The sequence below is a fragment of the Hyperolius riggenbachi genome, chromosome 2, assembly GCF_040937935.1.
Source record: "Hyperolius riggenbachi isolate aHypRig1 chromosome 2, aHypRig1.pri, whole genome shotgun sequence".
Lineage (NCBI taxonomy): Eukaryota > Metazoa > Chordata > Amphibia > Anura > Hyperoliidae > Hyperolius > Hyperolius riggenbachi.
This window is the reverse complement of record NC_090647.1, coordinates 340,946,139-341,234,496: the sequence shown is the minus strand read 5'-3', so window position 1 is coordinate 341,234,496 and position 288,358 is coordinate 340,946,139. Positions and strand designations below refer to the sequence as shown.

General features: G+C 43.1%; 2 protein-coding genes across 7 annotated transcripts in view; both read right to left on the bottom strand.

Annotated features, from left to right (window-relative positions):
- LOC137546706 (synaptotagmin-2-like) overlaps positions 1-36,722 on the bottom strand; it is a 165,933-nt gene extending 129,211 nt beyond the window's left edge. Inside the window, exon 1 of the mRNA XM_068269466.1 lies at positions 36,596-36,722. Within this exon, the coding sequence (XP_068125567.1) occupies positions 36,596-36,692 (97 nt within the window). The 5' untranslated portion in view covers positions 36,693-36,722. The remainder of the gene's footprint in view (positions 1-36,595) is intronic.
- A 24,562-nt stretch (positions 36,723-61,284) lies between these two features.
- NAV1 (neuron navigator 1) lies at positions 61,285-281,755 on the bottom strand. 6 transcript variants are annotated; one of them, XR_011026325.1, is made up of 30 exons: positions 280,619-281,755; positions 203,677-203,779; positions 188,428-188,772; positions 140,471-140,609; positions 138,965-139,253; positions 136,037-136,691; positions 132,130-132,492; positions 130,324-130,365; positions 128,117-128,259; positions 123,548-123,715; positions 121,778-121,830; positions 121,537-121,560; positions 121,166-121,243; positions 119,369-119,452; positions 116,238-116,346; positions 112,314-112,438; positions 110,226-110,404; positions 106,682-106,844; positions 105,031-105,181; positions 95,945-96,039; positions 91,223-91,318; positions 90,949-91,114; positions 90,616-90,851; positions 88,139-88,293; positions 81,334-81,405; positions 81,050-81,246; positions 75,998-76,116; positions 73,216-73,413; positions 65,485-70,404; positions 61,285-65,401 (listed from the first exon to the last, which is right to left on the bottom strand). XR_011026325.1 is itself a non-coding variant. In XM_068269461.1 (29 exons), exons 1-29 carry the CDS (start codon positions 281,127-281,129, stop codon positions 70,309-70,311), a joined length of 5,154 nt encoding a protein of 1,717 aa, XP_068125562.1. In that variant the 5' UTR covers positions 281,130-281,755; the 3' UTR covers positions 61,285-70,308. The 6 variants fall into 6 exon arrangements, 5 of the variants coding, with proteins under 5 accessions (XP_068125562.1, XP_068125563.1, XP_068125564.1 ...); XM_068269461.1 differs by having other exon boundaries at positions 61,285-70,404; XM_068269462.1 differs by having other exon boundaries at positions 61,285-70,404; positions 105,031-105,160.
- Between the last annotated feature and the right edge of the window lie 6,603 nt (positions 281,756-288,358).

Here is a 288,358-nt window from a genome sequence, read left to right as displayed (position 1 = left end):
AGGTGAGCCAATATGTGGACAAATTTCTTCGCCCCTTTGTTGAATCTCTCCCATCGTATCTTAAAGATACAAAGGATGTTCTGACGCGACTACAAGGTATAACAGTAACACCAAACACCTTGCTGGCCAGTATTGACGTGGAATCGCTGTATAGCAACATACAACATGATTTGGGACTCAAAGCGGTACAATATTTTTTGTCAACAAGGGGTAATCACCTTGAACAACACAATGTCACTCTCCTCCATCTATTACGATTTATTTTGACACATAATATCTTTTGGTTTGGAGGGAGGACGTACCACCAGCTCAGGGGCAGTGCTATGGGGACGGCTTGTGCCCCCTCATACGCTAATCTGTTCCTGGGCTGGTGGGAGGACACTATCGTCTTCTCCAACGATCTGGAATTTTATACAGCACACATCGCATATTGGGGGAGATTTATTGATGATATTGTAATCCTTTGGGAGGGCACACAAGAACTGTTTGTTGATTTTGTAACTATATTGAATATGAATGAGATTGGAATGAAATTCACATATGAAGTGAGCAATACACACATCAATTTCCTTGATCTCACAATCAAGATTGGGAAACAGGGCGAAATAGAGACAGAAATATTTCGCAAACCTACTGCAACAAACTCATTACTAAAATGGGATAGCTCACACCCAAGATCGCTGCGCAGGAGCATACCGATAGGACAATTCCTCAGAGCGCGGAGAAATTGCTCGAGTGAGGAATCGTTCGAAAAAGAATGTAAACTTTTGAATGACAGATTTAGATACAGAGGCTTCCCAGATGAAGTTATACAAAAGGCATATCTGCGGGCTAAACATACCCCGCGTCAACAAACACTGGCTAATACTCCGATTGAAGTCACAGATATGGCTAACAATCATGACACACAGACATCTAAACGTATGCCACCACGATTGGTGGGCACGTTCACTGAACAGTCCCATTCAGTCTTTCAAATTGTCGAGCATTACTGGCCAATATTAAAAAAAGATAAAGATCTAGCTAGTATTTTACCCTCAAGACCCTTAATAACATATAGAAGGGCATCCAACCTGAGGGACATTCTTGTCCACAGCGCGTTTTCCAAGAATCCAGAACAACACAAAAGCACCTGGTTACCTACTAAACCACAAGGATCGTTCCATTGTGGGAAGTGCAAAGCATGCAAATATATGCCCACAATCAAACAATTTGTCTCCCCAGTAAACGGTAGGGTTTTTGACATTCGCTCATTTATCACATGCAATACAAAGGGGGTCGTATATGCGGCTAAGTGCAAATGTGAACTTTTGTATGTGGGTAAAACCACGAGAGCACTCAAGGAGCGAGTATTAGAACACATTGGCGACATAAAACACAGGAACGACACACCGATTGCACGACACATGAATCAGGTACACCCAAAATCCAGGTTCGACATCATGTTCTGGGGGATTCAGGAATGGAAAAGAAGCATTAGGGGGGGTAACCTCGACAAAAAATTAACCCAAATCGAGTCGAGGTGGATTTTTCGTCTTGACTCGATTGCTCCAAACGGACTGAATGAGGATTTCAATCTGGCTTGTTTCCTCTGACTGGTTCACACTTATCTACTAACAGTAATAAATCGGGCAATTGAGCAAGTATAAATTCAATCCATGAGCAACTGAGATCTCCATATATAGAGTAACCAACGAGAGATGGAGATTGGCTGTCTATGGGAGTAAGGGAGGTAGACTGATTGATACAATTGTGTGCACTTGCTGAGATGCTAATCCCTTTTATGCACCTATCTGACATAATGCACAGAGGCTGAGACCCTTGATACTACTCATATACCCATCTGGCAATCGATATACGCCACTTGAGGTGATGTGTTTCCTCTTCATGTTAGTCACAATGGGAGCTCTATCCCAATGTGTATGGTGCAATTGCACAAATGTAAATACCATCTATTCATGTTGAGGCTTTGATGTCAAGTTTCCAGAGTATATATAGTGCATGGATGTAACCGATCGAATGATGTAGATTGGCAGTCTATGGGAACAAGGTAGGCAGATTGATAGATACAATCGTATGCATATGCTGAGATACTAATCCCCTTATGCACCTATCAGAATGACATAATGCACAGTGGTTGAGACTTTTAGATACACTCTATATACTCACCTGGAAATCGATAGACATCATTCGAGATGATGTGTTATGTCATGTCAGTCACAATGTGACTTCTACCCTAAGATACAAGGTGCAAGTGTATAATTGTTACTGCTACTTATCTATGTGGAGGCTCTGATGCTGAATTTCCAAAGTGCATGTAATGCATGGATGCAATGCCAGCATTGCAGTGCTCAGATGAGCAATCGAATATACGTTTGATACATATCATGCGTTTATTTGTCACTTTGCATATGGATTGAAGCACAGTCTTATACGGACTAACAGCGCTAGGCCTAATAACATGGGTTGTTGTAACCCCCCCCCCCCTCCTTTTGGTATGTCTCTACAGCTGACTTTGTGATGTGTCGCAGGTGCAGTCGACATTCATAGCTTATAGGCTCGCCGGCTGCAGGACGCATAGATACGCATCACTTCACACACATCAGAACCCTGATGTGTACCTGAATAGAAATGGTTAATGCATGTAGCCACGCCCTGTGGGTGTGCTTGTCCTCTCTCTCAGTCTATTTAAACCTGCACTGCAAACAGTGCCTCAGCTCTGACTTGGGCTATTTGCTGGGGGACATTTTGCTGGTGGGGGGTGCACTATGCTCATTGTATATATGTATAGCACTTTTTGAAAAAGCCGTAGGGTGAAACATGTTAAAGATCATTGTACAATCACTGTGTAAATAGCACTATCACTCCTCTATATGTCCTCCTGATATGTATATGTAGGTGATGGTCTGTACTGACTACAGGCAGCATCTGCTAGCAGTCTACATGACAGCTGATTGAATGCTAGTGGCTACAACCATCTCCTATACCAGCAGGGTTCTAAACCTTTATGTGGAATAGCTACACCACATTAGATGTCTTATTGTGGGGGATAAGCCAAGACCTCCACACTAGAGGTTTTATACATTAATTTGTGAATCTTGTTAGGCACGATTAAAGTTGTGTTTCTTTTACTGACCATTAGGTCCAATAATGTGGAGCCAAATACTCCTATATTGATACTCAAAGGGCTGGTCATTAGTGACCCTGTGTTTGATTATTTTTCCCTGGTATATTTTCTCGGTTGTGTGCATAATCATATATATTTTTCTCAGGTGTGCCGAGCACCATTTTTGGGGTATGGCCTACCTCTCGGAGGACCTCCCAACCATTGAATCCCTCACGCATGCAGCAAGGGATACTTTCCTTACTAATAAAACTGAGAGTGAATGTGACACTGACACCTACAGTGCAAATACTGATGTAGAACCTGTCTTCAGAGATATTTTTAAAACTTACAAAGACTTTACCAGGTCCACATGGGAAGTGGCTAGTTTCAGCGTGTACCTTAAAGAGCAAATCACAGTACGAGGCCTACGAATTCTCACCAAACCCCACTCACACACTCAGGACACTGAGTTTATGAAAGGGTGGGATGAATTAAAAACTAGACAAACTCTTGAACAAATGAAGTATCTCCATGATTATGAATTAAAATATTCTGAGAAATTACGTGCGAAACTGCAAAGTGAACAGAAAGCGTTACTCGAACTGTCTGGTCATCCAGAATTCGAAAAATTTGAATCTAAATTGGAGAGAAAAGTACACGCATATACTGATGAGATTAAAACCCGCAAGCAAAAAAAGTTTTTACGTGATAGCCTTGATTTTAAGAATAATAAGATATACACCTGGGCAGAAAAAGCACAAGGTGAAGGTGGACAGGCGAGTCAGGATGTGAGTGCTTCAGATATCGGGACACAATCTGAAAGCGAGTCCAGCATAGTAGCAGGACCAATTCGACCGAAAAGTAAAAACAAAAGGTATACCCCCAAACATCCTAAAAAAAAACCCCCATAGGGGAAATCCACAGGGGGGTTTTTTAGACATATCTCTGAGGACACCAGATCCACAATGTGTAGACATAACAAATTCAGAACCACAGACGAAACAAGGCCTAAGAGATCGAAAGAGATGGGGTTACACGGGCCAAAAAAGAGGCAGGACATACCACCAATGGTAACTGACACATTACCCGCAAATGATACTACAAATGCTATGCGTGTTGTTAATCTGTCTGCATTTCCCCTATCCCCTGTCCAAATATCACTTCTCTCCAAGGGACTATCGTATGTACCTACAGCTAGATACGATGCCTTTGAATGGGTGAAGGACATCAATTTATTTGCGAGAAAACTGGCATTGGTGAAAATGTATGAATCAAAGGAAGCAAAAGAGAAAAAAAGCTCAAAAAATGAAAGGGAAGTCTTGGAGGCATTACATGACCTCCTGAGAGAGAATGTTGAAGGCACTACAGACTTAGCACCACCTAGTGGACAAAAGAAAAAAAGTATGTTCTGTCCCTCTCTTACTCAGTATCCTCAGATCAGTGCATTTGTGGAGATGGTGACAAGGGCACTGAGGAGACTTGAGTCAGAGACCTTTGCAGGACCGCTACATGATAATCTTAGTAGCAAGGAAAGAAAAGCCCTAGATCTCCTCAGAAAAAATGAACAACTTGTGATTAAACCCGCTGATAAGGGGGGAAATATAGTTTTGATGGACAGAACCATGTATGAACAAATGTGCATGTGCCTGCTGGGGGATGAACAACAATATAGCAAACTACCTCGCAACCCTTTATATGAACATCAGACAGAGCTGCAGACCTTATTAAAGTCCAGATTGGATAGTGTGGGGGCTAGATGCAGAGGATTTTGAGATCCTGAAAAAATCCACGGAACACCCGGTAATGGCGGTATTTTATGCCCTTCCTAAAATACACAAAGAGAAATTTCCACCACCAGGACGACCAATCGTATCAGGACGTGAGAGCCTGACCGATCAGGTGAGCCAATATGTGGACAAATTTCTTCGCCCCTTTGTTGAATCTCTCCCATCGTATCTTAAAGATACAAAGGATGTTCTGACGCGACTACAAGGTATAACAGTAACACCAAACACCTTGCTGGCCAGTATTGACGTGGAATCGCTGTATAGCAACATACAACATGATTTGGGACTCAAAGCGGTACAATATTTTTTGTCAACAAGGGGTAATCACCTTGAACAACACAATGTCACTCTCCTCCATCTATTACGATTTATTTTGACACATAATATCTTTTGGTTTGGAGGGAGGACGTACCACCAGCTCAGGGGCAGTGCTATGGGGACGGCTTGTGCCCCCTCATACGCTAATCTGTTCCTGGGCTGGTGGGAGGACACTATCGTCTTCTCCAACGATCTGGAATTTTATACAGCACACATCGCATATTGGGGGAGATTTATTGATGATATTGTAATCCTTTGGGAGGGCACACAAGAACTGTTTGTTGATTTTGTAACTATATTGAATATGAATGAGATTGGAATGAAATTCACATATGAAGTGAGCAATACACACATCAATTTCCTTGATCTCACAATCAAGATTGGGAAACAGGGCGAAATAGAGACAGAAATATTTCGCAAACCTACTGCAACAAACTCATTACTAAAATGGGATAGCTCACACCCAAGATCGCTGCGCAGGAGCATACCGATAGGACAATTCCTCAGAGCGCGGAGAAATTGCTCGAGTGAGGAATCGTTCGAAAAAGAATGTAAACTTTTGAATGACAGATTTAGATACAGAGGCTTCCCAGATGAAGTTATACAAAAGGCATATCTGCGGGCTAAACATACCCCGCGTCAACAAACACTGGCTAATACTCCGATTGAAGTCACAGATATGGCTAACAATCATGACACACAGACATCTAAACGTATGCCACCACGATTGGTGGGCACGTTCACTGAACAGTCCCATTCAGTCTTTCAAATTGTCGAGCATTACTGGCCAATATTAAAAAAAGATAAAGATCTAGCTAGTATTTTACCCTCAAGACCCTTAATAACATATAGAAGGGCATCCAACCTGAGGGACATTCTTGTCCACAGCGCGTTTTCCAAGAATCCAGAACAACACAAAAGCACCTGGTTACCTACTAAACCACAAGGATCGTTCCATTGTGGGAAGTGCAAAGCATGCAAATATATGCCCACAATCAAACAATTTGTCTCCCCAGTAAACGGTAGGGTTTTTGACATTCGCTCATTTATCACATGCAATACAAAGGGGGTCGTATATGCGGCTAAGTGCAAATGTGAACTTTTGTATGTGGGTAAAACCACGAGAGCACTCAAGGAGCGAGTATTAGAACACATTGGCGACATAAAACACAGGAACGACACACCGATTGCACGACACATGAATCAGGTACACCCAAAATCCAGGTTCGACATCATGTTCTGGGGGATTCAGGAATGGAAAAGAAGCATTAGGGGGGGTAACCTCGACAAAAAATTAACCCAAATCGAGTCGAGGTGGATTTTTCGTCTTGACTCGATTGCTCCAAACGGACTGAATGAGGATTTCAATCTGGCTTGTTTCCTCTGACTGGTTCACACTTATCTACTAACAGTAATAAATCGGGCAATTGAGCAAGTATAAATTCAATCCATGAGCAACTGAGATCTCCATATATAGAGTAACCAACGAGAGATGGAGATTGGCTGTCTATGGGAGTAAGGGAGGTAGACTGATTGATACAATTGTGTGCACTTGCTGAGATGCTAATCCCTTTTATGCACCTATCTGACATAATGCACAGAGGCTGAGACCCTTGATACTACTCATATACCCATCTGGCAATCGATATACGCCACTTGAGGTGATGTGTTTCCTCTTCATGTTAGTCACAATGGGAGCTCTATCCCAATGTGTATGGTGCAATTGCACAAATGTAAATACCATCTATTCATGTTGAGGCTTTGATGTCAAGTTTCCAGAGTATATATAGTGCATGGATGTAACCGATCGAATGATGTAGATTGGCAGTCTATGGGAACAAGGTAGGCAGATTGATAGATACAATCGTATGCATATGCTGAGATACTAATCCCCTTATGCACCTATCAGAATGACATAATGCACAGTGGTTGAGACTTTTAGATACACTCTATATACTCACCTGGAAATCGATAGACATCATTCGAGATGATGTGTTATGTCATGTCAGTCACAATGTGACTTCTACCCTAAGATACAAGGTGCAAGTGTATAATTGTTACTGCTACTTATCTATGTGGAGGCTCTGATGCTGAATTTCCAAAGTGCATGTAATGCATGGATGCAATGCCAGCATTGCAGTGCTCAGATGAGCAATCGAATATACGTTTGATACATATCATGCGTTTATTTGTCACTTTGCATATGGATTGAAGCACAGTCTTATACGGACTAACAGCGCTAGGCCTAATAACATGGGTTGTTGTAACCCCCCCCCCCTCCTTTTGGTATGTCTCTACAGCTGACTTTGTGATGTGTCGCAGGTGCAGTCGACATTCATAGCTTATAGGCTCGCCGGCTGCAGGACGCATAGATACGCATCACTTCACACACATCAGAACCCTGATGTGTACCTGAATAGAAATGGTTAATGCATGTAGCCACGCCCTGTGGGTGTGCTTGTCCTCTCTCTCAGTCTATTTAAACCTGCACTGCAAACAGTGCCTCAGCTCTGACTTGGGCTATTTGCTGGGGGACATTTTGCTGGTGGGGGGTGCACTATGCTCATTGTATATATGTATAGCACTTTTTGAAAAAGCCGTAGGGTGAAACATGTTAAAGATCATTGTACAATCACTGTGTAAATAGCACTATCACTCCTCTATATGTCCTCCTGATATGTATATGTAGGTGATGGTCTGTACTGACTACAGGCAGCATCTGCTAGCAGTCTACATGACAGCTGATTGAATGCTAGTGGCTACAACCATCTCCTATACCAGCAGGGTTCTAAACCTTTATGTGGAATAGCTACACCACATTAGATGTCTTATTGTGGGGGATAAGCCAAGACCTCCACACTAGAGGTTTTATACATTAATTTGTGAATCTTGTTAGGCACGATTAAAGTTGTGTTTCTTTTACTGACCATTAGGTCCAATAATGTGGAGCCAAATACTCCTATATTGATACTCAAAGGGCTGGTCATTAGTGACCCTGTGTTTGATTATTTTTCCCTGGTATATTTTCTCGGTTGTGTGCATAACCATTATACAAATAGAAAAGGAAAAATGCAGGTGAACTTTCATGCAACATGACCGACTTCCTGATCTGTTGTGTAAACTGAATTAAGCCTAACAGAAAAAATTCAAACAGTAAGAAAACCAAACTCAACTGACAACAATGGCTGCCACAGAAGCTATAGTTCAACCTTGCCGGTGAGGGGGGAAAAGGCAGACAGGCAATGGCCAGGGCATTATCTACAACTAGCCACATGACAGAGCAAAAGGAAAGTTCCCGGGAACAAAATATTGAACAGAAACCAAAAATAGCCAACAGTTCCAGTCCCAGGGAAAAAGCAAAAACAAAACGAAATCCGGCATAGTTAGTAGTTGAAAAGGCTTGTTCAGTCCTCCGAGCAAAGTTGTCTTGGGGTCCTAGGGGATGGACTCTGTGTCCAGATGGGAAAAGCGCTGCATGTTCGCTGAGGCTGTGGTGCAGGGTGAGAAGCAATCTCAAGTCGATCTAATAGTTTAGCACCCTCTGCTGGCGTGGAGGCAGATAATAACACACTATTATGTGAGACCATAAACTTAAAGGGTACCAGCAGTACCAGGGCCGGTTTAAGCAACAATGGGGCCCCAGGAGAAAATAAACCTGGGGGGCGCCCCCAACAGACACCCCGGAACAAAAATCGGCATTAAGGGACCTTTTTTGCAGCTGGTATAGTCAGGGTGTGAAGCCCCAATCTGTCGGAGCTCCACATTCTGGCTACCCCAGCCTGCATGGGGGACAAGGGGTTAAAAAATTTCAGGAGGGGGGACCCCACATAATTTTTTTAAAAAAAATTCCTACACTCTAAACATAAAAAAAAAATTGGGAAAATAGGAAAAAATGCCAGGGATCTTCATGCAGCCATATTGCGGCTGTATAGGGATCCCTGGCCAAAGCGCTGCGGCTGCGTATGGACCCCCAGGAAACCCCATCAGGAAATGTATTGCTCTTTCTTTTGATGCATGTAAAATTACACTACCGTTAGGTTTGCTACTAAAAGTGACATTTACCGCATTTAAAAGTATACTTTTTTCCTTCGAAACTTTAAAATCGATTTTCTCAAAAACTATAAGGTCTTTTTGAAAAATTGTTTTTTCCTCTTATTCCCTTATTCTCCTTAACATATCCTGCAAATTTAGGGTTTCTAGCATTTAAGGTGGATTTGCTATTAATCATTAAATGAAATAAGGAGGTTTTTAAATGTGTATTTTTTTTCCTTTGAAACTTTAAAATCGATTTTCTCAAAAACTATAAGGTTGATTTGAAATTTTTTTTTCCTCTTGTAGCCACTGGGGGCCCCTACAAGCTCTGGGGCCCTGGGGCAATTGCCCCCTTTGCCTCTATGGTAGCGCCGGCCCTGAGCAGTACCGAAGCTTCGCAGAATTTAAAGCCATAGTCACATTCCTCATTGACAAGCGCTTATCCAATGTCACAGAGGACACATCTGTAGAAGGATCCAGCTGGCACCATCCAGTATTTTCAATGCTCTTTTATTTCATTAAATGACCGTCATAAAGAGTGCGACGGTCATTTAATGAAATAAAAGAGCATTGAAAATACTGGATGGTGCCGGCTGGATCCTTCTACATTGCTATACTCAGGTGGTGTCTGAGTTTGCCGTGGCACATCCACAGATCAAGCTTTGGGGTTGTGCATTTCTACATTGCTTCCACAGAAAAAAAAAATTTCTGGGAAAATCTGTAATTTGTCCTCCTCAAAGATTAAATCAGGGGTATTACGAGCACCTTGGAGGACCCGCTCCTTCAGCAAAAAGTCCTTAAAGCACATTACAACATCCCGAGGTGGTTGACCCCCCGGGGGTTTGGGGCATAAATCTTGATGAATTCTGCCAAAAATAAAAGAATCCTGGTCAGTATCTGGCAAGAGAGATTGAAAAAATTGGGAGACAATAGGCCTCAGATCAACATGCGTTTCAGGTAGGCTCCGGAGCCTCAGGTTATTACGCCTCTTATGATTATCCAAATCCTCAGTTTAGATTTGAAAACGTTCCACAGTGGATTCCAAGGTGTCTTGCTCAGCCGAAAGATCAGTATGGGCTTTACATAAATTATCATATTTAGATTCTAGTCTGTCAGTTCTCTCCCCTATATCTGCTATTTCGCAGGTCAAGGCCTCAGTCGCCTTACGCAGTTCAGTTTGCAACTTCCCCATAAACCTGTTATAGGTGCAGTAAAGAGCTTCCTCCAAGTCCCGCTTGGTAAGGCCCAAATCCTCCGGGCTATGAGAACGGGAGGAAGCATGCTTGGAGCGCCTGACGCCAGACTGGGATATCGCCATCTTGGACTGTGTCCAAAGGAAGTAACGTGCCAGAAATCCCTGGGAGCCGCGCTGCTGCTTCTTATCCTTCTGGGACATGCACTCCAGTAAATAGTCAGGAGTGATCCACTTGAGGTGACGGTGCTGATCAAAATGGCCCTCATTGAAGTTGCCAAAAGCTAGATAGAGACAGAGCTCAGCTCACATGTGTCCAGCCGGAAGCAAGCCATGCATACGTTCCCCTGAGATAATCTTTTATTGAACATGTGCCAGAAGTCATATTGGTAATGTGCAATATACCATTAATGAGTTCAAAAACAATTATGCTCTTAATCACTTACCACTGTATACAACATATTTCAATATTTAAAGAATGGCATACTGTGTTTATAACTCATCTATCTCTATCTTTGATATGTTCTGTATATGAACCTTGGATTTTTCTATAAAAAAGTAATTTTGTTGTGTTATCCAATGACAACAAAGTGATTTAACTTGAATATGAAGTTCCATCATCCAGCAAAGTGGAGGGGCTGAATGGCTCACTCAGTTACCTCCATGTATAATATTCACCTTCAAACCCACCACCTCCCCCCCCCCCCCCCCCAAAAAAAAATATACAATTTTAATAAAATAATTAAGGCTAAAGCTCTATTTTATTTTTTATTTTTTCCTGGAAACCCCTTTCTGCCTGTGCTCTGAGACCTGGATTTTTTTTGTTTCTGCTATGAGGTCTGGCATATTTAGGAAGACTGCTGCCTGTGGACTGATGTGACAGCTGCCTAGTTGTTTAAAGGGCATCTGAAGTAAGGGTTATATGGAGGCTGCCATATTTCTTTATTTTTAAGCAATGCCAGTTGCCTGGCAGTCCTGCTGATCCTCTGCCTCTAAACTTTTAGCCACAGACCCTGAACAAGCATGCAGCAGATCAGGTGTTTTAGACATTATTGTCAGATCTGACAAGATTAGCTGCATGCTTGTTTCTGGTGTGATTCAGACACTGCTGTAGTCAAATTGGATCAGCAAGGCTGCCAGGCAACTGGTATTGTTTAAAAGGAAACAAATATGGAAGCCTCCATATACCTCTCACTTCAGTTGTCCTTTAAGAAGAACCCTGCCTTCATGCCTATGTCCCAACAAGAATGCTTGAAAGGAAATTCAGATATTGATTGTCCTACTGAGAGCTCATTTGAATTTCCCGAAAATGTACAGAAAAAGAAATACATATACATAAGAAAATGATAAAAAAAAAAAAGATGAAAGTATGCAAAAGAAGAAATTAGGATAAAGATTAAAAAGAAGAATGCAAAAGAAAAAAAGGGTTTCTTTTAATTAATTTTAGGAAAAACAATTTTATTGTATGTTTTTAAAAAAAATTGTGTATTTTTTACTTACTTCTTTGTTCTAAATAAGTTGGAGGTCAAAAATGATCCCTTTTGCCTATTTACTTGGAAGATACGTGGGGTCCCCTTTTTAAAGAAGACTTCAAAAATTCCACCCATAAGTGTCTCCTCACATTTCAATAGTATCACCCCAAATTGCTCCTGGGCACTGGAAAGGTAAAGAGCCCCTACTCCATAACAATGGATAAGTGTGTTCTGCAAAGGTGTGGCAGAGCTTTGCTGACCCTTGTTACAAAGAGCCCCCTAATGTTTTGGGCCCTGTATTTCTCATGGGCAGCATATTCCCTGGGGAATACTAACCTGCATGAGTAACAAGTGGTTGCTAGAGCTTTTAGTACAAACAGAAAAAAAATGCACAGTTTTCATTTTAACATCTATATTTGACACATTGCACATCAACGGTGCTGTTAAGTAGGACATCTCCAGACATTCCACTGCATGGCTGCGGCATATTTATTTGATAGATGTGCTTCAGGTATATGGAACAGCATGACAGCTCGCTGTTTCTGTATACCGCTGGCACTCGCCTGATACTTAAGCAATCATGGCAGCACCAAGTCGAAGGATTGCTTTGTGCAGTCCCTTGGCTTAATAAATTAGACTTAGGAAGTTCTCTGTAGGATACCAAATCTATTTGACTAGAATAGAGCAATTTGTGCAGAGCAGCACATCTCAGAATCTTTGGAAACAGAGCACAGTGCTGAAATCGTATGGGAGACAATATCTTTACAGGTTTGCCTTATAGTGCCTCCCTACACTCCAGCATCCACAACACTCCTGCCTCATGTGTGCTGTTTTAACAACTTGAAGACCACAGCTTTACCGCCCTCCCCTCCCCAGGGTTCCTTGAGGACTCTGTAGGGATTCCTTGGCATTTTCCCCCATCATGGGGGAAGTATGATAATGCACATTATGTTAGGGGATACTAGAAAAAAAGTACTAAATTGGGAGTCAAAATAATAACGAGCACATCAATAAAAAGCACTAGAATAAGGAGACAGTATAATGAGGGACACTGTAATAGGTGGTAGTGAAATAAACAGCCAAACCTACTTTAAGCTGTAGCAGACCGCGTCACGCCGATGGGAGTGGCCGCGGCGGCAGCCCCAGGATCGCCTAACGCCGATCGGCGTAAAGTCCTGGGGCTCTGTTTTGCAGGAGATCACGTGCAGGGTGCGTGCGCATCTCCTGCTTGGTGGGCAGAGCGGAGCTCCGCCTTCAGTCTCCGAGCGGCAGACGCCGCTCTGGAGACTGTTAGATGGCGTGATCGCCGTCTAATTACTGGTACAGCGATGCTATCTACAGCAGCGCTGTACTGAGGACAGCCGTGTGACACGGCTGTCCCCTCCTTAGGCACAGGGGTGATCGGCTGCCATAGGCTAAAGCCTATGACAGCTGATCACATGGATTGGCTGGTGGGGGGAGTATAACACACATTAAAAAAACACATTTTTATTAAAAAATAAACATAAATAAACAACAATACACAAAAAAACAAACATCTGGGGGCGATCAGACCCCACCAACAGAGAGCTCTGTTGGTGGGGAGAAAGGGGGGGGGGATCACTAGTGTGCTGTGTCGTGTGGCCCTGCAGCTTGGCCTTAAAGCTGCAGTGGCCAATGTCTCTAAAAACGTCCTGGTCACTAGGGGGGTTTAACACCGTGGTCCTCAAGAGGTTAAAGACCTTGCCTCCTGCAAAATAAATGCTGGGGTTCCTTCCTTGAGATCCCTCAAAAATATTTGCAGGGGTTCCTTGAGATTCAAAAATTATTTGCAGGGTTCCTCCAGGTTAAAAAGGTTGAGAAAGGCTGCTATAGGCAGTGTTACGGAGTCCAGCCCAAGGTCTCCTCACTGAACAGGTGCTGGCTTACTGAACAGGATGAGCCAAGATTTGAACCTTGGTCTTCTGTGTCAGAGGCAGAACCCTTAACCAGTACACTATTCAGCCCAAAGAATCTAGTCCAGATTTCCTGGATCACACACCCCCTCCCCTGCTCCTCATGTTTGGTACACTGAGGTTTGGGTGTCATTTCATGCTTCACTGAGAATCATGTTTAAGTGTCAGTTAATCTGCTTGATCTATTCATACAAGTCACTTTTACACAGGGTTTGTCAGTTACATGTGGAAAATAAATAATCCAAAGGCTTTCTTGACTGGCCATTATGAATGGGATAATTCAGACAGAAGCATTAGGCTCAGGCTGTAGACTAGGCAGCCTTATTGGGCTCCTCCTACCTCAACAGGCGCTGAAGACAGGAAAAACTGTGCAAAAACAGGTCAAAAAAGTAGTTCAAGGCCGGGTATAAGAGCCTGCAAAAGCCAGGACAGTGCAAATGCTTACCTATGACTGGATTTCATGTTAAATAATGGTAGGCGACTATCCCACATTAAATACGTTTTTTTTTATCCATATTTATATTGCATACATTGCTGTGCATATCTGCTTTTTCCTAATATGATAATCATTCACAGAGCTCAATGACTCAATGATAATCAACATAATTGCCTGAGATACAATCATTACTTGTACACAAGGACCCAATATATAAGGGGAAATGAAGGCAATGAAGGCCTACAACAGGCTAGAGAGTACATGTAATATTCTGTATATAATTTGACCAGATAGCATTACAGGGGGCTGAAAGGCTACTAAGGTCACCCAGGTCACATGAACATCAGGCAAAGATTCTGAGGATAAAAAGGCACTACAATGGTAAAGATACAAGTAAAGCCAATAAATAATAATTGCCTGAAGCTTTAACAGGGGGTAAAAAAAAAATCAATGCAGGATTTTTTCAATCACGAGTAAGTACTGTGCAGCCCCCACCTTTGCTCATTGACTGCAGATCATCCAATTTCCACTCATACAGCTGGGCTCTGAGTAGCCCTGTAATGGGTAACTGTTTAGCTATCTGGATGCTGTCAGGCTCAGCTGAGCCTTGGAGAGTCTCCATAGATGGATGAGAATCTAATTATAAACTCAACATCCAACTCCTCCTCCCTATCTGAAGGATGCCTGGCCTCAGTAGTACAAGAGCCAAAACAGCCAAAACACTCCCTTTGTCATCCCAACATAGCAAGCATGGTCATCTTGGTTACTTAACCACAAACATATATGGATGCAATATGTCTATGTTTGAAAATGTTTAGCTGTGTGGTTAGCCCTACAGATGTTCCCAGCAGCCAGTATGCATTTTAAGCTTTTTAATGTTGGGTGTCGACATGATTATAGGATCCATAGCAAAGGCAGTCAAGTGTGCAGACAATGTATCTCACAGCTGGTGGGGGAGGGAGGCACGCCATGGTCACACACAGCCACTTTACATTTCTGCCATCCTCCATAGTGCAAGGCCATCTTCCAATCCCTTCAAACTTCCTGGTGTATTCCTACTTTGTGTCCCTGCATCCTGGTGCCCTCCATAAGATGTGTCATGCTTATGAGGTTTTGTCGTTGTATCTCCTTCACTTTTCAGTGCCCTCAAAGATGTCTCCTAATACTGTACTGTTTATCAATGGCAGTTTATGATTAAAAAAAAGTCGCAAACTATCCAATTTAATGGTGGCCACTAATGATCCAAACCTTTTTGTCCAATCTTACCAAGCCTATGTAGTAGAAGGGTAAGCAGTAAGGAGAAAGTTCTGCACAAAATCCTAGGTTAGATATGGTCCCAACTTTATTGAAGTATATAAAAGCTGTACAGCCTGGTAGCTGACAGGTTTCGGACATGTGGCTATGACTAAGGACCTGCGTGTCTGAAACATGTCTGCTACCAGGCTGTACAGCTTTTATATACTTCAATAAAGTTGGGACTATATCTAACCTAGGATCTTGTGCGGAACTTTCTCCTTCCTGCTGTCTATTTGGGTTAAGTCGCCCTGTTCCAGCACCATCCTGGCGTCCGGGGTGCAGCGGATTTCACCTACTAGTAGAAGGGTAAACTGAGGGAATATACTGAATGAATACTTTAGGCAGTCCCTTATATGACATAGAGATAGTAAGATTGGACAAAAAGCATTGGATCATTAGTGGCCACCATAAGACATGCTTTCAGTGCAGCTGTGTCCTGCATTTGTTCTGTGCCTGTATAGATAGCACTCTAGCAATTTATTCCAGTTGTGATTGGTAGCTGAGTCAAGTTACAGTGCATCAGACAGCAATACTGCTAAATTCATAGCTGTGGTAGGTGGGGTACTGTATAGCACTCTTGCCTTGCCGTGCTGATTCCCTGGTTAAAAACCCAACCAGGGGGCTGGCTGGTATTATTTTCCCTGTGTATTTACAGGTTACCTTCAGGCACTCCAGTTTCTATCCACATCCAAAATACACACAGGTGAGTTAATTGGCGCTAGACAATAATGGTCATATGATGATGGTAGTGTGAGTAGACTCCTCTGAGTGATGGTTAAGTGACAAGACTATGTTTATTCTGTACAGCTCTGTGGAAGATGTTGGATGTTATATAAATAATAATAATAATAATGTAAATAATCGTACACAATAAAACCTAACTGTCCCTGCGTCATCCTTCCTGTCCCTGTCTGTGTGTCCGTGGGTTTTTTGTTTTTTGTACTGCGCATGTGCGCAGTACAGACAACTGTTGGGACAGCAGGATGGGCCAGGGAGCCGGGCGGGTGCGTGCGTGGCGGGCGGATGCGCGCACAGTGACGGACGGCGTAAAGAGACCTAGAGCCTCTTTTTTTAAACGAGCTTAGGCCAACTAGTAATAATAATAACTGCCAATCCCCAGAAGGTGGCAGCTCTGTTAATCAACTGTTCAGTTCAAAAGTGTGAACAGCTACCAAAATGACATGGAAAAAATCTTAACAGCCGTAGCCCCCAAGGGTGACTAGAGGGTGTTGTTGAAAGGTAGGAGAGACTGGCTGTTTATACAATCCAACTCAATGAATGCTTACAGCCAGTGACGTAGCTAGACATTATGGGGCCCCATAGCAAAATGTTTGTCGGGCCATCATATCTAGACATTCTTGTGCAATACCACCTGCCCCCACCCTATGAATGCGATTTGACTGGTCAATTTACATTCTCATGCAATGCACACTATGTAGAGTCCATGAGCATTGAGAAAATGCAAGAGGGTGGAGCAACAACGCAAAGTTATTAGTTAACACATCAAGTACCACCTGGGCTGCCTCTTATCCAGGGCCCCATAGCAGTTGCTATGGCTGATGTGGCTATTGCTACGCCCCTGCTTACAGCAGCAGTCTTTACTGGTTGCTAGAACTGAGTATTGTCTGCTATAAATAAAAATAAGTTGTAAACCAGTTCTAGAAAAGCCCATGGGAAGTGTCTTACACTGGCCAGCTTTACAAGCTTGATACGGTCTAATGAATCCACCGATACAGGAACACGCTTAATAAGTATCATCGTACCACCAATGTACATGTTATACAATATTGCACTACAGTTAGTGAGAAACCCCTTTGAAGCATAACTAATAATTGCATGTATTTTCTTACATCTACACATTTTCAGCTGCTAGCACTACAGTACAAGGATTGATTCCTGTGTGTATCTAAGCGCACAAGCCTCAGCATTTGTAGCTGTGACTAGCAGTGTGTTAAGGTAATGACTGTACTGTACTATTCTGTCAGCTACCATCTGTCTCTGGCACACAGCAGGGAGTGTTCTGTGCTGGCTGCAATACTGCAATGCAGAAGAAGCTTGCAGCTGTGATGGGAGGTGTATTCATGCATGTTAATACAACCGTGGGCTATACATATTAGACTAGGCTCAGAATGTTAGAAAGTACAATTATAAACAGAGCTGTAGCAGTATCTTGTGTCTCTCAGAATGCATTGCTATTCACTAATCACTATACACATGTAATACATATGCGTATAATTGGGTCACTGTGCATCCCTATGTATTATTTAATACAGAATTTGAAGGATTCCAACCCTAATGATATGAAATCACTTAAAAATAATGGTGCATGTAAATGGTATTTGTTCTGTAATCTCCCATAAATAACTGGCACAGCTACCTGATTCAAAGGAAAATGACATCTCAGTTAGTGTGAACTCCCTAGAGCTGGGAACATGCAACGTATGGTTGTCTGAAGTGCAAATTACAATCTGACAAGATTGTCAGCACAGGGGCGTGGCTGACGGGTATGTTCATTTCCATGAATGGAGAAACTCCTGTCATAGAGGAATACAATAGCATTCGTTCAGGAAAATCCAATATGTTTTAATTACACAAATGCCCGGTGTGATTGCTCATTATATGCTTTGACAGAGTTTTAACGGGAGATGATTAATATTCTAATTTTAAATAAAATATTATATTAATTCTGGTCATGGTTTAAAATTCCCAAATCTTTACAAATTAAAGAATACCCTAACAAAAAGGATATCAGCTGAAAAACAAGACTCCCTAAGCAATTTAATCAGAGGTATCACTGCCATTTTTATTGTTAACGCGTCATCAAGACAAAACTAAAAAACACTTTTTTTCCACTAAGTTATGTTTGGTACACATCATCAATTGAGTGGTGAATGGGCATTCACAGACCGGTTCAACCAGCTCCATGAAGCAGGGGAGTTGCTAGGATCCTAAGAGGTCTGGGGCACTTTTGGGCAATCCAGCCAGAAAATAGGTGTGGCCACACCCCAGAATGTGGGTGTGGTCATAGGTGGAGCAAGATTTATATGAACTTAACAGCAGTCTAAGTAGGCCTGCCCAGCAAAATGTTGGATGAAGTCCCCACCTCCATTAATATATAAAAAAAACACACATACACACACAAAAATTCATCATATCACATAAATAGGCAGTGTCACTTAAACATAACTAGGCGGAGTTACTTGGCTCCTGTGCTACTGGCTAGTCTGGCTTTCTGCTGGGTGGGCTGGCCTGCTGCCAGGTTGTCTGGCAGTTCCCCCATAGAATTCCCTGACCTTCTAGTGGACCCCCTCCCCCTGCTCCCATGTGCCTCCAATTGAGTCACCACAGCTGACAGTCTGGGGGACACCCAAAACATGCAGTGACACCCATACCATGCTGCAATACAAGCGATATTGTAAGCCAGTGACACCCATGCATGCAGTGACACCCATACCCTGCTCCAATACAAGCAATATTGTAAGCCAGTGACACCCATACATGCAGTGACACCCATACCATGCTGCAATACAAGCGATATTGTAAGCCAGTGACACCCATGCATGCAGTGACACCCATACCCTGCTCCAATACAAGCGATATTGTAAGCCAGTGACACCCATACATGCAGTGACACCCATACCATGCGGCAATACAAGCGATATTGTAAGCCAGTGACACCCATGCATGCAGTGACACCCATACCCTGCTCCAATACAAGCAATATTGTAAGCCAGTGACACCCATACATGCAGTGACACCCATACCATGCTCCAATACAAGCGATATTGTAAGCCAGTGACACCCATACATGCAGTGACACCCATACCATGCTGCAATACATGCAGTGACACCAATACCATGCTGCAATACAAGCGATATTGTAAGCCAGTGACACCCATGCATGCAGTGACACCCATACCCTGCTCCAATACAAGCAATATTGTAAGCCAGTGACACCCATACATGCAGTGACACCCATACCGTGCTCCAATACAAGCGATATTGTAAGCCAGTGACACCCATACATGCAGTGACACCCATACCATGCGGCAATACATGCAGTGACATTCATACCATGCTCCAATACAAGCGATATTGTAAGCCAGTGACACCCATACATGCAGTGACACCCATACCCTGCTCCAATACATGCAGTGACACCCATACCATGCTGCAATACAAGCGATATTGTAAGCCAGTGACACCCATACATGCAGTGACACCCATACCATGCTGCAATACAAGCGATATTGTAAGCCAGTGACACCCATGCATGCAGTGACACCCATACCCTGCTCCAATACAAGCAATATTGTAAGCCAGTGACACCCATACATGCAGTGACACCCATACCGTGCTCCAATACAAGCGATATTGTAAGCCAGTGACACCCATACATGCAGTGACACCCATACCATGCTGCAATACATGAAGTGACACCCATACCATGCTCCAATACAAGTGATATTGTGAGCCAGTGACACCCATACATGCAGTGACACCCATACCCTGCTCCAATACATGCAGTGACACCCATACCATACTCCAATACAAGCGATATTGTAAGCCGATGACACCCATACATTCAGTGACACCCATACCCTGCTCCAATACATGCAGTGACACCCATACCATGCTGCAATACAAGCGATATTGTAAGCCAGTGACACCCATACATGCAGTGACACCTATACCATGTTGCAATACAAGCAATATTGTAAGCCAGTGACACCCATACATGCAGTGACACTAATACCATGCTGCAATACAAGCGATATTGTAAGCCAGTGAAACCCATGCATGCAGTGACACCCATACCCTGCTCCAATACAAGCAATATTGTAAGCCAGTGACACCCATACATGCAGTGACACCCATACCGTGCTCCAATACAAGCGATATTGTAAGCCAGTGACACCCATATATGCAGTGACACCCATACCATGCTGCAATACATGCAGTGACACCCATACCATGCTCCAATACAAGCAATATTGTAAGCCAGTGACACCCATACATGCAGTGACACCCATACCCTGCTCCAATACATGCAGTGACACCCATACCATGCTGCAATACAAGCGATATTGTATGCCAGTGATACCCATACATGCAGTGACACCCATACCATGCTGCAATACATGCAGTGACACCCATACCATGCTGCAATACAAGCGATATTGTAAGCCAGTGACACCCAGACATGCAGTGACACCCATACCCTGCTGCAATACAAGCAATATTGTAAGCCAGTGACACCCATACATGCAGTGACACCCATACCATGCTCCAATACAAGCAATATTGCAAGCCAGTGACACCCATACATGCAGTGACACCCATACCGTGCTCCAATACAAGCGATATTGTAAGCCAGTGACACCCATACATGCAGTGACACCCATACCATGCTGCAATACATGCAGTGACACCCATACCATGCTGCAATACAAGCGATATTGTAAGGCAGTGACACCCATGCATGCAGTGACACCCATACCCTGCTCCAATACAAGCAATATTGTAAGCCAGTGACACCTATACAAGCAGTGACACCCATACCGTGCTCCAATACAAGCAATATTGTAAGCCAATGACACCCATACATGCAGTGACACCCATACCATGCTGCAATACATGCAGTGACACCCATACCATGCTCCAATACACGAGATATTGTAAGCCAGTGACACCCATACATGCAGTGACACCCATACCCTGTTCCAATACATGCAGTGACACCCATACCATGCTCCAATACAAGTGATATTGTAAGCCGATGACACCCATACATACAGTGACACCCATACCCTGCTCCAATACATGCAGTGACACCCATACCATGCTGCAATACAAGCGATATTGTAAGCCAGTGACACCCATACATGCAGTGACACCCATACCCTACTGCAATTCAATCGATATTGTAAGCCAGTGACACCCATACATGCAGTGACACCTTTACCATGCTGCAATACAAGCAATATTGTAAGCCAGTGACACCCATACATGCAGTGACACCCATACCCTGCTCCAATACAAGCAATATTGTAAGGCAGTGACACCCATACATGCAGTGACACCCATACCATGCTCCAATACAAGCAATATTGTAAGCCAGTGACACCCATACATGCAGTGACACCCATACCATGCTCCAATACAAGCGATATTGTAAGCTAGTGACACCCATACATGCAGTGACACCCATACCATGCTCCAATACAAGCGATATTGTAAGCCAGTGACACCCATACATGCAGTGACACCCATATCATGCTCCAATACAAGTGATATTGTAAACCAGTGACACCCATACCATACTGCAATACAAGCGATATTGCAAGCCAGTGACACCCATACATGCAGTGAAATCCATACCGCGCTCCAATAAAAGCGATACTGCAAGCCAGTGACACCCATACATGCAGTGACACCCATACCATGCTCCAATACAAGCGCTATTGCAAGCCAGTGACACCCATACATGCAGTGACAGCTATACCATGCTGCAATACAAGCAATATTGTAAGCCAGTGACACCCATACATGCAGTGACACCAATACCATGCTGCAATACAAGCGATATTGTAAGCCAGTGACACCCATGCATGCAATGACACCCATACACTGCTCCAATACAAGCAATATTGTGAGCCAGTGACACCCATACATGCAGTGACACCCATACCGTGCTCCAATACAAGCGATATTGTAAGCCAGTGACACCCATACATGCAGTGACACCCATACCATGCTGCAATACATGCAGTGACACCCATACCATGCTCCAATACAAGCGATATTGTGAGCCAGTGACACCCATATATGCAGTGACACCCATACCCTGCTCCAATACATGCAGTGACACCCATACCATGCTCCAATACAAGCGATATTGTAAGCCGATGACACCCATACATACAGTGACACCCATACCCTGCTCCAATACATGCAGTGACACCCATACCATGCTGCAATACAAGCGATATTGTAAGTCAGTGACACCCATACATGCAGTGACACCCATACCCTGCTGCAACACAAGCGATATTGTAAGCCAGTGACACCCATACATGCAGTGACACCTATACCATGCTGCAATACAAGCAATATTGTAAGCCAGTGACACCCATACATGCAGTGACACCAATACCATGCTGCAATACAAGCGATATTGTAAGCCAGTGACACCCATGCATGCAGTGACACCCATACCCTGCTCCAATACAAGCAATATTGTAAGCCAGTGACACCCATACATGCAGTGACACCCATACCGTGCTCCAATACAAGCGATATTGTAAGCCAGTGACACCCATACATGCAGTGACACCAATACCATGCTGCAATACAAGCGATATTGTAAGCCAGTGACACCCATACATACAGTGACACCCATACCCTGCTCCAATACATGCAGTGACACCCATACCATGCTGCAATACAAGCGATATTGTAAGCCAGTGACACCCATACATGCAGTGACACCCATACCCTGCTGCAATACAAGCGATATTGTAAGCCAGTGACACCCATACATGCAGTGACACCTATACCATGCTGCAATACAAGCAATATTGTAAGCCAGTGACACCCATACATGCAGTGACACCCATACCATGCTCCAATACAAGCGATATTGCAAGCCAGTGACACCCATACATACAGTGACACCCATACCCTGCTCCAATACAAGCAATATTGTAAGCCAGTGACACCCATACATGCAGTGACACCCATACCGTGCTCCAATACAAGCAATATTGTAAGCCAGTGACACCCATACATGCAGTGACACCCATACCGTGCTCCAATAGAAGCGATATTGTAAGGCAGTGACACCCATACATGCAGTGACACCCATACCATGCTGCAATACATGCAGTGACACCTATACCATGCTCCAATACAAGCGATATTGTAAGCCAGTGACACCCATGCATGCAGTGACACCCATACCCTGCTCCAATACAAGCAATATTGTAAGCCAGTGACACCCATACATGCAGTGACACCCATACCGTGCTCCAATACAAGCGATATTGTAAGCCAGTGACACCCATACATGCAGTGACACCCATACCATGCTGCAATACATGCAGTGACACCCATACCATGCTGCAATACAAGCGATATTGTAAGCCAGTGACACCCATACATGCAGTGACACCCATACCCTGCTGCAATACAAGCGATATTGTAAGCCAGTGACACCCATACATGCAGTGACACCTATACCATGCTGCAATACAAGCAATATTGTAAGCCAGTGACACCCATACATGCAGTGACACCCATACCATGCTCCAATACAAGCGATATTGCAAGCCAGTGACACCCATACATACAGTGACACCCATACCCTGCTCCAATACAAGCAATATTGTAAGCCAGTGACACCCATACATGCAGTGACACCCATACCATGCTCCAATACAAGCGATATTGTAAGCCAGTGACACCCATACATGCAGTGACACCCATACCATGCTGCAGTACATGCAGTGACACCCATACCATGCTCCAATACAAGCGATATTGTAAGGCAGTGACACCCATGCATGCAGTGACACCCATACCCTGCTCCAATACAAGCAATATTGTAAGCCAGTGACACCCATACATGCAGTGACACCCATACCGTGCTCCAATACAAGCGATATTGTAAGCCAGTGACACCCATACATGCAGTGACACCCATCATGCTCCAATACAAGCGATATTGAAAGGCAGTGACACCCATGCATGCAGTGACACCCATACCCTGCTCCAATACAAGCAATATTGTAAGCCAGTGACACCCATACATGCAGTGACACCCATACCGTGCTCCAATACTAGCAATATTGTAAGCCAGTGAAACCCATACATGCAGTGACACCCATACCATGCTGCAATACATGCAGTGACACCCATACCATGCTCCAATACAAGCGATATTGTAAGCCAGTGACACCCATACATGCAGTGACACCCATACCCTGTTCCAATACATGCAGTGACACCCATACCATGCCCCAATACAAGTGATATTGTAAGCCGATGACACCCATACATACAGTGACACCCATACCCTGCTCCAGTACATGCAGTGACACGCATACCATGCTGCAATACAAGCGATATTGTAAGCCAGTGACACCCATACATGCAGTGACACCCATACCCTGCTGCAATACAAGCGATATTGTAAGCCAGTGACACCCATACATGCAGTGACACCTATACCATGCTGCAATACAAGCAATATTGTAAGCCAGTGACACCCATACATGCAGTGACACCCATACCCTGCTCCAATACAAGCAATATTGTAAGGCAGTGACACCAATACATGCAGTGACACCCATACCATGCTCCAATGCGAGCAATATTGTAAGCCAGTGACACCCATACATGCAGTGACACCCATACCATGCTGCAATACAAGTGATATTGTAAGCCAGTGACACCCATACATGCAGTGACACCCATAACCTGCTCCAATACAAGCGATATTGTAAGGCAGTAACGCCCATACATGCAGTGACATCCATACCATGCTCCAATACACGCGATATTGTAAGCCAGTGACACCCATACATGCAGTGACACCCATACCATGCTCCAATACAAGCGATATTGTAAGCCAGTGACACCCATACATGCAGTGACACCCATACCATGCTGCAATACAAGCGATATTGTAAGCCATTGACACCCATACATGCAGTGACACCCATACCCTGCTGCAATACAAGCGATATTGTAAGCCAGTGACACCCATACATGCAGTGACACCTATACCATGCTGCAATACAAGCAATATTGTAAGCCAGTGACACCCATACATGCAGTGACACCCATACCATGCTCCAATACAAGCGATATTGTAAGCCAGTGACACCCATACATGCAGTGACACCCATACCATGCTCCAATACAAGCGATATTGTAAGCCAGTGACACCCATACATGCAGTGACACCCATATCATGCTCCAATACAAGTGATATTGTAAGCCAGTTACACCCATACCATACTGCAATATAAGCGATATTGCAAGCCAGTGACACCCATACATGCAGTGAAATCCATACCGCGCTCCAATAAAAGCAATACTGCAAGCCAGTGACACCCATACATGCAGTGACACCCATACCATGCTCCAATACAAGCGATATTGCAAGCCAGTGACACCCATACATGCAGTGACACCCATACCCTGCTCCAATACATGCAGTGACACCCATACCATGCTCCAATACAAGCGATATTGTAAGCCAGTGACACCCATACATTCAGTGACACCCATACTGTGCTCCAATACAAGCAATATTGTAAGCCAGTGACACCCATACATGCAGTGACACACATACCTTGCTCCAATACAAGCAATATTGTAAGCCAGTGACACCCGTACATGCAGTGACACCCATACCCTGCTCCAATACAAGCGATATTGCAAGGAAGTGAGGTGCTTTCTCTATTTTGTGCTATTACAAATTTTCATAAAATTAGCATAACATTTGCAACAACTTATTGGCACCCTATCTTTAGACATTGAGCTCATGTCCATCAGCATTAACAACATTGAGCTGGCTGTAAACAGAATTGGGTCTTGGGGAATAATGGGGTCCCCAACAATGCTTTTGGGGACATATGATGGACAGCTAATGATTTTGAGTGGTTGGGAATGTGGTAGGATGGATCCTGGGTGGGAGTTGCTGTTATGGATGTTATGTTTGTGCAAGTACAACTCTATGATATATGACTGTGGGGTTTACTTCCTGTTTCCAGTCATTACTATTATTATGTTACTGGTCATTCTGCTAATAACATGGCTCCTGCACAGTAGTCATTTGTGCTGTCTTTATTTACACCACATGAAACAGTTGCTCGGGGGCTGCGTGGGGGGGGGGGGGGGGCACGGGCCGGAAGCAGCCAAAGTCCATACAAGTATCCAAAGAAGGCCTGCACACCACTTTAACAGGAACTTTTTATTACTTCATCACCATTTCAAAACGGTTTTACAGTGAATTGTGTGTAAATGGTGATGGGGCAATAAAAAGTTTCTGTTAAAGTGGTGTGCGGACCTTCCTTGGATACTATTGTTGGTACCTGGCTTCCTGTCTTCATTCTGGCAGCAGTATGGTTTGGCAGATGAAGCAGCTACTTTGTACTGTGAAGTGAGCCCTGTTTTGAGGTGGAGCTGCAGCTGACAATATGTTATGTGGCTCAGTTTTGAAATACAGCCCCCAAAAAACTCGTTAAAGCAAATCTGAAATCATCTTTAAAAAACAAACAAAAAAACCACCCAAATAACAATCAAAGCAAAAAAAAAACAAAAATCATTATGGCAGCAAACAAATATAGCTGTTGTCTCCATATCACCATGTAGTGACAGCTAACAAATGAATTTAATTAATTGTCCCATGCTCTCAGTAAACACCTGGTTTTGACATGGTGCACTACAGGCCCTATTCCCCAGTGTGTTGCTAGCCAATTTCATGGAGGAGGAAGGATGTGAATTTGCTTTACATCCCTGAGATTATAGATTACCATATAATCGCTGTGCAGCAGTGGAATAAGACATCAAGGTCCGGCATAATGTAGACCTGCTCCCCAATCACACAAACCTGACAAGGTCAATTCACATAAATACTGGCTCTTCAAAGTACCTAAGTTGCTAAAGTTGATCAATTTCAACAGTATCTATCCATTAGTTTCAATAGATTTCCCACTGTGAGGCTGGGATGCATTACAGATTTTGATAGCTATGGTCTCCTCCCTGTATGGTATGGTATGAAGTGAGCTGAAACAACACCTGGCCTCCCAGAGTGCAGTGGGAGGAGGCTGCATAACTAAATAAAAAAAAATAAAAAAAAACACTCTGAATAACTGAATAAATGTGGAAACAAGCAAACCATCTGCAGTCACTGAACAAAAGTGTCCTCTCTTCCTCCATAAGGCATGGCCATTGGCTCTAGTGTAAATCTACACTAGGAAGGCCGAGGGGATCACATTTGATGCTGGCTCTGTGTGCTGGTAGGTTCATTATGCATTTTAACACATAGGCCGCAATTCACTAAGCTTTATCAAACAATTTATCAAACGTTTGATAATTTGCCTTGTGGGTAAAATCTAATTTTGAATTCACTAAAGTGTTACATATTTATTGAACATTTTATCGATAAAACATTCGCTAAATCTGTAACACCTTAGTGAATTCAAAATTATATTTTACCCATGAGGTAAATTATCAAACGTTTGATAAAGTGTTTGATAAAGCTTAGTGAATTGAGACCATAGCGTTTTCATACATCACTAAATAGCCAAGGCTAAACACCACTGGGAGGGCCGGGTTACATTCCAATATACAGCAATATATACACATAGGAAGTGTTTCTGATACTGAAACCAGGATGATTACCCGTAACATATAAGTGGGTATCCTGGATAATGTATTACATTCACCCTGCTGTGCTTTTTTAAGCATGTGCCATGACAACATGTTTCACTGTCACCTGACAGATGCACCACACTTCCCCCATTTTCTGCCGTAGTTGTTCTGATGTAACCCAGAGTAGCCCACATGCAACAGCATGCCTAGGAACCACCATTTTTAGATCTGTCTTTTGTTACCTGTTCGTCTATAGGCCTTGTATTAGGTTAGTAATGTCCTAATAAATTGCATATTTTTACACCAGCTCTGTGCTCCCCATACTTTTACTTTTTTTTTCATTTTTAGATCTTTAGCTGGAGATGGGCCAAACATGGGGTGTAGCCCTCATAATTCCCAGAGTGGTGATAGTGTGTGATTATGATGATAACTTCTCAGCCAATCTGAATTTCTACAGAGGTGACCAGTGCTAATTGCCTACTGTAATTACCCCAAAATTGCAATTCAAAGATCCTTTCACCTGAAGAGGGCTAACAATCACATGTGGTGATTGGCAAAAACAAGTGGTAATATGCACTAGCATTGTGGACACTGAGGATGCACTGCTGTTCTGCTGACAATTTCATTACAATAGTTTTTACATGAATCATTCAGTAAAGCTGTTTCTGCCTTGCAGAGAGTGTAGTTGGGACTTGATTGAGGGGCGGACATTATGCTACATGCCCAGAAGTCATGGAAATGAAACACCTTTTCCAAATTTCTACCTCATGGCCAATCCCCTGCACTGAACGACACACAACTCAGTGTTCTGAGCGTCCGGTTATCTCACACAGGGGGTGCTACCTGAGTGGGCCTCCTTGCTTGTGGCTCCACCATACAGTAAATATAAGCACAAACACTGCTGTCACTGTGGAGAAAGGCACAATCCTGGGTGGCATCTCCCCATCAGTGTATCCTGAGGAGGCAATGGTGGACTACAGTGCTGCAAGTGTAGCCTACTTCTAGCCTAAGTGGTGCTGTAGGTAGAGGTAGCTACAGAGACATCGAAGTGGTGAATGTTATAAGGTGATCTAAAAAGTGATCAGGACGAGCCAGAGAAATGTATAAAAACAGCATGTAACGATTGGTGTCAGCAACACAGATTTTTCTGATTATTGGTAATCTGCAGTATCACCAACAATACAGATGCCATACCTGATTATGTGGTGATCTGCAGAATCACCAATAATACGAGTATAGCTAGACACAGGACACCTAATGTGGTATTGTGTTTGGTGCAACAGTAATAAGAGAAGTTATTTCCCGAGGAGCGGGAGATACAGACAATATTGCAGCCACGGATCCCCTGAGGGGCAGGGGATTCAGAGTGCACTGCAGCCAGTGGACGCCTGAGAAGCAGGGACCACTGACGGTATTAGAGAGTATGATCACCTGAAGGGCAGGTGATCAAGACTAAGCAATAGCCTAGGATCCCCTGAGGAGCAGGGAATACAGACTATACTGCAGCCAGGAATAACCTGAGGAGCAGGAATTCAGATAGTACTGCAGCCAGTGGACACCTGAGGAGCAGGGACCACTGACTGTGCTGCAAGTGAGGTCACAGGTGGAATGAGTGATTATGACTGTACTACAGCCAAGGATTCCCTGAGGCGCAGGGAATCAGACTGTACTGCAGCCAGTGGACTCCTGAGGAGCAGGGACCACTGACTTTGCTGCAAGATGATCTCCTGAGGAGCAGGTGATCAACAGACACTATTTGCAGCTAACAGACACCTGAGGAACAAGTGTCACAGACAGTACAGTAAGACTGGTCACCTAAGGGTTAGGTGACAGCCCTTAAGATTTCCCTCACTAGTGGTAAGACCCACTAGTGAGGATAGAAAGGTCAGACAAGCAAAGTCAGCAACGAATGGGCAGATACAGTACAGAGGTGGAAGACTGATTCGGTATCATCTAGGTACAGGCAGAGTCGGCAACAGTAATAAGATAGGCAGAAGTACCAAATCAGTAAGCAAGAGAGTAGTCAGGAGAGCGAGAGATCATAACAGATAAACAGTAGTAATATAGCAATATCCTAGTCTAGGTGTGAAGTCCTTGGTTTCAACACCTGGGAACTATACTAATAGATGTACTATAGCAATATAATAGTACTTAAAGAGACACTGAAGCGAAAAAAAATATATGATATAGTGAATTGGTTGTGTACTATGAATAATTACTAGAAGATTAGCAGCAAAGAAAATATTCTCATACTTTTATTTTCAGGTATATAGTGTTTTTTGTAACATTGCATCATTCTATAATATGTGCAGATTACACAACACTCAGCATTCAAAATGAGTCTTTCAGAGCAGTCTGTGAACTAATGACCTCTCCTCTAGCAGAGGAAAAGTAAATAGTCCAGGAACAGTTAAGATAATAAAAGTCAGATAACAGCCCTCTCCACGACTAACTTAGTCGGAGAGCTTAATGGCTTGTTTGCATAGAGATAACAACTGGAGTTTCTCAACTCTTCCTGTACCGGAAACAATTACACTGATGTATCTGATCTTAATGTTTTATTTCTTAGCTGTGCTACACATACAAATCATAATATCATCATTTTTTTTTCCGCTTCAGTGTCTCTTTAAAACTATCAACGGAATCTGACTAAGTGTGAATTCCCAGCTCCGGCTGGTTCTAACACACTGTAAGATCTGACTAGGGTCTGAGCGCTCACACGTAAGCATTTGCAACAGCAGACAACTTGCAACTGACAGGCAAGTCCTATAAATACCCAGAGCGCTCCACAGCGCCGCCCCAGTCACTCAGCCAATCCAGAGCATAGCTGGAGTCAGCTGATCGGCTTGATCAGCTGACTCCTCTTCTACTTGTAACCACCTGCTCATGGCAAGAGACAGAGGAGAGTGCTCGATCCTCATACTGCTAGACCTTTCTGCAGCCTTTGATACAGTTGACCATGACATCTTGATAAACAGGCTACAGGAATACTGCGGCATTGATGGCATAGTTCTTCAGTGGTTCCAATCCTTCTTGAGTGGCAGAACCCACAAAGTGTCTATTGGACCCTTCCTGTCTACCCCTATATCACTTAAGTATGGGGTGCCCCAGGGCTCAATCCTCTCTCCCCTGCTTTTCACGATTTACATGTTACCGCTTGGAAAACTAATCCAAAAACATGGCCTGACATACCACTACTATGCAGACGACACCCAACTATATCTTTCCTTCAAGCCTGGTGTGAAAGACCCAACTCTAACTATAAACGCCTGTTTACGTGAACTACAGCAATGGATGAATGACAACTGGCTGAAACTAAATGCAGACAAAACTGAAGTCCTTCTGATTGGAGGGCAGAGCATGATAACAAAACAACTTAACCCTCCTGGCGGTATGAAAAATTCCACCAGGAGGCAGCGCGGCAGTTTTTTTTTTTTTTTAAATCATGTAGCGAGCCCAGGGCTCGCTACATGATAGCCGCTGCTCAGCGGCATCCCCCGGCCCTCTTCGATCAGGAAATCCCGTTCAAAGAATGGGATTTCCTGGAGGGCTTCCCCCGTCGCCATGGCGACGGGGCGGGATGATGTCACCGACGTCAGCGACGTCGTGACGTCATTGGGAGGCACTGATTGGCCAGGCAGCGCACGGGGTCTGGGGGGGGCCGTGCGCCGCAACGGATAGCGGCGATCGGGCGCGGGGCGGCGGCGATCAGTGTGCTGGCCGGAGAAAACCTCCTGCACGGCTTACCCCGAACTACGGGAATAGGAGGCACGGATCTACGCAGCTCTGATCATGTGCGTAGCCTGGGAGTTTTAATTGATGGGAATTTAAACGTCAGAACTCAAATCTCTGATGTGGTGAAATCATCCTATTTTCACCTGAAGAACATTGAAAAAATCAAGCACCTCATCCCCCCACAAGATCTGCCAACCTTAGTCCATGCCTTCATCGCATCCCGACTGGACTACTGTAATGCTCTCTACACTGGCCTTCCAAAAAAGGTCTTGTACCGCCTACAGCTGATACAGAATACTGCTGCCAGACTGCTAACCAACCAACCCCGTCACTGCCACATAACGCCAGTCCTGCACTCCCTTCACTGGCAACCTATAGAATGGAGGGTCCAATTCAAGATCGGCCTACTGACATTTAAATCCCTGAATAATCTGGGCCCTGGATACATGAAAGATATGTTGCAGCTGCGTAGCAATCCCCGCATTCTCAGATCCACAGGTTCTAATAATCTAGTCATACCCAGAGTCCACTTGGAAACTTTTGGTCTCAGAGCCTTCTGTCATGCTGCCCCTACGTTTTGGAACTCCCTACCTCAACAGATCAGGACAGCTCCATCACTGGCCGTGTTTAATTCCAGACTGAAAACCCACCTGTTCAGTTTGACATTTGCAGAATTATAACTTTTGTTGTGTAAATTACTTCATCCTACTACCAATTACTGAATCTGAGAGAGCCTAAGCGCTTTGAGTCCTATGGGAGAAAAGCGCTATAGAAATGTTATTGTATTGTATTGTACTTGCATAAAGGTCCTGTCGTCTGGCGCGCGCGTAGCTCTTTATCTGTGTGCACTATAAGGGCCAGGCGAACCAGCAGCATGTAGCTGCGCGTAAGAAGCCGCCGGCTGGAATGCGGAGATGGCCGCCATGCCGCTTGCCCATGCGGCGGCATCTCCGCTATTCTTTACACAGCAATTATTTATGCTGATACCCACTCCCAGGGCCTTTTTCCACTAGCTGTGTTCATTTATGCAGCGTATTCACTGTGTTTTCATTTTGAACAATGCCCATTCACTTGAATGAAAATTGTATCAAAATCAAGGGAAAATTGTCACGATTTTGAAAAATCGAGCTGCTATACAAAGTATAAAGAGCTCAATCACAGCCTAAACACGGCAGGACAGCAATTGCATTTGTCAGATCAGACTAATGGAAACGGTCGCTTCTGTTTTGTTAAACTGTACCTTGCATTTTGTGATCCATTAGCAATCGGTGTTGGATCGCAAACTGTTGGATCACAAAATGCAGGGTAGTGGAAAAGAAAACCAAAATTAAGCGTGGCGAATTTGCTGCAATTTTGGCAAATTTTGTAACGTTTCTTATTTAAGTGAATGGGAATGAGTTTTTCGAAACGCAAATGCAGCACCACATGCACCACTGCAGGGATCAAAGTGATGAAAGAGCAGAGTGGACATATAAGCATAGGAACATCGCAGCACTCAGCTTATGGGGTGGGGCCTCCACATTTGAGACAACCAACTTTTTCCAGTTTTTTAGGTAAAAGTTGGGGGTCGGCATATACTCAAGTATATACGGTATCTGTATGTTTTCTGGATGTCAGAGTTTACCTGCCGAGACTAGAGGAGAACATACAAACTGCATGTAGGTAATGTCCTGGTCCAGATTTGAACTGCAAGGCAAGAGTGCTATCTATCCACTGTGCTACCATGCTGCCAAAGAGCAATGTCTATAATTTCAGCTAATGAGCACTACAGAATGGATATGTAAACACTTCTCTGGATGCAGCTGCAGCATTCAGTGTTCCTGAATGGGATCTGCATCAACACATCACAATGGACTGCACCATAAGTGGCCCTATATAGTGGTAAAGCATATGGCCCGCATATTTACCTGGTGTGACTGAGCTTATTTATAAAGGCGATCATTAAGAGCCATGCTACAGATGGACTTTGTTGCAGCAGCTTTTCCCTGTGACTGGTCTCTAACAATGGACTTTTATAGGGAGCGTCTATTGCTAGGTTTCATTTCCTGCCTGTATTAAAACTTGCCCGGTGACTAAAGGTTGCAATCATTTTTTGATTAGTGTCGCTGTCATTCACAACACTTGCTCCTAAAGCAAGCATATCACTAGAGACTTGCCTAGTCTCAACACACAGCAAATAGTTGCCGCAACTGAGCTGCTCACGAGACACGGCCCATATGCTGCATCTATAGCACCTTACCTATTTTCCTGTGACATTAAGATGTGGAATGCATTGCCACAGGAAGTCGTTCTGGCAAACTCTATACCTGCATTTAAAGGGGGCTTAGATGTGTAACGATCGGTGTCAGCAACCAGAGAGAGAATCTGATCCTTGGCGATCCGCAGTATCCCCATGAATACAGATATACCCGATTATTGAGGATCTGCCCAATCGTCAACAATCAGATATGTCTAACCTCTAGACACCAGAGAGAGTGTAAGTGTTTGGTGCAACAGTAACAACTCTGAGTAAATACCACCAGAGGAGCTGGAGGCCTATACTCCTGAGGAATTCACCCCTGAGCGGTGGGTGATATTCCTGTAGCCTGTGGACCCCTGAGCGAGGGACCAAGGCTGGGATGCAGGAAGCCCTGCTGTTAATATGTAAGGTTTTGCCCTGAACTGGGCTAACGTAACACAGTAATAACACAACCTAGTCTGGGGTGTGAGGTCCATATTCACAACACCCTGGAACTAGTCTGGAGCATAACATAAATGATAATACAATTCCCTAATCTTGGGTGTGAGTTCCGTGATCATCAACACCCTGGAACTAGTCTGGAGTATAACATAAATGATAATACAGTTCCCTAGTCTTGGATGTGAGTTCCGTGATCATCAACACCCTGGAACTAGTCTGGAGTATAACATAAATGATAATACAGTTCCCTAGTCTTGGATGTGAGGGCCTTGATCTCAACACCCTGGAACTATGCTAGAGAATACACAGAAGATACACAATATTCCTAGTCTGGGGTGTGAGGACCTTGATCTCAACACCCTGGAACTGGTCTAACAAATAATACAATTCAATTAGTACTCTAAGCTATCAAGAACCTGACTCAGTGTGGATTCCCAGCTCCAGCCGGTTCTGGCACACTGTCGGGTCTAGCTAAGGTCTGAGTGCCTTCACGCAAGTGTTAGCAATGGCAGACAACCAGCAACTGACAAGCAGCAGAATATATACAGTAGTTGCTGGACTCTGCCGCCCCGCCCGAGCCATTCAGCCAATCAGCCAATCATGAGTCCTGATCAGCTGACACTTCCCGTGCTGGTATAAAGGTCCTGAGTTCAGGCCCGCGCGCGCGTTGCTCTCCATCTGCCTATGTGCACTAACAGACCCAGCCACACCAAGCGCATGCTGCTGCATGCAAACCGCCGCGTTGGACGTGGAAACAGCCGCTTTGCTGTCAGGACATGCGGCGGCTTTTCACCATACTACCAGACACGTGTCCATGCGTGCAAACCGCCGCTTTGGAAGCGGAGTCAGCCGCCTTGCTCTTGGCATATGCGGCGGCTTTTCCGCGTTTTCTCACAAGATGCTTTCCTTGCGTTGAAAGACATCCATGGCTACAATTACTAGGTAATGCCTAATGATGTTGATCCAGGGATTTTATCTGATTGCCATCTGGAGTCGGGAAGGAATTTTTCCCTTTTTTGGGCTAATTGTACCATGCCTTATAAGGGTTTTTTCGCCTTCCTCTGGATCAACAGGGATATGTGAGGGAGTAGGCTGGTGTTGTACTTTGTACTGGTTGAACTCGATGGACGTATGTCTTTTTTCAACCAAAATAACTATGTAACTATTATATTGTAAAAGCAAATTACAACGTCTTCTGAGCTCCAGTGGGTCACAATTGGTGCAAGGAAAGGAAGCCTGTGCTGACCTAGTATTAATTAATACTTCTCCCACTTTAATTTAAAACCTGTCTGAAATATCATGCAGAAGATCAGCAGAGATAGATCATTAGCATGAAACTCATTAAAATGCCAAAATACACCAAGTAATACCCCCCCCCCCCACTCCCTTTTCTAATATTACACCTATAAATGTTTAACAATTTCGTCAGTCCTCCCCACATATTGCAGACTGCATGGACAGGGATTTAGAGAAAATCTAAGAGATCTTTTTTTTTTTTAATCTGTAGATGCAATCACTGATCATAGAGCAAGAGCGACACCTAGTGGTGCGACAGCAAAAAGTACCTCCATAATCGCAGAATTTATATGCAGCTTGAAACTGGACAAATCAAATGCAGTTGCTGCCAATATGGATTAGCCCAATTCCAAGCTGGATACAAATAGCAACACAATTTGCATCAAGTCAGAAATATTAGCATCTATTTGGTAATTTCTAGTCATGATAATCATTTTTTCTCTATTTAACATTTTTTTCCCACTATTAACGTTTATTGTAAAACCGAGTAAAAAGTTGTACAACAACATATAGCATCTCATGTCAAAATGCAAAAATATGTACAATGAATAATTGCATTTGCATGTAAGCCCGAGAAAGCAATGATAATAGAAAGTGAGGATAAAAGAGGCCTTGTGAGTCTGCCAATGATCATCATATTAACATTCTCATCCCTCTGCTACGTAGCAGTTAGAGGATACTAGTACAGGATAATGCAAAAATGTCATAGAAAATGTTTACCATGTGTTTTGCCTAAGCAAATAGGGTTTTTAAACCCTCTAACTTCGCTCACCATTCAAAGATGGGAATAAACCAAAATTGCTGCAAAACATGTATATTTAACTCAAAGAAATAGTTTATTTAGTTCTACAATCCTGTTACAATATTATCTAAGGCCTGCAGAATCATAGTTAGTTGATTAATTAGAAGCATGCATCAACACGTTACCAGCTGTTGTAGCATCACCCAGGGAGAATTGGGGGACCTCAGCGACCACGAAGGGGAAACACCTGGAACATACACGAACAGCACGTCTGCTGATCATCTGGAAGATCCCAAAGTCAAAGTGTTTTCCCCCTGCCTTTAACGGACAGAATCGTCATAACCGCGCAAGCGCATAAGCAGCTAATCAGAACATGTTTCTATTCCGCGCAAGCACAGAAAGAACACATGTTACTGCTGCTGCCTCAGCGCGTGATCACAACATGATCTTATTCCACGCAAGCGCAGAAAGACCATATATTGCTATTTTAGCGCGTGATCAGAACATGCTCTTACTGCGCGCAGGCGCAGAAAGTCCACATGTTGCCAATCAAGTGCTTTGTGGATGTTGCTTTGTGGACAAAGAATGTGAGCAAATGTAAGAAATGTAACTTATTGCACAGCAATTCATTGTTCTTACTCTGCACAAGGACAGACAAAATACAGCAACGATTTCAGTTGCTGTGTTAAACCCAATTAACTCATCCAGTACTAAACAGAGAACACATTTAACATATATACGTGAACAGTAATCCATACATTAAAAAAGGATCCATACATAAAGACAGGCATGTCACTAACGTATCTGTAACGATTGTGGAATTCTCTCCGTGATCAGCGCACAAGATGTGCGCTGACACTGCGGAAATCCTTCACAAGCGTGTAATTTGAGGGAACTCAGTAAAAGGTGCAATGCATCTGTAGAGGGAAATTCCTGTCGGCAGGTGGAGCTGTGGAGTGCAGAGGAACAGCTCCTCTGCCCTGCCACACACGCCAGACAGGAATTGCACGCAGGGAAGAAACGCAGGGCAAGATAGCCCTGAAAGAGAGAGATCAAAGCGATAGAGGGTATGCGTGTTCACCAAATTAGTCGCCACCCTGCGACGATGAACACACAACCATGAAGACAAAGTGAGAAGGCAATCGCCAGAGATGGCGATTGCTAACAGAGACACAAGACCGAATAAGCACAGATGAAGAATGTATGTATGTCCACCAATCTAGCCGCCACCTGCGACGGCAGACACACAACAAGGAAACCGAGTGAGAACGCAATCGCCTGAGAAGCGATTGCGAATCAGATTGAGCAAAGGGACAGATTGTATGTGTGTGCACCAAACTAGTCACCAACCCGCGACGGTGCATACACAACAGCAGATATGAAGTAGGAACGCAATCGCAAGAGAGGCGATTGCCAGAGGTGACACAAGGCTACAGCAAGACAGAGCACGAGAGTAGCAAAGGCACAGCAAATCATACAATGAGGAGATACGAAAAATAACAAACGCTAGCTAAACGCGAACACCGCACTCATTCGCAACAGTGCACGCGTTCATGCGCGGTCCCCGCATGATAAGCACAACAGAGACAAGCACGCCTAACTAACCACCGACAGACAAACATGAAACAGAGGACGCGAGTGCTTGCTTAACGGTTACCTCACCGAGCCTCCAGCAAGCGTTCGTAGCAGACAAGACAGACACATGAAAACATGAACAAGTGAGAGATAGGATCCACAGCACTAGCGAAAGAGGCTAGTGCGATCCAGGAAGACAGAGCAGAAGGATCCACAGCACTAGCGCAAGAGGCTAGTGCAATCCAAGTACAGCAAGAGAGATGGAGATCAGACGGATCCACAGCACTAGCGCAAGGCGAGTGCGATCTTGGCAAGACAGAACAGATGAGATAGCTGGTAGCAACCGCTGCTCCAGCTATACTCTAAGAACAAAGATCAGAACGACTTCCTGTCGACCACCGCTGGGACAGGACAATCGCAACAGACAAACAAAACAGGTATGCAATCCTAACTGCACTAGGGAAACTGCCTAGTGCAGTTCCAGGAATTACTCTAGGCTAATCTTCAAACAAAGAGCAAGGCTGACACTCCAGGCGAGTGTTACACAGGAACTAACTCTTATGACCAGCAAAGGACTCTGGGAAACATAGCTCTTTATACTGCCAGTCATCAAAGGAGGCAGGTAGGAGATTTGCATAACGAGTGTATGCAAATTCCTCAGCAGCAGAACAGACCAGAAACTTGTAATGGAAAAACAGGTCTCTCTTGCAGAGACCTGCAGCCCACAGACTAGAGGAATGGTCAAACAGCTGTCTGCCAGTGCATCCAGCTGAGCGGATCATTACAGTATCACATTATGTTATCACTGAACTGTACTACTTCAGTATCCTGCTCCAGGAGGAAGAGGAAGTAGGCGGAAAGGGTAGGTGGAAAGGGTAAAATAAGAAAGATAAGGAATTAAAGTGATGAATACAGAAAAAAAGAAAGAGAGAAGAGAAAGAAGAAGAGTGCATGCAAGTCTACAAAAGAAGGACCTGGGGATATAGTATTACGGGCCATCTATGTGGATACTCAGACATTCATAAGGGTTTTGCATTCATCCAAATACTGGAACTCTACCCATACTGACATCCTTGGCGAGGAAAACAAGTTCTTCCATTGCTCCCATGGATTCCACTCTCACTTCCGGAGACTTCCACACACAGTAAGGAATATCTGATAAATCTAGGAAATCAGGTGTCTTTGAGGTCTGTCACTAAGCACTAGGTTCTCAAAACTCGCGAGAGGCTTGGTCCAGTCAAATTTGCCTTTCAGGGAGTTTAGGTAGTGGCGTAGCTGCAGATATTGCCAATTGGATAGCTGGCTGTTTTCTCTAAATAGATTCATATCTGACATAGATTTAGTAGCCCCCCCTGAGTGTCTTTAAGTCTAGAGCAACTACTTCCGTGCCAGTCATAGAGAAAAGGGATGTCAGTGGCTGAAGGACAAGCTGGGTTATTCAGAAGCGGAGTAAGGCCTCGTTTCCACAGCGCACTGCCCTGTGCGTTCAGCAAGGTATTCATTTTTCCATGTAACTAAATGTAGCTGGTTCACATCTATGCGCTGCGCTGAGCAGCGTTACAAAAACGTAGTGTTGTATGCATTTCTGTGCGCTGAGCTGTAAAGCGCACATCAATGCAAGTGAATGGGTGCGCTTTTTTAGCGCATAGAAGCGCGTACAAGCGCATAGAAGCGCATTTGGTTTTTACCCCTAATTGGAGAAAAAAATACATTTACATACAAAAACAAAGTTTTATTGACAATTGCTGCTGCTACAGTAAGCAAAACGTGCTTTAATCTCCTTGCCGGTTATCCCGAGCTCAGCTCAGGGTAACCTGCGCAGGAGGATTTCTCAGGCCCCGCTGGGCCGATTTGCATAATTTTTTTTTTTGTTACAAGCAGCTAGCACTTTGCTAGCTGCTTGTAACACCCGCTCGCCGCCGATCCGCCGCTATCCGCAACGTCGCGCCACCCCCCCCCCCCCTCCAGACCCCTTGCGCAGCCTGGCCAATCAAGGCCAGGCAGCGCTGAGGGGTGGCCCGGGATTTCCTGTGACGTCCCGACGTCCATGACGTCGGTGACGTCATCCCGCCCCGTCGCCATGGCGACCGGGAAGCCCTGCAGGAAATCTCGTTCTCAACGGGATTTTCTGCATACTCTGATCGCCGAAGGCGATCGGAGGAGCTCGGGGGATGCCGCCGCTCAGCGGCTATCATGTAGCGAGCCCTGGGCTCGCTACATGATTAAAAAAAAAAAAAAAAAAAAGTTCCACGCTGCCTCCTTGCCGGATATTTTAGAACGGCTAGGAGGTTAAAGAAGCGCAGCGCAACGCACAGAAACGTGCACTAAAGCGCGCACAAGCGTTTTTTACCACGCGCTTTAACATGTTTTTCAGCGCAGCAGATGTGAACGAGGCCTAAGTTTGCCTAGGAAGGACTCAAAACGCATAGTGAGGAGATATTCCTTAATGCACTTTTTGGATTACCCCATAGTTTCCTCATTCTTTCAGGACAATCAGCCGAGCCAAAAGTAGAGCAAGCTGAAGTTTCTTGTTTTACTTGCATATATTTCTTGGGTGATATAGTATTGGGCTATTCCACCACCCTGCAAAGCTGGGATGCCAGGTGATATTTATGGAGATCTGGGAGCCCCATATCTCCCACTTCTTTTGGAAGCGATAAAGTCTTGCCCTTAATCCTTGGTGGCTTATTGCCCCAGATGAACCTATTGATAGCTGTCTGAAGTTCCTTCAGGTATACTGAAGGAAGTTCAATTGGCAGGCATTGACAGAGGTCCCCAACCTGGGGGCCGCGGCCCCCTGGGGGTCCGTGGGCAGATTTCTGGGGGGCCGCGGCGGATCTGGCCTTTCTCCCTCTCCCCCCAGCGGCCGCCGTTCCTGATACCTTATGAGCGGGCGGCCGCTTTCTTCCTTATATTCCCCATAGCCCCTCTCCTCTTTGAAGCATCTCGTATTACAGCAGCGCTTGCTGTGCGCATGCTGTAAGGAGGGAAGGAGGCGGGCAGCGTTCCCATGGTAACAGCGATCGCCGCTACAGGAAGCCGCTGCCCTATTTCCTACCCTTCCTTACAGCAGCCGCGCGGGAAGCGCTGCTGTAATACGAGGTGCTGCAAGAGGAGAGGCGCTATGGGGGATTCAAGGAAGCGACCGCCCGCTCGTAAGATAACAGGAGCGGCGGCCACGGGGGGCTGTGCGGGGGAGAGGAGAGGCTACACTGGGCTAACTGTACTGGCGACACTGGGGCAGCGATACTGGGCTAACTATACTTGCTATTCTGGGCTAACTATACTTGCTATTCTGGGCTAACTATACTTGCTATACTGGGATAACTATACTTGCTATACTGGGCTAACTATACTTGCTATTCTGGGCTAACTATACTTGGTATACTGTGGTAACTGTACTAGCTATACTGGGGTAATTATACTTGCTATACTAGGCTAACTGTACTTGCTATACTGGGCTGACTGTACTTGCTATACTGTGGTAACTGTACTAGCTATACTGGGGTAACTATACTTGCTATACTAGGCTAACTGTACTTGCTATACTGGGGTAACTGTACTTGCTATACTGGGGTAGCTATACTTGCTATACTAGTCTAACTGTACTTGCTATACTGGGGTAACTACTGGCTATACTGGGGTAGCTATACTTGCTATACTAGGCTAACTATACTTGCTATACTGTGGTAACTGTACTAGCTATACTGGGGTAATTATACTTGCTACACTAGGCTAACTGTACTTGCTATACTGGGCTGACTGTACTTGCTATACTGTGGTAACTGTACTAGCTATACTGGGGTAACTATACTTGCTATACTAGGCTAACTGTACTTGCTATACTGTGGTAACTGTACTTGCTATACTGGGGTAGCTATACTTGCTATACTAGTCTAACTGTACTTGCTATACTGGGGTAACTACTGGCTATACTGGGGTAGCTACACTTGCTATACTAGGCTAACTGTACTTGCTATACTGGGGTAACTGTACTTGCTATACTGTGGTAACTGTACTTGCTATACTAGGCTAACTGTACTTGCTATACTGGGGTAACTACTGGCTATACTGGGGTAGCTATACTTGCTATACTGGGCTAACTGTACTTGCTATACTGTGGTAACTGTACTAGCTATACTGGGGTAATTATACTTGCTACACTAGGCTAACTGTACTTGCTATACTGGGCTGACTGTACTTGCTATACTGTGGTAACTGTACTAGCTATACTGGGGTAACTATACTTGCTATACTAGGCTAACTGTACTTGCTATACTGTGGTAACTGTACTTGCTATACTGGGGTAGCTATACTTGCTATACTAGTCTAACTGTACTTGCTATACTGGGGTAACTACTGGCTATACTGGGGTAGCTATACTTGCTATACTAGGCTAACTGTACTTGCTATACTGGGGTAACTGTACTTGCTATACTGTGGTAACTGTACTTGCTATACTAGTCTAACTGTACTTGCTATACTGGGGTAACTACTGGCTATACTGGGGTAGCTATACTTGCTATACTAGGCTAACTGTACTTGCTATAGTGTGGTAACTGTACTTGCTATACTGGGCTAACTGTACTTGCTATACTGTGGTAACTGTACTTGCTATACTAGGCTAACTGTACTTGCTATACTGGGGTAACTACTGGCTATACTGGGGTAGCTATACTTGCTATACTGGGCTAACTGTACTTGCTATACTGTGGTAACTGTACTTGCTATACTAGGCTAACTGTACTTGCTATACTGTGGTAACTGTACTTGCTATACTGGGCTAACTGTACTGGCTATACTGTGGTAACTGTACTTGCTATACTGGGGTAACTATACTTGCTATACTAGGCTAACTGTACTTGCTATAGTGTGGTAACTGTACTTGCTATACTGGGCTAACTGTACTTGCTATACTGTGGTAACTGTACTTGCTATACTAGGCTAACTGTACTGGCTATACTGTGGTAACTGTACTTGCTATACTGGGGTAACTATACTTGCTATACTGGGCTAACTGTACTTGCTATAGTGTGGTAACTGTACTTGCTATACTGGGCTAACTGTACTGGCTATACTGTGGTAACTGTACTTGCTATACTGGGGTAACTATACTTGCTATACTGGGCTAACTGTACTTGCTATAGTGTGGTAACTGTACTTGCTATATACTGTGGTAACTGTACTTGCTATACTAGGCTAACTGTACTGGCTATACTGTGGTAACTGTACTTGCTATACTGGGGTAACTATACTTGCTATACTGGGCTAACTGTACTTGCTATAGTGTGGTAACTGTACTTGCTATACTGTGGTATCTGTACTTGCTATACTAGGCTAACTGTACTGGCTATACTGTGGTAACTGTACTTGCTATACTGGGGTAACTATACTTGCTATACTAGGCTAACTGTACTTGCTATAGTGTGGTAACTGTACTTGCTATACTGGGCTAACTGTACTTGCTATACTGTGGAAACTGCCGCCGACACTAGCCACACCCACTCCCCCCCCCCCGCCCCGCCCCCAGGGGGGCCCCGGAGAAAATTTTGGTCGGGATAGTGGGCCCCGGGCTCAAAAAGGTTGGGGACCCCTGGACTTATGTATAGAAATCTCGGGAGCAGGTTCATCTTACTGAGGCCATCCTGCCAAACCTGTAAAGACTTTCTTGTTGACCCCATTGCAATAAATCCATTTAAAAAAACTTTAAAAAAAACTTTTTTCAGAGTGCCAAAATGTTTTAAATGCTCTCAGACTTTCTAACAGTGACTTTTAGTCTTGAAGAGAGTGAGTTCCTAGAAAATGCATTGTTCAGTAAAATTGACTGAAATGTTTTCAGCTATTACCAGACATTGAGTTTGTCCACTATATGTTCTAATAGATTTTAAACTATTGAAATGTGTTTATGGTTTCTTATGTTGTTTATGCTGTCCAGAAGCAAGTTTAGGGCAATGTGGTCTTGAGGAACGTAGCTACGGAAATGCGTTAATGCTGCTGTAAAGACGTGGGCACTATTACATATAGGGAAGAGCTATCCTACACTCAGAGCCGGGACAAGGTCCTCCAGCACCCAAGGCTGAGACACCAAAGTGCGCCCCTCCATCCCTCCCACCCCAGCTGTCACACACTGATTGCTATTAGACTAAGAGGGCCACAGGGCCCACAACCTCCCCAACACCTTAATATCTAGTTATCTGGCTTGCAGTCACTGCCATGTATCCCCTTTTCTTATTTATTTCTGCTTCAAACACAATTAGGAATGACAGCTGAATGAATTATGCGCCCCCTCCTACACTGTGCCCTGAGGCTGGAGCCTCTCCAGCCTATGCCTCGGCCCGGCCCTGCCTACACTCAGCTCACAGTCAAGCCCGTGGCCACTGCCAGCATGTGAATACAGCTGAGGACAGAGGACAGAACACAGCCCCAACGTCACCCTCTCCAGTAAGACATTATAGTGGGCAGGACATTTCTGGTGGCGGAAGGAATTGGGTCTCATATGCCTATAACGCTACACTGTTGGCTCTTACTTTGTACACAGGAGATACGTGAGTATACAGGCTACCGGCCGGAGCCTGTTTATGCTGACTATTGCTATCACATTGCCTCTTATGAGTGAAGATACCACTGTGTGGATTTTTATTGAATAGTATGACTTATTGCTTTGTCCACCCGTGGATGAAACCTGCAACCTCTGTATGCTGCATAAATTAAGATGAACTCTCCTTAAGAGCATCTGATTGTATGCACACGGATTTCACCCATTATTTGATGAAACTGGGATGCTAGAACTACATTTGGCCTCTCATTTTTATTTTTTAAGGGGGAAACGCCATGTGAGCATGTAAGTGTGACTGGTATGAGGTTCTATTATAGATTAAGTGTTATGTTATATTTGCTCCGATTTGGTCATTTAAACTTTTTATATACACAGTGTATTTTGGTTTGCAATAAATTACCCTTCGTTTAGTGCAACTCATCATTCCTTATTGATCGACTTCAGATGTTCCACAGAGAGCATTGTACTTGGTTTGCTGCTTGTAAAGTGTTATTAGTGCTTTGAAGCACTCTCTATACCAGAGGTCCCCAACCTGGGGGCCGCGGCCCCCTGGGGGTCCGTGGGCAGATTTCTGGGGGGCCGCGGCGGATCTGGCCTTTCTCCCTCTCCCCCCAGCGGCCGCCGTTCCTGATACCTTATGAGCGGGCGGCCGCTTTCTTCCTTATATTCCCCATAGCCCCTCTCCTCTTTGAAGCATCTCGTATTACAGCAGCGCTTGCTGTGCGCATGCTGTAAGGAGGGAAGGAGGCGGGCAGCGTTCCCATGGTAACAGCGATCGCCGCTACAGGAAGCCGCTGCCCTATTTCCTACCCTTCCTTACAGCAGCCGCGCGGGAAGCGCTGCTGTAATACGAGGTGCTGCAAGAGGAGAGGCGCTATGGGGGATTCAAGGAAGCGACCGCCCGCTCGTAAGATAACAGGAGCGGCGGCCACGGGGGGCTGTGCGGGGGAGAGGAGAGGCTACACTGGGCTAACTGTACTGGCGACACTGGGGCAGCGATACTGGGCTAACTATACTTGCTATTCTGGGCTAACTATACTTGCTATTCTGGGCTAACTATACTTGCTATACTGGGATAACTATACTTGCTATACTGGGCTAACTATACTTGCTATTCTGGGCTAACTATACTTGCTATACTGTGGTAACTGTACTAGCTATACTGGGGTAATTATACTTGCTATACTAGGCTAACTGTACTTGCTATACTGGGCTGACTGTACTTGCTATACTGTGGTAACTGTACTAGCTATACTGGGGTAACTATACTTGCTATACTAGGCTAACTGTACTTGCTATACTGGGGTAACTGTACTTGCTATACTGGGGTAGCTATACTTGCTATACTAGTCTAACTGTACTTGCTATACTGGGGTAACTACTGGCTATACTGGGGTAGCTATACTTGCTATACTAGGCTAACTATACTTGCTATACTGTGGTAACTGTACTAGCTATACTGGGGTAATTATACTTGCTACACTAGGCTAACTGTACTTGCTATACTGGGCTGACTGTACTTGCTATACTGTGGTAACTGTACTAGCTATACTGGGGTAACTATACTTGCTATACTAGGCTAACTGTACTTGCTATACTGTGGTAACTGTACTTGCTATACTGGGGTAGCTATACTTGCTATACTAGTCTAACTGTACTTGCTATACTGGGGTAACTACTGGCTATACTGGGGTAGCTACACTTGCTATACTAGGCTAACTGTACTTGCTATACTGGGGTAACTGTACTTGCTATATTGTGGTAACTGTACTTGCTATACTAGGCTAACTGTACTTGCTATACTGGGGTAACTACTGGCTATACTGGGGTAGCTATACTTGCTATACTGGGCTAACTGTACTTGCTATACTGTGGTAACTGTACTTGCTATACTAGGCTAACTGTATTTGCTATACTGTGGTAACTGTACTTGCTATACTAGGCTAACTGTACTGGCTATACTGTGGTAACTGTACTTGCTATACTGGGGTAACTATACTTGCTATACTAGGCTAACCTTACTTGCTATAGTGTGGTAACTGTACTTGCTATACTGGGCTAACTGTACTTGCTATACTGTGGTAACTGTACTTGCTATACTAGGCTAACTGTACTGGCTATACTGTGGTAACTGTACTTGCTATACTGGGGTAACTATACTTGCTATACTAGGCTAACTGTACTTGCTATAGTGTGGTAACTGTACTTGCTATACTGGGCTAACTGTACTTGCTATACTGTGGAAACTGCCGCCGACACTAGCCACACCCACTCACCCCCCCCCCCCGCCCCCAGGGGGGCCTCGGAGAAAATTTTGGTCGGGATAGTGGGCTCAAAAAGGTTGGGGACCCCTGCTCTATACAATCATTCTCATTAAAATGTTTTTAAGGTTGTCTTGTGTTGTTTATTCTGTCTAGAGGCAACTTCGGGGTAATACTTTTTTGTAGGGATTTACTAATGGAAAGTTCTTATCCAATTTGACCTACTGGTTTCAGTTCTTCTTTAGGGCTGGTTCAGACGGACGTTTGGAGGCGTCGCGTTCGTCGGCGTCGCGGCGGCAATGCGTTCGGGCTTTCAGCAGCGTTCGCATTGCGTTCGGATGCGGTCGCGTTTTTTCTTCCCCTAGGGGAACATTACCCTTCGCGGTTAACCGCCCCTGGAAGCAACATGTAGCTTCCAGGGGCTCCTTGAACGCCAGTGAAAATCGGGACCCGAACGCCGCGTTCGTGTAAACGCACGTGAAAGCTTGGTACAAACGCTCCCATTCACTTGAATGGGAGCGTTTAACGCCAAGCCCCGAACGCTGGCAGTAAACGCTCTGCAAGCGTCCGTCTGAACCAGCCCTTAGGACGGGATTCCACTTGTGCCGAGCGTCCATCCTCGAGATGGTTGCCGTCACTTGAGCTTCATTCCAACCGTGCCATGCACAGCTTAGGGGATTCAAATGCAATGTCCAAAATCTGTTGCAGTGCTTCAGGTTATTTTTTTACCGCACACAAATTCAGAAGGAGCCCATTGACCTCAATAGGTTGTGAATCCCTGTCTGAATTTGTGTGTGGGTAATTGCTGCAATCAACCTCTAGTGGAAATGAGCCCTTATGATATTCTAAATTTTATGTCCAGCCATTTAAATTCTCTGAAAGTTACAGTGGGATGCGAAAGTTTGGGCAACGTTGTTGTCAAGATTTTCCTGTATAAATCGTTGGTTGTTACAATAAAAAATGTCAGTTAAATATATCATATAGGAGACACACACAGTGATATTTGAAAAAGAAATGAAATCAATATTTAGTAGATCCTCCTTTTGCAGAAATTACAGCCTTTACATGCTTCCTGTAGGTTCCAATGAGAGTCTGCATTCTGGTTGAAGGTATTTTGGACCATTCCTCTTTACAAAACATCTCTTGTTCAATCAGGTTTGATGGCTTCCAAGCATGGACCGCTCTCTTTAACTCACACCACAGATTTTAAATTATATTCAGATCTGGGGACTGAGATGGCCATTCCAGAACATTGTACTTATTCCTTTGCATGAATGCCTTAGTGGATTTTGAGCAGTGTTTAGGGCCGTTGTCTTGTTGAATGATCCAGCACCGGCACAGCTTCAGCTTTGTCACTGATTCCTGGACATTGGTCTCCAGAATCTGCTGATACTGAGTGGAATCCATGCGCCTCTCAACTTTGACGAGATTCCCAGTCCCTGCACTTGCCAGACAGCCCCACAGCATGATGGAACCACCACCATATTTTACTGTAGGTAGCAGGTGTTTTTCTTGAAATGCTGTGTTGTTTTTCTCCCACGCATAACGCCCCTTGTTATGCCTAAATAACTCAATTTTAGTTTCAGCAGTCCACAGCACCTTATTCCAAAATGAAGCTGGATTGTCCAAATGTGCTTTAGCATACCTTAAGCAGCTCTGTTTGTGCTGTGGGTGGAGAAAAGGCTTCCTCTGCATTCAACATCTCCTTGTGTAAAGTGCGTTGAATGGTTGAATGATGCACAGTGACTCCATCTGCAGCAAGATAATGTTGTAGGTTTTTGGTGCTGGTCTGTGGGTTGACTCTGACTGTTCTCTCCATTTGTCACTTTTGCTTATCCAAGATTTTTCTTGGTCTGCCACTTAGAGCTTTAACTTGAACTGAGCCTGTGATCTTCCATTTCCTCAATATGTTCCTAACAGTGGAGACAGACAGCTGAAATATCTGAGACAGCATTCTGCATCCTTCCCCTAAACCTTAATGGTGAACAATCTTTGTCTTCAGGTCATTTGAGAGTTGTTTTGAGACCCCCATGTTGCTACTCTTCAATACAATACAATAACATTTCTATAGCGCTTTTCTCCCATAGGACTCAAAGCGCTTAGGCTCTCTCAGATTCAGTAATTAGTACGATGAAGTATTCACACAACAAAAGTTATATTTCTGCAAATGCCAGACTGAACAGGTGGGTTTTCAGTCTGGATTTAAACACGTCCAGGGATGGGGCTGTCCTGATCTGTTGAGGTAAGGAGTTCCAAAACGTAGGGGCAGCATGACAGAAGGCTCTGGGACCAAAAGTTTCCAAGTGGACTCTGGGTATGACTAGATTATTAGAACCTGTGGATCTGAGAATGCGGGGATTGCTACGCAGCTATTCAGAGAAATTTAAAAGAGGAGGGAGACTTACTATTGACCCCCTTAAATACTCTTTCTTATAATTGGACTCAGCTGTAGAGATGGCCCGAACGGTTCGACTGCAAACCGATTCACGCAAACTTTGGTGCTTCACGTTCGCGGTGAACCGAGAACTATATGCGAGTTTGACCTGCCCCCTATACTACATCATTAGGCTCAACTTTGACCCTCTAGATCACAGTCAGCAGACACATGGTAGCCAATCAGGCTACACTCCCTCCTGGAGGCCCCCCCCCCTTTATAAAAGGCTGGCAGCATCGACCATTTCCCTCAGTCGTGTGGCTGCAGTAATTAGAGAAGGGAGAGGAACCTACTGTAGACTTAGGGAAAGCTTAGTTAGGCTCTTGTTAGCTTGCTCCTTGCTGATACTCATTGCTAAAAGGCACCCCTCAACAGCTCTTTTGAAAGCTAATGTTGTTCTTGTGATCTATTTTTGTTTTTTATTTTGTTTGTCCCGCTGACACTTGCATATACAGCCCTGTCAGTCAGTCGCAGCTGGCCCTTGGCCCCTTGCTAATTCCTACTGTGCCACTGCTAGGCCCAGCACATTCAACGCCTACCTTTTCACTGCATGTGTGTGACAGGCAGCTGCACATTTGTAATACCAATCACTGCATACCTGTTCATGTTTACTGCACCTGCATGATAGAAGCTCGCAGTGTTATATACCAGTCACTGCACCTGTTCACGGTAACTGTGTGTGTAACAGCTGCACATTTGTAATACCAATCACTGCATACCTGTTCATGTTTACTGCACCTGCGTGACAGAAGCACGCAGTGTTATATACCAGTCACTGCACCTGTTCACGGTATCTGTGTGTGTGACAGCTGCACATTGTATTGATACCAGTCACGGCATACCTGTTCAGTGCACCTACGTGACCGCACGCAGTGTTATATTACATACCAGTCACTGCATACCTGTTCAGGGTACCTGTGTGTGTGACAGCTGCACATTTGTAATACCAGTCACTGCATACCTGTTCACTGCACCTGTGTGACCGCACGCTGTTTTATATACCAGTCCGTGAATACCTGTTAACTGCACCTGTGTGACAGCTGCACATTCTATTGTAATACCAGTCACTGCATACCTTTCACTGCACCTGTGTGACTGCAAATTGTATTAGTCAAGTCAGTGCATACCTTTCACTTCATCCCCCCTGATATGGACAAAACAGGTAGAGGCAGACCCAGAGGCAGGCCACCCAGCAGGTCTGTTCGAGGTGATTTTGTGCGGCCCTGGACCAAAGTACAGTGCTCAGAAGAAGGCACGTGCCATCAATTCCCAAGATTGTCAGGACGTGGTTGACTATTGAACACAGAACACCTCATCTTCCACAGCCACCAGCGCTACTCCAAGCACCACATCCGCTACATTTGACACTTCGCAGGAGTTATTTGGTGGGGAATTCACTGATTCACAGCCATTATTGTTACAACAAGATGAAGGCGCTAAGCAAGTTACACCACCTCATATGTCTGAGTTAGGCGACACTATGGACGTAAGGTGTGAGGAGGAGGAGGATGATGAAGTACCTGCTGTTGGTGCAGTTTTGGAGATGTCTGATACAAGCAAAGCTGGGCAGGATGATTATGATACTGCCATGGATGCCACGTGGGATCCTAATAGACAAGATGACCAAGGGGACAGTTCAGAAGGGGGGTCAGAGAGGAGTATTAGGAGACGAGTTGCTGAAAGAAGCAAGGGGAGCTCGTCGTCAAAAACAGCTGGTGGCAGTGTCCGGCGCCATGTATCGCCACCTATGGACAGCCAGCCAACATGCCTTTCAACGTCAGCTGCAGATACCACCATAGTGCCATCACCCCAGGGCTCAGTGGTGTGGAAATTTTCTTTGTGTGTCTGCCTTAGATGAGAGCAATGCCATCTGTTCTCTCTGCCTTTAAAAATTGAGCCGTGGAAAGGCCAATATCCACGTAAGGACAACTGCCTTATGAAGGCACATGGAGAAAAAGCACAAACTGCAATGGGAAGACCACCTGAGGAAAAGCAGCACACAAAAGCAAACCCACCCTCTTTCTCCTCTTCCTCCTTCAGGTGCAATATCTTCAGCCGCTTTCTCCCTTGCGCCTTCACAGCCACCCTCCTCCACTCCACCTCTCACCTTAAATGGTTCCTGCTCCTCTGCCCACAGCAGCAGCCAGGTGTCCGTGAGGGAAATCTTTGAGCGGAAGAAGCCAATGTCTGCCAGTCACCCCCTTGCCCGGCGTCTGACAGCTGGCTTGGCGGAGCTGTTAGCTCACAATGGAATAAAGGTACCACTGCCAGTAATCCTTCTCCCATGTCCACGCAGGCAAGGATAGGACGCTCCAGCGATCTCATGGTAATGTCGGACATGCAGACATTTAGTCCAACGCCTCGCCTTAGCCCTTCCGGATCCACCAACGCCTCGACCGGCAGGCGGCAGGTAGCCGACTACCTGGCCTTAAGTGTGGATGTAGACACTATGAGCAGCGATGAAGCCCTGGACCACTGGGTGCGCAGGCTTGACCTGTGGCCAGAGCTGTCACAATTTGCCATCCAACTTCTGTCCTGCCCTGCCAAGCGTCCTGTCAGAAAGGACCTTCAGCGCAGCTGGGGGCATTGTCACTGAGAAGAGACGTCGCCTAGGTCAAAAAAGTGTCCAGTACCTCACCTTTATCAAAATGAATGAGGCATGGATCCCAGTGGGCTACTGCCCGCCCGAAGACTAAGTCAGTATCCACACACAGCATCTCTGCCTGCATGCCGTGTGACTGCCTTCCCCAAGAAGTCGGTCCCCACACAGCATCTCTGCCTGCAGGCTGCTTGACTGCCTTCTCTGCCACCACCAACAGGGTCCAGGACTCCAGGCGGATTCCTGAATTTTTTTTCTGGTGTGTGTACATGCCTGCCTAATTTTTCTGGCTGCACTGCAGCTGCAACAACAAAACAAAAGGCATGTACATGTGTCAATTCCCATTCGTGATCATTACCTTGCCGCGGTGAAGGGGCTTGCGTATCACAATGAAGCAATGACCGCTGGCTATATGAGTGTCTCGGGGGGTAGAGACGTAGAGATGTAGAATAAATTTGCATTCAGGGCAGAGCAAGGGAACTGCCATTGTCTTCATTGAATAGACCAGTCACATTCAATAGGCAAAAGAACCTGGACAGTAATTAGGAACTGTCTACCTAGCAACTAGCAAGGAAACACTTACTTAGACAATTACCCGACCAGGTTGAAGCCTACACAGGTGGTCGGCTACCTCTTAGTCTGAATAGTTGGCTGAAAGTGGAATAGCTTTGAAATCTGTACGTGTAAACAGGATACTTGTTGTTCTCAAGATACAATTTTTGCCTGTGGAAATTAGAGGTATGGAATGTTGAAAGCTCTGACATTTGCATGTCACAGCTAGCCCAGATGTGACAAATGGCTCGGCAGACGGTGATGTCACACTTTGGGGAAATTGCATTAGATTGTGGGACGGAACATCCATTGCCCGAGGCCCCAAATTGGGCTATAAAACAGCAGCTAGGATAGTCACAACTTGTAGTCTTTGGAGATAGCACATTGCTAGGACTAACCTGGTTCCTGACCAGAAGTTCCGTCCTCCCGCAAACAACGCTCAGATCGATATGCTGGTAACGTTTTTCCCTTTATTTTTGCAACTTGTCTTGTGTGTATCTTTGTAAGGCCTCTTGCACACTGCAAGCAAATCAGATTCAGATTCAGATTTTTAATCTGTTTTTACATCCGATTCCGATTCAGATTTTTAATCTTAACTGCATGCTGCGTTTTTTGATCCGTTTTTCTGTTGAATGTATTCAAGGAAAATCGGAAACGGAATCGGAAACGGAATCGGAATCGGAAAACGGATTTGCAGTGTGCAGGGAGCCTAACTTTTATCCTTGCAACTTTTATTTTGTAACTTTTACTGCTTTTGTAAATCTTTTGTATATATTATTTTCAGCATTGTTCCATGTTTTTCCTGGAATATTAAATTGTTATTTAATAAGTTTGACTTCTGCTGTACTAACCCTGCCTCTTCTGAAGCGGGTTGAGCCTGCGTGGTGCACTAAGGCTGCTCTCGGGTGCCTCTCCTTCCCCTCTGGCGTTTGGAAAGTTGACTCCTGTATATTCTTTGCGTAAGTTCCACATACTCTCTCCCCTTTCTTACTGGGCACTCTGCACTTTATTTATCATCTGTTTATGGGTGGTTTATCTATTTATATTAATATGTAATTTATTATGGATATCTACTATGCACTTTATTAATGTTTGATTGTTTGTGCACATACCCTATTGAAAATAATACACTCTTCATTATATTCACAGCTTCATTGCTGTGTGGTTGTGCACTTTCTAATCAATTGTCTTTCACATCAATTCATTAATTTAAGAGGTGGCTATGCTTGTTGTTTTGTTTATTTGTCCCAGATGCCAGATGTTATATTATTGTATTGTTGCACAAATTGATTTATTTTGGAATCGAGAGACCCTGGTGGTCACATTTTGTGACCCTTTTTAAGTGTTTTTATATAATTGATGGTTTTTTGATAAACAATAAAGATATATATTCTTGAATATTATTATTAGTTTGGTGCTGTTTATGGGGGTATCTTTTCTTCTTTTTTTATATTATTGGAATTTTCTTTCCCCTAGCACATTCTAATTGTGGTATTATTATAAATGTTTCATGATTTTTTTGCATGGTGTTTTTCCCAATTCTTTTGAGTGGACGTGTCTAGCAACAGCTAGTGGTGGCAGTGAGAGGTTTTCTGAGGGGTCACAGCCTTGTTTTAGCTTGACTAAGGCTGCTTCCCCTCTCGATCTGGTCAAACCCGCAGTCGAGAACCGTATACGCAGGCGTGCCGCGGGCCGGTTCCTGACATAATTCATTGCTTCATTGTGGACAGACCAAATTCGATCAGCTGGGCTGGGATGCTCATCCGTATACCGGATATACGGGTAACTCGGATATCCAAACTTTTTTACACTATCCGATTCAGATTCCGGATTTTTTCTAAAATCCGGATAGCTACTGCGGATATTTGGACGCATAATCCGGATATCCACGGATATTGCAGATATCCCGATCCAAAACCGATTACAAAGAAAAAACCCTCCACCCTCCTCCCTCAGTAAGTGGAAGTGTATAAGTCTGCTCCAAGAAGTTTAACGCCACTTTTTCCTACAACGAAGCATTCACTGTGTGGCAGCAGAGTGGTGCAGCGGAAGCGTGCTGGGCCCATTACCCAGAGGCTGATGGATTGAAACCATCCTCTGCTAGGCATGATTTCATTTTTGCACCTCACTTTATCACATGGGCAAAACGGTTTCCATAGCCCTGTAAGAAAGTGTAATAAGGGCCCTGCCGTAACATAGATATTACGGTAGCTAAGACTACTCCTGGGCCTTTCTTGTAGTTGAAGAGATGAGTGAACTGGCAGGCTTCAGCCTGTAATGTTGGTGGTATAGTGGTGAGCATAGCTGCCTTCCAAGCAGTTGACCTGGGTTCGATTCCTGGCCAATGTATGTGAGTTTGCTTTAGACATCCTACAAATCCCTGGAAGACAAGATCCATGAATAGTTAGGAGGAGGAGGAGGAGGGTGGAGGTATTTTTCACCTTCCAAAACACTTTTAAAGCCATTTAAAGGGCACTTCTGGTTTTTCTATCCAGATGTCCGAATAGGTCGGATATCTGCAGTCACTGTTGTTCTGTCATCGAGCTACCTCAGCCCGGCAACCATATGGGCTTGAAAACCAATATCGCCTGCACTCTCGCCATGGTGCGCACCAGTCCAGGACGGCTGTGACTACAAAAAAAGCTGTTTGCAGTCACTGCATACCTTTCACTGCATCTGTGTGACTGCACATTGTATTATACCTGGTAGTCAGTGCATACCTTTCACTTGAATAGATGGCAGACTTGCCCTCCATAACAGATTGTCATTAAAGGATTCGTCTCATATACGGCAGGGCCTCAAAAGAGCCCTCCTGTATTGTTATTTTTCGTCACTACCTCCCTAAGTCGGAACGTGTGTGCCGTGCCTGCTGCCTTCCTTGGATATGTGGTGGTAGCCGTTCCTGCTCCTTTGCCCACAGCGTACCTGCTTCCTTCCTTGGATGTGTGGTGGTAGCTGTTCCTGCACCTTTGCCCACAGCAGCAGCCAGGTGTCCATTAAAGAAATCTTTGAGCGGAAGAAGCCAATGTCTGCCAGTCACCCCCTTGCCCGGCGTCTGACAGCTGGCTTGGCGGAACTGTTAGCTCGCCAGCTGCTACCATACCAGCTGGTGGACTTTGAGGCCTTCCAAAAATTTGTGGCGATTGGGACACCGCAGTAGAGGATACCAGGCTGCAATTATTTTTCTATAAAGGTGATACCCAAACTGTACCGTGATGTTGAAAGGCAAATGGTGTCATCTCTGGCACACAGCGTTGGGTCAAGGGTCCATCTGACCACGAATGCCTGGTCTGCAAAGCACGGTCAGGGCAGGTACATTACCTATACGGCACATTTGGGTCCTTCCTTGGATGTGTGGCGGTAGCCGTTTCTCAGGCTCCCACTCCAGACCAGAATCGATCCGATTCCCCGGCCATTACCCGTGGTTACCATGGTACTGAGAAAGTAATATGGAAAGTTTATCAGTCACACAGTTGAATGAATGGCAGACTTACCCTCCATAACAGATTTCTCGTTAAAGGTACTGAACAGCCAGCAGAAAAAGTAATTTAAAAAAATAGATGTAAGCTTTAACAATGGTAGAGAAAGAACCATCGAAAGTTGATAAGGCAGTCAGACATTACCTGACATCACTGAGGAAGAGCAATCTCGCCATGGTGCGCACCAGTCCAGCATGGCCGTCACTACACAAAGAGCTGTTTGCGGTGCGTTACACAGTGAGTTTGGTCTGTTAGTGTTAAGCAGTACACTAATTACACTACCTAATTGATGTATACACATGCAAGATGTTTTAAAGCACTTTAGGCCTTCAATTTAGCATGCAATGTGATTTCTGCCCTTAAAACGCTGCTGTGCATAAAATCCGGATTTTTCCCCGGGACTTTTGGCGTGTATCCCACTCCACCATGCCCCTCTCCAGGTGTTAGACCCCTTGAAACATCACTTCCATCACAGCATAAATGTTTGTAATTTTCAAAGTTCGCCTCCCCATTAAAGTCTATTGCGGTTCGCAAAGTTTGCGCGAACCCGAACTTTTGCGGAAATTCGCGTTTGATGTTCGCGAACCTAAAATCAATTCAATTCACTTTGTCATTGTGTAACACAACGAAATTACTTTTCATGACAACCCCACGGTGCATATAGGGAACACAGTGATAGTAACAACAAAGAGAAGAAATTATACAAGTATGCCAGGTATTACAGATACGAACCTAAAATTGGAGGTTCGAGCCATCTCTATTCACCTGTGTATCTAGGTCAGGGGTCACTGAGCTTACCAAGCCAATCGGAATTCCAATAATTCGTTCTAAAGGTATTGGAATCAATAAAATGACAACAGTGCCCAAATTTATGAACCTGCCTAATTTTATTTAAACAATTATTGCGCACTTTTTGTAAATGCAATAAACTTAATTTCACTTCTCAAATATCACTGTGTGTGTCTCCTATATGATGTATTTAACTGACATTTTTTATCGTAACAACCAACAGTTTATACAGGAAAATCATGACAATTAACAACGTTGCCCAATCTTTCGCATCCCACTGTACATCCTGCAGCTATGGGTTGTGATATGATGAGAAGTATTACATGATAACTTGGATTATAAGATAACTTGGTGTAATTTGGCCAAAATATGTCTTGGATAAAATTTCATAATTTTGACAATTTACCAATAAAGTAAGGTCTCAAAAATAAATTTTTAGAGAACATACATGTGCCATAAAGAGCAAACCTTTGAGTTTACACAGTCTACATATCTGTCCAAAATGTTTATGGGATTTTGCCATGGACACAGAACATTGTCAGAGTAGTGCCTAGGAGTACAAGGATCAGGCTGAATCCCTGCCATAACTGTCTGTACAAACCCATAGCCAAATTAGTATTTGAAACCCTTGGATCATTGTTTAGGGCATGGATTCAGGGGCAATTTTTGGGGTAGGGGTTATATTTCAAGCATGCTGGAAATAGCAACTAGGGCTTATTTTCAGGGTAGGACTTATTTTTGGGAAAACGGTAATAACTACAATATCGTCTTATCTAAAAGAGAAACTTTAAGGATTTAACTTAATTCCAATCAGTAGCTGATACCCCCTTTCCCATGAGAAATCTTTACCTTTTCTCAAATAGATCTTCAGAGATATATGTATGCCTGCTATTGTGGTGACCCCCCCCCTCCCCCTGACAGTTTACTGTCTGTGAACCTCGTTGCATATTGGGAAATGGCGACTGTTTCCAAATGCCAAGCAAACAATATCTCCCTCTGTGCATAGAACTCTCAGTAAACTATCATTCCGCACAGATCACCTGGCAGAAGATGTCACCACCAGTGAGACATTTCAGATAGTGAATCAAGGAGAGGAAAGATTTTACAATGGGCAAACACTGACTAAATAATCTATAAATGAATATGATAAAAACATGAACAATGTTATTCATTGTTATTTTCACTACAGTTCCTCTTTAACTAAAATGTTTTATATGCTAATCTGACAGCCCCATAGAGAACTGAATAGCACTATAGTAATCTTGTGTTTGCTGCTCTTTCCTTTTGTAGAGGTGACTTCCACAAACCTCTCCTGTCCCCAGTTCATCCCCCAAACACAGCCCACTTCTGGCGCTGCTTGTTTGCAGACACTTCCACCTTACAGTCCGCACCAATCCAGAGGGCAAGCGTGGTGTCACATGGGGGGATGGGATGGTCAAGAGCACGATCACATAGGAGGAAGAGATAAAACCACTTGTGCAGCACTGGCACTACTGAATCCAGCTGAGGAGTAACAATGATCTTGTTAGGTAAGTGTACATTTTTTAGTCCCTCATCTCAGGTACACTTTAACACAGGATTGAACTTCATCCCAATCATTAGCTGAAGCAGTGTGTTTGCCACGACCAATCAGTAGCTGAATGGGATGAAGCAGTGTGGTTGCCACAATAAATCTTTACATTTTCTTTAATAGATCATCAGGGACATCTGTATGGCTGATATTGTGGTGAAACCCCTCCCACAGTGTGAAGTCATGGCCATGGTCCTGCCAGTTTGCTGTCTATGAACCAAGTTGCATTTTGGGAAATAACAGCTTTTTCCAACTGCCACGCAAGAGGTATCTCCCTCTGTGCATAGAACTCTGAGTAAACATTCTGTACAGATAACCTGGCAGAAGTTAGTTTTATTCATTATGTCATTTTCACTACAGCTCCTCTTTAACCACTTCCAGACCTAGATGATTGAAATCGCCCTGTTTATGTCCTATTATTCCTGCCAAGGCGTAGATTTCAATCATCCCCGTCATGCTTGCTCTTCGCTCTCACCGTTTATGCTGACAGCAGAGCTCCCGTGTCTCGGTCAGGAGGCCCAAAGATTGCTGTGAGCCAATCACAGCTCTTAAAAGAGCATGAACGGCTCTGGTCTTAGAGTAGCCAGAGCCATCTGGTCCACAAAAGGTTAAATCATTTCTGTTAACTATTTGTGGAGTAAGACAAACGTTTTGATAGTTCTACTTTGAAGCACACCTGAAGTGAGAGGGATCTGGAGACTTTATTTAAAGTGATGTAAACAGAATACAAAGTGAGCAACCTACCCGTTTGTTGCAATATAACGCAAATTGAGAAGATAAACAATTATATTTATCCTACTACTCCTAAAACCTGACTATTTGTAAGTATCCCAGGGTTTTCTTTTCTATATATAAACATTTACAAAGTAGGTTGAATGTTTTACTGTCTCTAATCAATGGCAGCCTATTAAGTGTCCCAGAGTTAGGAAAAGGTCAATAGTTCATGTATTTTATCTCTCCTTGCCCTCAGAAGCTGTATTCTGCAAGGGAAACGTTTATGGCTGTAAATTTGCTTATCAGTGATGTTTACTATATTCCCGACAAGCTACCCAAAAGACAGAAGCTGTCACTTCCATGCATGAAAATTAACTCTTTCCAGCAGCAAAATAAAACAAGTAAAACAGCCTGGTTATTAATGTTTTGTACTGTACATACACGATTATCTCGTCATGTCACATGTCGCCTCGAGTACACTTTGAACAATGCACATTGCTTGATGTCCTGCTGATCATCTACTTCTATTACTATTAGCCATAGACCCTGAACAGGCATGCAGATCGAGTGCTCTGATTGAAGTCTGACTGGATTGTTTAAAAGGAAATAAATACTGTATGACAGCTACCAGATACCTCTCAATTCAGGTTCCCTTTAAAATGTATGTGTCCTTTAGGACCCAAAAACATGCAGTGTTAGTGAGATGTGCTAACGTTGGGCTGGACAACTCCCAGAAGTCAGGAAGCCATGGTTGCTTCAGAACTGCTTTTGGCAACTAACGCTTTCTAAATATGCTAAACTCGAGAAAGGCAGACAACTGGAACAATCTATACCAAGTATCTAGCATGTGTACAGCCACCTCCATGCACCACTCAAAGATCTGGAATGATGGATCATCTCAGCCAAGCACATGGATTCCCTCTTACCCCGCCAGCAGAAGCAAAACTTTCATGGCCCACTCCTTCGTAACCTCTCCATAACAACAGAACATGTTACCAGGTTGTAGCTTTACAGCACCCAGCCCCGAACTGTCACCCCGGAAATCAAGTTCTGATCCCTGCAGATGAAAATCACCTTAAACCAATGAAGAGGGAATGCTCTGGATCATATAGAACCTTAATTGTCCTCTCAGTGTTCTGGTTCCAGCACTGTCCCCATTCGAATTTGCTGTCTCCAGAAGCCCTAGGAAGCTATTGCACCTCAGAGTTCTTCCGAAGACAGGTGGCTCTGTACTGAGCATGCATGAGTAAAGAGCTGCTTGTCTTCGGAAGCACTCTGGGATGCAAGTGCTTCCAAGTATCCCTGTAGGCGTATTGAACCGGTTGGTCAAATATGTGTGACGGAGGTGACAGCGCTAAAATGAGAACACTGTGAAAGGATCAGGAAGGCTATAGGATCCATAGCCTTCCCTCTCCATAGGTATATTGTGACTTTTTTCAGTTTTACTTTAAGTTCTAAGTTCCTCTCTAATTATTGTTACTGAGATGGCTCCTAAAAATGTTCTACTGGCTCCTGAAATCCATAGGACTTTTTCCACCTGCTTGCTAGGCACGATCTGGCTGCCATAGTACCTACACGTGAATGACCAGTATTGAAACTTGCTGGCTTGCCTTGGCCAAGCCTTCACATTCTTTCATTTAGGAGAGGAGGAGGGGTGCAGGAGTTTGTGGGGGGAGTCAGCCAGGAAAAATTCCCCCATTCAGGGAGAGTGACTGAATGAGAGACTGACATCTGCAAAGACACTCATGGTGATCTAGAACCACTATGAGTTTGTAAGGGACCAGTAGGAATCAAAAAGCACTTTTACTGAAAAAAACTGTGCTAAATAAATCAACAGTGCAAGGCATACTTTGTAGTAAGCGATTTTCAAGTCCTACCTCATAGAGCCATATTAATCCATGCCTTGCAATGGTGAGCACCACCAAGTCTAAAATAGCTGTATGCATGTTGGATTACTATGGCTCTAGAAACATGTAGATGGTATAGGCACACTGTGCACCAGCAGTTGTGGATGTGTGTCTGTTTTTTGGGGGATGTAAAGGGATTATTTGCATATTCAGCTATGATGAATCAGTGTAGATCTTTCTTGCTCATACAAAGCTGAACGATTACAAATACCTTTGCCCATATGCAATTAACTTTTTCACCTGAGTTTTCTCATGGGTGATATTTTTAAATTTGTCAACAAAATGCATTTTAAGCCATTAGAAAGCAAGAAAATACTCAAAATAATTGTGATAGTAATTGTTCATTTACTTTTTGGTACTTTTTTAGTTGAAAAGTCCTGGAAAGTTATTTTAATTTGAAGATGAAAAATAATCTCCTAGGAGAAAACTCAGGTGAAAAAGTGAATTGCATATGGCCCCTTCTGTTTTAACAGACTGGGAGTGAACTGTGCAAATTACTTGGGTACTCCATGGACACGTACAAAAATAAACACAGCACATGGTCAGAAGTTTCTACATCCTTATTGTATCTCTTGTGTTTGGACTGATAATGTCGAAAACAAGATTTGATAATGAAATAAGCCATGTTCATACAGAAACAGTTTGGAATAAGTATACAATTCTAAATAAGGTTTTGACTATACACATGCCTTTACTTCTGCATGAATAATAACTGATAACAGCTGACAAATGGTGAACAATTCCTACTTAACTTTTTAAATTTTTTTTTTACATACAAAATGCTCACAGTGAAGGAAACAGAGGGAGGCACAGAAATATAAATCTCTTTGAACAGTGTCACCATCTCTATTTATGTCCCAGGCAGCTGGCTTCATGGAGACAAGATCTGTATGCTGTACTTAGACTGATGTGCCACAAGTACACCACAGATCTCTTCCTGTTAATTGTAGCTAGCTGCCCACATAAATATGTACATTACAATCAAACCACACCAGTAGTGACCATTACTTTACATTGCTTTGCTAGGCTTTTTATCGCTTTATTGTAAAAGCACGCATTATATAAACCCTATATGCAAAGGATGCACAAATTTGTTCTGTAGTTGCCAAAATTCTTCTCTGGCAATATCTGGCTACAGGGTGACGCTGTTGTGAGCACCAAGAGATATTGACTACATTTCTGCCTGACTGGATAGTGGAAGGAGGCTTGTGTCAGACTGCTGACCCCCTCATCCAAAAGACAATGAGCACCTGATGTTAGCACCAATGTCTATGCCCGTCTGTATGTGAATAGGCCAAAAGCCTTCCCCCTATCCCACACTGCATAAAGCTTATAATTATGGAATGCCACCCCACACAGGAGTGCTTACCTATGCTATACCACAGAGACCAGCAATGCGGAAAAATGATAAAGTGCAACAAATACATAATAACACAATTTACAGCATTGATAAAAAGTATAGGATTTAGCAATTTAGGAGAACCAAGTGCTTCTAATCAAAGTTTCAATTAAAGGTTACAGTTTTTGTTTTTTTTCTTGTCAATAGTTGAGGTTGCCCTGAAGAGGGTGAACATAATTATATTTGCAAAAAAGTACAATTTCTGCAGCATGCTAGCACTACACGTACAAACTGTGTAATGCCATCACAAAACATCTGATAAAAAATTGCACTTTCAGCTCTAACTGCGTAGCAGTGCCTGACCTTTATCTAAGCAAGAGGACCTTGCTTGATCATCAGTTGGCTTTGATCCTTACTTCAGCCATGCCTTTTTAAAGTACAACAACGGTTAATGATGCCTAGAAAGTCTTATATGCTCACAATCACTGTTGCCACCTTAAAGAAAGTTGTACAATATTTACTCACTGGTCATTCCAAAGTATCAGTAACCCTTAAACACAAGTTTTCTTAGTCAAAACCTTCATAGTTATAAAATTATTGTTTTGAGTGAAGAGAAATGGGTGTAGCCTTAAGAGTGAAGACCAATCCAATTGGTTGGTAAGGATGGACCATGCATGTTTAAATTTGCTGGAGGGTTGTGGTAAGTACAAACATGTTCCATAATAAAACTGTGATAAGAGGAAAGGAAAAATCTAAACAATCAATTACCAAATAGATGTTGACAATGTATAGATGTCTTCTTAATGGAATACATAAATATATAAAATACCATAGCAAATAAAGCTTGTGCCACTATAATGAATGAAACATCAGAGGCTGCAGGTGCAAAGCACCAAGCCAACATAAATCTAAGGAAAAAACCCACCTTCTTCAGTCCTATAACTTCCAATAAATAATAAAATGATAGGTGATATACAAAAGTACTATTCAAGAACAAATGTTTTGTTTTGTTACAGCAAAAAATAAAAATACAAATAAATCAATTAATATAAAAATACACATTTTACATTGTAATTACAATTTCAATTCATACTAATTGTTGCTATGTGCATAGCAATTCTCTTTTATGCATATTGTAGTAGATTACTTTGTATATCATTATACACTATGTCACTTGATTAATTTGCTTAATAGTACTGAAGAACAGGACAAATGTCTTTGGAACGTTTTCCATAAATTATTTGAACCCGATTCATTTGAGCTTCGATTCATTTTAATGGCACAAGGTAAATGCATTGCTTACCATCAAGGGTGTAGCTAGACAGAGCAGACCAGGTAACTATGGAGCCCTATAACAAGGAGGTCCCAGCCTAACTAAACAATTATTTGTGTAAGCAGCAATAGCCCATGGAAGGCATCTTCTGGTAACTTCTGTACGATTGCTATGAATGCAATTGGTATTCAGCAATGCAGTGTTTGTTACTACTAGCTGAGTATTATGTCTCGCTAGTGGGACAGAACCTGAGGTGGACATCCTGAAATCAGGGACATTGTAATAATCTTGCCATGGTGCTCCATCTCTTATAGTTGCATCTGGTTAACTTATAATATTTTGCATAGACAGATATCCATGTGCAGACATTTTTATTACCAATCTTTAGACAGCATTTCAAGCTAAAAGACGTCTTGGGGGTGTTGCGCTTGGATTTCTCCTTCCCTCCTTCCAGTTTATAGGTTTACAAGTTTTCAGACCAAAACAGAAAATAATTGATACTCTGTATTTATTGTGTAAAGAAATAGAACCTACTGTTTCAAGTTACTGTCCACTTAATTTATGGAAAGGCTGCCTGTGGTACTTTGAAAAGGTTAATGAAAGATTAAACGTAAGGATCAGCTAACGCCCATAGGTGTCAGCAGGTCATAAGTGGGTTACCATGGAAACCTTTCCATGTCAGTTCACGGAGGGTGTCTCCGTGAACAGCCGGAGAGCCGCCGATCGCCGGCAAAATGTAAACACGCGGGGAAGAAATCCCCGCTGTTTACATCATGCGGCGCTGCTGCGCAGCAGCGCCGTAAGGCAGATCGGCGATCCCTGGCCTCTGATTGGCCGGGGATCGCCGGCATATGATAGGCTGAAGCCTATCCTACAATGCGCAGGACGGATATCCGTCCTGCGCCGCACACAGGGGGAGGGAGAGGGAGCGCCGAAAACGCTGCGGAGGGGGGCTTTGAAGAGCCCCCCGCAAAGCGCAGCAAGCCGGCGGCGATCGGACCTCCCCAGGAGGACATCCCCCTAGTGGGGAAAAAAGGGGGGTAGTCTGATCGCCCTGGCTCTATCCTGATCTGTGCTGCGGGCTGGAGAGTCCACGCAGCACAGATCAGGCAAACCACCCCTGGTCCTTAAGTGGTTAAATTATGTGTTCTACCACAACAATTTGATCAGGGACTGTCTTCAGTTCTGAAATGCTCTTGAGATTATGATGTGTATATCTGTAACTGTAAGAATTATTGAGAACATTTCACTTTGTCAACCTAATTAATGGTATCATCCAATTCAAAATGTTTTACCTCAGCATAATCAACTAAAGTCAGATTTGTGGCAAGACTTTTTGTTCAGTGCAATCCCTACATCAAAGCATTCACCTGTACTTTTGATCCAGAAACTTGTGAATAAGCATACAGGGTAATGTGCAAGCACTGTATTGTATTCCCTTTCAATTAGACCCCAAGCATTAGCAGCAGAGAGTTGTACTAATACCTAATAGTCAAAGTCCTACAAGACAGCAGCCCCTCCCCGACTCCTTCCTAGCCTATCCTTATTCTCTGATATATGGCCAACGCTAATCTCACTGCCTATTATGTGCCTAACCCTAATCTCACTACCTGTCCTGTGCATAATCTCCACCCTCTGCAACGTCATCTTTAACATGGATGTCTTACAAATAAATATGTGATCAACATATGATCACCAAAATAATGTAAAATCCACCATTATTACAGCAATCACCATACTAATAAAGTAGTGAGCAATCTGATGTCACCACTTTATTGATTGACAAACAGCATTCCCCACTTTCATGGAAAACAGCAGCGTCTGATTCAGACACCCTGTTTGCCAGTTTGCCACAGGACACTGCTTTAAAGGATACCCGAAGTGACGTGTGACATGATGAGATAGCCATGGGTATGTACAGTGCCTAGCACAAATGTAAGCGGCTGACTCAGTCCTGACTCATCAGTGAGGGTCACACTGTAGTCACTTCCTGTCTGAGTCAGGACTGAGTCAGCCACTTACATACCTGATATTTAACTCTTCCAGGCAGAGAAAGAAAAAAAGTAACACAGCATAGTTATTTGTGAGCTAGGCACTGTACATATACATGTCCATCTCATCATGTCACTCCGGGTATCCTTTAAGAAGGAGCAGTAGGTGGCTACAATGAAAGTCAAAGGGCCTAAAAGCTGCTACGTTTTCTGGTTATCAGAAATGGCTGCACTTTGGGCAATCCATTCTCCTATTCCAGTGAATAGAGCTTTGTATTTGTACTTTAGATTACAGAAACTGCAACAGTGATTGCCACACAATATGTTATTGTTCTTCCAAGTATAAAAATATCAATCATATTTTGAAAAGTGGAAAACATGGAAAGGGTAATTATGTATTATCAAATTAACACATATTTATAATTTGTCTACAATTAACCCTGTATTCTCCTAACCATATATAATAAGCCCAGCCTAACAATAGCTTCAAAGAGACACCTAAAAACTGCAGTCTTCAAAAATCAGTATCAAAAATGGCAGCACAAGTGTCTCCTAGAGCCCTCTGCTCACTCACCACCAAATATTGCTGCTTCAAGATGGGTCCTGGCTGGAGCTCTAGTGAAAATACATTAATCTTCTGAGAAGGTAATGTAGAGGGAAAGCTGAATACAGCTGCACAGAACTTCACCCAGATCTGCCCACCTCTATCCCAGCCTATCATGCACATCCCTGTATCTAGAGACAACCTGAATGCTTTGATGTCTAGTGCACCGGTGCTAAACAAAAATCTCATGCCTCTTAAATTGGAGTAGCCAAAAAAGGAGAGGCAGCTCTCAAATGGCCCCAAGATAAATGACTGGGTGCCAGGAAATTCACCCACGTATCAACGGGACTTACAATAACAACTCCAACGAAGTTCAGCACTGCTTGAAAGTCAGGCTCGTACAGCTTTATTACACTGATGTTAACTGTTGGAGAGTTTAATCACTTTCAAGCAGTGTTGAACTTTGTTGGAGTTGTTCTTACATTTGAGTACTTCAAAACCTGAAAGAAATTTTAGAATGTGCAAATGTGCTTAAGTGTACACTTCTCTTAAACTAGACAGTGGTCTGATTTCTGGTTATTAGAGCCAGCATTCAAAGAGACAGATGGGAAGTATCTACTATACCTTTAATCACCCCTCAAGTAACTTCATCTTTCTATGACAATGCTTGCACAGTTCTCAGTGCATCTGGACAGTGTCCCGGATGTCCAAAACAAATTACACTGGACCACATGTTATTGTGCTGATCAGGAGTGTAGGAGTCAGTGACTCCCACAGACCGGCCACACCCTTCCTTATAAGGATAGGCGCGATGTGAGGAGAGGCTATGCACTGTAGACCTGCATGCTCTCATGTTTATAAAGTACGCTTATTTTGTTCATTAACATATAAATGTGCAATTTACCAATACTGTACATTCTGGATCTTATATGACCTAAACTGAATAGTTTTCCTGCATGAGACTAACATGTAAATAATATCTAAATAGCACCAGGTGGAGCAAAGAAATCTGGAGAAACGCTGAACGGATATCCACAGTCACCAGGTTATACCAATTATTCATTAAAAAGACAACTGTAGCGAGAGGTATGTGGAGGCTCCCATATTTATTTCATTTTAAGCAATACCAGTTACCTGGCTATCCTGCTGATCCTCTGTCTCTAATACTGTTATCCATAGACCCTGAACAAGCACGCAGCGGATCAGGAGTTTCTGACTCCATCCCTCTCACTACGGTTGTCCTTTAAGAAAATGAACTGACTGGGTTCCTGGACAGATTACTGTGGATTTTCTTGTGCTGCTTCTTAAACATCAACTCCTAATAAAGCAATGCTGTGTGCAATCGTCATGGTAACACTTCACTTGTTACAAAGCACTAATATGGAGAGCTGACACATAGAATGGAAGAGGAAACACTCGCCTCCACTTTGAGGAAGAGATTTGTTTCTGGAGACATAGGTACACAAGGCAATGGCGCAGCCCAGGAGACTGCTGAATCTTAAAGTACAAATAGCTTAAACTGCACAGATATGTCTGTGAAAGTTTTCATTTATCCAGGTCACACTATAGGTAATGTAAATAAGGCCATTCTTAGAGTTGACCTGAAGTGGCCATAATACAGAAAAAACTAGTGGCATGATTGAACACTATCCAACCTTACCATCATGTTCTCAGATAGGTCTAGCCATGTGCAATAAGAAATGCATACTTGGCACTGATACCTTATCTATTATTCTATAGTGCCAGGACCTAATGCTCTAATTCTCGAAAAAGGCATAAATCAAGCAGAAATCCAGAAAAACACTGAATCGAGCAGATATCTGACCAGCAGTTCCTCTGGTTCCTTCCTGAATGTGGTAGAAGATCCAACACTGATAACTTAAACCAATTGAGAAACAAAAATAATCAGGAAGAGCATCTGACTGGCTCAACTCAAAGCTGTGTACAATTATTAGAATCTTATTGACCATCTCTAATCATCAGTGTTAGATTTCCCACCACATTCAGTTCCCCCATCTCACAGCACATATGCAGGTTTTGGGAGATAGCTTTTATATTGATACACAAGAACTGCTGGTGGAGTCAGATATCAGTGAAGAGTACTTTTTTTTCTGCATTTTCACATCAGAAATAGCCTTTGTACCAGTTAAAATACCAAACTGAAGTTATGTGGTGGGGCACAGTGGCTAAGGAGATGCCACACCTTGGGTTCTGCAGCCTGCTGTCCATTTTACACTCAGGGCTGGTTTAGATAAGGTCAGAACTGGCATTAAATAACCGTGTGGCGCTCATGGCTTAAATGCTGTTCATGCAAATGAATGGCAAGCCATCGGTATCGGCTTTTACCATCATTCGCTGTAAGAATCCCGTTGTTTCTTGTCTCATTTTATCCTGGACATTACCTGAAGCATCCAGGATCGACTAAGTGTGGTGCTTCTATGTCCCCCTGCGGGGGTCAAAATGCATCACATTTGCTGACCGATAGGAAGTGCTACTGAAGTTTGCCAAATGCTCTCCTGCTTGCTAACGCTGCACTGCTGGTTCAGATGCACAGCTGAACCAGCCCTAAGGGTGCTCCCTTTAAAGAATTTAAATGCTCCTCCCACACAGCTTAATATGTGGTGGCAGTTATCTAGCTTTCATCCAAATTAGCCTTGCTGTGCCTGGGGCATTAGACTGTAAAGTCCTTTTGGGGAAGAGGCTGAAGTAAATAGTTAATGTTTTCTGTAAGGTTCCATGGAAAGTACTATATAAAAAAAATAAATGACAGGCCAAAAACAAAACAACTCGTAATATGTGATTTCTTTCATATTAAATCCTTTTGCATGAGGTAGCTTGTATCTTAAGATTTATTGGCCCTTCTCATAGGAGAGAGGAAAGCTTTTTTTCCCCTCCTTTTCATACGTCAGCTCTGCTATGGAAAAATCCGACATCCCTCCATAATTAAAAGTTGGCCCAGTGCGGCCTCCGTAGCTGCCACTCTGGTCCATACTAAGTCATTCCAGAAGTAAAGTGCTGTTTAGCTAATACATTAGAGCTGGATGGCTTTACTCCATGCTAAAAGAGACATTTGTTAGCCTGCATGCACGTTGGATCCTGTACACTGGGCGTGTAAACATAGTGTTCATAATACTAAACTGGTTACCGAGACCAGTCTCTTTCATGCTTTTGCGTATTACTCACTTGGTTTAACTTGTTCAGCCTAGCTCTCAAGGTCTTGTGACTTTTATTATTACCTGGCCGGTGATTAACATAGCACAGAATAGAATCATTTCCCAAAACACAGGTACTCTGGAACATGTTCTAGAAATAAGGTTTTAAAAAAAACAACACATTTCTTAGAAAACCATATATGGATAGTCTGTTCCTCCCTAGGGTATCTGTTGCATAATGCAATCCTGTATTGTTTTAATCATATTCCTCTTATAAGGCTCTTAACTGTAATCATATGCACGTTCACATGCTCCACAATGTGTGTGTCAATGGTCCCCCTACACCAAGCATCACGTACCCTCTTGGTCACATATCTATAATAGAGAAAAAAATGTAAGGCTGACCTCAAAATTGTAACTCTATACCACAGCCAAAACCCTAAAAACAAGATGGTTAGGAAAGTCTCAGGACGCAACATCTGGCATGCAACTGCGTTCCGAGCTGAGAGAACTTTAGGGGATCTAAAGGGGAATGGAGTTCCCACACAACGATGGCATGAGGAATGTGCATGGTGGTAGGAATGCACTTCACATTTTTGAGATGAGTGCTAAACAGAAATCTGACACATGAATGTCACATCTACAGTAGCATCAGAATAAACTTCTGCACGTCCGTCTGACATCAACTTGCACCTAGGAAGTACAGTTATACTCTTAACAGTCCTAAAAATGAAAACTCTCAATTTCCATACGTAACTGTCCATCACCTGCTGCCTCTTTAGTCCTTGGCAAAGAAGATCTACATATGTAAATTCATTAGCAGCCAGAAATGAGGCCTCAGAAATAAACTTAACTTATATGAAACAACATATAATTGCAAAATAAGTCCACTATCCTCCTCATACTTGCTTTATAAGGAAAAGATAACGTTTAGGGGGGAAAAGTAACGTTTAAATGAGTTGAAAGAATCCTCATTCTGTTTTCAAAGTAGGGCAGCATAATTATTGAAGAGCAGTTGAGGGTAATAAAAACGAGCTGAGTCCCAAACTCAGTTCTGAGATGCTCCAGTCTTGTCCTCCCAAGACTAGACTTCCAGTTTTGCCATTATTGTTATAGATGTTATAAGCTGGGAGATCTCCCCTTCAAGGCCAGGCCATTGGCATTCAGATGGTGGAAGTGAGGTCACTGTCACACAAGGTTTCTCTGTCTGGGGACTCAATGTAGTTGGCAGCTTCTTGAAGTTTTAATAGCATTGCCATCTGTAAAGAAAAAAAGGTTGTTGGTACCATTTTAGCAAGGACAAATGGGGCTTTAATTTGCTATTAAATATGTAACTCCATGGTGCACATTAAACACATACTGTAAATGCCCCAAAGCACACACAATTGAAAAAAAAATACTTTTTCAATTTAATGTGACATCAATATTTAAGAGAACAGCTAACATATATTTCAGCTGTGTTGGCACCCATAACAGCTGATGGAAGACTGGAGGTGGAGGCTACAATTACCTGTGACTGCTTGTGGAAGACTGGGGATGGTGGATGTGGCCATCTATGACTGTGAGAAGATTTGGGGACGGGGGCTGTGGGTTTTAAAGTGGGCTTGAACTTACATCAAAAACAACAGGGCAGCAATGGCACACAGCCTTATGGTGCACGTTTTGCGGCACTGTGAATGTAAGATGGTGACATGTGGAGGTAAGATGGCGGAGCTAAGAAAAAAAGATCACTTATGGCAGGTAGTAGTAGGTATTTTATCATGTAAAATTTGCCACCTCTGGCCTAAATGAACTCCTCTGAAACTGTATGGAGTACTGGGGAAAAAACACAAAGACAACGGGAGCCCAAATGGTGCTGTATGTCACGAAAAGATGAATGTTTAAGGAGGGGGGGTTCGACAAAGGAATACTCACAAAGGTGGGTTGCACTAGGGGCAACCGACCACTTTAAAAACAATAACATTTGAAAAGAGGAGGTGGCTTACCTCATAGATGACAAATCACTTTGGATAAAGGAGTTAGTTTAATGATAATTAAGCACAGGGAACGCGTTTCGTGGGATCTAGCCCACTTCCTCAGGCCGAATAAAGTGCCGCTCTGTCTATAAAGCCGCCTTTGAGGTGCTCCAAACGCGGCTTTATAGACAGAGCGGCACTTTATTTGGCCTGAAGAAGTGGGCTAGATCCCACGAAACGCGTTGCCTGTTCTTAATTATCATAAACTTCTTTATCCAAAGTGATTTGTCGTCTATGAGGTAAGCCACCTCCTCCTTTCAAATTTGATTGTTTTTAAAGTGTTTTATACACCAACTGGGCACCTCTTCACCTCCTGTTGTCCTCTGAAACTGAATGTACAGTATAAACAATATATGTTCAATTCCACTTTACGATAATTCCTTTTTGAAACTACATTTGTATCTGTGACTTACCGTATTTTTCGGACTATAAGACGCACTTTTTCTCTCCCAAAAGTGTTCAGAAAAAGTTACTGCGTCTTATAGTCCGAATGTAACAATATACCTGTCCGTGCGGTGTTCCATCGCAGCATAGCAGCAGCTGCTGCAATGATCTGTATGCTGTTTCCATTGTCCACGCTTGTCCCCGGAGCGGCGGCAGTGCAATCAGCGTTTAGGACTTCTTGGGTGGCATAGCAGCAGCCGCTGCAATCATCTGCGATGTCTGTGTGTGTTTGCCAGCGTGTCCCCCGAGCGGCTCCAGCAGCAGCGTGATCGTTGTTTACTTCCCGGGAGGCATGGCAGTAGGTCCAAACAATTTCGCTTATGCATGCGGCTCTTCTTTCTTTTTGTCCCCGCATGAGCCGCGCGTCAGTGTAATCCGGGCACAGCGGGACATCTTCAGCCACGTTATTGTCAGCGTCTGATAGAGACCTCTGAACTGCTTCCTTATTGGTTTGCCACATGACCCCGGCGCACGTGCGACGCAGGTCATCAGAGGGCGCCAATAAGGAAGCAGTTCAGAGGTCTCTATCAGACGCTGACAATAACGTGGCTGAAGATGTCCCGCTGTGCCCGGATTACACTGACGCGCGGCTCATGCGGGGACAAAAAGAAAGAAGAGCCGCATGCATAAGCGAAATTATTTGGACCTACTGCCATGCCTCCCGGGAAGTAAACAACGATCACGCTGCTGCTGGAGCCGCTCGGGGGACACGCTGGCAAACACACACAGACATCGCAGATGATTGCAGCGGCTGCTGCTATGCCACCCAAGAAGTCCTAAACGCTGATTGCACTGCCGCCGCTCCGGGGACAAGCGTGGACAATGGAAACAGCATACAGATCATTGCAGCAGCTGCTGCTATGCTGCGATGGAACACCTCTGGATAACTTTGCTGCCACGAAGGGGTGAGCCCTCAGTTTAATTGTAATGGTGGTAAATTAGTGTAGCTAGGTTGGAGGCAGGGGGAGGTGACAGGGGTTTGTGTAGTGTAGTGTAGCTGGGTGGGTACATCAGGGGTTAGTGAAGTGTAGTGTAGCTGGGGGTGATGCATCAGTTGTTAATGTAGTTGGTGGGGGCAGAAGTGGTTAGTGTAGCTGGCCAGTATTACTTAGTAGATAGAAACATCTTAGGGGGAGGTTAAAGGTCTATAGGAGACTCCTGGACCAAGGATGCACCTAGATTTAGTTTTTTTTTTTCCCCCCTGGTTTTTTCCCTTTAAACCTAGGTGCATCTTATAGTCCGGAGCGTCTTATAGTCCGAAAAATACGGTAGTTATCTCAAATGTAAACTTCCTGTTTAGGTTGTCTTTATATTACTTTGTCCATGTCTTACAAGGAGTGTTCAGCAATATTATTCTAACATGCAAATGCCACTCATGCAGGTAAAGAATACACAAATCAAATCTTTTAGTTGCTGCCAGATAATTATAGATTACAGGCTATGATTCACTTAGTTTCTTTTGCTTCATTGATTAGTGGAAACCTGCATTTTAGCAGAATGTTGGGGTCATCACAACTTATAAGTGGAAAGACGTTCCTAAAAATAAGGTAAACTGCAGACAATTTCCCATCATGCCATGTTTTGTGCGCATAAACCAGGATAAGCACTTACGAGGGGATCTGAGTCTATAGAAGATGGAGGCGATTCCTTCACATTGTGTTCCCTAGGAGGGGAGGCTGAGATGTGAGTACCCATACTGGGCTGTGGCAGATGTAACAACTTTGACTGATCCTGCTGTGCCAAAGGCCAAGGCAATGTGTCCCGCACCCACTCAACAGGATCCTCCCAGGCAGCTCTCTGTCCATGTACCTGTGGAAAAAATAAAGAATGCTATAAAAACATTTCTATGCTTTAGAAAAGTATTAATTATATTGCTTTTAGGGGCCACATGTACCCAGATAATTGCTAAAACCCCCAGTGCCAGTAATCCAGAGCCCAGGATGCAGTGGTGCAGACAGAACGCCGCTTCTCACAATGTAGTCAAATGAGGAACAGCAACTTTATCAGCGAGAAGCACTGCAGAGCATAACCCGATAACAGCTTATGCGTTTCTGACCCCCCCCAGTCCTTAGTCATAGCTAAGTCAGAAACGCATCAGATGTTGTAGGGGTCCACTCTGCGGACCAGTGCGATCAGGTAATGATCAATTATATGCATAAACTGGTTGATTAGGGCATTTTCTCTCTTCAGATATGATTGTAAAATCCAACATTCTGATTGAAAAAAATTCTGTATTCAAGACAAGACAAGACAAATAAGACAAATAACATTTATATTGCGCTTTTCTCCTTGCGAACTCAAAGCGCCAAAGCAGAGCAGCAGCCACTAGGGCGCGCTCTATTGGCAGTAGCAGTGTAAGGGAGACTTGCCAAAGGTCTCCTACTGAATTAGTGCTGGCTTACTGAACAGGCAGAGCCGAGATTCAAACCCTGGTCTCCTGTGTCAGAGGCAGAGCCCTTAACCATTACACCATCAGCCAACTCCAATTAACCATAGAATCATTTCACACATGATTTTCTCAACATACTGCATGGTTTCCTGTACAATTTGATTGTAATAATTTGATCGTATGATAGCATCTAAGGAAAATATTGTACCTTAATGGGCTACTTTAAAGAAGAAATCCTCACAGACATGTTGGAATCAATCAAGTATGTGAAAGTTTTAAATTTAAGCAACGTTTCTCCTGTTTACAAATGTATGTTTAAGAAGATGTTTACCTGCTTAACCATACATATATAACAGTGTATGGTCACATGTACCCTAGCAACCCAAACCACTGCAATAGCAATATGAACAAGTGGACGGGACAGTAATAGTCAACTGGTAGGGGTAATTGAGTATTTATGAGGAGTCCTAAAATGAGGGTCCTTTAAAGAGGAGCTGTCAGCCATATTATCTCAGAAAAACAACAACACATATATAAGTAGATAAATACTTGTTCTACTTACATAACATATGTATTGCACTGTCCACGTTTTGATTTTAGTGATATTTCCCATTTTAACTGTGGCTATTTTGAAGCCAATCCTGATGTCATTTCCTCCCTTACTCTCCTCTGCCTGATTTGCCTGCCCTTCACTATAGAAAGTGCATTATCTCAGCATGAGAAATATTGGTCAATTCAGAGGAACAGAGGCGTGGGAGGGGAAAACCGGAGGGAAAGAGGCTTCAGCCAATCAGGCTGCATTAGTTAAGTCTGTGGGGAAGTAGAGAAGCAAAAAAGGACAACCCAGCATGCCCTGCAACTTCCTTTTTGTGTACCAAATAAGAGTCAGGTAAACTGGGGAATGATCATTTATCAACCAGAAAAGTAATAGTGATTTTAACTTTTGCAATGCCTGGTTAGCATCCTTATTACCGTACTTGTTTACCAGATAAAAATAAAGAATTGATTTTTTATTTTATGCCAGACAGTTACACTTTAAAGTAGCTGTTTGCAATAAAAGACTCTCAGACATTATAAAAGCAAAGTCCCAAACTTGGTGATGGATAACTGTGTCCTGTTTTTTTTGCTATAGACCTATCCTATCTTACCGCACAACAGCTTCTTTCAAGAAAAAAGGCCATCCTTGAGTGTACAAAACTTGATAAAAGCTTCAGGCAATGATTCTTAAATTATATTGAATGGTCATAGTCATTTTCAGTAGAAAAAAAGCTACTGCTCCTGATTAGATTATAATATTATCTTCACGGAACGACTTTTCCAGAGAATTCATCAAGAATGTCTGTATGAATTACCTAGAAAACTACAGCATAAATAAGTGTACTGTCAGATGATGATTGGGAATTCTCAGAATCATATGTACAGTATGTAACAGTACATGTCTTGATACTTCAATAATAACCTAACAATAATTTCATAGGGAAGCATTCATATGCGTAGGAAAACTCTAGGCAAGATTTGGATGCAATTATTTATTAGAACCTGAAAAAAAATTTAGGTTCTTGACTTTTTGTTACCTGAGGAAAACTTTTGAGGATATGCCCCCCCCCCCCCCCCCAAATTACCGCACAGCATCAGACAATTTAATCAGCTTCATTTAATGTTCTAACATTACATGCTGCAGCTCAGGAAAGCAGTGCCACCTTCTGCCTTCTACTGTGCAAGTCAAGTGAAACAATGCTGCTCTCCTACCTCGCCCTTTCTCACTCACTGTTGGACTCCTCACACAGCACAACAAGCTGCTTTTCCCCCAATTATGACCTCTTCACCTCTCGCTTCTCCTCCTACTCTGACTGCATGCTGTAAGTGTCAACACAGTACAAAAATGCTGCCCGTGTAATCTCTGCGCCTGATGCAAATGTCTCCCCTTGCTTCATGAGAGACTCGGCCCTGTGATCAGTGCACATGCACTGGATGAGGACAGGAAGTGGAGTGCAACACACTTGCCTTGATACCATCTTTGGCACCTTCTTGAAGGTATGGTATAATGGAGTTATTCCAAAGATCAATAAACCACACACGAAAATCTTCTATTCCAATGGGACAGGATAAGAAAAAACAGGGACCTATTAGAAGAAAGGAAACTATTATATCATTTTGTATTCAAAGTCATTAGATACCAATACTACGTAGGCATATTTTGGACCAGTTGATGGTTGTTAGCAGTTGCTAATGGCTTTCAATGTGAGCTTCACTTCCTCCTGTCTCTTGCTTTCATGATTTACAGTAACTACTTCCTGTCTCAAATCCCTTCTGTGCCCAAACCGGCACATGTTTGCAAAGAAGTATGGAACTTTTTGGCATAATGTGCTGCAAAATACCTGAAATGAATCCCAAATAGTTAGAGTATGGCAGATGTTGTAGCTACTGAGGGCCATGCTTTGGTTCATAGCTGACCCAAACATCTAAACAGAGCAGGAAGTAATTATTTATGGTCATGCTAAAAAGCAGGGAATTACGTGATTGGAAATGTCCTCGTGATACCCATACATGACTGGTTTGCTTTAAGCTACCACACCAAGCAGTATTTGATGGTGGTGTATACACAAAGGTAAATGCTTAGCACAGCAGTACTAATACGTTGATTGATGTTAGTTGTTTACAACAATGAACCCTTCCTCTGTGTGCTATCGTATTCTGAAGAACATTTATGTAAATCTGACATTAAAGGAAACCTGACATTAGCAAAATCTACATTTCTGGATATAGTGCACTCTAGTCAACCTCACCACCTTGTCACTGAGCTTAAAGGTTGTGTAACATTGTTTTTTGTTTTTTATTTAAATATCACTTTATTGAGTCACCAATACGAGCTGGACCAGAGAAGTTCAGCTACACTATTTGCCACATCACACATGGCCAACACAAAATGAAGAGGCCAAAGAGCAGCCATGTGATTTATTTGTAGTACTTAAAGACACATCTAGTTTATAGGTACATGTTCATGCTAATATATTTATATAGCTTAATCAACTATTAATGAACAGCTTCTCTGTACACGTATACAAGATACCAAGATTAGTTCTAGAGAACAAGAGTCACCATTATACTGTATATTTTAGTGGGCCCAAATTAACCTAAAATCCTTCTACTAGTACAGTTTTGCTTTGTTAGGTAATGACAGGTTAGCATTGTCATCTGCCCAAGAGGCAACACCAATATAATACATTATAGTGGTTGCAGAGTAGGTAAAGCCCTTGCAAGTTATTCCTTTATGCTCTTGTAAGCCAGGAGCACATTCAAATCCGCTGAGCCTATTAATTTTACACAGCCATACCACTCATCTTGCCGACAGCTTCATATACACTCATCTAAAGGATTATTAGGAACACCTTTTCAATTTCTCAGTAATGCAATTATTTAATCAACCAATCACATGGCAGTTGCTTCAATGCATTTAGGGGTGTGGTCCTGGTCAAGACAATCTCCTGAACTCCAAACTGAATGTCAGAATGGGAAAGAAAGGTGATCTAAGCAATTTTGAGCATGGCATGGTTGTTGGTGCCAGATGGGCTGGTCTGAGTATTTCACAATCTGTTCAGTTACTGGGATTTTCACTCACAACCATTTCTAGGGTTTACAAAGAATGGTGTGAAAAGGGAAAAACATTCAGTATGCGGCAGTCCTGCGGGCAAAAATGCCTTGTTGATGCTAGATGTCAGAGGAGAATGGGCCTACTGATTCAAGCTGATAGAGCAACGTTTACTGAAATAAACAATCGTTACAACCAAGGTATGCAGCAAAGCATTTCTGAAGTCACAACATGCACAACCTTGAGGCGGATGGGCTACAAGAGCAGAAGACCCCACCGGGTACCACTCATCTCCACTACAAATAGGAAAAAGAGGCTACAATTTGCACAAGCTCGCCAAAATTGGACAGTTGAAGACTGGAAAAATGTTTCCTGGTCTGATGAGTCTCGATAGAGTCAGAATTTGGCATAAACAGAATGAGAACATGGATCCATCATGCCTTGTTACCACTGTGCAGGCTGCTGGTGGTGGTGTAATGGTGTAGGAGATGTTTTCTTGGCACACTTTAGGCCCCTTAGTGCCAATTGGGCATCGTTTAAATTCCACATGAGCATTGTTTTTGACCATGTCCATCCCTTCATGACCACCATGTACCCATCCTCTGATGGCTACTTCCAGCAGGATAATGCACCATGTTACAAAGCTTGAATCATTTAAAATTGGTTTCTTGAACATGACAATGACTTCATTGTACTAAAATGGCCCCCACCGTCACCAGATCTCAACCCAATACAGCATGTTTGGGATGTGATGGAACTGGAGCTTCATGCCCTGGATGTGCATCCCACAAATCTGCATCAACTGCAAGATGCTATCATATCAATATGGGTCAACATTTCTGAAGAATGCTTTCAGCACCTTGTTGAATCAATGCCACGTAGAATTACGGCAGTTCTGAAGGCGAAAGGGGGTCAAACACCGTATTAGTATGGTGTTCCTAATAATCCTTTAGGTGAGTTTATATTAATCACACTTTTATGACTATACACATCAGGAATTTATATTGGGTACAACTTTTCAGGAATTTACTTTGCATACTGTTTATATGTTTATTATCTAACTGGATAAAGATATATAGTTTGTGTTTATGTGCAGACTAACTCACAATGTGCGTAGGGAGAGTCCAGGGCCCATATGCAATTAACTTTTTCTCCTGAGTTATCTCCTAGGAGATTATTTTCATATTCTCTTTAAAATAACTTTTAAGCATTTTACAATTGAAAAAGTACCTAAGGTTGGTGAAAAAGTACTATAAAAATTATTTTGAGTATTTTCTTGCTTGCTGGTGGTTTAAAGGATACATCAAAGCAACTTAAAAAAAATCCACTTACCTGGGGCTTCCTCCAGCCTGTGCCAGCCGACCTGTGCCCTCGCCGCAGCTCCGGTGGCTCCCGGTCTTCTCCGCTGGCGCAGCCGACCTCGCCAGCTTGGGTTCTGGGTCGGCTTCTTCTGCGCTCCACCGCACGGGTCACTTAGTCTCTCCGCCGTCATCAGGACGGTACTGCACAGGCACAGTAGTTCTGCACCTGCGCAGTACCGTCCTGATGGCGTTGGAGACGGCTGCCACGGGCTGGAGGTTCTCCTTTAACCCCCCTGGCGGTATGATTGCTCCGACTGCGTGGCCGCCAGGGTTTTTCTTTAAACTTTTTTTTTTTTTTTAGCATGTAGCTAGCCTAGCACTAGCTACATGCTTTCCCCCTCCCTGCGGCGTCCCCCCGTCACCTCCGATCGCCGCCGGCGCCGCTTGCCCATAAGGAAATCCCGTTCTGAACAGGATTTCCTTGAGGGCTTCCCCTGTCGCCATGGCGAAGACCGGAGTGACTTCACCGACGTCATGACGTCACACGGAGTCCCGATCCACCCCATAGTGCAGCCTGGCGGCGATTGGCCAGGCTGCGCAAGAGGTATGCGGGGGGGCCCTGTTTAGCGGCGGGTAGCGGCGCATCTGCGGCGGGCGGCGGCGATCGGACCAAACACGCAGCTAGCAAAGTGCAATCGGCCCAGCAGGGCCTGAGCGGCACCCTCCGGCGGCTTACCGCTAAGGAGGTTAAAGGGAATTTTATGACAAGGTGTGAAAATATCACCTAGGAGAAAACGCAGGAGAAAAAATGAACTGCATATGGGCCCAGGGCTCCTATGCAGTTAGATTTTTCTCCAGTCTCCTAGGACATTACCGCTGCTCCCCACCGCAATCGGTGAGTTTCATTTTGTTAAAGAGGAGCTGTCAGCCATACTATCTCAGGAAAAAAAAACAAATATATAAGTAGATAAATACTTGCTCTACTTACATAACAGATGTATTGCACTGTCCACGTTATGATTCCTGTGACAGCTTCCATATTAACTGTGGCTATTTTGAAGCCAGTCGTGATGTAATATCCGCCCTTAGTCTCCTCTGCCTGATTTGCCCGCCCATCACTATATAAAGTGCATTGTTTCAGCCTGAGAAATTTTGGCCAATCAGAGAGGAACAGAGGTGTGGGAGGGGAAAACAGGAGGAAAAGAGGCTTCAGCCAATCAGGCTGCATTAGTTAAGTCTGAGGGGAAGTTGAGAAGCAAAAAAGACAACCCAGCATGCCCTGCAACTTCTCTTTTGTATACCAAATTGTCTTTGTACCAAATAAGAGTCATGTAAACTGGGGATTGATAATTTACAAACAAGAAAAGTAATAGTGATTTTAACTTTTGGATTGCCTAATTAGCATCCTTATTACTTGTTTATTACTTGTTTACTAGATAAAAATAAAGAATTGATTTTTGATTTTATGCCCAACAGTTACTCTTTAAAGAAAAAAAAATGGCCACGACCCTGGGGTCACAACGCTGAAGCTCTGTGAGTCTCATCACAGAACAGAGTGCATGGAGGTGGGGGAGAGGCAAGGAATAGGTAGAGGATAGGGAGTGTAGGGTCCATGACAGGTAGGGAGGGGGCATTTTGCAGGAGTGACTTTCCTGCAAGGGATGCCTCTTCCCCTTGTTAGCTGCCGACAAGCTGCTTGTAGCCAGTTTCGGAGGGGGTGGGAGGTGTGACAGCCTATTGCTGGGAGCAGAGAGCAACTGGGGGAGGGGGGGTAGGAGACATGGGTAAGGCATGGAGCAGGGAACATGCCTCTGTGTTGCATCTGCCCCCCCTTGCGCCGCCTCTGGTAAACTTTAAGCCAAAAGAAAATTCTCAGAATAATTTTGACAGTACTTTGTCAGCTACCTTTTGGTACTTTTCAATTGCAGAGTTCTGACAAAGTTATTTTAAACAAAAAGATGAAAAATGATCTGCTGGAAGAAAACTTAAGAGAAAAAGTTAACTTGAATAATTTAAATGGGCTGGATTATTAACTTAGAAATCTGTACAAAGCTGTTTCTCCTGTTTACCTACTTTTACATATTTTGCTGAAGCTGTACAAAATCAATAGAAAGCTGACATGCCACATAGTGTAGGGTATAGATCTGATAGGTTTGCAGTATATACCTATGAGGAAGTCTGGGGTACTGTGCTTCTCCAGGAAGGTATGTAGATGGTACCACAGCCGAGGCACCCAGTCAAGAACCCTGAGTAACTCTCCATGTCCAGTTCCGATGCTACCCTCAGATTCCAATAGCTTCCGACGTAAATACCGACCCAAAAATCCATTTGCTGGCTCCACATTGTTAGAGAAAGTCAGCATTCTGTGACATGATACAAGGAGATGACATCAGCTTCTGCCTCATAACATTTACAGCACTCTCTATGTCATACAGTATAGTTCAGCTTACCTGAAGCTTAGGTGCAGCCCGTGGTTTGGGGTCATTTTCACTGGCTGATTGGTTGTTCCAATGACATAAGGGCTGGAAATGAATAAACAAGGATAGATATATAAACCAACTGATAATGATTGAATACACCAATCTTTAATATGTAAACAATTACAACTGATACATATAGAGCATAAGAAAACAAAATAAATTACTCTTGGGTCTGATTTCCAGAGCTCTGCAAGCATCTGGGAAATCATAAGTGATTAAGCAAACCTGGACTTTAGTAAATACAAACCTTCTGCCATTACGAGCTTAGGATTCTCCACTTTCAACTGGTTCATATTTTTTTCATAAATACATTCAGGACAACCTGAGTATTGCTTGATGCAGTGCAATGCAACCATCGCTCCTGGCTCCATAGATCTTCCAACATGACATTTTAAATAGATACTGTACATTGGTTAACATTGCTTGAAAGGCAATTTGCTGAAACAAGATATTACTAGCAGATGTAAATAAAGTGACTGAGTTGGTGCGTAAATGGCCAGTTTTAGAGTTTTGGTCATCCAACATAATAATCCCTGATAATTTCAGATACCCACAGTGAGTACAAGTGTCAATGGCAACCATACACACCAGTCATTGGTGATCAAATATGCTGTTACTACCCACTGCAGCTAACTCCTGCTCTCCCTTTCCTCTCCTCATGGCAGAACATGCTGCCAGGCAGAACATGCTGTCAGGCAGCCAATCAACTTGTCTGGATAGCAATCAGTCACCTGAAACAGGTGCAAACAATTCATGCAACCAAGGTTTGAGAAGTGCATTGGGGCTTTTTTATACATCTGGTGAATTTCTAAGTGTGATATTCTAAATGAACACTAGATGTCAGAGGAAGGCCTTACTAAACAGTATATACTTGTACACCAGTAGATAGACCAGTTCTTTAGAACTCCTCATTTTGTACCTGTTTTACATTCTTAATTTTAGGTACATTTGTTTTTACCATCTTAGTTTCTGGGTCCCTTGTATATACATATGTGCTTTGTTTCATTGTTCAGTTTTTGATCACTAAGAGAGAGAATAAAGGTGCTTGAGGATAAATACAATAAATAGGAGTGCAAATGTTGACTCACTATCAGCGTATTAGCCAAAATGTATTAATCTACACTAGTTCATTATGAGTTTTGTAGGCTAACTCTTCCTACTGTATTTTAATCATTTTATCACTTCTATGCGCCTTTTTCTCTTTCTCACTTTCTAGATTATTACCTAGGATGTGAATGTATTATTTTATTATACAATATATAATTCATTCTTTTGAGTGCAACCTAACTTTGCAAGAGAGATGAAAAATACATAAACACGAGTGGCAATGGAATCAGTTTCTCCACCCTTGTCTAAGTGGCAACCCTGGTCTGTGAGTACCCCTTTTCTGGCCTTTCTGCCTTGGTCTTGTATATGACACACTGCATCAAACTAGGTCTTGGTTATCCAACGTCTTTTCCATTTTGAAGGTTTCTCTAATACCTTTAACTCTAAAATTTTAGACAGTATCACAACATTTGCTTTTATATCTTTATTTAGCATATTTAATGGGTGTTTTAACTGTACTGGCTGATGTTGTTTAGGGACACAGCCACCAGATATTTTTTTATTTTTCAGTTTTTATATGTAAAGATAATTGTTTGCAAATTGGCACAAATTAATAATACTTCCCCTGAGAAAGGGGAGTCATACAGAATTCTGAAATGTGCTGCCATAGCCTTTTAATTTACAAAATAAAATCTAGTGTTTGTATAAGCCTCTTTGGGAGAACTAGAAGATTTTGCATGTATACCATATGATGTAGACCTTCATTCCTTAAAGTGTATCATCAGAAATGGTACACTAGGCTTAATTTATACTTACCTGGGGCTACCTCCAGCCCCATAAGCACCGTGGCTTCCGTCGCCGTTCTCCCCGGCCCCCCGTTCTGGCGCTATGACTGCCAGTAATCCGGTCAGTCGCCGTCAATCGAGGTCTTCTACGCATGCGCGGCTTGGCTGCACGCGTGCCCCCACCGCGTTCCTGTCCCTTGGAGCGTTCTGCTCCTGAGCTGTAGTACTGCGCAGGTGCAGAATGCTCCAGGGGATGGGAGCGCGACAAGGGGTGTGTACGCAGCCGAGCTGCGCATGTGCAGAAGGCCACGACTGCCCAGATTACCAGGAGTCATAGTGGCTTAAAGGGAACCTAAACTGAGAGGGATATGGATGTTTCCTCTTAAACAATATCAGTTGCCTGACAGCCTTGCTGATCTCTTTAGCTGCAGCAGTGGCTGAATCACACACCTGAAACAAGCATGCACCTAATCCAGTCAGACTTCAGTCAGAGCACCTGATCTGCATGCTTGTTCAGGGGCTGTGGCTGAAAGTATTAGAAACACATGATACGCGGGAGAGTCAGGCAACTGGTATTATTTTAAAGGGTAAAATCTATATCCTTCTCAGTTTAGGTTCCCTTTAATGGAGGGTCCGAAGAGGATGCCGAGGGACTCAGCGCTGCTCATGGGGCTGGAGGAAGCCCCTGGTAAGTATAGATAAGTGCTAGTGTACCATCTCTGGTTCACTGTAAACTACTGTTGCAACGTCTAATCCCTTGGAAAACACTGCAGTGAAACTTCACTGGACACCAGAAGATCCCGCAGTCCTTCTGATCTGTACAGTTAATAGCTCCCACATGGACGCATGTGCGTCTGAAGTGCAATTACTGAGGCTTAAAGGACAACTATTGCGAACAATTCTAAAATACATACATATAAATGTACATTTACATTTCTACCTGAGTATAAAACTATAAAAAAAATTTCATATGTTGCTGTTACTTGCAGTAGGTAGCGCAAATCTGACAGATTCTTCAAGTTTTGAATTAGTCGATCTGTTCATGGGAGACTTTAGGTTCTTTCTTAATTTACAAAAGCACTTAGTAAACTGCAGTTGCTAAGTCCAACTACCAAAGGGGCAATTGAGTATGTGTAATGGATTGCGAGACACCGCCGCGCGGTCTGACAGCGGGGCGGCTGTTTCCGCGTTCAGACCGGCGGTTTCCGCACAGCAGCATGCGTCTGGTTTGTCTGAGCCTAGTAGTGCACACAGATGGAAAGCTACGCGCGCGCACGCTAGGAGGCAGGACCTTTATGCCAATAGGAGAGGGATCAGCTGATCAGGACGATCAGCTGATCCCAGCGCTGTGGGTGATTGGCTGACTGGGACTGGGCGGCGCTGAGGAGCGCTGCGCTATATATACTTCTTGCCTGTCAGTTGCTGGTTGTCTGCCATTGCGAATACTAACGTGTGAGCACTCAGACCAGTCAGATATCACAGTGTGTTAGAACCAGGAGGACCTGGGAATTCACACTTAGCCAGATTACGTTTGTGTTATATGTTAGACCAGTTCCAGGGTGTTGTGACCACGGACCTCACACCCAAGCTTAGGAATACTGTGTCATTGCTGTGTTATACTTTAGACCAGTTCCAGGGTGTTGTGACCACGGACATCACACCCAAGCTTAGGAATACTGTGTCATTGCTGTGTTATCATTTAGACCAGTTCCAGGATGTTGTGACCAAGGACCTCACACCCAAGCTTAGGAATACTGTGTCATTGCTGTGTTATCATTTAGACCAGTTCCAGGATGTTGTTATCAAGGACCTCACACCCAAGCTTAGGGATACTGTGTCATTGCTGTGTTATACTTTAGACCAGTTCCAGGGTGTTGTGACCAAGGACCGCAGCCAGTGGTCTCTTACCCTGGCTGCAGTACAGTTTACCATCTGATATCCTTATCCCTGGTTACCAGGTCCTCACTATCTAGGATATAGTTTCTGCACTGCCCAGGGCCACCTGCCCCTCAGGTGGCTCTTGGCCGAGCCGTTTACATCTCCCGCTCCTCGGGAGATAGCCTTCAGTTCATCTAGCACTTTACTCATTAGGTGTCCAGAGGTTAGTCATACTTGTATTATTGGTGATTCTGCAGATCATCCATAATCGAGTATACATCTGTATTGTTGATGATTCTGCAGATCATCAACAATCAGATTCTCTCTGTGTGCTGACACCAATCGTTACAGTATGGAAGCTAGCTGACATCTTTGTATACATCCTTTCCAAAGAGTTCTTTTGTAAGAATAAAAGGTAATACTGAGAATCCTTGACGAGTAGATGGATTAGTTCTAAATCTGTCAGTCTTTTACTTCCTACTGTAAGTAACAGCAACAAAGGAAACATTTAATTTATAGTGCATTTTACTATGGGAGAAATGTACAATTTATATGTATGTATTTTATTTTATTTTTTGCAATAGTGCTCCTTGACGATCTGTACAGGCACTTAACGTTCAGCCAACATCTTCCCTGCAGTCAGTGACAGTTTATGTACACTCTGTTTTATCAAGCTGCATGCACTGTACAGAAGGAAGGGAAGGGGGACAGGGATGAAGTTTACCACAGTGCCTGGGTACAAAGAAATGGGCTGAAAAATTCCAAAAAATGGGGGATGCCTGTACAGACATTAGTCATATGCCCCCCCCCCCCCCCCCCCCAAAAAAAAATAATAATCATGAATGATCAGTTCAGCTGTCAAAAATACGTCTGTATGCACATCTATATCAAGTAGTCCAACATTTTGGTGAGCTTCTCCTACCTTTGTATCATACATTACTGACCTTTGCTCTTAGATGCAATTTCCTCATTGTGTTCTACTTTATAATTTGAATACAGTACTGTACAAAATGGTATTCATTGTTGAATTTTCTTTGTACTATACTGCTTTTCTAACCAGCCATCACAATAAACACCCAACCAGGTCAACAAAAAGATGACATAAAATGGTAAAAACAAAAAACCCTTATCTAAAATGTACATAATATAATGACGCCAAGAAAAAAAGGTCTGGTCAGCTAGATATCTATAGATAGAGTAGAATAGACACCAATCTGCACTTGACAGACTACAGGAAACTACTGTCTACTAATAAATAATACATGGAAAATAAGGCAATAAAATGCTACATGGCAAAGGGAAAAAAGGAAACTGAAGCCTAGCTCATGAGGGATGTATGGTAACAGCTAAGTGGAACAAAGTGGATTTGGGTGGAGGGAAATAAAATACATATATATAAACTCAGCTGTAGCACAATAAAGCTAAATATTCACTACACTGATATTTAACACAGAAAAAAGTAGCAAACAGGACGCGTGTTGAACGTTAAAGCTCAAGTGAGTATAAAGTGCAGGGCTCATTTCTAAGAGATTTAAAAAGATATCTTAGCAGATGTTTTGTCCATATTGTATTGTTTAGCTATAGACATGAAAAATGAGAGCTCAGGGGATGCATATGCTGGCTGTGCTACTTGAATCACAGGAGTGAAAGGACAGATTACAAATCTTCTGTCAGTCCCATATGCCGTACTTCATAATAAATATACTGAGTTAGTGGTCTGGAGTTCAGGCTTTAGGGCCTGTTCAGATAGGCATCCCGCGGCTTCTTGTCCAAATGCTTTTTTGCAAGCATGCGCAAAATCTTTTGGCAGCTTTTGACGGCTTCCGGTGTCGCCTCCCATCGTGCATCATTTTTAACTCCTGCAAGAAGACATGGAGAAGCGTTGCTTAGCGATCCTGGAAGCTGCATGCTGCTCCCAGGATAGCCTGAAATGGCGAGAAAAAAAATCAGGATCGGAATATAGAATTTGTGCAAAAAGCGGTAAACTATCGTACCAGCGCTGTCCATTCCCTTGAATGGACAGCACTTAAACGGTAAGTGCCGCGGCCCGTCGTTTAGCACCATGGGAAACCAGTTTGAACCACCCTTAGATCTGGAACCCACTAGCAGCGCTTTTCTAAGCCTTTTCTGAGCGCTTGTGATTTGAAAAGCTCTTGCTATTGTAATTCTATGAGTGTGATCCCACTAGAGCAATGTGAATTTTTAAAAAAATCCCACACAACCAGTGATGAGCTCACGAGTAGATAAGTAGCCGAATTCGTGATTCTAACGAGGCTTAATTGCCTCAGGTGTGCGGCTGGGAGAGAGGGGGCTAATTACCCAGATGTCCAGCGCTTCTTTGCATATCACACGCTCGCACGTGCCAATGGGATGCATTCCATAACTCAATACAGCGTACTTCCTTCTTCCAGCCGAAGGAGGAAATGTGCGATAGTGAGTCATGGAACAAGTCCCATTGGACGCGTGCGAGCGTGTGATACGCATAGAAGCACCGGACATCTGGGTAATTAACCCCCTCTCTCCCAGCCGCACACCTGAGGCAATTAGGCCTCATTAGAATCACAAATTCGACTACTTATCTACTCATGAGCTCATCACTACCCGCAAAATTACATTAGCAAGAGTTTTTCAAATCACAGGCGCTTAGAACAGCACTGCTAGTGGGTCCCAGGCCTTAAAAAGCATGTACGGATTTGTCCGTTGTATATATAGAAGTAAGCCATGTTTTCTTCACTATACTCAAGATAGAGGAAGGAAAAGTTCACTGTTTCTTGTAGGCAAAACATTTCAGAGACTTCTGACAGAAGCTATGACTACCACGCTCTTGGGCCTCAAACTCGTCCCAGGCCAGTGAAACTAAATGCATGTAGCTGCACTGAAAGTTAGGTCACTGCCCCCAAACCACTATTTTCTCAGTGTAGGTGGCAAGAAGCTTTCTTGCTGTGTTTACAAGACAGGTGTTCCGCTTTTGGCATAAAGTATTGCAGTACAGTCTGTACAACTCTATTATTATTAATTACATTTCAGTTAGAATTCTATAGCTGTATATCTTGTGTGCGCCTTACCACTTATGGTATTTGCAGGTCAGGGCCCCATTCACCAACTCACTGGTGGCTCCCGGTTCACTCACATCATCCAGTAAGATGACTAAAGGAACGTCACATGCTCCTGTCTCTCTGTCAATTTGGTTAGCCAAGTTGGAGAGGTACAATTGCAGATCCTGTGAGGAAATTCACATAACACATATTAGGAGCGTGTTCCTAAAACTGAAGATCTGGTGAAAATATTTGCTTTCCAAAACTGCTTGGTAGAAAGATTTGTTCACCTACTCATGGCTATAAATGTTTTCCCATAACACTATTCTGCTTTTTGGCTAGTTCTACCCTGGTCATGGCTCAACAGGCAATTTCATTTCCACTTCCTTCTACCCGCCACAGTAAACACAAACTTGCTGTAATGTAGGGCATGTCATGACAGGGGTGTCAAGCTAAATACAAAGTGGGCTGAAATGTAAGACTGGGTCCACGTTGCGGGCCAACCTTAATGTCTAGTGGCCACCTTTCTCCCTTATAAAGTTTCCTGGTGTCTAATGCACCCCTTCGCTCCCCTATACAGCTACCTTGTGTCTAATGCTTCCTCCCTCCCCTATACAGTTCCCTGGTGTATAGTGGTACTCCCTCCCTCCCCAATCCAGTTACCTGTTGTCTAGAGGCCCCATCCCTCCCCTATACAGTTCCCTGGTGTCTAGTGGCCTCTTCCTCTCCTATGCAGTTTTATGGTGTCTTGTGCCTTCCCCCACCCTCCCCCATATGGCTACTCTGGTGATCTAGGACTCCACCTCTAATATAGCGTCTCTTGAGGGCTAGAGTGGGCCAAACATAACCACATTTGCGGTAATAGAAAATTAGCACCACGATTTACATGTAAATCGCAGTGCTTTTGAGATTGGCAAGCGGATCACAGCTAGAGGAAAAGGGCTCTTATGGGCAAGAGCCCTGGATGTAATGCTAGGAAAAGGGCTCTTATGGGCAAAAACCCTGGATGTAATGCCTGGTAGACACCATGCAATTTCTAGTCAGATCAACGGGTTGAATTTTTTCAACACCTCCGATTAGCTCCCGGATGAGAAGGTGATCAATTTTCAGCTCAGTACTGAACAAACTCAATTTCACGATTGGAACCAGATCAGACATGTCAGAAAGTAGTCATCGATCTGACAGGAAATTGGAGGTTGTGTCCGAGGCATTAGACAGTAAGGCCCAGGGCCCACTACAAGCGGTTTCTCAATTTTGGAAACCACTTGTGATTTTGAAATCATGAAGTACCATGATTTTGTGTGTGATCGACAGAGCAATTGTGAAGGAATGCAATTTGCCCTTGCACTTCTTTAATGTGATCTGTCTGGGATCACTCAAGAAATGCTGCTAGCTCTGCAATCGCAATGCTGCAGTGAAACCACTCTCCTAGGGTTCCACTGTTGGACCACTTTGCCAATCACTTGCAAATCGGGAAATGCTGCAGCAAGTGCATTAGTAGGCCCCAGGCCTTGGGGTGCCCTCACACTGCAACAGTTGCGTTGCAGAATTATTCTGCATGCCAACTCACTGCCCATACTATTATATGGGCATCTTCACACCTCCACTCTGTAACAAATCACAGCTATTCTAACTTGCTGCATGCAGGCTTCGAATAGACTTGTATGGTATAACGATCACAGTGTCCATTGCAGTTCACACACATATAACACGTGCGTTATGAAACACCCCCACAGCATGAATCCAGCCTTAAGGTCCGTACACACGCCGGACTTTAGGCAACGACGGGTCCGTCGTTGCCTCCCGCTGGGTGGGCGTGCCAGCGACAGTCCGGCGTGTGTACGCTCTGTCGTCAGACTGATACGGCTGTTTCTGAGCGATCCGCCGCGGATCGCTCAGAAACAGCCGTATCAGTCTGACGACAGAGCGTACACACGCCGGACTGTCGCTGGCACGCCCACCCAGCGGGAGGCAACGACGGACCCGTCGTTGCCTAAAGTCCGGCGTGTGTACGGACCTTAACTCTTAGTAATCGGTGGATTCAATGGACTGTAACATTGTCATCATTAAAGCAATGGGCACTGACTTTGTGCAGTTGGTATGGGTGCTGAACATTGAATTATGCAATAGGGCAAGAACTGGGGACAGAATTGTCAATCGCCCCCAATGATTTCCCTATGGCAGTGTGAGGATGGATGGAGATTCGTTTCCTGTGAATGGATCTACAAAACTACCAACTTGCCACATAACCTGCTAGGAAGTTTATTATGTCACTGAACTGAAACAGCTTAGATTAATGTCCTCAGGAACTACTAATTAATCTCCAAACAGCAACCTCAGGTGCTTATTCTGACTCCAAGCAAGACAAAATGTCTGGCATACTATGGGTCCTACTTAAATGTACTAATATTGTTTTTATGAATCTCTTTACTATAGTCTGAAACAGCAAAGAAGTGCATCAATCTAGAAAACTGACCATAATGTAATAGATTAGTTCTGCCACTAACCTTGCAGCTTTGCTGATGCATGTTAAAGCCAGTAACAATGCCCTCTGTAACCTCTCGTCCTGACCTCTCCACCAAATATTCAGCCAGTCTGTGTGCCAGGAAGCTCTTCCCTGTACCGCTGGGGCCAGACAGCAGCAGCCTCCGATGTTTCAACAACAAGCTCACATAATGCTGAAGCATGGGCTTAGGGATAAGGGACTCAAATACCAGCAGGTCCACGCATCTTTCCTTCAGACCTGGTGATTGGAAATATAGCACAGCAGAAACAAATAAGAACAACAAATCAATACAAGAGATAACAACAGAAGCCAAAGTAGTAACTAACCGTCCTACCTTTTAACTGAAGGATAATGTTGGCGGTGTTTCGCAAATTCCTGGATGGAGGAATATCAGGTGCCTGTGTATCCAGAGATCTGCTCACATGTCCTAGGCTGTACCCATTGACGGACTCCTTGCCAATGCCAAGAGTGGCTCCTGGGTCCACTTGGTTTACATAGTCCTGTAAGAAGAAACAATGAGTTCCCCTAGTACAAGCAGCGTGTGAACCCTGGTAGACAGGGAAAGAATGATTGAGGAACAGCATGGTGTATGATGTATTACTATCTACCTGGAAGGCTTGGCACACAGCTTCATCCAGACTTTTCCAGTCAGCCTTGTTACTGATCTTTACATAACCCAAGAAGAATTCCTGCTGCTTCAGGTCCTATAGAGAGATGATATGTGACTGCCACATTAGTGAGTCCACTATGCAGTGTTACTCATAAACACATTCCACACGCAGATATTCTGCCACAACAATATATTATAATATACATTGCAGCTAATACTAAAAGACAATACATATTTTTCTACATGTCTTTATGTTCAACAATGACCTAAAATGCAATATTAGGGCCTGTAATCACTGCTGCGCTTGCGCTGCGTTTTTAAAAACGCATGCGTTTTTAAAATCGCAAGGTCTTTTGAAAAAGAATGAAAATCGTGATGACTTGTACACACTGGTGCGATGCGTTTTTAGAAAAACGCAATTGCAGTGCCTGCTGCGCTTTTTTAAGCGCAGCGCATTAAAAACGCATTAAAAACGCATGCGCTTGCGTTTTTGCCTGCGTTTTTCAGAAGTCAGTATCCCAGAAGACTCTGCAATCTCCTGATTCCTGTTGAAATGTAAACTAGAAAAAAAACAAAGGATTCTTTAGCCAATCAGCAATTACAAGAAAAACGCAAACGCACAAAAAACGCAGGCAAAAGCGCATGCGTTTTTAAAACTACATGCACTTTAAAAACGCATGCGCTTGCGATTTTGCTTGCGTTTTTCAGTGTGTACAGGCCCTTATCTTCTGGCAAAGCAGATATGTAAAGCTTGGTAGATAAAATAACACACCCTGCAGGTATTCTTCATTACCTGTTTTGTTCTATAAAATCTAATTCCAAGAAAAAAAAGATTGTTTCAATTTGGGATAGTACGGTAATGGACTTTAGATTTCTACTGTTGCCCTGTGTCATCATCTATGAAGTTTTCTATCACATCCTGTCTAAACAGGAAGTATGGAAATCTCTCCAAGACAGACTGAGAAAGCAAAACAAAATATTTTTGAGGAATGAAGGAGCAACAGAATTCCTATCCATTGGGCTCAATTCTGGTAGCGTTTAGTAGATAATTACTTCATGGAATTTGATTTAGCTCATGAGGAAAATAAACTTTTGAATTCTGGTAGTTTAAAGGGAACCTTAACTGAACGGGGGGTAAAGAGTTTCACTTACCTGGGGCTATTACCAGCCCTCTGCAGCAGTCCTGTGCCCTTGGAGCCGCTCTGAAATCTTCCGGTCCCCCGCTGTCACTTAGTTTCATTTTTGACCACTCACCAGTCGGCCAGCTGCAATGCGTATTATTGGACGCATTCCCTACTGCAATTAGCGCTGTTGCGGACCGCAACTCGTACAAAGATACGCGTTGCCGCATATCTACGCGTGCGGAATGCGGCAGAGCTAATTGCAGTAGGGAATGCATCCAATAATACGCATGGCGGCCGGCTGACTGGTGAGTCGTCAAAAACAAAACTAAGTGACAGTGGGGGACCGGAGGATTCCAGAGCGGCTCCGAGGGCACAGGACTGCTGCAGGGGGCTGGTAATAGCCCCAGGTAAGTGAGACTCTTTACCCCCCCGTTCAGTTAAGGTTCCCTTTAAGTAAAGTTTTACCTCATGTAATTTCATAAGGTAATTCATGTGGTAATTTTCGACTAAAAATGTGTGGTATTTAGTAGTGAAATATCTCACAATTGAATTTTGAAGAGAAATAAGGAGCGTGTTTGCATGTCTTTTACCTCACATAATTAGACCTACCTCTACCACATGATAAATGTAGTGCTGTGACAGAATTGTGATATCTGTCACATAACATGGAGCCTTTTCAGCTTGTTCTGTGTTCAGGGCCCCCATATTTTGCTGAAATAAGTAAAAGTGATCTGACCAACGAATCCCACCCCCCCTCCCCCCAGCTTCCATTTTGTTTAAAAAAAGAAAAAGTGCTCCAAACCCTGTACAATCCTTCATCTGCCGCGCCCCCCCCCCCCCCTCAACATTGCCATTCCCCAACCGCTGGTTGGAAAAAAAAGTAAAAATGCTCCAACCCACAGCCTCTATTTTTTTTTAAATTAAGTAAAACTGCGGCAAACACCAATTTCCCCCACCTCCTCCTCTGGTTAAAAGTGCTCCGAGGCCCCCCCAGCAGCCTCTAAAAGTAAAAGTGCTGTAACCCCCCCCCCCCCCCCCCTCCAGACCCCCAGCCTCTAAAAGTAAAAGTACGCACAACCCCAGTCTCTAAAAGTGCTGACCCCTCCCCCAGCCTCTAAAAGTGCTCCTACCCCCCCCCCCAGCCTCTAAAGGTAAATGAGATGGATTTTTTTTTATATGGGATGCCTATAAATTTACTTTTCATAGGTTGCTACATAATTCCCTCCTCAAAAAAAAAATCTTCCAAAGACTATTATAACTTATGGAAGACAATTAAAGAGACTAATTACTTATTTGCTGCAGGCTTACCACTGAGAGGGGCTGTATGGCTGATATTATGGTGAGACCCCTGCCACAGTGTGATGTCATGACCATGGTCTTGACAATTTGATGTCTGTGAACTTCAGTGCATTGTAGGGAACAGCTTTTTCCAACTGCCAAGCAAGGAATACCTCTGTGCATAAAACTCTCAGTAACAAACATTCTGTACAGATCACCTAACAGAACTAAAGATGTCACCACCAGTGATACATTTCAGAATTTAAGTCAGGGAAAGATTTTACAATGGACAAACACTGACAAAATAATCTATAAATGAATATTGTAAACAACAAGCAATTTTTTTTTCAATTATGCTATTTTCACTACAGTTCCTTAGTAGTGAAATGCTTGGCTCACTGATCAAATGCACATACTTTAAACCATGGAAAAGACGACAGATTCCCTTTAAATATAACACGCAGCTGGGGTGAAAAATATAATAAACTGATGAAAAGATGTTGTTCTCATGGCATTCATTTGAGGCTGGCATTTGCAATGACTATAAAGAGACAATTCCTTGGCACTGGGAATAAAGCCATATATGGTTTTTCTCCACACGCAGAATGATAATCGAATTTCATGTACCATTAACCATGTGGAACAAAATACTCTGTCGTACAACTGTCATACAGCGATGTATCCATCACAATTGCTGGAAAGTAGAGGCGCTGCCCTTAGTAACTAAATACCAGCTGACAGTTTACTAGACTAAAGGCCAATTTCTAAACGAGGACTAAAGAGGTGAAAACACCTCCTTTGTGTTCTTTTTCTGCCAGCCTCCATTCATACAAAAGCAGTGATAGCTTAATTAATAATAAATTAATGATCTGGCACAGTCCAGAGGCATTCATTTTTCAAAAATAGATGTGACTAGGTGATGTTAAATCATTTTAGAAACCTTTATGAACCTCTCAATCTATCACCAGTAATATGCCACCTTTACGGTGGAGGACAAAAAGGGTATAAGTGGGGTATTGCAGCACAATTTTTATAAATTCACATTACTGTATTTATTTCAGCACCTTCTATACTATTTTAAAATACTCCTGAAGTCTTAAAGTGCACTTGTAAGGGAAAAAAGTACCTCTACAGGGTACTCACCTCGGGAGGGGAAGACCCTGGATCCTGGAGAGGTTTCCCTCTCCACTGGCTTGTCCCAGTACTGGAACCCCTGAAAAAAAGCTTCTCAACAGCTTACGCATGTGCACTAGCTCTGCCAGAAAATGTAAGCCCGATCGGTCTGTGTGAGCCATCTGCACCTGCGCAGTAGCACAGACCTAATCAGGCTTGGCTTTTTCCACCTGAGCCCAAGCAAGTCTGTGCTACTGCAGTGAATAAAAAAAGTTCAAATTGGTCAGGAATTATTTCCGTCCATACCCCCATCAGAGAGATTTCCTGTTCCTATGACATGTAACTTTAAGACAAAAAGTGAGGGGGTTCTGACAATTTTATAGCTGCCACAAGAGTTAGGGCAAAGCTATAAATGGGAAAACTTGTAGTCAACTGTCCTTTGGGGAATTGCTTCAAACTTCCTGTTGTGTTCCCAAAACAGGAAGTAAAAAGGGCAGATATAAACAAAAGCATATATTCTGCATCTACAAATAAAATGTTTTCTTTGGTTTTTCACTTATTAATTAAGCATTAAACATTTTAAGTGGAAATTGATCCAAAAGTCATCGTAGTTATGACAGAAAAACTTGCCAGTATTTACTTTATTAGGTAGGTTTTATGCTGGTAAGATTTTCCTTGTGTTTCTGTTTTTATCAAACTGCCAAGATAAGTATAGGAAAGACAGAAATAAATATGTATATCATTCTCCCCCTTTATTGTTCATCTAGCTATGTTGGATGTTTCAACTTAGTTTGATCATTTTGAGATAATAGCTTTTCTGTGACACCCTTGACCAGACCAGGAAGTGAAGGGAGACCTTCTCAATCCAGAACACATAAAAAAACAAAAACTACTGACCCTCCCCCCTCTGTTCCTAAAAGTAATGCTGGGTACACACGATACGTTTTTTTTCCCGCTCAAATCACTTATCTTCTGCTTGTTTTTCTTATCTTTTTCCATTCACTTCTATGAGAAATCGAGCAGTAAAACGATTGAGAGTAATATCGGACATGACGGAATTTATCAATCGAAGGCATCTATCGAGCGGAAAAACGTAACGTGTGTACCTACCATAACAAAAGGTTTCAGTGGCAGCTCTCCTTCATGTCTAATCATATGTACCTGTGGAGTAAAATGAGAGAAACTGAAAGGACGCACTCACTTACCCCTTTAATAATATGCTGTGGGGGAACTCTTATAACTGCACGAAGTGTCACCTCCCTTTGCAAAGAGCCATTTATACCATCCATTGGCGAAATATCTGCAAGAGAGTCATAACTTTATGGTTAATGGAAAAGTATGTGTGCATGTGATTTACAGATTTCATGCCAAAGATGACTGTGAATTGTTTAAACTTTTTAACCACTTGAGGACCGCAGGCTTTACCCCCCTTAAGGACCAGACCCTTTTTTCCATTCAGATCAATGCAGCTTTCACGGTTTATTGCTCGCTCATACAACCTACCACCTAAATGAATTTTGGCTCCTTTTCTTGTCACTAATAAAGCTTTCTTTTGGTGCTATTTGATTGCTGCTGCGATTTTTACTTTTTATTATATTCATCAAAAAAGACATGAATTTTGTCAAAAAAATGATTTTCTTAACTTTCTGTGCTGACATTTTTCAAATAAAGTAAAATTTCTGCATACATGCAGCACGAAAAATGTGGACAAACATGTTTTTGATAAAAAAAAATCCCATTCAGCCTATATTTATTGGTTTGGGTAAAAGTTATAGCGTTTACAAACTATGGTGCAAAAAGTGAATTTTCCCATTTTGTAGCATCTCTGACTTTTCTGACCACCTGTCATGTTTCATGAGGGGCTAGAATTCCAGGATAGTATAAATACCCCCCAAATGACCCCATTTTGGAAAGAAGACATCCCAACGTATTCACTGAGAGGCATAGTGAGTTCATAGAAGATTTTAATTTTTGTCACAAGTTAGCGAAAAATGACAGTTTGTGACAAGAAAAAAAAAAAGTTTCTATTTCTGCTAACTTGTGACAAAAAAAAAATGAAATCTGCCACGGACTCACCATGCCCCTCTCTGAATACCTTGAAGTGTCTGTGACGAATATTACGAAAGTCGTGCGCGTAAGCGCCATCGACTTTCGCATGGTCGTGCACAGTTCCTGTCAGTCTTGGGTAAATGCACAATAGATGTCAATTTCCCTCTCTCTTACTGAGTACAGTAACCTCCCCCACATCCTGTGTCAGGAAAGAATTTCACAAGTAGCCAGACCACCTGGGGAGCAGCATTTGGTACATAGCTCATCTTTCCCCAAAAGGAAAACCAGCTCAAACTGGTTGAGATTCAAAATTTCCCTCCAAGCGTATAGCTTCACACAAAGGGAACGTTAACTTATTAATAATTCAAAATAGGTTTGTCACAGCAAGACCAAAATTACATTTCCTGATACCTAGGAAACAGGTCTATAATTCACATGAATTATCCTTCTCTAGCTATCAGGAATCAATTGAGAAACCGCTTTATCCGGCATGCGTAGAGCAAATTCGTTAGACTAGGCGTGTATAGTCTCATTTAATACAGAGTCGCATGCTGCTTATGAATATGGTCTCGGATCTGCGATGCACCCATCTGGGGCGGAATTACACAAATTATTAATAATTGGTACATTCCTTGCTCCAAGTCTGTGGGTGGTAACCTGACTTGCCAGGAGGTAACCCTGCCTCCAACACACCTACTTTCCAGGTAGTGACCGCCCCAAAACTCTGGTCAGTAAAAAGCGTTTGCAAGGAACTCCACCCAGTTCTTCAATTTACATCGACTAGGGAAGTCCAGACATGTGCTCACGGAAGAACCGGGCGCATGTTGTGTACAAAGGACTTTTAAGCTGAATGCCTACGTTTAAACTGGACTATTTTCTTCATGATTCAAATGGACTGCTCAGCTAACTAAGTAAGAACTTTCTGTTTTATTCCTTTTATTTTTAAGCTCTGTGTTTTATATGTTAATAGGTGTATATAACTGTATGTAATGCATTTGTGTTATTAAACGTTTAAAAATCGTTTAGCGGTTATGACCTGTTGCTGAACATACACAATCGTACCTATTCTCCTGAACTCGCTACCCTGTGTTTAATAGAAGTATACATTTATAACCCGTATGCGAGAACCCGGCCCAGACATAACGATCTGGCCCAGATTCTTGCATACTGCTAGGGGTTACTAAAGTGTTCTCGAAGTCCTAGTAAAATTACAGTAGCGGGCTGTGTAACTCGCTTGGTGGCAGATCTTTGAATTGTATATGTGTGTGGAGTGATTCGGTTGGTATCAGAACGCTCCCTTCGCGAGTCAGTTCATCAAATTGCGAATGCGGGTTACCCTTCGTGATGAACAAATGACCGTGTAAGAGGATTTCTGACGCTGATCGATTTACCCCACCCGCAGACCGGCTCGCGGTCTGTGACAGTGTTTGGCAGCTTTTTGGGATTTGTGTATGTTCAGAACATCAACGGCAACGTTATTTGATTAACCTGCTAGAACAGATCAAAAATCTGTGGTTGATAACCGGTGCATTACCATTTATATAGACTAAACGTGTAGCACAGAGTTCCCCCCCCCAATCTCTTTTCCTATCCTATCTTTTATTTGGCAAAAATGGCTGCAGCAAGATACAAGAAAATGTCAGTGGCAGACCTAGTAAACTTGTGTGAGGAAAAAGGCATTGTGACTTATAGAAAAAAGAAATCGCAATTGATCGAGGACTTGTTGCGACTGAATACCCAGCCGGAGCAGATGCTGGGAGAGCACACTCCTGGTTCAGACGGTGCTGTAACTGGGGCAGAGGAAAGTGAGCGGTTGGAGCAAAGCAACCCACTTCCCGACCCAGAGGAAAACGGTACCGCGTCTGAACCGGTCGCTGTAACTGCTGAGGAGCATGGTGGCCGGCAGGAGCCCGCCCATGCCAACCTGTTCTGTGTTCCTGATGCTGGAATGCAACCTGGATTACAAAGGCTGTTGGAGACAAATCCTGAGCTGTACATGCAGATTGTCAGAGAAAATGCTGACCGTGCAGAACGCCAGCGCCAGGCGGAAATGGAAGCCTCAGAGCGAGAAGCGGAACGGGCAGAGCGCCGGTGGCTTGCTGAGAGAGAAGCGGAAAGAGAGGAGAGAGCAGCCGCACGCAGACATGACCTTGAAATGGCCAACCTGCGAGCGCAAGGCCAAAATCCCTCGCAAAGTGCTCCGGAACCCCGGCCCACAGCAGGCCCGTTTGGGACTCCAAAGTTTAAATTCCCAGAAATGGAGAAGGGAACCGACCCGGACACTTATTTACACTCCTTTGAAAAGACTTGTCGTCAGCATCATCTGCCCCAGGAGCAGTGGGCGAGATATCTGACACCCAACTTGCGGGACAAAGCGCTTGAGGCGTTTGTGGACTTACCCGCTGAGAAAGACAATGACTATGAGGCGATAAAAGCTGCAATTATCGCCAAATACCAGCTGACCCCAGAGGTCTATCGCAAAAAGTTTCGCTCCCTGCAGAAAGGCCACACCGACTCTTACACCGACCTGGAGAGTCGCCTGCTGACCGTGTTCCGGCAGTGGTCGCGGGGCCTCAAAAAAGACTCTCACCAAGGTCTGGAGGACCTCATCGTACAGGAGCAGTTGCTGAACTGCTGCACTCCAGATGTCCGGCAGTTTGCCTTGGAGCGGAAGCCGGACTCCGCCAAAACTGCCGCAGAACTTGCAGACACTTTTGTGGCCACCCGTGTGCCGGACAGCCGCAAACCTCCAGCCCAGAGCTGGAAAGGGGGGAGACCTATGCAACCCAGCTCTCCTCCCCCTGCTAACCGTGGGAATCGGGTCCCACAGCCACAGAGGCCGGATGCTGCCCCTGCTACTCATCCGCCTGATGCCACATATGTTCCGAAGTGTTACCACTGTGGACAGAGAGGACACCTCAAGTCTGCCTGCCCCGAGGTGAGGACGCCGTCTCCAGAGCCTAGCGCAGAAGTGGCTAGCGCATCCTCTACTGCACACGCCTACCTCGTCATGGGAGCAGCAAATCCTCGACTTTCCGGAAATCATCAAGTCGTGGAAGTTAACGACCAGATCGCTGTTGGTTTCCGCGACACAGGCGCAGAGCTTACCTTGGTTCGCTCTCATCTTGTAGCCAGGGAGAATTTCCTGCCTAATGAGCGTGTCACACTTTTGGGAGTTGGTGGCGCACACGCCCGCATCGCCAAAGCTCGTGTTGTTCTCGATTGGGGAAGGGGCCGCCAGTCAAAAGTTGTGGGGGTGACAGATGACATCCCAGTGCCTGTGCTGTTGGGCACCGATCTTGGCACCCTACGATCCTTTTATGAACCTGTGATCAACACCCCGGATTGCCAGTCTGGACCCACTCAGGTACTGTACAAGCTTGGGGTGGGACAGAGGGAGGCAGCCAGGGTAATGGTACCTAGCCCTCCTAGGGAAGGAGGCAAGGAAGCGGTACCTGTTTCTAATGGACAGCTGGCTAATCACGGTTTGTCTGATTCTAAACCTGTCACTGTTGTTCCAGATACCTGTGTACATGATGTGAAAAATGAACGTAACTGTGATGTTAATGTTGTACCAGATGTTGCTAATAGCTTTCATGCTGAATCTCACAGTGCTAAAAATGATGTATGTTTAAATGTGACAGTCTCTAATCTAAGAGGTAACAGTCTTGTTTTGCCTGGGTCATATCCGTCCAGGGCAGTGGAAGCAGGCCAGGTGTCAGAGCAGGCAGCTGGGGGCCTAGACCTCCCCTCCTGCTATGACAGCCAGAGTGCTCCACCATTGTCTGCTGTTAACAAACAGCTGGTGGAGACAGGCCGTTCCTTCCCTGTCTCACCCTTGCAGGTCTTCCCCTTGCAGAAGCAACCCAGTGCAAAACTGCCCACAGGTCCACCCTCTATCCTTCCTGGAGAAGGGGCAAGCCTCGCCACCCAGGTAAAGGCTAATTCGTTTTTTAAAATGTACTCTAATGTCCACCTAGGTTGTGCTGACCAAAATGTTGTGCCAAGGTGTAGTCAGTTAGAGCAGGGGTATGCCACGCTGCTTCCAGATTCGCAGGCTGACACCCGAGAGTCAGGAAGTGACCCGGATGTCAGCCAGCGACTCTCTCCCTTACAGGAAGCGCTACGCAAACCCAGCCAGGCCTTTAGCGGTAAGCCTGTTGGTGTGCATCGCACCGTCTGCAAAGCGGACACTGGGACACACCGGACCATGAGGCCTTATGCTTCTGGTGAGTTGTCTAACGGGCAGTCAGATAAGTCGAGAACCCGTTCAGTAGCTAAGCGCCGCGTAGAGCGGGTCATGCAGACCCACTCTGTGCGTCCGTCTGGTAGGGGAGAGATGTGACGAATATTACGAAAGTCGTGCGCGTAAGCGCCATCGACTTTCGCATGGTCGTGCACAGTTCCTGTCAGTCTTGGGTAAATGCACAATAGATGTCAATTTCCCTCTCTCTTACTGAGTACAGTAACCTCCCCCACATCCTGTGTCAGGAAAGAATTTCACAAGTAGCCAGACCACCTGGGGAGCAGCATTTGGTACATAGCTCATCTTTCCCCAAAAGGAAAACCAGCTCAAACTGGTTGAGATTCAAAATTTCCCTCCAAGCGTATAGCTTCACACAAAGGGAACGTTAACTTATTAATAATTCAAAATAGGTTTGTCACAGCAAGACCAAAATTACATTTCCTGATACCTAGGAAACAGGTCTATAATTCACATGAATTATCCTTCTCTAGCTATCAGGAATCAATTGAGAAACCGCTTTATCCGGCATGCGTAGAGCAAATTCGTTAGACTAGGCGTGTATAGTCTCATTTAATACAGAGTCGCATGCTGCTTATGAATATGGTCTCGGATCTGCGATGCACCCATCTGGGGCGGAATTACACAAATTATTAATAATTGGTACATTCCTTGCTCCAAGTCTGTGGGTGGTAACCTGACTTGCCAGGAGGTAACCCTGCCTCCAACACACCTACTTTCCAGGTAGTGACCGCCCCAAAACTCTGGTCAGTAAAAAGCGTTTGCAAGGAACTCCACCCAGTTCTTCAATTTACATCGACTAGGGAAGTCCAGACATGTGCTCACGGAAGAACCGGGCGCATGTTGTGTACAAAGGACTTTTAAGCTGAATGCCTACGTTTAAACTGGACTATTTTCTTCATGATTCAAATGGACTGCTCAGCTAACTAAGTAAGAACTTTCTGTTTTATTCCTTTTATTTTTAAGCTCTGTGTTTTATATGTTAATAGGTGTATATAACTGTATGTAATGCATTTGTGTTATTAAACGTTTAAAAATCGTTTAGCGGTTATGACCTGTTGCTGAACATACACAATCGTACCTATTCTCCTGAACTCGCTACCCTGTGTTTAATAGAAGTATACATTTATAACCCGTATGCGAGAACCCGGCCCAGACATAACGATCTGGCCCAGATTCTTGCATACTGCTAGGGGTTACTAAAGTGTTCTCGAAGTCCTAGTAAAATTACAGTAGCGGGCTGTGTAACTCGCTTGGTGGCAGATCTTTGAATTGTATATGTGTGTGGAGTGATTCGGTTGGTATCAGAACGCTCCCTTCGCGAGTCAGTTCATCAAATTGCGAATGCGGGTTACCCTTCGTGATGAACAAATGACCGTGTAAGAGGATTTCTGACGCTGATCGATTTACCCCACCCGCAGACCGGCTCGCGGTCTGTGACAGTGTCTACTTTCCAAAATGGGGTCATTTGTGGGGTGTGTTTACTGTCCTCGCATTTTGGGGGGTGCTAATTTGTAAGCACCCCTGTAAAGCCTAAAGGTGCTCATTGGACATTGGGCCCCTTAGCGCAGTTAGACTGCAAGAAAGTGCCACACATGTGGTATTGCCGTACTCCGGAGAAGTAGTATAACGTGTTTTGGGGTGTATTTTTACACATACCCCTGCTGGGTGGGAGAAATATCTCTGTAAATGACAATTGTTTGATTTTTTTTACACACAATTGTCCATTTACAGAGATATTTCTCCCACTCAGCATGGGTATGTGTAAAAATAAACACCAAAACACATTATACTACTTCTCCTGAGTACGGCGATACCACATGTGTGGCACTTTTTTGCACCCTAACTGCGCTAAGGGGCCCAAAGTCCAATGAGTACCTTTAGGATTTCACAGGTCATTTTTGTTTCAAGACTACTCCTCACGGTTTAGGGCCCCTAAAATGCTAGGGCAGTATAGGAACCCCACTAATGACCCCATTTTAGAAAGAAGACACCCCAAGGTATTCCGTTAGGAGTATGGCGACTCATTGGACTTTGGGTGGTGATAGGGGGTGATTGATGGGTGTCTCAAGGTGTGATTAGAGGGGGGAATAGATGCAAGCAATGCATTGGCGAGATGATCAGGGCTGGGGTCTGAGGGCGTTCTGAGGGTGTGGGTGGGTGATTGAGTGCCATAGGGGCAGATAGGGGTCTAATCTGATGGGTAGCAGTGACAGGGGGTGATTGATGGGTAATTAGTGGGTGTTTAGGGTAGAGAACAGATGTAAACAATGCACTTGGAAGGTGATCTGACGTCGGATCTGCGGGCGATCTATTGGTGTGGGTGGGTGATCAGATTGCCCGCAAGGGGCAGGTCAGGGGCTAATTGATGGGTGGCAGTGACAGGGGGTGATTGATGGGTGGAAGTGACAGGGGATGATTGATGGGTGATTGACAGGTGATCAGTGGGTTATTACAGGGAAGAACAGATGTAAATAATGCACTGGCGAATTGATAAGGGGGGGGGGTCTGAGGGCAATCTGAGCATGTAGGCGGGTGATTGGGTGCCCGCAAGGGGCAGATTATGGTCTGATCTGATGGGTAACAGTGATTGATGGGTGATTGACAGGTGATCAGTGGGTTATTACAGGGAAGAACAGATGTAAATAATGCACTGGCGAATTGATAAGGGGGGGTCTGAGGGCAATCTGAGCGTGTAGGCGGGTGATTGGGTGCCCGCAAGGGGCAGATTAGGGTCTGATCTGATGGGTAACAGTGACAGGTGGTGATAGGGGGATTGATGGGTAATTAGTAGGTGTATAGGGTAGAGAACAGATGTAAACAATGCACTTGGGAGGTGATCTGACGTCGGATCTGCGGGCGATCTATTGGTGTGGGTGGGTGATCAGATTGCCCGCAAGGGGCAGGTTAGGGGCTGATTGATGGGTGGCAGTGACAGGGGGTGATTGATGGGTGATTGATAGGTGATCAGGGGGATAGATGCATACAGTACACGGGAGGGGGGGTGATTAGGAGGGAGCAGGGGGCAGTTTAGGGAATAAAAAAAAATAGCGTTGACAGATAGTGACAGGGAGTGATTGACGGGTGATTAGGGGGGTGATTGGGTGCAAACAGTGGTCTGGGGGGTGGGCAGGGGGGGGGTCTGAGGGAAGTTGTGGGTGATCAGGGGGCAGGGGGGGAATCAGTGTGCTTGGGTGCAGACTAGGGTGGCTGCAGCCTGCCCTGGTGGTCCCTCGGACACTAGGACCACCAGGGCAGGAGGCAGCCTGTATAATACACTTTGTATACATTACAAAGTGTATTATACACTTTGTATGCGGCGATCCGGGTGCTAGTAACCCACCAGCACTTCCGAACGGCCGGCGGGTTACAGCGCGAGGGGGGCGGAGCCAGTCCCCGCGGAGGATCGCGTCACGGATGACGCGATCGCTCCGCCCATGCCCCTACAAGGACCGCTGCCTCTGTGCATGCGGCGGTCCTTGCGGGATCCACTTTCCGGCCGCCCCTGTGCAGTGGGCGGTCGGTAAGTGGTTAATCATGCTTCCGTGGCTGACAGCGTAAACCTCTTCATGTCAAAAGTGTCCGATTCGCCGCCGACCTGCTGCAAGGTCAACAGCGCGTTACTGACGGCCTTGCTCGATCACTGAATGTATGTCAGTGGGCGACACAGAAACGTTAAATACGTTGGTGGCGGTGGGGTGGCACACATGCTTCAAACAACGCAAAACAACGAGGAAGTTTCCAGTGACGCACTTCCTATTCAGGAGGGAGTATGTCACTGGGATAGAGGTGGCGAAGGACAAGCTGGGGGGGGGTTTGGCGCTATGCGTATAACCCTGTCAGTGCATTCTGCCTCAGGGTTATATGAATTTATTTTTTTACATTGTGGTGCAATGCGAGGAGAAGGAGCAACGCTCTGGCCAGGGGTAAAACCGGTCACAAAGTTTTTACAACTTGCAGATGACTCAAATTTCTTACCTGTGTCTGATGATGGAGGGATTCCTAGGGACTGTGTAAGAGTTAGAGCTAAGGAGCGTCTTGGGGAAGGACAAGATGGTGCGTTGCTTCCAGGTACAGAGGGTGGCACCTTCAGGCGATCATTTTCTGCCTTCAAAAGATCAACTTCAAGCTGAAAAATATTTTTTTGTAGCAAATTATTGCAATTAACATCTTTACAGCAAATGGGAACCGAATGCTAAAAAGAAAAGCCAGATACTGGAGAGAGAAGGCTCTGGGTCCTAATGAGTCTTCCCTCTCCACTCTCGGTGCCCTCCGTGCAGCGCTTCCTTCGCTGTTTGAATTCCCCACCGCGGGGGACTTCAGGAGTCTTCGGGAGCCATGTCCTCCCGAAGACAGGCAGCTCCATACTGCGCATGCGCGACTATGCGATAGAGGGCACTCGCGCGTGCGCAGTATGGAGTGGCCTGTCTTCGGGAGCACTCGGGCTCCTGAAGACTTCCCGAAGCCTCCCTTCAACGGCGGAGATTGGTCAAATGCTGCTACGGGTGATCCTGAGCTGGAACGGACAGGAGAGGAGAGGGAAGGCTCTATTGGACCCAGAGCCTTCCCTCTCCTATGTAAGTATCTGACTTTTTTTTAGGCTGTTCCCATTTACTTTAAACAAAAGGAAAATATTTTACACACATTTAAAGTGTAACTGTCGGGCATAAAATCAAAAATCAATTCTTTAGGCAATCCAAAAGTTAAAATCATTCCCCAGTTTACCTGACTCTTATTTGGTACGTTGCCGCAAAAAGGAAGTTGCAAGGCATGCTGGGTTGTCCTTTTTTGCTTCTGTACATTAGTTAAGTCTGAGGGGAAATAAAGAAGCAAAAAAAGACAACCCAGCATGCCCTGCAACTTCCTTTGTGCAGCAACGTACCAAATAAGAGTCAGGTAAACTGTGGAATGATCATTCATAAACAAGAAAAGTAATAGTGATTTTAACTTTTGGATTGCCTGGTTAGCATCCGTATTACTTGTTTACCAGATACAAATAAAGAATTGATTTTTGATTTTATACCCGACAGTTATACTTTAAAAATGCAAAAAGTATGACACAGAGTTCTTTTGGCATAGTCTGTATGGTCTGTCTACATGGGTGCTTTTTTGTGTTTAACGTGAGAGAAGTACTATCTAGAAAAGGTGAAATTATGTAATGCTGGACCAGAGACTGCTGTAAAGCTATGTACTCTTTCACTCGAAATAATTTTTTGGGGTTGTTTTCGACGTCAGTTTTGGAATTATTATTGTATAGACACACTGTTCAGCTCCATGTCATGCAGCATGTACTATACTGTTGAAAGTGGAGGTAGGAGTGGCGCATGACTGTATTTACACTGCAGTAACTGCCTTTTAAATTCCTGCACAGAACATTAGGTATTGGAGGACAGTGGTCTGACTGGATGATTACTACAAGAGAGGTCAGAGATACAGGGGATACACATACACTCTCTAGATTTCTGAAGGAAATGAAAGTGTGCACACTGCTTTAGTGTAACAATTTATACATTTTCACACATTTTTGATATACAGTCTTGCTAAATCAATGTCAATACACAGTTATTAACAACAATATTGCCCAATATTTAGAAGCATGACCCATACATAATATATGCCTTGATCTCACCTGCATGTTGTGCATAGTTTCCCGTAGCTGCTCCAGCTGATGGGCGGAGTTAAGTGCTTCCAAACGAATATCTGTTAACTTCATCTCTTTTTCCCATAATTCTGAGCGCAACTCGGACACTTCCCTCTTTTCTGGCTCCTCCCCTTCCTGAGTCTCAAATATGCTATATAAAGCAGAATCAGTAGCTGTAAGTATCTATACCACTGACTGTATAACAAACTGTAGTCTAAAAACAGTATACAAAGAGTAAACAAAGACATATACATTTACAAGCACCCCTTTGCACTGAAATTTACATTCTAATGCACTACAATACAATGTTCCTTATTTACAAAATGCAATTTTCTATGCTGTGCGACACAATTTTCTGTTTCAAAATTTTTATCAAAGATTTTCAAGTTATAACAGACTGAGCACTTTTTGTGCGTTAAAAAGAAAATGAAAGACATGCGTACTTCACAGATAGTCTCATATTAGAGCCTGGTGATACTATATGCGACACAATTTTCACGTGATAGATCAGCGCTTATGATATGACTGCGTTTGCAATTTTCCGACAATCCTAAAAAAAATAAAAATATAGGGAATTTGCAAGAAAACCACGTTTGCCATGTAATTCTCCTGCACGCCCAATGACTTAAAAATACAGTTTGCAGTTGGGTCAAAATCAAACTGCATAAGTAGGCACGGAACAACTTGACCACATTGATAATCATGGTGTTCTCCGATCGGCTAAATGCTGGCCAATTGCATGTGATCCGATTTTCGAATAGAAATGCAGTCAGTGGAAAAGGGCCCTTATTTTGCAGGTAATAAGGTAATAAGAAGAGTCAAATAAAAGCCATCATGAAGTTAAGTGACAAAAACTATGCTCAATGAAAATACCCTTTATTTTAATATTTCATATTTTCCACTAATCAGCACTGTTATTCTGTAGGAGATTCTATCCTGTTGCACTAAAAGGGAGTTATTAATAGTAGTTTCGGGGGGTTCTTTTATTATCTTTTTTTTCTTTGTATTACCTGAAGCACAGTACATCTCTCTTTGTGGAAAATGACTGAGGTCAATGGAATTTTTCATATTAAGTTGGTTGTAAGGGGGTTGATTTTTTCTACCTTACGTTCTGTTGATCCCCTTCTCTTTACAACTTGACAATCTTGAGAGTATAACAGACCTATGTACTCTAGGGGGACATGTGACCCAATAATCTGTCCAAGTCGATGTTCTTTTTTTAACTACAGTTTTCTACTATGTAAAAAGGTAAAAAAAGTTAAAAAACGATTATTTAAAAACAAAAACAAAATTTCCCGTGCCTTGTCTTACCTTAGTTTTTTACTCTTTTTCTTTCCATTCTTTCCTTTAGGGCTCGTTCAGACTATGTGCGCTGCTGTGCGCATTTTGGCAGCGCGCATAGTGTGCGACACGCAAGAACAGTAGAAGGGTACAGACAGCCCTTCTACCGTTCCCATCATATGTGCTGCGCAGCAGTGTGATGCGCTATCGCACTGCTGCATCCATTTTCGGGAATCGCACTAGTAGCACAGATGGCGTGCGACAGTACGCGTTGCGGTTCGATCGCACAGCCATCTGCACTGAATGATGTGAACGAGGCCTTAGTATTTTTATTTTCTTGCAGGTTGTTGAAAAGACAACATTAATGTTTTTTTTTTTGCTTTCTGTGGTAGTGGAATAATGATAAAGACTAAACCACAAAAAAAAAAAAAAAAAAAAGAAGATGAGTACACCATCTAACCTATTTCTGCTGTCTCTAACCTCTTCCTTTGGCCTCGCTCAGTGATGCTCAACTGAGACTCGCTGTCATAACCACAAACTTCACCTTGTCTTCACTTGCTTCTCTTCCATATCCAACTTCTCTAACTCTCCTTCCCCATTCTAAGACCACAACCTCCTTAAAGAGAAACCGTGACCAAGAATTGAACTTCATCCCAATCAGTAGCCGATACCCCCTTTTACATGAGAAATCTATTCCTTTTCACAAACGGATCATCAGGGGGCGCTGTATGGCTGATATTGTAGTGAAACCCCTCCCACAAGAAACTCTGAGCACCATGGTACTCCTGGCAGTTTCCTGTCTGTGAACCTTGTTCCATTGTGAGAAATAGCTGTTTACAGCTGTTTCCAACTGCCAAAAAAGCAAGCAGCTGAATTTTTGTGCGCAATAACCGTTATCACACGAAACTTTTCACAGTATGCTAACAGTTAGTACTGTTTTGTGATTCAAGCCCAAAGTCTCTCTACACTTAGAGTGGGACAGATTTATCAAAGCATTACCAACTGTTTTTTCTTCTTAAACACCAACCAACAACTCTGGCACACATCAATAACACTAAATTGCTGAAAGTACAATCTTGAGTAGCTGAATGGTATTGACGAAAGAGCAAATCAAACAATGTTTTCCAACCCTGCAGCGGCACAAAAATACTCAGTGGCTAAACTACCCTAAATCTTCTTGCTTATGTCATCACAAAGTCATAGTGCCAAACAGTGTTTCAATACGGTCAATGTCCCTTTCCTTCTGATGTGATGCATTCAAACGGGAAGAGACTGGCATCTGCCCCCTCCTTGCACTGTCCTGAATGTCTCATGTAGGTGTAGTTGGGACAGGGGGAAGAGTTTGGACAGCTATCTCTCCAAGAAGATTGCAGTCATCCAAAACATACACACCTTCAGTGCACAAAACACTGCATATTGTTAACTTACACAAATTTACTATCATGTGAATTAGAAAAAATGGTATGTTGTAAAATGTGGGAATCTTTGCGATAGGTGGGCTTGAATCTCGGTTCACCTATTACACACGGCTGGAGGCTGCCATATCTGCACTGTACAGAAAGAGGAACACTGCCAGACTGCTTTTAGGACACAGAGGCCCATATGCTATTAACTTTTTCTCCTGAGTTTTCTCCCAGGGAGCAGTTTTTATCTTCTATTTTTTTTATTTATTTTATTTTTTAACTATTTTTTTTATATTAATATCAACAGGCAGGTCAAACATACCCTCATCAGGAATATACAAAACATCAAGACATGAACACAATGATATTGTGTAATTCCCCCCCCCCCCTCCCCCCATCAGCTAACTTTATCTTCTATTTTAAATAACTTTCCAGCACTTTTCAACTGAAAATGTACCACAAAGTAAGTGAAAAAGTATTATCAAAATTATTTTGAGCAGTTCCTTGCTTTCTGGTGGCTAAAATGCATTTTATTGACAAGTTTAATTTAAAATATCACCTAGCAGAAAACTCAGATGAAAAAAAAAGTTAATTGCATATGGGGCAGAGTCTCATCTGTCACAAACTAAGAGCAGATTATATATTATTACTGGAAATATTTCCTACACTATATATTTTACTAAAACATTGGAGTTATTTTTGAGCAAATGGCTCTTAAAATATTTTCAAGAGAAACATTACAATGGCGCACATTGCAGCCTATAATCTGTAGAATTGCAGAAATGACTCTCCAGGAATTTAGAAATCCATTTCTGGTTATTTTTGCAGACATTATGGCAGATACTCACACAGAGGAGGAAGGGGAGGAGTTTATGGAGGGTGACACTGGAATGGGAGGGCCCTGCTGCTGTTTTGGAGAAGTAGGAGCTGAAGAATCTGGAGTGGCCGTCTCCTCAATATCTGAATAGGAATTGCCGCACTTGGGCCCCTTCTTCATGTTGAATGCTTTATTAAAAGAGCTACGAAGCTATAAAACAAAGAAAAGTGTATGATACATGACATATTTTCTCTCTATACAGACCTGTACACAAAATCTACTAAAACAGACATCTAGTAATAGCAGGAGATACAAAAAATTAATTTGAATTCTAAATAATAATAATAGTGGTTGCATTATTGACAGTTTGCAACCTGAGTAATAGCTATACTGAATATATATATATATATATATATATATATATATATATATATATATATATATATACTTACTGTACTGTTATTATTATTTATTATGTATCGTATAGTGTATGTATCACCGTCTATCCACTATGCCATCATGCTGCCTATATATCAGCACTATACCGTCATAACTGCCACATTACTGAACACCTCAATTACTTATCTCCCTGTCACTCTCTGAGACCTCAGTGAAGGGACCTCCCCCTCCAGTGTTTCTGATCACTATTTTAATGGCACTACCAATTGAGAAGACAGTTAATTATCCAGCTCGTATCAGCCTATTGGAGGGCTCGGCCTAGGAATGCTAAAAAACTTTATTTAAATGGACCCTGAGCACTTGTGACTTACCTGGAGCTTCCTCCAGCCCACCATAGGCCGCAAGGTCCCCAGGCGTCCTCCTGGCTACTCTCCCGGTTCCAGCTGGCGGCTCCGTTATGGGACAACTTCGGTCTGAAGTCGTCAGGCCTGCTTCCCGCTTTGTCACTTTGCGACATCACGCCTGCCGGCTGCAAGTCATCACCCCGGACGGCGTGAGAGTCCTGTGCATGTGCGGTTCTCTAATATTGAACCGAACATGCGCAGGACTCTCACGCCAGCCGGCGTGATGACGCGTAGCCAGCCAGCATGATGTTGCAAAGTGACAAAGCGTACATTTTTGCTTAAAATCAATGTAAAAGCACACAGGCACTGACATGGTTAAAATCGCATACTTACAAACAGATACGATTTTAAAGCGTTTTCGTGTTAAAGTTTACATTCGAATTTGCATCCGCATGTGAATTCGTTTTCGCGTTTTCCTCAACGGAATCGCATTGCACTAGTGGAAACGGGCCCTAAAGTGTAAAAACACTTGTAATGCACTTACAATCAGAGTTTCACTTTGTGTGTAGGGAAAAGTTTTTGACAACATGTAACCAAGAATAAAGGAATATTCTAGTAAATACTGAGCTTCAACTGGCTTTACAGTTAACATATTGCTTCCTTAATCATATTAAACAAAGATCTAAACTACAGGCAATATACCTAGACCTAGTTCACACTGTAAGAGCTTTTTCAGTGCTAGTGATTTGAAAAGCTCTTGTTAATGCAATGCTATGGGTGATTTTTATCACATGGCTCAAGTGAGAACAAACTCATAGCATTACATTAGCAAAGCTTTTAAAATCACAAGCTCTTAGAAAAACCTCTTGCAGTTTGAACCAGCCCTTACTGCTTACTAAATATGCTTTTTATATTTATATCCACACCTAGAACTGAGATACTGTATTTGTTAATGAGTGATCTTTCAATTCTGTCCTTTCTGAAAAAGACCATGCAGGCTGCCACTTTTTAATCATGAATTAATTTCTAGTGGTTGATAACTTGGGTCATATAACTCTTCTCAGAGGTACACAGACAGGACATGCCTCAACAAACAGCTTTTGCTGCTAACTCTGTTTCACAGAATCTGCACCCAAAGACTTGGCCTTTTTTATACTTCAATTGCAGTTTTCTAAGGAATGCCAAGAGACTCCTCCAGTATAAGCCGTATCGAGGGCACACAGAGAAATATCTGAAGGCAAAATATTCTATGAGAGCACTAAGATGTGTAATGTTTATGACCTACTGACTCTTATATACTTCTCTACATGATCATCCACCATGAGGACACCTGTATCTGAATATTGTACTGTTTATAGGACTATGGTGCAGCTTACCCAACTCTTCTTCTTCTTCTTCAGTTTACTGTCATTGTCCTTGACACTCCCGGCACTGCAGTAACTAGAAATGCTATTTAAGCTGGAGATGCTATCAGATGAATTCTGGCGCCTGATTCGCAATTCTAGAAAAAAATATATATATAAGCGAGAGATGGTCATTGAGAATGTCTGTAAAGACACCTAATGGGTTTCAAAACCTTTCATTTACAATTCATTGATTTCTCCAACAGGGGCGTTGCTAGGTTCATAACCGATCCGGGCACTTTTGGACACTCAAGCTGAAAAATGGGTGTGGCCATGCACCAGAACGTGGGTGTGGTCATGGGTGGAAACATATATTTACATGAACTTAACAGTGGTCTAAGAAGGTTTGCCCAGCAAAATGTTGGATGAAGCCCCCATCTCCATTAATACAAAAGCATTCCCCCAAAGAGGCACCACAGCTCCTAGCATACCCCCATTGAAGCACCACAACTCCCAACATGCCCACCATTGAGGCACCACATCTCCCAGCATGCCCCATCTGCTCTCCAAGTCTGGAGACATCCTCTGTAGCTGGTGATTCACCCTCTAGCATCTGAGAATGAGACGCCATAAGGTCTAGTGTCTGATTCATTCGCATACACTAGGGGGAGAGGCCCAGAAGAGAAAATGTCAGCAGAATTTGAAGACCAAGGGGTCAGAGATGAGTACTGCTGCCTGGTGCCTGACTCTGCCTGGGGGACATCCGGGGCACCTCAAAATAGATCCAGAGCACATGCCACTGATCTTTGGGCTAGCAACGCCCCTGTTCTCCAATAAACCGTATCACATTACCTGTTCCCTGCTATGTATTGGCCTACATATTAAATACACAACGTGAAGACCTGACTGTGGCTGCACACTGCATGTATACAGTCTATTAGTGCCCATGTACAAAGGGGGTCTGCTAAGAAAACTAATTTAAACTTACCTGGCTGTTGTTGTTTTCTGAATATTTAAAAGACACTATCCACTCTGACCCTCTGAGTATTGTTATTAAATAATTGGGTCAACTTTTCTACTTGCTTTGTGATGTTCACTGTTTTATAGTAATCCTTTTCTATGAATGATGGGCTTTATTCATATTCTAATTCAGCAGATTAGACATTGAGCTGATTGCTTAATTATCACTTTCAAGGACATTTCTGTATTATTGAATAGCATAAGTAATAGATTTGTTGGGAAGACTGCAAGGAAATTTTCTGAATGGGTTCATGGCTCATATCCCAGAATTGTATAAAATGAAAACAATCTCATCACGTATCTAATAATAACCCCTTTCCATGTACCCCCGCTCCAGCAAAGTGGGGACACTAGCACAGACTCACAGCATAGCCATGGATACAGTGTAAAGAAGCTAAAGGAGAACTGTAGTGAGAAGTATATGGAGGCTGCCATATTTATTTCCTTTTAAGCAATACCAGTTGCCTGACTAACCTGCAGATCCTCTGCCTCTAATAGTTTTAGCCATAAACCCTGAACAAGCATGCAGCAGATCAGATTTTTCTGACTTTTTTGTCAGATCTGACAAGATTAGATGCATGCTTGTTTCTGGTGTGATTCACACTACTGCAGCCAAATAGCTCAGCAGGGCTGCCAGGCACCTGGTATTGCTTAAAAGGAAAACAATATGGCAGCCTCCATATACCTCTCACTACAGTTCTCCTTTAAATAAATATTAATACATGCTAGGTGCAACCTCCTTGATATATGAGCCATGTCCGGGGCCAGTTTTCTGGACAGGCCAAAAGGTCCTGGCTTTGGGCAGTTGCTTCTCAAAGGGGGTGGCTGGACATAGTACAAGGGTTGCTGCATATAGCAAGCAGCACATGGAAAAAAGTAACTGCTGCCCAAGGAAGCTGTACATGAATGTTACACATGGAAGTAAATGGAATGGGAGGGGATTTGCTACACATGGTAGAGGAAGCCTCCAGAAAGTTGGTCTAGGGGCGGAAAAAGTATAAATCCGGCCAACCCATGTCACTGGTTCTCAAGTACTTAATGGTAAATATAGTCCTGGGAGCTGGGTAGCTAAAGTTTGCAAACCACACCTGGGTCATATCAGAGTAAACAAAGGCTCAGTCACTGTTCACTGTACTAAGAACTCTTTTTTTTATAGATGTAGATTGTCCTGGGTTTACCTAAAATATAAGCTTACAGTAGTTAATTGCTCAACTGCTAATTCTGAAACCTCTAAGCAACCATTCCAATAATGCAGATGATGGCTGCAAACTCTTAACATGTTACTGTAGACAATGCTGTATATATAGTATCCAGGCCAGATCTGCAGGATCATTCCTGCTCTCTAAGGACTTCCAGCATTGGAAAACTTTAGTAAATCAGATTAGAGTCTAGGATTATCTTTGTAGAAAGCATTATTTTGATACACTGCTACTATGTTTTGTCAGAAAGACAAATAGTTCTGTCATTATTTCATACAATTAAACTGGCTCTAGCAATAAATATCTCAACAGTTCTGCTAAAAAATGAGATGACTGCCAAGTAATCTATTGGAAGTGAGATTGTTTTCCTAAATTGGGCAATATTTTATGAGCACTTTACAGAAAGGATTGTTCCTTTTATGTCCGCAGGGGGAATATTCTGACAGTCATAGCACAAATCCCACAGATTCTCCAGCGTACTTGTTTTTAGGTGTAAAAAGAGATGAAAGGCTGGCATTGCTTGCAACAATTTATTAATGCCATGCACATGAGATCTATGTATGTAAAGAAACTGAGTAAATCGGTGGCCAGAACTCATATTTGACTTTTTAAGTACGTGTCACTAGCTAACTGGGTGGCAGTGATCTGGTGATTCTTCTAACAACACAAATAAATATATTGTGAGATATTCACATGTAAGGTGCCACTTGCTGCAACAGCCATAGATTGCAAGCCTATTTGGCAGGGCCCTCCTACCTGTGTGCTTTTCTCCGCCACCATATGGACTCAGTGACTTGTCTGCTCTATTTATCCCTACATTGCAATTTGCGCACTGTTTATTGCTACTTCACTATTTTGTATACCATTGTTTAACACTGTAATGCTTCTCTGTATCATTGTTTAATCTTGTAATGTCTCCCCTCCCTATCTATTGTACAGTGCTGTGTTATATGTTAGCGCTTTATAAGCAAAATGTATTATTAATAATAATAATAAACAACAGCCATGGCTTGCAGCATGTCAGCAAAGGAGATTGGCTACGTAGTAGGGTAATTAGCACAAAACTAAAAAAAACATATTATGATGTAAAGAAGTACTTAAAGCGGAACTGTAGATCAAAAATAAACACATTGTTTCACTTACCTGGGGCTTCCCCAAGCCCCAGCACCCGTCCTGTCCCGCGCCGCTTCTTGACGAGCCTCTGTTCTCCCGCCGCCAGCTACTTTCAGTTTCGCCGCCGGGCCACTGCACCTGCGTGGCTCTGGCCACACGTATGCTTTCTTCGCGTTCCCCACTATTGCAGAGGGGGACGCGAAGAAAGGATACGCTTGGCAGGGCTGCGCTGGCCTCGACTTACAAGTCGAGGTACGGGATAGGTCGGCGGCAGGAGAACGGAGGCTCGGGCAGGAGCGGCGCGGGACAGGACAGCTGCTGGGGGCTTGGGGAAGCCCCAGGTAAGTGAAACAATGTGTTTATTTTTGATCTACAGTTGGACCTGAACTCTTAAAGTGGACCTGAACTCTTGCACAGGACAAAGAAATGTTTTTATTTAAATGTTATTTTGCTGTTGCTTATCTTTTAGAGCAAAGAGGAAGTTTTAAGTTCAGGTCCACTTCAAGCCAGTCATGCTACATTAATTATACTGCTAGACTGCTATTACCTGAGAAATATTTAAAACAAAATACATGTGTGTTGGTTTGCTACAATTAGCTGAAAACAGTATAAGAAGACAGTATACCCCGTGGTGCAGGATCAGGGTTCAGTGCTCCATGGATGACAGCTTGAGCTTCCGAGTTCTTGGATTTTAGTGATTCTATTGTTTCTTTCAGTTCTACGAGCTCAGAATCCTACGATTCAAAGAAGATAAGTTGCTTTCCAATAACACATCATTGTTATCAACTCTTTAATGTCACCTTGAGAACAGTTCATATATCTTATTTTTTGGACGATAAGACGCTCTGGACCATAGACCAAGCTAGGTTTACTGGACAAAACCAGAAAAAAATACTAATCCTGATGCGTCAATGGTTCAGCCAATGCAGTGATTGGCCCCAATGACAGAGCCGTGGTCCCGCCTTCTAGACCATTGGCTCCAATAAAGGAGCTGAGCAGTGTTTGCGATTGACAACACCTCCAACCTGATTGGTCAGAGGGCGTGTGAAGGTGGCTCTTACACTAACTTCTTCCTTACATGCTGCTACTCTGGAATGGAGGGTGAGTGTTCCACTGGCACAGTGGGCAGCAGGGATCAGCGTGTCTGGAAGCAGGCTGAAGTGTATATGTGGGGTCCTGGTGCTGGTCCAAATTGTTCTATTCAGACCATAAGACGCACAAAATTTTCCTCCCATTTTGAGGGAGAGAAAGTGCGTCTGATGGTCCAAAAAATATGGGTAATAAGTCATCAGAACACAGAAATGTGCCAAATTACTTCATCTTCTTATTTTAAAGGAAAACTCCAGAATGCGTTAAGTAGATGTAGCCCATAGATATGTGTATTGCTGTAACTATTTTGCCTGTCTTTTTCTCTTGCTTAAAATGTGGCCAAGTAATCTGTCTCTCTGCTTCTCTCTCAGACTCATTCAAATAGATAAAGAAACCGGTTTGCTGAGGGAGTTTGTGGGACGTTAAAACTTTTGCAGTTCTTTTGAAGGACAATAATTTTGAAAATGTATAAAAAACATTTCACTTTTGAATACCAAGCAAAAACCAAAACACAACCAGACTAGAAATATTCAAAATGATTTTTACCAATTACCTCAATGCTTGTCAAATATCAAGAGGATGGCTAAAATTGATCAACTTGACAGAGCATAACAGTTCATAGAGAACCTAAGGTGAGACACATATGCAGGCTGCTACATTTACTTCCTCTTTAACAATACCAGTTGCCTGGCAGTTTTGTTGATCTATTTGGCTGCAGTAGTTTCTGAATCACACACCTGAAACAAGCATGCGGCTAATCCACACAGATTTCAGTCAGAGCAACTGATCTACATGCTTGTTCAGGATCTATGGCTAAAAGGATAAGAGGCAGAGAATCAGCAGAACACTCAGGCAATTTGCATTGTTTAAAAGGAAATAAATATGTCAGCCTCCAAATTCCTCTCACCTCAGATGTGCTTTAAAAAATGCATTAAAATGCCTAAAATGTCTATGCAGTTCAGCATTTTGGACTTTAGGGGGTGCTATAGGTATTTGTATTTATATATGTATCAATGATTTTGAGATTTTATCATTCTATTTATAAAGTGCTTACATATTAGGCAGCGCTAGACAATACATACATACAATAGTAAAAAGGATAGCGGACGTAACGTAGCATAGTCTTGATGAATTTATCCGTATCGTATCATGACATAATGATGCTATTACTGAGGTTAGGGCTTACCATCCCCAGTAGTGCTTATTCTGTCCTGCTACACCTTTAGCTGGAAGGTACCATGAAGATGCAATTATCACATTGTAGCTGATGGAATTAAATGCTTAGAGAGGGACCATACATGGCAGCCCTGGACCAGTTTGATGCTTTGTAATTTGGGCTACCCCACTAAAAAAACAACTTGTTAATGCCCAAACTTCAAAATTCCGTTAATGCCATCTCCTGCAATGTGAAGGGAAATGTGGGCACATGTACACTAATTCTGTTACTCATATGTATTTCATGAATAATATATATATATACTGTATATCCAGCATTGCAATATGTGCCTTTTTTGGGGGGGGGGGGGGGTGGGGGGGGGTAGTGCTCCTCCTGTACATCTTCATGCCTGATATTAAGGTAGAACACTGCTGTGTGGTCCATATTGGTGGCTTCCCCGGTGCACTTTGGCCCTGGCATCAGGATATTCCAGCCTAGGGTTCCTAATGGTCCCATTCATTTGCAATACATCGCAATGAACCCTAGTGGGAAAGTTGAATTTTTTACTGAGACATATTAAATTTGGTGCTGAGGATTCATACGGATACTGAATGGAACAGACGAAAACAATATCTGGAAATCTGTCGAATAGGATGCTGGATTTTAACAGATAGTTTTAAAAGCAGGTGTATGTGTTTTATTTCATTAAGCTATTCTTTCAGGGTGTCTGTTCTTTTAATAACTTTTACCTAATCACTTGCTTTTGGCTAGTTAGCTGTTCACTATCCTGTTAAGGAAATAACCAGATAGCATTAAAGGATAATAATAATAATAATAATGTATAACATTTGTATAACATGTCTCCTGTTGGACTCAAAGCTCCGTCACTATGGTTGGGCTCAACATGTTACTCTGCAGTGTTAGGGAGTCTTACCCGAGGATTCCTTACGGAACAGGTCCTGGTCCTAGCTAGGATGCATACCCTGTTCTTCTAGGTTGAAGGCAGTGCCTTTGAAGATTACATCTGGTATCAAAAAGAAGCCTGCCATGACATGCTGCATGATTGGTGGTGGTGGGGCTGTGGTCCTCGGCATTAAATACCTACCTGAATGAGCGTAATCAGAGTTTCCACCCCCACCCTCGGGAACGCAGTTTCGGCCATTTGTGACTGCATTGTCACAGCCTGATACAAGCAATTTCATCCTAGGCTCTGTCTTTTTTTTCTCTAGGTACACTTTAACCAGTATACTATCCAGGTACCATAGACTCCCCCCCCCCCCCCCCTCATTCCACTGTGCTAACCATTCTCTTGAGGGACAAGAATTGGGGCTGTCCCCATTAACACTGGGATAAAAAGTGCTTTGTGAGTTATGGTGCTCATTAACAATACCATTCCCCAGACAATTGCTCGTCCGATCCGATAATCGGAAATGATAGTTCAAGCCCTCTAGCGGAAGCAAAACTGCTAACCAATTTTTGGTTAGTGGTTTTGCTGGACTGTTATGACTCACCTTCTCGTGTGCAGTATCAGCAAGCAGACGGAGTCTGGAAGTCATGTTTACCAGAGACTGTTCAAAAGCTGCCACTAAGTTAGCCTGCCAAAGACAAATATACAAAGGAAAATCAATCACAAATCTGAAAAGCAATAAGATGATTCCATTCCCGCTCATGGCATGATTATTACTATGGTAAGACATTACTTTTTTAGTAAGTTACAATAAGTCTTAAAGGGATCTTGCACTGAAAGGTGCATGGGTGTGGCCAACTTCATTCCTTTATGAACAATGCAAGTTTCCGGGCTGTCATGCTGAAATTTAGGCTTTAGTTGTTTTGAATCACACACCTGCAACAAGCATGCAGCCAGCAGAGACAGACCAGAGTCAATGCATTTGATCTGCTTGCTCAATCTGGGCCAATTATCAGGAAATGAAACTGGCAGCCTCTATATTTCTCTCAGCTCAGGTTTCTTTTATTTAAGTAGGGCTAGCACGAGCAATTGTCGGTAAAAGTGGAGTTCAACTTGATGACATGACAGACACTTGCAAGGAAAACTGGGAGAACTATGGGTGTTACCACTGCTGACTCCTGTGTGTAAATGCTATTTGCCTGGCTGTTGTACTGACCACCATCTGCTTCTTACACTCTCTGAATCGGTGACCAATAACTATGATATTCTGAAGCCACCCTAACCCCACTGGCTGCATGCTAGTTGCAGTTGTGATGCTCAGATACAACCAAAGCCAAAAGATTAGCATTAATATCTACTGGTATACCTAACGTTTCATGAGGCTAGTTGCCAATATTTTGTCAAAGGAAGCTTCTGTACACATTTCTTTTATGTATGTGGTAACTATTTATGTGCTGAAGATATATTCATCTATCTGTGTATTTCACCATGTTTATATTTTGCATGAAGTTCTTACAGTAATTGCTCCTTAATAGACACTTTTTTTTAATAGACATCTGATGACCATGATATTATGAAAGTCTGTTTGAGGCCAACAGTTTGATGGTGTTTTACTGTATATGTTTTTTGACAATAAAACTAGTTTGATTAAAAAAAAAAATATTAGCATAACAAACAGCTAAAGATGGCAGCCTCTATTTTGCTCTTAACTTGGGTTACCTTCAAAGGCAGAGAAAGCCATGACATGTAAATGGCAATTTTAGAAAGCAGTCATTAAAGTTGACCCAAATTAAAAATACAAGATTTCAGGAATAAAATCTATTTTCAAAATTATAATAATAAATAGCAGCCATTTGTCAGCTGCATGATGACAAATATAAAATATTTTACATTTATTGGAGGAACCCCTCCCTTCCTTTCACATTGCCGGACAGAATCCGGCAAAATGCTGGAGTAGGTGGTGTCCGGCAAAGGAGGAATTGCTAATGGCTGCCACCAGTATAACATTAGTTATGCAAAGAGAAGGGTGAAAAGCATGCACTGAAATGCTCATAGGCTTGAAAGAGTGTTTATTTATCTTTGTATGTGTCAGAATGGTGCAACTAAATATTTTGAATTAAAAAAAATGTTTGGTTTGGGTCCGCTTTAATGGAAGCTTTCATAATCACTCAGTATGGGATAGCATTCCTTGTTTATTTATTGTTCCCACTGGGGCACAATGGCATGTGAGGGCGTAGGAATCTCAATTGGGCAAGAGAAGGCAGCGAGTTATATACATACAAAATGCTTACAAATATTTTTTTTCTTGCATCAGATGTTTGGCTTGTAAGGAAATGCAGAATAACTGAATGAAATGTTTCAGACTATGAACTCTGGGTAAAAGCCCACACACAGCACTTACATTGGCAGACAGCTGTGAGGTCAGAGTGGCAACCTTTTCCTGCGAATTTTCCAGCTCTCTCCGAAGTTTGCGGATTTGCTACATTGTGCGGTACAAAAAAAGGAACACATTTTTACTTTACACGTTGAAAACAAATCGTAAATAGTTACATAGCATAGTTGATTAGGTTATTTTTTAGTTAATTACATATAAATATATATTAGTACACATAGTCAATCAGTATACAATATGTTACTATATTGTTAGTGTATGTAAAATAAGTCGATGTATCATTAGTATATTTGATATAAAATTGAAATGCAACTTTGGCAAATTTGAAACCAAGAGATGGAAAGAGGTGTTGACAACAAAAGAAAGAAGATTGAATGTACCTCAGATTGCATCCTTTCCTCAGCCTGATAGCCAAGCGTAGCATGCCACAGAAAGATAAAGAGAGAGGTTACAGCATGAGCAAACCCCCTTCCAGCTGCTTATTAATATGTATCACTACGCTCTTATTTGCATTCAAAGCACAAGCATAATCCTTCATGCACTGCTAATGAATATAATGATTTCTAAACACAGCATGGGCAGCTGCAGCTGCAGTTCAACTTTCATACACTTGGTTCTTACAGAGGAGTATGTTGATGAAGCACTGGATGCCAGAGACAGGACAGAACCGTGAACTGAAAAATAAACACAACAGAAGATCAGTGAAAACCACAAAACCCTAGAAAAAAACATAATGCCATTGCGCACACGGTACATTTATAAATCTACAATACGGATGTCATGGGTACTTTCAGGAATGCATTAGGCTCTATAAGAGTTGCATGCTTTCTATTCAGCTAAAACTAACGATTGTGGTGGTGTCAGTAACCCACGTTGTGGTCGGAATGTACAAGTATACACTGACCCAGAGGTGACAGAACTCGACTCGGCAAAGGCTTGCAAGGTACAGTATAAACACGGTTTCATGTTGGGTGCAGCGTAATGAACCAAAGTAAATCCATACAATCAAGCAGGGCTCATGAGAGTGTGGGTAGGAGTGTGAAGTGACCCCGAGACCCGAAGGCCTGCTTATTCAGCTTCAGGCAGTGAATGACCGCATCAGAGAGAAACACGTAAACAGAATTCAGACTGTTACAAAATGGCTGCCAGATCTAATGACTGGGACATTTTGTTAGCCCAAGCTATATAGATTGTGGAGTCTGGCAGCCATTTTGTAAGAGTTAGCAGATTACAAGCACTCTCTCACCAGGCAGAGTGGGTTAATGTAGACCTGCAGTACATGTACATGTGAACTATAAAAAGGAGCAAGCAACATTACAAAAGCAGTGATCACAAGAGGCCATGAAAATGGAGTACAGCAGAGATATATCAATGTTCTGCGCTATTGAGGTAATTGGCCATGTTTAATTAAATGGTGGGGAGGTATTGCCTCTTAATTTGTATGCCCCGCTCCTTTGCTGGCTCTTGCTATTCACTCACAGCGCACACAGTTGTTACCAAAAAAAAAAAAAAAAATAGATGGGGGGTGAGGAAAAAATGAATCCTTGAATGTGAGTGTCATTCGAATATGAATGACTCTACAGACAACAGCTAGCTGAATTACTACCTATTATAAAGAATATATCATGATGAAACAGTGTGCAGGCGTTTAGCACCTGTGTATGAAAAAATATCAGCGTGGGGAAGAGACTAGCACTCATGCAGCACTGGAGTCTCAGGTTCAATTCCCAGTCAAGAAGCTCTCTCTAAGGAGTCCATACATTACCCCTGTGTTTGTGTGGGATTCTTTTGGGAATTTTGTTTTCCATCAACATTACCCCCAAAATATTGATAGGTTAAATGGCTTCAATCTATAATGGGACTTCAGCTGTGATAGGCATATTAGCTTGTGAGTTCCCCGAGGGACAGTTCGTAGTATGATTTGATCAGTGCGCTTTGTAAAGTGCTGCGGAAAATCTCAGTGTTGTATAACTGCATAGTAATAATAATAACAACGCAGATAATAATAATAATAAAAAAACAGAAAGGTTTAGATCATGACATATTCATGTAGATACTGTCTGGGTGGTGGAGTTGTTTATGTGAATAGATAGTGCGTGAGTTGGATGCACAGGCATTGCCAATAGTAAAACTTTACTATAGCAAAATATGATGCCCATTTTCACTTGTGCCCTTCACTCCAACCCTATCCCTAATATGTAAGACTACCCCCCCCCCCCCCTCCACCACACACACACACAATGCCTAAAACGAATCCCCTCACACCTAATGCCTAAACCTACTTCCCTTTCGCAGTGCCTACAATGAACCCGACCCCCACCTAATGCCTCAACCTAATCCACTCGCTTTATGCCTAGTTTACAGTAGCTTTATTACACAATGACTACTCACCATCATCCTGCGGATCTCTAAATGAACCAGATCTAGTCATCGTTCCTTTGGGTCTATCAGCAAGCGATAGGGAACTGCCCAGATTGGAGGAGCTGAAAAGCTCAAAAGAAGAGTCCTGAGCTGGAATACTGCTTGAGCGAGCAATGCGAGGAGCAGACGATGGACTTACTGTAATGGGGAAAAAGGATTACACATCATTACTGAAATTCACAACAGGAATTCACATAATAAAAATTCAGGTAAAATACAAATCACATAGTATGGGAGTATATATTCATTTTTATTGTAGTTATCAGTTACCAGCGTTATTACTACTGTAGATAGATTGATTATCAATCAATGGACAGATATAGATGATAGACAAACAGTCAGATAATGAAATATTATACATACACGGATGTCCACCTACTAATTTGACGGTCACTTTTCATAACCTGAAAAGGGATTTGTTTTATTGCTGATCAGGATGATACCATTTATTGGCTAACTACAAATGAATAAGAATAAACAAGCTTTCGGCCTTGCAGCCTTCGTCAGGTTTATATCCTGTTAGTTTGCAAGCTGGTGGTACAGACAGCTTATATACATGCAACATCAAAAGGAAAACCAGATATTTTTTTTCAAGCATAAATACATCATTAAGATGGCTTAATACAAACAGACCATCTAAATGGGGTAAGATAAGGATCCTTGTTTACTTTATTGCTCTCAGACCTGGTATTAGGATTGACCCAGAGGTATCGTAAATTCTTAGTTCACAAGTTCAGCTAGGGTGGCTGAGACAGTTCATATCTCATCAATCTCATACCAATATAGAAAGTTGTTGTCCTTATTCAGACCCTTCTGCACAGCTTTGAAACAATTTATAAATTTTGTTTCTGCTATTAATCGGTCATTTGACGTTTTGAAGCCGCCCTTCAGGGCAGTGACACGAAGATCATCCATGCTGTGTCCGTTGGACCGAAAGTGTGTAGCAACTGGGAGTCCAGATTTGGTATCATTAATAGTGTGCCTGTGTCCATTCATACGTTTGCGCAGAGTTTGTCCAGTTTCTCCCACGTACATAACATTGGGGCATTTAGCACACATGATCAGATATACCAGATTGGTGGACCCACAAGAAAATTTACCTTGTATTCTGTACTCCTGTTGTGAACCTGGTATCGTTACCCTGTCAGTGGAGTAAATGTGTCTGCAGGTCCCACATATTTTTTGTCGGCAGGGTGATGTTCCGTTTTGTTGAGGCCTATTCAAAGAGCTCCTGACAATCATCTGTTTTAGATTGTGTGGTTGCCGATATGACAAGAGTGGAGGTTTAGGGAATATCGTTCTCAGTCTGTGATCCTTGTGTAAAATGGGATGAAGTTCCTTAGCAATCCTCCTTAAGATTTCCAGGTGTGGGTTGTAGGTGACAACCAAAGGGACACGTTCCTCTTTCTGGTTTTGCTTATATTTCAGGAGTTCAGTCCTGGGGATGTTGCTGGCTTTCCTGATTTGGGCCTCAGCCATGGGAGGACTGTAACCTTGTTTAATGAAAGTGTTCTTAAGGTGATCCAGGTGCTTGTCTCTGTCCATCCTGTCAGAACAAATCCGGTTGTACCTTATAGCTTGGCTGTAAATTATAGAGTTCTTAATGTGCTTGGGATGAAAACTGTCATATCTTAGGTATGTGGGACGGTCTGTAGGTTTGCGATACACAGAGGTTTGTATGTTGTTACCCCTGATGTATATGGTGGTGTCCAGAAAGTTAATCTCTGTGTGAGAGTAGGTAAGTTTCAATTTGATTGTAGGATGGAAGGCATTGAAGTTCCTGTGGAACTGGAGAAGATCATCCTCACTTGCGGACCAGATGATCCTAATACCAAGTCTGTGAGCAATAAAGTAAACAAGGATCCTTATCTTACCCCATTTAGATGGTCTGTTTGTATTAAGGCATCTTAATGATGTATTTATGCTTGAAAAAAAATATCTGGTTTTCCTTTTGATGTTGCATGTATATAAGCTGTCTGTACCACCAGCTTGCAAACTAACAGGATATAAACCTGACGAAGGCTGCAAGGCCGAAAGCTTGTTTATTCTTATTCATTTGTAGTTAGCCAATAAATGGTATCATCCTGATTTAAAACTTCTTGCTTTTACTGATGGCTAACACGGTACAATACCCTACTGCTACTTTTATTGCTGATGTAATCAAATCTCTTACATTGCTGACGCCTGAAGTGTGTCTGATTATTAGAGTGTTACTATCTTTTATTGTGCTTCTTCTAAGGCCTCGTTCACATCTGCTGCGCTGAAAAACGTGTTAAAGCGCATGGTAAAAAACGCATGCGCTTGTGCGCGCTTTAGTCCGCGTTTCTGTGCGTTGCGCTGCGCTTCTTTAAAGCACGTTTTGCTTACTGTAGCAGCAGCAGTTGTCAATAAAACTTTGTTTTTGTATGTAAATGTATTTTTTTCTCCAATTAGGGGTAAAAAACGCATGCGCTTCTATGCGCTTGTACGCGCTTCTATGCGCTAAAAAAGCGGACCCATTCACTTGCATTGATGTGCGCTTTCCAGCTCAACGCACAGAAATGCCTGCAACACTACGTTTCTGTAACGCTGCTCAGCGCAGCGCATAGATGTGAACCAGCTACATTTAGTTACATGGAAAAATCAATACCTTGCTGAACGCACAGGGCAGTGCGCTGTGGAAAGCGCACAGAAACATCCCTGATGTGAACGAGGCCTAAAGCGTGGCTTACAATGAGATACTGATGCAATGTATCATTTTCTCAATGATAAGCTAATTGTAGCTTGCTTGTCAAACCAGCAGGTGGGGCTGGAAACAGATATCAACTTTTCATCTGTGACTACCGGTATTTCATAGTTGGAAAGATTTATTTACTACATCTGTAAATAAAACTACAATTTTGAATACACAATACATGTTCTTTACACTGGACTGAGCCGGGTGGGGACAAAAAGGAGGTCTGGGGTAGGATGGTGAAAAATTGTTTGGAAGATAAAGTGCGGCGTTCAACACATAAAGCCGCTTTTATATCTAAAATCATGAAGAAATGAAACACATATGTATAAAATAGGCCAAAAACAGACGACAACAACAATGTAAATATATAATCTAAAGAAAAGAAAGAACCCCCTTCCCCCATATAATATGACTATAAATCATAGTAATTGTTTTTCAAGTCATTTCCTAACAGAAGTGAAGGTCAGCTAAGGCAAGTAGTCTGGCAGGACCATTAGCAGAGCGCATCAGGTACCATTATTGTGCACTTCAATAGAACTGTCATTCCTTGGAAGGTATTTTGAAGGAATGTATCATCCTAAGTCTCTTTAGTGTAATGTCTTTTCTGCTATCACAGGTACACACTTAAGCTAGCCATACACTATTCAATTATCCCTCGATAGTTATCCCTTTTGTTTTTGCTTGATATTACAATCTAAAGCCTCAGACACACGTACAAGCCATATCACTCAGCAGGATTGGAACACGATTCATTGGGCGATATTGCAGGCCCGAGGCTATACAGACATGTTGACATGACAGAACGGCGCAGGTGTGATGTCACGCAGAAGTTGAGTGCGTGAAGAGAATAATACTCTTCGCTTTTGCTCGGCCGAAGTGATCTGTCAGGGCCATAGCAGAGGTCAGTAACACTCAACATAGCAGAGGTCAGCAGCACTTTTCGAGCACTACGTTCCTGGGCACATTCTCAAGTTGCTCTACAACACGGATGACCACAGATGGTGCCATGCGTTTACAGACATGCACCTGCGTTGCAGCACAGATCCCATTCAATTACATGACTAGGACAGCCATGTGTACCCATCAGTGTCCTGCACATCATTCACTGATACACATTGCTGAAATCAGCTCAGCAACACACAAATGTATCCAGGTCCTAACTGCAAGATCTTAATATGCAAGAACTATTGCATATTATATTATATTAGGCTATGACTTTCAGCCTGGCCATAATGAAAGCTGTACAGATTTATGTGGTGTAGACGGTGGCTTATTTTATAGATAAGTGTTCTGTCTACTTTAAGACGCATGCACAAATCTGTAGCCAAAATAACCCATCTTTACATGAGCAGATGTACATCCAGGAACAGCTATGTGCACAGCCCAATGATTCATCCATACTGTCTCATATCAGCATCTGCAGTGCACTGAATCTATTGTAGTGTACGTTTCACTATCAGCTGCTCTGGCTTGAACTTTACTGTTGCTGATTTTGAACCTTTTCTGATGAGATACATCTAATGATTTATGATTCTGGTGCACTGTTATAATACTTAATTTTGCTAACTTAGCCTACAGAGCCAGATACAATACCCTCAAAGAAACTGAAGTATATGGAGGAAAATACATCTGCATGTTGAAGTGCGTCCCCCAACACACATTACATTATGACACAAATGAATCACATCAGTGGCTGTGGAGTAAACTGACATTTTCATGGCTAAATGATAATTGGAAAGAATTCAGCGGGCTATGTCTACGAGGATGGAAGAGTGAGCAGGAATATTACAGACTCAGACATAGAAATGAGATTCCATACTCACCCAGGCATGCCAGAGGGGGTTTGCCAACATTAGTGAGGGGGAGTGGTGGGGGGAGAGGTGACAAGTCATCATTGTCCTGAATTGCACCAATGGTGTGTGAATGTCGTCTTTCCTTAGGCTCATCTTGAGAATGTGACTGGTACCTTAGCAAGAAAAATAAAATAGAATTGTGTCTACGGTTATCAAAGAGCTTATGTTCTCTCATCTAGGTAGTAAAAATTGAGGCACAAATTAATGACATCAATAGCAAAAAAGGAAAACAATTTTCAAGGGCAAGTATTGGTCCTGAATAAGTTCGCAACCTTACGTCAGCCCCATTCATTAAAGTTTTAAAGGTGACATAGGGCACTACAAAGGTGACTAGCACAAACCTGGAGAAAAAAAGAAATAAAAATAACTTAGACCTGCACTATGCAGCCAGTAGTGACATCTACTTACCGATCCTGCAGCTAATACACACCCCAGCAGCAACCTTTATCTGCATTACAATCAGGACGCCTGCTCTTCCCCTCCCAATGTAAAGTTAAGTACACGTTACAATAAACACGGCCGGGGAGGCCGATAAAGACCGCCTAGGACAAGAATCGGCCAAGAATAGCGAGTACCCAACATGCGTAAAGCTACTGAACAATATCACCTATTGATGAACAAAAAAGTAATCCGCAAACCAGACAAGATTGAAGTAGAAAAAGGCTGATATATTTATTTGAAAAATCCACAGACAGTGCAATAAAATCACAGGATCAACTCACGCGTATCGGGCTTACCATCTGCCCTTAATCGTAGTACGATTAAGGGCAGATAGTAAGCCCGATACGCGTGAGTTGATCCTGTGATTTTATTGCACTGTCTGTGGATTTTTCAAATAAATATATCAGCCTTTTTCTACTTCAATCTGGTCTGGTTTGCGGATCCCTTTTTTGTTCATTTATCTCGTATGGCCTGGCTGACCTGATCCTGCACCGACTGATATGATGTTTGGGGGTTTAGAGCGTTTATGAACTTTCTTTGTTGATCACCTATTGATCCAGCATTCTGGCTCTTTAGCGACTTCTGATAACCAAGCAACTCACAAGCACTTTGCTCTCCTCAGTCATCCCACCTGTGGGAAGTTGCTTCATTGTGTGCTGCACATGATCCCATCTCACGCCTCTATAGTCAGAGGCGTGTTACTAGCCTGCACTCTACATGTCTGTACAGCATCGGGTCCAAAACTGTTGGTCGAAGGATTGAGTCTTCATCCCCGCAGGGTCATCTATGTGTATACATATATACATACTATGTGTATACATAGTCTAACGCTAAAGCCCTAAGCAACCTACCACTAGAATGAGTTTGCTCATATATTTGTGACGTGGTGCGCATGCACAGAGCACTCCCAGCTGCATGATCAAGGACATGTGTAGCCAGGCAGCGCCTGCACACTACTCACCGACCCTCCCAACCAGGTAGCAGCTTTAGGGGGCTACTAGAAGCTGATGGAGGAGGATGGAGGAGAACGGGGGAGCGATGGGCATGAAGAGAGCCTACTACACATACCTGAAGTAGGATAGAAAGGACCAGTGTGGTTTGAATTATAAAAACAAAACATTTTTCTTATAAAATCTTTATGGTATGCGTGACTATGGGTGTGGCGGAGGCTTGATCAGGGGTGTGGCAGGGGCATGGCTTAAGTGTCCCTCTTTCTCATCTCAAAAAGTTGGGAGGTATGGTAACTATGCCCCCTCTGCTTTGGTTTGTGCTGGGCCCTTAGTGTACAGTACACCATATAGAGAAGAGCTCCTGTAAGTGACGGACCATGTTTCAGTTGCTTTCTAGAAAAAATGGCAAACAGCAGTATAGCTTAACAAAGTTTAGCGTAATTTAACAGTAGTATGTGTTACTTCCAAGTTTTTCCAGCTTTACAGCTTCCAGCTTTACAGTATCTCTTTGGCCTGACTATAGCCCATAACAGAGGGAACACAAACACTGTGCTCGTGGTCTCACTTTTGAATTGGTACTGTTTCTTTTTTTTCAAAGGGTATCAGAGCTAGTGATCAGTTAAGGTTTCTGTCTGCCAGGGAAGTACTGGATGCCCAGAATGGTGGCATGTCTGGGAGATGAGACCCAATGTTCAAAGTGGAAGAAAGGAGTCCTCACTGCTCTGACTACCAAAACAAAATAAAAACCACACACACACACTAACAAACAATTGTGTTAGTATTTACCTAAGCCCTTTTTTTGGCAATGTATTCCTGTCCTGAACAGTGCTGTGGAAGGAAACAAAAGGGACAATAAGAGTTACCGTATTCTTCTTTTATTAACCTAGGGAGGAATAAAGTGAGATCTCTGAAAACACAGAACAGAAGGGAAAATAAAACAATTTGCTATTATTTACTGATGTGGAGTAAATAGTTTAATGATGACTTAGATTGTTTTGTTATTGCAAAGGGAGCACTAGTGGACATTTATGCTGAGGTTCACCAGCTTTACTGGTCTGGTGACTTGATTGCTGTCTTTAATGCCCAATCTGTTTTTTCTTAAGCATCTCCATTTATAGTGCAATACGACTATGCAAAAGAAATATTTCACATGTAGGTCATTAGTATTAAGGCTTGGTTTTGGCCTTCCCTTACTTCTTGAAGCTTCCCTATAAGCCACCTCGCTAGGATGCCAATGCCTGATCACAGAGCTGTCTGCCTCACCACTGTGTCTGGTTATGGGGTGCCCTCTCATGTCTATGCCCCAATGTTCCCCTCACAGCTGGCGAGTGGCTCCCTCATTCCCTCAGGTGACAGTGTGACTAGGTGTAACAACTTTCCTGGATATTTGTGTGTCAAGTGGTTTTTCCATGCAGATGACAGGAATCTTCTTTGCAACTTTAGGGGGCATTAGGGGGCATTTATAATATAGCTAGAGATATTGGGGATGATTTACAGAACTTAACTGATGAGGCCTCTTTTCCAAGACCAGCTGAAGGCAGCTTCCATTCACTGGTGCTTGGTAGTACTTGGAATAGATGGTGAAAATGCAGTTGCATTTGAGCATGATGGTTGCTGTCCTCAGACACAACATAAGACTTTTTTGGTTGTGGTTTAACGTGTATCAAACATGACACACGAAGTGCTACCAAACGTTGCTATTTGGCTGCATGCAATAGCAGCTGAAAGACAAGACACAGAACATTTATATTGAGCTCTTCTCCTGGCAGACTCAAAGCACCAGAGCTGCAGCCACTTAAGACACACTTCATGGGCCACCAGGTTCATTAGGGAACCTTGACCTAAGATTCCTTACAGTTTTATGTACTGGCTTGAGCCAGGATTCAACCCCTTGTCAAGGGCCTCAAATCTCACATCAAAGGCAACAGCCTTACCAATTCACTATTCAGGAACTTGTGACCGTCATCATAACTTGCCTGACAAGAGGGAGTTCAGCCCAGTGGAAAAGGGGCCTGTATTATTTCAGTACTTTTCTCACTTTCTTGCAAGGAAAATAGTAATGTGGTTGAAGTATTAGATATGCTGAGCCTGGCTCCATCCATCCCTCTATTGAGGCTGGCTGCTTTGTTTTATAATTTCATTATTCATAAATAAAAACCTTTGTGTGACATAATAAAGTATTTATATGTAAAAGAAAAAGATTACCGGTATATGATATTTAATGGTATTAGACTAAACTCTGACTTTAAATAAAGTTGGAGGATGCTAGTTCTCTACACTTATGAATCATAATTGAATACTGTAATTGCTAAACAGTGGGAGAAGTCTTGTGCAGGGTTTAGGAATTGCAGATAGGGCTGTTGTAACAGTGCGGTTGGAAGAAATCAGAGCACCAAAAAAGGTGCTGGAATGTGTGTGGGCTTCTGGCAGGGCCACTGTGCTGGAAGCATGTGTTGTGTGTGAGTGCATACACCAGGTATGTATGTATGTGACGATATATGGTTTTGCATAGAAATGACAGTGGTCAGTTACACACTAGAGCCAATGGAAAAGATATCCCATAAAGAAGATGCATTGAATAGCTGAACTTGCCTCTCAGGTGCAGGTGTCTTGAGAGAGTGATCATTCCAGGCAGTGTCTGAAGTGTGATCCTCTCCTCCACCACTGAATTGTGCAGGTGAGACACTGATGGAGAGCGGGAGGGACTCCATGCTACGATGTAAGCCAGACAGCTTAGGATACATCCTTAGGTTGCTCAGGCCTTGGGAGAAGCTGGCAGAGTTGATATTGAGAATGGGAGCTGGGCTTGGGGTGAGACAGGCAACCCCAGAAGTAACCTCCTGCTGCTTGCTGGGTGCCACTTCACTCACAGCGGGTGTAAAATCCAGGCTGTTAGAGTTCACTTTATCCAGATTGGACAGTGTTGGTGTCTTCATGAAAGGCTTGGTTATTGCCCTGAAAAATGACAGAGCGGGATACACAGATATCAGAACAAGCTACAAAATATGGCAACCTGCATGGTCGGTTCATGGTTTTTCAAGTAATTACTTTGCATAAAATGTATCTGCCTATCACCTCTCCACTATACAACAAATAATAAGCACCTATTGCTCATTTAAGGACCACTATCACAAAACTGTAAAATACACGTGTACATATATACATATTAGAATGTGTATTTGCCCCAGAGTAAAATGCAAAATAAATGAGTACATAGTATCCTGGTGCCGAGCAGTTCAGCGCAGGGCGAACCAAATGACAGCTCTCCCTGCGGCCGCTAACCTCCACGGTGGCGCTAAATACTATTCCCTCTCCGAGTCGTCGCAACTTGGAGGGAGATGTAATTCGGGTCTGGCAGCCGCCAGAGACCCAAATTACCGTTATGCGGGGCGCACGGTGCTCATCACCGCATGCCGAAATAACCTGCTTCGGTATAAATGACTTTTCTAATAGCTGTCACATATTTTGGATATTATTATCTTTCAACTTTGAATCTTTTACCAACAGATTCTGGACTACACCATGTACTCATGGGGTATTCTCAGAATTGATTCTCAGAATTTATTCTGAGGAAGCATGTGACATCTGTAACGCATAAGCCACACCGGCCACCTGGAGGCAGGGTAACTTTGAGAGCATTGCCCGTAATGCTATACACCGGATCCAGGTGTTAGGCAAACTACAACCGTGGTGGTGTTGATGTATGTCCTTGGCTACCACTTGTTGGTGACAGTGGATGAACCTTCAACTCCTTTTAGCTGGTAATACACAGTTGAGCTGTCACACACAAGACTGGTGAGAACCAGCAAACCCAATTGGTTGCAGCTTAGCACATTTTATGCTGACCACAAGCTTTACTTAGGAGAAGGAAGTTGCCATGAGGTTTGGGTGGCTTTTGCCTAATTGCTCTCTTAATGCAATAGTGCTTACTGCGAACATTATCTGTGTTTATTATTGGATCTTGAAGGAACTTTGATTTCTCATTGAAACCTGATAATCAAACTGCAACAGAACAGCTGGGCTTGGCTTAAACAGGCTTGTGTGAGTAGAATCAAGGATCAGTATCCCGGACACGGAACTACTTGGGAATACAAGTAACTCCTAGGAAAGACACAGGAAGGGGGAGAGGAGGTCGGCACTACAGCTGGATCTACATACAATGCGGAAGACCAACAGGGCCACAGCAGGCCTCACCTGTGACACAGTCAGCGTGCTCTGACTAGGAGGTAAACAAAGACCGGATGGTTGAAACAAAGAGTGCAAAGTCGGCAACTCGGCACTGCTGTAAACTGTATTTTAATCCATAGGTGGTTATTCATCACATGACGTGCAGTATAAAAAATGTACACATACCATGCGGTGGAGGCTGTGAGCTGGTGGTGGGTGCTGGGCACAGAGTTAGCCTTACGGCAGTTTCGCGCTATCTGGGCGCTTCTACAGAGCCTCCGTAGAAGCGCCCAGATAGCGCGAAACGGCTGTAAGGCTAACTCTGTGCCCAGCACCCACCACCAGCTCACAGCCTCCACCGAATGGTAAGTGTACATTTTTTATACTGCAGGTCATATGATGAATAACCACCTATGGATTAAAATACAGTTTACAGCAGTGCCGACTTTGCACTCTCTGTTTCAACCATACATGTAACTCAAGAGCTGTTTAGGCAAACGGTTTTACCGACAGGCAGGATGTAGGAACGGATAGGCTCTATACATTCTAGAGCCTTTCCTCTTCTTAGGTTAGTATGTAATTTGAAGTGAATTTCTCACTTCAGGTTTGCTTTAATTGGCATTAAAATTAATTGGTATCAACATTTTGATACTGACACTAATAGAAGTGTTCTACAGTATATAGTCAGTTCAGCATAGTAACTTCATTTATGGTATTATACTTATTTTCAGAAGCCCTTCCTGGACGGAAGCGGCACACTGCGACATGCACAGTAGTGTGCAGTGAGTGGGCAGGCCGGCTGGCATCCTTCTATAGGTCTTTGACCGGAAGTGCTTTTGAAATGAAAAGGAAACATTGAGAATTCTGTCAAAAGATGTACCAGTCCAAAATCTGGTGGCAAGAGGTTCAGATCTGTCAGTTTGCTAACACTTATGGTGGCCATACACGGTACAATTTTTTCATCCAATCTTACCATTTCTATGTAGTATAAGGGGAAATTAAGTGAATATACTGAAAGGATAATTTAGGCAATTCCCTTATATTACATAGAAATGGTGAGATTGGATGAAAAAACTGTACCATGTATGGCCACCATAACTGTGAGTGACAGCTACATAGACAAAAGTCCTTTATGGTATATATTAATTTGGGACAAACATCTTATGTACAGTATATGTGTACACATATGTCCTACATTTTACAGTGTTATTTTTCTATAGTGCCCCTTAACCAATGCAAATCTTTACTATGAGCTTTTAAGGACACTTGTGCATTACAATATGCTTATAGCATATACACAATTTAATATACAGAGCTATACATCCAAGTTACCGATACACTCACGGATTTGGGGAAGAGAGACTTTCTAAGAATTTCTTCAGCACAGAGTGACTGTAATTAATACAGTGAGGATAAACAACCTGATAGTTTTCACCATTAATATACTAACAACCAGAACGCTCATATTCAGTCAAGGGAGAACTCTAAGCTTTATTTTTCAGATAAAGCACTGGCTAAAAAGCACCACCATCAGCATGAGAGCAGATCTGGCTTCCCCAGGAAGGCAGTCTAACTAGAAAGACACAATAAGAAATCATTAAAGGAGGACCTGACGTGAGAGGAATACACAGACTGACATCTTCATTCTCTAATGAATAATGCCAGTCGCCTGACTTCTGTGGTGATGCTCTGTTTCTGATACTTCATGTCACTGGCTGCTTGTTGCAGATGTGTGACTTAATAACTATGCTCATCAGGACAGCCAGGCAACTGCCATTGCTTATGAGGGAATGAAGATGGCAGCCTCCATATTCCTTACACTTTATGTTCCCTTTATAACTTCTGCTGCGTAAAAATGTGAAAAACGCATACGGTATATTACAAATGTTACTCTTCCTATATTTCCAATTCAGACAATCATCATGGAGTTCTCTCTTAAAGGTCCCATTCAATTTGTTTTTGAACTATGAAAAACAGAGTTTGGTGCTGCAGAAGTATCTACACAACTGACAGCTCAAATTGGAGTTCTTTGCAACCATGGCAACTCTGTACTCTGCTTGGAGTAAGCACTGTCTATAGCTTCTAACCTTAAGTCATTTATTGACTGGAAGCTTTGACATTCCTATCTGCCAATTTCTATGAGGAACACTGTGAAATGGTTGGGTTGTATATGCACATAAAAGATTGTAAGCTGAAATAGGCTTGGCACTAATCCTCACAAAACGTAGGATTGAACTGAATGGACTGTGTTTTTCATCAACAAAAGTTAAAACAGCGAGTAATCAAAATAAAGACATACATTTCATCCTGCTAACCAGTGAATGCGTTTTACCTGTGAGGTGTGGTAGCAGTGCCTTCTTTTCCAATTGGTTCCATTGGATTTGGTGTACTTGCTCGACATTCTGAGTCTTGGGCTACAGCTTTGGCACGGGCCTTTTCTTTTTCACGATCAGTCTGATTCACACCTAATCTACCGCCAGCAACTTTGGATGGTTCTTTCAAACGAGATGAAGGAGTTGCTGCCATCTTTCCTTGTACTGGCACAAGGGTTGCATCCACAGTACTACTGAGTGGCCGACTGGTGCTCCTGCCTCCAGTAACACTCATGGAGCTAGATTTGGCAGGCCGTGGAAGACTACGGTACTGTATATTGGTGCGAGCATTGGGAGAGAGAAAGCCGGGCTCTGCCGTACATGAAACATCCAAGCTAGTCTTCCGATTTCCACTTACTGTCCCAGCTGTGGGCTTCACAGGAATTCCTGAGGACTTAGGAGTTTTACCCAGTGTTGCGGAGCTGCCAGTGAGAGGAGAAGACGGTGCAGCAGGCTTTTTGTATCCAAAGGAGGATGCAGGACGTGCAATGCCTGAGGGAGGTTTCTTAGCATCTGGTGAACGAGGATCTCGCCCTGCATCAGAAGATGATCGCTGCAGCCCGCCAGTTTTTAGGTTGAGTTTTGATTTGTCCGAAGCTTTTTGTTCTTGTTTACCTGTGGAAAGAACAAATTTACCTTATTGACCTCAATGAAGAAGTTTATTTAGCCCCCTGTGTATGTTTTACTTACTGTAAATACCGTAGCTAATCTAAAAAAAATAAAATAAAGGCAGTAACAAGGATTGACTCCTAAATTGAACATAAGATAAAATATCCAAAGAATTATGTATATTGATAGCTTTTTATTTGCTGGACCACATACAGTGGTTTGCAAAAGTATTCGGCCCCCTTGAAGTTTTCCACATTTTGTCATATTACTGCCACAAACATGAATCAATTTTATTGGAATTCCACATGAAAGACCAATACAAAGTGGTGTACATGTGAGAAGTGGAACGAAAATCATACATGATTCCAAACATTTTTTACAAATAAATAATTGCAAAGTGGGGTGTGCATAATTATTCAGCCTCCTTTGGTCTGAGTGCAGTCACTTGCCCATAGACATTGCCTGATGACTGCTAATGACTAAATAGAGAGCACCTGTGTGCAATCTAATGTCAGTACAAATACAGCTGCTCTGTGAAGTCAAAAGAACACACCAGACTGGTCAGGGATAAAGTTATTGAGAAATGTATAGCAGGCTTGGGCTACAAAAATATTTCGAAAGCCTTGAACATCCCACAGAGCACTGTTCAAGCGATCATTCAGAAATGGAAGGAGTATGGCATAACTGTAAACCTACCAAGACAAGGCCGTCCACCTAAATTCACAGGCCGAACAAGGAGAGTGCTGATTAGAAATGCAGTCAAGAGGCCCATGGTGACTCTGGACGAGCTGCAGAGATCTACAGCTCAGGTGGGGGAATCTGTCCATAGGACAACTATTAGTCGTGCATTGCACAAAGTTGGCCTTTATGGAAGAGTGGCAAGAAGAAAGCCATTGTTACACAGAAAAGCATAAGAAGTCCCGTTTGCAGTTTGCCACAAGCCATGTGAGGGACACAGCAATCATGTGGAAGAAGGTGCTCTGGTCAGATGAGCCCAAAATGGAATTTTTTGGCCAAAATGCAAATGCTATGTGTGGTAGAAAATTAACACTGCACATCACTCTGAACACACTATCCCCACTGTCAAATATGGTGGTGGCAGCATCCTGCTTTCGGGGTGCTTCTCTTCAGCAGGGACAGGGAAGCTGGTCAGAGTTGATGGGAAGATGGATGGACCCAAATACAGGAATCTTTGGTTCCCTTATTAGCCTGTTTCCCATACAGCTACGAATTTGTGGATTCTCTCCTGCTTTGAGAAGATCTACGGTACTCAATGTCATAGATATGGTCCATGTTTTTAAGTCTCTTTGGGCCTATTTCCACTAGCATATTGCGTTCTGCATTTGTTTTTCTGGATATGGATTTCTGCGTTGTTTCTGTGAACGTAAATGCGAAAATCCGGATGTGGCTATCATTACATGAAAAATGGATACATGCAATCCATATTTTTTCAAGGAAATTCACATTCAATGGACATGACTCCATTGACATGCATTGGTTACAGTTTCAACGCGAATATTTGGATAGTGAATTCGCACTGAGTGAAAACGGGCCTTAAGTGCCTATTTCCACTAAGTGAAACATAGCAATGTGATTTTTTGTGTTAAAACTGAAACCAATGCATGTCAATGGAGTCATTTCCTTTGAATGAGTTTTTTCAAATGTGGTGCGATGCAGAAAAAAACATGGACTGCATGCTGTGAAAAGTAATATCCAAGTGGAAATAGACCCTCAGGGGTGGGATTCTTGCACATTCACAGAGCCAGAGGGAGCTTGCTTTGGCTGTATGAAATAAGTAATCAAGGATTTCTTAAAAGCCTTGATAGGCAGAGCATTGGCCTGGAGGAGGTATGATTTCATGTGAAACAGCTCATTCATGGGGCAACTCCACCATATGCGCTAAACAAAACCTGCCCCTTGCACTATTGGGATTTCACAAACAGCTTTAGTATGTACTGTATACAGATAAGATGCAGACATTTTACAGCATCACATTGCTGCACTGTATACAAGCTGTGTCATAGGAGCGTGGCATGTAAGAAAGGGTGGGTATAAGACCCTAGATGTTTGTGCGATATAAATCTAGCACTGGGTACATAACAGCACAGTACACAAACACAAAAACAACACTTGACCAAACTGTAGTAGTAACTTTTTCACTACAAAAATGCAGCTAAAAAATGTTGGTCCTGGTAGAGTGCTAATCTCCTTTTGGTTTGAAATTAAACACAACCAGTGACCAAAATTAGTTGTTTTTTTTTAATAAACTATTTTCTTACTTCCTCCTCCTTTGGGTGCTGTGGGCACAGTGGGTGTGTGGGTGATTGGGGAAGTGATGCCAACTGGTGGGTTTTTTCCTTTTCGCAGAGGCTGGCCCAGAGTGACAGGCTTTTTGGCCTCTGGTTTTTGAGTATCCTCAGTCTTTTCCCGTCGCCATCGAGATGATCCATGATCTGACTTGAGGCTGCCGCTGTCATACTCCATCCTGCGTTGTCCCCGTTCGTCTGATTCGCTGTGCCAGCTTAGACCACTCTCTGCCAATGAGCGTTTCTCAGAATCCGTCCGGAGCTATAGGACAATCAGAGAACAAAATGAAAACTGGCAAAGTGTATGTGAACCAGCAACCCTGGCCTGGATTTTATAGGAAGGGTCTGTTGTTAGGTTGTAAAGGTATAAAACTGCCGTTTAATAACGTTTCAGGAAATTCCATTACGCTCTAATAAGAATAAATAGGAAAACTGCAATTCTTTTAATATAATCCAGTTCATGTATGCTGGGTCACTTATTTTCCCAAATCTTAGTTAATCTGTGTTAAACTTCCTTATTATTACGTCTCACTTTCTTTTAGCTCATCAGCAGAGCACACATTAATAAACAGGAAAAAATACAAAATGAAAAAAACGTAATGTTTTCTGTGACTGTACTCATCCTTTGTAAATCTCTTAGCCAATAGACAGGGCCTCACATAACCCCTCCTCTTTGGGGGTGGGGCTTATAAGAGTATTTGTACATGCTTCCATCATGCCCACTTCCGCATGTTACACTAGTGACACATGACTTTGTTGAAACTCAGGGTTGCTTAGCAACTGACACAACTAACGGAAGTCATGTCACACGTCTTTAGCAAGCGACATTTAAGGTTTTGTGCACGAAGGCCTAAGAGGAAGCAGATAGATACTTATTTCAGTAGTGGGAAGCTGTTGGATGATCCAAAGGCTTCTCAGAACCTCTTATAGCTCTCCATTGCTGCCCAGGACCACCTTCTTCTTGAAGCCACGCCCATTTATGAGCGCATCCCAACTGGACATGCACGAGTGAAGTCGGTGCATGCTCAGTACAATAAAGCAATTGTGCACATCAGGAAAAAGCCATGTACTGTATAAGCAGCTTCGTTCTACTGGGCATGTACAGACCGAACTCTCATGCCCAGTGCCGATAAGCTTTAACACAGCAGGAGCGCAGCCAGGAGAGGCATGTTCCACAAGCTGAGGTGGAATATGTTTAGTGGGACCCAGCACTAGAATGGTGGGGTATAAGAGTATCAGGGTAACCTCTGGACTATGCACAGACAATGTAGGCTACTATTAGATGAATCCTATTATAAAGACTTTTCATTATTTCAGTTGCAGCTTGTAATACTGTGAAATACTGGCCCTTGTGTGATACAGAGGCAAAGACATGTCCACTGTGAGCAGCCTGTGCACTACAAAAATGCCAGATTTATTACTTCTATACACTGTTGACTATGAGACCCACTGCCATTATACCCCAGCCCTGTAACTTACAGCAATGGTGGAGCTCCGCCTGGATGCTGTCGGTGTGGAGGGAAGGGATGTGAGGGAAGAGCTGGCGTTGCACTCCTCTGAACTAAGGTTCCCTGATGCATCACTCAGGCCACTGCTTATAGAGCTGCTCTCGTCCCAGCTGTAAACATAAAACACATGAGTAGCTTAGAACCCAAACTGGTTTTCTACGAAAAGTATTGCATTTCATGTAACACAAATTCATCAGTATGCTAGTTCAATAACATTGAGCATTAGAAAAGCATCACATTTCATAATAATAAAAATGAATCTACGTATATGTTGGTTGGATAGCACTGAGCAGGAGCCACTGACTCTGACTTAGCCAAAGACACATTGCTGCATCAGGGTATCTCAGACTTCTTACAGATTTCTGTACCACCTGTTGTGATGGTAGTCCTGACAGGGCTGGAAACCAGATAATGAGCTTGTATGCTGAAATGGCCACAGGAAAAGGGTTCTCTGTATCAGAAAGCAATGCACCTGTGCGATTGTGATGTTACCTCTTAGTAAATGATTAAACAGGACTGGCTTATCCAGACACAAAGAAGGCACAAAGAAAGAGAAAGCAAATCAGCTGCCCAAAGAACCAATAAGGTTTCTGCTGTTACTGAAATGAGGATTCTGACTGGATACTCTGGGTAATTGTTACATGTTTGCTCCAGAATACATTACACCTGTGTCTCAATAAATCAGATCCATATGTTTAGTAGCATCTTTCAGAAAACATACACCTACAGTTACACTTACACCTTCAGTTCTACCTTTGCCACACCTCCAATTACGATTCCACTTACACCTTCAATTACACTTCCAATTACACACAGGTTTCACCTTCAGTATCACTTCCACCTCCAGTTACACCTTTGCCATACCTCCAGTTATACTTCCACTTACATCTTCACCAGACTTCCATTTACACTTCCACTTCCAGTTTATGATTTTAATGCCAATAAGAACAAATAGCTAATGAGCTGTCTGGCTCTAGTATTTACATTGGTCCATTTAAAGAGAAACCGAAACCAAGAATTGAACTTTATCCCAATCAGTAGCTGGTACCCCGTTTCACTTGAGAGGCTCTGTATGGCTGATTTTGTGGTGAAACCACTCCCACAGTGTGATGTCAGCAACCTGACAGCACTGAGGTACTGACATCACACTGTGGGAGCCTTGTTGCATTGTGGGAAATAACAGCTGTTTCCAACTGTCAATAAAGCAAGCAGCATCTCCTTCCAGTGACATCACCTGCCAGCAGTAAACATGTCACTATGTGATAAATGTCAGAATGTAAATCAGGGAGAGGAAACATTTTACAATGAGCAAACACTGACTAAATCCTTTATACATAATTATTGTAAAAATTAAGCACTTTTTTATTACATTATTTTCACTGGAATTCCTCTTTAAACACCCTTCTTCAGGCACATCAGGTGACATGGCGGAATAACAGGAAACGCTCCTCTGCAAGCAGAAGAGAGAACTACAATAAGAATTGTTTAAAGAGTTTCCAACTCAATGGATTTACTGAAGAGGAGGACTGTCACCCAAAACCATCATTAATTACTTCAGGCAACAAATACCTAGCATATGTATGTAGCTTTACATAAGCTAGAGAGTGTAGATGACGTACTGTGACTCATCAGTTATCTGCTGGCCCACCTAGTCTATAAACAGGTCAAGAGAGGTTCCATACTGTGCTCACAGAATAGGATAAGCTAAACCAGTATCAATCACAGGTCTAGCTGGTCAGAGTTAGAAGTATTTTGGCAGTTAAGGCATTTCACATACATTGGCCCATATGCAACTTACTTTTTCTCCTATGTTATCTCCTAGGTGATATTTTTAAATGTGTCAATAAAATGCCTTATAAGCCACCAACAAGCAAGAAAATACTCAAAATAATTTGGATAGTCCTTTTGCACCTACTTTTCAGTACCTTTTCAGTTAAAACGTGCTGGGAAGTTATTTTAAATAGAAGATGAAAAATTATCTCCCAGGAGAAAACGCAGGAGAAAAGTCCATGTTCATGTTATGGATTTTATGCACATAATTACAGCATTTAGTTGCAAAGTTATATCCTCTTAACTGGCTTCATATACAATTAAACTTCAAAAACCGAGGCTTTATATTTACTCATTTTATGGTGTATGTTTTCAGCCGCAAGAAAGGAAAAACAAGGAATCTACTGCTGACCAATGAGTTATATCTAGTTGTAATTCCCATGAGGGGCAGGTCCAGTATTGAACTATTTGAAACTTTATCTTCCAAAATATGTCCTGGCCAGCTGTCCAAGCAGCTGCCGCACTTGCCCATAACCATTACAAGAATGGCTGTGAGCTTGATGACATAATTCACTACAACTTCTACCAATAATATAAACAATGATGATGTCAAGATTACCAATATACCACACATTAATGTGCAACAGAGGGTGAAGGCTTCATTATGGTAATTATGACAAAAAAGCATGTGACAGAAAAGTGTCTGCGTTGGTGTAAACTTGTTATTGTAATAAACAAAACATGTTTATTAGACGAGATGCCGATTATCAGTGGAAAACATGTAGCAAGATTACAACTATTATCCAGATATTTGCGTAATACTAATAAAGTGAGGCTGCACTATTAATTCAGATTCCATTATGACTACAGTCCTCTTTTATCATTATCCTATGGGGCTTCTGATGGGAGTTACACAAACAAACTTCTGTTCATTAAGGCAAAATTGTGCCAAAAAAGTGCTTAACGTATGAACAGATATAATGGGTGATAATAAAAAGTCATCCCTATCTATTTTTTTTTTCCATTTATAGTCTGTAAATATTTTAATTCCAGGTTTCAATCTCTCTGGGCCAACATGAATACAGGAGGTCCATGTCCTGGAGCATTTGCTTTCTCTCAGGCCCCTTTTCTATAGAAGGCTGTGAATTCACTTCCTGTTAGATGCTCCCCTGCACTGGCCAGGAGCTTGGTAGCACTCGGAACAGGCATTCAAAAAGACGACCTCCCTATGTTGGTGAACATGAACAAGGCAGTGACCGTTCTCAGAAATGACGCTTTTTTCCCACAGGTAACACCATTGTGTTTCAAACGATGACACGCATAGTGCTACAAATGCTGCCATTGTGCTGCAGGAAATTAAGACACGGGCGTTCAAAAAGGCGACCTCCCTATGAAGGTAAACATGAGCACGGCGGTGGCCGTTCTCAGACATGACACTTGTTTTTTTTGACCAGGTAACACCATTGTGTTTCAAAAGATGACACACAAGGTGCTACAAATGCTGCCATTGAGCGGCGGGAAATTACAGCTGAAAGGCACTCATGGCTGGCAGTTCAACCTCCCATGGAAAAGGGGCTTCAAGGTACATTAGTATGACTGTTGGTTTTCATGTGACTTTTGTCCAGTTTCCATCTGTCATTTTACAGGGGTAATTTTCAAATGAAACAAAAAATATGAGAAGCAGCAATTGGCAACAGACACAAATACTTCACAAATATGAGCATGGAACTGATGATGGAATGGGCAGGCACAAATTATGACCGAGTATTAGTCCATATGCATGTGAGAAGATGCAAGTTTGAAGCAAATACAATTTGCACTGAGGCCAGACATGAAGCAAGTGTATGATGGCAGCCTGTATAACGTTTTCACAGCTATACTTCACAGAATTTGGAAGCAAGTTTCCTTTAAAGGCCAATAGAGGTTTCTGAAGAGGTCTATATGTTATAATATATGTTGGCTATTGTGGTGAATTTAAACTGTGCTTCAGTTTTAATAAAGTGACTGGGAGATTGCAGAATCACCATGATATCAGCCTAAAATGGCAGCTATGAGATCTGTGAACAAAGGCCACCCAATACACTTCCTCCTCCCACATGTCCTTGAGTTTCTTGACAGACAGATCTTTACATATTTGTAGCAATTATAGACTCACACATACAGTAATGATGAAGATGAATGCTAACTTGCTACTATGGTTACCAGAATCTGCTTTTTCCTTATGCTCTCACAGTTAATTAATGGTTTGTGCAGAAATCCCACAGGAAAACTGCAGGGCTGACGATTAGAAGAAAGTTTCCACTGGGTAGCAGAGGTAAAGAAACCCACAGAAATCAGCCTGTGACATTCCCGTCTCTGTGGCGATACCTCCAGCTGCTGGCTATCAGGGGGGAACCAATTGGCAGGTTAAAGACCAGCGTGATTGCTATTGTTCCCTTCTGATAAGCTGCTGCCAATCTGCTTGTTTATATACCTCTCACGCCTCCCCTCTCCCACACTTTCCCTACTGTTCCCTTTGTAATTATTTATTATGGTGGATATCCTCAGTTCATCATTTATTTTGGCTTCAATTGTGCATTTTTATTTAATATTAATGAGGTCTTTCCTTTTTTAAAATTATTTATAGAGCTGTACCATTTTAATCCATTTGGTGCTTACAACTGCTATAAATGTGATAACTTTATGTAAATAGCTCAAGAATTTAAATGTTTGTTTTGGCATTCTGTGTACATAAATGAAATCATATGGTGAATCATTCACTTGATAATACAGAAGCATTATAATTTATTATACTGCACTACAAGGAATGTGGACTCAGGCTAGACTCTTGGATAGGAGGGGGAGACGATATAAAAAATGTAAGGAATGTAGATTTTTTTTTATCGTTTTTAAATATTAGATTGGGGGATTCAGGTTTATAGTTGTATTTTGAGATATAGGGTTTGAATCATTTCTAAGGTTGTCCCAGGCTGAAAATCACTGGAGAACATACAGGTGGCCCCTTAGTTATCTGAGTTATTACCAATCCCGCCAATGCATGCAGAGTGCCCTGCGCAGTGACATCACCTCCGATTGTCAGAGCTGCATGGGACACTGTCTTAGGTCAGCAAACTGAGGGGGGGGGGGGGGGGTGTGCAGGGGTTAAAGTTAGTTATGACACAGAGTCACAATGAAGGGAGACAGTATCAAGAGGAGCAATGGAGGGGGTAAATGGCAGCTTATGGGGGCACAGAGGGGGGCAGTGACTACATGGGGACAGTAGAGGCACATAGGGGGACAAAGGTTGCACAGTGAGGTACAGACCATATACTGTAGTCCATATAGAACAAATCTATAGTCCCTATCTAGTTTGTTAACCGAGGACTACCTGTATACTTATCAGCCAAGACATTAAGACCACCTTTATAGTCTGGTGTAGGTCCCCTTTGTGCCATGAAAACTGTTGTGATCCACTAAGGTAGGAACTCAACAAGCTTTCTGAAGATGTCTTGTGGTATCTGGCTCCAAGTCAAATAGTAGCAGATACTTTAAGTCTACGTGCTTTGCCATAATCGTTAAAGTAAACCTAAAGAGTTTAAAAGCAACAACAAAAATTGTTACATCGGTAGTGGGAAGCTTCTAGGCTAACATTTTATGGCCCACTGTTCCAGCAAAGGGTTCCCTGTAAATCTATTTGACTCATGCCAGTCATCACAACTGCCTGTGGTCAAACACATCCCGACTGGTCATGCCTAGTAGACCAAAACACTCATTCACAGAGAATTATGTTTTCAGCATTATGTTTTCAGCATTCTGTTCTACAGTGGCGCTTCTGTGGGATGGGACCAGAAAGGTAAGCATTCATTCCCTGCACTTACCAATGAGTTTTGGTTGCCCATGACCCTCTTGCTGGTTGCCTTTCCTTAGACTACAGAACTTTGGTCCGCTGATAACTACTGTATACTGGGACCAACCAGATGATCTTTCCCAATTGTCTAGCAGTGAAAATCACTCAGATGTTTGCTTTTTTTCCTGCTTCCATTGTATCTTCTTGAAGAACTGACTGGTAAGTTACTGCCCAATATACCCCACCAATTGACAAGTGCCATTGTAATAGATGAACTCAATGGACGGATGTCTTTTTTCAACCTAAACAACTGTAACTATGTAATGAGGCAAACAATGTAATTCACTTCTCCTGAGGTGAATCTTTATATTGTGGCTGACTGGTGTAAGTTATCCTACAATAACCACCTGAATTAACTGGAAGGGTGTGCTATTAGTTAAAGAATGAATGACTATTGTAGTACAGACACGTAGGAACTCCTTCATGTATTTTTATTTTCCACTCATAACCAAGGCTGGAAGAAATTACATGACCTTTGTACAACTTTGATGTTTCACATTTTTAATATTTGTAAATAGAAACTATAAAAAAAGTGGACTAAAGTCAAGTACATACTTTGGATGGTAGTAGAGGTGCCGGCATGATCACACTGCAAGCATACACACATTCCTATGGGCGAGAGGAGCTAGGAGACATACCCCATGCATAGGTTTGGCAGTGTCCTGTGCCAGCTTGGGGTTCATTAGTATAGTTTATATTTCAGCTATGTGACACTGTTTCCCCTTATTGTTCAGTTAATTGTAACCGATCCTTCATCACAAAATTCCCTTTCCTAACAACAAACCTTAAAGGGGCACTACAGCGGAAAACTGTAAAATTTAAAATATGTGCAAACATATACAAATAAGAAGTACATTTTTTTCAGAGTAAAATGAGCCATAAATTACCTTTCTCCCATGTTGCTGTCACAGTAGGTAGTAGAAATCTGACAGAAGTGACACGTTTTGGACTAGTCCATCTCTTTATAGGGGATTCTCAGGGATATATTTCTTGTCAAAAGCACTTAGTGAATGGCAGTTGCTCTGTCCAACTGCCAAAAAAACTGTGTAGGGAGAAGGGAAGTTGGCCAGCATCCTTGTTTAAATCCTTTTTCGTGAATATCTTTATAAAGAATAAAAGCCTTGCTGAGACTCCCCTATAAAGAGATTGACTAGTCCAAAACCTGTCACTTCTGTCAGATTTCTACTACCTACTATAAGTATACCTACTATATTTTAAATTTTACAGTTTTTCGCTGTAGTGCCCCTTTAACCTCTCGCCTTAACATTAACCCCTTCCTGATGCCTAACCCTAACCTCCTCCCTTGTTAAATCCTCTCTGATGCCTAACCTTAACTTCCCCCTAGCCAACTTATTATTGATGCCCAACCCCTCCCCCTCCGCTAACCCCTTCCTATTGCCTAACATCTCCCCCTAGCTGTACACCCATTTCTGAAGCTAACTGTAAGGCCTCTTTCAGGCAGACTGCTAAACTGCGCATCTGTTGAGCAGTTCAGCGTCTTGTCAGCTGCCCAATAATGCCAATTTTAATGCATTAAAATGGCAGCGGTTGTAACACTATGCGTGTCAGCGCTTGACACGTGGTGGTGTTAGTCTATGCAGAAAACATGTCACATCTGAGCACACCTGTGGCTGTGCTCAGATGTGACTTTATGGTGGTGCTGACTACCAGTACCAAGTCCTTACAAGCGCCCGGACGGTGCAGGAGAGCAGCTGACAGGAGGTGAATTCACAGCCTTCAGCTGCCCGCCTGAAAGAGACCTTATTTACTAATACTAATCAAATCTACTAGCCCTTCACCCGCCATATACTGTATAATAACTCTCCTTGTAAGCATCTAACACTAACTGACACTCCCCTTTCACAAGTTTAAATTTTTAATATTTTCAGCACCAGCATTTGGATTTCACTGGAATATCCCCTAATGTCAACATTGCAGCCAAATTCTGGCAACTAATCCATTGCCTGTACTCCAGAAAGTATTTAGTGGCCGCATTTGGGCAATGCAATTGAAAAGCTCTGGTGCCCAATTTAACAGCAGCCAATTCAGGTGATTTGATTTGCTGTCATCTTACTTCAGGAGAAAAAAGTGTAATCAGCAATCTAATCCAGGCATTCGTTTTGTTGATGGAAAATCACTTAGGAAATATTGCTTCTTTCGATATGTTAATCAAATTTAATAACTAATCTGCTTAAAATGTTTAGTAGTCCATGCCTACCTTCACAGATGCACATGTTTAGCATTTGACCTAAACCTTCTTAAGCGATAAAACAGATCTTTAGTTACAAGTGACAAGTGGGACTATAATGTGGCTGAGGGCTGCTACTATAGCGTAGAGTGAGGTTTGAATGACAAAGCAAAGAACAGATAATGAGATAATCCTCCAAAAGCCACACTTTGAATTACAAAAGAAAAAAATCGACCATGAAATTGCAGAGACATCTGAGCCAGTGAGAACAGTGAGTATAATGACTATGGCACACAAAGCCCTAAACACTTTCACTAAGTTGTTCAAAAACAGGAAGTGTGGTTGTAGTAGCATGGAAAGTCAGGATCATGTGCAGAGAGCCACCTGCTGCCATTCACTGCAGAATGTATAAGCAACCAACATTATTATTTTCAGGGGGATTAAGAACAAAACCAATTTCTGGGTTCTGTCCTATGGTGCAGCTACAGGAGGTACAGAAGATGCATCTGTGTCCGGGCTTATTAGGTCATGAGGTCCAAGATACTCTGCTTTACATACCAGACATGCACTCGTGTTATAGTGCACAGAGGAAAACACTGAACTTATTTTCTTTGTTTTCTTTGTCTACTAACTTAACTAAGTGCCTGGCCACCATATATTACTTACTTGTGCCATGTGCAGCCAGGTGCCAGCTCTGGCTGGCAAGGTGCATGCAAGTGCAACAACGCACACTTTAATGGGTAGGATGGAGGCGCCCAATGTGTGTTCTAGTTCTAATTTAGTGTTTAAAATGAGTGTATCCCTATGCTATCAGGCATTTTGTATTGACCTGAAGAAATGAGGCATGACTTTTTTTTTCCAGTTGAACTGGTGTCTATATCTTCTGAAGAGGTAAGCAATTACCTCTCTTAATATTTTTTTTATTTTTATTTATAGTTTTAAACACTAAAATAGGAGCACACATTGGGCGCCTCCATCCTACCCATTACCAGTCAGACCTCCTTTGGAGGTAATAGCTTTGCAGTTTTTCTGGAAAGTGTATCGTACTACAGGAGAGTGACCATCCAGTATCCCGCAGGACCTGGAGTACCGAGCAGGGAACTGCACCCCACCTTTATGAATCAGAATCAGAATTTATTATCGCCAAGTACAACGGTGGGTTGTACCCGGAATTGGTTTTGGCGCATACAGGGTCGTTGGTGAAGAGACAAGAAATAGCATACAGTTGAGCATGGCACATACATAGACGTGGGACAAGCATACATAGGACAACATTACAGCTTGTGCGTACAATTAAGCAGAGTGCAGCATCACATGCAGTCAAGCATGGGTCATACGTATAAACAATAAAAGCAAAAATAAAAAGCAGTACAGAGCATTACAGCATACACATACAGTTAACGTTATACAAAACATAGCAAAGCATACATTGATAGCAGGAACAGAAGAGTGGGACTGGAGGAGCAGCCTGAGAGCTGATATGAGCGCTGCCATTTTCGGCACTGGACGCTACACAGCGACACGCTCCCAACAAGACAGGTGCTCCGATTTGTCCACGAAAGTAGAGAGAGAAACTGAGAAAGCTGAGGGGCATCATGAGAAGGCAGACAGCAGAGTTCACTCGGACCAGGTTGCCCGAGGAGCAGCGCTCCCGATTTTGAGTCCGCCCGGCTAGGCAATGAGGGCGCAGACACAGTGGGGGCCCTGTGGGGCCAGGGTGCACCCGGGGGCACCCCTGGGTGGTGGATGTGGGGCCCTGGGGCATCCCGGCTGGGCAGCAGTGGTGGACAGGCCAGGGAGGTCTACCTTTGGTGGTGGCAAGACACTGATGCCCAAATGTGGCAGCCAGCTCCACTGTGAGGGGAGCAGCATCATCTCTGTGGCTGAGTGGTAGCCTGCCTACAGCAGGAAGAATTGCCATTCCGGGGCAGCAGCACTGGACAGTCACCTGGAGGCGAAACAGCTGCAGGCCACGTGGACAGGATAGGCCCAGGACTCCTGGCTGCTCGGTGAGGCGAAAGGAGCTGGAGCCGGAGCCTCAGAACGCAACCGCTGGCAACACACCCCAGTGGCACTATGAGCGGGGGGGACCCGGCGGCAGGTGGCACTGTGAGCGGGGGGGACCCGGCGGTGGAGGGCGGAGGGTCCCCGGCGGTGGAGCTCCCTCGCCGGTGACTGAGTCTGCACCTGACCGGCGATCTGACTCCGACGTCTCCTGGCCTCCAAAGAAGATCCCGTGGGCAGCGGCAGCGGTGGGTCCACGTCTGGACTCCCCTGACCAGGGGAGCGTGCCGATCGGCTGATCGCCGCCCAAACAGCTGATAGGGGCGGCAGTGCGGCCAGTGGAGTCCTGCATCGGCCCTGCGGCTGGGATGTGTGGTGCAGGGAGCCGTTCCGGATGACGAGCTGCGGGGCCGTATATGAGTATATATCTATAGAAGTTTATCCTCCCTATATCTATCAATACTGCACTATTGGGCTCCCGGTCTCTCCCTACTTCTCACCTTGGTATTCTTGGCCCCTACAAGAATCACCAAAGAAAAAAGCCTATAAGTCACACTTTTGGTTGTCTGCTGTTGCTCACCTACAGTTTAGGCAAGTGCAGCAGCACTAAGATGAGGGGTCACAATGTGACATTTTCTCACCTTAGTAAATCTAGACCCCAGTTTGGGAAGGATTAGGAAACTTGCTAAAAGATTTTGCTCTACTTTGCCTGTGAAGTTTGCAAAGGCCCACTGTTTCTGATACCAAAACATAAAAACCTGCCTGAGAAGAGTCAGATGGAAGCAGTAACTCTGACTATGCATTGCATACAGGTTCTGAAGCAGTGATATCATTTATGGTGCCAATGAACAGATTCAGTTTTACCAAGCCAGTGGAGGCAGTGACATCATTCCTGGTGAAGATGAATATGCTCAGGCTTATCTAATACGGAAGTACAAAGTGCAATGACTCTATGCAAACAGCAACAAAAAGATTTCATACTATAGATCTGATGCCAGTAAATTGAAATTTAGCTGCATACAGACATACTGGGCCATATGCAATTCACTTTTTCACCTGAGTTTTCTCCTAGGTGATATTTTCACAACTTGAAAATAAAATGCCTTTTACACCACCGGCAAGCAAACAAATACTCAGAATAATTTTGACAGTACTTTTTTACTCACATTTTGGTATTTTTTTCATTGCAAAGTGCTAAAAAGTTAATTTAAATTGAAGATTAAAAATGATCTCCTAGGAGAAAACTCAGTTGAAAAACTGAATTGCATATGGCCCGCTGTTGCTATACTTTGAACTTCTTCAACTTTAACAGATAAATATACATGATTTTATGTGTTTTTGGAGGTGGTTATGGTATTCCAGTTACCCTGTGTGCAGGTCAGAAATAAAGTGAAATCTGCTAAATGCATCCTGTTAGTACCAAAAGGAACCTTTTTATAATTACAAACAGGGGCGTTGCTAGCCCCAAAGATCTGTTGCACGGGGCCCGGAACTATTCTGGGGTGCCCCGGTTGTCCCGCAGGCATGCTCGCTGTGGTGCCTCAATGGCGAGCATGTTGGAAGCTGTGGTGCATCAATCGGGGGTATATTGGGTGCTGTGGTGCCTCTATGTGGACATACTGGGTGCTGTGGTGCCATCCTGGGTGCTGTGATGCCTTTATGGGGGCATGCAGGGCGCTGCGGCACTTCTACGGAGGCATGCTGGGAGTTTTGGTGCCTCAATGGGAGGGAGGCCCATGGGAACAAGGGGGGGGGGTCCACTAGAAGGTCAGGGAATGTTATGGGGGGACTGCTAAATAACCTGGCAACAGGCCAGCCTGCCTAGCAGAAAGCCAGATTAGCCAGCACAGAAGCCAGGTAACTCCTAGACGCTGTCTATTTATATGATATGCTGCATTTTTTTTTAATATACGGTATGTATTAAAGGAGAGGGGAGCTCCACCCAACATTTTGCTGGGCAGGCTGTTAAAGGGCAGGCTGTTAAAGGAATACTTAAATCTAAAAAGGAATACTTAAATCCCTCACCCCCTGAAGCTGGATAGTGCCCTCGCAGCCCTGCTCCGATCGTCCTGTCCCCGCCGGCGGCGGCTACTTCCCGGTTCGGCGACAGCCGCCGACAGGGTGGGAACGCAAGTGATTTTCCGCGTTCCCTGCCGCTATTACCACCCTCTATGCTGCTATAGCGTATAACATATACGCTATAGCAGCATAGAGGGTGATATAGTGGCTGGGAACGCGGAAAATCACTCGCTTTCCCAGCCTGTCGGCGGCTGTCGACGAACCGGGAAGTAGCCGCCGGCGGGGACAGGACGATCAGAGCGGGGCTGCGGGGGCACCATCCAGCTTCAGGGGCTGAGGGATGCCCCGGGTGAGTAAATATCATTTTTTTTTTAGACTTAAGTATTCCTTTAAGTCCATGTAAATTTTGCTTTACCTATGACCACGCCCACATTCTGGTGCATGGCCACACCTATTATATGGCTGGAGTGCCCAAAGGTGCCCCGGATCTCTTAGGAACCTAGCAACGCCCCTGCTTACAAATAAGCTCATCCACATTATCCGACCCCACTGTCTCCTTTACAAAATATGGCAAGACAACACGACTTGCTGATAAGCCCACTTCTCTCATCCATGTTCACAGGTCCTTCCCTGGAAAAGCAGGTTGAGTTGGCAATGGGATTCACCACTGGATGCCGAAGTTATCAGTGGATGGGTGCATAGACTGGGTACCATATTATAGGAAGGTGTTTGCATCATCAGCAGGAGCTTGATAGAAGTGCCACCATGCATTCTGGATGATGGAGATGATGTCATCACACATGGACAAACACTAGAAAGATGCATTGGGAGAATGAATTGCACTGCACTGTATATATTCCAGCACCCCTTATTGTTCTCCCCAGCATATTTTTTACCTTCTGTGAAGGGTGTTGGCAATATGACTATATAGGCTTATGTAGTTGCGGACCACTCACACAGTAGTGGTGTCTCAGCACTACACAGTGCCCTTAGTCACCAACTTAGACTTTCGTTCCTCTTGTATGTGCCCTTTCACTGGGAATAGCTACACCTTGTGCCTGGTCTCACACTACAATTAGTGGGTACCCGGCTACAGGGGGGATCAGCAAAGACCTCCCTAGAACGGAGCACATATATGCTGACTAATTTATGGGCAGATTTTCTAAGTGTGGTCCTCTACGACAATACCCACACCATTGATATCTGGCCTTTGATGTCGTCAGTGCCTATATACATTTTTTAATCTCTATTTACTCAGCTGCCTTCAGTCGTTCGACTAACGACAGGTAGCTGAGAGTGATTGGACCTTCAGTCATGTTTCTAGTACATCATAGGTTAAGTCCATTTGGACAATAGTTTGTGAGCTTGTTTACCTGTACCCACTCGGTGTAGTTGGTTTGAGAATGAATATGTCCAAAGAAAGGACCTGAGATCAGTAAGCAGCAGGCAGCACTCTATATGACATTTTCCAGTGCAGTCTTTCTGCTAGCAAATCCTTTGTCATTTCAAATGCAATTTACTGTACATAGTGCCTGCATATCTCCACCCTCATAAGCCTTAGCATAGGAATGTTAAAATACATGTTTTGCACTGCTGAAGACCAAAAACCTGAAACGGCAATCTGGAAGTTGGATTTAATGACTGTGTAAACTTAAATAAGTTCTATAAGCCAGCACTTCTGGATGTGTGTATGGTAAACAGGTGCACAAAGAGGTTATTTGTACAGCAACCCGTATTGTACTGAGGCCATTCAAGTCTCTTTTACACACGTGGAAATGATCACAGACAAATACCTTTTTTTTTTTTTAAAAGGCCATATTTTACTACTCCAGCTATTTCAATAAAATTTTATTGAAAAGCAAAAAAAAAAAAAAACGTTTCTTCTGCTGCAGAGAAATACTGAAGCAAAGGCTGGCTGAGGTTGCCTGTAGTCTCTGCTGATGTAATCTCTCAACGTATATCTGTGAGGCGCGGTCTCCCAGCAAGCATCTGGGAGACATAACTACATTATCTGGGAGTTGCATGACAACTAATAAACTGCAGTTTCCATATCAACGGAATTAAGGCACAGATCACACATATATGCTTAGTCTGTCTCCTGCATACAGGTCCTCTTTAAAGTACTAACTTAGAGAGAAATCTCCCATCATGGACCACTCCAGGAGGTTCATAGTGTTCGAATCCTTAAATGTCCACACCATTTCTCATTACAATCACCTAGGCTTACTCTACTTACACACTTGGAGTTATTGTAGGGAGAAATAATCATGAGGAATGGTTTCAGGTGGGTGAGCAATGCGTTCTGCTCTATGAAGTTGGGAGGGGGAAGATAAGGAAGCAGCGACCTGCTGGAGGAACTACAAAAGAGGTTCCTGCAAGAACAACAGTGTTTGAGGGATAGTCATTTATCCCGCCAGCAGCATTGGGAACACCTGTGCAGATGTTACAATTATGGCAAGATGATCAGTTACAATCATTTTGGCCCCCCAAAAAATCTATCTTCTGTAAAGGATTTGGTAGTAGACCAGGCAATTTCATTAGGAATGCTGTGGAAGGCTGAGGAATGGAGCACTGTATTCCTACTGAGCTATATTGGAGGGTAAGCAGCGAAGCATGTTGCTGAGCCAGCAGACAAAGTAATGTATAGCATCTCCATTCAGCCACGGATTAAAGTGAGTAATGACTAATGCAGTCATTTCTTTTATTCATATTACACCCTGACACTCCTACCTAGAACTGCATTACAAAGTTCACTGCTATCTGCATATATAACCAAGGGAACGTCCACATTTTCATAGGGTATTATAGGCTTTCTAAACTGTTTTAGCATCTTTTAGTTATTCCGGCAGTAAGGTGACTGTAACCGAGATTAAACGGGGGGCTAGGGCAGGGGTCACACTTGCTCCTGCACTGATCCATGTGATTTCTGGTGCTCCTGTGCTCTACGATCACATTTGATTGTCCGCATTTTTCTGCCTTTGCTTGCGGTTTTCCATATTGCGGCGGAATACATTGTAATTGGAAGCGCATGATTTGTGCATAAAAAAAGCAGACTGCCAGCTGATTTTAAAATATGGAAAAGACGCGAAAAAGAAATGTGAACAAACGCAAAAAAAAATCTGTTTTCCAGCAGGATATGGACTTCATTGGCGATTGCGGAAGTGCAATTCTTGCAAGTATGACACCTGATTTAGACTTTCAGCATCCTCTATAATAAAACCCCTGTGTCCCTGCGTGTGCTGTCTCTGTGTAGCTGGTCGGTGCTTTTTGCTACTGCGCATGTGCGCAGCACGGACCCAGCCTCACACAGACAGGAGGACGGGGCGAGGAATGCAGGTGGGCGTGTGAGTGTGGCGACGGGGCGTGCGCGCGTGCGCAGCAAGATGCGGCGGCGAGAAACAGACCCTAGAGCTCTTTTTTAAACGGGCTTGGGCCTGCTAGTGGGGTTATATTTCCTGCAAGTTCTTCCCCTGCCCACACACCACACTCCCTCTTGGTGTGTCCTGGTGTTAATAGGCATGCGACAAGGTTTGGCAGCAGAGGGATAATGAGATATATTAGCAGTAATTCCTGCTTTTGGAATTCTGGACATCTCTTCAACTAAAGCTCATCTGCAGGCAGAGAAGCAGTCACCAGCTGCACTGCTAAGCACAGCCCACAATACCATAGAGATGTGGTGTGAGCAGATTGTCTCTGCAGTAACTTCCTCTTCCTGTTGGCACCCATTGAATTTAAACATTGTTGCTTCCAGGTGCAATTGCTAAAAATGGCTCTAACTGTCATAATAGTGATAAGAATGGATCATTTTACTCAGTGTTAAAATGATATGAGATTACCATAATCCACTATATGGTTCTATTGGTGTACCTGTATGGGTTTTTTTAGGCTTGAATATTTTAAATGACAAGGGTACTTTAAGAGAATAAAAGTTTGTAAGCATGCATATACACAGTATTTCTTTTCCTCTTAAACTACATACCAGCCTGTTTCAATCAGCCCTGCACGGTTTCTGAAGCAGCGAGCGTAACAGCGATGGAGTTAAAAGGGAGTAGTCTTTGCCTTAGTCTCTGAGGGATTGTCGCACATTTGAACATCTCGGCAGAACTTTAGAGCTGCATACATTTTTACGTCAATAGCAAACTGCAAACAAGTCTTAGGCAACGGTTGCCAGAAGTCTTTTTGCCAATGATATGAGCTTGCTTTGCATCGTGTGCTTTCTATCTCTGTTTCAATCAAACCACACAATCTGGAGACTGACAGCCCTGCAGAGACAGAGTTTTCTGTCCGTCACATGCAAGGGTTGTGTAATCATTCCTGTTAGAGTAGCAGTTTAATGAGGACAGTCCTGAAGTTATGTTTTCCTTAGAGTAATGGCAGGGAGTGTTTGCCTTGTTAATGGCTGTGGGCCTCATACCAATTACACATGTTTATGACCTCATGGTGGACAAAACATAAAAATGCCAGGAAGGAAGAAGAAGGGTGGAGAAAGAAACAGTGAGGGAGAGAAGTGGATGGAAAGCAAGAAAAAGTGTGATACAATTTAGAAAAAAAAAATTAAAACACGCTTGAACAGTCATGCTCTTGGGTACGGTCTAACAGGGGTAGCACGCGTCACTTCAATCTTGCAATATTGCTCAAGTCTCCATATGGGCGGATGCCAGTTTGAATATGAACTGCTCACAACAATTTAGGCCTAGTGCACACCAGAGCGGTTCGGCTGCGGGTTGCTATCCGCTTGCGTAATGTATTTTAATGGGCTGGTGCACACCAGAGCGGGAGGCGTTTTGCAGAAACGCATACTCCCGGGCTGCTGCAGATTTTAGATTGTGGAGGCGTTTCTGCCTCAATGTTAAGTATAGGAAAAACGCAAACCGCTCTGAAAAACGGCACTGGTGGTTTGCCAGGCGTTTTTTGTTACAGTAGCTGTTCAGTAACAGGTTTACTGTAACAATACATGAAATCTACTACACCAAAAACGCTTCCCAAAACCGCAAAATGCTAGCTGAAACGCTACAGAAAAATAAGAAAAAGCGTTTCAAAATCTGCTAGCATTTTGTGGATTTGCTAGCGGTTTTTGGTGTGCACCAGGCCTAAAAGTTTATCTCTGATGGTCAAAATGTTACTGTTTTTTCCATGGTTCTATTGCAGCCCTGTCATGTGATAATGCCGGGAATGATGGGAAATAATCTGCAGCCTAGCTTTCTCTGCTTACTCAAGCCTAATACTTTTACTCAAACACGATTCATCTTGTCACAGTACAAAACACACAGGGAAGAGAAAAATGGCCTCTGCAACGGCAGCTCCGTGCACTCTTTCAATAACTGTCACCCAGAAAGATCTTCCTGGGACAATTCAGGAAATGATCTATTAACAGAGAGGCTACTTTGCAAACTGTTCTAGTCTATGGAGAGAGGAGAGTGCATGTTGTGCCCTGCTGTAGGGGCAACAACAGAGGAGCAAAAAAAAATCTTAGGGCCTGTACACACTGCCTGCACTTCGAAATTCAGAAGCGCATGGGTTTTGCTCATTGCAAGGACACGGTAGGTGGGTAGAGTGTACATTATCTCGCCTCATGAGCCTCATGCCTGAATTACAGCATTTGGACGAGCACACTGAGGGTGAGAGACAAACAGCATACAGCAACAATGATGGTGCCATGTGACACAGACAGTGCCAAGGATCCTCGGACTGGCCACTGGAAGGAGCGAGGCTCAGGGGCGTAGCATAGTGTGAACAGAGCCAGCCAGAGCGTGTCAGGAAATGAATATACCTCCTTTAAAAAAGTTTAGCATTTGCAATGTAGGTAGCTCATTTTGACTCAAAACCCCCCAAAAAAGGCATGGGAATCTCTGCAGTAAACAGTTTAGTGAATCAAGACATTTTGTTCTCTTTGCCTCCCAAAGGCACCGAAGCTGGATGATTAGCAATGACTTTTATGCAAGAAACCTTTTACATTTATCTACAAGTGGGAAAATATTTTCTTTCTTTACATTTCCTTGTCAGGTCTGACAGGTAAGGACAAACGCGTTTATTCAGCTAAACATAAGAAAAGAGAGCTTCTTCATTTTCTTTGCTTCATCCCAGTTTCTCAGCATTCCATCTCTCAACAATGAAGCCAAACTGAGCTAAGATATCTTGTTTCACAATTCTGAGTATATAATTGTGTGTATGAAACAAGACAAGGGTCAATTTACACTAAAGATCTTCAAGTCATCATGAAGCTGATTGCCTTAATTAAGTGATGAAGACATGAAACCTCGAGAGTTAATTCAGTTTAGAGGTGTTCAAGCTATAGGGAGACTTGGGAGATATGGACTGGCAGACCCAGCAAGAACAACCAAGGACCGAGAAAACACAAAAGAAAAATCAGGAGCCAATCGTGTGGTACTATTTACGTGCCCATACACTCGGTTTTCTCATTCAATTCCTTGCAGTTTTCATTCATCTGCTGGGTATCAATTTCCCAAAATGTCAGATCGATACTGATTTTGATCAATTTTGACTAATTATAGATTGGAAGTATCTGTCTGACAGGATGGAAAATGTAATACAATTGGGAGCGGGGCAAGAGCACTGGTAGTTGGATGGCCTACAGCTTTGTGCTGCATTGAAAGTGCAGTTTGATCGATCTTCAATAGATTGCCTGCTGGAATCTATTGGAAATTGTTGTGCAGTGTATAGTAGGAATTGATTCTTTCTGAATCTATTATTTTCAGAAAGGAATCAATCATTTTGGAACATTGGGTGGACATTAAACATTTGGTAGAAATCTATAAATGTATGACCAGCTTAATGCACCAAAATAAATATTTAAACAAAAACTATTCACATAGTTAGTTGTGTGGGAATGCAAGCACCCATTCAAGCTTGCAGGGAAAAACTGGTCTCCTCATTAGTTTGGGTCACTCACGGGGAGCTTCAGAGACTCGAGTGGTCACTCTCCTGATGGTGCAGAAGTTTTAAAAAATGAAAATAAAAAGCAACAACCTCCCAACTGAGGTGTGAAACTGACAACTATGTGCTGGAGGCGCCTGGAGTATATAAAACAATTAAAAAAAGAGCTATTGTTGGCTTACTTCTTTTGCAGGTATGCACCAGTCACTATACTGGACAGTATTCAGTTTATTTGCACGCATAAAAAAAGCCTTTTGTTTTTGTGCAAATAAACTGAATATTGTCCAGTATAGTGACTCGTGCATAGTTGCAAGACAGGTAAGCCAACAATACCTCTTTTTTCTACTATCTTTGTTTTCTACATCCTGGGCACTTTCAACACATAGCTGTAAGCTATAGGGAGGATGGGCAAAGTAACTTTATCATTGTACGTCTCATCAAAATAGAAAATGCTGCTGAAAGTAGTCATAACAAAGTCATAACAAGCACCCAAGGCTCAAGACCCCTTTATTACAACATACTACGAAGCACTTGCTGCTTTCATTATCTTATATTTCAGAGGAGCCAACATATCACACAGCCCTGTACAGTAAATTAATAAGGGGCACAGCTTACAGGCTGACATAGGAGGCACCAATCATAACAAGCTGACAAAGGAGGGGAAGAGGGCCTGCCCCCTCAGGCTTACAATCTTTTACTGCACGCTGATCCTTTGAAGTGAAAACCATCAGGAAAGGTACAGAATATATGGCGAATACACATTAAACCCTGTAAAGGTTTTCAGCACCACTTCAAAAGCCATCTGATCATCTAGAGTCTATAAAGCTATATGCATATGGTCAATTTTTTGTCACTTAAAATGATTAGTTCAGATGACAGTTTAGGTTACCCCTAATATGGGTGACCTCCCCTTCAGCGATCCAACCAAGCTGAAACATCCTCAGCAAACTGCTGTTGTAGATTAAAGAGGAACTTCAGCCTAAACAAACAGTTTACGCGCAAAGCCATTAAAAGAGAAGGGAACAACATGGACAGCTCTGCATGACTGGGTGAAATTTCTTGCATGACTTCCACTCTTGGTAGGTTAAATACAGGAAGCAGAGACGCAGACAAAAGATTTCTAGATCTGTGTATTTTGGCAACTTTTATCGGTAGGGTGCTGCCCACAACTGCCATGATATCAATGTAACAAAACAGCATCCCCAAAACAAATAATGATATGAATGTAACAAAACAGCATCCCCAAAGTTAAATGGCTTTCCCCTAAATTGGCCATACTCAATGATAGACTTATGACTATTGTAGGGACTAGATTGAAAGCGTCTCTGAGGGTAGTTAGTGACATTATATGTATACTCTGTACAGTGCTGCGGAAGATGTTGGCACAATATAAATACCAAATAATAACAGCAGCAGTCTCTACAGTCCACTGGATGAGGAACCCACAGTAGACTGCCACTGCTGTGACACCTCCTCCTACACTACTGGAGTAAATGACATGTATAGGGTGGAAGTAAGTTCACTGTGCTAAAGCTGTTCACCTCACATATGCGCTACCTACATAAGAAGTACAGGAATAAGAGGAACGCCAGTAGGTACCGTACATTTTCTTTTCCGTTCATATTATAAAAACACCGGCAGACTTTCAAAACCCAGACATCAATTATTAAAGCCTATTACACCTCCTACACAGAGTTTATTGAAAGGCTGGTGTCTCGTTGATTCAGTCAGTGAATCAAGTATTGTAAAATAACCTTCCTATACATAAATGCACACACAGTATGCAAAATAATATATTCCTGACAGCAAAATGAACACTCTTTTCAGCTGAATGTACAGGAGGATCCTCAGCATAATAATCAACTAATACTACACATATTTAGATGGTGATGATGGTGAAAATGTGCACGCAGCTATAAGGCACAGTTCCTGTTTGCAGGGAAAGGGTCTGAGGGTATAGACAGGGTAACATGCAGTGGCATTGCTAAGGAGCTTTGGGCGCCGGTGCAAGTTTTACATTGGGCCCCACCCAAGCACTCTATGCATAACAATTCATATGGCCCAACACAAGCTGCCAAGGACATCCACAGTATGAGCGGTGTAAGCAGAGGAGGGGAACAGCTTTTAATGCAAATTTACTATGACATACATAAAAAAATGGAAGCTGAGAAACAGTCTGCAATGCATTTTCTGCTATGGGTGTGAAGCTAGATCTCCTCAGTATCATGACTACAGGGTCCAAAGTGTACATGTACAGAACACAAAGCAGAACCTCTAGCTTCTGAAAGTGCAGCACATCGCTCTCTAGTGGTCATAATGAGTGACTGATGTTTCACAGACCAAGAGCTAACGATGTAAGAATGTCATCTTGGTGCAGAAGATCTGGAAGTGGTTCATTGTGCTATTGGACTTAGCTGCAGTGCTTAAAGCATGGAACTCCCATCCTGACTTAAAGACGAACTTTACCAAAATATAGTAGTAGGGGGAAGAAATAAATTAATACATTACAAAGTGAGAAGTTAAAAAATAGAAGATAGATCAGAAAATTATTGATATTCACCATGTAATTCGTTCATCCACTGTGAGCCTGCTGCTTGGCAGCTAGAAATAGCAGTTGTTTCACACAATGCAACCAGATTCACAGATAGGAAACTATCAGGGCCATGGCCCTGACATCACCTTGTGGGAGGGGCATCACCACAATATTAGCCATACAAAGGTCTCTGATGATCTGCTTGAGAAAAGGTAAAGAATTATTGTGGGAAAGGGGCTATTGATTACGATGAAGTTCAATCCTGTGTAAAATTTCTCTTTAAAGAGACACGGAAGCGGAAAAAAAATTATGGTATTATGATTTGTATGTGTAGTACAGCTAAGAAATAAAACATTAAGATCATATACATCAGTCTAATTGTTTCCAGTACATGAAGAGTTAAGAAACTCCAGTTGTTATCTCTATGCAAAAAAAGCCATTAAGCTCTACGACTTTGAAAGGGCTGTTTTCTGACTTTTATTATCTCAACTGTTCCTGAACTATTTACTTTTCCTCTGCCAGAGGAGAGGTCATTAGTTCACAGACTGCTCTGAAAGAATCATTTTAAATGCTGAGTGTTGTATAATCTTCACATATTATATAGAATGATGCAATGTTAGAAAAAACACTATATACCTGAAAATAAAAATATGAGAACATTTTCTTTGCTGCTAATCTTCTAGTAATTATTCATAGTACACATCCAATTCACTATATCATATTTTTTTTCCGCTTCAGTGTCTCTTTAATGAGTTGCTAAAGTCAGTGTTGGGCATAGGCTATCAGGTAAGGTCAGTATCAGGCATAGGTTAGGGGGAAAAATTAGGTTTAGCCATGGTTAGAGGGTAGACTGCCTTGAAGGAAACATGGTATTGTTATGCCCTTTGAAAATATGTAACTACATACTTGGCTGTTGCACTTATCCAATACTTTAAATCACTGACCCAGAACAAGGATGGAAATTAGGTAGGTGTTCTGATTCCAGTCTGACTCCACTGGTGGCTGCATGCTCCTTGCAGACATGTGACTACCAAGATACTGAATCCTGTAGAGGAGCATGAAAACCAGCTAATGGGCATTTTTCAATAAAACAACCTTAAAGAAGGCAGCCTCCATATTCTTCTCATTACCAGTTTTCTATAAAAATGGTATCATCAGCTTTTGGCAACAACGCACAATCGAAGCTGGCAGATCTGTGCTGTGATGAACAAGTGCTGAGCTACTGGCGCCAACAAGGAACATAGTGAACCAAACACAGTTTTTCACTTAATTTAATTTAACCTTCACAAACATAAAACAAAAATGTGTTTTATTAGCTTAGACTTCTACAAACATTATAGTGATACAATTGTTGAACTATATACACATGGTGTGTAGCCTGTGTGTATTAGTATTAGAAATGCCACACAACATTAAACATTCCTATTAATGGTCTACATTAAGAGTCCCATTTTTCAAGGATTGAGCATAATATTTCGCTAGAACAGAGCCTAGAAAAACAACCCATTGACAAGAGGGACCCCAACGTAAATTAGCTTGGCTCTGCCATAAGTCATACTGCTAAGAGACAAGTCTACACAACCTGAGAAAGGCATGTTTCGCTAATATCCTGAACTCCAGTTAACCTCTTACATAATAGACTTTGCAGTAAACTGGAGTACATTATACGGATTTGAAAAAGCGACTTTCAAACAAATAATAAAAATCAGTTTCTTGCACTGTGACGCCAGGCTTGTTCAATATAGCGGTACAAAGATCAATGATTACGCACATCTGCAGTAACCCAAAACAACCAATTAAAATGCAGCTTATTCTAGTCACATCGGTTAAGACGTGGCTTGTCACTGGTAGCTCTCTTGGTAAATGCACTTTGCTCATCATCCCCATCCACCTTGGCACACATTATACTGTGTCTGTGCCATTGAGTGGAGAACAAATCCATGTTACAAGGCAGTTTCTGTGTGGGGCTTCTATGTTCTCAACTTGCCTATGTAGGTTTTTAATCCCATCCCCAAAAACATTTAGATGACCTCACTGCCCCCCCATTTAAAATGAACCTGAGGTGAGAGTGATGTAGAGGCCATATTTATTTCCTTTTAGACCCTTTGCACACTGGCATTGGTAACCTGCATTGCGTTACCCTTTCTTACCACAAGGTGCTGCAAGAGCAATGCAAGTCTATGGAGCCTTGCAGAGTTAATGCGGTGGGATGCGCTGGAAGCATCTGATCTGACATAGTCTGCATCATGTGCTTGACGTCCGCATCAACGTCAGAAGCAGTTCAAGTCAATGGTGACACAGGTTTCCTTTCAAATGTTGGTGGCGTCAGTGCGGTGCCACCATATAGCAATCAAACCCTGCGACGGAACATTGTGCTCTCACTACTCATTCAAGCCACAGGAAGTGAGCGGTAGAGAGCTGTTTTTGAAGGGTTGTTTGCTGCCAATTTCCTCATATCACAGGTGCCTGTAATTCATGAAAATAGCAATACGATGTGTGCGGCAAGAGCAACGCACCGCAATCCCACAGATTAAGTGATGAATTGGCCTCAAACAATACCAGTTGCCTGGCAGTCCTGTTGATCTTTGGCTATCAGTAGTGTCTAAGTCACAACCCAGAATCAAGCATGCAGCTAATACAGTCAGACTTGAGTCAGAGAACCTGATTTGCATGCTTGTTTAGGGTCTATGGCTAAAAGTATTAAGCTAATTACTCACCACCCGACGGAGGAAGATGGATCCAGCGATGTCTCCCCGACAACGAGCGTTCCATGATCCATCTTCCGGCCAGCAGGTACACACGACGTCACACGATGGGTGCAAACAGGATATGAGGCGATCACGGTACTCTGCTTGGAGTAATCGGGGGTTCTTAAAGATCCAATTGCAGACGGTCGTTGGTGCCGCTTGTTGCTATCGTTCGTGTGATCGCACAGCTGTATTCACGTTGCAATATCGTAGAAACGATCAAAAATCACTGGTCCTCAGAAAAATTGCGTAGTGGGTATGAGAGGCACAGGATCAGAGGGGCAGCTAGGCAAATAGCATTGTTTAAAAGCAAATAAACATGGCTGACTCCATAGCCATCTCACCTCGGGTTCCCTTTAAACTATGGTAGAGACATTAGACCATGACTATGGTTGACATTACATTGTGACCTCTTCTAAGGGACTGTTAGTGACAAGACTATATACACTGTTAAGTGCTGTAGATGTTAGCACTGTATAATTACATAATAATACTAAAGGGTCACTAATAAATATACAGTACTAGTAGCGGTGACTTTCCTCTTTCCCAGGTTAGACAATGAGACATCAGGCAGTTTTATTATGGCTAAGCTATACGGCACTTCTCTCCCCTGCAGCTTTGTGTAGCCAGCCCCAGTGCGTGCTCAGTTACAGCTCTGCTTTCATAGTACATGTACTGTACACAAACACTGATCAGACTGCGGTCCATCACTGTGATCTGAGCTTTCCGGTGCATGAGGTTTCCTGTGCTTTATAGTGATTGTCATCTGTGAATATCTGGGTTATTTCATGTCTGGCTCTCCAGAATGACACAGCGCTCACTTCACATCACTAACCTCCTCTTATCATAGGAAGGCTGGCGGCACAGAGTAAAATCGATGTGCCAAGATACAGATGAATGATGAGAAGTGCAGAAATTCACAGAAACCATCACATTTCAGTTAACAACAGAGAGTGTAGTAAGAGATGCAATTAGCTGCATTAGTTGCTAGGGGTAAGCGCACTTTGTATAATTAAATAAGCTGCATAATGTGTTAAGTGTCCACAGGAAACCACCAACATTAATCAGTATAAATCACTCAATTGTTCTCAGATTATTACGCCACTCTACCTGCTATCATATTGCTTCTTGCTATTCACAGACTGAAGTATGCAATACTCGAGCAAGATTTGAAAAGAGGAAAGTTGAAAAGCGAGCTTGACGTAGCTAACGGATGAGCGTATAAGGTTTCAGAGGAGGGGGGGGGGAGGGGGGAGTCCTTGCCCTACCTGGATGTCAGGAGTTCTGGAGCTCTGCTTTCTAACAGGCAACTCATCATTGCAGGGTGACTGGGATACTGAATGCTTCTTCACACTTCACAAGAGAGACTTTCAGCCACCTCAGGTCCGCCTCCTTTTGTCTTAAAGAGACACGCTCCACGCAGCTCTCCCTGTCTGACAAGCTTCCACATCCAAGACCAGGAAACTAAAGAACTGTGCATCACAGCCTGATCTCTAATGCTAAAGAAATAGCCATTAAAGAGGAACTACAGTGAAATGTCTGAGCAGGATGCAGCAAATAAAAACATAAACAAAAGGAAGTTTCAAAATAACATTCCACAGTGGCCAGAAAAATGCCCCCAACAAAGAACCCATCCTGTGACCACACACAGGCAGTAGTTATAAACAAAATACCAATCACCTTATTTAACACTAAAGAATTGAAGCCCTGTGGTCACAGTAGTCCTGTTCTGTTCAGCCCTGATCTTCTCCAGTTCAGGAGCCAGACAGTCCAGATCCCCCCCCCCTTCCTTCCATGAGGCACTGCAGCACATAGAAGTGCTGGAACACCTTGGCTTGCCTTCAGTGGGAGTAAAGATGGCCACTAACCATCTGCCAGACAATTGATTGTGCCCTCTAACTCCTAGAAGAGTTGGAATGTAAAGCGTCGTAGACACGTACAAGGACTGTTTCACATAAGAATTGGGACTCGATCTCTAGGGCAACAGTTTGGGGCCAAGTGCTGTATAGACACGTTGTTAGCCTGAAGGTTAGCAATGTGTTCTGTTGCCATGGAGAGGGAGAGGCGGAGAGACAATGGCACAGCCTACAACAGAGTGGCATGGAATGCTGGGGAGAGGGAAAGAACAACAGTGTTGGCCTGTGCTTAGACAAGATGTTTTGACAGGCTGGGTCTCTTACTGATGCATGGGTGCTCCCGTACACATGCTAGATTCTCGGTAGAGGCGGATTTAACCAACTAGCACAGCAGAGAACCATCTAGTATGTATGCGTACTAGATAAGAGATACAGATTCCAGTCTTATAAGGTAGAGCAATTTCACTTTCAGCCAATTTTGGAAATTCATAACAGGCGACAAATTGCAAAGATTAAATTGCAAGAGGCCTGTACAGCACTTATACACATTTCCCACATGAAATTTCACTTTCTTTGAAAACTACTACAAATACTGCAAAGTTGGAACTCTTGGTGGGGTCATATCAGATGATAGTGAGAGTTGCCAAAAAGTCAGGGCATTACAGTTATAGTAATGTGCAGAAACTGTAATGATATATCCAGAGCCCCAGATGTACTGCAGAAGCATTCTTACTAATGGCGCACACATGCTTCTGCAATTGCACTGCTGTTGCTTCACACACATTTTCATGCACTCCTCTCTATGATCTGATATGACCAAGAGTTGCAAACATTAACCGCCTAATTGCAGACATATTTCTTTTACCAAAGCTAGACTTCATAGGCTTTCCTCTGCTCTCCAGCTTTGGTAAACAAGTGCTTATATCACTAGCATCACAAACTTCTTCCAGTAATTACATAAAATGTGACTTAGAGCAATAATGGCTGTCACTGTCTCTCTAAATGTTTCTCTAAATTATATTTAAGCCACATGACTGTCCCCATCATTCAGTCATTTGTACAGCACATCCGCTAAGCAGAAAAGGTCTGAAACACACAGTCAGATACGTCTGGGCAATCAAGTATTGAGATTGATTTCCTAATCCGAAGTGTCAAACACCGTGCACACCTCTACAATGAAGTCTTTAACCTTTCTAAAGGGGCCCACTAATGAAACAATCTCGATTGTACAATCTGATCACTTTTATGCAATATGAGGGACTAGTCGCCAGTATCCATGCATATTATATTTACTCTAGTTCCCCTTCTACTACATAGATTTAGTAAAATTGTACAACCAAGATTATATAATTCGTGGACACCTTTACGTTCTTTTCCCAAGGGTTCTGTAAAGATGGACCGTTCAGCTGCATGTGCAAGTATTGTGACGTGTACAAGACCGGCAATTTATCACTCATTTTTAATCGGTCTGAGGGAGAATTCACTTCTGGCTAACAGCCAATCTGAACATTCTGACTGGATCGTGCGTGAATAGGAAGAGTAAATTGGTTCATGTGTATCAGCCCTAAGGAATGTTTTTATTTAATAAATCTACAACTGAATAAAGCAATGTAAACCATAGCAACTGAAGGCTGGGATACACAAGAGATCGCAAAATGCTATCGGATTGGAGGCGATTGCAACAGCGATTTACGCCTATCATGGTAGCGATTTGTAAAGAGTGTCAGCGATTTCATATCGTTTGTGATTAGCGATTCTCCATATGATTGGTGGATTCAAATGCACTGTGCTTCTGGGTAGTTTCAGAGCTTTAAAATCACATTGAAATCGCTTACATTTACGATTTATGGCGCTTTGCCCGCCCTCCTATACTTTGCAATGAAGCAAAAGCAATCACAAAATGCTGCATGTCCTGCAATTTTCAAAATCGCAATCACTCTATTGTACTCACTTCCATACACTTTCATTAGCAAAGCGCCGAAGATTCGCAAAACTCCAAAATCACTAAAAAACGGCCTCTAGTGTGCCCCAGGCCCATTCAGAAATGCATGGTTAGAGGACAAAGTCCAATAAGTATATTTTATATTACTGTCGTTGGATAAGTGAAAGCTGAATTTTAAATATTGTTAGGCAGCAGTCTTTGCCTTGTTAAATAAGCAGTTGTGTGTGTACAGCTAGGCACATGTTGTGTGTGTACAGCTATGGACATGTTGTGTGTGTACAGCTATGGACATGTTGTGTGTACACAGCTATGGGCATGCTGTGTGTGCACAGCTATGGACATGTTGTGTGTGCACAGCTATGGACATGTTCTGTGTGTACAGCTATGCACATGTTGAGTGTACAGCTATGGACATGTTGTGTGTGTACAGCTTTGCACCTGTTGTGTGTGTACAGCTAGGCACATGTTGAGTGTACAGGTATGGACATGTTGTGTGTACACAGCTATGGACATGCTGTGTGTGCACAGCTATGCACATGTTGTGTGTGTACAGCTATGCACAGGTTGTGTGTGTACAGCTATGCACATGTTGTGTGTTTACAGCTATGCACATGTTGTGTGTGTACAGCTATGCACATGTTGTGTGTGTACAGCTATGCACATGTTATGTGTGCACAGCTATGTACATGTTGTGTGTGCACAGCTATGCACATGTTGTGTGTGTACAGCTATGCACATGTTGTGTGGGTACAGCTATGGACATGCTGTGTGTGCACAGCTATGCACATGTGTGTGCACAGGTATGCACATGTTGTGTGTGTACAGCTATGCACATGTTGTGTGTGTACAGCTATGCACATGTTGTGTGGGTACAGCTATGGACATGCTGTGTGTGCACAGCTATGCACAGGTATGCACATGTTGTGTGTGTACAGCTATGCACATGTTGTGTGTGTACAGCTATGCACATGTTGCGTGTGTACAGCTATGCACATGTTGCGTGTGTACAGCTATGCACATGTTGTGTGTGCACAGCTATGGACATGTTGTATGTGTACAGCTATGCACATGTTGTGTGTGTACAGCTATGCACATGTTGTGTGTGTACAGCTATGGACATGTTGTGTGTGCACAGCTATGGACATGTTGTGTGTGCACAGCTATGGACATGTTGTGTGTGCACAGCTATGGACATGTTGTATGTGTACAGCTATGCACATGTTGTGTGTGTACAGCTATGCCCACGTTGTGTGGGTACATCTATGGACATGTTGTGTGTGTACAGCTATGCACATGTTGTGTGTGTACAGCTATGGACATGTTGTGTGTGTACAGCTATGCACATGTTTTGTGGGTACAGCTATGGACATGTTGTGTGTACACAGCTATGCATATGTTGTGTGTGCACAGCTATGCACATGTTGTGTGTGTACAGCTATGCACATGATGCTCTGCACATTGTTCAGTTTTTACATGAGCGGAGAAAGCCTGTCATTTCACACAGCAATGAGTTTCCTCTGGGCTTGGAGAATCCCCTTCCAGCCATCAACACCTGAATACAGCCGCCTCCTCCCCGCGCTCTCCCCTAGTCACTGCAGCGTTCCTGAACTACGGGATGTACCTCAGAGATTAGCAGAGCACACATGTGTCAAGAGGGGAACTAACAGCATTTAGAGCTCCAATGTGATATTTAATAGGTCAGGCTAAGTGTCAGTGAATCACTGCGGTCTTGTCAGTTGGATTTCACCACTGGATATAAACTAGGCAGCTGTACTTCTGCATTCACCCTTTGTGATCCTCCGTACAGTCACTTAACCACAGTATTAAATCAGCTGCCACTGCAGTCTCTACTACTCCAAACACATGTACATTACACAGAGTATAGTCATTAACAGTTAACAATGTCAAACGCTGTGTTCCCCTTGCCCCCCACACACCACAAGCCCCCCACCCTCAACACAAGACATGAATGCTTCGCATTGACTGCAGACACAATAAGGCAACCTTCACTGGCATAATGTGGCTCAGTCACACAAACTCCACTGTTACAGCTGATACACGTAGACAAAGGGATGAAAAGGGGCATTTATAAATGATGTAAACACAGAAGACGCTGACAATCAAACAATAGCGATGTATCACAGTAAACGTGTATGATTATTACAGTCAACATGCACAACGGATTTGTACTACGGCCATTCAAAGAGAAGAAAAAATAAGAGAGAGGTGTGTCTGATCACGCTGTACCTTTCTGTGTCCCCCATGCGGCTCTGTCAGAATCTCTCTGTTCATTGTTCACAGCACAGTGATAGGGGGGAGTAGAGTGGGAGACAGCTAGAGAAGGGACCCTGCACATGGCTACAGCGAACACAGATGTGAAATGCTCTGCACCTCCAGCTGTCACTAAGGAACACAGCCAAGAGATTACTAACCCTTTCCACACCCTGCTCAAGACAGGCGACGCTCCTCCTCCAATATTAACTGCTTCACTGCCACAGACTTCAAACAGCACACAACTTCTAACCCCTAACTTGTTACAAGTTTACTACTACCAGCAAAGGTTCTATAAAGGGCAAGGTTAACAGATCAACTAGAATGTGTCTGCCATTAAAGCGGAATATAACCCTGCATTTCAACTTTGCTCTAAAACATTATTTACAGTATATTATATGCAACCAGCATTTTTTTTTTACTAGACCAGCATTGGAAGGGTTACACAGGGCTTTAAAGTCCCTAGAGATTTCTGCAACCGAATCCGAACTTGAGTTAGATACTTTTTGTTTACAAATATGTGTTTATTATGACTCATCTCTCTCACTGAGAAGGAGCTTGGAGGACAGCCAAAGAGATGTATATATTGATAAACAGTTACACACTAACTAAATAGAATGTAACCATCTGAATGTCTGCATGGAACTTAAAACCTCTGTGTTTAACCCTTCCAATGCTGGTCTAGTAAAAAAAAAATGCTTTTTGCATATAATATGCTGTAAATAATGTTTTAGAGCAAAGTTGAAATGCAGGGTTATATTCCGCTTTAATATAAATAACATCAGTACTAACAAGGGAAGTAACAAAGCAGAAACAAAAGACACAGTGTTACTCAGCATGGTAAATATTTGTCTTCGCTATATTTTGATGATTGGATCTTTCCACAATGTGGTGCAGTTATAAGCTCAGACCTTATTGTGGTGAAGGGGTTTTGGCATGTGACAGTTAGGCACTGTGTGTTTCAGTGCAGTTTTATTTGTTTTTGTTTTGACACTATGCACTTTATAATTAAGTAACTGGAATCCCATAAGGTTGTACATTCCAATACAGAAATGATTCTATACATTGCCCCTTCTCCTCACCGTCACCAACCCCAACCTTTCAACCCATCTTCAAACCTAATCTTCTGGCCTTTCTTTAACTACCCACTATCCCAGCGCCTGTGCCAAACACTATCCTTTACATCCTTTTAGAAATACACGAAGGAGTAGTAGGTGCAGTAAGAAGGAGTAGTAGGTGCAGTAAGAAGGAGTAGTAGGTGCAGTAAGAAGGAGTAGTAGGTGCAGTACACTCAGGCAGAATGCAGTGCAGTTACCCAGCAGAGAAGGGAAGATGTGCATCATTGTGTTATTGTCTGCAGAGGAATTTCAGATTTATGCCTCGCACAGGAGTTTATATTTGTAGCAACACACTCTTGCTTATCTCCTAAGTAAGTAATTATGCATGCAATATACACTTTACAATATGGCCACACATGGCAGAATAGTCTCAATATGTTTAGATACAGTAGTTGCAATGCAGAAAGACACAACGGATTGGGTAATATAAGTTTTCTTAACCCTTTAGCAGCCAATTTATTTAGAGCAGGGGTTCCCCAAAACATTTTGGGTCGAGGGCCGGGTCAACATGCTTCAGACTGCTGGGGGGCCAGAGTATACATAAAATGATGTAGAAGTCTTTGTGGGCCAGACAGTGAAGCATACCCAGGTGACAACCTGCAGTCCAATTGGACAGCAGTGTCACCTGATGTGGAATTTGATTGGAAACCAGCGAATTACTGCGGGCCTTAGTTTGAGGACCACTGATTTAGAGGCTTGCAAGTGCTCCAGGCCAATTTATTTTAGCACATATTTTATTTCTTATCTGTTAAGATTTCCTTGCTTCTAATTAGTACTGATGTAATGTGTATTTATAGACACTTTCACTAGGGGGCAGTGTGAGACAATAACAGAGGACTTCTGCTTTCAGTTTTTATATTTTCTGCAAGCAGAGAGAGATCAAAGCATTCCAATAATTTACATCAGCACGAGTTCTGCCGACTGAGGTCAAAAGCAGTGTGCTTATCTCCAATGAGATAACTCTATTGAAGCTGCTAATGGGTTACAAGAGAAAATCCTTCCAGACTTCACTCTACATACGTTAAAAATGTATCACATCAAGAAAGTGAACATGCACAACCTTTATACTGGGTACACACAATGCTATTTCCCGTCCAACAATTAATGGACGGTCATGTTATTTCCGTCACGTCTGATCTGCTTCCGTTCGATAACCGGATTGATTTTTCAAAGTTATCACGAGAAAATTGATCCCGTTATTGATTGGGAGCAGTTTAGACATGTATGCACAATGCAACTTCCTGTCAGATTGCCATCAGTTAGATGGGAAATTGCATCGTGTGCACCCAGCATTAGGTTATAGCAGGTCTATAGCAAATGAATTCTCCAGTGCTCTGTGGTGGGGCTAAAAACAGTGGATTCATTTGGATACTCACTACTGTCACAGTGGACTAGAACCGCCAGATAGTTTTAGTAATTACAATCTGCACCTTTACATGAGCAAGAAGTAAAAATTTACATCATCTAAGTCAGGGGTCCCCAAACTTTTTTGGTCAAGGGCCCGGTCAACATACTTCAAAATGCTGGGGGGCCATAACACACATAAAATGATGTTGAAAAACGTTACATTGAATCAAGGTATTGATTTCCCCCCAATCATGCTCAGAGGAGAATTCCCAGCAGCAGCCATTCAGTCATGCGGCGCCCGAAGAACGTCTTTTTGCACCGGACAGTGAAGCATACCCTGGTGACAACCTGCAGTCCAGTTGGACAGCAGTGCAACCTGATGCAGAATTGGATTGGAAGCCAGCGAATGACTGCTCGCTGGCTTCTACAGTATGTGGATGGGTGGTGCCAGCACTGTTATTCCATATGCAGGCCGCCGATATTTAATGGTTCAGTGGGCTGCATCTATAAGTTATACATTATGTGTTTGCGGGCCAGTAAAAAAAACCTTGGGGGGGGGGGGGGGGCACATTCAGCCCGCGGGCCTTAGTTTGAGGTCCACTGATCTAAGTAGTTTGAGTGCATAAAACATGCATAAAACATTAAACATTCCTCTATACTCTGTTAAATCAGGCTTACATGCTAGACTGCTGGCTTATAGCATGATTTCCCAAAGCCTACATTTTACATAATAATAACAACAACAACAACAACAACAACAACAATAATAATACTTTACACCCTACCCCCATCTTTCTGGAGGCTTTCTATTGCTGCTATAGAAGAAATATGCCTGTTTCTTTGAGGCAGGGGTCACACTTACCGGCTTTCGTACGCGTTTTCTGCACAGAAAAACTGACTTCAACTGAGAACTCATGTTAATCAATGAGCTAGGTCACACTTTAATGCAGATTTCACATGCAGAAAAAAAACTGACATCTTGCGCAATTTGTCAGTTTTCTCTATAAATTACAGCTGTTGTAAGGTAGAGGTCACATTTGTCTTTCAGTTTTCTGAAAAGTGTAGAAACTGAAAGACAAGTGTGACCCCTGCCTTAAACTTTGTTCTTAGACTGGAATACTTGGCTCTTGAATTCTATAACGTAGTTAAAATATGTCAAAACAATGTAGTTACAATATGGATACACAAATGCATTATAGTTACAGGCACAAGCCTGAGTATGATAAGCCCAGACATGATAGAGTTAAGATATGCTCAGGAAGAATGTGAGAATATTAACAGTAGTCCAAGACACAATGTAAAGTAGTTGCATTATGCCCAGACACAATATACAGTGATTACACTATGACTAGACACAATCAGGAGTGATTACTGTACGCCAAGTCACACTATAGAGGAGTCACAATATGCCAAGACACACTAACGTATATGCCAAGACACACTAGAGTATTTATAGCAAGCCAAAAGGCTACGGCAGTCACCATACACCAAGATAGACTGCAAGGAAATTACCATATGCCCAGACGCAAAACAGGTTATGATCTTCCAACGCACAAATCAGAGAGATTATAATATGTAAAGTACATATGCAAAGTAGTTCAAATTTGTTCAAACACAATATAGAGCAGTTACAACATGCCAAGAGACGCTACAGCAAAGTAATGATGTGCTCAGAACACAGAGCAAAGCAGCTACACCCATATGCCCATATGTCGTACACTGGGAAACTTAAGTGTGTATCTCTGCCAAAATACTGCAAATGACTGAGTCTTCAAAATTGAAAGGGGAGTGACATGTAACATGATGAGATAAATGTGCATTTACATTCTCAATCCTACCTGTAACTAGCCTGTGTTCCTTTTATCCTTCATTTCTCATTGTAGTGGCCCATACTCACGGGCAACTTTTTGGCATGTCGCTAGCACACGGGAGCGTGTGCGCGACATGCCGGCGACAGCTCGTCGACAGGTCCCTCCACATACACACGGCGGAGGGACCTGGCAACTGATGCGGCGGAAGCTGTCGCTGTTGTCCCTCCCCCCGCCGGAAGCGCCGTCTATTTGCAATTATGTTGCTGTCGCTAGTCCGCGTACTCACGCGGACTAGCGACAGTTGCGGCGGCGACTGTCGCCAGGCGATTGACCGCGCCAATCGCCCGGCGACATTAGCGACAGGTCGGGGTGCGCGCCCGTGCAACGCCGCATACTCACGGGTGACCTGTCGCCACAACACGCGCGCACCGCATGTTGTGGCGACAATTGTAGCCCGTGAGTATGGGCCATAAGAATCCAGGGCTTTAAATGATAGTCTACTTTCCATGATAACTAGTTAACCTTTTGCCGACCGCGTCACGCCGGTGGGCGTGGCCGCGGCGGCAGCCCCAGGACCGTCTAACGCCAATTGGCGTAAAGTCCTGGGGCTCTGTTTTGAATGAGATCGCGCGCACGCTGCGCGCGCATCTCATTCTCGGAGGGCGGAGCTCCGCCCCCTCTTCAGTCTCCGAGCGGCTATTGCCGCTCGGGAGACTGTTAGACGGCGTAATCGCCGTCTAATTACCCGTACAGCACTGCGATCAGCAGCAGCGCTGTACTGGGGACAGCCGTGTGACACGGCTGTCCCCTCCTGAGCCACGAAGGTGATCGGCTGTCATAGGCTGAAGCCTATGACAGCTAATCACAGGGATTGGCCGGCGGGGGGAGGGAGGGAGGGGGCTATACAAGAGAGGGGAAAAAAAACTGTTTTTGTTTAAAAAAACAAATAAAAACCAAGCACAAATAAACAAACAAACACTGGGGTGGGCGATCAGACCTCACCAACAGAGAGCTCTGTTGGTGGGGAGAAAAGGGGGGAGGAATCACTTGTGTGCTGTGTTTTGCGGTCCTGCAGCTTGGCCTTAAAGCTGCAGTGGCCAATTTGATGAAAATGTGCCTGGTCTTTAGGGGGGTTTAACACAGCAGTCCTCAAGAGGTTAAAGGTCATACAACCCCTGTGTGGTTGAGAAACACGCCTGAGAACCATTGTTCAAGATTTGTCTGTATGGGAGCTAATTAGTAATAAAAAAAAACATGTTGTCATTCACCTGAGACCAACATAACTTTAAGCCAAGACTTTTAAAGCAAACCTGAAATAAAAATAAACTTATGATAAAATTAATTGAATGTGCTGTACAGCTAAGAAATAGAACATTAGTAGCAAAGAAAAGTCTCATAATGCTTTCCAGTACAGGAAGAGTTAAAAAAACTTCCGTTGTTATCTATGCAAAAGAGCTCCTCTTATCTATTTGACCCACTGGGTCGAATACAGTCCTGTTTTTTTTGAAGCACTTAAAGGAATACTATCGATTCACATATTTTTTTCAATTGACACAGGAATTGTTTGGGAAGTGCTGCTAAGTACTGGTGTATACATTTTAGTAGCAACTTCTTTGTTTACTGTTATCAAAATACATTCAAACTTTACTGACGCCAAAACTGACTGCAGAGCCATGAGGAGAGGGGAAATTCCCCTCACACTTGATCAGTTAACTCTATGTGTAGCTCTGTGTGTGACAGAGAAGAGAGCTCCCAACAGCTGCAGCTCCTGTGTCCTGTGTTTCTGACTGAAGTGTCTGAAGAGAGCAGAGGAAATGTAACTAATTGTCACAGCTTGACATACTGTTTTTGCTTTCAGAGTTTGATATGTTTGATATTTGCTTTCTGTAGTCTGATATGCAACTCTGGCTGTGCATTGAAGCAGACACCCCTTCTGCAATTGATTTGTCCCAATATAGCTAAATCCTACCCTCAATAAATTACAGCTTTTGCCTCTGATATTTAAAGAGACTCCGTAACAAAAATTGCATCCTGTTTTTTATCATCCTACAAGTTCCAAAAGCTATTCTAATGTGTTCTGGCTTACTGTAGCACTTTCTACTATAACAGTCTCTGTAATAAATCAATGTATCTTTCCCCTGTCAGACTTGTCGGCCTGTGTCTGGAAAGCTGCCAAGTTCTTCAGTGTTGTGGTTCTGTGATGAATCTCCCCCTCCAGGCCCCTCTCTACACACTGCCTGTGTGTTATTTAGATTATGGCAGATTCTCTCTTCTCTCTTATCTTTTACAAGCTGGATAAATCGTCCTCTGAGCTGGCTGGGCTTTCACATACTGAGGATTACAGACAAGGGCAAAGCTGTTTGCAAGAAGAAAAGAGCAAACTTCAGTGCATGAGAGCAGAAGGGGGAAAGAAACACACAATGATCTCTTGAGATACAAAAGGAAGGGTGTATACAGCCTGCTTGTGTATGGATGTATTTTCTATGTGTGGACATGCTGTACATCAACCTACTTCCTGTTTTGGTGGCCATTTTGTTTGTTTATAAACAAACTTTTTAAAACTGTTTTTAACCACTTTTAATGCGGCGGGGAGCGGCGAAATTGTGACAGAGGGTAATAGGAGATGTCCCCTAACGCACTGGTATGTTTACTTTTGTGCGATTTTAACAATACAGATTCTCTTTAACATGAAAAGTAGGAAAATGTTTACACAGCTACTTAGACATTATTTGCACACTGTCATTTTAGAACACTTGGGTATCGATAGTATTCCTTTAAACAGCCAAGAAACAGTGAGAGACAGCTTGAGATAAGATTTTACTGCAGGATTGTTCAAAGGTATATTTCTGCTTTGTTTTGGCTTATCTCTGTGTGATATACCAAGAGTGGAGCCCTATGCAAAGTGTGCATTGGAGCATGCTGAGAAATGCATATCTACCAGTCCTCATTCCAGCTTCCATGCGTCTACCTGGCAACTTCTGAACTGGCCACTAGATCTCCAGGCTCACTGTGCTCCCATGGCATTAAAGCTTAGAGCAAAATGAGAAGCTGGCAGAGAAAAGTGGCGACTGGAGTCAGGAGAGGTACATATGCTTCCATCGACACAAACAAAAGTAACAAAAGCCACAGCTGTCCACCCCACAGCCAGAACAATGCACCTCCTTAATGTGTATCCTTTTTTATTGGTGGTGTCCACCATGCATCAGGTACTTGCTCAGATGGAACAGTCACTGTACCTTTAAGAGCACCTCCATTTCTGCAGTCCGCATCCAACTCCTTAAAGTGCACCTAAACGGAGAGAGATATAGATGTTTACTTTTAAACAATACCAGTTGCCTGGCAGTCCTGCTGATCTCTTTGGCTGTAGTCAAACACCGAATCAAACACCTGAAACAAGCATGCAGCTAATCCAGTCAGACTTCAGTCAGACCACCTGATTTGCATGCTTGTTCAGAGGCTGTGGCTAAAAGTAAAAAGTATTAGAGACACAGGATCAGCAGGAGAGTCAGGCAAGTGGTATTTTAAAAGGAAAAATCCATATCCCTCTCAGTTTAGGTTTCCTTTAAGCAGACTTAACTTAAGTATGTATAGTTTCCATCTTCTCAGGAAGTATTACCTATCATTAGTAGTAAAATCATGTCTGCTTAATTTACCATCTTTGGTGGCTGGAAAGTAAATTCGTCATGTTTTATTTTCTCTCAGGTGAACTTGGCAGCAGTGATACTGAATGCTGATGAAGGCCTGGAACCCACTGAAAACGGCAAACGCAAAACGCAACCGCTAGCGTTTTGTCTGAGCGGTTTGCAAGCGGATTCATGCGCGTTTTTGGTCGTGTTTTGCAACATTGTATTTTTTTCCCCAGCGGGTGCCTAGCGTTTTGCGTTTTGCGTTTTTATCCTGATTGGTCCTGTGAATTATTTTTAATTTTGTTACAGTGTGCTGAACCGCAAAACGCTAGCAAAACCGCTCAGTTTAGGTTTTGCTGAGCGTTCCTGCTAGCGTTTCAATACTTTACATTGAAGCGCTAACGCTCCCAAAATGCTGCAGGTCCTGCGTTTGCGTTTCTGGGAAACGCAAACGCTCCTGTGGAAGTTGCCCCATCCATTAACATTAGCCCAGCGTTTTGGCAAACTGCTAGCGTATCGCAGTGCTGCCAAAACGCTGCCAAAAGCGCTCCTGTGGGTTCCAGCCCGTAAGGAGTTATGATAGTTTTTCTATCTAACATGACTGAATATTCACTTAAATTGCATGAAGCCCGAGAAAGTTCCTTTCCTTTGTTGTATGAAGTGTGTATAGTCTCAGAGAAATAGGAAAGTTTGTGTAATGCACCTAACAGAGAATAAACCCCACACTGTGCTATATAATGTTTCTGCTCCTAAGATGACATAATGAGTGTTGATACGTTAACATAATAACAAAAGGAGATAGCTTTTGAAATTAAATATACTGAATTTAGGATGATAAAAGCAAATAAAAAAAAAAGAACAATCAGTGAATATAAATATATAAACTCTATACTTCAGCTTCATTAATGGAACTGACAGTTTCAGGGGGGAAATTGCAGGGAAGCCAAAACTGATATTTGGGTGTATTGTTATTTAGTATTTATATAGCGCCAACATCATCCACAGCGCTTTACAGAATATATGTAGTCTATTTGCTAATTGTCCCTCAGATTCAAAAGTTCTAAAATTTATCACTGGTGGTGACATCTTTCATTCTGCCAGGTGATCTGTACGGAATGTTCGTTACTGAGAGTTCTACACTACTGTGAGAGGGGTTTCACCACAATATCAGCCACATAGACTCCCTGACGATCTATTAAGAAAAGGTAAAGATTTCTTATGGGAAAAGGGGTATCAGCTACTGATTGGAATGAAGTTTAATCCTTGGTTAAAGTTCTTCTTTAAGTGTTTGTCCACATGAATGGCTTGGTAGTAACTAAGCTGCAGCACAAGTGTTGTCAGATAACAAGAAAAATACCATGTTCAATATTATTATAATTTAGTATTTACATAGCGCCAACATCTTCTGCAGTGCTGCACAGAGTATATATTGGCATGCCACTTAACTGTCCCTCAGAGGGGCTCACAATCTAACCCTTACCATAGTCCTATGTCTATATCTGTATCATGTAGTGTATGTATCATAGTCTAGGGCCAATTTTAGGGGGAAGCCAATTAACTTATCTGTATGTTTTTGGGATGTGGGAGGAAATCGGAGTGCTCAGAGGAAACCCACACAGACACGAGGATAACATACAAACTCCTTGCAGATGTTGACCTGGCTGAGATTTGATCCAGGGACCCAGCGTTGCAAGGCTAGAGTGGTATTCACTACACCACCGTGCTGCCCTTCTATATATTAAGATGTTATATTTAGTAATGAGGTAATTCTTCTTCATAATGAAAATTTGAGAACAAAACTGAACTGAGGGATTGTCAACTATCTGTAAAACCTACTACAAATGGGGCTGTGTACGGAACATGCACCTGTGCTGCTTAGTACTTAGCTGCAGCACACCAGTTCTGTCCGCTCTGTGGTGAATAAAGCTAACATTTACTGAACCCTTTGAGGGGAGAACAGCTGTATTATGCTGGAGCGGCTGACTTTATTTTCAACTACAAGTCAACAAAACCTGAATGCAAAATAACTTGGCAACGCTGAGAGAGTTGTGTATCCAAACAAGAATACAGCAGCAGGCTTAGTCACATCTATAAAGGCATTGAAAAGGACAGTCCAACCTCTCACATATTGGCAGAGGTTAGACCACAACAGCAGTTATACAGTAACTGTAACGTTTTTATTACAGAGGGAAGAGGAAGAAGTTTTACAATGCATTGGTGCTATGCAGGGGAGGCACTGGGGATGTAGCAAACTTCTGTCACATGTGTGAGTTTTCTGGTGTCTATGAAAGTTTCCTCTATTATAGAAATCTTTCTGTGGAGTTCTGGCAAATTATACTGGAACTCTCTGGCTATCTATACTGGGAGGGGAGGCTGCATCTGGCTACCTAATATTGGGAGCTCCTCTGGCTACCGATACTGGGAGTTTCGTCTGGTTTCTCATACTGGTTAGGCTATGTAGCCCCCCACCCCAATACAGCTAGGGAGGATAGGCTAATACTGGAGGATCCTCTGGCTACCTACACAGGGTATCACAACAGGCTACTTATATTGGTTACTACCTAATACTGTGGAGGAGGGAGGGAGGGCTGTTGCTACCCCATCACAACAGTATGCTCGAGTCTACTTGAAGGGGGGGGGGCAGGAGTGCAATCTTTACACCCTAAGCCTGGGAGTTATGCATCATAGAAACTGCCATGCCCTTAGCATTGTGTACAACAGACAGAATTTTGCACTTTAAAGCGGAACTGAAGATAATCTAAAAATAAAGAGTTTCACTTACCTGGGGCTTCTGCAAGCCCCTTGCAGCTGTCCTGTCCCACAGCGCTCCTCCATGTTCTCCGCCACCAGCTAGCTTCGTTACTTGACTTGTAAGTCGAGGGGCTGCCAAGCGTATCCTTTTTACGAGTTCCTGTCTACAATAGCGATATAGCGGACTGGAGCACAAAGAAAGATACGAGTGGCCAGAGCCGTGGGCACAGTGGCCCGACAGTGAAACCGAAATTAGCTGGCGGTGGGAGAATGGAGGATCATGGAGGACTAGCGCGGGACAGCACGACTGCAAGGGGCTTGCAGAAGCCCCAGGTAAGTGAAACTCTTTATTTTTAGATTATCTTCAGTTCCGTTTTAACTGAGCTGAGTCATTCGTTGTGTACCATCAGGCAGCTGCACCACACAGCAACCAGAGATTGCTTCAGTGCAAAGTGTATAGGCCTGTACACACTGCTGCGCTTATGCTGCACTTTTAAAATCGCATGCGTTTTTTAATCGCAAGGTCTTTTGAAAAGTCATGAAAATCGTGAGGACCTGTACACAATGGTGAGATGCGATTGTTCTATTTTCATAAAGGCTTTGCGCTTTAAAAATGGCATGCGATTTTTAAAACACAGCGCAAGCGCAGCAGTGTGTACAGGCCCTTAGGAAATCTAACTTCTGCAATCTTAGGGTACAAATGAACACTTTACATGCCATGTTTCAGGATTACGGGCTTAAATATTAAATTAATTAATTTAATATTTTCAAAGCTATATTTTACAAATGAATATAATAAATATATAATGATTCCCTTTCAGGGAGACAATCCAATTCTATATTGGTGACAAGGAAAATATGGGGACAGTGCTCGGTATCTGTTGGGTTCTGTGATTCTTGTAGTGTCACTTGATTGGCTGCCATTTTACAGCGCTTTTTAGAAAGTAGGCCAATGTAGTGCAATGGGCTGTAAAGCTAGCTACAGACTTGATAATTCAGAGTGAAACTCCACTATCACTAAGGAAAAGACAATTCCTTCAGTACAGCTAATTTGCATTGCAGTAATTACTGGCAAACATTGTGTCAGCTTGCTTATATAGAACATTATAAAACACAGCTTTTCCACAAGGTCCATAGCAGACCATGATTTGGGAGTGCCCAGGTTAGCTGCCAGCCAGTGAATTAGTGCAAATATGGAAAATGGATTATAAGTTCTTACTCTGTGCAGCTATTTAGCCCTGTAACATGATAAGAGGTTTATGGTCTGTCTTTACTCAGCAAGCAAGAACAGATTTCAGGCCTGCTAATGAGAATTTTCACCTTCAGTCAGTTTTGGAAAATCATAGAAGGCTGCAAAAGACTTGCTACATAACTTTGGTGAGAGTAGTAGGTGAGAGAGCAAAGGTATAATGTAGGTTATGTTTCAGAATGTCTGTGGACATATTTTGATATTTTGTTAATTCTTTTTCAATGATTATGTAGCTAAATTGGGAATAATGTATTTTGTATTGTATTGTATAGTGTTTTTAAGGTTTTGTCCAGAGTTCTTCTTTAAAGGAATACAAAGCTGGAGGGAGAGAAATCTAAGTTACCTACCTGGGTTTTTTTTCCAGCCCCCTGCAGTCTATCAAGTCCCTCACTGTAGTTTCAATCCTCTCCAGGGGTGTCACAGTCCACGCTGCAAGATCTGGCTGCTGCGCATGCACAGTTTAAGTTTCTATAAGCTGCGCAAGCACACAGCTCCCGAGCATGGGACCGAGGAGACACACAGACTGGCCCACGCATGTGCAGTAGCCTCTGACAATGGGAGACACGCAGATCTTATGGATGGGCCAGCAGCTCCGTGGAGGGGATCAGAACTACAGGGAGGGACCTAAAAGACTGCAAGGGGCTGGAAGAAGCCCCAGGTAAGTAAATCTGATCTCCCCCTTCCCCCACCACCAAAGCTTGGTATACCTTTAAAGCGTACCTGAAGTGAATTAAAAAGTTAGAAACTTACTTCAGTAGAGGGAAGCCTCTTGATAGGTCTGAGGCTTCCTTGATCTTATTCCGCCCTTCTAATCCTGTGCTGTGCTCCTCAGAAAATATTCTGAACATCGCTTGCAGTCACGCTACCCCTCCATGTACGAGCGTCTGTGCAGTAGCACTGAGCCACTTGTGCGCTGTTTTTTCTCTGTGCATGAGTGGATCCGTTCTACTGCCTAGGCACAAACCCTACGCCTGTGGAATGCAGCCACTCGTACACTGAGGGGAGCCTGGCTGAGAAGAAGAGGGTCCCAGACGGCAGCAGAGGGGTCAATGAGGACCAGTTAGAGGCTTCCCTTTACAGTGGTAAGTTGGTAAGTTTCTATCTTTTTTTTTTAGTTCAGATTTGCTTTAAAGCCAACTCCTACTTTTGTTGAGACAAAAAAACAATCCTTTCAGTTTAGCGCAATTTATGACAAGGACTCATACAAGCATATTTTTCCAGCTTCTTTAACTCGATTTTATCTGCAGTGACAAAGGCAGCCATTCCACATGTTTACTTATAATGAACTGCCCAATAGCTTTGTCAATTACTGAATACTCCAGATCCATAGGATGGAGGATCCCAAACCTGGTCTTGAGTCTCACCAATGGTGCATCTTTTGCAGGTGACCTCACATAAGCACAGGAGTAGCAATTATTGCCTAATTAATGCTGAATAACTTTACCCATGTGCTTGGCCACAAAACATGCACCAGCTGTGGAACTTAACCACTTGCATACCAGCAGTCTCTGGCCCCTTAAAGGGAACCTAAACTAAGATGGATATGGATGTTTCCTTTTTAAAAAATACCAGTTGCCTGGCAGTCCTGCTGAACTCTTTGGTGCAGTAGTGACTGAATCACAGACCTGAAACAAGCATGCAGCTAATTCAGTCTGACTTCAGTCAGAGCACCTGATCTGCAGGCTTGTCCAGGGGCTGTGGCTAAAAGTATTAGAGACACAGGATCAGCAGGAGAGTCAGGCAACTGGTACTATTTTAAAAGGAAAAATCCATATCCTTCTCAGTTTAGCTTCCCTTTAAGGACCAGAAACTGCTGATACCATAAAACGGGGCTTACTGACGTCTTGCCGCACTGACCTCTCCCATCGCTGAAGCCCACTTGTTCTGCCGTTGCTATGACAGCAGAGCTCTGTGAGCCAATTAAATCAACTCCTCACCTTGTGATCAATGTGAGCCAGTAGAAGTGGTTAAGAACAGGCGTAAACAAAGGTGTAGAAAGTGTTGCAATGCTTTCTGCTCAGTGCAGCTGAAGACTCATGTAGGGAAAAAAGAGTTACTGGGGAGTGAGCCGTGGGGAGTACTGATTTCCTGCCTGGAGAATGTATTTGTGTTTTTAAGCAATTATGGACATTCATGGTAACAGCAAATGTAAATCAAAGATTATTTAATAACACTGAAATATAAACTGATTTCTGTAGCACAGATAAGTGACAGGGGCACTTTTAAACACAAGAGGAATTTCATTTGATGATGAGTTTAGAGCACGGGTCAGGAACCTTTTTGGTTGAGAGAGCCATAAATGCCACATATTTTAAAATGTAGTTCCCTGAGAGCCATACAATATGTTTCAAACTGGGACAGTGTGCATGCACAGCAGAGGTCTCACGTCCCTGCTGCCATGGTGATGTGTACACAGTTGACCCTCCAGGCAGCGGAAGTGTCAGAAACATCTTCAGCTTCTCTTTGGGTTTCAGCAACATCAGCAATTTCCCTGAGAGCCAGACAGGAGAAATACTGACTAACACCTTGTACAATTAGCTAGCTGACTTGGGGGTTGATTCACTTTGTAGGACGAGATCCCCGCACTTTGGCCCCAATAGACTGCTTGTCAAGTAACAGGCAGCCTATTGGGCCAATCAAAGTGCGGGGATCTCATCCTACAAAGTCAGTGGACCTGACATGGTCCAGAGTGGGACAACTGGAGTAGCTGTTCATTTTGGGGGGAGTTCAAGTAAGTTAGTAGTGCACACTACAGTAGTAGCATGCCTACTTTGAACATTTTACTTGCGCTGTCACACTAAGCTGCACTGCTTGAGCAGTGTTAGCGAGTCAACCCCTAACTGTGAGCCAGATGTAGCCTTCAAAAGAGCCACATCTGGCTCCCGAGCCATAGGTTCCCTACCCCTGGTTTAGAGTAACGATGGGGTTAATGAACAGTTTTGTGTCAGGATATAAAATATTTTAGAGTTAGTGTAAGAAAATGATTGATCTAAGAGTTACTTTAAATATTAGGTTTAGCATTTTAGCTATTGGTGTTGCTCTTTAGAACTGAACATTTTGCGCTAAGATCAATACATCAAAAATATATGTTTTGTCCAAATATTTCATTCAGTCTTTTGCTGCCTGTAATGCTACTGCCAGCAGCCTGGATTGCTCTGTGAACAGGACTGCTCTGAAATCTATAAGAGTAACCTTGACAGAGGGAAAGGAACAGGCACTCTGGCTGCTGGAGGCAGAATCCATAGATGAGACTATAACGCACAACTATAGGGGTGACCTAAGACCAATACTATGAAATATGTGAGGAGGGCATGTTCATTGTACCAGAAGACAGGACACTGCTGAACGTGACACTAGTGACAGGCTGTCACATGAAACAGTTACCAGAGGGAAGAAAAGGCCTTGGGATGGAAATGAATGGATTCATGGCAGATAGCTGTATTTACACAGATACAGCCCCAAGTAAACACTAAACACAAGCATAGAAACTTTACACTTACCCCACTGCACACAAATACAGGAATGTAGGCTCATCATTCCAACTTAAACACACCTGTGCACAATGTGTTATGTCTCGTAAGTATCAGACATGTACAGAGATGATCAATGAGATTCCTGGGTTTGTTGCAAATGTGTGCCAAATAGCAAGCATGTACAGAGGTAAGAGTGACATACACGGTACACACTTTCATATTCCAAACAAAGTCATGCGTCACACTCAGCAGGGGGTCAAAGCAGTAATGGCAAGAGAAAATACAGCAGTATTGTGAATTCTTAGGAGAGAGGGACCTGTCTTGGTCAGAAATAATGACTTAAAACAAAAGTGAAGAAAGCTAATAAGCTGCATATGAGTGGGCAATGGTGAGCTGCCCAAATGATAATATCAGTCTGGGTAAGTAGACACCGATGTAGTTCCTGAGGTGGTGAGTCTTAAGGTTGTGATCTTGAGGGATGAGGAGGGATGAGGAGTGCAGAATGGACTGTGGAAGGGTGTACCAGTGGTGAAGAGAGGTTTGTGGGAAGTCCTGAATGCAGGCATGGGAGTCAGTAACAAGACTGGTTGAGAGAAAAAGTTTGCTTCAAGGGATTTTGTGAGTGACGGTATCATAGGGTTACCACAGTGATGTAGAAAGAGGCTACATTAAGGTGGCCATTAACAATACAGTTTTCTGGATGATCGTCTGATTAAATCATAATATTGATCGAAAACGATAATTCAAGCCCACTAATGGAAAAAAAAGCTGCTATGTAATTCGATGAGATTAATGAAATCAATCTAAAAAACAGATAGATTCCATCAATCTGATAGAATAGCATAGCAGCGTTCCTTCTGTCAGTGGATTCAAACGATTGATTCCAATCGATATTATGATCGAATTGGTCAATCAATTGCCTGCATAATTGTATCGTTAATGGCCACCTTTGGAGAGAGCTTTATAAGTTAGTATTAGAAAATTGTATTGGGTATTATGCGCTTGATTCACTAAACCGTGATAACTGATATCACAGTCGCGCTAGCTTTTTACGTGCGTTATAACGTATGTAACGATTTTCGCACGCAATCGCACATTTTCACGTGCAAAAAAAAAAAATCACACTTGCGTGTGAAAATCGTTACGTGCATTATAACGTGCGCAAAACGCTAGAGCGACCGTGATATCAGTTATCACAGTTTAGTGAATCAAGCCCTATGTGTGACAGTCAGCCAGAGGGCATCAGAGTTAAGGTTGGAGTGCAACTGTGCCAATCAGTTCTCTGGTAAGCTGCACAGCAGTCTAGTAAAGAAATAATGAAGGCACGCACTACGATTTGAATTGTGCTTTAACCCAGTTTTTCAGTTTATAGTGTAAAAGAGGCCTAAATCTTATATGTAATTGCCACAAAAAATGGTAAGTACCTCTGTGATATAGTTCTGCAAATGGGTGTGCCTGTGTGGTTAGGGCTGCCGCTGCTATTGTGGATTGCATTCTCCTGCTGTTCAGGCTGCAAGGGAGTAGGCACAGATTGAATCCCTGTGAGAAGTCCTGTGTACAGGAAGTGCCAGTGTCTAGACTGCTAACCAGGTATTCTAAAAGTGATTTTTATCAGCTAATCAGAGTTAATGAGGTTCTACATCATTGGCGTCAAACTCAAATACAAAGTGGGCCGAAGTTGAACCCTGGGACCAAGTCGCAGGCCAAGCTCAATGTCTAGTGGATACGTCCCTCCCTTATAAGGTTCCCTGATGTCTAATGGCCCCTTCCCTCACATATACAGTTCCCTGATCTCTAGTGGCCCTCTTCCCTCCCCTATACAGTTTCCTGGTGTCTAGTGATCCTCCCTCCCTACCGTATACAGTTCTCTGGTATCTATAGTCCCCCTTCTCCCCCCAATAAAGCACCCTGGAGTCTACAGCTTTCCCTCCCCTACATAGCGGTTTCATGGTGATCTAGGGCTTCACCTCCAATATAGCTTGCCTGCTGGTCTAGAATGGGTCAAACATAAGCGGGGAAAAAACTTGCAGGCCAAATTGAATGGCTCTGTGGACCAGAGTTTGACATGTAGGTTCTACACAGACATAAAGCAGGCTCTGTAACTGAGTGCTGCACAAATCTAGGAAAATATTTCCTCCATGGAAGAGGGTTTAGCCTCTAAATGATCTTGGGCATCAGATCTATGAACTAATGCGATATGCCTTCCTTCAGCAATACACAGACCTCTTGCCTTTTATGGAATAGTTGCTACCATGTACACTCCTGTCTCAGGTTGTTTATAATCATGTCCTCAGTGCTGACTATGTTTTTGGGAGCCAAGTGTCTGCCTGTGAAGGAGTCCTGATACTGGCTTACAAACATGCCAAATCCTTCTCTTATTCTGTCACCACAGGAAGACAATGAAAACTTGTTTAAATGAAAAAGAAGAAATGGCACTGCATACCTAGTTATAATATCATCATCTTCATGCGAGGTCTCTTTTCCCAGCTGACAGTCACTGTCACTTCCATAACCAGACTTCAAATCACGATCCGCAGATTCCATGAGCTCTAACCGCTGGGTAATGCTGCAAATTCTTGTGCCAGCACGGAGAGGCATAGTGTGTGAGAACTGCCAGGTTCCTCCACCACTTTCTGAACGACAGCCGCCAAGAGAGGGGGCTTCCCCGGCTTGAAGTCGTGGGCTAGCTTGCCCATAGCGCCAGGAAACAGGGGAAGAGCGATTGGAGAGGCTGGAGACGCTACGGGGGTTGGCATCATCGCTGTCATAGCAAGGCATATCTAAGGAGCTGAACAATACAGGAAAAAAAAAAGAATTAATATTAAAAATATACATGGTGTACAGAATTACCTGAAAACAATACAAATAGTGGGTTTGAATAATCAAAAGCAAGTAGCATTTTGGTAAATGTAGAGGGGTGCCAGGCACTAAGGTAACAATTTCAAGCTTTATCCGTCCATCTATAGATACATACAGGACAAAAGTGAGGGTACAAACAGTGGCCTGACAGCAGTTTCGCAGTAAAGTTCTCCTTTATCAGAGACGACATGAAGCAGAACTGACAGAAGTGGAACTTTATCATGAAACAGCTGTCAGGTCCCTGTTTGTTCTCTCACTGCTGTCCTGTAACTTTCTATGATGTGATTTTAATCTATAAATGGATGAACATGGCTTGGAATTGTTACCTCAGTGACCAGCACCCTTCTCCATTTATGGGATTCTGCCTCACTGTGAGCACACCCATGAAAACGGCACCCTGCCTAATTTGGGTCTTATTTACTAAGGATCCCCAGGGCTGGAGACCATTGGAGCGTACAAGTGATCATTAAAACCTCAAATGCATTTTTAAAAATCTGTCTGATATTAGATAGGGAAAGTCTTCAACTTGTGCATGGGCCATATTGGAGATACTAATGAACCAATCTTTTTTATCCAATCTTGTCATTTCTATGTAACGATATTATTAGGGACTGCCTAAATAATCCATTCAATATATTCACCCTTATACAATTTACCCTTAGACAACACAGATTTGGTAAAATTGGATGAAAAAGATCGGATAATTAGTGGCCACCTTGAGGAGAGCTGAAAGATTAGGGTGTTAGCCATAACACAATGCAACCTTCTGTGGTCATCTGAAACCCAATAGCAAAATGTTGTTCCTGTATCCAACTGAGGATTCCACAATTATTAATGTTCTCCAGCCCGGAAGAAGCTTAAAACTCCACCAACCAGTTTCTAGAGTTTTTATGTAGCCAGACTACTAAGAATTTTGTTAATCTTTGAGTGTTGCCTTTTAGTGCAAAAAAAATTACATAAATAAACTTTTTCTATTTCTGTTCTGTTTGTTTTCTGTTATTCATCTGTGTTCTTCAGGTCTTCATCTGTGTTCTTCAGGTCTTCATCTGTATATCATCTATTTTGTTAGAAGAATCCTGCTCCTCTATCCGTTACTGTTACTTCTGCCGCCCCTAAATAATCATTAGCACCAGGCAGTTGAGAATGCAGCCAGGCATAGCTCTTAACCACTTCCTCCACTGCTACAGTATATCTACGTCAGCTGTGGCACCCTCCAAGCAGGGCCGGCCCTAGACTTTTTGCCGCCTGAGGCAAATTAACTTAAAAAATTGACGCCCCCCCCCACGGGGGCCTCTGAACCGGAGGGTTGGACCCCTCCCTCGCCTGGGTCCCCCGATCTGCGCTTTCCTCCAGCTGTGATAGGAAGCTGCCGATGCCCAGCAGTAAGAGGCACGGACAGGGAGGACTCACCTTATCCGCGTTCCAGCGTGCGCTCCACTGACGTCACTTCCTGCATCGCCGCCCACTGTATTGTAAGTGGACGGCGATGCAGGAAGTGACGTCAGTGGAGTGCACGCTGGAACGCGGATAAGGTGAGTCCTCCTCGCCCGTGCCTCTTACGATTGAGCATCGGCTGCTTCCTATTACAGCTGGAGGGGAGCTCAGGTCGGGGGACCCAGGCGAGGGAGGGGGGGTCCGACCCCCCTCCCCACCGCTAGGCCCAATACCCCCGTCCTGCCGGCTACCCCTCTGGCTCGGCGGCCGCCCCCCCCCCGTACGGGCGGGTGCCGCCCCTAGAAGTTTGCCGCCTGAGGCAAATGTTTCACCCCGCCTCATGAGCGGGCCGGCCCTGCCTCCAAGCCACAATGACGTAGATATACTGACTTGTTTGCAGCCCTGTTGTGCACGATCGGGTGCGCTTCAGAGCACACCCCCCGGCACTGTCAGCTGCATTACTAATTGGGGAAAGGGAACATGTTCCCTTATAGCCAATTAGTCCACCCGCTCCCATAAACGATCGCTGCAGTAGTCAACTGCAGCGATCCTTCATCTGTCCCCCTCCGTGCATAAATAGTTAAAAAAAATCCTCCAGCAAGCAACCTCACTCACCTTACCTCGTTCCTGCGACTATCCTGAAGCCCGAGCCTCCGATCCCTGCTCTGCAGTCAGCCCCACTATGCCGAATATCCGGGTCCCGGCTTGATGACGTCATCAAGCCGGGACTGGATATTTGGCATAGTGGGGCTGACTGCAGAGCGGGGTTCGGAGGCTCGGGCTTCAGGATAGTCGCAGGAAAGAGGTAAGGTGAGTGAGGCTGCTTGCTGGAGGATTTTTTTTTAACTATTTATGCACAGAGGGGGCTCCCTGATGGGGGGGGGGGGGCATCTGGTTATCGGTCCTGGGGGAGGGTATTTAAAAGGGGGGGGGTTAAGATCACTGGGGGACATCTAGCTAACTGGGGGGGAGTGTCTAATAGTAAGGCACATCTGGTTACCCTGGGGGGGGGGGCATAATCTAATACTGGGGGCACATTTGGCTATGATGGGGGGCCGGTGCTAATCCTGGGGGCATATCTGGCTAAAATGGGGGAATGCTGATCCCAGGGGCACATCTGGCTATTATTAGGGGCACTATTCTTAGGGGCGCATCTGCCGATCTATGCTGGGGGTGGCAAATGTAGGGAACACATCTGACTATACTGGGGGGGCTTATATTGGGGACATATCTGACTATCCTGGGGGGGGGGCTGATACTGGGGACACATCTGGCTACCTATTCTGGGGGACATAATACTAGTGGCATGGTTTTCATGACAGTAGCACTTTTTTATTTTTAAGCTGGAACCGATAAAAACTGAGAAATCATGCATTTAATTATTTTCCTCTTTTTTCACATTAAAATGAATAGAAAACAACTATTTTCTTAGTACAAAATACCCCCCAACGAAAGCCTAGTTTGTCTTGAAAAAAACTGTATATAGATCATTTAAGTGTCATGAGCAGGGATAAAGTTATTGCTGATTAACTAGGGTCATGGCTAAAACATCAAAACGGCTCTGGTCCATAAGGGGGAAACGAGGTCTGGATGCGAAGTGGTTAAAGCGGAATATAACCCTGCATTTCAACTTTGCTCTAAAACATTATTTACAGTATATTATATGCAACCAGCATTTTTTTTTTACTAGACCAGCATTGGAACTGTTACACAGAGTTTTAAAGTTCCTGGAGATTTCTGCAGACGCATCCGAAGCTGAAATAGATACATTTTGTTTACATAAATGTATCTAAGTGTTGAATGTTACACACTTTGGCTGTCCTCCAGCTCAGTCAGAGAGAGTGAGTCGCATTCAACACTTAGATACATTTATGTAAACAAAATGTATCTATTTCAGCTTCGGATGCGTCTGCAGAAATCTCCAGGAACTTTAAAACTCTGTGTAACCCTTCCAATGCTGGTCTAGTAAAAAAAAAAAAAATGCTGGTTGCATATAATATGCTGTAAATAATGTTTTAGAGCAAAGTTGCAATGCAGGGTTATATTCCGCTTTAAGGAGCAGGAGACCACAGTACATTGTGGTATATGCCAATTGTGGCCACTTGTGTTATGCCAAGATGCGTGGCAATTGCAATGACCCCACCCAGGTAATGCAAATTCCAGTCCTTTGATTTAGTGTACAACATTCCCACAGAGTCTCATTTAGATCAGTTCTACTCCACTACTACTCTTATGTTTAATCAGTTTAGTGAGCTGCTGTACCAAAGCCAAGTGCTTACGGAAGTTACTCACAGGGCCACAACAGCCTTGGATCTGACCCCCAAAAAATGAATGGATGCTTACTTCTTGGACACTGACAAAGCTGCAGTACACAGATAAACTGTTTGGTGTCCTAGGGGAGAGCAGATAGAGTCTACCTCCAGTTACATTTATATCACTGCTTGACATATCCTGGTTACTAAGGTGCCACATAGACCCGTTTGAATCATGCAAGATTATTCCAACGTTCAGCATCTGCATACAATTTTTAGAACTTGTTTACTAATACATGAATGATTGCCCTTTTTCTGTTTGGGACAGTTCCAGCAAGCAACCAACAACAAGTAACAGAAACAGTGTGCAACAGTGACCTCTATTTGTGAGCTGCTTGCATTAACTGCTTTCTGTGACTTTACTATAGCTGCTGTGCTTCTATCGGCTAACTGTTTGCATCACATGTTTTATGTTAATATAACCTTTAACAGCACAGTTTGGAATGCATTACTGTTGCCTATTTCCTTTAGCTCTGGATGTGATAACCTCAAGGCTTTGGTTTTGATCTAATCTCTATCTTAATATTTACATCCATTTTGTCATACAATAGCATGTCCTCAAAGAATCTCACTTCCTGATACGCGTTCTACTATTTGAGATGTTCTGTCTGACATGTAAGCATTATTTTATTTATTTCCTTTCAACCAATATCATAAATAAAATAATAATAATGATAATGCCAGTTGTCTGGCGTCCTGCTGATCTTTCATGAATCAGTAGTGTCTGAATCACACACCTGGAGCTAGGTTCCCAATTAAGGCCTCTTTTAGACTGGCAGTGGACAGGCGGTGAATTTACCACCTGTCAGCTGCTCTCCAGAACTGGTTGTGCGCTTTTTAGCGCTCTGTAATGGCGCTGGACAGCCCCCACCCCCAGATAGTCACATCTGAGCTTGGATGTAGCTGTGCTCATATGCGATACGTCGCGTTCCTCTGTCTGCAGGGTAAAGGCAACACGTATCAGCTCTGGTGTTACTACCACTGCCATTCGGCTGCATTCAAATTGCATCTAAATGCGCTTGTGGGCGGCAGCTGGGAGGCTGAAGAGCCAAACAGGCGAGCAGTTCAGCCTTCCCTCTGCAAGAAGCCTCAGCCAGACTCCAATGGCCAGCGGACGTGGACAGTGTAGCGTGTTTAGCCTATCGTTTTCATCATAGCCTATATGGGAAACGCATCCGCTCTCCAGGAAATAATGCACAAGAGTGCTTCCACTTAAAGCAACGGATCCGTTGCAGACTCACAAGTGTAAAAGGATCCAATTTATGAAATAAGTTCTGTTGTCAGTTTTACATTACCGGGAACCAAACCTGAAAAAAACATGTGGCAAATCCAGTCGAACTTAAAAGACAACTGTAACATTTTTTAAAAAAAATTAGATACTCACCTAAAAGGAGGGAAGGCTTTAAAGTTGAAAGTGAACCAGAGATGTAAAATAAAAAAAGATTTTATACATACATGGGGTTTCCTCCAGCCCCATCCGCCTGGATCGCTCCCATGCCGCCATCCTCTGCTGCCCGCAGCTACGAGAACCGGGCCCTGTCACTGACGTCATCGGAGCCAGGCTACGCAGGAGAAGTGCGCCCTCTACGTATCTCTCCAGCGGCTGCTGGAGAGATACGCAAAGAGCGCACTTCTCCTACGCTAGACTGGCTCCGACTGACGAAAGTGACGGGACCCGGTACCGGTGATAGAGGCAATGGAGGATGGCGGCGTGCGAGCGATCCAGGTGGATGGGGCTGGAGGAAGCCCCAGGTATGTATAAAATCTTTTTTATTTCAGGTTCACTTTAAGTCCCTTCCTCTCCGAGTCCCCTTGTTTTACAGCCGGCCACCCTGCCAGTCTTCAACTTTAATGTCAAGAGGCCTTCAGGTCTCCTGGGGAGGCCATGGAAGTAGTCAGGTCTCTGAGTACTTCAAAGACAAGCTGCTCCGTACTGTGCGTGCATGATGGCGGCCTCGCGCGTCCGCAGTACAGAGCCTCTCATCTTCTGAATTACTCAGAGGTCCAAGTACTTCTGAAGAGACCTAGCGGGAGATTTGAACAGGGGCCCAGATGTGGAAAGAGGAGGATGTGGAGAGGAACGGGAAGGCTCTGAGGGATCCAGAGTATGCCCTCCTCTTAGGTTAGTATCTAACTATTTTTTGTTTTTAAAGGTTACAGCTGTCCTTTAAAGGGAACCTTAACTGAGAGGGATATGGAAGTTTCCTTTTAAACAATACCAGTTGCTTGGCAGTCCTGATCTCTTTGGCTGCAGTAGTGGCTAAATCACACACCTGAAACAAGCATGCAACTAATCCAGTCTGACATCAGTAAGAGCACCTGATCTGCATGCTCGTTGAGGGGCTGTGGGTAAAAGTATTAGAGGCACAGGATCAGCAGGAGAGTCAGGCAACTGGTATTTGTAATGATCCGCCCAGCTGGATGCACTGGCAGACAGCTGTTTGACCATTCCCCTAGTCTGTGGGCTGCAGGTCTCTGCAAGAGAGACCTGTTTTTCCATTACAAGTTTCTGGTCTGTTCTGCTGCTGGGGAATTTGCATACACTCGTTATGCAAATCCCTTACCTGCCTCCTTTGATGACTGGCAGTATAAAGAGCTATGTTTCCCAGAGTCCTTTGCTGGTCATAAGAGTTAGTTCCTGTGTAACACTCGCCTGGAGTGTCAGCCTTGCTCTTTGTTGAAGATTAGCCTAGAGTAATTCCTGGAACTGCACTAGGCAGTTTCCCTAGTGCAGTTAGGACTGCATATCTGTTTTGTTTGTCTGTTGCGATTGTCCTGTCCCAGCGGTGGTCGACAGGAAATCGTTCTGTGTGTCTGGGTGCTAACCGGAACAGCGGTTGTTACTGGTAGCTCCTTCTGATCGGTCTTCCTTGCCTCTTTCGCTAGTGCTGTGGATCCTATCTCTCGCTTGTTCATGTTTTCGTGTGTCTGTCTTGTCTGCTACGAACGCTTGCTGGAGGCTCGGTGAGGTAACCGTTAAGCAAGCGCTCGCGTCCTCTGTTTCGTGTTTGTCTGTCGGTGGTTAGTTAGGCGTGCTTGTCTCTGTTGTGCTTATCACGCGGGGACCGCGCATAAACGCGTGCACTGTTGCGAATGAGTGCGGTGTTCGCGTTTACCTAGCGTTTGTTATTTTCCTTATCTCTTTATTGTATGATTTGCTGTGCCTTTGCTACTCTCGTGCTCTGCCTTGCTGTAGCCTTGTGTCTCCTCTGGCAATCGCCTCTCTCGCGATTGCGTTCCTACTTCATATCTGCTGTTGTGTATGAACCGTCATGGGTTGGCGACTAGTTTGGTGCACACACATACAATCTGTCCCTGTGCTCATTCTCTTCTGCAATCGCTTCTCTTGCGATTGCGTTCTCACTTGGTTTCTTCTGTTGTGTGTCCACTGTCGCAGGTTGGCGGCTAGATTGGTGGACATACATACACTCCTCATCTGTGCTTATTCGGTCTTGTGTCGCTGTTAGCAATCGCCATCTCTGGCGATTGCCTTCTCACTTTGTCTTCCTGGTTGTGTGTTCATCGTCGCAGGGTGGCGACTAGTTTGGTGGACACACATACCCTCTGTCGCTTTGATCTCTCTCTTTCAGGGCTATCTTGCCCTGCGTTTCTTCCCTTCGTGCAATTCCTGTCTGGCGTGTGTGGTAGGGCAGAGGAGCCGTTCCTCTGCACTCCACAGCTCCATCTGTCGACAGGAATTTCCCTCTACAGGTGCATTGCACCTTTTGCTGGGTTCACGAAAATTACACGCTTGTGGAGGATTTCCGCAGTGTCAGTGCACGTCTTGTGCGCTGATCACAGAGAGAATTCCACAAACGTTACAGTATTATTTGAAAAGGAAAAATCCATATCCTTCTCAGTTTAGGTTCCCTTTAAGTCAAACATCTGATCTGCATGCTTGTGTGACTATGGCTAAAAGAATTAGAGTCAGAGGATCAGCAGGATAGCCAGGCAATATGCATTTTTAAAGGAAATAAATATGGCAGCCTCCATATCCCTCTAACTTCAGGTGTCCTGTAAGTGGAGCAAACTTGATCTAGTTGTGACTGTGAGTGATTACTTTCGTTTTTTGTAACCTCTTTGAGAGTCTTTACTATATCCCGATATTGTTGAGTTTCTTGTTGCCGATAGTATGTACAAGGAAAGTTGTCTGCTAGTCTTTATAACCAGAAATGGAGTGTCATGTGGCCTGATATGTACAATAACTTCATCAGTTGAATATACCCTCTTCTAAGTATACTGTACTGTGATTTGCATATGGCTATGTGTTGCAATTTCACTTGTGATGAGTGTAGGTTTTCTATACATGATCACACTGCATCTGCAGGATAGCTATATTATTATTATTTAGTATTTATATAGCGCCGAAATCTTACACAGTGCTCTTCAGAATATATCAGAGCTGGAATAAGGTACTCCAGCACCCAAGGCTGAAACACCAAAGTGCGCCCCTCTATCCCCCCCACCCCAGCTGTCACACACTGATTGCTATTAGACTTATGCTGGGAATACACTATGGGATTTTTCAGAAGATTTACAGCCATTCACTTTTATGAGAAATCAATCAATCAATCAATCAATCAGAAAAATGATCGAAAATCAGATCGGACATGTTGGAAATTATCTATCGAACCATCTATCTGCCAAAAGAATCTCATGGTGTATTCGCAGCATAAGAGGCGCCACAGGGCTCCCAACACCTTAATCTCTAGTTATCTGGCTTGCAGTCACTGCTATTTATACCCTTTTCTTATTTCTCTCTGCTTCAAACACAATAGAGGAATCTGAGTGAGTTGTGCGCCCCCCCTCCTACACTGTGCCCTGAGGCTGGAGACTCTCTCACCTCTGCCTCGGCCCTGGAGTATATTGTCTTGTCACTTAACTGTCCCTCAGAGGGGCTCACAATCTAATTCTTATCATAGTCATATATCTATATTATGTAGTGTATGTATCATAGTCCAGGGCCAATTTAAGGGGAAGCCAATTAACTTATCTGTATGTTTTCGGGGTGTAGAAGGAAACCAGAGTGCCCAGAGAAAACCCACGCAGACATTGGGATGACATACAAACTTCTTGCAGATGGAGTTGGCTATTCTGTTTCCCTTGCCACCCCCAAATCTTTTATCTTTATATTTTTTTTTTATTTAATGCTGTATTTGTACGGTTAAAAAAAAGGATAAAAAAGCTCTAGTCCTGATGCAATGCTAAACCTGAAGTGAGGAAACTCATCGCTTATGCTGTTGTGTGCATGGTGCACATTGGATGTATTTTTTTTAGCTCCCTTGAGGATTCGTTTCATGCATATCTGTCCTAAGACATCAGGATATGTGCTCCTAATCTTTAGATAGGTTTGACGCACTGAATGCTTACATGTGTGCCCTATGCATGTTACAAGGCCAGAGGTAGGACACATACTAAGACTGGGGGACCTCTGCATGGTGTGTGTGACTACACAAGGGAATGTATTCTATTGTAACAACAACCCCGGCTTTCAACCTAGCTGTAGTGATAGAACTGGTTTCTGGATCATTGATTTGGATGAAATAATTTGCATAAGCATTTGCATGCAAGTGTGCAAAGGGTTAATTGACTTTGCTCAGTGGAGAAGATGGCACATCACATATGGGCTCTTAAAGTGTACCCGAGATCAAAAGCAATAAAGATTTGTTACTTACCTGGGGCTTCCTCCAGCCCCATAAGCACTGTGATTCCCTCCCTGTCCTCCCTCGGTCTGCCATTCAGCAGCAATCAGCCCCGGTAACAGGCTGAGTCGGGTCCCATCTGGGTGTTCTGCGCATGTGCGGACCTCCCGCTCAAGCGCAGTAGACACAGACTGATTGCGGCTGAACGGCAGACTGCAGGAGCATGGGGAGGGACTCACACATGCTTATGGGACTGGAGAAAGCCCTGGGTAAGTATTGGATCTTTATTGCTTTTGATCTCTGGTTTACTTTAATTCTCTTGCCTCTTTTTCTCCCCTCCCTCTGTCTATCCCATCCTATCTCTCTCTTTTCTGCTTTATCCCTCATTCGCATCGCCTCTTTATCCCTTTTCTCTCGCATCACAATCCTCTAATTTTACTCTTACTCCTTCCTCATTCTCTCCCACTACATCTTTAGCATCCCATCTCTTTCTTTGTTCCACCTTATAACTAGGTATCTCATTATTTCCCCCTTCCACACTTCAGGTGTATTTTAAAGTGTACCCAAGATGAGCATCGGGTTAAAAACCACATACTTACCTAAGAACAGGGAAGCCTCTGGATCCTATAGAGGCCACATACTCCTCCATTGCCTTCAAAGCCCCCCAGATGAAATCTGACAAAGTTTTGTCAGATTGAAGAGTGCGGCCGCGCACCTTTTCTGGGATAAGCGCGGGCCTCCTGTGCCTGCACAAGTACAGCTTCGCTGCACAGACATATCTTCCAGAGGGTCCTGACAGGCAGTGGCGAGGATGACACGGGAAACCTCTACAGGATCCAGGGACTTCCCTCTTCTTCAGTAAGTATGTGTTTTATTACTCCAGGTTCACCTCCGCTTCTCTTTATGTATAAATGCACCAGCACTGACAGATACAGATATTGTCATCTTGACCTTCTGCCTGACATTGGTGCCGATTTCATAGCTATTATACTTTATAAATCATTCAACCAGAACAAGAATGAATATCTCTGGTGTCCTGACATTCCCGTAACTTTACATCTGCATACTTGTTCCTGTCTGATGACGGCATTCTAGCCAGGTAGACAACACTGCAGCCTGTATACTAGCTTTCTTAAAGGACCCAAAGCACCGCTAAATAAGGTAAGCACAGGGGTATGTCCATGCTGGATCCATATACCTCTGTGCATTTCTCTCCTCATTCTCCCCAGCCCCTGTAATCACTCCTTGAAAATTTTGATTTTTGTCTAAAGTCAAACATTCAGGAGGGCTGAGTCCATAAAGTGCAAATACCTGTGAGTTCTGCTTCTGTCTAGCTCTAAGCAGCATATCCGCCAGCATTGTTAATGCTAGGACAAGCTGGATCTGTTTTCAGGGGCATCAATAATCCCTGTGGTAGTTATTTCATTAGTGAATCAATAATACATTCAACAGGCAGGTATTGAGCTCCCAACACAGATACCGCTTAATGGCATTGCTTTCAGACTTAAAAATACTGTACATGCAACCTCAAAATACCATGTTTCTGGGATATTGAATACAATGGTTACCATTGTCTCAGGAACTGCAACAGCAGCAATGCATTGCTTTCCCTGTGACTGCAGCATACACACAGCTGAAGCATCTTGTTATTGCTCATTTGTTAACCACTGCACTGCATAAATAATAATAAAACACTGGTGAAGGCGTCCTTGATGTTATGATACCACTATAAGATGTATATTGAGAAGCATAATTTCTTGCCTTCTCAAAAGGACAAACCATTATTTAATGGAAAAAGTAATGTTTATTCATGCATGGTAGACAACGTGTTTCACAGGTCTTGGCCTGCTTCCTCTGGTCAATACAAATGCCTGTAGAACTTTTAGTCACGAATGTGAGCGCATGAAAATGTTCAAATTGGTTGTGATAACAGTGAAGCCTCATACACATATAGGAGGCAGGTTGCCTGGGGGGGATCGGGATTCAACCCCTCAGGCGATATTGCAGGGCTGAGGCTGCACAGATGCTTCACTAGCCTGAGGCTAATGACATGTTCTTTTGCTATGTGGGGGGGGGGAGGGGCTGATGGAGTGGTGCGGTAGAGTTGTGAGTCGTAGTCTGTAGAGAGAACAAATGCTTTCAGACGGCAATCAGCTGATTTTATCCACCAGGCTGACCTCTGGTAGAGGCATTGGGGACTGATGTACACACACTAGATTCTCAACAGAGGCGGTCGTTATTGGTCACATTTCATCGACTGTGTGGGTATGAGGTTTTATCCTATACTTGGCATTACAATAAAAATGATTATAGATATATATAGCCCACATGAATGTGATGATTATACTTTATTCTTCTAGCACCAGCCAGCTTTGATATCGCTTGCTGCTAGGGCAAAACATCTGAAGTTGGCAATACACAACTGAATCCTATCGTTCAAAAGAACAATTTATTCACAAAACTAAATGCAAATCCCTTTATCAAGGGCAAATAACATTTGAATAATTGTTTTCCTATAGAAAATTGGTTATAACAGCTTGAAAACTACAAATTATCTTTCTAACAATTGTTCTTTTCTTGACACAATTGTGATCAATCATAGTCTAGTGCAGGCATGGGCAAACTTGGCCCTCCAGCTGTTAAGGAACTACAAGTCCCATAATGCATTGCAGGAGTCTTACAGCCACAGTCATGACTCCTAAAGGCAAATGGATTGTGGGACTTGTAGTTCCTTAACAGCTGGAGGGCCAAGTTTGCCCATGCCTGGTCTAGTGGCTGGATAGTGTAAAGTGGCTGAATGGTGTGATGGTTAAGGGCCCAGGAGACCAGGGTTCAAATCTTGGCTCTGCCAGTTCAGTAAGCCAGCACCTATTCAGTAGGAGACCTTAGGCAAGTCTCCCTAACACTGCTACTGCCTATAGAGCGCGTCCTAGTGGCTGCAGCTCTGGCGCTTTGAGTCTGCCAGGAGAAAGGTGCAATATAAATGTTATTTGTCTATGTGTTGTCTCGTCTGACTTATGTTATGCCTGGCAACCAGTGGCAGCACTGACTGACAAGAAAAGAGCAGAACAAGTTCCACCATTTTCATACAAGCCTTAGAAACAAAATTTGGCTTCAGTCTTAAACATGATCACTTAGATCAAACAAGCATTTAAGTTTATTGGCATGCAGGAAGTAAGCATGCGTACTGCAGACAGTCCTAATACTACTGTCTATAGGCTGAAAGAAATGCAAAGGGTCAGATGCTCCTTGAGATATGTAAACTTAAGTTTTCTGAAGAAATATAAAAGTAATAAATACATGTGAGATCACTGACCAGTTCAGTGGGATATAACAGGTTGGCAGACATCTATGAGTAGTTTTTGACTCATAAGGATTCCTGTGGACAGAATCCGTCATACTAACTTGTGCCCTGGAGTCTCCTTTGTCAGCAATATTTATATTATAATGCAAATAAACACAGTACAGCAACTGCAACATCTGCTTATGGTTGTGAAAGAAAAAAAATCATTATAAACAAGGCAGATCTGAAAACTACTGATTCTTCCCTCAAGGTTCATCTTTCTGGCGCTGCACAATACCAATAACAGTGGAGATCATTAATACATAAACAGGTCGTGCACAGCATAGTTAATGTTAGTATGATAGCATGCAACAATACAAGTTCATGTTTATCTCATAGAATATGTACAGCAGAGATAGAAACTATGGGGGAATTCTCTGTTTTTGTGAGCTTACAATCTAGACAGCAGTTATGAGAAGACAAAGTGACAGATATCTGCTGCAGACGTGTCAGAAAGGGGGTTATGACAGACATAGGCTTGTCTGAATAAGTGCATTCAAGGGTCCACTTGTAGGTTTCAAGCTATGGAGCATGGTGGACCTGCAAGAGAGTTACAAACAAGGGGTGAAGCTTGTGAGAAGTCCTGGATGTGAGAGTGAGAAGAGTTGACCAAAGTAAAAGATAGGAAGATTTCATATACAGAGCAAAGGTTCTCTCTGGTATGGTGTCTTAGAGGAAGCAACTTGTGGTCAGCATAGTGGGTGGTGTTTGAACTGGGTTTGGGTAAATGGCCAGTGGAGGGATTGATAAACAGAAGTAAAATCAGAGGAATTGGAGGAGAGATGGAGGAGACAAGTGGCAGAGTTCAGTTGGAAATGGAGAGGTGCTACTCTGATTGTTGGAAGGCCACGGAAGTGAATGTTGCAGTAATTGAGATGGAATATGATGATGGTATACCCAATCATTTTAGCAACCACTTATGTGAGAAACAAGCAAGAAGCGAGATATATTTTAAGATGGAATCAATAGGAGGTAGTTAAAGATAACCTGTTATGGGGAAAGAGTCTCAACCTGGATACTTACCTCAGTAGTGGGAAGCATCTGGATGGTCCAAAGACTTCCTAGATCCTCTTGTAGCCCTCAGTTGCTGCTCAGAAGTCTCTTCTTCTTGTGTCTGCCCGTCTGTGTATGAGTGCATCGTGACTGGGCATGCTCAAGTAAGGATCGCACATGCTCTGCAGAATGAAGAGCTCATGCATGGAAAAAAAAATGCATGAGCAACTTCGTTCTACTAGGCATGCACGCACCTTACTTACACATGCCCAGTCGGGATGCACTCGTACACGACAGGAATGTGGCGAAGAAAAACCTATTCAACAAGCTGTTGTTGAACATTTTTAGAGTGACCCAATGCTAGAATGGTGGGCTGTAAGTGGATTCGTATCTGGACTACCCACAGGCTTCCCGCTATGGAGGTATGGTAAGTATCCTATTTTTTTTTAAAACCACTTAAAGGGAAGGTCCAAGCAAAATAAAAAAATTAGTTTCACTTACCTGGGGCTTCTACCAGCCCCAGGCAGCTATCCTGTGCCCTCGTAATCACTCACTGCTGCTCCAGTTCCCTGCTGGCAGCTTTCCGACCTCGGAGGTCGGCGGGCCGCATTACGTACGTTTTTACGCATTCCCACTAGTGCAGGAACATTAACACATACATTTTTACGCATTACTGGTTCAATGCGTAAACATTTACGCATTTAACCAGTAACGCGTAAAAATGTATGTGTTAATGTTCTTGCACTAGCGGGAATGCGTAAAAACGTACGCAATGCGGCCCGCCGACCTCCGAGGTCGGAAAGCTGCCAGCGGGGGACTGGAGCAGCTGTGAGTGACTACGAGGGCACAGGATGGCTGCATGGGGCTGGTAGAAGCCCCAGGTAAGTGAAACTCATTTTTTTATTTTGCTTGGACCTTCCCTTTAAGGTACCCTTTACTGAGCTGATGAGAGGCTTCAATTAAAGCTTAGTATTGTTTCTGTAAACTCTCATACTATTACACAAAGCAATGCTCTTCGTGCTGCAGTATACAAGGTAAGAAGAGGTAAGGTACAACTAGAAAAATCAATGATATTTCTTATACACAGTGTTCAAATCCAGGTCACCTACCTGTGTGTTACCTGAGAACCTCGAAGGCTGGACATGGTGTCCTCCAAATTCTGCCTTAAATCCAAAACATTCTGAACCGTTCGTTTTCTCTGTGTCTCAGGATCTGGCAAGACATAACGGCAGATGACAGAATTATTTTAAAAGGATTTTCTATCTTCTCAGCAGATGTTGTGTCAAGGATCATCCTAGTGATGACCACTTCATTAGCAACCACAACTCTAGCTTGCACTCATTAAAAACTGCTTTCTTGTCTACTGAAAGTAGTATTTATAGGGTTGCCAAGTGGGAGGTGTTACTTGCTTTACCTCAATGTATGATCACAGTTCCTCTCAAATGACATGCTGCATTCACTATGAATTTCCCACAGCAGCAGGTTTGAATTAGTGCCTCTTTCAGGGCCTCAGTGCTAGAATTAAAGACACCAGGGAGGAGAGTGTAGACTTTAAGGAAACATGGGTCGGGACCCTTAAACTATGATATGTGGGCAGAGCCTTATTAACAGTTCTAGAACGTAAAATACTGCTTGGCAGAAGAATTACACAGCTGATGCTTTCCCATGGCAGTCTTTTACATACAGTAGAGTGGAAATATAATGCTAGCACTAGCTGAGGTAACATTATTAAATGAGAGAATGGAAAGCTGCTTCACACTGCTAGCTGCAGCAGGATTCAGTCTGCTGTGGGCTGCAAGAGAACCGGTCACAAATACACATTTGTACTGTAATAATGTCCATTTTATGGCTTTTCACTCCGATGCAGCCTTGTCTCTTATTTTTTAACCACTTCTGTACCGATGTTGTTGGAATGTACTTCCTGCTCGTGGCTGTGCAGCTCTGACAGGACGTGGATTTCACACTCGCCCACTGCGTACTCCCCTACGTCACTCTCTACTTTCGAGACACTCTGGCACCACTGTGTCCCAGTTGCTCAGCCGTCATAGTGGCAGCAGAGGTCCGTGCGCTAATCAGGAGCCGATTTTCTTGGCTCCTGACCCTGTGACAGCTCGATTTCGGGGGTAAAAAGAAAAATAACTTGGTGAATCAATGAAAAGGATGCCACTGACGTTGTGGGACACCAGTGCCGAATCAAGATTTCTACTTTTCCCAATCATGAACAATGATTTTAGGCTACAAAAATCTAAGGACAAACTAAATGGTTCTTTGCAGAGACAAATGTTTGGTGCCACCTCTGCTGAGAATCTAGCGTATGGACAAAGCTTTCAGCGAACCTTACACAAATCAATTTGACTTTGTGTTTTTTGGCATATTCGATCACTCTGATTCAATTAGCTGGAAATCAATGCCACAAACACATCCAATTTCTGATCGATTTTGGCCTATTTTGGTCAGAAGTATTGATTGGACCAGATGAAGGATATTAATCAATTAGTTGTAGCAGTTCACATGAACAGACTACATCTTCCAGCATACACTGCAACATTGCTGCAGGTACCTCAGCCTGCACTTTTGCAGCACAGGGTCAGAGAAGATGGAGTCCCTCATATAGCCGGGGGGGAGGGAGCAGGCCCATAGGTAAGTAAATGCATGTTTCCTACTCCAAAAGGCCACAGCATTTATGAACGTTCCTTAGGGGGAGGTTTGTTTTATATAATTGTTATATGTGGAGTTCGGGTCCCTTTGTTTGAAGGAAATAAGTACAGAAAACTGGGAGGGTCCGCTGATATGTTAGGCGTGAGGTGAGAATATTTCCAGGCACCGCGAGGAAATGACTTTATATTTAAGTTACTGGCTCTCGCCAAAAATTCAGCTGCTAACAGATAACCTGTCCATTTTTTAACAAAAGTATAGAACACCAAGCTATCAAAGCTAGAAATATCATGAAGTTCAGAATACACACAAGGTATCCCATGGTCCCTCAGGTGCTGTTGAACAATGGTGCATAAAGAAAATGCAAGCTTACAAGGGTTTACTAAAGCATAACACAATATAGCTGTGCGAAAGTCACTCTGACCTTCTGTGGTCAGTATTAATATGCAGTTCACATGAAGCAATACTGCATTGAAAATACATCTGCAACACACAGTAAAGCCTATCTCCAGTCTAACTATACCAACGTACATCTTCCTCAGCAATGCGACCAAATATTCCCCTTTTCTGTTGAAGATTTTTTTTTTTTTATCTGGTCATATGACCAAAAGCAGCAGAGTCAAATGGGTATATTGGCTGTAAAAAGTACTGACATGCAAAGCATACAATATTGTGCATTGCAAAATGCATGTACGGTAAATATACTGTACTATGCATTAAAATGTGGTTTTGCATTAAAATAAGGGATTTTACTATTAAAGCAGGACACAACTTTGACTCTCTAAGAAGACTGCAGCTTGAAGCATGGAGAGCATGGGGGCCACAGGTCTAGCTTGCTTCCCTCATAATACAACAGTCCCAGCTTCAAGATAGTAGTGACTAGGATACCACCTGCAAGGAATTTGAATGGTGGGTGGGTTTTCTCCTTATGCTTATGCTCCTTCTCATTTGGTCTATTGCAAACCAATTGTGGCTTGATGCTTCTGACTGGGCTCTGGCATTAGTATGCTGGTGTTTCTATTGTGCAAGGACCCGAACAGACAGCAGCAGCGTAGGACCCGATTGGTTAGTATTAGTATTTTGCGAAACCTAAGCAATGAGCAGCCTAGTGATAATGGACACCGGACACCGCTAGCATTGATTCTGTCGGCCTCTTTCACCATCCAATTCCTCCAGCTGATCTGGAAAAGTCATGCAGGATCCAAAATTGCATTCCAGAACAGACCAAATGGATCCATTCCAAATGGACTGGCATGAACGGCTGGTATTGCTTTGCATAGGATTTGTTCAGATCCATTCTACTCAGAACATGTCAGCACTATACAGATGTACACTACTAATGATATGGACGTCTGTGCTGCAAGCTATAGCTGAACATGGGGCTTTTTGGCACATTTTATCAAAGTGGTTTAATTTGTTTTATCTAATTAATGGGCTTCTCTACAAATAAACACAAGCTTGGCCACTGGTTGCCCACACAGGTCTAGGAAAACATTTGTGCCTCCAGTTCTGCCTGGCTTTATATAGTAAAAACATGAAGTACCATGTTCATCCTTATTGTGTATTTTCCACAGCGCTTTATAGAGTATATAGTAATCTCACAAGCTGTCCCTCCTAGGAGCTCCCAATCTTCAGTAATCCCTACCAAAGTCTTATGTCCCTGTCGCAGAGTTGCAGGCCAGTTTTTGGGAGGGAACCAATTTATCTGTATGTTTTTGGAAGGAAGCTGAAGTGCCCTGGGAAAACCCACAAAAACATGAGAACAGACAAATTTCATGCAGATAGAGTCCTGGCACAGATGTGGTCCTAATCCTGCAAAGCGAGAGTGCTGTCCAATATGCCACCATGTCTCCCTGTTCTCCAAGGACAATGCTATTGACAATAAAACACTACAGCAATCCTAAACCGAGATCTTTCCCAACAGCTGACATCCTGCTGGTGACTGCACTTTATTAAGCCACTTCTAGGTCCCTATAAAGATAATAATTCATTAGGTAACAATAGGCTATTTACAATGCTTAGACACTCTATCAATAGTAAAAGTGCCTATAGACACAGAAACATGAGAATAACCTTCCTCTATCAACTGCCATGCTTTTCTCCCTGCTCTGTTGACACATTCATGCAATGTATGTGCTGTAAACATTTTACTGCCCTTCTGCACAGATAAGTGAACAGCTGGCTATTTGTAGTTCTTTTTTCCCCACATGCAACGGTGAGCTTTTCCGACAATAGATAGTGAAGCCCTGACACCCAACTAATGTTACCAATGTACAAACTGCTTTCACTGCTCACTTGTGGATGCTTAGCCTCAGGTTCTCAGCGCTTGTTCACATGGCCATGTTAAAAACATCCCTTTATGCAGAAATGCTACAGTAGTTAAAAGAAACCTGGAGTGATACATAGGATGCCATATTTATTTCAGCCATTGTATCAACCTGGTTCTCAAGCTGATCTTTTGGCTTCCGCAAAGGACTAAAGCCTGGTACAAACCTTCAATTTTGGTTGCCCAATCACTAACCAGTTTTACCACCTCCATATAGTTTGAGGGTTTACCTACAGAATTTGCTCATAGTATTCAATATCTCTTGACCCTCACACTAATTGGAGGTGGTAAAATTGGACAATCATTGGCCAATCAAAATTGAACCACTTCCATGTAGTATGATGGTTTACCTACACAATCTGTTCAGAGTATTCAATATCTGTTGGCCCTCATAATACATGGAGGTAATAAAATTGGTGAGTGATTGGCCAATCAAAATTGGATTGTTTATATATATCCTTAAGCTCTGTACTCACCTTCTATCTTGATTGGCTAATGAAGGTGGTAAAATTGCTCAGTGATTAGCCAATCAAAAATGAAGATGTGTACCAGGCTTTAGGTTTGGTTGAAGCTAGTTACACACTTTCAATTATGATTGGCCAATCACTGACCAGCCTCCATGTAGTATGAGGGTTTACCAACACAATTTTCTCATAGTATTCTGTTTCAATATTGCTTTATTGAAAATATATTAATATAACATTTTACATCTTCAAATTTGCTCATAGTATTCAATATCTGTTGCCACTCATACTACATGGAGGTGGTAAAATGGGTCAGTGATTGGCAAATCATAACTGAAAGTGTGTACCAGGCTTTACACTTTGTCTGCTGCCTTGCATTTTATTTTTCGTAGTGGGCAAACGGATTGAAGACGTCAATGGTTTTCTACAGGCTGATTCACTTAACCATTTTTGATGTGTCCATTTTTGTTCATTGCAGTCGGCTGTGAAAAAATAACTACCACTATGATTTTTCCATACCACAGACTCCATTGCCATTCATCTAATCAACAGCATGCATCCACTCTGCAGTGGCAGCAGATCCTGAGGTAGTACACTTTATCCGCTGGATTCACAGCCACTGGATTCACACCACCTGTTTTGCATGCTACTTCAGCATACATAATTCAGTAAGTGTGAAGTGCAGAAAATCAGCCACATGGCCAGGTAAAGGTGTACATACACTAATCGATTTTTCCCAGGCAGATTCAATCACTGTGATATAATCTGCTGGAGATCGATGCCCTAACATGGCATCTGTCCGAAGTCGATCAAAATTATCAAACACACGCAACAGAAGATCTCGCTCAAAAGGGAGCAAGGGCTTGATGGCATATTGATGGCCTTCCCTAGGGCCAAAACTAGGCCCCTGGACTTACAAACCTATTTGCGGTGGGTGAAGATCTGATCAGTCTTTTGTGCACGTTGGGTGGCCATCTGTTAATGTATGGCCACCATAAGCCCCATTTTTAAAAAGAGAATAAGGAAGACAATCCCCCCATTCCTCACTCTAAGGCAGGGAACACACTACATGCCTTTTTGCGTGTTTTTGCCGCGAACGGCAGAACGTGTACGATTGTAAAGCCTATTGAAGTCAATAGCCTAGCGCAGGAAACAAGTGCACTGCGTCCGTTTGTGCGCATTTGCGTTTTTCCCATGTTTTCAAAACGCAGTTTTCTGCTTTTTCCCGCACGTTGAATGGCAGTACATGTGATGCAAACGCATAAACGCACGCGGAAAAACAAAGCGAACGCAAAACCCGATGAAAACCTGGGAAACACAGGGGAGAACGGCTCTGCAAGTGTGTTCCCTGCCTGAAGGTTTACTGTAATCATAGAGGTAATGATATTCCACCGGCCAAATGCTGTTCATACACATCAGAGTCATATATGAATCTAGGTAGGTTATGCTAAGAGACGTGTGTTTAGATATGCACATCACTGCTGCAATCAAGGAACTGCCAAGCATAGGACATCTTTATTGTTTTACTCAGCTCAGGACATGAAAGGATTCTTTTCACAGCTGTTGTAATATTACAGTTTTGGGAAATTTCTGTTAGAGACTTTAAGGACATTTTACTCTTGTGTGGACTTGTTATCACACACTTATCCGCCCGCCCCAGCCTGATGATCAGTGATCTCAAGCACTCCTCATACTTTCACAGCAACAGTGATGACTGATATCATGCTGCCTGTGCACTTCAACTGATTTCTTGTGGCTGTTTCAAAACATAAACATCATAAGGATCATAAAACGGGATCTCCAGAAAGTTTTCAGAGCTATAGATATAGCCAGTAATCACATGGGACCCAAATGTAGAAGTAGAGGGGCAGTGTTACAGGTAAAGTATTTTAATGCACGGGCACCACGGGACACATATAACATTTAGGAGGGATGGCGGCTTCCGATATCGTATGCCTTTACTGCTGCGTACCTGATCGACCATGCTGGCCTGACATTTTCCAGCATATCGGATTGATTTATTTGACCACCTACAACCCGAAATCTGTTGAATCGTTGATCGGCATGCTTGTTGCAGCACCAATTTTTATCTGATTTGATCGAATTGGATGGTCAATCAGCCGCCAAATGGATAGATGTATGGCCATTTTTAGTCTCAACACTTAAAGAGAATCTGTACTGTGAAAATCTTACACAAATAAACGTACCAGCCTGTTTTTTTGTCTTCTTCTAGCCCCCTCTGTGACATTTTTGCTGCTCCTGCTGCTTTCTTGGTGATAAAATCACTGTTTTATTCATTGTTTCTGTAAACAATGAAGATGGCCGCCAAACAGGAAATACATCATCAGAGCAGGTGCCCATTTGCAGAGGCTCCTCTCAAACGTGACTTGACTGCTGGAATGTTTCTCCCACTTGTTGCCTCAGCTGCTTATCTGAGCTTTGAACTGATCTTTCTGCACTCATAGCTGTTCACAAGGTCACAGCTCTGTGAGGCAGACAGGCAGGCTGTGAGCAGAGACCTTGCCTGTGACTCATACACACAGCACACACACACACAGAGCCTGCAGGGGGCGTGCATAACTTCTCCATATCACAGCAGAAGCAGTGCATTCCTCCCTGGCTCGACAAGGCTTGACAAAGAAAAGAAGATTAGATATATTACAGAGACAGTGCAACTAGAAAAGGCTGCAGTAATCCAGAGCACATTAGAACAGGTATAGGAACTTATAGGATAGAAGAAATAAGGCTGAACATTTTGTTACAGACTCTCTTTAACAGTCTTAAAAACTTTTTTAAATTAATCTTTAATAGCAAATTAAAAGCAGGTGAAAGCAGTGTTTGAAGATGCTCGAGTTCTCCTTTAAAATTAAGCATGCGAACATCCCTATATACCCCTACTTATGTTTGTGTCCTCTCCAGAGTGCCTTTTGCTCAGGGGCATACATTTTAAGTGTGATAAACCACAACAGAGCTCTGAAACTTTCCTCCATCCAATACAATCCATGGCATTGCAGCGTAACTACAAAATGAAATGGTCCTTGCTGGTCTATAAGCCACACAAGCAAGGAGCACCTTACAGGTATGTGTACATAGGGTGGCTATATCACTTGCCTGCAAAATGTACCTCTTTACTTTGCTGCCATGGCATCATTTAAAGTACTAGTTTACTAAAATAAACGAGGGTATGTTGAGTATACTGGCTGCCTTTCAGCTACCAGTGCCAAGATATTTGTAGATGAGTTGTCTGTCATCATGTTTGTGAAAGTTCTGATTTATCCATATCCATATGCATAATGTGCTTCTGTCCACTTTTCAGCAACGCGCATCAATCTGTAACATCGATTTGCAGGTGAAAAGCGGACAGAAGCGCGCTAGTGTGTTCAGGCTCATATCCAGGTAATAAAATATCCAAAAGAAAATAAACCAATTGTAGCTGGACTAAAGCTGGCCATATATGGATACACTTATAATGATCAATTTAAAAATGGTTTCCCATGAATCTAATGTTATTACTTTGTTACTGATTTTCTTTAATTTAATAGTGTGATCAAAAATCAATTACAATCCAGCAATCATTCTCAACTAAATAGTTTGATTTTGAATAGTTGTAACCCCTTTTCAAATCAATAGATTCATTGATTGTACAGATCCCAACCCTAGCATGTGTGACCAGATTTATTTTGTTATTGTATCCTAAAAGGCATTGTACCATTGCTATAGGCAGCCTGAGAAACCAAGGCGTCCATTTAAAGTGCTACTTAAAGGGGTTCTTTCGCGAAAAAAATAGGGAGTTAAAAAACGTGACAGATGACAGGTTTTGGGCCAGTGCATCTTTTTAAGGGGGATTCTCAGGGCTTTCTTTGTTTTCAACAGCATTTCCTGAACAACAGTTGCAAAATCTAACTGACATAATAGTGTGCAAGTGATTAGGGAGGCCGGCTGGTATCTTGCTATTTTGTCAGTTAAACTGCTGTTCAGGAAATGCTGTTGAAAACAAAGAAAGTCCTGAGAATCCCCCTTAAAAACATGGACTGGCCCAAAACCTGTCATCTGTCACATTTTTTAACTGCCTACTTTTTTCGCGAAAGAACCCCTTTAAAGAGATTCAAGAAAAAGTCCAGTTTGAACTACCGGTATTTGATTTCTTCTACTTTTATTATTTTGTAAAGTAACACCCCAGGTTGTCTACAGATACTTTACCATTTAAGCCAGCAGATGGAGCTCCAGAAAAAAAAATCATGTTCCCAAAACAAAGACTGAAAGTAAACAAAAATAAAGCACTAAATATTATCTTTGTTTCTGTCAAAATAATGTATACTTTTCCTCTGGAGTTATAACAACGTTTTTAAGAAGTAAACATAAGCCACAATAAGAAGTGTATTAGAGGTGGGGAGAATCTGGAGTAAAATTAAAAAAATAAAATAACTGGAGTAATGTCCTTACTTGCCGTCTACAAGTGAGTGAATAATGAATGAACATCAATAAAAGCAAAAAAAAAAAGGAATATGGTGGGGGATGGGGGTAGATCTGCATATTAGATAAGAGGTGACAACAAAAAAAATTGGAAGTGAATTTAAATCAAACCTGCATCATAAGCATCTAATGCAGAAATGTGTGATGAGTGGTTGTGATGAATGAAAACCATGCAGCCCCATGGATATAGCTTTCTGGAATCTATGTAAAGTAAGGGGAGTACCTGAGCTGCCCTAGTAATCAAATAAACAAACCACCACATTGACAGACTAATAGGACTGGAAGTTGCAACGAGCAGGTCCAGTAGAAGTTTCACATTTCAATTTTTATATTACTTAAACAGTATATTTCTGATTGATTGATTATTTCAACATGCAGATTTCTCTGACGCTAACGTCTGTTTGTTTTTCCATCACATGCTCACTTTTTGTACAGGCTTGTGTCAAGTTTGCATGAAAAAGCTGCGTCTGGTGAGTGTACAGACCCTCAACTCTAAATTGCATTTTCTTGTTATTTTATTGACAATATGACGTGCAAGAACATAAACAGTACAAATTGCATAGGGAGATAACACTGAAATACTGATCAATAGAATAACAATAGGGATGCCAGGCAAAAAACTAAAGCCTTTTATAGATGGCCAAGGGATCCTGTGATCTTCAGCCAGAGACTCGCATGACAAGACATGCTGCGGCGGAGCTGGGAAAAAAGGGCGCATGCCGCTAGTGGACAAAAAGGGCGCCGCCATTCACTCCCATAATAAATAGCGTTTAATGGGCGCCGGGTAGGAAAAAAGGGCGCCGGAGCTAAATAAAGTTTATAAACGGCGCCAGGAGCTAAATAAAGTTTACAAACGGCGCCCGGAGCTGTTTAATGATTTATAACTGAACTTGTGGTGATTTACGTTTATAAAATGCACCCGTGCCGAATAACGTTTATGAAAATACTAAACATATTTATCTTATTTAAATAATTAAAACATTATTTAAAGTTTTATCCCTTACTGTTTGTAAAACATTATTATTCACAAAATAAAGCGATCAGTACGTAACGTAAATTGCAAAATATTTTTTTAATCCACAATTAGTAAAACATAATTATCCACATAATAAAGGGGGGTCTTAGGTTTAGGCACCAACAGGGGGGTCTTAGGTTTAGGCACCAACAGGGGGGTTTTAGGTTTAGGCATTAACAGGGGGGTCTTAGGTTTAGGCACCAACAGGGGGGTCTTAGGTTTAGGCATTAACAGGGGGGTTTTAGGTTTAGGCATTAACAGGGGGGTCTTAGGTTTAGGCACCAAGAGGGGGGTCTAGGGGTTAGGGGTAGGTACAGGGAGGGTTACTTAGGCACCAACAGGGGGGTCTTAGGTTTAGGCACCAACAGGGGGGTCTTAGGTTTAGGCACCAACAGGGGGGTCTTAGGTTTAGGCACCAACAGGGGGGTCTTAGGTTTAGGCACCAACAGGGGGGTCTTAGGTTTAGGCACCAACAGGGGGGTCTTAGGTTTAGGCACCAACAGGGGGGTCTTAGGTTTAGGCACCAACAGGGGGGTCTAGGGGTTAGGGGTAGGTACAGGGAGGGTTACTTAGGCACCAACAGGGGGGGTCTTAGGTTTAGGCACCAACAGGGGGGTCTTAGGTTTAGGCACCAACAGGGGAGTCTAGGGGTTAGGGATAGGTACAGGTAGGGTTCTGTGTAAGAGTAGGCTTAGGTATAGTTTTAGTAAAATTTTAGTAATAATTACTAATGTATTACAACACTTATTACGAACGTAGTTATATTTATATCATCTTTATAAACAATATTTTCAGATTTTATTATAAGAACAAACCATAAATGACTGTTATTCACAATAATATACAATTATAACAATTAAACATATATTATTGGTTTTTTTATAAACGTAATTATAAGTTTAACTTTTGAAACAGGGAAGATTAACGTTTTCACAATTTCCGATTTCATAAACATTATTTAATGATTTATAATTTTGTTAAACATTATTTGTAAACGAAATATAGCACACTATATTTATAAACCCTATTAATGATTAATTATTATTTAGAGTTTACACCCCGCGCCCTTTTTGTCCAGGCGCCCTTTTTGTACGTACGCTGCTGCGGCCATGTGTAGAATCAGTGAAACTCAATTCAGCATCATAAAGACAAGCAACCCCACCACTGAGGGGTTAGTCCATGAGCCAAACATCCCTTATACACCATCGGGTGTACACTGTGACAGATACATTCCCTCCCTGTTCAGAAATCACTGCTCTGCCTGTGCTATACAAGCCTCCAAACCTTAAGATTTACACATTTTGCATAGCCACTCCTAACTACAGGATTTTCATTCAAACCAAAGCTACCACCAATTTACAGCATAATTCAAGGAAGACAAAAGAAGAGGCTGTAAGGAGAAAATGATAGTCCACAATACTTTATTCACTTTCCCCCTTCACCACTATGAGGTCCTCGGGCACATGTCCACTGCACCTTTATGGCCTTTATGGCCACCCACTACAGATACCCAACCCAGATATAGCCCATTGCAGGGTAGGCCTCGTTTTCAGCAAGGCACAGTGCATCAGAAGTGCATAAACTGAACTGCGATGTTTCCATCCATGGTTGGATGGAATTTTGTATGCCAAATCAGTACAAACCCATTTGTCTGTACCGGGCGAGAATGCTGTGATTACTATAGATGATGCAAGGCCAAATTAGTTGCAAGCAGCCATAAGTGGCCACGAGGTCTAAGACAGAGTGGCTGAATCCATAACCCTTACTTTCCCATAGTACTGAAAGGGGGGGGGGGGGGGGTAATGATGACTATATTGGAACATACAATTGGGGACAGTCACTACAGGAGTGCTTCTGTCACAGAGGTGATGGCAAAGAGAACATCTGTGGGATAGAAAACATAAAGTACTGGGAACTAGTGGGTGGTGAGTACCCAGCGTTGTCCCTACAAGTACATCTCCCAGCCTTACCTACACTAATCATTTAGCATTAAACGTTTCCCCACAAGAATTTATAATCTCTTGATCTTTATGCATGTTACGTGTAGCCGCAGGCTTCAAGTAAACTGAGCTGGGGTTTTCATTATTATTATTTAGTATTTATATAGTGCCAACATCTTACGCATCGCTGTACAGAGTATATATTGTCTTGTCACTCAACTGTCCCTCAGAGGGGCTCACCATCTAATCCCTGCTATAGTCTTATGTCTATGTATGTATCATGTAGTGTATGTATGGTAGTCTAGGGCCAATTTTTAGGGGGAAGCCAAATAACTTATCCGTATGTTTTTGGGAGTGCCCGGAGGAAACCCACGCAGACACGGGGAGAACATACAAACGCCTTGCAGATGTTGACCTGGCTGGGATTTGAACCGGGGACCCAGCGTTGCAAGGTGAGAGTGCTAACCACTACGCCACCGTGCTGGTATCAGTATGACCAATCAGAGGGGATTGGCCACAGCTCAATTCAACTATACTTTATTATCATCCAATCTTTAGGAAAATGCAACAACAAGCCGATGCAACACCATCATATGCATTAAACATGGGAGGCTAAACTGGGGCTTTACATAAGAAATGTGAGGGATTTGTAATATCTGTCGTGCAGTCAGGGCTGCCAGCACACACCTTGTTCCTAATACTTTGTATGTGCATGCTATGCAGCTGAGAGCATTGTATATTTACAGGGGAAAGCGTACATCTCTTCTGCTTATTGTAACTGATCAGAGAACATTGCTCATTTTCTTGAAAGTGAAACCTCTCAGTTATGGCTAGCTGAGCAGGAGGTGTGGTCTCAGAGATGAACATTTCCATTTCTGTACAAGTCCCTAGCAGTCAGAAGACCAGACACTGTCAATTATCTTTTATAAACAGCTTTGATTTTTTCCCTTCTACAATGATAATGCATGGGGTTATGCTCAGTAACATTGCAGATGTTCATTTTAAGAACATGTTTCTTTAAAGTGGAACACTAGCAAAATAATGTAACTCGTGGAAAAAGATAGGACCTCTGTCAGGTTTTTGTAATTGTTTAAGAATCCTTTAGATGGGTTCCCCTAACTTTCTCCGTAGGACAGAGAGAAGCTGAGAGGTGCCTGTTAATGCAAAGGTGGCTCACCCCGCTCCCTGAGTACCTCCTTCCCTATGCAGAGTCCTAATGAGAGTGTAAATGAGAGGTTACTCACCCTGCTCTCGGCAATCCACTGATGAGACCTCCCTTCAATAGGGGGCACCACTAGCTACTTAATACTGAGGCTCCTCGAGCTACCTAATACTTGGGGGCACCTCTAGCTACTTAATATTGAGGGTACTTCTGGATACCTCATACTAAGGGGCACCTGTAGCTACCTATGACAGGCAAGGGAAGTAAGAGAGAAGTGAAGTCTAATGGCCCATACTCACGGGCTACAATTGTCGCCGCAACACGCGACGCGTGAGTATCAGGTCGCCCGTGAGTATGAGGCGCAACACAGGCGCGCACCCCGAACCGTCGCTCGTCGCTGCTGTCACCAGGCGATTGGCGCGTTCAATCGCCTGGCGACAGTTGCCGCCGCAACTGTCGCTAGTCCGCGTGGGTATGCGGACTAGTGACAGCAACCAGCAGGGAATACCCTGAGCTTCCGGCGGGGGGAGGAACATCAGCGACAGCTTCCTTCGCATCAGTTGCCAGGTCCCTCCGCCGTGTGTATGCGGAGGGACCTGGCGACGAGCTGTCACCGGCCTGTCGCGCACACGCTCCCGTGTGCTAGCAACAGGCCACAAATGTAGCCCGTGAGTATGGGCCATAAGGTGCCAAGACATCTGTGCCTTTAGGCTCCTGTGAGGTAAATCCGGGCCTGGATGGGGAGAAGGGTTGTACTGTCAAGTCACTTGTAGTTCGCCTTCATATAATGAGTAGGAGGAGGAGAAGGTAGAGGTTAAAATACAAGGTGTTAGATAGCTGATTTGGATTGTAGCACTGTGAGGGCATGAGGGAGGAGATGTATGACTGCATTGCATATGAAAGTGCATCCATGAAGTAACATCGCAATTGTCTGTATAGCCCGAAGTCCTCTCTAGGATGATACAAAACAGGAAACAGAAAGCCCACTGTAGTGTAGTATGTCAATACTCATAGGCTATTTAAAAGTGCAAAGAATGGGAAGATACTCACAAGTGTGGGTCCCCTCACAGGCAATTACTGTAAGAGGTGGTGGGGAGAACAAACTCAACCTCATTCGGGTTAAGAGGTTGCTGTCTGTAATGTACTGGAAATACGGGGTGACGCCCCACCACCAAGGGTGGACAACACATAAGGTATTGATAAAATAGAGGCATCAACAAGTACAAAATATACTAAAAGCAGTTTAAAAAGCGAGGTAGCAGTGGACTTACCTCCCAAGGAAGAACATAAACCGTCTCATTCAAAGACAAAAACAACTGTATTTGGGTACAACTCCACTGTGTGATGCATTTTGCAGGAGAGCAATCTCACTTTTTTAGGCAAAATATATGGAGGTGTCAAAAAAGTAGGCGCCTCTGTGATTGCCTTTTCCAATGAAGATTGTGATTGTGTGATGCAATTGCAATTTTCCCTATTTATACCTTGTGATTTTTCATGCACTGCATTGTGATTTTCGGGTGATCAGTAAGGTTTCTCGGTGCAATTGTGTTTGCAAATTTATAACAATTGGAAGCACAATAAATAAAATAGTGAAACCAGAAGAAAATTGCACAGTACTGTGTGTGCTATGTTGCTGTTTTTTTCCACTCTCATTAACTTTAACTTAAACACATACCAAGGAAAAATGCTGCATGTACTGTGTTTGCACTTTTGGAAAAATCTAATTGCATCAGTGAAAAAGGGGCCTCATGACAACAATGACAGTCACAGTGCCCTTGCTATCAGCAAAGTGCATGAAATCGGATGGAAGTGCAGCTAGTAGAGAAGGACCTTCATGCTTTTTACCAATTGTTGTTCAGCTGTATCACATTGATGCTCCTTGGAATGAGAAAAGTTTAAAAAACTCAAAGCCAACTTGACATAGGATAAGGCAGTTTTAGCTTTATCTCCCTGTTTCAGTTAGTAGTTAATTTTTCTATATTTTTAACTAGCTGGGTGGTCCTACATACCTCACCAGGCTCTGCATAATACACAACTTATATGCAATGAAATAGTTATTGGCACCTTTGGTTACTGACTGCTCACCCAGAGCAATGTGAGCCAGGGATAGAAGCTGCCGCCAGTGACACTATTATCCTGCAACTACCATGGATATGTTGTCAATAATAAAGGGTGCCAGTATCTACACAAGCACCTCACATTAGAGCCTCTACAGTGTGCACTGACTGGGAAGATTTATAGGACCACCCAGCCAGCTAACAGCAACGTATTAGAATGAACTATTTCATTTCATAGTTGAAGAAAGCTTGGGTCAAATTCATTTTGAGGCAATGTCATTTAAGCTATTCCAGGTCCAACAGAAAGTGGTGTCCAGTTAACAGTATTACGACCTCAATAAACGACAACCTTCACAGAAATAATGCCAGATTTGTCCCTTTGACCCCTAAGACCAATTAGCTTGGGCTACATGCCTCCATATATAGCAGACCCCTAGGCCCCCCCCCCCCCCCCACCGCACTATATAGCATTCCCACAAGTGCTGAGGCAGCCTTCATCACACACACAGCTGTGAAAATTACATATGTCATTTTAATATTTTAGATTTTGACATGTTACATTTGCAAGGCAGGAGACCCTCTCAATACTTATTTGGAGGCATGTGTAAATAAACCAGAACAGCCAAAAACCAATGTATTATCCAAAGCTACTGTTTGCTAAGCTTCCTCAGCATTGCTATACCAAGCATAATAAAATAAGAACTGCTTTAAAAGCTAATCATGTGCTAGGTGGCTGAAAAGTTTACGTTCTTGTATTGCTACAGTGTAAAGGTGCATTCACACCTTGGACGCATGTCACCATTCTGTGATTCAGAACCTGACCTTATCCCGGAGGGTGACATCACTTGGCCGGGCTGCACTCATGCATGTCAGCTGTGTAGCAACGCACTGTGTTGATATGCGGAGGGGCGGGGTCAGAGAGGGAAGGGGGGATGAGAGGTGCGTGTGTGACTCCACACAGTGAGTGGGGGATTGGGAACGCAAGGGCTAAGTAGGTTCACCGGGTGGATCGCCAGCAGCTGCCGTGCACACGCCTGATTATTTATGAGGTGGTCATTATCTGCCAACTTAAAGTGAATCTGTAGTTAAAATAAAAAAACAGACACTCACCTAAGGAGATTGAAGGCTCTGGGTCCTATAGAGCATTCTCGTTCTCCAGCAGGCTTCACCGCTCAAATCTCCCGCAGCGGCAGCCTTTGGAAGACAGGCGACTGTGTGCTGCGCATGCACGAGTGCGCCGGATAGGGCGCTCGCACATGCCCAGTACAGAGCAGCTCATCATCGGAAGCCTGAGTACTTCCAAAGACTCCCAAAGCACACCCAATGTGGAAGAGGGAGACTGCACAAGAATGTGGGGACCACGAGGAGAACGGGAAGGCTCTATAGGACCCAGAGCCTTCCCCCTCCTTAGGAGAGTATCTGTTTTTTATTTTTACTTCAGACTACCTTTAAGTTAGGCATGTGTCTAGTATCCATTGCAGTATGGAATGCAAAGTCCCATCCTGCATGACACTTTTACAGACTGGTCAGAAATCAGACATGCTATAGATAGTAATGTTATCTATGACATATCCGTTACAATGAACCACAACTGACATGGTAAAATGATGGGCGGCCACAGCATAGTGTACATCAGAACTGCTGTGACAGTCCACCTACTAGATCCAGCGAAATGTGAACCTAGCCTAACTTTAGGGGTAATAAGAGAAGGGAAACAAGTTTTTTTTTAATGTTCAGCCTGACTGTACTTTCCCTTTAACTTACACTCATCCCTTCAGTTATCACAACACATATAACACATATACTGACTGTTATGTCTACAGAAGCTCTTTAACTACCAAGTCTTTTCAAGCAGCATGTCTCTAACAGGAATAGCTATTCATCACAGTGACTCAGTTTATGTGTGACTACCTCCTGCAAACACATCGGCTTCCGCTCTGAAGCTGATGTGTCTTCACTTACTGGAGAAGTACAATAGCTGCACTATATTCACACCACATGTCTATTGCATGACTGCTTTACAACCTTCCTGGATGCATTTTTCATGCACAGAGGAGGAAGAGTTCCACAGACTGGACTGGGAAAATGTAATGGACCAAATATGCATCATGCACACATTTGTCTTTAAACTCAAACAATAGCAGATCAAGGAATTGCTCCCTGATTTTTTGGGTCTGGTCTATCACCTCATTCTAGTCAATATGATCAGATCTAATAAAATGTGCCTCCATTTTTCAGACTTCTAGACTAGATCTGATTTTTTTAAATCTAGCATTTGTTCGATTAAAACTATTTTTTAACAAATAAGCACTATTCAATTCAATTTTTCTCATACATTTTCTTCTAGGAGACTATTTTTCACCTTCTGCTTAAAGGGACACTTAAGTCAAACAAAAAAAATGAGTTTTACTCACCTGGGGCTTCCAATAGCCCCCTGCAGCTGTCCGGTGCCCTCGCCGTCTCCCTCCGATCCTCCTGGCCCCGCCGGCAGCCACTTCCTGTTTCGGTGACAGGAGCTGACAGGCTGGGGACGTGAGTAATTCTTCGCGTTCCTGGCCACAATAGCGCCATCTATGCTGCTATAGCATATATCATATACCATATAGCAGCATAGAGGGTGCTAGTGTGTCTGGGAATGTGAAGAATCACTTGCGTCCCCAGCCTGTCAGCTCCTGTCACCGAAACAGGAAGTGGCTGCCGGCGGGGCCAGGAGGATCGGAGGGAGACGGCGAGGGTACCGGACAGCTGCAGGGGGCTATTGGAAGCCCCAGGTGAGTAAAACTCATTTTTTTTGTTTGACTTAAGTGTCCCTTTAAGAGCTTATTCACAGTAAGACGTTGTGTTGTAATGTGACGTTATAAAGTCACAACACAGCATTACAATGCAACGCAAAAAAAGGTGGAAACACACATTAATGCTGCGTTACTATCGCATACAGGCAATGAAAAGTATGCTTTCCTGTACCTGGTAACGTGTGCGTTTAGAGGTAACGCACTGCAGCAGCAACAATGCAAAGCTAGCATCCCATAGGAATATCATTGCAGTGCGGTAAGCTGCATTATAAGACTTTATAACGCAGCTTCGCAATGTCCCACAGTGAATGCCCACTTTCTTACCTGGAACTTCATCCAGCACCCTGAAGTCCTCCTGCTCCCTCGCCGTGATTCTGCACTCTGCCGTTTCTCAACTGTCCCCCTCCACGCCCACTGCACACGTGCGGCACTGGCTGAAAGCCTCTTCTATCGTGCTCCCGCAGCCGGAAGCTTTCTGCGCATGGGCAATAGTAATTTTTGCATTCTGCTCAAGCGCAGAGCACTCCCGGCTACGAAAGTACATTGGAGGAGGTGCACTGCACGGGGCCGCACAATGCTAACGTGGTGAAACTGGGGGCAGTGTGGAAAGAGGCCAAGGAAACAGGAAGTCATCGCGGAGGTTGGAAAAAGCCCCAGGGAAGGAACTGGCAATTTTTTTTCAGTTAAAGTTTCCTTCAAAATAACTTTTCAGCACTCTTTAATTTAAAAACAACCAAAGAGTGGATGAAAAAGTACTGTCATTATTTTGACATTTTCTTGTTTATTGGTGGCTTAAAAGCATTTAATTGGTATGATACGTTAAAGAGTACTAGATTGGGGTGAGGGGGGGTGTTTCACGGTTATCTGCTGTACTTCAGTCAGGAATTTAATCGCCTCCCCCCTTTGCAGGGGGTTTCAAATTTCTGCCAAGAGCCTGGCCACCTGCATCTGATTTGCCACAGTAATTAGGTCCTGGCTGCTCAACTCTGCAGCAGTGGCCTCATTGGTGGCTGCCGAGGTGGTGGTGGGCCGCGTCAATGCAGATGGTTTCCGCAGAGCTTAGGCAGAGTTCTAGAGGAGGGGGAGGAGCGTCACGTGTCCCAATTACGTCAGATCGGGTAAACAAATGACCCATAAAGACAGAGGGCTTGATTCACAAAGTGGTGCTAACTGTTAGCACGCCTGTGAAAACCTCCTTAGCACGTCTAAACAAGCTTTTTGCGCATAAAACTTTACGCGCGCAAAACTTTATGCGCGTAAAACCTTACGCGCGTACTGCACAGAGCGCAGGGCGCTCCGCGCGAAGTGCCCATTAAAGCCTATGGGACTTACCGCGCGTAAAACTTTGCGCGCAAAGTTAGCGCGCGATCTGATTGAGAAATCCGGTGCTAACCTACTTAGCACCCTGGTTAGCGCGTCTAAAGACTTTAGACGTGCTAAGTAGGTTAGCACCGCTTTGTGAATCAAGCCCAGAGCCTGTCTTGCCAGGCTCTGTCTTTTTATACTGGAGTTACTCTTTAACACACAGAGGTACAACATGTCCAGCTAAGTTAAGCCCTGGCAAGAGTAATCTTTTTGTGTCCTAGAAGAGCTATCTTAGAACTAAAGGAAATTCATTTTGGAGCGAACAAGCTCTTATTTGGCTCCTGGAAATACGAGGATGCGTCTCTCTTCCAAGACTTACTTAAGAGAGCCAAATCAGGGATGAATCACCTCAACATTCCCATGCATTCTTTACATTCAAAAGGCAAAAGAACATGACCACAATGTATCCTCATTCAGATAAGCCACATAGTTTACAGCTAAAAAGCATGTGCATCTGGGCTTCATTAAAGCTGAACTCTAGGCACATCTCAATACAGAGCTGAAATCCACTGCATGTGAGCTGACTTGCTAAGCAGAAGATTTGCAATTCTATCCAGCTAGTTCCATGATGCAGACAGCCAGGTAACATAGCACAGTATAGTGAACTCTGCGCCCTCACAATTCTCTACTGCAGTTTAGCAATGCTGCTTGGTCACTAGCCAGCCCTCATTGCCCAGTGAAGGCTTCTCACCCCACTGATGAGGTTATCATTCTATTGTCTTCTCTATCCAGTCAGCTTCTATAGTTCAAGGGAAATAGCAATTTTGTTAAAAAACAATGTAAAACCTTTAGTTTGGATCTATTATTATTTTGGATTTATATAGCGCCAGCATCTTTGGTGCTGTAAAACAGAGGACACAGAGAATACACAACTGAACAGATCTGCTTATAGTGGTTTGTGCATAGAGGTGGAAACTAGGCACTCACATTGCACAGCAGTAAACCTCCGCCCATTCAAGCTTACATTCGAAAGCTCCGTACACGCGGTAGATTAAAGTTGACTTAAGTGACCGCCAGCGCGTGCGATCTCCTGCAAAACAGGCCTGCAGGACCTTGTGCCAATTTGGGCATTAGGCGGTCCTGGGGCTGCCGCCGCGGCCACGCTCTTCGGTGTGATGCAGTCGGCAAGTAGTTAATACCTTCCTTGTATGGTCTGCGAGTTTTGGTGGATGGCCCTCTCTTGGCAGGTTTGTTGTGGTACCATGTTCTTTCCATTTGAAAATGATGGATTTGATGGTGCTCCTGGGGATATTCAAAGCTTTGGATACTTTTTACAACCTAACCCTGACTTGTACTTCTCAACAACTTTGCCCCCGACTTGTTTGGAGAGCTCCTTGGTCTTCATAGTGTCATTCCTCTTGCGTAGTGGTGTTGAAGGGGGGGGGGGTGGAGTGTTATGAATACATCTGCAAGGCACTATTTATCGTAAAACAACATGTAAGCATGAAAAGTACCCCTATACAGCTCTGCACTAGTGAATTGGGAGCCTGGTCAGTGGTGGGGAAGAGGTATTTGGTCTGAGCAGACCATGTGGCAAAGGTGACTAAAGGGGCCCATACACTGGTCGATTTCAGCCAGAATCGCTCGATCAGAAATCGATTCTATTAAATTCCCCATTCGATCGATTTGTGGCCGATTTCTGACAGGATGGAAGATCTAGGTCGATCTGCTGCTGCCAGTAGATCGATGTCCCATAGAGTTGCAATGGATCTAATGGTCCAATAATGCATTTAGATCGATTTTCAATAGATATCATTCTGAAATCTATTGGAAATCTGTTCCTAGTGTGTGGCACACATCATATAGATTCCTGTCAGATTGGAATTGACAGGCATCTGCCAGAAATCTATCTGATGGTCGAATCTGCTGCAAATCGATTTAGTGTATGGCCACCTTTAGTCGTTAGCTACGAACCAAAAATTGAAACTGGACTTTTATGGGATTAGCACTGATAGTAACTAGTCACACCAACTAATTATTATAATTACTGTCTAGTTGCTAACAACTTATTTGCCCATGTGACATTGCCAATAGGATCCAATCAATATATACTAATGCTACATTTACTTTCATTACAGTTTGCATCTCCTAACTGCCAGAGGTGATCAATCAGATGATATTTTACAAATTTAATATAACTCGAATGGAGCAACAACTGCATTTGAGTGGCCTAATTCTAAACTGCATGAAAAGTAATTAAAAAAAATAGGCCTTCTGTTTTAGGAGCCAACTGTTCAGTCTTATAAATAAACAAGTGAAACTCAGATTTAGGAAGTGAATTTTGCAACAAAAGTCCCCAAAACTCTTGTAATCTGCCTTCCGCTGCTGTAGCTGTTTGTTAACGAGACTCTGTAACAAAATTTTGAGCCTTATTTCTTCTATCCTATAAGTTCCTATGTCTGTTCTAATGTGGTCTGTCTTACTGCAGCCTTTCCTAGTTGCACTGTCTCTGTAATAAATCTTATCTTCTTTCCTCTGTCGTCTCTGTCGGGCTCAGGCTGGAATGTGTGGAATGTGCAGCACTGCTTGTCATTGGCAGAAGCTATACACACCCTCTCCAAGCTCTGCATGAGTCACACAGTAAGCTGTTCTCAGCGTATCACACTCTGGGTTAAAAGCCATGCTTTTTATTTGTAAACACTGCATAAAAATGGCAATTACAAGCCAGGATTGCAACAGGGAGTGGCAGAAACAGCACAGAGGGGCCCAGGAGAACATAAGGAATAGAATGGTATGCTTTTTATTGTAAGAATTTTAGAGTACAGATTCTCTTTAACCTCCTTGGCGGTTAATTTTTTTTTCAAATGGGCAAAATAATTTTTTTTTTGTTTCATGTAAAGCTACCAGAGTGGTAGCTACATGAAACACCACTAGAGGGCGCATGTGTCCCTCTAGTGCGATCGTCGCCGGCATCAATAGCAAACAGGGGAGCGCGTATACAACGCGTTCCCCTGTTTGGCTTCTCCTGTCGCCATGGCGACGATCGGCATGACGTCATGGACGTCAGCCGACGTCCTGACGTCAGGCGCATCCGATCCAGCCCATAGCGCTGCCCGGAACTCATTGGTCCGGGCAGCGCAGGGCTCTGGCGGGGGGGGGGCCTTCTTCTGCCTCTGCGTGCGGGCGATCACCGCAGAGCGGCGGCTATCGAGCTGTGCGCGCGGCTAGCAAAGTGCACTTTACATGATGAAAATCGCCCCACCAGGGGCTGAGATAGCTTCCTGCGCGGCATAGCCCGAGCTCAGCTCGGGCTTACCGCCAGGGAGGTTAAGGCAACATTATTTCAGAGCCTTGGGTCTGCAGATTACATCACACTACCTCTTACCTGCTCAGAGCATTTACAAATATAATTACGATATTGTGAATACCAGGCGAAATACTTATCTCTTCACAGCTATCATCTTATTAACTGATCTAAAATTCAGGCTGCCAGGTTTTTTCCCCATATTTGCCATAGCTAGAATTAGCGGTGGCTGAACCAGAACTTTGCATAAGACTAATAAGATTAAGGAAAGTAATGATTAATTACACAACAGATTGATTGGTGTCAGGTTTAATCATTAAGTGCTAGATTCATACCAGCATTCTAGCCATCATCATTGCTGTGCATTGTTTCCTCACATATAGTGCTGCAGTAGTGTAGCGTCCATTTTGCAGGGTAACGTCCTATAGGAAAATTATGTTGAAATACTTGTGAACAGGCCAAAAGATTGCTTGTGAACAGGCCAAAAGAAGCAAAGAGCATCCGTCAAACGTGTCACTGTCCTAAACACTAAGCCCATACATCAGTGTGAACGCCACCAGTAAACCCATATGCTGTAGTTCCCTTTTAACGCACCTGGTGGCGGGGGCGAAAGGGAAATGTCAGCTTTACCTTATACAATACAATACAATAACATTTCTATAGCACTTTTTTCCCATAGGACTCAAAGCGCTTAGGCTCTCTCAGATTCAGTAATTGGTAGTAGGATAAAGTATTCACACAACAAAAGTTATATTTCTGCAAATGCCAAACTGAACAGGTGGGTTTTCAGTCTGGATTTAAACACGTCCAGGGATCTGTCCTGATCTGTTGAGGTAAGGAGTTCCAAAACGTAGGGGCAGCATGACAGAAGGCTCTGGGACCAAAAGATTCCAAGTGGACTCTGGGTATGACTAGATTATTAGAACCTGTGGATCTGAGAATGTGGGGATTGCTACATAGCTGCAGCATATATTTCATGTATCCAGGGCCTAGATTATTCAGGGATTTAAATGTCAGTAGGCCGATCTTGAATAGGACCCTCCATTCTATAGGTAGCCACTGAAGGGAGTGCAGGACTGGCGTTATGTGGCAGTGACGGGGTTGGTTGGTTAGCAGTCTGGCACTCAAGAAGGATTGGAACCACTGAAGAACTATGCCATCAATGCCGCAGTATTCCTGTATCCTGTTTACCTTCTAGTGTGAATTGAGCCTTACCCTTCTAAATCAACTAACCTTTGCAAGGTTCTGGCTCAGCCAACTCCAGTAGAGCAAAAGATGTCCATAAATTCTAATTTCAGGTTCATCTCTACTTATTAGAGAGCTGCTACAACACAAACTTAAAGAGGAACTGAATTGAAAATGACATAATGAATAAAATTGCCAATTTTTTACAATATCAATTTATAGATTATTTAGTCAGTGTTTGCCCATTGTAAAATCGTTCTTTTCCCTGATTTACATTCTGAAATGTATTATTGGTGTTGACATCTTTAGTTCTGCCAGGTGATATGTATGGAATGTTTGTTACTGAGAGCTCTATGCATAGAGGGAGATATAGCTTGCTTGGCAGTTTGAAAAAGCTGATATTTCCATAATGCAAGGTTCACAGACAGCAAACTGTCAGGCATCACACTGAGGGAGGAGTTCAATATCAGCTATACAGACTCCCTGATGATCTATTTGAGAACAGGTAATGATCTCTCCTGGGAATGGGGGTATCATCTACGGAAGTTCAATCCTATGTTAAAGTTCCTCTTTAAAGTGGATCCGAGATAAACGTTTACTCATTGCATAATTGTGTTCCTTTCATATAGTTTATAGGGCATTCCTCAAGCCAAATACTTTTTTTGTTTTGTTTTAATACTCTAATTCCCTATAAACTAAACAAGCCTCACCTACAGCTTCTCCAGAGAGTCTAGCACTTTGAGCCTTTTAGTAGCAAGGGGTATGGGAGCTCAGTCTGGGCAGGAGGAGGTTACTAGCCAGAGATTTCAGAGGCAGAGGGAAGGAGAGAGGAGGAGAGGGGAGTGAAATTTTCACAGGCTGAGGGCTGGAGATGCTATCAGCTTGCCTGTGTGTAAAGTGACAAACAGAACATGGCTGCCCTCATTGTATCACAAGAATAAATAATCATATAATGTTGAAGCTGTTTGCAGCTATATTTGCTGTGTAATCTAAACTCTAGATAAGATATATAGACAAGTTACTTGTTATAGTTAGTTTTTCATCTCAGATCCACTTTAAGTAGCCTTCAGGCTATTCCATGGAGTCAGCCATGGCTCCTCCCATATTTTCACTTTGTGATAAATTCAGTTTTAACTTCTGAAGACTGTCTGTAGATGCAGTTTCCTGCATAGACCAGGGGTGAGTTATTACCACTGAGCACATCTAAGAACTGGAACCAAACCACAAAGGTACAGCTGTCCTTTGGTGCATTTGGTTACTATGTTTACCATTAAGTATAAGTAACACACTGTAGCCAACATCAGCCACATTAAAATAAACCATTGCTTCTGCCCTAAACCACAAAGGCTGGATAAACTGAATGAGAAGAAAAAGTAACAGAGCTCTCAGATTGCTATAGTAAAGGTGAGAATGGCCGTGTATTCAGTCAATCACTCTAGCCTGATTTTAGTGCAGCATTCTGCAGGCTTTGGCGTGTTGGTTTGGCTTTAGTTGCCATGGAGATCAGGAGAGGCAGGCTGCACAAGCCTTGTTTCCATAGCAATTCCATCTAATTCATAGTCATGTGAGACAACCATCTCAGGAGCAAACCTATAGGTGCCAATCTGCTGTAGCACAGAACGCTATACTTGCATCATCAAAGCACACTGAAATACATCAATACTACCTATGCAATGCAGAAGAGCAGAAGCAGTGCATGGCAGATCTGTGTGTGACAGAAGCTGCCCTACATACAGTATCTGTATTGTGCAATGCAGATGCAGCATTGCTTGCACGCCTCATTACATGACCTCATAGACTGAAGATATGACAGTGTGTAAAATGCTGTCTATGCAGAACAGCAGGCTCTTGCTATGTCTCACATCCTGTCTGCATAACAAGCAGTCCAGCTGCACAGCCTTTCCTCCCCCTACAACTGTTCCTCTGTCCTCCTTTTTCACCATCCGCCTCTTTGTGCATTTTCTTTCCAGAACTCTGCATTTTTCTGCCCTGCTGTCTGCATATTTTCATCCAAGGCCTATGCTAAATAAGATACAGCAGGCGGTTTATCTTTAGAATGATGCTGACTCGCAGATCTGCACACGTGTCGCACTGTGTGACAAGCAGTCAAAGCAGGGAGTCGGTGTGTGAAGCGGGGGTGAGCCCAAATGCTTCACAATGCTTTTACAGCACTGAATGTTTTAAAAATGTCTGGCCTAAGACGACCAGCGGCTTAGTCACTCGTCTGCTGCTTTCTTCAATGCAGGAGGCTTATTTATAGGAGCTAGAAGAAAATAACATACATATATCATTCATAACAGGCTTTCACTGAGATGACACAGACCAGATTAAAAGTCTGACTGGTTCCTACAGACAGCATACATATTGCAGATAGCAAATGAGTTCCCTAAAGGACACCTGAAGTAAGAAGGATGCGGAGGCTGCAATATGTATTTCCTTGTAAACAATACTAGTTGCCTGTCTATCCTGCTGATCTTTCATGCATCAGTAGTATTGAAATCAGCCACCTGAAACAAGCATGCAGCTAATCCAGTCAGACTTGAGTCAAACTCTTTTTTGACTCAAGTCAACTTAAAGGAAACATCAATCACAATATTCTGCTCCGTGATATACTTACCCAGGGCTTCCTCCAGCCCTTTGCAGCCGACATGTCGACATGCAGCATCTCCGCTCGCAGCTTCCGCCAGCCCAGGGTCCCCGCTGGAGCAGAGGCCGACCTTGAGGTTGTCCTCCACTGCACCAGCGCCACTGTCAACCAAGTCCACGCTGTCTGCTGCGTACTGCGCAGTACACTGCCGACAACGTGGACTTAATTGACAACGCTGCTCGTGCAGGTGCAGTAGAGGAGGTCGACCTCTGGGCCAACAGCTGCGATTGGAGATGCTGCGTGGGACATGCCGGCTGCAAGGGGAGTCAGAGGTTTGGCAGGACAGGCAGGCAATGTGCATTGTTTAGAAGGAAATAAATATTGCAGCTGCCAGGCAAACTCTGCAATAATCATTTATAGAGTAATATGGTAAAAAATAAGCAATTGTATTAATTATGTTGTTTTCTGTACAGTTCCTCTTTAATAATTTCAGCACAGTTCCTCTTAAATATTTCCAGTACAGTTCCTCTTTAATATTTATACTGTGATTCATGTCTTCTTAGGACCTACTTTGTTTTTTGTTTGTCAATGCAATGGCAGGTTTGTAACTGGGTAAAGTTTTCTAGTTCAGATTACATGTTTGCCTCAAGGAGGTGAATTTTCAGGTTGTTTGTGAAGATAGCAAGGTCGGGTGAGTGTTGGAGGGAGTTTAAAAAAACAAAACAAAAAAAGAATAAACACAATTTTAATTTAGTAAGCTGTGTAAGTAATTGTAAATTCCGTAAAGAGTAGACAGAGTGTGAGAGGGAATTAAAAAGACTAAACACTTAAAAATGAACTTAGAAAGCTTTGCGAGTAATTGTAAGTAAGAATCTTGAATCTTTTGTGTGTGTGATTGGCAGCAGGTGGAGGGCCTGGCAGAGAGGGGCAGCAAGCAAGAAGAGACATGGATGAGTTGTGCAGTAGAGATCAGGATGGATTGGAGTAAATCCAGTCAGTCCATGAGGCCATAGAGAAGGGTGCAACAGTAATCAATTCTGCTATTTTATCAGAGCACGCACAAGCAGTTTACTTATTTCTAAAAAATAAACCACAACCAAGAATTGAACTTCATCCCAATCAGTAGTTGATACCCCCTTTTCCACGAAAAATCAATTCCTCTTCTCAAACAGATCATCAGGGGGGGGGGTCTGTATGTCTAATGTTGTTTCCTGTCTGTGAACCTCATTGCATTGTGGGAAATAGCTGTTTACAGCTGTTTCCAACTGCCTAAAAAGCAAGCAGCATCTCCTTCCACTGACATCACTTGTCAGCAGTAATAATGTCACCATGTGATAAATTCCAGAATGTAAAATCAGGGAGAGGAAAGATTTTACAATGGGCAAAACTGACTAAATCATTTATACATAATTATTGTAAAAATTAAGTGTTTATTACATTATTTTCACTGAAATTATTCTTTAAAGTGACACTGAAGCAAAAAAAACTTATGATATAATGAACTGTATGTGTAGTATGGATAATGAATAGAATATTAGTAGCAAAAAAGAGTCTCATGTTTAATTTCAGGTATATAGCTTTTTCTTATAGCATTGCATTATTCTATCATATTTGCAATTTACAAACCAAACTGTATTTTAAACTGTGAAACAGAGCAGAGCTAAGCTGCCTGTTACTGTTTCTTTGAAGTATAAGTGCCTCAGAAAACAGCAACCCAAATTGGCTGTGGAGCTCAGAGAAGCTCTTTTGCATAGATAAGAAGTGAAGTTTCTTAAAGTGTACCCGAGGTGACATGTGACATGATGAGATAAGCATGTGTATGTACAGTACTAAACAAATTAATAACCAGGGTGTTTTACTTATTTTATTTTGCTGGCTGAAAGAGTTAATTTTTAAGGATGGAAGTGGCAGTGTTTGTCTTGTCAGGAATATTGTAAACATCACTGATAAGCAAATCACAGCCATAAAAGTTTTCCTGGCAGAATACATTTTTCCACATGTTTCTGAGAGCAGAGGGAAAGAGAAGGGGTCAATATAGTTCATGTATTTTCATTTAGAGACACTTAATAGACTGCAACTGAGCAGAGACAACAAAACATTTAATCTACTTTATAAACGTTTAAATATAAAATAAAATCCTGGGATGACTAAAAAAGTCCTTTTTAGGAGTAGCAGGATAAATATAATTGTTTATCTCATCAGTTTATTTTCACCTCGGGTTCACTTTAACTCTTCCTGTACTGGAAACAATATGAGACAACAGTCCGTACTACTAATGTTCTAGGGAAACTCAGGGAGAGGCTACATGCACATAGTGTTGTGTCTGAGATTTGAGCCTTTGACTATAATGCTGCAAGGCAAAAGTGCAACCCACTAAGCCACCATGCTGTCCAAAGATGAAAGAAGAGTGAATTTTAGAAGATTGCGGCATTAAAGTGAACCTCCGGACTAAAAATCTACTCAGCAGAACTGAAAAGGCTTGGTGTTTCTTTAACAGTTTCACAGCATCAGAACTTTGTTTTATTACCAAAGCATCATTTTTATCTGCATTTTTAACTAAGCTCCACCCATCAAAGAAAAAAAGCCCAGGCTTTTTTTCCCTGATGCTGTGCAGAGCATGATGGGATTTCCTATGCTGTTATTCACGTTGCCTAGCAACTGGGAGAGGTGCTCAGGACACAGGTGTGAGGAAACGCGGAAAAGCCGCCGTCTCTCGAGGTGAGGCGGCTGTTTCCGCGTCCAGCATGGCGTCACAACGCGGAAAAAACGCTGCATGCCGCATGGGCAGTGCGGCGGAATCCGCATTGGTAACGGCGGAATCCACATCAGAGGCGACCCCCGCATTAGATACATTGCAAAACAGTACTGGTGTGGCTGGGACTGATAGTCCACCAAGATTTAGACTTACACGCGCGCGAGCACAGAGGCAGAGTTTAAATAGCAGTTAGAAGGGTGTCGGCTGACCAGCTGGGTCAGCTGACAAATTCCACTGCTCCCATTGGACCAGCAATTAGGGAGGTCCTGGAAAGGTCCTAGAGTATATATACTGCTGGTTGTTCACTTGCTCCTTGTCTGGCGTTGCGTTCACATATGTGGGAGCACCCAGATCCGTAGTCAGATCCGTTAGTGTGCCGGGACCAGCTGGAGCTGTAATCCTACACTAAGCTAGATTCTGTTGATAGCTAAAGTACTAGTTTGATTGTGATTATTTGTTATGACTTTTGCCTGCCTTGACTATCCTCCTGAACTCTGATCTTGCACCTCGATATTTCTGATACTCTGTTGCCGAACCCCGGCTCGTTCCTTGACTCTGCTTCTGCCTCCTGATTTTGTACCCCGATATTTCTGATACCCCGTTGCTGAACCCTGCCTGTACTTTGACTCTGCCTTTGCCTCCTGATCCTGTACTTTATCTGTCCGTGTGTGTACGATCTGGCTTGTCCGACCTCGAGAACCGACCTTACCGTTAGAGGCGGTTCCTCGCTCTGTTAGCGATCCTTCCTCCTGAGGGTCACTTTCAGATATCCCTTCCTACTGTCAGACTGACTCCTCCCGTCTTGGAGAGCTCAGGTCTGCGGAAGGAATCTGTGCAGTACTCCTTACTGCATTGAGGCCTTGTCCTCTTAGTGTTACAGTTACACCAAACACTACACTCTACTCGGGTGATCAGAGGTTAGTTTGTATATCGGATTATCGGTGAGACTGCAGTTCACTTATAATCTGGTATATATCTGTATTTCCGGTGATACTGCAGATCACCGGTAATCAGATACTCTCTGCGCCCACCGATCGTTACAACAGGACAGTTGGAACTGTGTCTCATGCTCCCTGTCACCTGCTTTCAACCAAAAAGATGGCTGCCATCATGAAATCACAAACATTTGCCTGTTCTTTTAAAACAGGGTGGGTAAGAGATTATATTACCTATCTATTTTAATTAACATAACTAATGTAACTTAATGACAGTATGTTTGTTTAGGCTGAAGTTCCTCTTTAAGTTTAATAAAGAGAAGAAGCAACCGAAGACTATGAAGTGTGTGGGGGAGATTTACTGTATCAACGCAATACCGACAGTTTTTTCTTCTTAATATGTTCTAACCAGCAGGGGGAACAGTTCTGCATGATAATAAGAACCTTCTTAAATCCTAGGTAATAGTGGCAATTTAGCATGAATTTCTATGTTTCGATAGTTTTTATTTTATTTTTTTAAATAACAGTGCCTAAGGGCCCGTTTCCACTACTAAGTGATGCGAATGCAGCTACCTAGCCGCATCGCATCACTTCCACCGCATGCTGCAGATTCTCGGATTGCTCCACACTGCACCGCACAACATGCACGCAGTGTAAACTCTTCCATTGCCGTGCATGTGTCGCCGCATCGCACAACGCTCCTAGTGGAAACGGGCCCTAAGATAGGCATAACAGTACAGTCATCTTTATACATTAAAATAGTGTAGTGAATAATACAATAATATAATGGTAATGTAAATTACAATACAGTACTGTATAAATGGTCACTTCGGTACAAATAACTTTTTTTTTCTGCACTACAGTTAAGAAAAGTGCAAATCTATCCCTAAACTGGCGCAGATTAAGAAGTGCGTGATAGCAGTTCTACAGATGTAGAACTGCAGGCTAGATATGGTTGCAGAGTGCAGGCTAGGCATGATTTGTGAAGGCCTCCTCCCACCTGCTGAATTCCTCCTCAGAGCCTGCCAATATCAATACAGCAGGTGTGTTGGTTACCTCAGCAACAGCAATTCCCCTCACACATTGCACTGTCTAAGAGACCTTCCTAGCTCCTTCTATTCTACAACAGTTTTAGGCTCCCTGCACACTGCAAATCTGTTTTTCGATTCCGATTCCATTTTGCAATTCCAATTTTCCCTGAATACAATCAACAGAAAAACTGAGTCAAAAATGCAGCATGCAGTTACGATTAAAAATCGGAATCAGAATTGGATGTAAAAAACGATTAAAAATCAGAATCGGAATCGAATGCAGTGTGCAGAGAGCCCCAATAGGAATCTGCACTATGTGATGATTTCTTAAGATGTCTGAGACGGTTCTGCATGGATTTCTAAAAACCTACCAATATTTTGTCTCAGACTCTCTTGATAAATCTCGCACTGTGTCTATCAGAGTGCGCCTCAGCAGAAGACCACTGTATGAGGCCAATAGTAGAAATGAGTGACAGAAATGTGGATGCAGCATAGTTGGTTGTTGACAGGGGTGTTGAAACAACCAGTAATGCCTCAAAGATGCCAGTAGAAAGTAAAAGGGGCTGCCAGGCAATTGGCTCAGAAAACAAGTGACTGGGCGAGGAGGTTGATAGATTGTAATAATTCAGAGGTGAAAAGGGAATGTACAAATGAAAGAGAGAATGGGCTTGGTGAAGTGCTCTGACAAGAGGTTGCCAGTACCACACTTTGTTTATTTCCAGATCTGGGCGTGCTTCTGAATTGTAAGCCAGACAGTGCAGCAGGTAAGGCTGGGTTATGGTACATGACCGTGTTTCCATGAAACACAAAGATGCAAGAGAATTACAGACAGAGAAGCCATGGATAGGTTTGAGTATACAGTGTACTGAATGGGTAGACTATAAAACACTGGTTATGACATAAGAAGAACAGAGACAATGCATAACTTATCAGGTAATTTGCTACATAAAAGCTATACATTATGGGTGGTTGGTTTACACAGAATTCTTGTCTGTGTGGGGGTTAAGGGGATGTATGAAATCTGGGCCCTGGACCAGGATTAGGTGATATATCACCAGCAGTAAGCAGGGGGAGAATGGAAAGAAAGAGTAGGATGTAAATGTGGCTTGAGATTGTTAGGTGGAGGGGGAAGAAAATGATTTAAAAGAGAGAAAAAAAACCACACAGGAGTTCATAGGAGGTGAGGAGAGCAGGGAAGATGAGATTGAGATGGGGTGCCTACAGGATGCAGTATGTTAAACTGGTTGTAGACACAAGAGAAAAAGCAGAATGATATGAAAGTCAGGGGAACATAGCTGTGAGGTGTACAGTGTTTAAAGCATACACTTTAAGGTCAGAGATAAATTTATCCAAGCGAGTATGAACTAAATTCCCACATCAGTGGGGCTATTGGTAAACCACTCAGAGCCTTTTAATCCATTAGCCTCCATACTCTGACACAACGCTTCAGGCAAGGTCATTCAGAAAATCCCTGCATTTGGTGCTAACAGCCTTAAAATGCACTGTTTATGTGAACAGAAGCTGTTATCCACCCACACAGCTATATAAGCTATATACATATACATCTAATAGCTCAGAATTATCAGGTCCAGAAACATAAAATATGTATATGGCAGGGGATTTCCACAGAAAAATGACTATATCTTTCTGTACATCCCCTCCTCCAGCAGCTTATTTGTGAAAAACCACAGAAGCCTTATATGTGAAAACAGGAACCACAAACCCCTATTTACCTGAAGATTGTGCTGTGAAGGAAATCAGGGCTCCACAAAAACAAGGGATTGGTAAGCAACCTTCTGTTTTACTACACGGCCAAATGTATGTAGACACATGGACACCACAACCATATAACACTTTTGCTATTTTGCTACTTCTACAGTCATTCATGTAATGTAAGCAGAACAAAATACTCAGGAGACTGTGTGTGAGGGAAAAAAACCTTGGATGTGTTACTTGCAATATCTGACAGCTCCTCATCTGTCAGCGAGAGTTATGCTAGGTACACACTATACAATTTTCTGGCAGATTTACCTGCCAGATTGATTTTTTCCAACAGGACTGATCTGAATTACATGTCCATAAAAGTGAATGGAAAATCAGAAATTCAGATTTAACATGTAAAAAATTGATTTGGCAGGTAAATCTGCCAGAAAATTGTTTCGTGTGTACCTAGGATCAGACTGCTGACAGAAACAAAGATTCCCCTCTTCACTTGGTGTTCTCCACCCAATTACTCCTTCCAGTCCATTAATAATGGTAATCAGAAGTCTTGGCAGAGACCAAGGTTCTGAAGCACTAAACCAAAGGATCACTTGCAGAAATCCTCTATGGTTATTAGCTAAAGAGTCAATAGCAATGATTGGCTTCTGCATTTAGCATGGTGTGCGAGGTGTTGCCAAGGTACAAAGACCAGCCGACTGCCACAGCCCTCTGCACATCAGGAGCCATGATCTGCTCCACTGAAATGACAATAAAACAGGTAATATCATGTTCCCTTGTACCAATAGGAAAACATGGTTATTTTTGGAAGTTAGCAATTTTTAGTGAAGAATAGCCTGAACGATCATATAAATGTGGTAATACATTTATTATCTCACCATCAGCAAGCCAATTTGCACTTCTTATCCATCATACCATAATTATGTGTGAATACAATGATTGTGCATTGCCATTGTATGTGCACATACATGTGTGTCTGTGTGATTGATTCAGATGCAATAAGTGTACTATTAAGTCTTGCAGATTTGGCATCCGTGCCTTGGGTACTGGGTAGTCTTATCCAGCCCTGGTGCCTGCACGTTTCCTCTGCTTTTCATAGATTTGTGCCACAGATGTGCAAAAACCAGTTTAGGAATTAGAGTGTTTACATGTTACCAGTGCCATAGCAATAGGGGGTGCTGAGGTTGCGACCTTACTGGGGCCCCTGGACCAGAGGGGCCCTCCTTCATCCATCTCATTAGCTTTTTATTGGTGCTATGCTGGTAATGAACACCTCTATACTGTATGTGTATTGCATAGTGGTAATCCTTAAATAGGCACTGAAGCGGAAAAAAAAAATTATGATTTAAAGAATTGGTTGTGTAGTAGGGATAATTACTAGAACATTAGTAGCAAAGAAAATATTCTAATATTTTTATTTTCAGTTATATAGTGGTTTTTATAACATTGCATCATTCTCTAATATTTGTAGTTTACACACTACTCAGCATTCTAAATGATTTTACAGAGCAGGCCAGTGAACTATTGACCTGTCCTCTGCAGAGAAAAAGAAGATACAATGGCCTCAATTCATTAAGCTTTATCAAACACTTTATCAAACGTTTGATAATTTACCTCATGTGTAAAATCTAATTTTGAATTCACTAAGGTGTCATAGATTTATTGAACGATTTATCAATAAAACATTTGATAAACCTATAACTCCTTAATGAATTCAAAATAAGATTTTACCCATGACGTAAATTATCAAATGTTTGATAAAGCTTAGTGAATTGAGGCCAATGACTGACAGTTAAGATAACAAGCTTCAGAAGACAGAGCTCTCTGCGACTTTGAAAGTTGTGGAGCTCAATTGAGGCTCTTTTGCATAGATAACAATTGGAGTTTCTTAACTCTTCCTGTACTGGAAACAATATTAGATTTATGTCTCTGCTCCTAATGTTTTATTCCTTAGCTGTACTACACATACAAATCATTGTATCATATTTTTTTTTTCACTTCAGTGTCTCTTTAACAAACCGTTTCCTTACTCTGATTACACCTCTCTGACACTGTAGCTGTCCTTGGTAGGTTTTGGAGCTCCATATTAATTGAGAGCTTCGGAGCCCCATGAAAAACTCACACTGGGTCCCCAAGCTCCTTAGCTACGCCACTGCATGTTACCTTTTCATGTGATGAAAGGCATCTGAAGCTTAAATCCTGTCTTGAAATTTTGATCACATAACCAGAAGTGCCCCAACTGGCTACCTCACCCAAGTTTAGTCTGGCGTGTGTATGAGGCTTTAGGGCCAATATACACAAACCACAGTATGAGGACACCAAAACCACAATATACAAACACATTAGTGCACACAAGCCTTTTATCTCTCCATGGATACACAGTCAGCCTCTGAGTGCAGCACTTGCTTTAGTGGCAGGAAGTGTTGTCCATCCAGATTTTCAAAACAGTCCGACACAAACACTTCTCTTGCACAGACTGGCCACGACTGGAGGATGTTACGGTACCCAGTACTGGCGTAGGAGAAGGCTGAGGATGGCGGCATGGGATCCATCCGTGCGGCTGGGGCTGGAGGAAGCCCCAGGTATGTATAACACTTTTATTTTTAATCAGCTCTGGTTTCCTTTAAGTCCCAAATGAAAAAAAAAAGCAATCAGTGGCTCGCAGGCTATTCACGGAGACCTGCTCCGTGATTTAACAGGAAAGCGGCCTTTCCTGATTAATTAGGGAGCCACCTGGCGACGCAGAACTGCGTCGCTGGTCCTCCAGCTACCACTTTGCCCCCGCACGGTATGAGTGAGCGGTCGGCAAGTGGTTAATGTGCCCATGACATCCTCTTGATCCCCTTCGGGCAGCGGCGGCGACCCCCGCAAAGCTGGGCGGTGGCTACTGTGAAAACATGTTCTCCCGATGCTGGGAGCGCTCTGCACATGCGCAGTAGCAGATTACGTGTACAGCTCATGCGCAGAATTCTCCCGGATACGGTAGCGCGACCAGGGTGCAGGGCTAGGGACCGCATGTGTGCAGTAGCCATCGACTGGCGGTGAAAGCCCACCCAGCTTTGTGGGGGTCAAATGTGTGTGATGACATGCCTATCCAGAGCTGCTGTAAGGAGACTCTCCAACTCTCCCCAGTAACCTCCATGCACAAAACCACTCAAAAAGAAGTCTGTTTTGTGAGCGAAACAAATTATCCAGTTTTGTGCCGATAACATTACCACAATACATTTTGCCTCGCCATAGATGTGTATGCCATGTATCTGCTCTCTTGAAGTACCAGTGGCTTAGAAATAGGGATGCATATGTTGCAACCACACCAGGGTACTTCCATCTGAGTGTTCCATATGGAGCCCTCCTTCTGTCACTGGTCTTTATCATGTGATTATACTATGGACGATGCTGGAGGGCCAGCGTAAAAGCTGCCCTGGGACCCATTGGGCTTGATGCCACTGGGAAGCACTAAGTATTAATACTACAAAGATGTCTGTTGTGATGCCATGAGCAAGAACTGTTCCCATACACCTTAGCTCTGATTACTGGCTGTTATAAGGGACACAGCTGCAATGTTGTGGTGCAGTACATATGCCAGGGAATCTTGGAACACTCCCAACCAGGAATAAGCACAAATGTGCTTACACAATAATGAAAGACTGCAAAGTGGCCAAAGTCATTAAAGATTATTGCCAGCGAAGTTACCTGATCCAGTGCAATTGTTGTGCATATCAAGTCTTAAATCAAGAATAATTTTTTTTTTCTAAAACGTGTGTCAGAATCAGAATCAGAATCAAGTTTATTTCGCCAAGCATGACTGGGTCATGCCCGGAATTGGGATTGGGCTCAGACAGAGAACTCAGCAGCAAAAAACAAAACAAGCACAAAAACAACAACAACGGGAAGGCAATAACAATTACATATCTAACCATGACAACTGACTGCGACATTCTAACAGCAGCAGCAACAGCCAGTTGCAGTGAGAAGCAATAGTACAGTGGTAGGTGTAACTTAAGCCAGGGAGGCACTGAATTGGGGGGAAGGTGGCCAGAAAGTGTAAGCTCACCTCTGGCTGTGTGGTCTCTGCTAGGGCTTGGGTGTTAGCGCATACTACTCCTCACCTTCTCATGGGTGTTTTGATGTGATCTATAACCAGAGCATGTGTGCAATGATGTATGTGCTTACGCAGTTATAGCTACATAGGTGCAATGGCTCTGGTGTACAGGCTGAACAAGGAGTTAGTAATAGTAACTGCTGTCAGTTCTGAACAGCTTCGCACCTGTATTTTGTGATATTCTGAATTGTTCATCCCACTGTAACCCAGCTTATGTTGTCCTGCTATGACTTTTGGCATGTCTCTAGTTCTTCACTCTGCTAGCTGTCTGCCTCGACCAAATCCTCATTATGACAATGTTCTACTTGACCTAACCGTCTGCCTGAATTTTAACCCCGATACCTTGTTGCCAACCCTTACCCATGACCTGTTTCAACCACTCTGGATCTTGCTTTCTGCCCTGATCTTGGATCTGCTGTTGACTACACCTGACATTCTCCAGAAACAAACTCTCCCACACAGGGTTTCTCCTTCCATTCTGTCCCTTGCTGGGACAATCTCAGGAGCTGTGACCTGTACCAGAAGCAAAACAGTCTATCATTTACTAAGAGTGATAGTCCATTATTTTGTGAGGTGCTCTGGTGAAAAACATGGATTTAGATTCCATAAACTTGGAGAGTCACAGCAGATCACCAGTGACAGCAGCCTAACCCGGTAGAGAATGCAATATCTGATATGTGACAACAGTGTGAAACACAAAGATGGGTATTTTCAAAAGTGGATGGAAATGTCCTCATACAGTATATGCTTTTTAAGTTAAACAATATTTTCCATCAATGACCACTCAAAATTCTGCTTTCATTAGCTTAATAGAGGATATTTTTCAAAGTGCTGCTACTTCAAACACTTAAACAGTTTTACAGTAATAAGTACTCATTCAAGGTAATTTATGCCATTTTAGAGGAGGAAAAAAAGCTACCATTTGCACAAAACACAATGATGAGGCAAAAATGTGGTGTAAGAAAATGTTAATTCATATCATTTTCACTGTCCATAACTTATTTTTTAGAGCATTCTCTGTATAGACATATTGTACATAAGAGAATGTACTTCAGGGACAGTCTACCCTTTCCAGTCTCTAGGGTCTATTTATAAAGAGGTGTCAAAACAGTTGTTGGATTCAAATACAGCAGAGCGGGTGTCCATCCAAGCTTATAGCTTATAGAGATCCTTTAAAGTCTTTTTATATGGCCCAAGCACAAAGTATATTGGGTAGCTTAATAAAAGAATTTGGTGAGATAAGATCCTCATCAAGCGAATTAGAAGCTTTGTTTATGGGGAGAGGATAGTTCCCCCTAAAGTGGTTTCTAAGATCTATGATATCCTTCAAAAGGGGGATGAAGCTGTGCGTCCGCCTATCTTGAATAAGTGGGAGTGTGACCTTAAGACCCCAATAAGTGATAAAGAATGGAAAAAAATCGTAGACAGAATTTGGCTTTCAAAATTACCCGCCTGCCAATTAATCCAATACAAACTTGTGATGCAGTGGTATCAGACTCCAGGAAGATTTATAAAAGGAGGGCAAAACGCTAACAATCTTTGTTGGAGATGTAGTGATCCTGCACCTAATTATTTACACATGTGGTTCCACTGTCCAAGAATTCAACAGTTTTGGAATTGCATTTTTGACTACATTAATGAACATTTTGATCTTAATCACGAGGCTAATATATTCACGGCATTATTTGGTTGTAGCAAAGGTGTAGGCAATGGTATAGATTATAGAAGATGACTCTCTGTGGAACTTGCGAATTTTGCATTGTTGGTGGCGCGAAAAATAATTGCAGAACAATGGAGAACTATATCTACGTCTGGTTTGAACGAATGGAGGGATACAATTTCTTTTTATTTAAGAATGGAGGAAAATAATGATACAGATATCTTGGATGACCAATCGGATTACCCCGTAAATTCCTACAGACTCTGGTTTTCCACCCTAGAGAAATAGCCTATGAGGGATACCGTATATACTCGAGTATAAGCCGAATTTTTGGGACCAAAAAAGTGTCCCAAAAGTGGGGGTCTCGGCTTATACTCGAGTCACTAACTGGAGTAGTCCCCCTCCCTGCCATAAGTAGATGACTGTGAGCTTCCCGCCAGAGCAGTGTGCACTATATATACATCAGTGTATCCGTGTCATAGTGTTTTGTGGTATTTGTGCAGTGTATTTGCATCAGTGTCCCCCCGCCTTTGTGGTATGTGCTACTTGTTAAGCAGTACCCTCCCCCTCCCGACATATGCATAGCGGTGCACAGCGGGGATAGTTTATTCACTGCCTGTAATCACCTTGTCTGTCGGCTCAGCGGGGAGACTTTACTCTCTGCTTGGAATCTCCTTTTCTACCGGGATATTGCATAGCGATGCTCAGCGGGGAGACTTTACTTGCTGCTCGAACTCAACTTTGTCTGTCACAGTTCTGTCTCTATGACCTCCTCCGGGCACATGTAATAAAAGGCGCCACTAGAGGGCGTCATAGAAATGAGACTGCGACAGACAAGAGGAAGTTGAGTCCAGCAACAAGTAAAGTCTCCCCACTGAGCACCGCTATCATATGCCGACAGACAAGGTGATTACAGGCAGTGAGTAAACGATCCCCGCTGTGCACTGCTATGCATATGCTAATAGGAGGGGTGAGGGTACTGATTAACAAGTAGCACATAATGCCATAGCGGGGGACACTAATGCAAATACACTGCACAAATTGCACATAACACTATGACACGGATACACTGATGTAAAAATAGCGTACACTGCTCTGGCGAGGGCTCACAGCCCTCTACATATGGCAGGGAGGGGGAACTGTTCAGTTAGTGACTCGATCAATTAGTAAATACCTGTACTGTTCCAGGTGGGGACATGTGCACTGCTCGGCATATGGACGTATGTGTAAATGTGGATGACTTTGGGATCACACAATGAAGCCTTCCATGTCTGTGCTGCAAATATGTGAGCACTGCAAAACACCCATGTGCAAGGGAAGGTTCTTAATCTGACCTGCCCATCAATCCATAATGAACAGAGCAATATTCACACTTGCACCAATTACCTATAGTAGGTGCTGCATTACCTACCCCGGCTTATACTCGAGTCTTTCATTATTCCGTTTTTTTGGGGGGAAAATTGGGGGGGTCGGCTTATACTTGAGTATATATGGTAATTATTTTTTGCCCTGAGTGAGATATCCAAAATTTACTAGGTGTAGATAGAAAATTACTCCACTGTTTAGTCTGCGGCTGTTTTTTTTTGTTTTTGTTTTTTCTTTGGTATCTGAGTTGCTTGTTTTTTGTTTTCTGTTTGTTTCTTTTATGTAAAAGCGTATGTATTAAGTGGTCCAAATCATGAATTGTTATAATTTAAAAAATTTAAGCGGACTATGATGCAAAATAGGCCCAAGCAAAAGAGCGTGCTGATGAAGCCGATTTTATATTGCTCGGGCCCCGTTATTTAACAGAAAATGCTGATTCTCTGTAAAAAAACAAACAAAAAAAAAAAGATAAAAGAAAAAAAAATAAAAATAAAAAATAAAGAGGTGTCAATAGATCATAGTCTAAATCTAAGGTTTATTTTTGTTTGTAGATTCACCCTCTCACCACCACTCACCAGGTCAGTAGTCTTGACCTGTCGGCCGGTGCAGGTCCCCAGCAGGTACACCACTCCTGCTAAACCACACTGTAGATCGTTGAAATCAGAGACCGCAGCCAGCGGTAGTGGAAGCGCAACTTGGGAGTCATCTGAGGGGCCACAAGCAGGGGGCTCTAGCTCAGAATCGGCCCGGGATTTTCACGGGGCCGGAGTAAGCTCAGACACAGGCGGAACCGGCGGGGCCGGGGCACCAGACGCGGCAGCAGCAAGGCGGAATCCCAGGCAGCCATTACCAAGGGACAACTACCCCAAACGCACAGGGAATCGATAGGAGGGGTAAGCACTCCGGTTAATCCGGTGATTAATATTTCTACTTACTCCTTAACACAGTCGGAACTGGCAGTACTCAGTAAGGGATTGGGCTTTGTTCCCACAACTGCTGGAGATTTGTTTAATTGGGAAGTTGACTTTTTTAAATTCATCAGGTCACTTAAATTAAAAATGACATTCTGTGACCAGTCGGATCTTGAGAGGGGAGTGTTCTTTAAGAGAAGTAACTGGATGCCAGATATAGTGAACCCCTCTGTTGATTTGTTTGAAGGGGCTGTTTTGCATGAAGTGCGGGAACTGTGGGGCCGCTTTGACCATAAACAGAAAAGGTCATTACATCATAATCTAACTGTGTTAGAACATGAAGCATTGAGAAGCTTACAGCAGAATGAGGATGTCATGATCATTAAAGCAGACAAGGGGGGTGCCACGGTAGTGATGGATAGGTCACAGTATATCCAGGAGGCTAGACAACAACTTAATCATCCAGGTCACTATGATCAATGCGATAGAGATCCTACTGTTGAGATAAAACGCAAAGTTGATTTGTTGGTTCGGCAGGGGATAGAGGACGAGATCCTTGACAGCCAGACCGCATCTTTTCTTACTACAGAAAATCCACAGATACCGATTTTGTATCTGTTACCTAAAATTCACAAAAATCTGGATAACCCTCCCGGGCGTCCGATTGTGTCTGGTATAGGGTCCGTCCTCTATCCTCTGGCGAAATATGTGGACCATCACTTACAAAGTTTGGTGACAAAAATTGAGACGTGTTTGATCGACACAAATGATTTGTTGAGCAGACTGGAGAAGCTGGGGCCGCTCCCGGAAAATCTTTTGCTATGCTCGTTGGATGTACAAAGCCTGTTCACGTCTATCCCGCATGATGAGGGGATGCAACGTGTTGAGGAGAAGTTGTTGGAAACGACACTTCCCAATAGGCTAATATTTTTTCTCCTGGACGCACTAGATTTGGTGTTGCGTTCCAATTATTTTCGTTTTTTGGATGAATTTTTTATCCAACGACAGGGCACGAGCATGGGTTCGCCGGTAGCCCCCTCTTTTGCTAATCTTTTCCTCACTGATCTGGAGAACACAATGTTCATCAATCACCCAAAGTATAAAAACCACATTAAATCGTTTTTTTCGTTTTGTGGACGACGTCCTGATACTTTGGGATGGTCCCCAGACTCTGTTTGAACTGATGGTGGAGGAAGCCAATCAGGCCCACCCTACCATAAAGTTCACAGCCGAGTGTTCGAAAGAAAGAATTAATTATCTAGACGTGACGATTTTTGTCGAGAACGGGGAATTGCGGACAAGATTGTTTCAGAAACCAACAGAGCGGAATAATTTACTCCGCACTGACAGTTTCCATCCGGCTTCAGTGAAAAGGGGTATTCCCAAAGGACAATTTTTGCGGGCGCGTCGCATTTCGTCGCGGGTCGAGGATTATGATGCTGCTTCGGAACAATTGATTTCTAAAATGGTGGAAAAAGGTTTTGATGAGCAGGTGCTAAGAAAGATCAGTGGGGAAGTAAGAGTCATGGATAGGCAATTATTGATGAAAACGAAGGTCAAGCGCACTTCGTCTAGAGTGCCCTTTGTCTGCGACTTCTGTCCTTTGTCTGAGCGAATCCGGTCTGTGGTACGCAAATTCTGGCCGATCCTGGGCCAAGACAAAGAATATGGCAAATTGTTCATGGATCCGCCGGTCTTTGCGTATCGCAGGGGCAGGACGATAAAAAATTGGGTAACCAAACCCGACATCAGGAAGAGGCAAGTTGATCAGGTGCCGGCTTCCAGGAGAGGCACGACACCATGCTTGAGCTGCAATTGCTGTAGTGCTATCATCAGGGGCAATTCTGTGTCGCATCCGTTGACTGGTGTGCAGGTGCCCATCAGGGGCAGGTATTCCTGCTTGAGCTCATATGTTGTATATGGGCTTAAGTGTCCCTGTGGGTACGTGTACATTGGGAAAACGGAGCGACCAGTTAAGCAACGGATACAGAGGCACAAGAGAGATATTACAAATTTTGCGCAAGGCAAGAAGGAGTCGGAAACTTCGGTTTCACGACATTTTTTGAGTAGGCATCATACCTCTGCACAGTTAAGATGGTTTGTCCTTGATGATGTGATGGCACCCCCCCAGGGGAGGTGACAGAAAAAAATTGCTCTTACAGCGCGAGGCTAGGTGGATTAGGTATTTTAACTGTGTCCAGCCGAATGGGCTGAATGAATGCTTAAGTCTTAAATGCTTTCTGTAATGTGTTTTCTCCCCTAGGCTCTGCTTGGCTGCCATGAAAATTCTACATGGGACTCATAATATAACGATTGGTATCGTTGACAAATCAATATTGGATTGGTTATATATGGTGCAAATACAAAAAGGTTTATTTTTGGGTTGAACCAATTAACATCATATTTTTGAGATATGGGAGGAAACCAGAGAAGGAAAACCAATGCAAACACAAGGAGAACCTACTAACTACATGTATCCGTGTCCACTCCAAGAATGGAACCTCAGGACAAAATTTAGTTAACCTTGCATGAATAAAGTGGTCTTCAGAAACTGAAGTTCTCTGAAATATACTCTGTAAGGTCCAGTAGATGAATTTCAGGTTTGGAAACCCAGGTAACGGTAAGAAAAGGAGACAAAAAGAGCACCAGGATTGTCAATAATGTAGTATATCTGGGAAATGGGAAATGTAAAGAAATAACGGGTCAATACGAGACAGTGTCTGAGCTATGTATGTCTGTTTCAGAGCTCTCTGAAATAATGTGTCATTATTGGGGCACCTCCTCCCATCTTGTATTCTCTGGAATATAACTAATTTACTAACATGCTGAGGTGACACAAAGCACATCAAACTGAAAATACTGTGAATTCTCACTCTTCTGTACTTAATACTGACATCATCAGCAAGTAGGCAGCTCCAAGCAAGAAAGAAAAAAGGGCCTAAGAATCATCTAATGAAGAACAAACTAACTTTGAAAACATTCTGTGGTGTGTCCGTTTCTCTGAGATGCTGATAACGTCACATTGATTTGTTTTCAGATACACCTGTCATTAAAGAGGTAGAGGTAAAGAGGTATTACAGCAGGGAAATTGTCCATTTTTGTACACCTGTCATTAAAGAGGTAGAGGTAAAGAGGTATTACAGCAGGGAAATTGTCACGTTTTCAATGGCAGCCTCCAGGCTGCCATTGAAAACGTGACAATTTCCCTGCTGTAGTGTTGAGGATGATGCTATAATGCTTTATGAGTTACCGTACTTCATTGAAACTCATATGTTGGGAAGCCATAGGATATTAACAACACACCTGATCGGCTCCATGCGAAAGATCCTGAAAATATTAGTCAAACTATCAAGGAACTATCATCATTTTTAGAATCAGTTGTTTTGGGCAGGTTTCTACCATCCTCTTGTGTGATATCATTATGATTGCCTCACAAAGGATATAAAAACCTTTTAAAAATGGAAGAACTCTGTAGCCTGTGTTCCACTGGCTTTTTTAGGTTTCTATTTCGCTCTAGAATCAAACATGAAAGTGGCCTTGGATGATACACAGAGCTACTACTTTTCATAAATGCAGCTACCAAGCCAGCATGGTGCCCCAACTGGTGAGAAATATTGGCATTTAGCATAATGAAGCAATATGTATTCCTACTCTTCAGTACAGAACTCACTGCTAAGCCACAGTGTGGATGGACCAAACCATCTGTTTCATGTACTTATCTTTCCAGCACATAAAAGTATGAAAGCAATAACATATCTACTAAAGATCCAATAATCCCAGTCTTTGGCTGCAGGTATAACATGTTATTACTGTGCCGAGTACACAGCCATTACATAAGAAAATAGCATTGGGTGGCACACTAAATCTAACTTTCTGTTTACAGTCAGTCCTACCTACCATGTATTACAGAGTACAAAGGTCCATCAATGGATGCAAGCCACTGTATAGGAACTGCTTACTTGCCCTTTCCCTTACTGTTTGGGAAGGATGAGTCTAAATTATGTACAGATTTCAGAAATATTAGCACCTTCTGCCCACCGCCAATATAGTGGTAAATAGTGCATGCTTGAAATGGGTCTTGTTGGGTCCTACAAGAAATGTTAACTGCCCTTGAGAGATATCATCATAGGACTTTAATGTTAGTCAACCTATGTAGGTGTTCCTGGGATGGCCAAGAGAGGTGATGCACCACATGCCCATTCCTCCTCCATACAAGTTCATTACATAAACATATTATCTGTTAGGCTAGGTTCACAGTGGTCAACTGCATGACTGTGAACTGCAATAGAGACTGGACATAGACTTTGACCACTTAAAGAGAACCTGCACTGAGTAAAAATATTTAAAATAAACACATGAGGTAACTTCAAATGAACATTACATAGTTACCTTGCCACCAGTTCCTCTCAGAAGCTCACCATTTTCTTCTGACAATAATACCTTCCAGTTCTGACAATATTTTGTCAGATCTGAAATATATCAGTTGCTGTCAGTAAAATATCAGTTGCTGTCAGTTATAGCTGAGAGTAAAACTGATGTACCAGGTAATGTCCATGTTTCCCTATGGCTCAAGTGGGTGATGTTACAGTTTAACTGTGTGCTGACCAGAAAGCTGTTATGGGTAATAGCCATTTTCAAAATAGCGGACGGAAAATTCCCTTGATCACAGTGAACAAACAGGACGCGGGACAGGAGAAAGACACTGAGGAGTAGACTACATGGAAGGTAAGTATGACTTGTGTATGCTTATTTTGACTTTTAATTTTCAGTTCAGGTTTTCTTTAAGCTCTCAGTCGTTTTCACTTTATGCATCTGAGCAATGTTCATCTCCCCTTCATTAGCCTATAAAACTTTATCACTACTTATCACAATGAACTAGGCTTTCTTTGGGGGGTACATTTTGCTTAGAGCTACCTTACTGTAAATGCATTTTAACAGTAAGAATAAGAAAAAAATGAAAAAATTCATTATTTGTCAGTTTTCGGCCATTATAGTTTTAAAATAATACATGCCTCCATAATTAAAACCCACGTATTGATATTTGCCCATTTGTCACGGTTAATTCACCATTTAAATTATGTCCTATCACAATGTATCGCGACAATATTTTATTTGGAAATAAAGAGCATTTTTTCCGTTTTGCATCCACCACTATTTACAAGCTTATAAAAAAAAAAGAGAGAGAAATATTTCATCTTTACATAGATATTTAAAAAGTTTAGACCCTTAGGTAAATATTTATGTGTTTTTTTTATAGTAATGTTCTTGTTTTTTTTTTTATCAAACATTTTATCTGGGTATTTTTGGGAGGGTGGGATATAAATAGTGTTTTATTTGGGGAAATATTTGTGTATTGTAATGTTTTTTTACTTTTAGATGTAGTTTTACTTTTTGGCCACAAGATGGCAATCTTGAGTTTGTTTACATGACGTCACTCTAAGCATACAATGTATGCTTAGAGGGACATAGCATCAGAAAAAGCGTAGCTTCCGGGAGAAGCTGTCGCTTTTTCAGCGGGGGAGAGAAATCAGTGATCGGGCACCATAGCCCGATACATTCATTCCTGGGCTAACGAATCCGCGACAGGGAGTGCGCGTGCATGCGTGCGATCGGCCGCGGGAGCGCGCATGTCCTCCTTGACATTTTTCTACGTCAAGGAGGACAAAGTGGTTAATACAAAGTCTGCATGCAGTGAGTCAGAATAACGTGATCCGTTACAATGCAGTACTGTGAAAATCCCTGTATGGGCAGTGAGTTTACATGCATAATTATTCTGCAATGCAACTGAGTGCTGTGAATTAGGCCTAAATCTCAAAAAAAAGCAACAAGAGTGTTTCTCTGATGTGCTCCATGGAGAGGCTATGCATGGAGCACCTAGTATTAGACAAAAGGGGACTGAAAATGTATGCAGCAATTTTTAGGCAATAATAGGCTATTGGATTTCAGAAAGCCCATTGATGGTGTATGAGAGGGTTTTATTTGTTTTTAATTACAGAGGGAGGGAGGGAGGATTTGTTGCTCAGGGCCAGCGCTTCCATAGAAAAAAAGGGGCAATTGCCCCAAGGCCCCAGAGCCTGTAGGGTCCCCAACGTGTGTCCCCTCCCCTCCAGCTATGGTGACCCCATACATGCCTGCAGGGAATGAGGCAGAGAGGCACCGTGGGGAGAAGTCCAGAGTGTAGAGCACTGTGCTGCCTACTGTGTCCTGCCTTGATTAGGTAAGATCCCGCTGGGTGTACTCTTTGGATTTGTAAGTGAAAGTGGGTGGGGAATAATGGGGTTCCGAACAATGCTTTTGAGGACATATGATGGACACCTAATGATTTTGTGTGGTTGGGAGTGTGTTGAGATGGGTCCTGGCAGTCAGCTCGGAAGTTGCAGGGGGCATTGCTAGGAGGGCCCCAAGTTACTTTTGCCCTGAGGCCCCAATGTAGCTAGAATCAGCTCTGCTGTTGCTAATGCTAAGGTGTTCTGTTGCTGAATGCTATATTAGCATTTGCTAATCACTGTTGGGCCTGCTAAAATCTCACAATCAACCTGTGCTGTATTTATTATTATTGTTGATTCATATAGCACCATCATCTTCCATGGCACTGTATGGATTGATATACTGATGGCTTTTGGATGTAAGGGTTTGCTCAAACTATGTGTGCTGCTGTATTACTGCATGGAAATGCAGCGTCCATACAATGGAATGGGCATGTTTACATCATTGCGTTGTAACAGACAGGATAATATGTGCATTAACGAGCATGTCACCATAGCAATCATTCTGTTGTGAAAAGTAACGTGCATTTTATCACAAACAGAGTGTTATGCCTGAGTTGCAGCGCAAGCGTTATGCAATGTGAGCTTATCCTTAAAGAGAACCTGTACTGAGTAAAAATATTTAAAATAAACACATGAGGTAACTGCAAATGAACATTACATAGTTACCTTGCCATCAGTTCCTCTTAGAAGCTCACCATTTTCTTCTGACAATAATCCCTTCCAGTTCTGACAATATGTTGTCAGATCTGAAATATATCAGTTGCTGTCAGCAAAATATCAGTTGCTGTCCGTTATATCTGAGAGGAAAACTGATGTACCAGGTAATGTCCATATTTCCCTATGGCTCAAGTGGGCGATGTTACAGTTTAACTGTGTGCTGACCAGAAAGCTGTTATGTGTAATGGCCATTTTCAAAATGGAGGACAGAAAATTCCCTTGATCACAGTGAACAAACAGGATGCGGGACAGGAGAAAGACACTGAGGAGTAGACTGCATGGAAGGTAAGTATGACTTGTGTATGCTTATTTTGACTTTTAATTTTCAGTTCAGGTTTTCTTTAAGGTGGCCATTAACGATATAATTCTTTGGACAATTGATTCTCCGATTTGATAATAATATGGATCGATGTTTTAGTGCGATTACATTAATCTGATCGAACTGGCTAGCAGTTTTACTTCTGTTAGTGGGCCCGAACGATCGATATTACAATCGAATTAGAGAATCAATCGTCCAAAGAATCTTATTGTTAATGGTCACCTTTATGGTTACCACTAATGACACAATCTTTTTTGTCCAATCTTACTGAATCTATGTGGTAGCAGAGTGAATATACTTTGAATGGATACTTTAGGTAGTCCCTCTCACTTACTGTATATTACATAGAAGCGGTAAGATTGTACAAAAAGGAATATATCATTAGTTGTCACCTTAAAGCTACTGAAAAGCTGAATGGACTGTCAAACAACAAAAAAAGAACGGCTCATACTTTAATACACAAGCTATTTTTTGTGCCCCGCAATGTACCATATATTCCAGCGTATGAAACGACCCCCCAACTTTTCCAGTTAAAATCTAGAGTTTGGGATATACTCGCCGTATAAGACTTCCCCTCTGCCAACGCACACCAAATAAAAATGAAAAAAACATCATATACTGGTGCTATATATGAACAGATACTGGTGCTGTACTGTATGTGGTACCCAGTATATAACAGTATACAGGTGATTGACTGGTTGGATTGGTCAACTCTCTCCCTAAGTTGATTGGTCAGCTCTCCTTGTCCACCTGTTTATCAGAGCGGTATGGAAGAATAGATTGCACTGTGCCCATAAAACTCGCCTCTTTCACCCTTCTGGCCCACCCCTGTATCCTATTTACCTCCTTCTCTGCCTCTCAGATCTCACAGATGTGCGCCTGCACCGCTTCACTACAGTCCTCAGCAGCGAAATATGAGAGGCGGTAACAGGACAGGGTGTATCACCTGGCATCAATGACACCCGGCGTATAAAACGACCCCTGACTTTTCAGAGGATTTTCAAAAGTTAAAAAGTAGTCTTATATGCCAGAATATATTATCTAAGCCCCCTATTATATTGAAACACACCTGGATAGGTATAGTGTTAATGCAGGCAATGTGTATGCTGGAGATGGTGAATGAGATGCAAATATTTCTGACTTGCACGCACTTCCTCTCAACCTTGATTGGCCAAATTCCAAACTGCATGCAATCTGCATTATATTTGCATGCTAGCAGGAATTATTTGCTTCTAATCTCTAGAGTATGTTAGATTAGCTAGTTTTCCCATGATTTCACAAACCATATTTGTGCACTATAATATGGAGATAAATATAATTTAGGTTGGAACTACTGCATACAATGAAAGAGTGTATTCATCAATGCTCGGATGGGTGAACCTTTAGAAGTTTTATGTTTGGCAGTTGACGCTGAGTGATGTAACTGCCGAGGATCATAAACAGGAAGCCTAGGACCAACATTTATTGAGGAAACATACAAAGGACAGGATGGGGCGATGACTCATTTAACACGTGTATATTTTCTCCATTCCTAGTACAAGACATTGAGAAGCCTCATTAGGACAATTAGGGCCTAATTTACTAAGGATCTCCACAGCTGGACAGCAGTGTAAAAGAGTGGGGAGTCTAGGTTGTTATCCATCCAACCTTATCTATTGCCTGTCATACGATACCCTCACCCAGGTGTACTGATGCACAGCAAGGACCGCTAGAAGGGATGTGAATTAGCAGGCAGGAAGCTGTAGTCACGTATGTAAACCTGCAGGAAAACGTCCCCTTAATAACCGCAATTTATCCAGAGGCTAGGTTCACAGTGGTCACTTGCATAACGCACACATTATAATGACTGTGAACTGCAGTGGAGACTGGCCATAGACTTTAATACATAGCCTGCATGCAGCAAGTTAGAATAATGCTATCAGTTACAACGCAGTACAGTGAACAGGCCCCTAGAATTGTATGGGCAGTGAATTAACATGCAGAATTATTCTGCAATGCAACTGACCACTGTGAACAGGGCCTAAAATTGGCTTTCAAAATGACTTGCTGAGGATGTATGCATACTACTGTAGTAATAGATACATTATTCACAAACCTGTTATCAGTCCTTGCTATCCTCTGATATGACCCACGTAAGGATTGCAAACTGTGGCCAACCGAATAGCAAACAAGATTTAATCACTCCACCTCATGAGAACATAATAAGTCAGGACTTTACTTCACCAGCACCATATGAGTGAGTTAGTGATGGCGAGAGTGTGCTTGATCGACATGAAGAAATGGCTGGCGGTGAAATCAATCAGAGCAGCCCGATCTTCAGCAGGCATTGGGTGTGCTCCTGTTTGCAGATCCTGCCTAGTTCATCCAGCCTCTCATGCACATTCTACTACGGGTGACTGTAGATGATCAATTAACTAGCAACAGCAGCCTCCACGCTTACTGATGACCACGCTGCTGTCATTTCACCAGTGAGGATCCAGCAGTGTGATCCTGTTTGGTGTTTGGTGAGAATGACTATAAGACCCACATTCACCACCACTATGGTATAGTAATGGGTAGTCTGTTACTTTACAGTACAGTAATGCTGCATAAGGAGTACTGAAATCATCGGTAGTGCACACCACACACAAGGACGGGTTCTGGATTCATATGCTGAATATGGAGTCTATTTTCAGCTACTAATGATCAAGGGTATCTCAGTCAAGGTAACCATAACAACTTCACACATAATCAATTAGTCATAGAGCCACATTAACAACTATGATTCTGTGAGCTTATTGTTAAAGCACCAATTACTGCCTGTGAATACAAATACGTGCTGATAGCATTAATGTAGACAGTACAAAACAAAAAAAAGCTGTATTGTGTAAATGGTAATACAGCACAGTAACAGAAAATAATAAGACAGCGATGGGAATCCAGTTTATCTGTTGCTTAGTATTTTTCTGTGCCTGCAGCAATGCAGCATGGACGCGTGAACAAAGAGATTTTACTCTGCTATAAGCAGTGAGGTACCACTCCCACACACACAGCATTAGCTCTGCACCTCATCCTACAGCTCGCATTCCATTCACAATCTCTACAGCATTACCTGACCACAAACATGCCTATCAATGTACTACTACAACGCATCACATCACAGCAAGAATTTTTACAGCAACATTTTCAGTGGGATTTAAGCCAATCGTCAAACAGCAATTCCTCAATTTAGATAATGAGTATGTCATGTAACTAAGCGCTGCATTCTACTCACAGTAAAACCTGTCTTGCTACCTCTAGGGAATTGTGTGTTATTTACATCCTTCACCTGTGCCCTTGAAAGACAATTTCTCTAGGACAATATGCTTTCATCCCATATACAGCAACATTTCAGTAATCCATAGCAGGCCTGATTGATGTCAGGCATATCTCATTTTCCTAGACTTTGTAGAATTCATGTGCATTAATATTTTTATTTTATTTTTTATAATAGATACATCACAGTTTGTACACACTTTATATAATAGATGCATCACAGTTTCTACAAAATCAACATTTTTAAACAGAATGTATAAAACAAATTTAAAATATGCTTACCATAATTCCCTATTTTATGATGAAAAAAACACAATTTTATGAATGCAAATGCCCATGTCAGAGCAGTGCTGGGTGAATAACCAGGTGCTAGGACCTCACATACATAATTGTAGGAAGGTTAATAACACAATTAATTATATATTCAATAATGCTGTTTTATTAACCTGTAAATTATGGTTAGTTCTGTGGTACAGATGGTATATTTGGGACAAGGAGAATGTCCACAAGGGTGCTGTACTTGTGTTTTGTCTGCTGTGACAGGAATGTCCAGTTGTCACATTCACTACATGGTAATAGTGTGCGGATACATGAACACCACACCCATAAGTGCTTTCTACAGGTCTGTCAAATGGTTCCATACCAGAATGTAAACTAATTAATAGTGGCCCATGCTTTGCATTATTTGAGTTTTCCACACTCTCAATCACTTGTTGAGATATTTGACTTTTGGCTTAAACACTTCCTGCAAAAAGGAGGTTTATAAACGTCCTATATGCCTCCATTTAGGGCAAACAGGATATTTGTATAAACACCCATTCTCCTAAAGTGCATGTGCATGTGCATGCGTGCCATGGGGGAGCGTGTGCATGTAGGTGTATTTATACCCTTAAAGCCAATGGGTACCGGATTCAAAAAGAAAAAGTCAGATACTCACCTAAGGAGAGGGAAGGCTCGGTCCTAATGAGCCTTCCCTCTCCTCTCCCGGTGCCCTTTGTGCTGCGCTGGCTCTCCCGTTCGCGTCCGCCGCCGCAGGGACTTCGGAGGTCTTCGGGAGCACTCGGGCTTCCGAAGACGGGCCGCTCCATACTACGTACGCGCGAGTGCGTCATAGAGGGCGCTCGCGCATGCGTAGTATAGAGCGGCCGCTTCATCGGGAGCCCGAGTTCTCCCGAAGGATTCCGAAAGCTCCCGAAGGCATGCGGAAGTGGCAGTATTTGACCGAACTGGTCGAATACTGCCACGGGGGATCCTGCGCGGGACCGGGCACCGGGAGAGGAGGGGGAAGGCTCATTAGGACCGAGCCTTCCCTCTCCTTAGGTGAGTATCTGACTTTTCTTTTTGAATCTGGTAAACATTCACTTTAAGCCTATGGCATGAAGTGGTTTAGTCAAATTTTCAGACAGGAAGAGGCAGTCTTGCTGTGATATTTCCTCCTATCACCATCCCATTCCCTCATCTTAAGAGGAGTGAATAGGGCAAGAAAGAAGAGGGAATGGGAGAATAATAGGAGGGAACATCACAACAAGCCTCCCTTTTCCTGACTGAAAATTTGACTTTAGCCTAAAGTCAAATTTTTCAATGAATGATTACTGAGAGAAGAGAGAATGCTCGATAATTAGGCTATAAGTCAACCCCTGCTTCATTGCTGAAGTATCAATATATCATTACTGTATTATTATTATTATTTAGTATTTATATAGCGCCAACATCTTCCGCAGCGCTGTAGAGTATATAGTCTTGTTACAAACTGTTCCTCAAAGGAGCTCACAATCTAGTGCCTACTATAGCCATATGTCTATGTATGTATTGTGTAGTAGTATATGTATCATAGTCTAGGGACAATTTTACAGGGAAGCCACTTAACTTATCTACATGTTTTTGTGATGTGGGAGGAATCCAGAGTACCCGGAGGAAACCCACACACATACGGGGAGAACATACATACTCCTTGCAGATGTTGACCTGGCTGGGATCCGAACCAGGGACCCAGTGTTGCAAGGCGAGAGCGCTAACCACTACGCCACCATGCTTACTATATACATCTTCTACCCACTGTCTGCACTAGTGCTCCAGCAGCCTTACAGTGTCAACTATTCCCCAGTGTGAAGCACACAACAACATCATATACACCTACACGTGCATCAATCAGGGACGCACTCAAGAATTAACTCTGAGTGCCTAGAAAGCACTGGGAAACAGTTATGCCTGGATTTGGGCATAAAATATAGCCCGAGCTGTGGTCAGTGGGAGGGCTGGCATCCATTTGTAGCCTGCTCGCTCTCTGCACACTACTCTGGGCCGGATTGGGTTACCTCTAACAGGGCTGTGGAGTCGGTACAAAAATCTTCGGACTCCGGGTACCCAAAATGGCTCCGACTCCGACTCCTTGACTCCGAATCCTTAGTCTAATACTTAACAGGGCTGTGTATTTTGTACAAAAATCATCTGACTCCGACTCCTCAGTTTATGAAACCACGACTCCGACTCCAACTCCAGGTGCCCATAATTGCCCTGACTCCTTAACTCCGACTCCACAGCCTTGACCTCTAAAGCACCGGAGGAGACCTCTGCTTCCTGTGTAAGCTGCTGCCTGATTACTGAGGGAATTGCCTGTCATCTGTGACTTGCTTGTGCATGGCTGCAATGCTACTGTATCATTGAGGCTGCACAAAAATGTGGACAGAGGAGCGCACTAGAAGTACTGTACCTGCATTAACTGGTGAGACCTATGCTTCCTGTGCAAGTTGTTGCAGAATTATTGAATGCAATTCCCTGCATACTGAGCATTGTGCATTCTAGCTTAAACATTGTTTGTGCTCACTTGCTGAAGCACTGAAATAAAAAAAAATACTCCCAATTATTGACTGAATTAATTTACAGTACTATAGTGTACTTAAAAGGACCCAGAGATGAGAGAACTGCTGTATTTTTACTTACCCGGGGCTTCCTCTAGCCCCACAAGTCTAGCCCCACAAGCATGGATGTGCGTACACACGTCCAATTTTACGCCTGATTGTCGTTCAAACTGGTCGTTTGAATGACTTGAAGTGCAAACAACAAGTCGTTCAAACGTCATGTACACACTGAACAACAAAGCGGCTGATATCCTAATTTACATGTCATTTAACCAACTTGATAATGGACAATGGACTGGATTGAACAATAAACTAGATTAAACAACTGATAAACAATTGTATGTTTGAATGTCTATTAGTTGAACAAACAACTAGAAGTAGTTTGTACACACGTACGGACCTGACAGTCCTTTTAACGACAGTTGGTCCGACAGATCCGCTAAGCAGATCGGGCAAACCTGCTGTTATCAGTCGCTCAACAACGCGTACACATGTCCAACTTGTCCTTCAAACGACAAGTCGGACGACAAGTTGGTAAAAAAAGTTGGACGTGTGTACGTACCTTTAAATGTTTCAATGATGATAAACATCTCAGATACCTTTTATACTGTAGTATAAATGTGAGTGGCACAATTCCTAAAAAAAGTAGCAACCAGGATCAAATGTATAGAAATCTATGCATTAATCCAAACCTTTGTACTCTCTTACAAATCCTGTATTCTGTGTCTAGTTTAGGACCGTATTAGTACATCTGCATAGATGGGATAGGTTTCTCTAAATACATGTAGTAACCCGTTAGCCATTCACAATGCAGCAATTTATCTCCATATACAGTAGCACTGGACTTTTTTTAATGAAACAGTGCAATAAAGCAATACTTATGTGCAAAGCAACCAAACACTTCTTATTTTGTAGTAGATCTGACCAGAGCAAAGTAGATCAGATAGAATATTTAGAGTTATTCCCCTTTATGTTTGTGCTACCCTTATCATTGCCAAATTCAATATGCTTATACTGTATATGCACTTGTATGGAACAGATTTACTTTTAGGACCGGGCCACACTGGCACTAAAAAACGCACAGTTAGAGCACGGATCCAAACAGATGCTAACGGATCCAATGTTAACCAATGTATCTGTTCAAATTGATCCAATCGAATGGATCCGTTCCGCGCGATCTTCTGGACGGACCACAAGTTTGTATCTGCAGTCATTTTTCTGGATCAACGGATGCGTCACACACTGACCGTGCGCTAACGGAATGGAGCGTCAGAGATGGAAAACTGATGCCTCCAAAAACTGATGCGTTCAGAGAATCAGTTTTTACAAGGATCAGTTTTCCATTCGTGCCAGTGTGAAGCATTATGCAGCCCTGAAATCAACCCCGCTACTAACGTACATTTCCGTGCCCATTAAAATTATCCTGATATACATACATATAAACAATATATAATTATTTGCTAAATGTGTATAGTACTGATTCATTACACAGCACTTTGCAGAGTACACTGAACAAATACTGTAACAGCACTCAGTAGGGTGGCCACACACAATACAAAAAAAAGTTCTGATTATACAGAAAATCCATAAAAACGATCAGTTGTACAGAAAAATCTAAATTTTATCTTGTATTCAACTGAGAAATATGATTAATTTTCATGTGTTTTTTTTTTCATAAAACTCAGACACGAGTGGCAGACATTTCTGTGCAATTTTTCAGAAGATTGAATGGTAAATAGTGGTAGATGTAATGATCCGCTCAGCTGCCTGCGCAGGCAGGCAGCTTTTTGACTACTGTTCAGGTCTGCATTCTGCAGGTCTCTGGAAGAGAGACCTTTTGTTAGTTTTGCAGCTTGCTGCTGCTGAGGAATTTGCATTTGTTTGTCATGCAAATTGCCTAGCCACATCCTTTGTAGGCTTGCTCTATATATACCATGTGATTCCACAGTACGTTGCTGGTCATAACGGTTTGTCCTGTGAAACAATCCTGGAGTGTCAGCCATGCTTATTGTTTCAAGATTAGCTTAGAGTAATTCCTGGGACTGCACTAGGCATCCTTGCTAGAGCAGTCAGGATTGTATTATTTGTATTGCCTGTTCTGTCTGTCTGTGGGGTACTAACCAGAGCAGCGGTTGTTACTGGTAGGCCCTTCTGTTCATCTGTCGGTCGTGCTTGGATCGCACTAGCCTCTAGCGGTAGCGGCTGTGGATTCTTCTGCTCTCCAACTCTCTTGCTGTACTTGGATCGCACCTGCTCTGGCGGAAAGAGCAGTGGATCCAGCTCGCTCTGTTTCTATACTTGGATCGCACTCGCTCTGGCGGAAAGAGCAGTGGATCGTATCTCTCACTTATTCCTGTTTTCGTGTATCTGTCTTGTCTGATACGAACGCTTGCTGGAGGCTCGGTGAGGTAACCGTTAAGCAAGCGCTCGCGTTCTTTGTTTTGTGTTTGTCTGTCGGTGGTTAGTTAGGCATGCTTGCCCCTGTTGTGCTTAACACGTGGAGACCGCGCGGTAAAACGCGTTCGCTGTTGCGAATGAGTGCGGTGTTCGCGTTTAGTTAGCGTTTGTTATTTTCCTTATCTTCTCATTGTATTATTTGCTGTGCCTTTGCTACTCTCGTGCTCTGCCTTGCTGTAGCCTTGTGTCACCTCTGGCAATCGCCTCTCTCGCGATTGCGTTCCTACTTCATATCTGCTGTTGTGTATGCACTGTCGCGGGTTGGCGACTAGATTGGTGCACACACATACAATATTTCCCTTTGCTCATTCTCATTCGCAATCGCTTCTCAGGCGATTGCGTCTGTGGCAGGGCATAGGATCTGTTCCTCTGCACTCCACAGCTCCATCTGTCGACAGGAATTTCCCTCTACAGGTGCATTGCACCTTTTGCTGGGTTCCCTCAAATTATACGCTTGTGGAGGATTTCCGCAGTGTCAGCGCACGTCTTGTGCGCTGATCACGGAGAGAATTCCACAATCGTTACAGTAGTAGATTGTTAATTTTTTGATTCATAGTCCCAAGCAATTTTTTTCATGCACACGTGATTGACATATTGGTCAGATTATTTTGAGCCAAAGTGAAACAGATCAGGGATTATGATTGGTCTCTTGGCAACAGCTTCACTTTTGCACACATTTTCCCCCAATCTTCTTTGCAGTAGCGTTGATAAAATTGCCATACTGTCCCTCAATGAAAATCACAGACCAATGTCCACCTCAGTCTAAGGTAAATCTTGAGGGTAAAAAACAACCTATGAAAATTATGCTGGATTGGCTGACTGTTGTCGTCATCTAGCCCTGCCCACCATTGCCTCCACCCCCTTTCAGAACCATGTGGAGAATGATTATGTTTATTATTGTAGAGTAGAAGACACTAGTATAGATGGTCAATGATATGCTAATAATTTTGAGTTGATATACAGTAAATGATGGTACTTTAATGCAAATGCACGCAGATTAAAATAGGACTAATTAAATGCAGTAACTGGGTAGAGCTCTGAATTGGCAATGACACGCTGGTTCTGTTCCTTATCTACAGCTGCTAGTGTTGCAAGTTTATGATAGGAAAATTATCTTCACAAGATGATCGTCTATGAGTATTACCTCGGGGCCTGGCTTGCAGAAGTGGACAGCAGGAGATGGGCATATGATCATAGTTACTGTGTGCTGTTTAGATCTTTTCAGGATCCAGCTGGTCTTATAACTACCGTAACTGTCAGATGTTCTGAGGGGGTCTGAGGTATTTTTGGTCTGGATTGTGCAAGAGACATGTGCTAATTATTGACTACTTGAAACAAACCTGAGACTTGTAACTTAACTATTGAATGGAGAGTGATGATACTACAACTTAGCAGCATGATATACGTGTAGATTGAAGGAGGAAGTGTACGTTTTATATGTTTTTGGAATAGAACTCAGATTTGTAGTCCTAACAAAATTTAGGTGCACTCCACAACCTGCTAGAGGCAGCATGTTACATTTTGCCTCAATCAGACCTAAAGTAGTAAAATGTTTGTGGAAATAAGGATATGAGTATTATCTTGGGGTAACAGGTCTTGGTATGACTTTGGGACAGAGTTGAGACTTGGAGTCCCACCACTTCATTCATTAGATGCACTTCACCACCTTTTGATGGCAGCATCTTCAATTTGTCTGAATAGAAACTGACTGTATTTTTCAGACCATAGGAATCACTTTTTCTCCCTCAATAGGGAGGAGAGGGGCAGTCAGGTTTGCCAGGTGTCCCACACACACTAGCTCTTACCTATCCAGCTCTGGGTCCTTTGTCCCCAGCCGCTGATATGAGTTATCCAGTGCTTCGTCCTGCATCACAGAGCACCATGTGTAACCCCAGCTCTGTGAAAAGCTGCATACATATTTGGAGGAATTTGATTGGGTGGATGGAGGCATGGATGTCCTGCCATTGGTGCAAAGAATGACTGGAGAGGGTGGAGTTAGAGGTAACATCCCAGATTGGCTGCTTGGCTTGGCTGCTTGCTCCATGCTGGTTGGTGATTGGGCTGGGCAGATGGCCCTTGCCCCATCCGTTTTAGGCATTAAAGTCTCAAATCATAGGCCGCAGGGGCACATCAGATGCCCAGAGAGTGGGGGAAGCTGAGCCCGGGGGAGAGTGGCAGAGAGGAGAACGTTTCTACAAGTGACCTGCCTTTACATTTATATATAGGAACTTCCTGCTACCAGTGTATACATTTCAATAGGGTAACTTTCAGTCTATATCTTTATATAAGGGACCTCCTAGTGACCTGCCTGTATGTTTATCTAAGGGAACTCCTAGTGATCTATCTATAGTGTGTGCTTGTGTGTGTGGGAGGGGGATGTAGTAACTGGGGGATTGCCTTAGTGAGGAGTGCCTGAGTGACGGGATACCTGGCATCCGTGTTATAATATCAGCTGGCGCTCTGTGCTGGGGCCCCGGGGAACAATATCTTAGGAGGCAGAGACTGCATGGGGGCAGAAGCTCCACAAGACGCCCCTGCACCATGGACACACCAGGTTTAGCATATATTTTTTTCCTTAGTTTTTGTCCTGTAAACCTAGGTGCGTCTTACGATGAGGAGTGTTCTATAGTCTAAGAAATATGGTACTAGTAAGATGAATCTGCGAGAATATAAGGACTATGTGTAATGATATACAGTATGAGGCATTAAATGTCTTTGTATTTGTTATATTGGGTTATTATTGCCATGGTGTGGTCTGTAGAAGCGTAATCATGAATGAACTGGTTTACAGCTCCCTCTGCAATATGAACACATTTCTGTATGTGCAAGGGAACCTGAGTAACCAGAGAAACCCATGCAAACCAGGGGAAACAGAGACTTCATGCAGATAATGTCAAGGGTGGGATTCACACTTGGAGAAGTATGAGTTGCTCTAAAAGCAAACATGACTAAGATATAGGAGCAAACTTTGTGCAGGTACAGTGCTTGTGGTATATACATTCCACAGCCAGGCTGCATTACTCATTCCTGACTCCTTCTACTTTCTAGAGCCCCCTCTCATTGTACCCCTTCCACTGACTCACATTACTTCTAATAGAGCAGAATCAGCATCCCCCTCACTTCACATTCCAACCCAGTGTCCTACTGGCCAACAGGGCGTCTCAATGGTCAATAATTAGGTTTTCTATTGGAGAACAGTCTGATATAAGACGGAAGAGGATCAGAAATAGGATCTGATTTGTTAAGAATGCCTAGCCCTAGATATTACTGAGCTTTGCCAGCAGAGGAAGTGCGCTTGTTTAATAAAGCATGGGTCATGCACACACACAACTAATCACACACTGCTTGGGTGATCACATCTGAGGACAGTACTCTGGCTTTCACATTTTATAAGGGTAAATCAGCTAAAAAAAAGGCATCTATAAACCATGGAAGCAGTAACGGGAACATATACAGGAATATATACACAAATAAAAATCCCAATACAAATCTTCACCTATCAGGCAGAAATGCTGATAGCATGCTTCCTCACTCTAAAAACAGAGTGGAAGAACACTGGGCAAAAAAAAAACATTTTGGCTTAGGTATAATGTTCCTATTCTCACCTGAATGAGAGTACTGCTTTGTTTAACAAACACAGTTTGACATGAGGAAGCCCCAGTGATGGGATGGATGATGCTGGCAAGAGATTCATCAAAAGCATTGAACATGATCTGTGTTCTGTCACCTTTCCATGCACTGTGATCTGTTACCTTTCCATGCATTTTGCTCTGTTACCTTTGCATGCGCTGTGCTCTGTTACTCCTACCTAACTCTGTTACCTTTCCATGCACTGTGCTCTGTTACCTTTTCATGCATTTTGCTCTGTTACCTTTGCATGCGCTGTGCTCTGTTACTACTACCTAACTCTGTTACCTTTCCATGCACTGTGCTCTGTTACCTTTCCATGCATTGTGCTGCTCTGTTACCTTTGCATGCTCTGTGCTCTGTTACTATTACCTAACTCTGTTACCTTTCCATGCACTGTGCTCTGTTACCTTTCCATGCATTGTGCTCTGTTACCTTTGCATGCGCTGTTCTCTGTTACTACTACCTAACTCTGTTACCTTTCCATGCATTGTGCTCTGTTACCTTTCCATGCGCTGTGCTCTGTTACTACTACCTAACTCCGTTACCTTTCCATGCACTGTGCTCTGTTACCTTTCCATGCGCTGTGCTCTGTTACCTTTCCATGCAATGTGCTCTGTTACCTTTCCATGCATTGTGCTCTGTTACTACTACCTAACTCTGTTACCTTTCCATGCACTGTGTTCTGTTATCTTTCCATGCGCTGTGCTTTACTACTACCTAACTCTGTTACCTTTCCATGCACTGTGCTCTGTTACCTTTCCATGCGCTGTGCTCTGTTACTACTACCTAACTCTGTTACCTTTCCATGCGCTGTGCTGTTAACTTTCCATGCATTGTGCTCTGTTACCTTTCTATGCACTGTGCTCTGTTACCTTTCCATGCACTGTGCTCTGTTACTACTACCTAACTCTTTTACCTTTCCATGCACTATGTTCTGTTATCTTTCCATGCACTGTGCTCTGTTAGGTAAGGTGGGAGGATGTGACTATCCATGTAGCTAGTTCCAAGCTAACTGTATGTTGTGTAATGACACTATACTGGTCATCTGCCAGCATCCCCTGGTCTATCACCCATAACTAAATGGGGTGAAATAGCATCAGATCAATGATATTCTGAGCACAATACCATTGTCACACGGGAGCTAAGTATGGTAACATATTCAACAGGTTGTCTTACCTGCAAAGTGTACTTGGTTAAACCAATGTTTGGTGGAATTTGCCTTCTTAAAACAGAAGGAAATTTGCAATAATTCAGCTATAAGTGAACATTTGTGGATACCCAAAATACACCACTACTGAATATGCAAATTATCCCTTTTCGCCCTTGTAAGCAAGGCAAGCATCCAGAACCGATGGTGTATAGCAAGCCTATAGCTTTAAATATTACACAGCCACCCCACCAAGAGCTGCTTGGTTACTCTCTTGGTTAAACCAAGAGCAATATTCTCAGCAGCTCCCAACTATCATGCCAGGATTAGGTTTGTATGTACTGTAGTTCTGTAAGGCAGGGAACACACATGCTGGAATCATGCACATTTTGCTGCAAAAGGCAAACCATGCACAGCTGAACTGGCCATTGAAGTCAATATCCCTGCTTATAAAACACTTATTTTAAAATCACACAGCTTTCTGCTTTTTCCTGCACTACGCGCGTTTGCGATTACAATGTGTTACACTGCATAAAATAAAAATTACGGGCAGAAAATGTGATCACAGACAGGAAGGGCACTGCAACACAGAACAAGGAACCGTAGTGAAAAATGCAACTGCGAGTGTGTCCCCTACCTAACAGTCCTGTGACCTATCATTATATAAAGGTGAGCAAAGCAAGGGCTGACATAGACCCCAATTTACTGAGGTTGGAAAACCTTGGAGAGTGGGAGTGTCTTAATCTGCTCAGTGCCATCACATGACTTCCCACCTCCTCACCCTGCTCTCTAGAGATGGGAAGTTCGGATCTTTTCAATGATCCGGATGATTCGAATCGGATCATTGAATAGATCCGGATCTTTGATCGGAATCTCGGATCATTTTACTACCGAAGCATTCGGGGGTGAAATGAATAGCAGGACAGGTCTTTCCCTGCTGTGAACAGGAGAAGGGGATGGGGGTGGACACACAGAGAAGGGAAGAAGATGGACAGAGGGCAGGGAGTGGACAGAGATGGGAGGAGGGACGAGCAGAGAGCAGAAATGTTTGCTTGCACACAATACCCACATGCTGCAATCATTACGCTTTACATATATTTCACCTATATGCTCATCTGTGTACTTTGAATGCAAACGTCGCACAGTTAGAAAGCATTCCCCAAAGCATTCCCAGAAGATAAGTGCAGCTGTTTAGAGCGAGTGCAGGAGGATCATATTACACAGCAATCACAGTGCCTGCAAAGTTACTGAGCTGTGCTGAGCTGAGCCAAAAGTTTCCAATGTGATCACTGTGCACAACTACGGAACAGATAGCCTATACTCAGCAGCACATTATAGCCAGTATGTGTGCTCTACACATATCTGGCAGTGGCACCCATGTCCCCTCTCTCTCATCTACCTGTCTCCCTGCAAGGCTGGCTCCCATCCAACAGAGCGATCCATCTCAGCTCTGCTTCCAGGACCCCGCTGCGAGGGGGCGTGTCGCTCCTGGCCCCGCCCCTTTTGCGATCCGAATCACTCATTTTGATGATTCGGATGATTCGACTCACAAAATAGATTCGGATCAAAGATCCGAATCGTTCATGATCCGGACAACACTACTGCTCTCTCCTCTGGAGAATGACCTCAAGTCACTAAGCTTAAGGCTTCTTGCACACTGCAAGCGATTCCGATTCAGATTCCGCTTTTTAATCAGTTTTTACCTCCGATTCAGATTCAGATTTGCAGTGTGCAAGGAGCAAACTGCAAATCTGAATCTGAATCGGAAGTAAAAACAGATTAAAAAGCGGAATCTGAATCGGAATCACTTGCAGTGTGCAAGAGGCCTATCTCTTGTCTTTAATAACCTTTATGAGCCGTTTCTAGTGTTATCACCATGGTGATGAGGCATGTAGTATTCAGGAAAACATTTTACCTCAGGCAAACCGAAAGTTAACTCACATTTGTCTTTAAGTTACGAAGAGATCTCTAAGGTTAACGTTTCAATCCTTAAAATAGTTACAGAATTCTAAAGTTAAAGACAGCCCCTATATACTGCATGTGAAAATAACTACAGAGGAGGTAACTTAAGGACATAAATGATAAGATAACTCTCTCACTGAGCAAACGTATCTCTACACCTTAATAAGGCAAGCCTCTTTAGTGAATTAATACTGAAAATACAGATCGTTGGGTGGTGGTAAGTTTTCTCTTGCCTTATAATCACCAGCATGAACTTAGTGAATTGAGGCCAATCTCCGGTGGGCAATGATAGGATAGGGGGATACCTTTGTACAGCTCAAATACTCCTATTCAGTCTAACAAACCAGCATATGACATTCACACAGGAAGTCTGACCTGCACACCAAAACAGCCAGATAAAACCAAATTGAATAATGCACAGATTATGTGCAATGCAGATAACTTTCTGGATTGCTAACTATGATGCATTCTTATAATGTAAAGTAAAAAAAAAAAACATGCCATGAGCTGGTGCACAATTTTGTTTAGTGTCTTATTACTTTCTGTTTTGCTTAACAATTTAATAAAGAATTTAATAATATTATATAAAGAATTATGTGTGGACCCTCCATAATCCCAACTGTTTTTCTCGTATACTATGCATCTTATATTGTTAGGTCACCCAGGAAACAATGTTAAATAGTATTTTAGGTCTGAATTATACAAAAACAAATGATCATTATCAGCAACTGGCCGGAATCTGAACTCTGTGAAATAGTAATTCTGGGGTTAGAAGGCGGAGTCATTCATCCATGCACAGATGATACTGATCTCCTCCTAGTTCTTTATCAGCCTCTTGGCATCCCTCAGTGTTCAGCTTATAAACTTAAACATCTCCAGGAAACATTTCCATTTTAGTTGCAGTTATTATATTATGGAAAGATTCTGAATCTCACCTGGGTTGTCATTAGAGTCTGTGCTGAGTTTGCTTCAATTCCTTAACCTGGGACAGGGTGGCTGTAACATGAACTATGAGACAGGAAATGAAGGACAGCCACAAACACCTGATAGGGGTTTTAACACTTCCCCACTCTACAATAAAATATTTTATTTGTTGTTGGTTCTGTCCCTCTTGAAAAGATTTAACCACTTTATGACAGCACGGGAGTTAACAGCCCAGCAGTAAAACTGCCAAAACTAAAATATTTTTCCATCTAGTTGGGTCTTAAAGTAAACCCGAGGCAAAAAGAATACAAAAAAAATAAATACCTAAGAAGAAGCTTCCCGTGTCCTCCAGGAGACCACCGCTGCTGCCCAGGGCTGCACTCTTCTTCATGGATGAGCGGCTCCAGCTTATTACACAGGCACAGCCTACACACACAGGCGCAGTTTGGTCGCTCTCGTGCATGAAGAGGAGCGCTGCCATGTAGTGGACAGAACATCGGTAGTGTCTGAATCACACATTTGAATCAAACATGCAGCTAATCTAGTCAGACTTCAGTCACAAACATCTAATCTGAATGCTTGTTCAGGGTCTATGGCTAAAAGTATAAAAGGCAGATGAACGGCAGGACAGCCAGGCGATTTGTATTGTTTAAAACCGTGCTGTCCAGCTTTATGGTCAGGGGGTGTGTCTAGCATCTGATTTTTCGGAGGTGGCAAAGCATCAATGTCCTGGCATTGGGGTCGGAGCCAATCACAAACAAGAGTTGGGCCTGCCAGAGGAGGGGAACTGCACAAAAAATAGTCCAGGCAAGGGAGTGCGGCCTGGGGGTAAATAAGTAAATATGGCAGCCTCCATATCCCTCTCACTTGAGGTTCCCTTTGAGTCCTGCTGCAGTTATGTCGAAAAGGATTTCCACGGAGTCAGCACCTCAGGTACAGAACCTGGGAATAGGGCCGGTGCCAAGCCTTGACCGGATTTCTCAAACGGTCCTGGATAAACCAATGTAGAAGAAAGAGGTAGCACACCACTGGATGGTGGTGTGCTGCCTCCTTCATCTACATTCCCTTGAAGTCCTGGTCGTTTCATGATGTGATCCACATAATAAGGTCATCAAATGCACAGAGAGAAAGATGCCTTGGACCAGAGAAGGCCATGAAACAACATGAGTGGAGGGGAAAGGAGAGGGGAGTGGCCACAAGGACTTTCTATCTTATAAACTGAATAAAAGTGCCACAATTTATGTGTCTGATTATATAGTACCCACACTTTTATTGCAAGCAGTGCAATGCTGTTCAAACACGATGCAATCTTAAAAACAATTATTTCAACAATTTTAACAGAACAGTTGAAAGTTATGTCATGGTTGACTGCATGTGTAAACACAAATGAAATAATTTATAATAATAATAGTATTTTTCTAAATGTTTTAATTGATTCTCAGGAAACAAATGACCTTCTGCAGCCATAGTCATATTGCCCTAGACCAGTGTTTCTCAAACCTGTTCTCACGACTCCCCAATGGTGCATGTTTTACAGGCAACCTCACCTATGCACAGGTGGGGTAATTAGTGTCTCAGCTAGGTGGATTGCACCTGTGCATAAGTAAGGTTGCCTGCAAAACATGCACCGTTGGAGAGTCACGAGGACAGGTTTGCTGCAGGGCCGCACAACTCAGCACACAAGTGATCCCCCCCCCCTCTTCTCCCCACCGTGCTCTCTGTTGGTGGGGTCTGATCACTTTGCAGATGGTTTTTTTTTTCTAAATATTTATTTATTTATTTTATAATATTTCCCTATTTTTTTTATTTATTTTGTAATCCTCCCTCCCTCCCACAACCAGCCAATCAGCGTGATCAGCTTTCACTTTTGTTCCACCCAGGGGGACAGCCGTATCCTGTGGCGATCGCCACAGCGGAGCTCCGTCATCCATGCGGAGATAATGCGCGGGCGATCTCCTGCAAATCACCGCCCCAGGACTTGACGCCAATTGACGTTAGGTGGTCCCGGGGCTGCCGCCTTGATCACGTGCAATTGGCGTTAAGCGGTCCTTAAGAGAAAAACTGCCCTAGATAATTCTACAGCACACATAACTGTCTATTTCTTACAGTCTGTTTAGCACTAAGAGGTTTATATAATAAACTACAATAATAAAACAAAGAGTAACATGATGGGTGGTAACCGAGGCATGTGTGTCTAGTGCAGCTGCACAGGGCATTTGCAGAGTGTACAGAGGAATGCACCAACTCCTTGCATCCCCTCCCAATAATGGCATCTCCATGTTGTGCACAATCACATTTATCATAAAATTAGATTTACATAAACGCTACTCTTCCACCAGGCTAAACTTTCTATTGAAGCAGATAGTTATGTTCTCCCTGTGTCTGCTTGGGTTTCCTCTGGGCACTGCGGGTTCCTCCTACATCCCAAGAACACAGAAAAGTGAACTGGCTTCCCACTAAAATTGGCCCTAGTCTATGATGGACATATGACTATGGTAGGGATTAGATTGTGAGCCCCTGTGAGGGTCAGTTAGTAACAAGACTATACACTATGTAAAGCGCTGCAGAATATGTCAGTGCTAGATAAATACCAAATAATATTAATCAAGTTAGAGAGTGTTAAGATATGAGATGTGCTTTCCAAAAAAGCTAGAAGTTAGCAAGAGCTAATTAGGAGCCACCATACAGACAACCAGGCTTCTAAAGCGTGAGGGAGGGACAGTCCAATCATGAGAATCAGTGCAGTGCAGGCTACATGACCATGCAAAGAAAGCCTGACACACAATTACTGCAGTGCTCTTTTGGTATAATACTGGGAGTGAAGAAAGATAGGCAGCCCTCTGGGTTATTCCTAGAATTGACACTCTCCCTCTCTTTCCCAGCCAAGCACTGATAAATATAATTTGATTGACTTTCTTCAGTGGTAAAATATCCATAAAATATCACTATATGCAAATTACTAAAAAATGTAAACTATACATTTGCAAACTTCTAATCTCTGCATAATTGATAAAAAAAAAGTATAGAAAAGGTTTTAGCCAACATTTAAAGTGTATGGCCACTTGTTAAAGATTTTTCTACTACTATTCACCCGTATGACAAATACGGCATATTTCAGAGTCGTTTTAATAGCCTCAGGAAAGCTACAAAATGTTTCTGTGTAGGAAGCTCTTCAGATTTCTTCAGTACGCCAAGATCCCTCAAAAATAATTGTATGTTTTGTAATGCTGGGAATACACCATGAGATTGTTTGGCAGATAGATGGATCGAAAGATAATTTCCGACATGTCAGATCGTAAATTATCTAATCATTTTTCTGATCGATTTCTCATAGAAGTGAATGAAAATCGATCAGAAAAACGATCAGAAAATGGATCGAACAGTAAATCTGCCGAGAAATCTCATTGTGTATTCCCAGCATTATGTCCCTTTTAAAAGTTAAGTATGTAAACAATCTCAAAGGAGATATCAGGCTCATGGGTGATAATGGGCACATAAAGTGGAGATAAAATGCTCAGAGGTTAGCGCTGGTTGGCGGCAGTCCTTGTTGTTTACTGCTGAAGAAGAATGGAAACGTTCATCTCAATACATTTATCGTCCATTGCCTGGCGATCAATCGATTTTTCCAAGACACTGCATCCAGCTTCTAGTGTTGCCTGCATTCACGCTTTAGAATCCCTCTAGGGAATCAAAATGTGGCAATGAGTCAATGGGAAACATTGCTCGGTAGCAGAAAAGTTTTTGACTTAGGCAAAACGAGCCGTCGGCAGTCTGGCATGTGAATGGCCCTAACCCTGAGGCATTCTTCGGATTCAGAGGCTGTGTAAGCTGCAATCACTGCCTTACAGAAAAAGAGAGGACACTCATTAAGCAATTTATGAATCACAAAATCAGGACTTAAAGGAATACTGTAGGGGGGGGGGGGGTCGGAGGAAAATCAGTTGAAGTTACTCGGGGCTTCTAATGGTCCCCTGCAGACATCCTGTGCCCTCGCAGCCACTCACCGATGCTCCGGCCCCGCCTCCGGTTCATTTCTGGAATTTCAGACTTTAAAGTCTGAAAACCACTGCGCCTGCGTTGCAGTGTCCTCGCTCCCGCTGATGTCACCAGGAGCGTACTGCGCAAGCACAGACCATACTGGACACGGCAACGCAGGCACAGTGGTTTTCAGACTTTAAAGTCTGAAATTCCAGAAGCTAACCGGAGGCGGGGCCAGAGCATCGGTGAGTGGCTGCACAGGCACAGGATGTCTGCGGGGGACCATTAGAAGCCCCAGGTAAGTTCAACTCATTTTCCCCCGACCTCCTACAGTAGTCCTTTAAAGAAACCATTATCCAATAATAGCAAGCTACTGATTTTTAGCCTGGTCCCATTTCTGCTACTTCACACTTTAGGAGTTCCAAGACGCAGCGGTCATACAGGGCACACAGTCTATGCTCCTATCTGGCTCAGGAAAATTCAGATGTACAAAACACAAAAATGTTCAGAAAAATCATGGCAAACACCACAATTATGCCACAGAGGGGATACAATGTCAGTTCTGAAAGGCAAAGTTATCACAGTGATAACCAAAATGATTCAGCTATTCCTCCCAGTCACCTCACAGTAAGGCAATGTACGAGTGAGAAGAGTTCTGCAGTTTCAGTGGATGGAACTGGCCAGTATACCTGCATTTATGGAGTTACTAAAATAACTGATATGACTGAGGGGGTGTTTATTTAACACATCATGGACTTTTCTATTAAATCTCAACTACAACGGGGAAGAGTTCAAATCCCCGGCAGCTCTTTCTTGCCATCTGTGTCCAGGCACAATTAGGAGTACTGTAGTGTAATTTCATAACACGAGCACAGGAAGTGTGGGTTTATTATTATGTCTCTACAACAAAAGCCCTGACAGTAATAAACAACTTCTTTGCAAAATGGTTAAAGGAGTACTGTAGGGGGAAAAAGAGTTGAACTTACCCAGGGCTTTCTAATGGTCCCCTGCAGACGTCTTGTGCCCGCGCATACACTCACTGATGCTCCGGTCCCGCCTCCGGTTTACTTCTGGAATTTCCGACTTTAAAGTCGGAAAACCTCTGTGCCTGCGCAGCCGTGTCCTTGCTCCCGCTGACGTCACCAGGAGTGTATTGCGCAGGCCCAGTACGGTCTGCTTCTGCACAGTACACTCCTGGTAACGTCAGCAGGAGCTAAGAAATGGCCGTCCAGTTGCAGTGGTTTTCCGACAGGCGACCGGAGCATCGGTGAGTGGCTGCGCGGGCACAGGACGTCTGCAGGGGACCATTAGAACCCCTGGGTAAGTTCAACTCTTTTTCTCCCTACCCCCCTACAGTACGCCTTTAAGTTATTGCCTTCCCTCTGTCAAAGTAAGCCGGCACTCCAAAACTGTAAAATAAGTATTTGATTCCTGCCAAACAAAAATGCTAAACAAAAATGACATTATGAAATCCATTCTATGATTACTCGATTGGAATAAATTGCATACATGCCTGCCTACAGACTGCTTTATCTGCCATGCACTGTACGAGTGTCCTCTGTTGACATGTGAGCATGGTTGGCTCTCATCCTGCATCTTCCCATTGGGGAGACACAGAGCAGTGACAGAGTGCCTAGCCCTTCCCCACTCTAGCCAAAGTTAAAACAAAAGTTTTGGCTGCAGTCGGGCTTTAAAAATAGCAATCAGCCAAGAGACACAAAGGATCCTTTCACTGCAGAGGCATCAGCATTAAACACAAAAGATCAGGCATGCTATTTTGAGGCAACATTAATCATTTTTTTCCCCAAAATCCCATATTCTGGGATAAATGCAGCCAGGATGAAGTTGGGCACATTAAACTGTACACAGTTACTGCTGCCATGTAAATAGTTTGATCCTTTTCCGATTTTGCCAATGGGAATTCCGTTCTCCTCATATCATCCTATTACCCAAGCTTATACAGCTCTGTATTTGTATAGGCTGAGTTTCTCTCTACTGTACCTGTATGGCCACTTTTATATAAAGTGGTGCGCATTTGTACAAATCTCTGAAGCGGACGAGCTTGGCATGTAGACAAGATTTGTGCCTGGAGCAACACTGTCTCTTCTGGCAGGTACACTCCTGACAACACACAGAGTGGCAGCTTCCAACAGCTCAAACAAAAGGCACAGTACAAAAACTTCCTTGTCAAAATAAGGCTATTAAACTACAGCTATGATTTACAAAACAGGACTTGTTCACAGCATTTTCAGGCACACGTGCTTCTTAAGTGTCATCTTATGACTGCTGACAGCCCATTAGCTATCAGGCACACTAGAAACCATGCCCCATCACTACTGGCATTTCTATCTGAGGTTCACATCCATGCTTCTCCCCTTCCCCACCCCATAGAGCAGAACACACTGATTGGAAGATAGCTGAAAATCACACTAGTACAGCAAAAGAATGTCCAAAATAATCAAGCATTTGTTATGTATGTCAGCAGAACACATGGCATTAGTGCTTTCTTGTAGTTGCTATTGTGATTAGATAATAATATGTTGATCCCACATCTGAAATTACCATATGCAGCTACCTAGTCCACCTGTGATCCATATTCCCTGTGCAGCCTGTATTCTGAACCTGCTACCATCACACTATAAATACTATAAAATGTATGTCCAGTCAATATGCCAGCGCTGCTATTAGTTTGGTCAAACTGAACTCACCAAAAACTTCCTAAGCTGCCTGGTGATTCAAGACTGAAAGTTTTGAAAAAAAAAAAAAACATAAAATAAAATAATAGAGAGGGACAAAATAATCTGGAGACCTGAATAAGACCCTTTCAGTAAAAAAAAAAAACTGTTCTGAACTTAACTAAGGTCACATGACAAAAATTGCGAGTCGCAGAAAAAGGGCACTTAGATGGTGTGATTTTGCCTCAGATCTACTATTACTGTAGTATGTATAACTTATGCAGCAGACCGAACTTGTGAAAGTGTCCACATACTATAAAGCACTACTTAAAGAGAATCTGTATTGTTAAAATCGCACAAAAGTAAACATACCAGTGCGTAGGGGACATCTCCTATTCCCCTCTGTCACAATCTCGCAGCTCCCTGCTGCATTAAAAGTAGTCAAAAACAGTTTTAAAAAGTTTGCTTATAAACAAACAAAATGGCCACCAAAACAGGAAGTAGGTTGATGTACAGTATGTCCACACATAGAAAATACATCCATACACAAGCAGGCTGTATACAGCCTTCCTTTTGAATCTCAAGAGATCATTTGTGTGTTTACCTTCTTCCCCCTGCAGCTATCATCCACTGACAGGCTGATTGTTTCTTCCTGCAGACAGCTCTGTGGTGTCTGTAATTCCTCAGCATGTGACAGCCCAACTCCTTTCACAGCCTAACAGAGGACAATTTATCCAGCTTGTAAAGCTCTCTTCTCTCACTGAGAGCAGAGAGGCTGCCTAATCTAAATAACACACACTGGAGTGTGCATAGAGGGGGCTTGGAGGGGGGGGGGGGGGGCGTGCATAACAGATCAACAACACTGAACAGTTGGCAGCCTTCCAGACACAGGGCGACAAATCCGACAGGGGAATGATAAGCTGATTTATTACAGAGACGGTGATAGTAGAAAGTGCTGCAGTAAGCCAGAACACATTAGAATAGGTTTAGGAACTAGTAGGATAGTAGAAAAAAAGGATGACATTTTTGTTACAGAGTCTCTTTAAGCCTAAAAGTAAAAAAAGCCACTCTCACTAACTGCTGGATAATTTGGGAAAAGCCTTCCTCTCTTTAAGTGTCAGTCATGCGACTGTTCAGTTTCATAATAAACATGAAGTCACTCAGTCAAGTCTATGGACAGGATAACAAGCAATGTGTTCTTCTGTGGGGTAAGGCAGTCTAAGATCTACTATTGTATCATGAAGAAGCTCAACTTTTGGGGGAGCAAAACTACAAATTGTGCATATTGTGGTGATGGTACCAAGCATTTCCTTCTGTCCTCACTGCCTTTAACATCTTACAATATGCGCAGGACTCTGAAAAGCATTTCTTATAACAATTAGTTTGGTTCCTTGTTTGAGATAAGTCAATTCCAGGCAACAAGAATGCTTTTCTTTAGAATTTCCATGTGAGGCCTGTGAACTGCTATTGGATGGATTGATATTGCTGACATTATATATCACATGGCCATTAGACCAGAACATCTGGCCTGTTTTATCAATTAGGCATGTTCAATGCCAAAGTAACATTAATAGGAGCCAGACAGAGGATACACAGGTAATGCTTTTACACATTTCATTAAAAAAATAAATTTCAAGAAAGTATTTTGTGTTAATAGGTATGTTCAGATCTTAATAACTAAAGCCAGTCTCCAGGTTTTAAAATAAATAACTATGTGTACCCCACTCTCCACACAGCACAGTGATGGCAGAGGCTGTCTTTCAACAAACTGTGTATTACATTTTTTTTATTAGGGAAAACAAGGTCAACATTCCCAGACTTTATATGAACCTTCTATGGGGAAGTGTGCTCCTTGCTGCCACTCTCAATTCTTTCTATTGATCTTAGTTTAGGGGGGAGGTTTGACATTGGCTGTTACTTGTCCTTAGTGCACTTCAAACTGTCAGGCACCCTCCCCCAGTATCAATGTGTGGAGGAGTGAGTGACCTGGAGGTGGTGCCCGGACCCAGAGAAAGTGGGAGGGAGCTTGGCAGTCCACACTAAAGTCAGTTTATGTGACACCAGATTTTGAAACTTCAAAAAAAAAAGGTGAACATCCTTTTGCACAATTCATACATATTATTTATATGGTTAGCCAGGTTATGTTGGAAATCTGACATCAATATAAAATCCCAGAATTGTGTTTTACAGTGAATCTCTGGGACATGCTTAACTGTCACATCTCTCCTACCAATTCATTTTAGGCCCCGTTCACACTGCACGCGTTTGTGTCCGTTTTTAAGGTACGCGTTTTGTGTGCGTTTTGCGAGGGCCAGAAAAATCAATGCAAAGGTATGGCCCTCGTTCACATATACGCGTGGCAAACGTATGCGTGGCAGAAACGCATAGTTGGATGCATTTCTGTGCGTCGCGCACAGAAACGCATTATAATGAAAGTCAATGGGCGCGCACTAAAAACGCATGGCATGCGTTTTTGTATGCGTATTCGGAGGTGCGTTTCTCGTTGGAAGTGTAGCTGACATCAGAAGTTCTTCAAGAAAAAAAAAAAAAAAACATTTGGTATGATCAAAAACGCATAAGGAAAAAACGCATACAAACGCATTACAAAAACGCGTACAAACGCATGCGTTTTTCCAGTGCGTTTACTACATGCGTTCTGCACGTTTTCCACACGCACATAATATGAACAGGGCCTAAATGTAATAATAGGTTAAAATATTAAACCTTATCCTCTCCTTCCCTTTTAGATTTTAAATACCCTCCTCATAAAAAAAAGCTGAAGCCATGTTACTGCAGTGAGTGTCCTTGACCTCCCTGCACCATGTGTGCCATGTTCCTGCTTGATGACATGTCTCCCACAGAACTGAATGAAAGGGGGTGTGTCCCATAATGGCAACAGTGTGTTGCTTGGCACTCTGGGATATCGGAAAAGAGAGTGGTCACAGCCGTGCAGGTTTTACTTCAGAACAAAATGAATTTAACACTTTTTTTACCACATGAAGTTATTGCTGCAAAAAGTGTGTGTCGGGAGAATGAGCAGAAATGATTCCCAAAATTCCACTTTACACATTTAACATAGAGTCAGGTTTTCTTGTAACAATTAATCTCCACAGGCCTGTACTTCCTTTCTCAATAACCATGCTCTCCTCTAAATTCCATGTGCTAAAAGAGTGCAGCCTTACCACAGCCAACAGTAAACTTGATTGATTCTCCTCTCTGCCTTAAGATTCTCCACTGTCTTATGCTGGGAATACACGTTTCGTTTTTGCCTTCGTTTTAGCCTTCGTTTCGATTGTGCCTTTTGTCCTAAATAATCGAACGTACGGTTAATATCACCACCCACGGTTTCGTTTTTTTTTCCGATTCTGATGGTTTTGTTTTTCCAATGATCGAAGGCTGCAAAGAAACGAAACGAAAATCCCTTTTTACAGGGACGGACTAACATAAACGAACATATAATCGATCTGAACAGCCATCAAGCCTACCAATGGCTCGATTAGATGGATAAAGAGATAATATCAAACATGTTCGATCACTAGTCGTTCGTTTTTGGGGTCTATTAATCGAAACTATAATGAGATTATGACTATTTTCACATACGTTTTCAACACTCGATTCGTTTACTGAACGAATCGAAGGCTAAAACGAAGGCAAAAACGAAACGTGTATTCCCAGCATAAGTCACTCCTAAAGCCACGAACACATTTGGTAAAAAGTCACTCAAAATATTTTTTCTTAATCGCTTTGGGCAACGATTTACCCCTGATCAGTGTGCACATGAGCAGCTCTATGGAGAAGAGAGGAGGTGTATCATTGAAGTTCACATTGGAAACTTCAAGTACTATGTAGCTTGGTAGATCATTGGAGAGAACGTAGTTAATGTCAAGGGGCACCTGAATTCTGACTATATTATCAGCCTTAATTATCACAAACCACTTTAGGTTGATGAAAATCTAGTTTAGGTCTAGGAAATCTAGTACACAGCCTAAAATAAACGCGAGAAAAACCTCATGGCAAAAATCAAATACTCACCTAAGAAATCTGACAGCATCACCAAAGCTGCTGCATGTTTTGTGCTCCCTGGAGTGGGTGCCCCTATGTCCTTTTCTAGACAACTTTTGTTCATTAAATATGGACTGACTGCTTCTGTTTCTGGAACATTTTTTGGTTAATGTTGTCTTCCTTTCCACTTGCAAGGTTGACTTGGCTCCTTCCTGTATATTTGTCGTTTACTTTTACTCCAGAGGCATCCTATTTGATGTATACTATTGCTTATGGACATTAGTCAGTGTTCTACTACTTAAAACTATATGCACTATTTGTCTTTTCCTAATATTGATGCTGTATTTTGTTGTTTCTATTTTTGAAGCTCATAAAAACTTTGTTACAAAAAAAAAAAAATAAGAAGAGGATTCCTACATTGTTCTCTGGATGCCAAGGACCCTTCTGCACAATGCAGGACCGCACTCCTCATCAGGTGCATTATGGCCGCACTTGTGCTTGAAGAGGCGTGCGGTTGCAACCTTTAACTCCATTGGGGGGCCACGCTCAGCAACGGTGAACCTAATGACAGCGGGGGAAAGCTCTGGAGGATTCAAAGGCATCCCACTTTTTAAGATACGTATGTGATTTTTGACCTGAGGTTCGCCTCAGGTACATTTTCATAACGACTGTAAAGAAATTTCCAAATGGTGTAATAGTGTTACTGGCAACTACAATAATCATATGACCTGAACTTCTAGCTAAAGGACCACTATTGCCAACAATTGCAAAATTTATAGTACATATAAAATGTACATTTTGTTCCAGAGTAAACTGCACCATAAAATACTTATTTTCTATGTCGTTGTCACTTACATAGGTGGTTAAGATCTGACCAATCTAGTTTTGGACTAGTCCATCCATGAGAATCCATGGGGGATGCTCATGGTTTTCCTCCATTTTCAATAGTACTTACCGAATAGCAGTTGATCGGTCCACTTAGTGTGCAGGTAAGTAGGGAGGCTGACCAGCATCTTTGCATAGATCCTTTCTAGGGAGTGTTTTTGGAAAGTATAAAGGAAACACTGATGACCCACCATGAGGAGATGGACAAGTCCAAAGACAGTCAGATCTGTCAGATCTTACTACCTAATGTAAGTGAGTGTATCAAAGGAAAAAAGTAATTTACACTAAATTATGTATGTGTTTACATGTATTTTACAATCAATTTGTGATAGTGGTCTTTTATGAGTTAAGGCAATGGCAGACATTGCTTACGCAGGCATTAGTGTTTATAACACACAGAGCTAGAGGATAAACTTTAAAGAAAACATGTTACAAGTTCAAGCTTATACTGTACCAATAACCTCACAGGATGACAAAAAACACCAGAAACTGCCTGTGGCTACCAGCATAAAACACTGACATGCCCACAGTGTAAAGCCATATCTACCTCTGTATAGGTTACCACTCTACTCTGCATACAAATAACATGTTTGCTACTCAACCTTACAAAAAGCTCAGCTTTATTAAAAGTGTACTGAAATCCTAGAAGATGTATATTATTAGGTTTGAGCAGTACAGTAATTTGCTCCCACAAGGCAGTATGTCACATAACTGCACAGGTCCAGAACTGGTGGCCAACCTAACAGATATTTATATGGATTTTGTTAACAAGTTAGTCTCTGGATTAAAGTGGGTAAGAGGCAACATGCCAGGGACCACCATTTTTTACATACAGATCTTTTGATCAAAAACATAAAAGTAAGTCCAATTCATATCATTAAAATCTTGTCAAGCCTTGAGATCTAAAGGTTAGCCAACAATGCAACCTTAAGTACCAATAGTGCTAGCAATTTACGGATTTGCTTTCAACAGTTTGGTCCCAATCAAATCAGAGTCCATAAAAAAATGTGTGGGTTCCATGTCAGACCTCTAGAATTCCTAGAAGGCAAATTTTGGGTTTAACTTTGAGCCCAGTAATGGTGTACTACATATGCCCCCATTGATGGTGACCTGCCCATGACATCCTAATCTCATGCTAGATCATTTAAGGTGTTCCTGATTTCAGTGACTCAAAAATGTAACATTTCTTACCCAACATCTGGCTGAAGAGTAGCTGCTCCAAATCACCTAAAACAGTCACTACTAACTCAGGGTCCACCTTAAGGAAGGTCTTCTTGTCATCCGAAGATTCTTTTGCGGTATCTTCTGCGGAAGGATCACCAGAGTTTGAGTCTGTAGCTTTACTAAGAGGCTTAACTTCAGCATAAGGACCACGTGGAATGCGGCTAGGTGTCCTTGGTTGAAGAAGCGAATGTTCTGAGCGAGACAGAGCTCTGGACATAGCAGGAGATGCTGGGGCTGTAGTAAGGTTCCTCGCTGGAGTGACGGCTGACAGATCATCGCACCAGTCTGGTCCACAAAGACGAAGTTTCTTCTCAGCATCCGTTAATACAGACAAATTAGTAAGAGAACGCTGACGTCTAAGTGGTGCTCCAGGTAGGCGAGACTCATGGACTGTGGTATTAGGGCCACGAAAAACACGCAACTCCGCAGAGCGGCCTGGTCCCACCCCTGAGGGGGGCTTCACCTTCCTCTGCATCATCACACCTCCCCTCCCTGGAGCAAAAGGGAGTAGGGGAGGAGGTAAGGTTATAACAGAGGCATATATCTACATGTATGTCCACAAGCAGTAGAGCAGTAATTAGACAATGAGGCAAAATAAAGGTGCAAACAATAAGGGGATGAATGAAATGGAAAATAATGGTAATAAGATAACAGAAGACAAGCTGCAAAGGTGCAGTGTTATAGGAGAAAGGACATAGACAAAAGGACAAGAAGAGAAATAACTGAGTCAAGGAGCCTCTGGCAAGGAGAACGAGATGGGGTGGAGGTCGTGGTTATACGGATGAATGAAAGATCACAGAGCAGTGGAGGGGAAAAGGTGCATGCGGGAAGATGAGATGAAATTAGCATTAAAAGCGAATCTAGGACAGACGGAGAGAGAGAGCGTGATTACATGTAGCGTGCAGAAAACGTCAGAGGGAGAAGATGGAATAAAGCCATTCACTAATGCAGAAAAGGACATGGGAATGAAGAAGAAGGTCCATGCGGTAACGGCTCCACTGCTGGTGACACCCGCTGAATGCCGACCCCAGCCGGAGGTCCTACACCCCCTCTTTGATTGTAACGGTGCTGGAGAGCAGGGCACTCCCTCTGCTTTCTGCTTCCTCTACCTCCCCGAGGATGCTGAGAGAGGGAGGGGGATCAGGGAGGAGGAGAGAGGAAGAGACAGGAGGGGAGGAGGAGGGAGAGACATACACAAGGAGGAGGGACACGCCGCCGGACCAGGAGAAGAAGCGAGAGAAGGAGGTGGAAGATGCCAGCTGGAAAGGGGGATAGTAGATGGGGGAAAGGATAAGTGATTGAGTAGAAGGCATAGATGAACTTGAGCAGTCCTGGAAAAGCCTATTACTCAATTTAGAGGTCCGGCTACTAGAATAGATAAGGAGGCTTGGCGCGCTCATCTGCATAGGCAAGATCAGACATTAATAAGCACATGTCCTTGTGTCCGTTCCATGCCACAGAGTGAGCCTGGAATTCTAGAATTATGGTATCTGAGACTTTTTTCTCTCTTTCTTTTTAACATAGTTGGGATGTCCCCTTAACATCCCCTTGGGATGTCATACTCATCCTGTGGTTTCACTATGAGTCAGTGGTCTGGAACAACCATGTAGGTCGGGACTTCTGACTTCACTGACTGCATGCTCAGCCTAGGTAACTGACTCACTGGCAGTGTAGAATGAGAAGAGACAGGCAGGGAATTGAAAGGTCTAACTATAGAAGCACCCATATTTCTGTCATGAAACATCCACTGTATTCTAGAATGTGTTTTTTAATATAAAGTGTACGGGTACATTTATATTATTAATGTGAAGATCTGCTGTAACAAATATGCTATGTAAATAAAGGCCAGTTCACAAATATGCTATGTAAATAAGGGGCCAGTTCACAAATATGCTATGTAAATAAGGGGCCAGTTCACACAACGTTTAACAGTGGCTGCAGCTCTCATCTTTTAAGCACTGCCCATTCAAATGAATGTAAAATATATTACAGGCCAAAGAGGTTGGCTGAAGCATGAATATATTCATATATTTAGAAACATTCTTTTAAAATATACAAATTCTTTACTGAATAAGAAACCATGTACCAAAACAATACACAATAGGACCACATGCACTGTACAAAGAACTTCATAAATTGTGTTAATAATAAAGATAACAAGTTATTAGATGTATCAAGTTGGATGTGATAACTAGAGAGGTTGCCATCACTTGTCAAAATAAGGCTTGTTCACACTTGGCTGTATTTGCGTACGACGTCACCGCAAAGGAATTGCGATTTTATGTTTGTTGCATATGTAATTATTTCAGTGGCATCGCATTTTACTCACTTTTTTCCTAATGCGTTTTGATGTTTTTCTATGTTTTTTAATTGTGCTGAACTGTATGCCTTGTTTTCTGTGTGCAATTCACATTTGGGGCCTGATTCACAAAGCGGTGCTAACTGTTAGCACCCTGGTGAAAAGCCCTTTATCACGCCTAAACTCTGTTTAGGCATGATAAGTTTAGGTGTGATAAGTTTAGGCATGATAAGTTTAGGCATGATAAGTTTAGGTGTGATACGTTTTTAGGTGTGATAAGTTTAAGCACCAACTGGGTTAGCACCGCAGTGCACAGCTGATCAAAAGTTTTGCACTAGCAAAGTCTGGTGCACTTTGCATAGAGTTTAATGGCACTGCTTTGCGTGCGGGACTTTGCTTGCGATCTAAACTTATCTAAACTTAGCATGCCTAAACTTATCATGCCTAAACTTATCATGCCTAAACTGAGTTTAGGCATGATAAAAATGGTTATCACGCCTAAAGTCTCTAACTGCGTTAGCACCGCTTTGTGAATCGAGCCCTTAATGTCAGTGGAAATGCAATAAAAAAATAGCATCTGTTTTGCAAAAATCACATCCATATTTGAAATTAATGAGATACATTCTCATGTAAATTAACTTCATTGGTAGGCAATCCAAAACCTCTTATAACGCCCACACAAGCATAAAATGACAGAGGCAAATATCAAAGGACAAAACCAGGGCTGTGGAGATGGTACAAAAATCATCCGACTCCGCAGTTTATGAAACCACCGACTGCAGGCATCCAAAATTACTCTGACTCCTCGGTTCTAACACTGCAGCCCTTGCAGGGCTATGGAGTGGGTACAAAAATCATCCGACTCCTCAGTTTCTGCAACCTCCAATTCCATGTACCAAAAATGCTTTGACTCCACAGCCCTGGGCTAAACCCAATAACATCATGGTACCAGACTGTGGAAAATCGCATGTGGGGTTTGCATAGATAACTGAACACTGCCTAAAGGCTCATACACAAGGGGCACAACTGTTGCCACAAACACGTGGCACGCACATGTCTGGGCAATAGTTGCCCCGTGTGTATGAGGCGCGCACCCCGAACTGTCGCCGGAGAGAGCATTTGCCGTGCGATTGAAAAGTTCAGTCACCGGCAACTTCTGTCTCCGCAACTGTCGCTAGTCCGCCACGCGTACTGCGTGTGTATGTGCGGACTAGCTACTCACAGCCAGAAGGGAGCTTCCAGCGGGGGGACGAAATTTTCTGCGACAGCTTCCTCTGCATCTCTGTCCCTCTGTGCAACGTGTGTACAGCTGCCGCACAGCGGGACCTGGCGACGAACTGTCACTGCTTTTTTTTTTTTTTTTTGGTCTCTTGTCTGCTTGCAACTGCAGACATTTGTGCCTCATGTGTATGAGGCTTTAGACTTTCAAGCATGTCATTTTAATAAGCTATGGCTAGTTTTACACTCCGGCGTTGTGTATCCTGTAGAAGCAGGATCTCAATGGAGGGGAAAGGGTGCATCATGCATTAGTGACTCATTCAGTGAAGCATACAGTGCATGAAAAGTATGCTGTACTACAAGTCTTCCGGTAATGCATAGCATGCCTCGCCTTAATCTGAAGGATTCTGCTGCACTGCACTGCTAACGGGCTCATGTCTACGCATCATTAGAATATGATTGTATTGGGCTCAATTCTGGTAGCGTTTAGTAGATAATTACCTCATGGAATTTGATTTATCTCATGAGGAAAATCAACTTTTGAATTGGTAGTTTAAGTAAAATTTTATTAATGTAATTTTATGAGGTAATTTATGTGGTAATTTTCGACTAAAAATATGCTGTATTTAGTGGTAAAATACCTCACACTTGAATTCTGAAGTGAAATAAGGTGCATGTTTGCATGTCTTTTACCTCACGTAATTAGACCTACCTCTACCACGCGGTAAATGCATTTCTGTGATATAGGGCCCGTTTCCACTGCAGTCACACGCGTCTGCGAGACGCGTGGCGGCACTTCCGGATCTGCTGTTACGCCGACGAATCCCATGATCCATGACATGCACGGCTATGGGATTCGCACAGATTCAGATGGAAATGCTGGCCGAATCGCTAGTGCAAGCGATTCGGCCGGCAGCTCCATTACTCCCTATGGCAGAGTTTCACCGCGCGATTTGCCTGCGGGGAAACTCTGCGGATTTGGCCAGGTTTTCGTGCAAGTGGAAACAGGCCCTAAGGCTATAGCTAAGACTGGTGTAAGTGTCCCTAGCATTGCTAAGACAGGTATAAGTGTATCCAGTATAGCTAAGACAGGTATTACCTAGGGCTAGGGCTGCTCAAATCCGGATCTGGGAGAAACCCGGATAGTTGCTATTCCCAGTAAACCTGGGCGGGGAGGTCAAGCTTACCTGTCTGACGTCTTCTTCGTCCGTCCCTGGCGCCTCCCACGATGTGGTCCACAGGTTGAAGGAGGAAGTGTTTGTAGTCACGTGATACGCGTGGACTGCATCGTGGGCGGCGCCAGGGACGGATGAAGAAGACGTCAGACAGATAAACTTGACACCCCCGCCCACCCTGCACAGGTTTACTGGGAGATATCCGGATAGCTTTTTACAATGTAGATAAAGTGCTTATAGAGTGGCACTCCCCATATATAAATCACTACATGCAGAAAAACGTAAATGATCACAAGGTAAACAAGTTCTATCTCACCCTTCCTCCGTTAACCCTTGATGCCTTGCTTGCTTGAGCGTGTGCACATCGGATCCAGGATTGAAAGAGAAATTGCAGCTGTAACCAGGAAGAAAAAGAAAACATCCAGGCACCTTCCGACCTTTACTTTATTGCATTGCTTGTATCATCGTGGGTTACATACCAAGAGTGTGTTCACCTATTGGTTCATGCTGGTGGTGGTGAGTTGGAGGTGGGGGTGTCTGGCATCAGTTGGGGCTTGCGACGGCCGTTTCGCGTCCTTACAGACGCTTGGTCACGCTGCGCTCCAGTAACTGAGGCGGACCGCGAACATCCGATATATGGGGAGACAAACCCTGCCTCTTCCGGGGGTCGCGTCCGCCAATGTGAAGACTTAGGAGAGGTTGCCTAGTTACGGGATGCGCACCGCTCCGCCAGAGGACTACCATGTCCAGAAGACAGCTCGAATGGGAGGCGGAGAGGGAGAAATGTATCTCAACCTCTCTCCATCAATGCGCAGCAAAGAAAGCCGCAAACTCCACCCCATGGGCGCTGACAATATATGTCCCGCATAAATTTTAGCAGGTCATGCTGGCACGGTATAGGGTAATCTACCTTTATATGTCCCCGAATTGCGTAGCGAGACGCATCTTACAAGGCAAGTCTCTCAGTAGCGTGTGAAAGTGACATAGTGAAAAAACACCATTGTGTAATTAAAAACACGCACTATCTGGGGATTTTCAGACCTAACTGCAGCCAACAAAATTAAGCTACTGTATATGCATGATTAGGTATATATATTCTGTATACACCTCAGCTCACATAGAATATGTGCGCCGATATGGACTAGTTGCCAGAGGTAAGTGAAACAGTAAAAAAATTCACGTAGGAAAAGGGGCACCGTATTAAAAAATCCAGATCCAACACACCAGCACGCATACTAGCGGTATGGGAGACAACAAAATATGCATTTGTCTCAAGTCTCATAAAATATGCATTATATCGTGACATCACATGACATTGTCAATTAAGGATCTAGCATGCAGGCTAATTCTATCTTGTCATTGAGGCCTGCTGGTCCCATGGCTTCGGTCCGCAATATTATACATGTCTCTCTTCTGAGGAGTAATTTTTCCCTATCTCCCCCTCTTCTGGGGGCCTCAGCTCTCTCTAAAATTGCAAACTTCAGACCATGACTATTGCCCCCATGTGCCTCCTTCATATGGGAGACCAATCTGGTACAACTCTTCCCAGCTTTGATTACACTAATGTGTTCTCCAATCCGTTTCTTGAGCGGTCTTGTTGTCTGCCCTAAATAGTATCTTTTGCACGGACAGAATAACACATACATAAGTACATTGGGAGGGGATCAAAGATGCCAAACAACCCAAGAAGAAACGAAAGGCCACAGCATAGCGACCAATAAGCAACAAGAATCACTACAAGTAGTAAATATTTCTGGGGAACCAATTCCTGAAGCCTGTATATCTCTTTTGAGCCGAGGACTGAATTATTGCCCGACGCAGGAGTTCGACATTGTGTCTTTTACTATTGATCTCTACAAGTCTGTCCGTAAACTGGTCATCTGCCAAAAGTTCGACAAATGGAGCAATGTAATGGATAATCCAGAAAACGCATCAACTCACAATCATGGCGAACACCCAATGACAGCAGCTACAAGGACTGGCGAGCCGGAGTTTTCTCTGGGGGACACCAGTCAGGCGATTGAGGGTGTAACGCAATATCCTCCTCAAATGACACAGGGAATTGCCACTGGCAGTTTGGGCTCAGGCCCATTAGTGCAGTGGGAACCCACGGATGAGGAGGTAGAAATTCTACTGAATGAACTTTGGGAGGAAGGAGGGAGAATGGATTGGCCTAGTACCCTGACCACAGGGGAATTTGCCCTGGGGGAAACCCGGACTTTTAGAGCATGGTCGGTACAACCCTTCCCAGCAAATCCAGGGTCTAGTGTAGATTATTTTTTGATGCAGTATTGAAGGATATGAAAGCTCAAATTTACGAACAAGTAGCCCCTAACTTGAGTGTCCGGGAAAAAAAGGCACTTGACTGGTTGAGGAAGAATGATAGGTTGATCAAAAGAAACGCGGACAAGGGTGGGAATCTAGTTATAATGTCAGTTAAACAATATAAAACGGAAGCCGAGAGGCAATTAAATGACAGAAACACTTATTGTCCGCTGCCATGTGATCCAACCAACCAATACCAGTCGGGCCTAAAGGCACTGCTGAATGACGGGGCCGCGAAGGGGTTCCTTCCAAGGAAATTGGTGGGAGACCTTGTTCCGGCTTACCCCAGACGGCCAGTGTGGTACCACATCCCAAAAATCCACAAGTCCATGGCCGCACCACCGGGGCGTCCCATAGTTTCTGGCTGTGGGTCTCTCACAGAGATTGTCCAGGTACCTGGACCACCTCCTTCGCCCCCTACTTGCAGGGGTGCCCTCTTACTTGAGGGACACCCTGGAGGTGTTGCAGATGGTGGAGCGCGCCACTTGGGTCCCTGGAGACAGACTGGCCACTATAGACGTGGTCAGTCTGTATAGCAGGATTCCCCAAGACCTGGGGGTACAGGCTGTCAAGAGTTTTTTACAACGCACCAACAAGGATGAAGAATACATTGAATTCATTTGCGAATGCTTACATTTTTGTTGACACACAATGCGTTTATGTTTGACGGCCGATGGTACCAACAGGTTG

Bases quoted from the DNA above. Each gene is read 5' to 3' on its own strand.
- NAV1 (XM_068269461.1), bottom strand. From the start codon at position 281,129: ATGATGCAGAGGAAGGTGAAGCCCCCCTCAGGGGTGGGACCAGGCCGC. The intron at 188,773-203,676 runs GTAGGTGACCTG...TGTATTGTTCAG, and splicing joins GGTTCTCAGGTAACACACAG to CTCCTTAGATATGCCTTGCT. The intron at 91,115-91,222 runs GTAGATAGTAAT...TTCTTCTTACAG, and splicing joins CTGTGTGCCAAGCCTTCCAG to GACTATGTAAACCAAGTGGA.